The sequence below is a fragment of the Sus scrofa genome, chromosome 7 (genome assembly GCF_000003025.6).
Source record: "Sus scrofa isolate TJ Tabasco breed Duroc chromosome 7, Sscrofa11.1, whole genome shotgun sequence".
Lineage (NCBI taxonomy): Eukaryota > Metazoa > Chordata > Mammalia > Artiodactyla > Suidae > Sus > Sus scrofa.
In genome coordinates this window covers 4,475,452-4,763,809 of record NC_010449.5, presented here as the reverse complement: position 1 = coordinate 4,763,809, position 288,358 = coordinate 4,475,452, and the positions used below count along the sequence as shown (strand labels likewise).

The window sequence follows — 288,358 nt, the reverse complement described above, 5'->3', positions numbered from 1 at the left end:
TCCCGCCGTGGCGCAGTGGAAGCAATCCAACCAGGAACCATGAGGTTGCGGGTTCGATCCCTGGCCTCGCTCAGAGGGTTAAGGATCTGGAGTTGCCATGAGCTGTGGTGTAGGTGGCAGACTCGGCTCGGATCCCGCGTGGCTGTGGCTGTGGTGTAGGCTGGTGGCCACAGCTCCGATGAGACCTGTAGCCTGGGAACCTCCATGTTGCATGGGTGTGGCCCTAAAAAGCCAAAAAAAAAAAAAAAACCTACATAAACGTGTCCAAAATTGGACTGAAGAAGAGGAAACTATGATAAAGGGTTTAGGACCTAGGAAAACTGCCTAAAACATCAATATCTATAAAAAATGACACGTTTCTCCACATCTGATTGAGCGGCTTCCCTGCTTAAACTCCTGTAGCGGCTGCTTAGCCTCAGGATAAATTCTAACCCCTTTCACACGGCTCCCGAGACTCCAAACGACCGGCCTTGCGGAATCAATGAACTGTGGCAGAACTCTTCAGAGGAGAGGAGACGGTTTCTATTTGCTCAGAACTGTCTTTCTCCGGCTTAGACCTAATGGGACTGGAGGACCTGCCGAGTTCCTACCTTTGCACAGAACCGCCCCGGGGATCTGCTGGGTGGGAAGCCGACACGCAGACACACACAGGCCTGCGCGCGCGTGCGCGCACACACACACACCCACACACACACCCACACCACACTCACACTCACACACACCAGACACACACACACCATACTCACACTCACACACACCAGACACACACTCTCACACACACACACGACACATACACACACGACACACACACCACACACTCACACACACCAGACACACACTCTCACACACACACCAGACACACACACACACACCACACACACCAGACACACACACACCAGACACACACACTCACACACCACACACACACACTCACACACCACACACACCAGACACACACACACCAGACACACTCACACTCACACACCACACACACCAGACACACACACACCAGACACACACACTCACACACCACACACACCAGACACACACTCACACACACCAGACACACACTCACACACACTCACACACACCAGACACATACACACTCACACACACCAGACACACACACACACCAGACACACTCACACTCACATACACACACACCACACACTCACACCAGACACACACTCACACACACACCAGACACACTCACATACACACACACCACACACTCACACACACCAGACACACACTCTCACACACACTCACACACCAGACACACACACTCACACACACCAGACACACACTCTCACACACACACCAGACACACTCACACACACACCACACACACACAACCAGACACACACACACCAGACACACACTCACACACATACACCAGACACACACACACCAGACCCACTCACACTCACATACACACACCAGACACACACTCACACACCACACACACACTCACCACACTCACACTCACATACACACACCAGACACACACTCACACACACACACACACCACACACACACCAGACACACACACACACCAGACACACACTCAAACACCAGACACACACACACGACACACACACACAACCAGACACACACACACCAGACACACACACACACACACCACTCACATACACACACACCAGACACACACTCACACACACCACACACACACACACCAGACACACTCACATACACACACACCAGACACACTCACACTCACACACACACCAGACACACACTCTCACACACACACTCACACACCAGACACACACACTCACACACACCAGACACACACACACACCAGACACACTCACACTCACACACACACCAGACACACACACACCACACACACACACAACCAAACACACACACACCACACACACACCACACACACTCACACTCACATACACACACACCAGACACACACTCACACACCAGACACACTCACATACACACACACCAGACACACTCTCACACACACCATACACTCACACACACCAGACACACTCACACACACACACACTCACACACACCAGACACACACTCACACACACACACACCAGACACACACACACACTCACATACACACACACCACACACACACACCAGACACACTCACACTCACATACACACACCAGACACACTCACACACACACCACACACACACTCACCACACACTCACACACACACACACACACCACACACACACACCAGACACACTCACACACACACATACACACACACCACACACACACCAGACACACACCAGACACACACACAACCAAACACACACACCACACACACCAGACACACTCACACTCACATACACACACACCAGACACACACACACACCACACACACACACAACCAGACACACACACACCAGACACACACTCTCACACACACCATACACTCACACACACCAGACACACTCACACACACACACTCACACACACCAGACACACACTCTCACACACACACACCAGACACACACACACACTCACATACACACACACCACACACACACACCAGACACACACACACCAGACACACACACACACATACACACACCAGACACACTCACACCACACACACACTCACCAGACACACACACACACACACATACACACACACCACACACCAGACACACACACACCAGACACACTCACACACACACATACACACACACCACACACACACCAGACACACACACACACCAGACAGACACACACCAGACACACACACAGACACACACACACACACGACACACACACAACCAGACACACACACACACCAGACACACACACCAGACATACTCACACTCACATACACACACACCACACACTCTCACACACACCAGACAGACACACACACACACGACACATACACACGACACACACACACACCACACACTCACACACACCAGACACACACTCTCACACACACACACACACGACACACACACACCAGACACACACACTCACACACCACACACACACACACCAGTTACCTGATGAGGTTCCTCATCTCTTTTTCCGCCCAAGTTTTCACCATTTTCCTGGGATTGCCTTTACAGTACCCATGACGAAATCTTGAACAAGAAAAACATCTGTTAGTTCAATGGTTCCCTTATTCTGGGTTTCACTTTTTAGCACATAGAAATTAGGCCAACGGGAAGAAAGAGATCTGAGCTCACCTGAATTCGCCACTTACATACTTATCCCGGTCTTTGAACACCAGAATAGAAGTTTTATAAATTTTGATGGCTCTGCTCTCTCCACTTGCTGTGCGAGCATGGTAAACATTAGCCTGTTTTAAGGCGAAAACAAAGAACATTGAGTTCGTATTAAATAACTATAAAGAGTATTTTACTTTCGCAATCCATTTGATTCTACTCTCAAAAAAAAGTCACGTGAACTGAAACCATATGTGGAACACTCCTCTCTTGAATACGTGAATTGAAATATACAACATCACACCAAAAGGTGCAGTAAAGGAGTTCCCGTTGCGGTGCAGTGGTTAACGAATCCAACCGGGAACCATGAGGTTGCGGGTTGGATCCCTGGCCTTGCTCAGTGGGTTAAGGATCCAGCGTTGCCGTGAGCTGTGGTGTAGGTCATAGACGCGGCTCGGATCCCGAGTTACTGTGGCCGTGGTGTAGGCCTACAGCTGTAGCTCTGATTAGACCCCTAGCCTGGGAACCTCCATATGCCATGGGTGCGGCCCTAAAAAGACAAAAACAATACAAAACAAAACCCTAATAAAGCCACTTTGAAGAAACACTGACTAAGCTATCCTGACACATACGTGGTTTTTTCTCCCTTTTCTTTTAACAGGCGCACTTACTCAGTGCCTTCGTTTCCCACGGTGCCTGAAACGAGAAAAGGACCACGCAAACCCCGGGGCATCCGGAAGAGCTCACCTCCTTCCCGGTGCTGATGCAGCCGTGGATCTCCGCTATCACTCCTCTCGTCAACATCTTGAACAGGATCATTCGCGTCCTGGGATCCAACACCTGAGAGAGAAACGCAGAAACCCGCAAGTTCAGAAGAGAGTACCAAACGCTCCCACTGAGGCCGCTGGCGACCAGCGGAAGAGGTGAACTGTACGCGGCGACGCCAGGTGACTGAAGGAGAGGCGCCGTCACTTTCCGTGACGAGACGGCGAGGTCAAGACCAGACGAAGCAAAGCGACCAGCCGGCAGCTGGCTCGGCGGCAGAAACCAAAGGCGGCTGAGACCAAGGGATGCAGAAACCGACTCCAGACCAAGCTGAGCTAACGGCAGGACATCAAGGAGTCCCTTGGTGGCTCGGCGGGTTAAGGCTCCCGCATTGTCCCGACTGTGGCTCAGGATGCTGCTGTGGTGTGGGTTTGATCCCCGGCCCAGGAACGTTGGCATACCTTGAGCCTGGCCCCCAAAACCCAAGACACACACACAAAAACAACTTTGGGAGACTGTGGGCTAAAAGCAAACCACCTCCACTGCCACTAGAGAAGAATGAAAGGCAAGCGAGTGAAGAGGCCACCCATCCCTCTCGGCGGGGCCGGGGAGCGGAGGGCAAGGAGCGGGTGAGCAGGGACCTGGGCAGAGACCAGCGGCAGCCAGACGGGCAACAGGCCCGGGATGGAGCGATGGACTGAAACGGCTCACAAACAAAACAGGGGCGGGGAACTATGACAACCAGATCGACTTAGAAATACACACTTTTAAGACAGTTTAAGACTCAAGATACACACTCTTGTTCAAAAGTAATTTCGAAAGAGAAAAAGCAAGGATTTCCTGCCTGAGTTATTTAAGGATCTTTGAAAGCGAAAGCTGCCTCATCTCCGAGCTGGATCACACTTCATTTTCAATCACAGAAGAAATCCTACAAAGTAAATTACAGGACAGGGAAGAAGAGATCCCGGACCCGAGCTGCCCCCACCTGGCGGAAGGCGGAATCCCTCCTTCGCACAGACGGGCTGCAGCTCCGGCTGGCTGTTCCTCCCTGGGGATCGAGGTGGCCCAGAGAAGGGATGCTTCCGTCTTAAACCACGGGGGAAGAGGTTACTATTCTCCATGTCTGTGCGGACGTGTACGGGGCAGGGAGGTGGAAGAAAGCAGAAGCGATGGTCTGACCGGTTGCATCACCTCTTCACCACAAAACCCTGGGACAACCCTCACGTCAAGTCACAGCCCCTCTACATACGGGAACGTCAGGGGTTGACTTTCCCCACTGCGTAAATAAGGCAACTTCTAAACCAAGGTGGGGATACTAACTGAAAAGTCGAAGGCATTATCTGTCACACACACACAGACACACTTTCTTTTCGTTTGTTTTTGCTTTTTAGGGCCACACCTGCAGCATATGGAGGTCCCCGGGCTAGGGGTCCAATAGGTAGTCCAACCGGACTACACCACAGCCACAGCCACAGCAACGCTGGATCCGATCTCAGCTGAATCTGTGACCTACACCACAGCTCACAGCAACGCCGGATCCTGAACCCACTCAGCGAGGCCAGGGATCGAACCTGGGTCCTCATGGATACCAGTCAGGCGTGTAACCCACTGAGCCACGATGGGAACTCCAGAACTACTACTTTAAAACAAGAACTTGCAACATATTTAAACTGTACCTGTTCTACGGTTGCTCTGTCCGCCTTGTCTTTGATGCGATACCTAAGCAGAACCAAAAAAGTATAGGTGACATTCAAAATTCAGGGAAGCCAAAATCAAAAGTTTCTGAATGCACATCATTCCAGGAAATCCCTAAGCACCTAGGTTCTTTGGTAACACACTTCATGAGATCACGGCGGTTTCGCCGCTCTGAGAAGCTTCATTTCCCCTTAGTAAGAAGAAATTCCGTTCCCTGGGGCAAAAGGAGCCTATCCGCAGTAAGGAAAAATTCTATCCACAAGGTTTAAATGAGTGCAACAGTGGGATAACGTGAACTATGCTGGAAAAGAGAAAACATCAGGTGTGTAAATACTGTCCTGAGTCCTTTAGTGATTCTATTAGTACAGAATTACTGCTTTCTTTAGACAAACTTTAGACAGAATTAAAGACAATAAATAAATAAATACACTAATAAAAATTCAAACAGACACACCAATGAGATAACAAGTGGTTTTTCTCAAAAGACTGGTATCCCTTTGGTACAGCAATAAACCAGAAGTAGAACTTCCCATCGTGGCGCAGCAGAAACAATCCGACTAGGAACCATGGGGTTGTGAGTTCGATTCCTGGCCTTGCTCAGTGGGTTAAGGATCTGGAATTGCCTGAGCTGTGGTGTAGGTCACAGATGCAGTTCGGATCTGGTGTTGCTGTGGCTGTGGTGCAGGCCGGCAGCTATAGCTCCGATTAGACCCCTAGCCTGGGAACCTCAGGCTATGGGTGAGGCCCTAAAAAAGACAAAAACAATACAAAACAAAACTCTAATAAAGCCACTAAAAAAAGCAAAAAAAAAAAAAAAAGAAAGAAAGAAAAAGAAAAAAAAATAAACGGAAGTAAACTGATTTTATTTTTTTTGTTGTTTATTTTTCTTTTTAGGGCCATACAGCTGTGAGGCCTACACCACAGTCCTGGCAATGCAGGATCCAAGCCACATCTTCAACCTACACTGAAGCCTGCAGCAATGCTGGAGCCTTAACCCACTGAGCAAGGCCAGGGACTGAACCTGCATCCTCATGGATACTAGTCGGGTTCATAACCAGCTGAGCCACAATAGGAACTCCAGAAAACTGGTTTTTAAGTTAAGTTTTAACAGTGCTAGTTGTATGATCTTAGTTACTTTCTATAACATATTGCTAACGCGTTAGAAATATCTGCAATAGGTTAGCCAGATCTTAAACATTTGGCTTTGAGAAAAGAATTGTAAAAGGAAACTGTTCTGTCATGTGACTACTTAGTTCTAAATCTGCACTTAAGTTTTTAAAAATGTTTCATGGAAGGGAATTAATGCTTTTTTTTTTTTGTCTTTTCTAGGGCCGCACCCGTGGCATATGGAGGTTCCCAGGCTAGGAGTCAAACGGGAGCTGCAGCTGCCAGCCTACACCACAGCCACAGCCACGGGGGATCCAAGTCGTGCCTGCGACCTACACGATAGCTCACGGGAACACCGGATCCTTAACCCACTGAGCGAGGTCAGGAATGGAACCCCAGTGCTCATGGATACTAGTTGGGTTCGTTACCTCTGAGCCACGACAGGCTCCCTATACGCTACCATTTTAAACTGAAACCTACAAACTGTTCCCTTTCTGAGAGCACATCTGCAAATTTCACAAGATTATAGTTTTAGTACAAATTTCTTAGGAAAACTCAAAAATATTTACAACCTACAAAGGCATAGGATACCCTCATTTAAACTTAAAAAAAAAAAAAAAAAAAAGAATTAGGACAGATACACAGAGAAACATTCTTTGCAAAGGCATTATGACCAAGATGCTACGTAATCTGTCTAGAATTCGTTCCTATCAGCCATCTTTTGTTTTATTTATCTGTATTTTATACACTGAAAACATTACTTACATATCTGCTTCCTTTTGTCTAGACTTTTCGGTGACTTTGTTTATGACAGAATCAGTAACATTTAGTTTATCTAAAAAATACCAAAAAAACATTCACTGTATAAATAACACGTAAGACAAAAAGTTTCTGAATAGGACTTTTCCTTCTCAATTTTCTAAGTGTTTTACTTACGATACATAGAGGATATATTTTATTTATTTATTTATTTATTTATTTATTTTTGCCATTTCTAGGGCCGCTCCCGAGGCACACGGAGGTTCCCAGGCTAGAGGTCGAATCAGAGCTGTAGCCACCAGCCTACGCCAGAGCCACAGCAATGCGGGATCCGAGCCGCGTCTGTGACCTACACCATAGCTCACGGCAACACCGGATCCTTAACCCACTGAGCAGGGCCAGGGATCGAACCTGCAACCTCCTGGTTCCTAGTCGGATTTGTTAACCACTGCGCCACGACAGGAACTCCTTAGAGGATATATTTTAGTACTAAAGATGTCTACTGTTTCGAAAGGCAGGCAGTAATTGTGCTTCCTTCTAACAAGGATGACCACTTCTATCACAAGAACCGTCATTTCTGAGCCAGAGAAATCTAGATCCAGAAATCCCTCAAAACATCTTACCTGCACATGTTGAATTTCACACATCAGTTAATATTTTATACTAACAGAGAGAACGTAACTGCCTGAATTCCAAGTTTATCCTAAAATGTCTGTTTCATTGCAAATGACAGGTTCCAGGAGACGCCGTGTCAGGCTCATAACTGTTAGTGTCACCAGGGAGAGAGGACCTCGCCTTTTCAAGAGCCATTCAAATCCAAATTCACCAGCCCCCAAAAAAGTTAATGCCACACAAAAATTTCTAACACAACAAACTGTAATCACGTTCCAATTTTTAGTATTTTCAACATTCTACCACGAGATAATCTTATTACAAAATCTAATACAAAACGGACAATGACTTGAATGCGATCTGTAACTTAATATCTCTACAAAAGGAGAGAAAAACAGAACTAAAAAAATGTAAAGTCTTTCCTTGAAGCCATGTTTTTAAATTACTAAGTTTTGATTTTTTTCTAAGCATCATTACTTAGTAACACTGAATATATCCACTGCTTGATCTAATAAAATTTTCTAACACATTTGTGGTTTTTGAAGAACTGCTTCATAGCCCAGCAAGGAAACGTATCTTATACACTTACCTAGATTAATTTTGTTCTCAAATTTCCGTAAGACTTTGTCTGCTGGAGTAGACATTCTGGCTGAATTGCAGTTGGGAGTCTGTCGATTTGGCTGGAAGAAATGAGTCCCAGAGACTAAAGCTCTTGTTATAAACACAAGCCCGCAGTTCACCACGTCATGTCCCTTAGTCACCAATACTTAGAGTAGCCTCAGGTAAAAAAAATCAATCAAATTTGCCCAAGAAATATTTTACAAAGGCCATCTGAAATAGGACAAAGTCATTGCCTAAAATGAAGAGTCTGAAAGAAAAAACAAAACAAAACAAAACCCAGGAGTTCCCGTTGTGGCTCAGTGGTTAACGAATCGGACTAGGAACCATGAGGTTTCGGGTTCAAACCCTGACCTCGCTCAGTGGGTTAAGGATCTGGTGTTGCTATGGCTGTGGTATAGGCAAGCAGCTACACCTCCGATTGGACTCCTAGCCTGGGAACCTCCATGTACTGCAGGTGTGGCCCTAGAAAAGGCAAAAATAAAAAAATAAAGAGTCTGTACAATGTGTTTTTGTGTTTGTTTCTAGCCTCCTACAATATATTCTTCACTATAATAAAGAACAAAATTAAATGTATCTTTCTAATTGGATTGGCTTACAGATGAAAATTTGGGAAGGTTCGTTTACCCCCAAAGTATATAATTAAGAGCTCAGACCAACACTAAACTGGAATTTCATTTTGGGCCCAGTGTCTCAAGACAGGGAGAGACAGGGCATGAGCCTCTGCACTCAGACCCGTGCAGCGCAGACTGATGCAACAGCAGAAAGGGGAGAGAGGGGAGACGCCACCCGAATCCACAGCCCAGGGAACAGAGATTAAATAGGCCTGTCACAGGAGTTCCCACCGTGGCTCGCTGGAAACGAATCTCACTGGTACCCATGAGGACACAGGTTCAATCCCTGGCCTCGCTCAGTGGGTTAAAGACCCGGCATTGCAGTGAGTTGCGGTGTAGGTCGCAGACGCTGCTCCTACTTCGTGTGGCTGTGGTTGTGGCACAGACCAGCAGCTGCAGCTCCGATTCGACCCCTGGCCTGGGAGCCTCCATGTGCCACAGGTGCTGCCCTAAAAAGATAAAAAATAAAAAAATAAAGTAAATAAATAAATAAAAGGGCCTGTCACAATGCCTGACTCCATCCTGTTATCTGAGCATGAACTTGGAGGCTGACTTGTTTCTTGTTTGCAGAGAACTTTACAATTTTACCTATTAAATATAACTTTTAAAAGAAACATTATTATTATTTTTTACGTTTTAGGGCCACATACACAGCATACGCAAGTTCCCAGGACATGAGTAGAATGGGAGCTACAGCTGCCGGCCTACACCACAGCCGCAGCAACTCGGGATCCGAGCCTCGATTACAACCTACACCACTGCCCACGGCAACGCCAGATCCTTAACCCCCAGATGAAGGCCAGGGATTGAACCCGTGTCCCCATGGATACTAGTGAGATCCATTTCCACTGTGCCACAATGGGAAGTCCTAAAATAAATTTTAAACTACAATAATACATGTTCACAGTAGAAACCACAGGTAAAATTTTAATTACCTGTAAGCGTAGCACCTAAAGATTAACAGTTAACATTTGGGCACGTGTTTCCCCCACTCGCTTTAATATGAGCAATTCCACTCCGCACTGAAACTGCTCGGTCTCAGCAATGAACCAGTGGAGGAGCTCCCACTGTGGCGCAGAGGGAACCAATTCCATTAGCATCCACGAGGATGCGGGTTCAATCCCTGGCCTAACTCAGTGGGTTAAGGATCCAGCCTTTACAGGAGTTTCGGTGTAGGCTGCAGACAAGGCTCAGACTGGGCATGGCTGCGCCTGTGGTGTAGGCTGGCAGCTGGAGCTGTGATCTGATCCCTGGTCTGGGAACCTCCATATGTCACAGGTGCAGCCCTAGAAAGCAAAACAAACAAACAAACAAAAGAAACACATGAAAGTGTGCAATTTTTTTGGTTATTTCAAGAATGTATGCATTCTAATCCACAAAGCAGCTCTTTTAACATTCTTGCTTTTCCGCCCGTCCCACATCTTCATGTTCTAGAAACCTATATTGCTACAGGACAATATAACCGGATGAAAATCTTTCGGTTAGTTCCAGAACCACAAAAAGCCCTTTTCAAAAAGAAGACAGAAGTAAGTAACACGGAGATGTAAAGCATCATTTGCAAGGTACCTGTGGGTTACTCCCTCCGCTTGAGGCGTAGCACCTGGTGAGTCTTCCGACTCCGTCGTCCCAGTCCCAGTCGTCGTCATCGTACTCCTCCTCCTCCTCCTCCTCCATCTCACCTTCACTCATCTTCTCATTCACGTTATTTTGAAGGTCTTCAAACAGAACATCCTCTCTGACCGTCTTCGAGTCAATTTTTTCACTAGAAGTAACATGTTTTAGCACGTTTACACAGACTCTAGATGGACTTGCATATGCATTTATAATAGACTAAGTCTATACTGATAAATTTAAAGGTTCCCTTAACAACACAAACAAACTCAAACTTAATAGCAAATTCTTCTGTTTTTCAGAGTTCTGTTCCAGCCATCTGCTTATGCTTCAGGTCCTACTAAAGACGCAGTATATCAGGGTGTTAAATCCGCTGAACGAACAAACTCTGAACCACCCCTGACCTGAACTCTAGGAAAACTATTGACAGAGCTGCTTGAGACAGGGCGGGAGAGGCTTTCTGACTAAACTTGGGACCAAGTCTAAAGCCTTATTTCAAGCCTTATGGCGAGCTCAGTGTCACTTTACAACAAAAGGAAGCATGTCAAGACTTGTGTTACACAAAGAATTTCAAATCACTCTTGTTCATGGGCGGGTGGGGGGCGAGGAGAAGCACCACCAGAGAGAAGAAGGCTTGGGTATAATTAAATAGGAGAAGAGGGGACTGTCAAACCCCAAGAACTGGCCCAGAGTAAAGGGAGCACAACTAACAAGGTCTTTTTTTGCCACCTGAGAATTCAGAGCAGTGTTACCGTATCTTCATAGATTTTCAAGAGAAGTCAGAAACCTGCATTTTGGGGTACAATCTCCCACTTAATTGACATATTCAATTTTAACAAAACTGAATTTACCTACCAAACAAAACATGTCTGCAGGTCAGTGAACTGCATCCACGCTTGCCCTCCAAATCCATCCCCTCTATAGCAAAGTGATGCCTGTATTTATTTATTTTGGGGGCTGTGTCCATGGCATGCAGAAACCCGGGCCACCGCAGAGACAAAGCCAGGTCCTTAACCCACCGAGCCAGCAGGGGACTCCCAGAATGACTCCTTTAAATCGCACACCAGATGATGTCACCCCCCAACAGCCCTGCTATGGCTTTCTACAAGATCTCAACTCCCTACCATTACCTGTAAGGCTCAGTACGCTCTGGCCCCTTCTCATTTCTACATCCTTCCCAACCCATCTTCTCAACCACCTCCACTGTGCTCTAGGCACAAGGGCTTCTAGATTTTCCTTTCACAACCCAAGAGGGGCCCCACCGTGGGGCTTCAGCACCACAACTGCTGTTCCTTCTGCTCTTCCTGAGGTTGGCTCCTTGTTCCAACCTGGACTTAACCCTTCCTTGACCATGAGGTCACTATTTAGGTCTATCAACTGACTTTGCATGGTATGTATCACCTGGCTTTTCTTTTTAAAATACCTCTATGGAGTTAATGGTCTGCCCTCTCTCCCAAGCAGAAAGCAAGACTGGTCATGCTCTTCACTATCTCCAGCACCGAGGACAGAAACAGGCACACAAGAGATGCTAAATGTAGGTAAAGCTCAAAACGTCCGTTTCCCAATCGTTGCCTCCACCTCTGCCTCTCAGCGAGACTGACCAACGCGGGGACCCGGGACTCTCCCGGGAAGTGGCTTTTATTCACTCTGCCGCCAACTGGACCGAAGAAAACCCGGCTGGGACAGAGGAAGCAAAAGCTGCGGAGGGAGCCCCCGAGTGATGAATTACCAGTCTCTTTCCCAAGCACAAGCAGGGTCAACTCCCCAAAGGGCCGGCGGCGGCGGAGCGCGCAGAATCCGCGCCGTGTCGGGGTACTCACGGCTGCCCACCTGTCGGAGGAGTCGGCGTCGTCAAACTGCCCCGGGACCACCCGACTCATCAGCAGCCGCCGGTAGTCCATGACCGGAGCGCGCAGAGCCTCGGCGCCACCGGAGACCGCTCGCCCCGAGCTGGGCAGGAATCGCACAGAGACGGTTCTGCCCGCTGACCCAACGGCCTCTGCGCGGCCCGCGGCCCGGCAAACCTCGTGCAGCGACGGAACTCCAACCGCGGCGCGCAGGCCCACCCGGACCGGAATCCCCGCCCCTCCCGGAAGCGGCGCTCCCACCGGAAGCCCCGCCTCCGCCCGGGCTGAGTGGCTGGACGCTCACGACCCGCTGTACGCGAGAGGGAGGCAATGAGGTGTCCGGAAGTCCTGCGGAGGGCGGTGCCCTCAGAGCCCAGGCCGCCTGCTGTCGCCGGAGTGTTTCGCGTCCGCTCCCGTTGGTTTCCGCCGTACAAGACGCGTCAGCTCGCGCAAGGCTGCTGCGCCTGGGGCGCACACCGTGCATCCTCCCGGCTCTGCGGGCCGAGACTGCGGGGCCCCCACGCCGGCGCGGAGGGTGACGTCACACAGCGACGTTCCAACGCGTCTGCACCCCACCTGCGAGTTGTTAAAAACCATCGGTGGAGAAGGTTAAAAAGCGTTCTTCTCCTTTCCGCAGAAGCCCGTGCGCAGGGAGGAAGCCCGAAATCCTTGTGGATCCAAGAAACTATGGACCCTGGAAGTGAGCACAGTTTTGCGACTTAAGAAAGTTTGTTGTCTTTTTTTTTTTGGTTGGAGTAAGATAAGTGCTTTTCCAAAGTTAAAGTTGGACATACGACTGAAGAGTTTTACAAAACCAAAACTTTAGAATTTTTGCCGGTAACTCCAGTGATACCTCTTTAACGCCCATCCTAAAACAGATTTGGGGTGTATCTGGAATCTGTATCCAGACCTTTAAAAACTTCCCACCACCCCCAAAGCCAAGCGTAAATCTGATAAGGACAGAATAAGAGGTGAAAAAAGTGAAACTAACTTAAAAAAAAAAAAAAAAAAAAAAAAAGGAGTTGCCCTTGTGGTGCAACAGGGTAAAGACCTGCCATTGCTTCTGTGAGGATGTAGGTTGGATCTGGCGACAAACTCCAGCTCAGGCTGCAGCTGCAGCTCTGATTCCGCCCCCCCCACCCCGGGCCCAGGAACTGCCATATACCACAGGTGTGGCTCTTTGGAAGAAATTTTTAAAAAAGTAAATTGGTAAACTATGCTATATGAGCAAAGTTGTAGAAGTATAGTAATTGGAGGTTCTAGGCTCTTAAACAGAATTTTTTTTTTTTTTAAGAAATAAGACCTTTGTGGATTTTTGTATTTGGAAAACAAAATGGATTTTTCAGCTCCTCTTCACCACAGCTTAGGCAGCATTTACATATTTGGAAAACGGAGAAAAAGATGAGCATAAAGTCGGATTTTTCACCAATCCTGACTAGCTTGCGTGGCTCACTGGCATTTTTATACTTTACCAAATGATGACAGGTTTGAAAAACATTGAACTTTAAAAAAAGATTTTTTTTTTTTTTTTGGTCTTTTTGCTATTTCTTGGGCTGCTCCAGCAGCATATGGAGGTTCCCAGGCCAGGGGTCTAATCGGAGCTGTAGCCACCGGCCTACGCCAGAGCCACAGCAACTCGGGATCCGAGCCGCGTCTGCAACCTACACCACAGCTCACGGCAACGCCGGATCCTTAACCCACTGAGCAAGGGCAGGGATCGAACCTGCAACCTGATGGTTCCTAGTCGGATTCGTTAACCACTGCGCCACGACGGGAACTCCTAAAAAATGATTTGTTAATTTGGTAATTCAACAAAATAACCCAGGCAGATGATTCAGTGACGGTAGATTGAAAAGTTTTAATAGAAATAAATCATTGGAGGGTAGGATTTAATCAATATATACTCTGAACAACACTGGTTGGTTTGCTGTAGGGGGGCAGGGAAAAACCGTAGTGGACTGGTTTTGAGGTTTGTATAACATGGAAATACTAATGCTATTGAAACAATGGTAAAGGCTAAGACCTTGAACAAGTAGGTGCTGAATTGTGAGATAGACAATTTATTCATTTATTTATTTATTTAGTCTTTTTGCCTTTTCTAGGGCCGCTTCCCATGGCATATGGAGATTCCCAGGCTAGGGGTCTAATCGGAGCTGTAGCCACTGGACTATGCCAGGGCCACAGCAACTCAGGATCTGAGCCGTGTCTGCGATCCTACACCACAGCTCACAGCAACGCCAGATCCTTAACCCACTGAGCAAGGCCAGGAATCGAACCTACAACCTCATGGTTCCTAGTCGGATTCGTTAACCACTGCGCCACGATGGGAGCGCCTGAGATAGAAAATTTAGACTAAAGGCATTGTGGAAAATTTTTAAATAGGGTAGATAGAGGTTTTAGGATCGAGCAGCACTTGCTGGGGCAGACACCTGAAGGGGTAGAGGCCCCACCTGTCTGCAGGGAAGTGAGCCCAATCCGGCCTGAGCAGAGGAGGATGAGGCAGGTGAGGTGGGGGAGCCATGCAGACCCCGAAAGCCAAGCAAAGGGGCTTAGACTCCGCGAGGCCGGTCATCCTTTCTACTCCTGTGCCCTGACCCCCTGGGGCGGGCGCGGGCATCTGGACCAGTGTGATGCCGCAGGGACTGAAAGAAACCATTTGTGGAGGAGAGTTGGAGAGGATTTGGTAACCGAATAGCTCGTGGGCGGTGAGTAGAAGGCTGCCAAAGTCATCTGCAGGTTTTCAGACCCCAGCGCCCCAGGGAACACACGTGGCACAGGGAAGGCAGGGGCAACTGATTTGCACTGTTGGACTTGACCCGATAATGAGCTATTTAGAAAGTATCAACTAGCAGAAATACAGTGTTTTGTGGACCCTAATAGGTCTCTGATAATATTTTGTAAATGTCTTTTTTTAGGGCCACACCCGCAGCATATGGAGTACCCAGGCTAGGAGTCAAATGGGAGCTACAGCTGCCAGCCTACACCACAGCCACGGCAACGCAAAAAAAAAAAAAAAAAAAAAACCCACAAAATACCACTTCATAGTATGAGTGTGACACGGGTTGGAGGATGTAGAGCAAAGGATCTTTTATGCTACTCGTAAAAGTGTAAATTGGTACGCCATTTTAGAGAGTAACTTTGCAGCATCTAATGAAGTTGACGAGATATATATATATATATATATTTGCTTTTTAGGGCCACACCCATGGCACATGGAGGTTCCCAGGCTAGGGGTCGAATCAGAGCTGTAGCTGCCGGCCTACACCACAGCCACAGCTACATGGGATCCGAGTCTTGTCCTCGACCTACACCACAGCTCACGGCAATGCAGGATCCTTAACCCAGTGAGCAAGGCCAGGGATCAAACTCAAATCCTCATGGATGCTAGTCAGATTCGTTAACTGCTGAGCCATGATGGGAACTCTGAGGATATATATTTCTTAAAATCTCAAAACTCAACTTCTGGGGGTATACCCAGAGCCTAGGTGAAAATTCTTAGTGTACAAGGAAACATGTCTAGGGTGTTTACTACAGTGCTGGGTTTGTTTTTCCTCCCTCCTTCCCTTCTTTTTACAGCCACACCTGCAGCATATGGAGGCTCCCAGGCTAGGGGCTGAATTGGAGCTGCAGCTGCAGGCCTACCCCACAGCCACGGCAACACCTGTGCTGCAAGATTGCGACAATGCCAGATCCTTCCTGAGCGAGGCCAGGGATCAAACCTCCATCCTCATGGAAACTGTCAGCTTCTTAAGCCACTGAGCCACAATGGGAACTCCTGCAGTGCTGTTTTAAATAGAGTAAATAGGAGCTCCCGTTTGTGGCACAGGAGAAACAAATCCAGCTGAGAACCATGAGGTCGTGGGTTCGATCCCTGGCCTCACTCAGTGGGTTAAGGATCGGGTGTTGCCATGAGCTGTGGTGTAGGTCACGGACCCAGCTCAGATCTGGCATTGCTGTGGCTGTGGTGTAGGCTGGCAGCTACAGCTCTTATTTTACCCCTAGCCTGAGAACCTGCATATGCTGCAAGTGCGGCCCTAGAAAAAGATAAATAAATAAATAAATAAATAAAATAAGTGTTAACCTATACATTTAAGGTCAGCTAATTCTCACTTCCATCTTTCTCTTTATAATGAGATGTCGACATTGGAAAGTACTCAGAGAATATGCCAATTGACACCAGCATGTCTTCCTTCAGACAGTTTGAACCCCTTTGCAAATTTCATCAGACAGAAGCATTTAATAATGAACTTGTAACATTTCAAAATCTGCCAGAAGGCTTACCTTATACGGAGGAGCCAGAATTTCAATGTCATGTATGTAATTATGCAGAAGACACCTATATACAGGAAGATTCGTTTAAGGAAGAAAATTCAATGGGAACTAGCACTTCCACTAATAAAGATCAGCTTGTTCTTGAGTGTGTCAGACAACCCAGAAGCCCACCTCTGATCCACTGCAATGGAGAGACCCTGGAATTCATGGAAATGTCGCTGGCTAATAGTTCTGCCATGGAATCTGCCTGCGACGCTGGTCAGCCTCACAGCTTCTTATGTGAAGAAAATGAACACAGTGATTTTGAACAACCATCTTACGAAGAGAATAGCGTTAATCTGCTCGATGTGAGAGCTAATTATGAAACAGAGGAGGTAAGATTTTTACTGTACAGCCTGTAGAGTATTAAAGGAACTGTTTTAAAAAAGAAAAAAAAAAACCTCGTATGTAACCTGAGACTTTACCAAGTAGTGCTCAATCATTTGATCAGCACGAGGGATATTGCTGCTCTGGGGAAATGGCCTTCTGAGATTAATCAATTCAGAAACATTTTTCTCTAATTAAATCAACTCCTTACTAGGAGATGAGCTCCACCAAGTGATATTTCTCTGAAGGTCAGTGTTTGATCTTATTCATCCTTTATGCACCCTAGCAGCCACGTGATATACTAAGCTTTTTTTTTTTTTTCCTTTTTATGGCCGCATCTGGGGCATGTGAACGTTTCCAGGCCAGGAGTCGGATTGGAGCTGATCACCAGATCCGAGCCACATTTGCAACCTATACTGAAGCTTGTGGCAGTGCCGGATCCCTAACCCACTGAGCAAGGCCAGGGATCGAACCTGCGTTCTTATAGTGACAATGTCATGTCCTTAACCTGCTGAGCCACAATAGGAATATACTGAGCTTTTCTATTTGGTGAATCAAATTAATTGGAATTCAAAGTTTACAATAAGGAAAAAGTTGAGAAGAGGAAGAATTACAGAGGTATTATTTGGCATGCAAAGCTTATGATTTTTTTTTTATCACATGGTATTTCTACTGACCAGCGAACAAATATTTTTCCACCAAAGTGAAAAATTTACTTTGTTTTTTGAATGATTGATTCTGGGTATGTAATGTCCTAAGAGCACTGAGATGCCAACAGTATACAGTCTTATGTACTCTCTGAATAAAAAGGAATTTTTTTGAAAGTTCTCATGTGGTGCGGTGGGTTGAGGATCTGGTGTTGTCACAACAGCAGCTTGGGTCACTGCAGTGGTGTGTATTCGATCCTTGGCCTGGAAACTTTGGCGTGCCATGGACATGGCCAAATAAATAAGAATTAAAATTTTAAGAATTGGTGTGGGCAAACAGATAACAATCCAAGAGTAGCATAAATAATACCTTTGCATTGCGAGTTTGGTGAGAAAAGCTGTGATTGTTAGCGTAACATTTCCAAGTATAGTGGTTTTTGGAGTTCCCATATTGGCTCAGCGGTCAACGAACCCCACTAGCATCCCTGGCCTCTCTCAGTGGGTTAAGGATCTGGAGTTGCCATAAGCTGTGATGTAGGTTGCCGACATGGCTTGGGTCTGGTGTGGCTGTGGCTGTGGCATAGACTGGTGGCCACAGCTCCTATTTGATCCCTAGCCTGGGAACCTCCATATGCCTCGGGTGCGGCCCTAAAAACACACAAAAAAAGTATTGCAGTTTTTTTGTTCATTTATTTGTAAGTAGCATTTAAAAGAGAACTTTACCTTTTTTGAGTTTTGGAAAATAGCATTTTAAAAAGCTGTTTAACTAGTTTTTCTCAAGATTGTTCCTGCCTGTTTCCATTGCATCTGGCCATTCAGTCAGGCAGTAAATACTTTCAGGCATCTATCGTGTGCTAGGCCCCATGCTATGTATTGGTTATATAATGGTTGAAAACAAAAAGATGTGGGTTTTGTCCTTATGAATAGAACACCATAGTTGGGGGTTCCCGTTGTGGCACAGAGGAAACAAATCTGAGTAGTATCCATTAGGATGTGGGTTTGATCCCTGGCCTCGCTCATTGGATCGGGTCTGGTGCTGCTGTGAGCTGTGGGTTAGGTCACAGACATGGCTCAAATCCCTTGTTGCTATGGCTCTGGTGTAGGCCAGCAGCTGTAGCTCCAATTTGACCCCTAGCCTGGGAACTTCCATATGTTGCAGGTGCGGCCCTAAAAAAAGGCAAGAACACCATAGTAGTGAAGTTAGACGTTAATCAAATAATCACACAAGCAAATGTTAAGTTTCAGTTATGGTAAGTGCTGTGAATAAAAGTTACATATAAAGTGTATGTAAGAGTGTCATTCTCGGAGTTCCCATCGTGGCGCAGTGGTTAATGAATCCGACAAGGAACCACTAGGTTGCGGGTTCAATCCCTGGCCTTGCTCAGTGGGTTAGGATCCAGTGTTGCTGTGAGCTGTAGTGTAGGTCGCAGACGCGGCTCAGATCTGGCATTGCTGTGGCTGTGGCATAGGCCTGCGGCTGTGGCTCCGATTAGACCCCTAGCTTGGGAACCTCCATATGTTGCAGGAAGTAGCCCTAGAAAAGGCAAAAAAAAAAAAAAAAAAAAAAGTGTTGTTCTCAGCCCTTCTGTCCATGGCTGCCCGCCCAGCGGAGGTGTAGGTACAGCCCTTTTACACCAGGAACTCTGGTCTAAAGAACCGCATGTGAGGCCTTTGCATGCAGCATCTGTGAGCCAGTGAAACGAGGCTAAGCACAAAGGAAAAGAAAAGGTGCTGGTGCTAATGGTCATTCTCATTCCTGGCTGGAAGCTCCCTGGAAAGATACTGGTGGCAGCAAAATTCTCACATTCTCGAGGTGCTCAGGGATACCAATTATGGAGATGGGATTAAGATGGTGGAATAGAAGGACTGGAGCTCAACTTCTGCCCTAAAAACAACAAAATTCACAACTAAAGGCTGCACAAATGGACCGGAAACCTTAAAAAAGATATCCTACTCCAGAAGACAAAGAGGAGGCCACATCAAGAGGTAGGGGGGTGATTTCATGATATAAATAACCCTATATCTCCCAGGTGGGAAGCCCCACAGCCTGAAAACAAACTGGTTCACAGAGACTCACCTACAGGGGTGAGAGTTCTGAGCCCCACATCAAACTTCCACATGTGGGGTTCTGGCACTGGGAGTAAGAGCCCCTGGAGCATCTGGCCTTGAAGGCCAGTGGGACTTGTGTGCAGGAGCTCCACGGTACTAGGGGAAACAGAGACCCCATTCTTAAAAGGTGCACACAGACCTTCATGTGCACTGGGTCCCAGGGCAAAGCAGTCTCCATAGGACTCTGAGTCAAACCTGACTACAGTTCTTGGAGGACTTCTGAGAAAACAGGGGTGAATGTGGCTTCTTGTGAGGGTAGGACATTGAAAGCAAAGCTCTTGGGGAATATTCAGCAGCATGCCTTTCTCTGAAGGTGGCCATTTTGGGCTGAGAAGCCCCAGGGCAAACAACAATCCAGGTGGGATCACAGCCCCGCCCCTCAGTAAACAGGCTGCCTAAAGACCCCCTCAGGCCCACAGCCACCTATAATTCCATCCACAGACTAAGCCCCACCCACCAGAGGGATTAGAATCGGCTCCACCTACCAGTGGGCAGGCATCAGCACCCCCCCTCCCAATCAGGACACCTACAGCAAGCCCCCATAACAACTTCAGCCACGAGAGGGGCAGACACCAGAAGTAAGAGAGGCTACAACTCTATTATCTGTAAAAAGGTCACCACACCAAAAACCTATACAAATGGAAAGACAGAGAACTATAACTCAGATGAGGGAGAAAGGAAAACCCCCAGAAAATGAGCTAAGTGATGAGATTCTCAGCCTCCAGGAAAAAGACTTTAGACTGTTGATGCTGAAGATGATGCAAGACATTGGAAATAAACTGGAGGCAAAGATGGATAACTTACAGGAAACACTGACCAAAGAGATACAAGATATAAAACAAGAAGAGATAAAAAATACAATAACTGAAATAATTCACTGGAAGCAGCTAACAGTGGAATACAGGAGGCAGAAGAACAAATAGGTGAGGTGGAGGACAGATGAGTGGAAATTATGGATGCAGAACAGAAAAGAGAAAAAAAGATCGAAAAGAAATGAAGAGCGTCTCAGAGAACTCTGGGACAACATTAAATGCACCAACATCTGTATTATAGGGGTGCCAGAAGAAGAGAGAGAGAAGGGGACAGAAAAAATATTCCAAAAGATAATAGCCGAAAACTCCCTGACATGGTAGAGGAACCACTCACTCAAATCCAGGAAGCACAACGAGTACCATATAAAATAAACCCAAGGAGGAATACACTGAGACACGTATTAATCAAACTGACCAAAATTAAAGACTAAGAAAATCCTGAAAGCAGCTAGGGGAAAGAAACAAATAACATACAAGGGAACCCCAATAAGGTTATCAGCAGATTTTTCAGCAGCTACTCTGCAGGCCAGAAGGGAGTGGCATGATATACTTAACGTGATGAAAGGAAAAAAACCTCCAACCAAGACTACTTTACCCAGCAAGGCTCTCGTTCAGATTTGAAGGAGAAATCAAAACCTTCACAGATAAGCTAAAGCTGAGAGAATTCAGCAATACTAAACCAGCCTTATGACACATACTAAAGGAACTTCTCTAGGCAGAAAAGAAAAGATAACAACAGGAAACAGAAATACCACAAATAACAAGGCTTGCCAGTAAAGGCATATATGCAGTAAAGATACAAAATCATCCATGCACAATTATGCCACCAAAATCCAAAATCATGAGAAGAGGTGGGTACAAATGCAGGACACTGCAGATGAACTTGCAATTAAGAGAACAACAACTGAAAACAATCTCATATACATATAGACTCATATCAAAACTTCAGAATAACTGCAAACCAAAAATCTACAATTGATACACAAAGAAAAATCAACTCAAATACAACACTAAAGCTAGTCATCAAACCAGAAGAGGAGAAAACAAGAAAAGAAGGGAAGAAAAAAGAGCAACATAAACAAATGCAAAGCAATTAATAAAATGGCAATAAGAACACACATATTAATAACTACCTTAAATGTTAATGAACTAAACACCCCAACCAAAAGACATAGACTGGCTGAATGGATACAAAAACAAGATCCATATATATGCTTTCTTCAAGAGACCCACTTCACTTCTAGGGACACATACAAACTGAAAGTGAGAGGATGGAAGAAAATATTTCATGCAAACAGGATCAGAAGAAAGCTGGAGTAGCAATACTCAACAGATAAAATAGACTTTAAAATGAATATTTTAAGTGACAAGGTCATTACACAATGATCAAAGGATCAATCCAAGAAGAAGATATAACAATTTTAAATATCTATGCACCCAACCTGAGTTCACCACAATACATAAGGCAACTGCTAACAACCTTAAAAGGACAAATCAACAATAACACAGTAATAGTGGGAGACTTTAACACCCCGCTTACAGCAATGGACAGATCATCAAGACAGAAAATCAATAAGGAAACACAGTCTCTGAATGAAGCATTAGACCAGATGGTCTTAATAGATATTGATAGGACATTCCATCAAAAAGCAACAGAATACACATTCTTCTCAAGTGCACGTGGATCATTCTCTAACATTGATCACATTCTGGGCTACAAATCCAACCTCGGTAACTTTAAGAAAAATGAAATCATATCAAGCATCCTTTCCAACCACAATGCTATATGACTGGAAATCAACAAGATAAAAAACTACAAAAAAACACAAACATGTGAAGACTAAACAACATGCTACTAAACAACCAGTGGATCACTGAAGAAATCAAAGAGGAAATTAAAAAATACCTAGAAGCAGAGTTCCCGTCATGGCGCAGTGGTTAACGAATCTGAATAGGGACCATGAGGTTGCGGGTTCGATCCCTGCCCTTGCTCAGTGGGTTAACGATCTGGTGTTGCCATGAGCTGTGGTGTAGGTCACAGATGTGGCTCGGATCCCGCTTTGCTGTGGCTCTGGCGTAGGCTGGCAGCTACAGCTCCGATTCGACCCCTAGCCTGGGAACCTCCATATGCCACGGGAGCGGCCCAAGAAATGGCAAAAAGACAAAAAAAAAAAAAAAAAAAAAAAAAAAAACCTAGAAGCAAGTGACAACAAATATACAACACGCCAAAACCAATGGGATGTAGCAAAAGCCGTTCTAAGAGGAAAGTTTATAGCAATACAGCCCACCTCAGGAAACAAGAAAAAGCTCAAATAAACAAGCTAACTTTACATCTAAAGCAGCTCGAGAGAAAAGGACAGGACCTAAAGTTAGTAGGAGGAAAGAAATCATAAAAATCAGAGCAGAAATCAATGAAATAGAAACAAAGAAAACCATAGAAAAGATCAATGAAATGAAAAGCTGGTTCTTTGGAAAGATCAACAAAATTGATAAGCCCCTAGCCGGACTTATCAAGAAAAAAACAGGACTCAAATCAAAATTAGAAATGAAAAAGAGGTAACGGAAATCACAGAAATACAAAGGAATATATGCAACTATACGCCAATAAAATGGAAAACCTAGAAGAAATGGACAAATTCTTAGGAAAGTACAATCTTCCAAGACTAAACCAAAATGAAATAGAAAAGATGAATGGACCAATCACAAGAACTGAAATTGAAACTGTTATTTAAAATCTTCCAACAAACAAAAGTCCAGGACCAGATGGCTTCACAGGCTAATTCTATCAAGCATTTAGAATGAGCTAATACCTACGCTTCTGAAACTATTTCAAAAAATTGCAGAGGAAGGGATACTCCCAAACATTCTTTCAGGCCACCATCACCCTGATACCAAAACCAGACACAGATACCACCAAAAAAGAAAACTACAGGCCAATTTCACTGATGAACATCGATGCAAAAATCCTCAACAAAACACTAGCAGGCCACATCCAACAATACATTAAAAGGATTGTACATCATGATCAAGTGGAATTTATCCCAGGAATGCAAGTGTTCTTCAGTATCCACAAATCAGTGTGATACACCACATTAACAAACCGAAGAATAAAAACCATATGATCCTCTCAATAGACGTGGAAAAAGCCTTTGACAAAATCCAACACCCATTTCTGATAAAAAAAAAAACCCTTCAGAAAGTGGGCATAGCAGGAACCTACCTCAACATAATAAAGGCCGTGTATGACAAACCCACAGCGAACATCATTCTCAATGGTGAAAAGCTGAAAGAATTCCTGCCGAGATCAGGAACAAGACAAGGATGTCCGCTCTCACCACTACTCCTCAACATAGTTTTGGAAGTCCTAGCCACAGCAATTGAAGAAGTAAAAGAAATAAAAGGAATCCAAATTGGAAAGGAAGAAGTAAAACTATCACTATTTACAGAAGACATGATACTATACCTAGAGAATCCTAGACTCTACCAGAAAACTGTTAGAGCTCATCCACGAATTTGGCAAAGTCGCAGGATACAAAATCAATACACAGAAATCAATGGCATTTCTATACACTAACAATGAAAGATCACCAAGAAAAATTAGGGAAGCAATCCCGTTTACCACTGCATCCTAAAGAATAAAATACCTAGAAGTAAACCTACCTAAAGAAAAGACCTGTACTCTGAAAACTATGACACTGATGAAAGAAATCAAAGATGACACAAATAGATGGAAAGATATACCATGCTTTTGGATCGGAAGAGTTAATATTATCAAAATGACTATACTACCTAAGGCAATCTACAGATTCAGTGCAATCCCTATCAAATTACCAAGGACATTTTTCACAGAACTCAAACAAAATATTTTAAAGTTTGTTTGGAAGCACAAAAGACCCAGAAGAGCCAAAGACATCCTGAAGGGAAAAAAAAAAAAAAAAAAAAATGGAGCTGGAGGAACCAGGCTCCCAGACTTCAGACTATACTACAAAGCAACAATCATCAAAACCACATGGTACTAGCACAAAGACAGAACTATAGATCAGTGGAACAGGATAGAAAGCCCAGAATTCAACCCACACACCTACAGCCAACTAATCTATGACAAAGGAGGCAAGATTACGCAATGGAGAAAAGACAGCTTGTTCAATAAGTGGTGCTGGGAAAAGTGGACAGCCACATGTAAAAGGATGAAATTAGAATACTCCCTAACACCATACACAAATATAAACTCAAAATGGATTAAAGACCTAGCTATAAGACCAGATACTATAAAACTCTTAGAGGAAAACATAGGCCAATACTCTCTGACATAAACGACAGCAACATCTTCTCAGATCCACCTCTTAGAGTATTGACAATAAAAACAAAAATAAACAAATGGGACGTAATCAAATTTAAAAGTTTCTGCACAGCAGGAGTTCCCGTCGTGGCTCAGTGGTCAATGAATCCGACTAGGAACCATGAGGTTGAGGGTTTGATCCCTGGCCTTGCTCAGTGGGTTAAGGATCCAGCGTTGCCATGAGCAGTGGTGTAGGTTGCAGACACAGCTCGGATCCTGCGTTGCTGTGACTCTGGCGCAGGCCGGCAGCTACAGCTCTGATTCGACCCCTGGCCTGGGTATCTCCACATGCAGTGGGAATGGCCCAAGAAATGGAAAAAAAAAAAAAAGTTTCTGCACAGCAAAGGAAACCCTAAACAAAATGAAAAGACAACTTACAGAATGGGAGAAAATCTTTGCAAATGAATCAACTGACAAGAGATTTATAAACACCTTCTGCGGCTCCATGCCAAAAAAACAAACAACCCCATCAAAAAATGGGCGGAAGATCTAAATGGACAGTCTCCAAAGAAGACATACAGGTGGCCAAAAAACACATGAAAAGATGTTCAGCATCACTCATTATTAGAGAAATGCAAATCAAAACCACTATGAGGTACCACCTTATACCAGCCAGAATGGCCATCATCAAAACGTTTATAAACATGAAGTGCTGCACAGGGTGTGGAGAAAAAGGAACCCTATTACGCTGTTGGTGGGATTGTAAATTGGTGCAATCACTATGGAAAACAGTATGGAGTTTCTTCAGAAAACTACAAATAGAAGTACCATTTGATCCAGCAATTCTACTCCTGGGCATCTATCCAGAGACAACCATGACTTGCAAAGACACGTGTACTCCAATGTCCATTGCAGCACTATTTTCAATAGCCGTGACATGGAAACAACCTAAATGTCCATTGACAGAGGAGTGGATCAAAAAGATGTGGTACATATACAAAATGGAATATTAACTCAGCCATTAAAATGAACGAAATACCAGCACTTTTAGCAACATGGATGGACCTAGAAATTATTGTGCTAACTGAAGTCAGCCATACAATGAGACACCAACATTAAATGCTTTCACTGACATGTGGAATCTGAAAAAAGGACAGACTGAACTTCTTTGCAGAACAGATGCTGACTCACAAACATTGAAAAACTTATGGTCTCCAGAGGAGACAGTTTGGGGGTGGGGGGATGTGCTTGGGCTGTGGGATGGAAATCCTGTAAGATTGGATTGTGATGATCATTATACAACTACAAATATGATAAATACATTTGAGTATTATAAATAAATAAATAAAAAGTGTATGTGATATTGTATAACTATATGTAAAAATTTGCAACTCTGAGTGCTGTGAGTAAAAATAAGATGGGAGTCTTACATCCTGGTCAGGGAGTTTGAGTAAGCCTTCCCTGAAGTGGTGGTAGTGAGCTCAGCTCTGACGGATGCATGGGAGAGCTCAGGTCACAGTGGATGGGAGAGCGTTCCATGCAGAAGTAACAGGTGCACAAACCCAGTGGCTGCAGGGAGCATGCTGCCTTCTAGGATCTGAAGGAAGCTTCGTATTATTGGGCTGGAGGGAGAAGAGGGATGTGGTAGGTGAGGATGGAAAGGGAGCGTAGACTGGATAGTAAGATCAACATCAGGACCTTGTAGGCCTCAGTAAGAATAGTTGTCTTTATCCCTGAACAATGCAAAAAATGCTAAAATGTAAGGGTCCAGTATCTCCAAATTCGAGAAAGTTATTCAGCCCACCCCTACAGAGATCTTTGCTTGTTTTTTTTTTGGTTTTTTTTTTTTTGTCATACCCATTTTAGTGTTTTCTCCCTGTAACTTACCATCCTTTTTTAAACCCCCAAAAAACCTGTAAGCAGAAAGTCGATCAGGAGGTATGTGCGTCTGACTTTCTAATGTTCACAGGAGTCATAGCATGGTGAGTTGAATGGTTTAATGAGGAATAAAAGACTTTATTCAAAAAAGGCTTTGGAGTTCACATTTGGCTCAGTGATAACAAACCTGAGTAGTAACCATGAGGGTGCAGGTTCGATCCCTGGCCTCGCTCAGTGGGGTAAAGCCCTAGAAAAACCAAGGAGGTGGGAGGAAGGCCTCACAGGAGAGTGATACCAGCATCAGAGTGGATTGAGATGTTTGCCCTGTCTCTGCCTTTCAGTCTACAGCTAGTAAACCATCCACAACTCAGCAAAGGTGCCTCTGCCCCACACACCAGGATACTGGAGACTTCCATACATCTGTACCTGTAATGGAGAATGGATTAGAATACATAGAGGAGGCAGGACTGGTGGCACAGTGGGGGTGTTGCCTATGACCCTGGTTCCTTGCCATGGTAGCTGAGCCCACAGCCTCAGAGAGCCCAGTGGCAGCAGGAGAGGCAACACACAGGACTCAGGCCTCCTGGCCACAACAGCACTAGCATCTATAGGTGACTGGGCAACAGTGCCCGTGGGGCCTGTGACCCCATCTCTTCAGCTGCAGAGGTACCCATAACTCTGGCCATCCCAAACCCAGCCCACACAGCATCCATGAACCCGACACCAGACACAACAAAGGCGCCTGTGGTCTCCGTTCTCCCGCCCACTCCCCCCTCCCCCCAAGGTGGCAGAGCCCATCATCAGTGCTCCAGGCAGTGACACCATTGACACCAGCCAAGAGCAAAGCATCAGCCACTCTGGAGGCACAAGCAAGGGCACCAGGCAGTGCCTGTCAGAGGCAGTGGGGGTGGAAAATATCAACTCACAAAGGTACTCAAGGGTAGCTCAGGTAAGAGGAACCAAAAGCTTGTGCTGTAGTGCCACCTACTCAGAAACAAAAGAAAGGCCTCTAATTTTTAACCTGTTGAATCATTAGAATCAAGTTAAAGGGAGTTCCTGTAGTGGCTCAGCAGGTTAAGAACCCAACTAATACCTAAAAGTATGCAAGTTTGATCCCTGGCCTCGCTCAGTGGGTTAAGGATCTGGCGTTGCTGTGAGCTGTGGTGTAGGCTGCCGACATGTCTTGGATCTGGTGCTGCTGCAGCTGTAGCTCCTATTCAACCCCTAACCTGGGAACTTCCATATGCTGCAGGTATGCCCCCAAAAAGAAAAAAAAAAAAAAAAGGCAGCATTGGCAATAGAGTAGACCAAATGGAAGAGAGAATTAGCAAGTTTGAAGATAGAAGTCTAGAAATGATACAGGTAGACAAGGAAGGAGAATCTTTAAAAAACGAGGGAATTTTATGAGAGCTATGCAACTCTTTTGGGAAGGACAATAGTAGGGTAATGGATAATACCAGAGGGAAAAACAGGGAGAGAGGAGCAGAGCATTTACTTAAATAATAACTGAGAACTTCCCACACCGGAGGAAGGAACCGTATATACAAATCCATGAAGATAAGACAACATCTAATTACCTCATTTCAAGAAGACCCTCTCCAAGACACATAATACTAAAACTATCAAAAAAGTAAATACCAAAGAATTTAAAAGGTAATCAAGGGGGAAGAATGGTTACCTACAAAGGAACCTCCATTAGGTAATTAGATTTTTCACCTGAAGCTCTGTAGGTAAGAGTAGGATGAAAATTTCAAAATACTGAGAGATTAAAAACTGTCAGCCAAAAATACTCCATCCAGCAAAGTTAACAGTCACATATGAAGGAGAAATAAAGGCTTTCCCAGACAAAAGCTGAGGGAGTTCATCAACACTAAACCTGCCTGGGAGTTCCCGTCGTGGCGCAGTGGTTAATGAATCCGACTAGGAACCATGAGGTCGCGGGTTCGATCCCTGGCCTTGCTCAGTGGGTTAAGGATCCAGTGTTGCCATGAGCTGTGGTGTAAGTTGCAGACGCCACTCAGATCCTGCATTGCTGTGGCTGTGGTGTAGGCCCGTGGCTACAGCTCTGATTAGACCCCTAGCCTGGGAACCTCCATGTGCCGCAGGAAGCGGCCCCAGAAATGACAAAAAGACACATACACAAACCTGCATTGCAAGAGATTTTGAAAGGAGCTTTCCCACCAGAAACGAAAAGGCAAAAATATGCAAAACTTTGATAAGGTGATAAATAGAACCATAAAATCGCAACTCTGTATTAGAGTATGTTATTAATACTATTATAGCATAAATGTCAAGGAAGAAAAATGAAAAAAAAGCCACAACCACTTCAATTTGGTAACAGACTCACAACAGATCAAAAAGGGATCATATGAGACAATAAAAACAGGTGGGGTAGTTCCCGTCATGGCTCAGTGGTTAACGAATTTGACTAGCAACCATGAGGTTCTGGGTTCGATCCCTGGCCTTACTTAGTGGGTGAAGGACCCGGCGTTGCTGTGAGCTCGGATCCCGCACGGCTGTGTCTGTGGTGTAGGCTGGCGGCTGCAGCTCTGATTGGACCCCTGGCCTGGGAACCTCCATATGCCACAAAAGACAAAAAGACCAAAAAAAGAAATTGGTGGGGTAGAGGAAAAGTAATGAACAAAAAGAGGCAGATGAAGATGAGATGCTATCAGCAGAAAAAGGACTTTTGTCTAGGAGACGTTTTATACAAACCTCGTGATAACTACAAAATATAAATCCAGAGCAAAGATGTGAAACATAAAAAAGAGAAACACCGAAAACTACCAAACTGAAACATCAGACAGAAACACAAGGAAAAAGAAACAGTGGAGCTACAGTGCAACATGAAAACAAAAGGGGAAACGGCAGTACCAAGTCCTCATCTATCAGTAATCATCCTAAATGTAAATGGATTTATTTCTTTTCTTACTTTTTAAAAAATCTTTGAATGTAAATGGATTTAATTTGCCAACCAAAAGACACAAAATGGTAGGATGGACTAGAAAAAAAAATACAACTATATACTCACTTCAGCTCTGAAGGTAAACATAAGCTCAAAGTGAAGGGACAGAAGATGATACTGCAAACAAATGGCAGCTCAAAGACCTGAGGGTAGCTGGATTCATATCAGACAAAATAGATTCCACATCAGAGAAGGCAGCAAGAGGCAAAGATGGACACATAAAAATAATAAAGAGGATAATTCATCAAGAAGACGTAACAGTTATTATTAGATATACACCCAACATAGCACACCAAAATATGTAAAGCAATTATTCAGGACCTAAAGGGAGAAATTGACAGCAATGTTATAATAGTAGAGGACTGTTACACCAATAGATAGATCATCCAGACAGAAAGTCAACAGAAACAGCAACCTTAAATGAAATATTAGACCTGATGGATTTGACAAATTTGTATGGAACAGTCTGTGTAAATGCAACAAAAAACACATTCTCAAGTGCACCTGGAATTTTCTCAAGGATAAACCATATTTTGGGACAAAAAACAAGTCTCAATAAGTGTAAGAAAATTGAAATATCAACCATATTTTTCAGATCACAGTGGTGTGAAGAAAGCTGGAAAAATCTCAGATATGTAGAAACTGCACAACAGGCTACTGAATAACTGTTGGGTCAATGGAGAAATAAAAAATTGCCTGAAGACAAGTGAAAATAAAAATACTATACACCAAAATCTATAAGGTGCAGCTCTTAAAGTTTATAGCAATGTAGGCCTGCTTCAAGAAACAAGAATAATACCAGTCTAAACTTACAACCTAAAGGAACTAAAAAAAGAACAAACAAAGCCCATAGTCAGTAGAGGGAGAAAATAATAAAGGTCAGAGGGGAAATAAGTGAAATAAAGACTAAAAAAAAAAAAAAAAAAAAAAAAAAAAAAAAAAAAAAAAAAAAAAAAAAAAAAAAAAAAAAAAAAAAAAAAAAAAAAAAAAAAAAAAAAAAAAAAATAAAAAGTCAATAGGAAAGATCAATAAAACTAAGAGCTGGTTCTTAGAAAAGATAACAGAATTGAAAAGCCTTTAGCTAGACTCATTAGGAAGAGACTCACTCCGATAAATAAAATCAGAAGCAAAAGAGATTAACAGCAAATATTATAGAAATAGAAAGGATTATTAAGAGAATACTATGAACAGCTATACATCAACAACCTGAAAGAAATGGACAAATTCTTAGACTCACACAACCTTCTAAGACAAATCAAAAGAAGTAGAAAATCCAAATAGACAAATCACTGGTAAAGAGATTGAAACAGTAATCAAAACCCCCCCGAAAGTCCAGCACCAGACCAGTCTTCACTGGTGTATTCTACTAAATATTCCAACAAGATTTAATACCTATTCTTAAGCTCTTCCAGAAGAATTGAAGAAGAGGGAATGCTTCCTAACTCATTTTATGAGGCCAACATTGCCCTGATAACAAAACCAGACAAAAGCAATACAAAAGGAAAAAAAAAATGGCAGACCAGTATTTCTGATGTACATAAATGCAAAAATCCTCAACAAGTATTAGCAAACCTAATACAATAACACATGAAAAGGATCATACACCGTGATCAAGGAGGATTTATTCCAGGTATCCAAGGATGGTTCAGCACCTGCACATCAATGTGATGCACCATCTTAACAAAATCAAGGATAAAAACCTTATGATGACCTCAATAGATGCAGAGAAGCATTTTTAAAAATTCAACACCCATTTGTGATAAAACTCTCAATAAAATGAATATAGAAGGATCACACCTCAACATAATAAAAGCCACATAAGCCCACAGCCAACATCATACTCAAATTTGAGAAACTGAAAGATATCTGTCTAAAATCAGCAACAAAATAAGAATGCCCTCTCTCACCACGCTAATTCAACATAGTATTGAAAATCCTAGCCAGAGCGGCTAGGCAAGAAAAAGAAACAAAAGGAATTCAAATTGGAAAGAAAGAAAACTACCATTTTTTGCAGATGACATGATTTTATGGACAGGAAATCTTAAAGATTTAACTGAAGAACTATTAGAAATAATGAATAAAGTTGCATGATACAAAATTAATATACAAAAATCTTTTGTGTTCCTATATATGCTAACAGTGAGCTAGCAGAAAGAGAAATTAAGAAAACAACCCCATTTACAATAGCAACAAGAGTAAAAATACCTAGGAATAAATTTAACCAAGGGGGTGAAAGATCCTCACACTGAAAACTATAAGGCCTTGTTGAAAAAGGTTGTAGAAGACACAAATAAAATGGAAAGATATTCCGTGCTAATGGATTAGAAAAATTAACATTGTGGGAATTCCTCTTGTAGCTCAAGGGTAACGAACCCAACTGGTATCCATGAGGATGCAAGTTTGATGCCTGGCCTGGCTCAGTGCGTTAAATGATCCAGTGCTGATGTGATGAAGGTTGCAGACGCATCTCAGATCCAGTGTTGCTGTGGCTGTGGTGTGGGCCTTCGGCTACAGCTCTGACTCCACCCCTAGCCTGGGAACTTCCGTATGCCAAGGGTACAGCCCTAAAAAAGAAAGACAAAAAGACAAAAAAAAAAAAAGTTAAAATGTTCATATTACCTAAAGCAATCTACATATTCAATGCAGTCTCTATAAAATCCCAGAGATGATTTTTACAGAAATGGATCAAACAATTCTAAAATTTATATGCAATCACAAAAAACCCCAAATAGCCAAAGCAATCCTGAGAAAAAAGAATAGAGGGCATCACATTCCCTGATTTCAAACTGTATTACAAAGCTATAGTAATAAAAAAAACAGCATGATATTGGCAGAAGTCAAATACATAGATCAATGGAACAGAATTGAGAACCCAGAAATAAACCCACGCATATATGGAAGATTAATTTACAGCGGAGGAGCAAAGAACATACAATAGGAAAGACTGGGCAGCTACTGCAAAAAAAAAAAAAAAAAAAAAAAAAAAAAAAAAAAGAAACTAGACCACTATCTCACACCATAGACAAAAATCAACTGAAAATGGATGAAAGACTTGAGTATGAGACCTGAAACCATAAAACTTATAGAAGAAACCATAGGCAATGTGCTCTTTGTCACTGGTCCTAGCAATATCCTTCTGGGTTATGTGTCCTCAGGCAAGGGAAACAAAAGCAAAAATAAACAAATGGGACCTCATCAAAGTAAAAAGCTTTTGCACAGCAAAGGAAACTTAGCTACAAAATTTTAAAAAGCCTGTTGAATGGGAGAAGGTATTTGCAAATCATATCCAATAAGGAGTTAATATCTAAACTCTATACAGAACTCATAAAACTCAACAACAATAAAAAAAAACCTGATTAAAAAATAGGCAGAGGGAGTTCCCATCGTTGCTCAGTGGTAAAGAACCTGACTAGTATCCATGAGGACAGAGGTTCGATCCCTGGCCTCTCTCAGTGAGTTGAGGATCCAGTATTGCCCTGAGCTGTGGTGTAGGTCCCAGACATTGCTTGGATCCTATGTTGCTGTGGCTGTGGTGTAGGCCGGCAGCTGCAGCTCCAATTTGACCCCTGGCCTGGGAACCTCCCTATGCCACTGGTTCAGCCCTAAAAAGAAAAAAAAAAAAAAAAAAAAGATGCTCCACATTGCTAATTATTAGAGAAATGCAAATCAAAACCACAGTGACGTTAGCACCTCACATCTGAATGGCTATCATTAAAAACTCTACAAATAATAAATGCTGAAGAGGATGTAAAGAAAAGTGAACACTCCTACACTGTTGGTTGGAATGTAAATTGGTGCAGACATTATGGAAAACAGTATGGCGATTCCTCAGAAAAATAAAGAATAAAACTACCACATGATACAACTTTTCCACTCCTGGGTATTTATGTTGAGAATATGAAAACACAATTCAAAGAGATACATGCCCCCACAATGTTCATCATAGCATTACTTACAGTAACCAAGATATAGAAACAAACTAAGTGAATGGATAAAGAAAACTTATTATATATTCCATAGAATACTACTCAGTCATAAAAAAGATAAAATCTTGCCGTTTGCAGCAGCATGGGTGGATAGCTCTTGAAGGTATTACGCCAAGTGAAAGTAAGGTGGAGAAAGATGAGTATCATATAATTTCACTCATATATGGGATACAAAAAAACAAATACCCCCCCGAAAATAAAATAAATGAAATGGATAAAGGGGATCCCCTGTATGGTGACGATGGAAACTAAATTTTCGGTGGTGAGCACACTGTAGAGAAATGCGTTGTACGTGTGAGACATGTAATGTTAGAACCCAGTGTTACCTCAATAAAAAAAGTAAATGAACAAAAGAGGCTTTGTATACTTAGGATAATGAATAAACTTATTTTAATTCACTTGAAGTCAAAGAAACTATCTTACATTTGTTTATAAAAATTTGTGGGAGTTCCCATCATGGCACAGCAGAAAGGAACCCAACTAGGAACCATGAGGTTTCGGGTTCAATCCCTCGCATAGCTCAGTGGGTTAAGGATCTGTGGCATAGGTTGCAGACACGGCTGGAATCCTGTGTTGCTGTGGCTGTGGTATAGGCCGGCAGTGGTAGCTCCAATAAGACCCCTAGTCTGGGAACCTCCATGTGCCATGGGTGCAGCCCTTAAAAAAAAAAAAGTTTGTGTTACAGGCAATGGTGAGAGTATCCAAAGTTTAAATTTTTTTTGTAAAATTAAATGTAATGCATATTATCTCTATCATATTCCTATTTGTGCTCAGCTGTGCTATTAGGTGCTATATAGCATTTAGCAACTAGTATTCAACATTTTTGTTAGGCAGATATTGTTATTGGGAGTAGATATGGTCATTGTTGTTTAGATCTGAGGAAAGCAAAACTAAGGATCTAGGACTCGAGACTCTGTCTGACTGCAAAGCTCATGATCTTTCTCCTCTTTCCCGCTTACTGTATTTACTATTCAGATTGCAGGTTCTTCTAAAGGAATGGAGAATTCTACTGATATTCCGGAGATGTCAGTTAGGCAGCAGAAGGAAGTCGCAGTGGAGGTCAGAGAGTGTCCAGAGATTGTCTCAGTTAGGTCTCCTGGAGGCATGTCTTGGAGTGGTGAGGCATCGTGGGAGAACTGCATGATGTCCAACACAGAGCAGAGCTTGGAGAGCTCACCACCTCTAGAAGAGGAGGACATGGCTTTAAATGAAGCCCTGCGGAAATTAAGACGTACTAACAGAGAACAGCACGCTCTGATCCAGGACCTCCGGCGTAGCAACGTGTATTTAGAGAAGAAGGTTGAAGAGCTACAGATGAAGGCTGCGAACCAGCAGGTGTCTGTGGACATCATCAATAAGCTCAAGGAGGACGTGGAAAAATTAATTGAAGACAAATACAGAGTCATGCTGGAGCGGATTGACACGGAGAAGACGTTGCAGAATTTGCACGAGATTTTAGCTAACACACAAAAACATCTTCAGGAATCGAGGATTGAAAAGGAAACCTTACAGCTGGAGCTGAAGAAGACGAAGGGCAGTTATGTCAGTCTACAGGAACGGTACCTGACTGAAATCCAGCAGAAAAACGAAGCTGCACATCAGTGTATAGCAATGGACAGAGCCTTAAGCCAGAAGGAAGAAGAGGTAGAGAGGCTGCAGCTGCTCAAAGGAGACTTGGAAAAGGCCATCATTTCTGCACTGGGTTTGTTGAAAAGGGAAAAAGAGAACCGAGAACAAGAGTTCCTGTCTTTACAGGAGGAATTTCAAAAACACGAAAAGGCAAACCTGGATGAAAGACAGAAACTGAAATCAGAGCTTGATAAAGTGGTTGCTCAAGTTCAGAATTTGCAGTTCATATCCGACAGTGAAAAGGCTAAGAATACAAAACTTCAGCAGCAGATAAACGAAGTGAAAAATGAAAATGCAAAACTTCAGCAGCAGGTTGCCAGGAGCACGGAGCAAAGTTATGACCCCAACATTGAGGTGGCTCAGCTCACGGAGCACTTAGAAGAAATAATTGAGTCAGATATGGCAAAGGTACCATCTCGATGCAGAATCTCTGATGCAGAATTTCATGAGGTTTTTTGGTTTTGTTTTGTTTGTCTTTTGTCTTTCGAGGGCCACACCCAAGGCTTATGGAGGTTCCCAGGCGAGGGGTCTAATCGGAGCTGTTGCCACCAGCCTATGCCAGAGCCACAGCAACACCAGATCCGAGCTGTGTCTTCGACCTACACCCCAGCTCACGGCAACGCTGGTTCCTTAACCCACTGAGTGAGGCCGGGGACTGAACCCGCAACCTCATGGTTCCTAGTCAGATTCGTTTCCACTGCACCACGATGGGAACTCCAGAGTTTCATGGGTTTTTAATAATCTGCTGATGCATATTCTGGCCTGGCCTATACACACATTGTTGGCAGGAAGAATTATTAACAACAAAAAAGAGAGATAGAATGGAAAATGCACCACAGGTTTGGAGAAGTTTCTTTGGTTCTTGGGTACTCCCTTTAAAAAACAGCCATTCCTGGCCTCTTGGAATTATTTTGGTAGGAGTGAAAATTAATGGGGGAGTTTTGTGGGTATCCATGACCAATCATCTGAAGCATCCTTTGAGAAAAATTTTCTAAGTGGGGATAATCTTTTCATACCATACTGCCTATTCAGAAATAAAGCTAAATAATACAATTGCATATTTGGTTTACAAGATAAAACAAACCTATATTGTATCACATAGTAATTGTGTAAATTTATAAACATTTTTATTGAGATGTAATTGATATATAACATTATTTCAGATGTACAACAAAGATTCAATATTTGTATATATTGCAAAATGATCACCACACTGTATCTATTTAACATTAAAAATAACCTGAGAACATGGAGTTCCCATTGTGGCACAGCAGAAACAAATCCGACTAGTAACCATGAGGTTGCGGGTTCGATCCCTGGCCGTGCTCAGTGGGTTAAGGATCCGGCGTTGCTGTGAGCTGTGGTGTAGGTCAAAGATGCAGCTTGGATCCTGTGTTGCTGTGGCTGCAGCATAGGCTGGCAGCTGTAGCTCCAGTTCACCTCCTAGCCTGGGAACCACCGTACGCTGCGGTGCAGACCTAGAAAGCAATAATAGCAATAATAACCTGATAATGGAGTTCCTGTTGTGGCACAGTACCGTAGAAACGGATCCGACTAATATCCATGCAGATGCGGGTTCGATCCCTGGCCTTGCTCAGTGGGTTAAGGATCCGGCATTGCCCTGAGCTGTGATGTAGGTCACAGATGAGGCTCAGATCTGGAGTTGCTGTAGCTGTGGTGCAGGCCAGCAGCTGTACTTCCAATTTGACCCCTGCCCTGGGAACTTCCATATGCCACAGGTATGGCGCTAAAAAGCAAAACAGAACAAAATAAAACATGAGAGCCTCGTGTCAGTGTTTGGAGAGGCTGTTAATTTTGTATTTGCATTCAAAGGGCTTTTTTGGCAGACAAAAATTGGAAGCATGTCCTGGTAGTGATAATTTTCACAAGCTAGAGCATATCTGTTCTATTCCAGTTTTGTAAGCCTGCCTTAAAATATCTATAGTACATCTTATTAACTCTACTTTGAAAGAAAGCTAATCTGAGCTAGAAAAATGGATGTTTATTTTTATATTTGTTATAGTAACTTAAACTGGGCTGATCTACTGCCTTGAGGATGTCCCCAGAGGACCCTCATGAATCTGCAATCAGGATGAGTGGTGTTTGCAAGTAAATAGTTATATTATTTTTAAAGATTTTCAGGAAAATACTTTCCTCTTATGTTTTTGTTTTTGGTTTTTTGGCTTTTAGCGCCTCACCCGCAGCATATGGAGGTTTCCAGGCTAGGGGTGTAATTAGAGCTGTAGCCACCGGCCTACGCCAGAGCCAGAGCAACTTGGGATCCTAGCCATGTCTTCGACCTACACCACAGCTCACGGCAATGCTGGATCCTTAACCCACTGAGCAAGGCCAGGAATCGAACCCGCAACGTCATGGTTCCTAGTCGAATTCGTTAACCACTGAGCCACGACGGGAACTCCTAGAATAATCAATTTCTTTACTCTGCTTTTAGTTTTGCTTTTCATTAACTTTAGGTCCATTTTCTCAAAGTGTGTTCTAGGAGTATCTTTGAGGTCAAAAGCATTTTCATGATAATAAGATTTTATTGGCTTTTTCACTGTTCCTGAGTGTACAGTGGAGTTTTCCAGAAGCTATGTGACGTGCAGTGATGTAATTGCTTTCATGGCTGATGGAATGTGGGGAGCACATATAAGAATCCAGCTGTCCTCTATTAAGCCAAATTGGAGCTCCCTGGTGGCCCTAGCAGTTGAGGATTTGGGATTGTTACTGCTGTGGCTCAGGTTTGGTCCCTGGTCTTCCCCATGCCCCAGGCACTGCCAAAAAAAAAAAAAAAATTGCAAAAAGTGTAAACACTACCACTCTTTCCACTAATTTTTTATTTTGGAAAATGTAAGTTTGTATTAAATTGTTAGTTGTATTTACTCATGATGGACTTATTGTTATTTAAATAAATTAGTAAACAAATATATATATTTAATGGCCACACCTGTGGCATGTGAAAGTTCCCAGGCTAAGAATCAAATCCAGACTGCAGCTGCAACTTACACCACAGCTGCAGCAATGCTAGATTTTAACCCACTGAACCAGGCTAGGGATCAGATCCACACTGCCACAGAGACAGTGCTGGATTCTCAACCAGGTAAACAAAAGGTTTTGGGGACCTGCAATGATTTTATTTTTCCTTTTGGGGCCACACCCTTGGCACATGGAAGTTCCTGGACTAGGGGTCGAATTGGAGCTGCAGCTGCCAGCTTATACCACATCCAGCAATGCAGGCTGCGACCTGTGCCTCACCGTAAGGCTGAATCTTTAACCCGCTGAGTGAAGCCAGGGATCGAACCTGCAACCTCACAGAGACCGTGTCAGGTTCTTAACCCACGGAGCCACAGTGGGAACTCTGGATCCTCAATAATTTTTAAGAGTATGAAGGCATCCTGAGAATCAAAAAGTTCGAGAGGAGTTCCCGTCGTGGCGCAGTGGTTAACGAATCCGACTAGGAACCATGAGGTCGCGGGTTCGGTCCCTGCCCTTGCTCAGTGGGTTAAGGATCTGGCGTTGCCGTGAGCTGTGGTGTAGGTCGCAGACACGGCTCGGATCCCGCGTTGCTGTGGCTCTGGCGTAGGCCGGTGGCTACAGCTCCGATTCAACCCCTAGCCTGGGAACCTCCATATGCCGCGGGAGCGGCCCAAGAAATAGCAACAACAGCAACAACAACAACAACAGACAAAAAGACAAAAGACAAAAAAAAAAAAAAAAAAAAAGTTCGAGAACCATTGCTTTGAGTTTATGAGATTGGTATTTTATTCAGCGTGTTACCTAAATTGTAATCCAGATTCTTTATTTGTGACGAATCTGAATTGTGTACATGTAGGATGCAAAGATGGTACATTCTGATTTGTTCTGGAATCACTCGCCCTGTGAAGAGGAGAGCCAAAATCCCCCAGATGGGAAAAGAGCTTCTCAGCTGACCTCAAAAATTTGCAATCTTCTGGCTCTGATGATAGGACTTCTCACGTGCCAGGTAATTTAAAACAAAAAAAAAATTTAGGAAAGAAGTATCAAGATTGAACAATTAAGTTATCAAAAAAAAAGGAAGAAAAAATACACATCCTAAACCAATCGATCGGATCTTCCTTCCTCCTGTGCTTCTCTTTGTCTTTCCCTCAGCACCTAATTTCTGTGAATGTACAATAATAAGATTTTAAACAAACAAGGACATCAGGCAGAACCCTTTCCCCAGTGCTTCCACTTTCAGGAAAACTCCCTCAGAGACATCCCTTGTGCTCTACGCAGGCTGCTCCTGGTGATGGGTATTTGTCCACACAAATGGTCTCTAAGATGTGGCTTTAGTGGGGGGGTGGGCCTTGCGGAGCTGAGTATGTTAGCGGAATGAAAAACCAAGTTAGTGTCAGGGAGTTCCAGTCCTGGCTTGCCTACCTTGTGGGACCTGGCCACGTAAAATCCCCTTTCCCAGCCTTAGGTGATATTCGCGGCTGCTCTGGGGGTTTTCAGACACTACACTGGATGGCTTCTCAAAATATTGAGTTCTCTTTTTTCTTCCTTTTTTTTTTTTTTTTTTTTTTTTTTTTTTTTTGCACTTAGGTACTCTGCTCTGAGTCAAAATCTGGGGACAAGGGTTTGCAATGTTCCTATTTTCTTTTAGCTAAAGTTTGTCCGACAGCGGCATTGATTGAATGCTGGAAACCAAGCGAAGCAGTTTTAGCGGCATGGCATCCACGTCAGGTTTCGTCTTTAAGGGGTCGAGTCTGAGCACACGGTACCGTCTCTTCTCCGGGGCGAGCTTTTCCGCCCCGCCTGCCTCTTCACACACTTGCCTCCTCCCTTGCTTGCTGGCTTTTCTCCGGTCTCACTGGAGGCTGCCGTTGCTTCCCAGTCTTGTTTGCTGGCCGCTTCTTCACTACCAGACCTCTCGGTGGTGGACTGAGCCATCAGCCCTCTTCGTAGATCTCATCCCAGGCCAGACAAATGTCTGTTTGCTCAAGGCTTCGAGCTCAGAGGCTCCATGTCCAACATCGTCCACCCGGTCCCGGGTAAGCCCCTGAGAGGCACTCAGCAAACATTTGCTGACTTCCCAGCCTATCCTTGGAGGCATTTCAGTTTCCCCTACTTTTCACGGCTTATCCCATGCAATCCTTATACCATTCTTTACATAACCGGGCTTTAGAAAAAAAACAGAAAAACAAACTGAGAATAGTTGAGTTTCTTCTTCAGAGTCTCACACAGAGGTAAGTGGCAGAACTCAGCTGCAAACCAGGGACTCTGCCTCTAATGCATGCACTTTTGACTCTTCGGTTGTATTGGTACAAGTATCTTCATTCCATTCCGTTGCATGTTTTGCAAGGACAGATTCATTTTTTAGTCGATTTTGTGAGCTCCATTGTGCTTTTTCCTGGTGTGTTATGCAAGTTGACTACTAATGAAAACAATATGAACACATTGTCGCTGCATTAGTGTAATGTGTGGTTTTTGCACTTAAACGAGGTGTTCAGATCTAGTTGTAAATGTTCTTGAGAAGCCTCTTCTGTTCTAGTCAAACTGCTTTTAGTGAGTCTCACCAGTGGTTTTCTACCTGCAGAGCATTTGAGGACTGGGCTGACTTTCTGAGAGGATTGAAATTGCTTCATATTGTGATCCTAAATTTTGTATTCACTACATTCCCTAAAGCATGCCTTAATAAATATTTTATGACCAGCAAAAAAAACAAATAAGAATCTTCATTCTGGGTACCAGTGAAGTGCCTAGAGTTTCAGTATTGTTGGAGATGTCTGACTGCTCTGGTGGTGGGTGTAACCATTTGTCTGAAATTTGGATTTGTAAACTCACTAGGCTACAGTACGTAGGAGTGTGTAAACATTTATAGTGTTATCAATGAGTATTGACTTCCCGGGGTTATACTCATTTGTCCCCACAGCAGTTTGGTACAATTGTGATTCTCTATGAATTCTTTCCACACTAACCCTTTGTTAGATGTCTTAGGATCAGCAGTTGAGAATTGAGTTCCGTATTATTTTACCTCTTTCACTTTAGCCACTTATTTGGGAAGGGAGATTTGTTTCACTTGTGTCTTTTCCTTTCTCCTTTTAGCTTTACTGAAAACTTTTTTTTTTTTTCTTTTTTTGCTTATTAGGGCCACATCCATGGCAGTTCCCAGGTTAGGGGTCTAATTGGACCTGTGGCTGCTGGCCTTCTCCACAGCCACAGCGACGCCAGATCTGGGCTGTGTCTGCGACCTACACCACAGCTCACGGCAGCACTGGATCCTTAACCCACTATGAGTAAGGCCAGGGATTGAACCGGCAACCTCATGATTCCTAGTCGGATTCGTTGACCACTGAGCCATGACAGGAACTCCTGGCTTTACTGAAAACTTTTTAATATAGCTTCTCAAAATGTTACCCTTAGGACCTCACCAAGCCCGATGCCGAACATTTCAAAGAGAGTGAGGAAGTTAGTGATATTATGCTACAGAAATTGAAGAGTTTTCATCTTAAAAAGAACCTTTTAGATAAAGAGGTACTGTACTTATTCTTCATTCTAAAAAATTGTATCATTTTTAACAAAAAAAAGTCAAAGAAAAGAGTAATGTAAAAGTATAGAGACTCCAAAAATTTGGATTTTTAAAAGGATTATTTCAGGAGACAGGATGCCCTTCACTCTGGCCCTCACTAAGGAGATTTATGGTTGAATATTTGACATGTTTTATAGCGCAAGTATGTGTTAGGAAACCTCGGAGTTCCCATCATGGCTCAGCAGAAACGAATCTGACTGGTATCCATAAGGATACAGGTCCAATCCCTGGCCTCGCTCAGTGGGTTAAGGATCCAGTGTTGCCGTGAGCTGTGGTGTAGGTCGCGGACACGGCTCGGATCTGGCATTGCTGTGGCTGTGGTGTAGGCCGGCAGTTGTAGCTCTGATTTGACCCCTAGCCTGGGAACCTCCATATGCCACAGGTGCAGCCCTAAAAAGCCAAAAAACAAAAAAAAAAACAAAAAAAAAAACAAAAAAAAACCTCATTCATCACCAAAAATCGGTATGATTACTTTTTCACTTTTGTGCGGTACTGCTCATTCCTGAAGAAGAGTGTATGTTGACATTCCTGTGGTGATTACAGCCTTATCACCTAATAATGGATACGTTGAAAACATTTTCTTTCTCAAGTGGGACAAGGTTAGGGAAAGAGGCTTTGGGAATTTCTTCAGCCGTTCTCTTCCTGGCGTAGTGGCGCAGAGGCGGAGAGAGAAAAGCGAGAGTGAGTGAAATGGGAAAATCGCTAATAGGACGTGAATGTGTGGTGTTTTTAACCTGAGAGGAAGGCGGACACGGTGAATTTGTCTAAAGGAATAAAAACATGTTTAAACCTGGGCATCAAGTTTAGCCCCGTGCTAACAGGACATAACTTCTCTGAACTGAGGTGGATAGAAAATTTGTTGCAGACATTCTGGGGACTCTCCTTGTCTCCTGGGGAACCTGTAAAGAAAAGGACCAAGGAACAAATGGACCTGCAGAAAAACTGCTAGCCAGCCTTCAAAACTCAGCCTAGTCGAGCGAGAGTGCCTGTGTTGTGGTGCAGCGCGGACGTATCTGACTAGCATCCTGAGGAGACAGGGTTGATCCCTGGCCTCGCTTAGTGGGTCAGGGATCCAGCGTTGGTGTGAGCTGTGGTGTAGGTCGCAGACATGGCCAGGATCCCAAGTTGCTGTGGCTCTGGCGTAGGCCAGCAGCTATAGCTCAGATTCGACCCCTTGCCTGGGAACCTCCATATGCCGTGGGTGTGGCCCTAAAAAGAAAAAAAAAAAAAAGCTTAATAATGCTTAATAGCTTAATATTTCTATTAAGAAATGCTTAAACCAGGAGTTCCCATCACGGCTCAGCAGAAACGAATCTGACGAGCATCCATGAGGATGTAGGTTCAATCCCTGGCTTTGCACAATGGGTTAACGATCCGGCCTTGCTGTGAACTGTGGCTCAGACATGACATGGCCGTGGCTGTGGTGTAGACCACCAGCTACAGCTCTGATTCGACCTAGCCCAGGAGCCTCCATTTGCCTCAGGGGTAGCCCTAAAAAGAAAAAAGAAAAACCAGGCTTCAAAAATAAGCCTGTTTGTTGAGTGCCTATTAGGGGCTTACCCTGGACTGGGTGGAAGATATCGGACATCAAGTCTCAGATCTTGAGGCCTTAAGAGAGGGTTCGAGCAAGATGTTACAGAAACACAATTTCAGATATTTATGTTCTCTTGGTAAATTTCTGCGTAATTACTGAAATATTAGCAGGGGAAATTATATGATGTCTAGGATTTGAGTCCATGAAGGGAGTCGCGGGGAGGAAGAAGTGGTTGGGGACTTAATGATATGAGATTGATCATTAACTGTTAATAGTTGAAGCTGGGTAATAGTTACATTGGGATTCATTAGCATTTTTGCTTTCTTTTTGGAAACTGTTCACAGTAAAATCATATTCTGTGCAGCATGCTTTACCTCACTGATATTTGGAGAAGTTGGAATATTGAATATTAAGACTTACTGTTACTATATGTAAGAAACAAACCAATAAGAAATGACAGAGTTCCCCTCGTGGCTCAGTGGCTAATGAATCCGACTAGGAACCATGAGGTTGTGGGTTCGATCCCTGGCCTTGCTCAGTGGGTTAAGGATCCAGCATTGCAGCTTGGATCTGGTGTTGCTGTGGCTGTGGCGTAGGCCAGTGGCTACAGCTCCGATTAGACCCCTAGCCTGGGAACCTCCATATGCCGAGGAAGCGGCCCTAGAAAACGCAAAAGACAAAAAAAAAAAAAAAAGAAAAAAAAAAAAGAAAAAGATACGACTATAAATTGAGTCTAGAAAAAGTTGGCTAGTTTTTTTTTTCTTTAAAGAATTTTAACAGCCTGGCTTTGAAAACAGTTGACTGTTAGGCTGAGCTCTGTATCCTAAGCCCACCCTCAGGTGCAGTGATGGACTCACAGCCATCCTCACACCTGTGCTGTGTTACTACACACAGCAGAAAGGGGGTGCGGAGCAAGGTCAGCCAGGGGAAAAGGCGACCGGGGGCCAAGTCCAGAGGAGCCTAGATCCGGGCGCCCGGCGAGTCGCAGCAGGTGCCCTTCACTCCCCTGCAGTGAGCTGTGCCCCGCGTGTCTTGTCCCCGGGGAAGCTGTCCAGGGCTGGCGTTGGAGGCTGGTCATGTAGGCACCCTCTGCCTGCTACGCACCCAAATTCCAAACCCTCCAGAAGGAGAGGCGTTCAGTCTAAACCGCATTCTCTGTACAAGTAGGTTAGACGGGGTGAGCCTTCATACCAGGACATGGTGGACACCCTCCCTCCATCCAGTTTCCTAGATGCCAACCAGGGGGCAGCCTGGCCAGCAGGCCTTTCTAAGGACAGCGGTCTCAGGCCTGCTGTGTGACCCTTCTTCTACAGAGGAGCTTTACAAATAATACGCCTTTTGAAGACCAGGGATTGAACGGTGCATGCTTTGGTGATTTTATTATAATTGTGTTGGAATGTAGTTTTATTTCCTCTTCTTCTCTGACCTAGAAAATGCTTTTTTCCTTAGTTACTGAAGCACAAAGAGAGAATCACAACTTTCAGAGAGTTAATTGCTAATGAAAAATCCTTTCAAGATCAGGTTACTGAGGTAAGTTTAACAGTCATTATGTCTTCAGCGGGTTAAAGATCTGGCATTGTCACTGCCGCAGCTCGGGCTGCTGCTGAGGCATGGTTTCACTCCCTGGCCTGGGAACTTCCACATGCCAGAAACAAAAACATTGAGTATGTACTGTCTTTCGTATAGAAAAATACAATTTTCAGTACGTATGTTCTCTTGGTAAATTTGTTGAAATCATTCTTGCTCTGAGTTCCACAGTCTGTTATTGGAGCCGCTGAAAATATTAGTATTCATTGTCAGATGTGCCAAGACATGTGAATCTGTTGGAAGTGAGCACAAGTGTGTTTCATTTCAGGTTACAGACGTTGATTCAAGTGAAGCCAAGGATGTCGGAGATGTGCCTGTCTCACTGGGAGCCAAACTGGATCAGTACCACAGTCTGAACAAAGAGCTCGACTTCTTGGTAAGAAACACCTTTTGTGGCTTTGCTGTCATTTTTATATTCAATCTCATTTTATTCATAAGTTTAGGAAATTATCAGTTTTCAAAGCTTTGCTCATTGGACTGGTCATACACTGGCATAGAGGCAGTATTATTCACCCACAAAAACATACAATTGACATTTGCATTTTCAAGTTTGGAAATTTTAAATATTGTCCCACCTGATTTGTTTGATCAGATATCTTTCTTTCAGAATGCAGAAATTTAAAAATATGTGTAATTTTTTTGCCACGCGTACAGCAGTAGGTGTTCACAACAGTCGTGATTAAGGGGTGCTTTGGGAAACGTCACCCGTACTTTAGGTGGCACCACAAAGAAAATGGTAATTACATGCTGGGTGGGTTAGTGGCGATTGTTGTGTAGTGTGTCTGTGTATCACATCAACACGTTGTTTAAACTTACACAAGGTTATGTCAGTTAAATCTCAGTAAAGCTGGAGAAAAGATAAAGGCAGATGAAAGAAGAAAATATGTTAGAAGAAAATAAAAATATCTCGGCATCTAGAAAGTTACAATCCATTTGGACCGCACTCTAATGAAAACGAGGTTAATTTACTATTAGTAGTTAGAGAAATCTATCATCCTTTTTCTAAATTTCTAAAAGTTGGCATTTTGGGAGTTCCTGCCGTGGCACAGCCAAAGCAAATCTGACTAGGATCCATGAGGATGCGAGTTTGAAGCCTTGCTAAGTGGGTTAAAGATCCGGCGTTGCCATGAGCTATGGTATAGGTCGCAGATGCGGCTTGGATGTGGTGCTGCTGTGACTCTGGCGTAGGCTGGTGGCTACAGCTCTGATTGGGCCCCTGGCCTGGGAACCTTCATATGCTGTGGGTGTGGCCCTAAAAAGCAAAAAAAAAAGGCATTTTGTACTAAATTCATTTACATATTCATTCATCTTGAAGAGAAAAAAAAAATTCCCGTGTTATGAGGACTTAAAGGGTTCATCTTTTCTGATTCACTAATTTTTTCCCATTAAATAAGTAATGATGACTTTCCATGAAAGGTTAAGCAAGACTACACACTATGGAGATAGAAAGCTAAATCAAACATAAACCCTGCTTCTAAGGAATCTAGAAAAGAAGATGTGGTGCATAGATATCTATTGATAAGGCGAGAGGGGAAAGTTTTTAAAAACGAGATAAACAGTGACAAGCATCTGACAGAGGGATGGTCGTGGAATGACGGGAGCTCAGAGGCGAAACGGACAATGTCCAGGTGGGAGAAGCTGGGGCACTGAACGGGCTGGCAGTGGGCCTTGGGCACTAGTCACCTATGGACGTGGGGCGGAGAGGAGAGCACTCAGGGATCTCTGCCTCCATCAGCAGCTTCTGTGCCTCGGGCATGAGAGATGTCGAGAGTGGGCCTTGATCTCCCGGCTGGAAGCTGGAATGAGAAAACAAATCCAGGCGTCCCAGGCACACTGTGTCACTTTTAACAAGTGCTGCAGTCTTTCTTGTACAAACTGTATTTCAGAGAAACCAAATAATCCATGAGGGAGAGTTCTTCACCGAAGAATTTAAGCTGTTAAAAGCCAAAGAAAAGATACCTGTAGAAAATTGCGTTTTGCATCCATGAATAAAATAGGGAATATAGACAGCTTATAGTTGGCTACTAAAACTTCTATGTTCGAGACTCATGGGAAGAGTTCCTGCTGTGACGCAGCGGGATTGGCGGCCTCGTGGGAGTGCAGGGATGCAGGTTCGATCCCTGGCCTGGCACAGTGGGTTAGAGATCCAGCGTTGCCACAGCTGTGACTCAGATCTGGTCCCTGCCCCGGGAACTCCATATGCTGGGAGGCGGCCAAAGAAAAAGGAAAAGAAGACTCACAGGAAACAGAGGAGCCCTCTCATCAACTTCAGCCCCACTGACGGTGAGAGGGTCCCTCAGCAGGCTGTGAACCACCCAGTCTGAAAGCAGTCGTCTAGACCACACCACCAGCTGACAGGATAAAGAACATTTTAAGTTGAACGTGAAAAAAATCCAGAACCTGAAAAGTTCTCATCCATAAACAATTGACACAGAAAGGGAGACAAGGGAGGTTCTAGACTCAGAGGGATTGGAGCCTTGAGACGAATCAAGCGGATGCACTGTGTGTGGAGCCCGTTTTGAACACACCCACTGTACAGACAGATTCCTGAGGTGACCGCCTGGGGCTGGACAGTATCGAGAGTTTACTGTTGATTTTAGCAGACGTGATCCTGTCATCACTGTGGTTTTAAAGCCGTTTTCTGTCAGTGATGCATATGGAGAAGCATATCTATGAGTGAATTAACACCATGGCTAATTCAATTTTAAATCCCCAATTTGGGAAGGTGGCAGAGTGAGAGCAAGGTTGGGAGCTTGGTGACAGATGAGCAAATGCTGGGAAGCGTTGGTAGTTGCTGGAGTGAAGTGGTACCTGGAGATTGCTCATAGTCCTCTCGTCTGCTTCGGGGTGTGTTTGGAATCTTCCAGCATAAAGAGGGCTTTGGTTTTGAAATGCAGAAGTGTGCTCCAGAAGGCCCACTCCCAGTTCTCCAGGAAACGCCAGGCCAGAAGGTTTGGTGGCCAGAGGTAAATCTGGGGGCTCGCACCTCCTCCTCTGATGCTTCGTCACATGCTTCTCTTGCGGTCCTCCGACCGCTTGCCTCTGGTCCTTCTGCACAGTTCTTCTCGTCCTGTGGTCTGCTCTCTCCACCGCCTCACCTCCTCCATCCTCAGAAAGGACCCCCGCTTTGCCTTCCAGCTGGCTTCCAAAAGAAAACACAAAAGGGTTCCACAAGAAAATAACCACAGCCATGTCTCCAGGGTGTGCGGTGGGACAGTTGGCCATCCCAAGATGCCCCGCCCTAGTCCTGGAACATGCAAAAGGGACTTTGTGTCCCTTAATAAAACAGGGAAGCTAGCACTTAGGACACAAGGGACATTGCAGTGTGGTTAAATCAGGACTTTTAGGTGTGGAGATAGAGGGTCCTGGATTATCAGGCTGGGCCCCATCTAATCCCAGCTGTGCTTGACGGTGGAGATGTTTCCCCTCAAGGGCAGGAGACATGTAACTACTGACGGCTGTCACGGACCAGCATTGCTGGCTTGAAGATGCGGCGGGGACCCAGCCAGAGAATGTGGGTGGCCTTTGGAAGCAGGGAAGGTCTCCCCTAAAGCCTCGGAAAGGAACTAGCCCTGCTGGCACTTTGCCTTTTGTCAAGTGGAGCCCTGTCAGACCCCTACACTGCAAAAATGTAAGATAATAAATGTGTGTTGCTTTAAGCCACAGAGTTTGTGCTACTTTGTTACAGCAGCAATGGAAAACTAACACAGGATGTGTTGACCTCATTTTCTTTAGTGACTTGGATTTCAGTGCCTCATAACATACTGGGCAAGTTAATATACTATTAACTTGGAAGTATGTCCACAAATCTAGAATACAGGGGCCCAACCCCAGAAGTCTTCCTCTGCAGGACTTCATGTCTGAGCATCCCACCTGGACGGACAGGGCCCCATCCCGCACCAGCAGCCAGCCCTCCCCTGCCTCTGCCTGTCCTCACAACCGGGCCGCAGCTTTCGGAGAGGACTTCCTCTTCTACTGCAGTCGAATGTATGCTGCTGTGGACAGGGCCAGACATGGTGCTGCTCCCACGGAACTCAGCCCTGCCCTTGGAGTCCGCTTCTTCAAGATGATTGGCAAGGCCCGTGGGTCTGCATTTACACCACCTGCCCCAGCACAGCGGGCAGGCCGCACTGGAACCTCGAGCTGGGGAGATGGGAGAGCCTCCTGCCTCGCCTGCCGGCAGCCCTCAGGCACCTGGGTGGAGAGATCTGGTTAGGTCTATTTTATTAAAAGGTACCTTTTGATATCCTTTCATAAAAATGTTTTAGACTTTTTCAGTGTTTTGATTTTAACAAACCATATCTTCTAAAACTTTTCCATTTTGAAAAATTTTTTCTTGGTCTTTTGTCTTTTTAGGGCTACCACCTATGGCACATGGGGGTTCTCAAGCTAGGGGTCTAATTGGAGCTGTAGCTGCCAGCCTCCACCACAGCCACAGCAACTCCAGATCCTAGCTCCCATCTGTGACCTATACCACAGCTCACGGCAACGCTGGATCCTTAATCCACTGAGTGAGGCCAGGGATCAAACCTACGTCCTCATGGATACTAGTCAGATTTATTTCCACTGAGCCACGACAGGAACTCCCTGAAATATTTTTTAAAACTTTAAAATAAATATATTGAACTCTTAATGAAAAGATAAGTCACAAAGTGGGAGAAAATATTTGCAAATCACAGATTTGATAAAGGACTTGTATCTGGAATATATAAAGGATCCTCAAAAATAACCAACTTTTTTAAGTGGGCCAAAAAGGTTTTAATAGACACTTCACTAAGAAGGGTGGCAAATAAGCACCTGAAAAGAGACTCAGCATCATTAAGAGGCAAGTTAAAGCCACACTGAATATACCACCACACACCTATTTGAATGTCTGTTAAAATGACTGACCTTACCAAGGATGGGTGAGGATGTGGAACATCTGAAGCTCTCACGCACCACTGGGGGGAACGTTAAAAGTACGGTCACTTTGGAAGACGTGGTGGTTCCATAAAAAGTTAAACACATACCTACTGTCATTCCACTCCTAGGTATTTTTTTTTTAACCCAAGATAATTGAAAGCATATGTTCATATGGAAACTTGTATGGGAAGGTTCCTAGCTGCTTTATTTGTAATAGCCAAAAACTGAAAGCAGCTCAAGTGTCTGTAACAGGTAAATGGATAAACAGATGTGGTATATCCATACAATGGAATACTAGTCAGTAATGAAAAAGGGTTGCGTTACTGATACACATGCAACCTAGATGCGTCTCAGAATAATTATGCTGAGTGAAAAGAGCCAGAAAGGAGTAAATACTGCTTGGTTCTATTGCATAAAACTCTAGAAAAGACAAACTAATCAATAGTGACAGGAAGCAGGTGGGTGTTCGCCTGGGCTGTCATAGAGTATAAGCGTCAGGGAAGGACAGACAAGCAGGAGGCAGGGGTGATCAAGAGGCAAGAGGGAACTTTGGTGGGAGGAGAATGGCTATGTCCATTACCTTGACTGTGGTGATGGTTTCATAGTTGTATTCATATATAAAAACTTACCAACCTGAATGCTTTATAAATACATGCACTTTATTGTATGACAGTTGTGCCCTTAAAGTGGTTAAACTTTACACTCTTTAGCAGAAACTTAAGATTTTGGGTTACTTTTCACTGTAATCACCAAAACTGGCTTTTATAGAGCTATTTCTTTATCTATAAAATAAATATTCTTTAAGAACTCCTTTGCTCTTCTTTCCTTAAACTGAAGTTAGCAAATTTTAAACAATCTGAGGACTTAAAAGGGTTATTGCTTTGGGAGTTCTCATTGTGGTGCAGTGGGTTAAAGGATCCAAGGGAGCAGATTAAATCCCTGGCCCAGGAACTTTCATATGCCTCAGGTACAGCCATTAAAAAAAAAAAAAGTTAAAACTTTGATCCTAAAAGCAATTAAATTCAAAATGTGCCATTAGGAGTTCTTGTGGCTTGGTGGTAACAAACCCAACTAGTATCCATGAGGATGTAGGTTCGATACCTGGCCTCGTTCCTTGAGTTAAGGATCCAGCTTTGCCATGAGCTGTGGTGTAGGTCACAGATGTGGCTTGGATCTGGCGTTGCTGTGGCTGTGGTGTAGGCCGGCAGCTGTAGCTCCGATTCGACCCCTGATCTGGAAACTGCCATATGCTGCAGATGCAGCCCTAAGAGGCAAAAAAAAAAAAAAAAAGTGCCATTAAGTGTGTTATTAAAAAAAAAAATAGAAGTGAGAAGGAATTCCCAGTTGCTTCAGTAAAATGTTATAAGGTATGTGAAGCTTAGGATTCTTCCCTCCAGGATGCAGTGAGGGGATGCAAAGGAGAGCTTTTAGCCTTTCCTACTTCTACACATGTCCTTTAAAACATCTTTAGGAGTTCCCTGGTGGCTCAGTGGGTTAAGAATCTGGTGTTGTTACTGCTGTGGTGCGGGTTGATCCCTGGCCGGGAATTTCCACATGCTGCAGGTGTGGCCAAAAAAGAAAAAAAAAATCTTTAAATTCTGCTCACCTTGGGTCATCTGTTGAGGTGTATCCATCCTCCCTACTTAAATATATATGTAGCCAGAAGAATAGGACCCCGAGTTTGATATTATCCCCAGTAACATATCAAGAGAAAGAACAAAAAAAGCTGCTGTTTCTCCAGCAGATTTTTTTAAAATTCTGTTTGATTTATTTATTTATTTATTTTTAGGGCTATACCTGTGGCATATGGAAATTCCCTGGCTAGCAGTCAAATCGGAGCTACAGCTGCCGGCGTACACCACAGCCACAGGCCACTCCAGATCTGATCCTTGTCTGAGACCTACACCTCAACTCACAGCAACGCCAGATCCTTAACCCACAGGGCAAGACCAGGGATCGAACCCACATCCTCATGGATACTAGATGGGTTCATAACCCACTGAGCCACACCAGGAACTCCTGAAGCAAATTCATTTTGCCATGGCTCTCTAGGGGATTTCACTACAGACATGTAAGCACATATAAATAAGTATATTTAAATAAATGCTGGAAGTTTGATGGCCATTCTGATTTCTTTGTTTGTTTTTGGTCTTTTTAGGGCTGCACCAGTGGTGTATGCAAGTTCCCAGGCTAGAGATCAAATCAGAGCTGCTGGCCTGCACCACAGACACAGCAACACCAGATCCAAGCCCCATCTCTGAGCTTCACTGCAGCTTGCAGCAATGCTGGATCCTTAACCCACTGAGTGAGGCCAGGGATCCAACCCGCATCCTCACGGATGTTAGTTGGTTTCTTAACCTGGAACTCCTTGATGGCCCTTCTTGACATTGTTATTTAATGGGAACATTTCTGTCGTTTTTCTGTCTATAATTTCTTTGAAAATTAAGGCAACTGCTCAGGGAACTTGTGAATACTCTTTCCTAATAATTAATCCTAGATATCACTTTTAGAAATACAATTTTAAAATTTTGACCTTTTTCTTTTGCAAATAAAAATTGGACTGCAAGTCAGAATGTGACATACGTTGAGCTGAACCTTTTAAAACATTCATGTATGCACATGAGAATATTTATCAAACCTGGAAATGCATCATCAGGCACATCTGTGCTTTGCTTCAGCAAGAATCAAATATGTCTACCCTTTGGTTGCATATGGCAAGAAGGCAGTGAAGACTTGGGGCTCACAAATACTTGTTTTCACAGACAGGTGTTTATTTGCAGAGCTGGTCATAGCGTTAAATTGGAGAATAGCCAAAACGTCATTTTAATTTCTGCTAACCTGCTCTGAGTGCAGTCTAACTGAAACCTGGCTCATAGCATCTCTCGACTCACCTTTGGTACGAATAAGTTTAAGTGAACATTGGAATAAAGTATAGCTTACAGTTCTCATTTGTTCTTAGCATCCATATGTTTTTGGGGATTTTTTTTTTTTTTTTGGTCCTTTTGCCTTTTCTAGGGCCGCTCCCACGGCACATGGCGGTTCCCAGACTAGGGGTCTAATCAGAGCTGTAGCTGCCAGCCTACACCACAGCCACAGCAACCTGGGATCCAAGCCGCATCTGCGACCTACACCCCAGCTCACGGCAATGCTGGATCCTTAACTCACTGAGCAAGGCCAGGGATAGAACCCACAACCTCATGGTTCCTAGTCGGATTCATTAACCACTGAGCCACGACGGGAACTCCAGATTTTTGTTTGTTTGTTTGCTTGCTTTTTTAGGACTGCACCCAAGGCATATAGAAGTTCCCAGGCTAGGGGTTGACTGAATTGGAGCTGCAGCTGTCGGCTTATACCACAGCCACAGCCACAGCAATGTGGGATCCAAACCTTATCTGTGACCTACACCACAGCCCACAGCAACACCGGATCCTTAACCCACTAAGCAAGACCAGGGATCGAACCTGTGTCTTCATGGATCCTAGTCAGATTCATTTCTGCTGTGCCACAATGGGAACTCCCCATATGTGGTTTTCATGGCAGTTTCCAAGTTAGTGTCTTTACCTATGTTTCTCCATAGATCGAAAAACTGGGAAATCTCCTTGAGTCCAAAGAAGACTACTGCAACAGACTCACTGAGGAAAATGACAAGTATCAAAGACATTTAGGCAACTTAATAAATAAGGTACAGATTTTCTTACAGAAGTATTTGTCTTTTAAAACTATGTCAGAGTTCCCTGGTGGCTCAGTAGGTTAAGGATCTGCTGCTGTCACTGCTGTGGCTCGGGTCATTGCTGTGGTGCGGGTTCATTCCCTGGCCCGGGAACTTCTGCATGCTGTGGGCATGGCCAAAACACCTCCCAACTATGTCAGATATTAACACAATAGAATTGCGGAGCTAAAAAGGATCTGAGGGAAGACGTGACGCGGTCTCATCCATTCCCTTCACCTCGTAATGACTTTGCCCAGAGCCTTTTAGCAAAAAGCAGGCGAAAAATGCTGTGTTTCTAGCCTTCTGTGTCAGCAGTTTCAGGTCTTAGTATTACTGCTACTTCATTTTCAGAGTCATTCCAAATCTTGCCAACATAGCCTTCTAGTTTCCGGTGTAAAAACTTCTATCTTTAGGAATTCCTCTTGTGGCTCAGCAGTAACGAATCTGACTAGCATCCATGAGGCCTCGTTCAGTGAGTTAAGCATCCAGCATTGCCATGAGCTGTGGTGTAGGTTGCAGATATGGCTCGGATCTGGCATTGTTGTGGCTGTGGTGTAGGCCAGCAGCTATAGTTCTGTTTTGACCCCTAGCCTGGAAACTTCCATGTGTCGCAAGTGCTGCCCTAAAAAAAATAGACCAAAAAAACCAAACTGTTTTATCTTTAACAGAGTAAACTGTGCCCCTGAGTTGATACACACACTGCTTGTGTGGATCATTGTTGACTGGCTACAGTTGTCCATTTTTTGATACTTTTTCTGCATGATGCACAAACACATTACAATTCTATTTGTATTCGTAGTCCTGATGTCAAAGTATAAGAAAGTTGTTTGGCCTGTTGGAAAAACTTTCATTCACCAGAGTTGTATAATTGAATTTCAACTTATACAGAGTCGTGTGTGTGTGTGTGTGTGTGTGTGTGTGTGTGTGTGCGCGTGCGTGTGCACGTGCGCTTTTTAGGGCTGCGGCTGAGGCACATGGAAGTTCCCAGGCTAGGGGTCCAATCAGAACTACAGCTGCTGGCCTACACCACAGCCACAGCAACTAAGGATTGGAGCCACATCTGTGACCTACACAACAGCTCATGGCAACACCGGGTCCTTAACCCACTGAGTGGGGCCAGGGATCAAACCCGCATCCCCATGAATACTAGTCAGGCTTGGTTACCCCTAAGCCACAACGGGAACTCCTTATACAGAGTCTTAAAGCGTAAAAAATAAACTAAATACATGTTCTAGAATTTATCACAGAATAATTGTTTCAGCTAATTTTCTTCAAGGTTACATCATATGAAGAAATTATCAAATGTGCTGACCAAAGGCTTGTGATATTCCATTCCCAGATTGCACAGTAAGTTGAAAAAACTTAAGTTTTAATTTTTTTTGGAAACTTTTGCTGATATCTCACTCACTGGCTTTTTGCTAAGTTCATTCTTTAGACTCCTGGAAAGAGGGAAATGGGAGGTTTTGTAAATCAAACCCATTCTTTCTTTTTTTTTTTTTTTTTTCCTTTTCGGGCCTCACCCTCGCCATCTGGAGTTTCCCTGACTAGGCGTTGAATTGCAGCAGTAGCTGCTGGCCTACGCCACAGCCACAGCAATGCCAGATCCGAGCCACATCTGTGACCTACACCACAGCTCACAGCTACGCCAGGTCCTTAACCCACTGAGCAAAGCCGGGGATCGAACCTGTGTCCTCATGGATGCTAGTCAGATTCGTTTCCGCTGAGCCATGAGAGGAACTCCATCAAGCCTATTCTTCAAAATGCATTTAGTTGGGTACTGTCTGGACTGCTCGAACAACGGGAGTTTCATCTTCTGTTCTCAGAACTCATTTCACTTCGAGGAGTGGAGTAAGGAAGTCGTGAGAAACGTCTGAATATCTGGGAGACATTACCATGGCATTCAAGTGTAGTGACTTTGCAGGGCTTAAAGTTGATCCAGAAGTTTTTGAATGCACCCCAAATGAATCATATACATACACCTATCAAGGATCAAATAAACTTTCTCATTAGAATGAGATTGAGCTTGAAACATTCCAAACTGAGCGTTTTTAAATTCTGCAAAGTTTTTCCACATATTTATTATCTTCATTTCTTTTATGCTTCTTCCTCCGTCCTTCTTCCAGTTTCATTTGTGCTGTGCTGGCTTTCAGCGAAGCTCAAGCCAAAGGTCTCATCTTACACAGAAAGCATCCCCCAAAGCACAAACTTGGTATAGCGCTAACTCACCCCATGAAAACTGAAAGATAGTGTGAATAAAACAAAACAAACCAGACCAAACAGACATAGAGGACAGAGTGGTGGTTACCGAAGGGGAAGGGAGTGGGGAGGGCAGGGTGGGTGGAAGGGATCCATTGGTGCTGGATGGTAACCAGACTCGGTAGGATCACTAGGTAGTGTGTGCAGGCGTCACATTACCATTTTATGTAGTGGTTATACACCAGTTTTACCTCAATTAAAAAATAAAGGCTGGGAGTTCCCGTTGCGGCTCAGAGGTAACCAACCCAACTCGTATCCAGGAGGATTTGGATTTGATCCCTGGCCTTGCTCACTGAGTAAAGGATCTGGCGTTGCTGTGAACTGCGGTTATAGGTCACTGACTCGGCTTGGATCCTGGGTTGCTGTGGCTGCGGTGTAGGCCAGCAGATACAGCTCTGATTTGACCCCTAGCCTGGGAATTCCATGTGCTGCACCTGCAACTGTGAAAAGCAAAAAAGCAAAAAAGAAAACAGCTAAATAAATAAAGACAGTATAAATATACTATACTATATATGATAATATGAAATATAAATATATAAGGAGGTACACCTTTTCCATGGCTCTTAAGACTCAATACTTATTTCTCCCCTAGCTGAACTATAGATTCAATGCAATTTCAGTCGAAACCTCAGTAGGGGTGTGTGTGTGTGTGTGTGTGTGTGTGTGTGTGTGTGTGTGTGTGTTTGGGGTTTTTTTGGCTGTGCCCGTGGTATATGGAAGTTCCTGGGCCAGTGATCAAATCCACACTGCAGTTGTGACCTGTGCCACAGGAACTTCCCCCAGCAGGTTTTAAAAATAGAAATTGGAGTTCCTGTCGTGGCGCAGTGGTTAACGAATCCGACTAGGAACCATGAGGTTGTGGGTTCGATCCCTGGCCTTGCTGAGTGGGTCACGGATCTGGCGTTGCCGTGAGCTGTGGTGCAGGTTGCAGATGCGGCTGGGATCCCGTGTTGCTGTGGCTCTAGTGTAGGCCGGTGGCTACGGCTCCGACTGGACCCCTAGCTTGGGAATCTCCATATGCCGCAAGAGCGGCCCTAGAAAACGCAAAAAGACCCAAAAATAAATAAATAAATAAATAAAAATAGAAATTGCCACACTGATTCTAAAAGTCATGTGGAAATTCAGAGGGCTTAGAAGAGTCAAAAGAACTCTGAAAAAGGCAAAATTGGAAGCAAACCTGATTTTAAGCCTTAAAGCTACAATAAACAGAGTATGGCATTGGCATAAAAATAGAAAGATCAATGGAACAGATCCACACAATTATAGCGGACTGATTTTTTGACAAGTGCACCAAGTCAACAAAGTGGGGAAAGGGTAGTCTTTTCAACAAATAGTCCTGAAATCATTGAACATCCATTTGCAGACAAGCAATCAAACAGAAAGACCAGAAATGCCTTTGGGGGGGGGGTTTGTTTGGGGTCCTCTCCCCCTCCAGGTACCCTCGGCATGTGGAAGTTCCGGGGCCAGGGATCAAACTCACACCATAGCAGTGACCCAAGCCACTGCAGTGACAGCACTGGGTCCTTAATGAGCTGCACCACAGAGAACTCAAAACAAAAAAGAACACTTTGATTTATGCCTTGTACCACATACAAAATAACTCAAAATGGATAACAGGCCTAAATGTAAGAGCTAAAGTATAAAAATTCTAAAAGAAAATACAGGAAAAAGTTGTGTGACCTTGGGTTAGGCAGTGACTTAAATATGACACTAAAAGCATGATCCAGAAAAGAAAAATTGACAATTTGTACTTCATCAAAATTAAAAATCTTGAGTCTTCCGTAGACACCATTAAGAGAATGAAAAGACTAGTCTGAAAGAATGTATTTATGAGTCACATATCTGATAATGAACTTTTGTCCAGAGTATATATGACTCACAGAATTCAAAAACAAAGAGCAAAGATTTGACTAAAAAAAAAAAAAAAAAAAGGGCAAAGATTTGGACACTTCACCAAAAAGACACATGGATGACACGTAAGCACAGGAAAACGTATTCAATATTGAGGCAAATGAAAACCCCAGTGAGTACCCCTGCAAACCTATTAGCATTAGCCTGGCCCTATCAAGTGTGGGGAAGGATGCAGAGCAGCTGAAACCCTCACACCCTCCTGGCGGGAATGAAAAATGGCACAATCACTTGACAAACAGTTTGGTGGCTTCTTTAAAAGTTAAATGTACACAACGTGTAATTCAGCCAACCCACGCCTGTGTACTGATCCACGAGGAAAGAAAGCACGTGTTTATACAAAGTGGGTGTTCAGGCTGGCTTTATGTGTAATAGCTCCAAACTGGAAACAACTCCGCTGGTGAAGTGATGGACAGAAGATGGTATAGCCACATGGGGCAATACTGTACAGCAATAAAAATACTAGAATGGATGGGCAGCCAGGGCCTACTGTACAGCACAGGGCACCGTGTCCTATCTCTTGGGATAGAACATGACAGAGGATAATAGAAAAAATACATATGTATGACTGGGTCACTTTTCTGTACAGCAGAAATAGACACCGCATTGTAAATCAACTGTACTTTAAAAAAAAATTAAAATTTGAAGGCAAAAAACCCCACCAGACATATCCTAATAAGTGATCAGAACAAAAAAATAAATGAACTCTTGGTACCGACAACAGCATGGATGAATCTCAAAGTAATTAGGCTGATTGTAAGATTCCGTGACGCGCAATTCTGGGTACTGCCACCTGATCAACAGAGAAAGCACATGAGTGGTTGCTGGGGTCGTGGGCAAAGAGGGAAGGAGGGATGACCGAGGCCCTTTGGAAGCATTCTAGGGTGCGGGTACGCTCGTTTGATTCGTCGTGACAATGGCCGCCCTGGCATAACGTGTGCCAGAGCGTCAAATTGTAGACTTTAAATATGTACAGTGTACTGTATATAAATTACACCTTAATAAAGATGTTTTTGTTTTGTTTTGTTTTTTGTTTTTGTCCTTTTGCCATTTCTTGGGCCGCTCCCGAGGCATGTGGAGGTTCCCAGGCTAGGGGTCGAATCGGAGCTGTAGCTGCCAGCCTACTCCAGAGCCACAGCAACGCAGGATCCGAGCCGCATCTGCGACCTACACCACAGCTCACGGCAACACCGGATCGTTAACCCACTGAGCAAGGGCAGGGACCGAACCCGCAACCTCATGGTTCCTAGTCGGATTCGTTAACCACTGCGCCACAACGGGAACTCCGCCTTAATAAAGATGTTTTAAAGGCAAAAATAAAACCGGAGTGCCCACACAGACTCTGCAGGTCTAAGTCCCATGTCCTCTCCCCGGCCTGGAGCAGTGAGCACCTCCGCCCACGAGGGGGTGCTGCTCCGCTTGCCTGGCTCCCCGCCTGGGCTGTCGGGGTCTCCCAGGGAGGACACCGCCTCCTCCGCAGTGAAGCCGGCCGCCTCTCATCTAGGCTGAGCCCAGGGATGAGGTGTGTAAGTGTACTCACCGGTGCTTTGTCGCGCACTTGCAGAAACTTGTCATTTTCTCTTCTTGGGTATCTTCATCCTCCAATATTTAGGCCTTCCTTCTCAACCTCAGGAATACAGAAGGTTGATTCCATGCCATTTCGCTGAGCATAAGACGTGATAGACTCAAAGGGCCCTAATTAAGCAGTTGTCATCTCTTCCAGGGTTGGACAACTTCTCTTTAACCTTTGAAAACAAAGGCTGATCATCTCTGGACAGTAAGGCAGAGCTGTCAAAAATGACAGCCTACGAGTCATACCTGAGGCAGATCGGCTTTGTTAGGTCCACAGGATGTTTAAAAGGTTTTTGAATTATTGCCAGAAATTTAAAGGAATGATTTTTCTGTGAGAATTGAGATTTCCGTCTCCTCTTTGAAAATAAGATCTGCCATTCTTGCCACGGCATTCCCACATGGCAAAGTCTGGCAGGAGCTGAAGAGCAACTCCTTCCTTTAGGCAGCAGATGCTCTCTGGTTTCCCCAGGTCCCCAGATACTGGCTCAGTCCTGTCACGTGCTTGCCTGGCCCTCCCACAGACGTTTGAGGTTGTGACCCCTGCACTAGAATGTCCTATCCTCTGCGGGTCCGTTTGCCTTCTATCGAAGGCCAAGTAACGGCCCCCAAAGATGTCCAAAGCCAGCACCTGTGAAAGTTTCCTTTACATGACAACGAGAGACTCTGCAGGTGTGATTGGATTGAGGATCTTGAGACAGAGAAATTACCCTGAATTATTCCATGGGCCCCAAATGCTTCAGAATTCAGATTCCTGTGGAATGAGATGGGCAGATGATGTGCAGAAAGCTGGACCCCATCAGATTTGTCTGCTCAGATCTTCCAAGAAGCTACCAAGATGTTCGTGTAGAAAAGTCAATTTTAGCCACAAAATTCATTAGTTTCTTCTTTCAGTTTAGAAGAGAGAAATAAACATTTGGAAGATTTAATTAGAAGGCCCAGAGAGCGAGCCAGAAAACCAAGGTCAGTTCTTTCTTTTTCTAAAGAATAATGTCATTAACTTTAGAATATATGCATAATAATAAATGATACATTCTTTAAAGCTACTTTTTTTCTTATCTCAATTGTAAGATAAACCAGCTCAGTTATATGAAAGTGCCTGATATTTTGCCTGGTATAAAATAATTGCTTGATAAATGTTTTTGGTAGGACCTGAATTGCAAAGCCTGGTTCTCTGCCTTCATGGGACTTAGGATCATTTCTAAGAAAAATGCCATAAAGATTATGAGCTAAGATTTTTATCTACCATAAAACAGCTTGCCCTGCTGTAAATATATAGCAGACCAGATTTTATGACCAGATTTCCCTACACTAATGTGAAATCTTGTAATCTTTTGGTTTAGACTTTGGACTCTTGGTGTTTGATGCTCTAAGGTTTATATGCCCAGACCTTCTGGGGCTGATGAAGACCATAAGGGTGTTAATATGGGCCTCTTCCTGGCCCAGCTCCTAAGATGCTAATTAAACATTTACCAGTTCCCCAAACGAGGGTGAGTTTGCCTGATGTGCCGAAGTTCTGAGGGAAATTTCAAAGAACACGTTCCATGGCTCATAGCCCTTGACCCTTGACCACATCCAGTATATAAAATGTTTGGAGTGGGGGGAGATTGCAGAAGAGACTTCTTTGACCCTGTCATGTGGCGAGCTCCCATCACCTCCAAGTAATCCTACATCTTTGACCTAAAGCCTTAGGAGGGGGTCTGTGGGAGGTCAAGTAAAGAGTTTTAAAATGTGTTTCTTTTTCTTTCTTTCTTTCTTTCTTTTTTGCTTTTTTTAGGGCCATACCCTGTGGTATGTGGAGGTTCCCAGACTAGGGGTTGAATCGGAGCTATAGCTGCCAGCCTACACCACAGCCAAATCCAAGCTGTGTCTGCGACCTACACCACAGCACACGGCAATGTCAGATCCTTAACCCACTGAGCGAGGCCAGGGATCAAACCTGAAACCTTATGGTTCCTAGTTGGATTCGTTTCCACTGCGCCACAAAGGAAATTCCCTGTTTTCCAACTTTTAAGAAACACATTTTAGAAGTTCCCGCCGTGCCACATCGGAAGTGAATCTGACTAGGAACCATGAGGTTGCAGGTTCCATCCCTGGCCTCGCTCAGTGGGTTAAGGATCTGGCGTTGCCATGCGCTATGGTGTAGATCGCAGATGTGGCTCGGATCCTGTGTTGCTGTGGCTGTGGCTTAGGCCAGTGGCTACAGCTCTGATTAGACCCCTAGACTCAGAACCTCCATGTGCCTTGGGTGCAGCCCTAAAAAAAAAAAAAAAAAAAAGAAAAGAGAAGCAAAAAAAAGTTGGGAAACAGAAACGGTAACTGAGAAAACTAAAGCAAGCTATGACAGAGGGCTGAGTTGGGGGTGGGGGAGGCAGCTGCTCTCCCTGAGCTTGTCATCCCGACAAAGAATGTATGTGACAGTTTCTTAAGAACCATGCAGGTGAGGTTTGAGTTATCTTGGACTCTGCTCAAGGCAGCCTGGAGGATGCCAGCAGCAAGAAGGGGCTGCTGAAGCAAACTCAAGTAATCACATTCTTAGGGGCTGCTGAAGCAAACTCAAGTAATCACAGAAGAGGCACGCATCAGCCTGGGCCAGGGGAACAGAGGGCAGAGGTCCCTAGCGGTGGCAAGCTCCAGAAAGAAAGAATCAGCCACGCCCAGAGACTCTGGAGCCACCCAGCCAAGCAAAAATGTCTTAGCACCTTACTTCTCCTTCCTCCTGCAAAGAGAAATTGACCTTCACCGGCAGGTAGTGTCCACCATCTGCAAACCTTAGCTCAGGGAGAGGAAGAAGTTCTACTCTTTATATTGTTTTATTTTATTTTATCTCATTTTCTTTTTGCTTTTTAGGCCCGTACCTGCAGCATATGGAGGTTCCCAAGCTAGCGGTCTAATCGGAGCTACAGCTGCCAGCCTACACCACAGCCACAGCCAACATGGGATCCGAGCCGGGTCTGCGACCTACACCGCAGCTCACAGCAACGCTGGATCCTTAACCCACTGATCGAGGCCAGGGATCAAACCCGCAGCCTCATGGTTCCTAGTAGGATTCGTTTCCACTGTGCCACAACAGGAACTCCAGGAGGGGACTTTTGCCTCCGTCCGGGGAAGATGGTTTTAACCCTTGGCACTGTTGACAATGGAGGTGTCCTCGTTGCTGGGAGTACTGGGTCGGAACTAAACGCCGCTCTCCAGCGGGCAAGTGGAGGGACGTTATGTGCCCCATAACGTGGGAACTCCAAGTTCTACTCTTGAATGAAGGTCAAGGATCAGTTAATACTTAAGACTGGGGGGAGTTCCCATCTTGGCACAGAGGGAATGAATCTGACTGGGAACCATGAGATTGTAGGTTCGATCCCTGGCCTTGCTCAGTGAGTTAAGGATCCCAAGTTGCTATGAGCTGTGGTTTAAGCCTGCGGCTACAGCTCTGATTCGACCCCTAGCCTGGGAATCTCCACATGCTGCGGGAGTGGCCCCAGAAAAGGCAAAAAGACAAGGCAAAAAAAAAAAAAAAAAAAAAGACTGGGCACTGTGCTTCTGAACTAACTTGTGCTTATGCTTCACAGCGAGGGCTGATTGTTACCTTAGAAAGAACAAAAAATTCACCTGGTCTGCTGCACATTCAGCCAAGGGCAAGGGGGTAAAGCGCCCCCGTGTCAAAAAAGCCTAGGGAGTTCCCATTGTGGCTCAGCAGCAAGGACCCAACTAGCATCCATGCGGTTGCAGGTTCAATCCGCAGCCTCGCTCAGTGGGTTAAGGATCCAGCATTGCCGCGACCTGTGGTGTAGGTCGCAGATGTGGCTCAAATCTGGCATTGCTGTGGCTGTGGTGTAGGCCGGCAGCTACAGCTCCGATTCAGCCTCTGGCCTGGGAACCTCCATATGCAGTGGGTGCGGCCCTAAAAAGATTAAGGAAAAACAAGTCTAAAGTAGAAATAGAAAGCAGACGTGAAAGTTGCGATTTGATTATGTCATGAGTCATGTTTGTTCCTCATATCATTTGCAAATACGACTGTGTTTTGAAAGTCAAAAGCCTTTAGCAGATTTAAACTATTATTTGCAAAGTGATAGCTTAACTCTGATTTTCTCCGTCATGCGAAAGAACTGGCCTGATGGCCTGGCATGTTGCAGATGCTCAGCAATTGCTAGTTTAAACTAAACTTGAATCTTCTCTGAGGCGCCCAAAGAAACTGCGGAGTATTTTTTCTAGCTTTTTTTTTTTTTTTTTTTTTTTTTTTTTCTTTTTAGAGCCGCACCTGTGGCATATGGAGTTCCCAGGTTCCCAGGCTAGGGGGTCGATCGGAGCTGCAGCTGCCGGCCTACACCACGGCCACAGCAACGTCAGATCCGAGTCGTGTCTGCAACCTACACCACAGCTTAACGGCAACACCCAGTCCTTAGCCCGCTGAGCAAGGCCAGGGATCAAACCCACCATCTCATGGTTCCTAGTCGGATTCGTTTCTGCTGTGCCACAATGGGAACTCCGTCTAGCATTGTTTTAAAATGAGAGAAGTTACATATGATGAGCACATTTCACTAGTTCAGGCATTTGTTTATTCGGCTGAGCATCGCAGGGGCTTTCAGGCCCACTTGTATGATTTAGGCCTTGAAGCGGGGGCGTGAGGTGGTGCAGAAGAGCCTGCAGGCCCTTCCTCGCTGAGAAGGCCTTTCTTGGAAGACTTGAGACACACGTCCGCCCTCAGACCCTCATCCTTGGATGGACGGATTGATCTCAGGAAACACGTGAACACACTTCAGACCGCCTCTGCACCGTCTCAGAATCACCCTACTCCTTTTGCCAGTTGTCTTCACCAGCAAGAATGGAAAATAGGGGAAAAAATTAACAGACACTAACCCAAGTGCTTTTCGAGTTCCCTTTATCTAGGATTAACCTTTGGTAAATAAAGAAAAGCTAGTTTAAGGTTTTGAGTTTCATTTTAAAAATGGAGTTCCCATCATGGCTCAGCTGAAACGAGCCCGACTAGCATCCATGAGGATATGGGTTTGATCCCACCCCCTAGTGGGTTAAGGATCTGGCGTTGCTGTGGCTGGGGCCGGCAGCTGAGTTCCGATTTGACCTCTAGCCTGGGAACTTCCATATGCTGCAGGTAAGGCAAAAAAAAAAAAAAAAGGGAATAGGAAGATAAAAGTGAGCATTTTAATATTCTGATGTCTTATTTTTGCCTCTAGTTCATCAATTTCAAGGAAATTGTTTGGTTTTCAAGTCATAGCCAGAATCTCATCCCAAGTAAATCTATAAAAATGTTAAAATTTAACAGGACTATGGCTCATTTTAATTGCAGTTGAGAATGATCTCTATATTACATACTGAAAAGCTTTCTCTGAATTTTTAGGGTCTCATAATTCTATCCTCAATGACAGTTTCTCTTTGAAAAGTGAGGGAAAGAGCATGTTAAATGATAGCATCCTTGTTCACGGGGTTCCCTGTTTTGGTCTTCCTCACCCCTCTTTTTGGTTTTACATTATTCTCGCTCTCTTTTTCTTTCTTTTTCTTTTTTTTTTTTTTTTTTTTGTCTTTCTGTGTTTTCTAGGGCCACACCCAGGGCATGTGGCGGTTCCCAGGCTAGGGGATGAATTGGAGCTGTAGCTGCTGGTCTTCGCCACAACCACAGCAACGCCAGATCTGAGCCGCTTCTATGACCTACACCACAGCTCGTGGCAACGCCAGATCCTTAACCCACTGAGCGAGGCCAGGGATCGAACCTGCAACCTCATGGTTCCAGTTGGAATCATTAACCACTGAGCCATGATGGGAACTCCTCTTTTTTTTTTTTTTTCACTTTATACACACACACACATACACACACACACAACATATATATCTTTTTCTCACATTATCCTACATCGCGTTCCATCACAAGTGACTAGATGTAGTTCCTTGTGCTCTACAGCAGGATCCCATTGCTTTCACCAACTCCAAATGCACTGGTTTGCATCTATTAACCCCAGACACCCAGTCCATCCCCTTCCTCCTCCTCCCCCTCGGCAACCACAAGTCTGTTCTCCACGTCCACGCGTTGCTTTTCTGTAGATAGGTTCATTTGTGCCGTATATTAGATTGCAGACGTAAGTGATATCATATGGTATTTGTCTTTCTCTTTCTGACTGACTGCACTCAGTAGGAGAGTCTCTAGCTCCATCCATGTTGCTGCATTGGTTTTACATTATTCTCTTTCTGTTTCCTACAGACCAAGAAGTCATCTGAAGTCCATGACTGTGGTAGGTCTAACTGCCGATCATTTTAAAGAATGTTATATTTTCATGCAAATTGACAATTACTCAAAATTAAAAATGGGTTCTTAAAGTTATATTTCCGTGATGTTCCCCTTAGCTTTCCCGGAGTCCTCAGATGAGGGCCTCTTTGGCCTCTGATTATCTGTAGAGTGTCCTCGAACTGGAAGCCCCTTTCTCCGAGTGTGGAGTATACTGTTGCCCTTAGTTTCATCCCCACAGCTGGAGCCTCCAGTCAAGCCCCCCGTCGCTTTCCACCTGGCCCATCCCAGTCATCCCCTTATTCGTGTTTCTGCTTCCAGTTTTGCTCCACTCTCCACGGAGTAGACAGAGTGCTCTTTCAGAAACAAAATACGGTAACCCCCCACACACACACCCACTGCCCAGGAAACTCTCTGGTGGTTCCCAGTTGTATTCAGGATCCAGTCCGGCTCGTTGGCACAAAGGTCCTCTGCCATCTCGCTCTCCCTTCAGCTCTTCCCAGGCACTGCCTGTGCTTCTCGTCTGCCACACCAGCCATATCCAGCCACGCGCGATATTCTAAACATGCCCTGTACCCGCTGCACCGACCCGTTACTGCTCCTGCAGCTCCCCCACCTGGAGCTCTCGCCCAGCTCCTCCTCTCCCGTTACTTCAGCTTCCCCCTCACACACCCCCTCCAGCTCCAGCTCCAGCGCCTCCCCTTGCCCCCCTCCCCGGCTCCTGGCCCCCAGGGGGAGCCGATATGCTTCTCCTACGTGCCCCGCTCTGTACCCGGTGATAAGATCGCAACTGTGACACTTGATTACGATTCTCTGCTTGCGTGTCCCCTGGCTTGCCTAGAGCTTGTCCAGTGCAGGAGTTCTGGTTCATTTTGGTGTCCCCAAGCACCTGTCCCATAATAGGTACCAAATAGGAGTCAGTATTTGACAGACTCAGGCCCCATGCTGTACTTGCTGGAGTACCTCCTAACAGGGGGCACAGCTGCTCCGCCCTGTCCCAGCCCGGCCCCGGGTATGTGTTCATGAGAACCGTGGCTTATTTGTGAGGTAGTTTTGCAGAAGAGGGGTGCGGCCAAAGGCTCTGTCTCTCTCTGCCCCACTGAGACGCAGCTGTTGTAGCAGTTGAGTTAGGAGGACACCTTGACACTGACAGCTCTTAGTGATGCTGTACTGGTGAGTCACGTCATGAATTATCAAGATTCGTGCTTACATGCCCTTTTCTTCATTCTGCCAGCTGGCAGCCAAACCAAGGAAGATAAAACTCAACCAACCTTGTCCCTTGTCATATTCCTTCATGGGAAAAAAGTTGAAACAAGCAAAAATATTGATTAAAATATAGTACTGGTGTTATCTGTGGAATTTCCCTGTAGGTTTTCCTTGTACCCCATTTCTTTATGTAATCCAGAACTAGCTGTTTTTGGAAGAGGAATTCTGAATGTCATCAAGAATCAGCTCTTCTGTCCCCGAATGTCTTTCCTGGAAAGTTAAGAAACTTTTTTTCATTTCATTTTTAGATGCCAAATATTTTAGAAAGAAATAGAAAAGATTTAGCTTAAATAGAACTAAAGATCACCAAGAAATAATTTTTGGCAACCACTCCAGGAGCAGAGTCATGGCTTAATACCCAGATCAGTCCATGCAAAGACACTTCCACATCTGTGTGAGTGGTGCAGTTTAACATTCAAAACATGTGACTGCTTTTCTCCAAGTTTCTTTCTGTGACCAATCAAACATATTCTGTTTTTTAATATAAACAGGTGAAAACAGTGGCTTAGTTTCCAAATATCTGTCAACTTCCATTCTCATAGAACACGACTCCCTATTGCCCTGCTTTTAGTAACGTGAAAATACTCCTGTATGTCCGTCGCTCCAACTTTTTTTTTCCTCTCTGGGCAGCTGGCTCTTCCTACTATCAACCAAACTTAAAAAAACACGAACGCTGAAATCCTTTGGAATCAAAATGCAGGTGAATGGAAAGGACTGGTCTTTTGAGGCCTCACCCCCATAACCTCCACCTTAGCATAGTTTTGAGGAATTCGTTCTGAATTTAAACATAAGGACCCGAGACAGTTGATTTTGTGATGTATCCGAAAAATAAACGTACACAACATACATATTATCCTTCTGGTAAATCCCAGAGCCAAGATGGGGGTACACTTACTGAATCAAAATACATCTCGAATGGAGGGTAAGAAAGTATTTGCTCTCACTGGAATTAGTTTTGCACTTAAATGAGTTAAGTACAGGAGGGACATAGAGGAGAATCTGTGTCTGGCCCTGAAGGAAGTGCTGAGTAAATAAAAGCTTTTATGTTGGTGTTATTTTTGTTGATGAATTCTATAAGATACCTCTTATATGAATTTTGAAACAAAATCTGGTCATCTATCACATTCAAGAAGTTGCAATACAATTTAAGACAAACTATGAGAAATGCACAGTGAGTTGCAGCTCTACCAGCGAGTCCTTTGAAAAGTAAGCCCTGAAAACTTTGGAAGTGATTCAAGTTTTAAAAAGACACATGAGTATTAGCTTCATGGGCTCCTGGAGGGAAATTAAGGTCTGAGAGGGGAAACCAGGTTAAAGATGACTTTGCAGCATCTGGAATCTGCCCGCGAACAAGGAGAACCTGTGGGGGTGGAAGAGTTAACACAGGTTGTGTGCGGGCAGGGCTGGGTGCCTGAGTGCTGCTGTGCGGGGTGTGTGGTTAGACTTTGTCATCTTGCACCTGCAGGCCCTCTCACAGTGCGTGTACCTCCTTTGGCGCGTGGCTCACAGATGCAGCATCTAAGCCAGTGCTCCTTTCGATAAACATTTAGTGACTTTCAGTAAACCATGTGACAGTCTCTGTGTTAAATGCCGAGAATACAATGAGAAGTGAGGCAGAGAAGGCGCAGGACCATGTAACTGACGGGGCGGTGGTACTTGACTCTCTTCTAGGAGGGTGCATGGGTCTCAGTGTCCAGGAGCCCTGGGAGCACAGACGCAGCCGCCCCGGACTGCGTGAGCAACCTCAGGGCGGGTTTCGCAGGAGTGAGGACACCGGAACCAGATCTTTAACGCTGACTCCATGTTCCCCAGGTGGGTAGAGGAGGGAGGCTCTTCTCAGGGCACCAAGGCCTCAGGGGCCATGACGCTCTCTGAAGCACAGGTAGAACCTCACGCCTGCGTTCCTCAGGTGGCGGGAGAGGGAGATGACGGAGAACGGCGCGATGTGGCGTCCCCGCTGTGACGCGGTGGCTTGAGGATCTGGCTTGTCTCTGTGGCCGGGCCAGTTCGATTCCTGATGGGGGCAGTGGGTTAAGGATCCGGCATTGCTCCTGCTCTGGCTCACATCAGTCCCCGGTCTGGAACTTCCGTATGCTGTGGGAAGGGGAAAGAGAAAAAGAAAAAAAAAAAAATAGCATCATGCACCACGCTGAGAAATGTGAAGTGTATCCCAATGAGAAGCTCTGAAAGAGGAGTGATGTGCTCAGTTATGCCTTTATTTTTTTGTCTTTTTTTTTTTTAGGGCCACACCCACGGCACATGGAGGTTCCCAGGCTAGGGGTCCAATCGGAGCTACAGCTGCCAGCCTACACCACAGCCACAGCAACACCACGTCCAAGCCACGTCTGTGACCTACCCCACAGCTCATGGCAACGCCGGATCCTTAACCCACTGAGCGAGGCCAGGGATGGAACAGACATCCTCATGAATCCTAGTCAGGTTCGTTCCTGGAGCCACGACAGGAACTCCGCAGTTATCCCTTTTAAGGGTCGCCTACTGGTGACATAAAGGGTAGGCTGACGCTGCGTGATGGTAGAATCAAAGGTACCCAGGCAAGATACTGAGACAGTGCTCCACGCGAGAAAACCAAGGCCAGAAGCTAAAATAGTGACGGAAGAGGTAGAGAGGAGGTGAGGATGCAAAGTGACGTCAAAGACAAAGTGAAAAGGATCTGGTGCTTGTCAGCGACGGGAGTGAAGCGGAGCAGCCGGGGGCTGCCGGGGTCTGGGGGGGGGCGGTCGCCTTCGCGGAGGGGGGGACCTCAGGAGGGACAGCTGGTTTGGGGGAAGGGGAGGATGGGGGCAAGGCTGCTGTGAAACACCTGGGGGTCTGTTTAGAAAGCAATTAACTAGATGCTGAGAAGGATCCAGGGGTCAGAGGTCATTGATGAACCCAGGTCTCAGAGGCGGAGCGAGGGCCTGGGTGCCCCAGCGCAGCACAGGCTGGTCACCCCTCCTTCTGAGCCTGGCAGAGGGCAGCGCAGGCAGGTCCCAGGCAGCTGTGCGCGGTAAGGAACTCGTGGCGGAAGGCTTGGCTCTGGCAGAAGGAGGCTGGCAGAGAGGCGAGGGTTTGAAACGGCCGCAGCCCTGCCCTCCCGGAGCAAGGCGTGGGCCCTCACCGCGGGCATCACCAGGAGGCGCGGTGTCTGCTGCACCCCACCGTTTCTGTGTGTACCCACTTTCTTCGCTGCCCCTTCGTCCCTTGCTTCCTTGATTCTGACCCATCGCGTCCTCTTGAGGACCTGCTCCGTCATTTTCACTCTCACACGTTTAATTGACAACTTGGCATTGCACTCTTACCCTCCCCTTTCAAAATCCTCCTGCAACCCTCTTCTAAACCCTCTTCCACATCCTGTCTTAGTCACATAGGCCGTTTCGACTCGCAGGTTTTCTGATAAAAATGTTTCCGTACTGCTGATCTCAACGTGGCACTCTCATTTTCAAAGGCTGTGTGATATTATATAATGAAATAACTTAATGAATCATGGTTTAGGGACAAGAGTTCCAGTTCTTACTTTCTTGTTTTGTTCTGTTTTTGGCTGTGTCCGCAGCATGCAGGAATCCCTGGCCCAGAGATCAAACCTGTTCCACAGCAGTGACCACGCCGGATCCTTCAACTGCCAGGCCACTGGGGAACGCCTCCGTTTCTTACATTGTAGTCCAGAAATCACTGCCTTATGTGCTCTGGCCCCAAATTTCATGTGTGTGCCTTTGCCCAGACTGTTTTCTTGTCCTCAGATGCCTTTTCCTGCCCTAACAAACGAAAATCTCTCCTCCGCTTCCACCACCAGTTCCTTGTATTTAAAACGTGCATTTTTCAAGGCCTAATGGAAATGTCCCCCTCCTCCTTCTCAGAGGGTCGTACCTGTCTCCTCCGCTTTATCTACGACTTTCTCAGGGTTCTTAGCCCAGTCTTCCCTGAACTACAGCTCGTGGGAGACAGCAAGCACAGTACAAAGAGCACTCGACATGGGATCATAAGATTTAGGTTCACGACGACTCCTTACCAGCTGTTGTGAGACCTCAGTTCACTGTCCCAGCATTTGAAGAAGATTATAGACCTGTGCTAATATCCCTGTCAAACATAATTTTTTTAACATTATGTCTGCCATCAAAAGATTGTAACATTTGCCAATATGAACATAACCCTCAGGACAAGTACGTGAAAAACTCATTGTGAAACCGGATAAGGCTCTTCCCGTATTTCGTAAGCCCAAGCTTACAAAAGAACAAGTAGAATACCGTCTTAAGAAATTCTAGTGAACACTATGTGGTGAAAATTCAACAATTTGGGGCACAGTTGGAGATTCTTAGGGGGGCCAAAGTCAAAGAAGTTGTTACAAAAAGAGAATTTTGGAGTTCCCCTCGTGGCGCAGCAGAAACGAATCCGACTAGGAACCATGAGGGTGCAGGTTCGATCCCTGGCTTCGCTTGGTGGGTTAAGGATCCAGCGTTGCTGTGGTTGTGGCGTAGGCCGGCGGCTACAGCTCCGATTCATCCCCTAGCCTGGGAACCTCCATATGCGGTGGGTGTGGCCCTAAAAAAAAAGGAAGAAGAAAAAAGAATTTTCAGGGTTTCATAGCACAACTGGCCACAGACACGTTCCACTTCAGTCTGGACCAGAGGGTTGGAACAGCCCTCATTGAAGCCCGCTGGCGCCGGCAGAACACCGCGTAGGAAGACCCCCCCCCTTTTCCCGCCCGTGTGTTCCCTTCACAATCACACCGCCTCTGACACAGACGTGTGCCAGGTCTCCCCACAGGCTGTTCTCTGCACCCTCCGCCGAGTGTCCCCAGCTTAACACCGTTTGGACACTATCTACCTGGAGGGAGCCTCAGATCCCACAGGACGCGCTCAGCCCCGTTCCCTTGCCAGTGGCGAGTCCGGGTTGTCGCCAGCGTTGAACACACCAGCTGTAGATCAGAGGTTCCCATGACCGCTTGCTCTGGTTGCACTGATTTGCTAGAGTGGCTCCCAGAACTCAGGGGAACACCTTTAACAGCTTATTAGGATACAGACAGCAGCCAGACAGAGCGATACGGAAGGCGAGGTCTGGCAGGGTCCCCGCACAGGGCCTTCTGTCCCCTTGGACCTGGGCTGTGTCACCCCCTCAGAACTTGGATAGGCCCACTCACCTAGAAGCTCCCTGGATTCTGGACTTTGGGGATTTTTATGGAGGCTTCCTCCCAAAGGCATGGTTAATCATTAACTCATTTCTAGCCCTGCTCCCCTTTCTGGAGAATGGAGGGTAGGGCTAGAATTCTACGCTGCTGATCCTGGCTTGGTGTTTTTGGTGACCAGCCCCCATCCAGGACCCCACCCAGAGCTCAACACCTGGGAATTTACAAGGGTTTCAGGAGTTCTGTACCAGAAACTGGGGACAGACACACAGAGATATAGATTATATATATGTACCTATATAATATATATAACCTTTTTTTTTTGTCCTCAGCTGCAGCACGCGGAAGTTCCCAGGATAGGGATCGAACCTGTGCCACGGCAGTGACAACAATGGTCCTTAACCCACGGATCCACCAGGGAACTCCCTTTCACATTCTTAATAACTTGTAGTAAGAACAAAAGTGATGATTCTTTCGGCCTCAAGAATGTCATTTCCTCTGTACTTTCAGGAACTGGATAGGGGTGGGTCTGATAACTTGAGGGACCCACTGTTAGCTGGACCTGGGCAGGGATGCCACTGACCAGCTGGCACCCATATTCTCCTGCCATAAAGGGGCCATGTCGGCATTTCAGGCCTCGCTCTGACCTTGTGCCCAACCGTCCTCCAGGGTCTATGTGTTCCCCTTTCCTCAGTGCCCACAGGGCCTTTGAAAGAGGATGGGGTGCTTGCTGCTGAAGGCCGCCGTGGTTTTTAGGCTCCTCATCAGTGCAGCCTGGCTCCTCTTCAGTTCTGGGGAGGCTGAGAATGTGCTCAGGCCCCGCTGAGGAGGAGAGCATGACTTTTTATTGGGGTCACTGTCTTCAGCCTCCTGATCTTTCTTGATTTCTTTAATTGTATAAACTAAGCAGTAAATGGAGTAGTGGGCATGATATTAACCGCTGCCCTGGCTCTCTGCAGGGGGCTCCTCCTGCCTGCTCCCCATCACCTGTCCCAGTTAACTGCATCTCCTACCCTCGGCCCTGGACTCCAGAGGGCAGCTGACCAGTGGTCCTCCCAGCGAGGCTGGAGTCTGGTCACACACGAATTCCTCATCACTTTGTTTTTGTGTGCGTGGTTTTTTGTTTGTTTGTTTTTGTCTTTTTGCCTTTTTCTAGGGCCGCTTCCCGCAGCATATGGAGGTTCCCAGGCTAGGGGTCCAATCGGAGCTGTAGCCACCAGCCTACACCAGAGCCACAGCCACGCGGGATCCGAGCCACATCTGTGACCTACACCACAGCTCACGGCAACGCCGGATCCTTCACCCAACAAGTGAGGCCAGGGATCGAACCCGCATCTTCATGGTTCCTAGTCGGATTCGCTAACCACTGCGCCACGACGGGAACTCCCAGTCCTCATCACTTTGTAAACGGACTTTCTCTGGGCCTCTCACAGACTGTAAGCTGCTGCGTTTTCCAGTCTTAGGAGGCACAGCCATTCTGACAGGCCTTCATTGAGGGGCCAGGCGAGGAGAGGGGACGGGCAGTGAGGCGGAAGGAAGACAGGCGTTAAAGAGAAACAGGCGTGAGAGAAATGGATGCAGAGAGAGGCTCAGAGGAGGACATTCGGTTTTGGCAGGACGGAGATGTGTGAGTGCGGAGGCGAGAAAAGAACCCAGAGGAGTAAGCGGAGATTGGAAGGCGAGAGAGTGAGGTTTGCCTGTGTCCGAGGCAGAGAAATGAGGCTGTTGCTGAGGGGACCAGGGGCCAGGGGAGGATTTGGGTTTTGGAATGGGCAATATTATCGTATATGTGTGTGTGGACGGGAGTGATAAATTGGAGAAGTGGAAAGTTTATTATCAGGTGGAGGAGAGCCAGCTATTTTCACAATCACCCAGCAGTGAGCAGGACATGACCACAAAGGGAGGACGGCCTTTGATGGGCCCGGAAACCTTTTTTATTGGAACGGAAAGCAGGGCAGAGCATGAGTGTACAGACGGCGGATTCAGTCTCTTCTTTTGCAGGAAATGTGAGCTGAGCAGGGGTGGTGGGAGGTCTGTGACTTGTGAAAAAAGAGGGCGGGGGGTAGGGGGGACAGTCTGTTCCCCACTCCCCCACCCCTAAGCATTCCCTTTACAGAAGGATCACAAAAGCATGTTTTTCATTCAGAGGTATGGGACGAAAAACCTAAATTAGCCCTTGCTAAGTGAAAGAACACAGAAGTCTTTTCTTGCATAAACCTAACTTTTTGGAGTTCCCGTTATGGCTCAGCAGTAATGAATCCGACTAGTATCCTTGAGGATGCAGGTCTGATCCCTGGCCCCACTCAGTGGGTTAAGGATCCAGCATTGCCGTGAGCTGTGGTGTAGGTTGCAGACAAGGCTTGGATCCCACGTTGCTGTGGCTGTGGTGTAGGCTGGCAGCTACAGCTCCGATTCGACCCTTAGCCTGGGAACTTCCATGTGCCACAGGTGCAGCCCTAAAGCCAATAAATAAATAAACACCACTTTTTTTTTTGCTTGATAGTTTTTCACTTCTTACAAGGTCTACAATTGAACTTAGGTTGCAAATTTGCAGAGGAAAGATTTCACGTGTAATAAAACAACCAATTCAGCAAATATTTTGAGTTATCACTGGTGTCATATAACATGCTGGAACATTCCCTGTTCTATAACATTGACTGAAGGCACAGCCATTCCTGGCCTCAACCTGGGACAGACAGGAGATCTAACATTTTATATACGGTGTTTCTAACGTGCTCGGAAAATGAAAGAATAGACGGAAGAAATTGAGAGGGCAGGAGGAGGGGCCGGGGGTTGTCATTTTAAACTGGGAGTGAGGAGGAGCCTCACCAAGGAGGTGACCCATTGAGCAAAGGTTTAAGGACATAGGGCAGTTCCTTAGCTACTCGGTTACCTGGGGGAACACCCCAGAACAAAGACCTTAGTAGACAGAATTGCTAATGATGCTCACAGAAATAAATCTTAAGTAATCGAGGGAACAGAAAGCTGTGCTCTTCCAAATTCCATGGGAATACAACAAAAGTGGCAAAATCAAGTGTGGATTTGCCTGAGCTGTAAGAATGAGAACAGCCAGGATGTCGAATGTTCCTGGAAAACTCCTGTCTGCGAAGAGAAGGGGGCAGAGGTGAGGCTGAGAAGGTGGGGGTGGGCATCCACCGAGATGGAGGGCTGAGTGGGCGCCCACAAGGCTGCTCGTTGCAGGGAGGCTGAAGGTCACAATCGCGTAGAATTTGTGGGTACCAAGACCGGGGCGAGGATTTCACTTCCCTGATCGTAGGCTGCCGCTTTTTATTTTTGTACCAAGGGGACAGTCACACACGTCTCTTGGTTTTCTGTTGGTATGTTTTTATTTTCACATCCGTCACGTCCTGAGCAGGTACCCTTTGTTCCTCTTGCACCTTTAGCAGTTGGCTGTGTCTAAAATTCAAGTCCCACAGGTTCCCTGGTCGCTCAGAGGGTTAAGGACCCAGTGTTGACACTGCTGTGGCGTGAGTTTGATTCCTGGCCCTGGAACTTCCTCATGCTGTGGGCATGGCCATACAATTTAAGAAATAAAATTTAGAGTTCCCATCGTGGCTCAGTGGTTAACGAACCCGACTGGCATCCATAAGGATGCGGGTTCGATCCTTGGCCTCCCTCAGTGGGTTGAGGATCTGGCGTTGCTGTGGTGTAAGTTGCAGACTCGACTCAGATCCCTCGTTGCTGTAGCTGTGGCGTGGGCTGGTGGCTACAGTTCCTATTCAACCCCTAGCCTGGGAACCTCCATATGCCGCGAGTGTGGCTCTAAAAGACAAATTAATTAATTAAGTTCAAGTTCCAAATACAATTTATTCATCATCATTTAAAATAAAATTGGAGTCGAAGTCCTAGTTGAAGCCTAGACTGGATTATCCTCACAGGCTATGTCTAAACATGGCCTGAGAACTGGAGAGATAGACCTGCTAGAAATCCCTTTAACATCGGGAATGAGAATCCTCTCTGCCGGAACCAGCTCTACAGGAAAAAGAGAGCCAGGGAGACAGCCCTGGTCCGGGGGCAAGAAGGGTGACACTCAGTACACAGCATGATTACAGGTACCACTTCTATTGCAGAGTCTTCCGGGTGCTGGGCGAGAGCTGCGAGTTAAATAGAAGGATGTGTTTGTCAGAAGACCTGTCAGCCATCAGGAACTCAGAGCAGGTCTGATTTGAAACTCACGGAAAAGAAAGTGCCTCTAAGTTGGGGAGGAAGATTCTTGCCAGGCCGAGAGAGAACTCGGCAAAGTTCAGCTGCATCAAGCGTGTGTCCGAGTCTTGATGACTTGAGCACAGAGTGGCAGCTTTGGCAGCCAGCCGTGCAGAGGCATGGAGGCAGCACCCAAGTGGGAGGAGGCCCTCTCAAGGAGTCCCTCCAGTCCTGCCTGGTGCAGGTGCAGCTGTGGGGACACTGGCAGCACAGTGGAGTGGAGCTGAGTTGGTTCAGCTCAGCACTGTCGGGTTGTGACTTTAGCAGACAATTAGATAGATGGTGCCCGCAGCAGCCACAAGCTGCCTTTCCAGGGGATCCCACGGCAGGGAAGCCTTGAGCAGAGCCAGTGCAGGAGGAGAACACCAGGTGTCCCGGGACCCTGGAGCACAGGGTCTGCAGTGGAACTGCCAGGGTCAAATCTTGCATCTGCGACTGACTAGCTCTTAAGCCTTGGGTAAGTTACTAAACTTTCTGTGTCTCGGTTTTCTTCTCAGTAAATAATATCCAGCTCCTAAGGATTTTCAGAGATTAAATGACAGGGATTGGCAATAGTAAGCTTACTTACGAATGTTAACTTACTTCATCATCCATATGACCTCTCATGCGGGTCCAGTTCAACAGTGCCTGAAATTCACATTATTTAATTGCATGACCTGCCAGATTACTGGCAGCAACCCGAAGGCCATGCTAGAGAGAAGGAAAATGAAGGAAGCTGTCCAGCCTCTGCTGCCTCCATTATGCATTTCCCAGGGCTTACTCTATTCCAGGCACTGTTCCAGGTGACTTGGAACTCTGGAATTGTCAGGTAGCAATGTGAGAACTGTCACTAACTGTGCATGAGGGTGTCCGCGGGGCGGGGACGACGAGATTTTCCAACGAGTATTTTTTAATGCTCTGTGACTTTTTAAAATAATTGTTTATTCCAAAATATATGTTTGCTTTTCAATGCCACACAAGGCGGTTTATGTTCCTTTGGCACTACTATTTAAAATTATACGAAGACTTCATCGCGCCGGGCCCCCAGGCATACAGTCATTCAAATACAGTAACTACTAACGACGCTAATTAATTGGGAAGGCGCGAGGGCAGAGCCAGAGGCAAAGCACAGGTGTCCAACCCGCTATCACGGAGGGAGGCGAACTCTCGCGGGAATCTCGGAGGCCCTAGCAACCGGCCACGTGACCTCCGGGGCCCTCGAGCGAGGAGCCAGGAGCCAAGCAGCCACGTTGGCGGCGTTCCTGGGCCGGGGAGGGGGCGTGGCGAAGGCGCTGCGTGGTACGTGCCCCGCCCCGCCCCGCCCCCGCCAGGAGCCCGGATGAAGAGTAACGCCATTACCGCCGGGGCGGCCGAGCGCACTCGCGGAAGGAGCCTGGACGCCGGACCGGCCGCGCCATGAGGTCCCTCCCCCGCCTGCTGCTGCTTCTCCTGCTCGTATTCCCCGCCACCCTCCTGCTCCGAGGCGGCCCCGGAGGTGAGGCGAAGGGGAGTGTGTGGCGGGGCTCGGCCGGGTGGGAACGCCGCCAGCGCAGGCGTGAAGCTGGAAGCGGCCCCTGGGTCGCGCGTCCCGCTCGCCGGCCTCCCTCCGCGACCCCGACCCCGACGCCGGGCCGCCGTGGGGCGCCCGCCTCCTGCGCGCGAGTGCGGGGCGGTGCCGGCGACCTTGCTCGCGCCGGCGGGCTGGCCGGGCCCCGCGGCCGGAGGAGGGGGCGAGGGGCGGCGGGCCGGCTGCGCCCGGGCGCCGCGGCCCCTGGCGCCCCTGTCGGCCCCGCTCCACCCCTCCCGGCGCTGGGCTGACGTGTCTTTAGCCGCCACGCCGGGAGTCGTCCTCCATTCATTTGCCGAAACCCTAGTTTTCTGCGCGCCTAAACTCTCGCAGCCGCCGGCCTTCTGGCCCTGACCCGGCGGTTCGGCACCTCCCTCGGCGTGACAGCCCAGCAGGTGTCTTGATTTCACGAAAATCCGCCTCCTCGCCCGCCTGCCAGCCCTCCTCGCAGGCCGGCTAAGGATCCCCGGGGAAAGGCATTATTGGAGCCCCCCCCCTTTTTTTTCTCTTTTTCTGTTAACTTATTTTTTTGTTGTTTTGTGGAAGCATCGCATTGTCTCGAAAAAAACGTAATCTACTTCGAGCTTTACGGTCTTTATGTGGGTTTATCCTTCCACCGGTTAACCTGGTGTGAAAATAGCTCAGAACGTTAAAAATGTGGGCACTGGGTTTCCCTGCCTGGGTTCTACCCTGAACTTCGATTTTCTTTGTGAAATCGAGTCCGACTCAATGATGGCTAGAATTCGTTTTATTCCATGAGTTTAAGCAAGTTGTGTGGCAGAATGAGTGATAGTGCCAGGTATCCACGAGCTTTTTTGGTAAAGAAAAGTGAACCGACTGGCTTCTATTCAGTGGATAGAAAACCAGGTGGGAGAATTAACCAAAACTGTTAATTCATTTGCAGGTTTAAAGAGGGATTTGCTTGCTGGTCGTTGCTTTCATTTTCTTTCAGAAAATTTGATAATTGTACTTGTCTAGAATCTAGACTATATTTTTTCAGGCTTTAGAACATTTTCTTAAGAAAGATCAATTCACTATCTAAATTAACTAGAAACCTTTGAACGTTTTTGTGCCAAATGGCCTGTCTTAAAGTATTTTCTCTTATTTTTTCCAACAGAATTGTTAGACTTAATTGTTACCGGTTAGCATTAAAATAGACTGTTCAGTAACTGTAGGGTGAAAGCTATTGTATATATTGAGAAGTTTGAAATAGAGTACTTAAATTATTGTGTCAGACATAAGTAGTAGTCTTACTGGTTTTAGAAATTGAAAGTTATGTAAGTTATGAATTCTTTAAAATTTTGCAGTAAGAACTCAAAGGAAGTGGGAAGGACTTAAAATGCAGGGTCCTTAATGTATAGTGTTTCTCCTGGATATTACAGCGTGTTCATGCTTCCTTTCCCATATTTTTTTTCTCTCCTGAATTGCCACATCATCATTCTTTCTGAGAAATGTTGGAAATGTCACTAGAACTTTGAAATTTCTTGAGGGTCTTGCCTGAAATAGACTTAATGTGACATATCTAGAGTACTTTTGCCTATAAAATTATGATTTATAATTTCTTGGCATTATAATTATGCTTAACTTTCACTTTGATGTTAAGTGTAGAGGAAATAAAAGGTATCTTTAAACATGTTTGAAACTGTGTGCAGAAATAAGTGCATGCTTTCTCGGATGTCAACCCTGGATACCAGTGTAGTTTAGTTTATTTATTTTATTTTATTTTATTTTTAGGGCCACAGCTCCGGCATACGGAGGTTCCCAGGCTAGGGGGCGAATCAGAGCTCTAGCTAGCCGCCTACACCACAGCCACAGCAGCACCGGATCCTTAACCCACTGTGCAAGGCCAGGGATCAAACCTGCGCCTCACAGATGCTAGTCAGATTCGTTTCTGCTGAGCCATAACGGGAACTCCACCAGTGTAGTTTTTTACTAAACCCAGTGTGTTTTATCTGAGCTGTTTTTACCGTGGATGTCACACATGATATTTGTTCCAGGGAATTACATGCTGTCAAGTACGAAGAGTTTGGAGCTGTAGTGAACTCTGATAGCAGTGATTCTTACCTAGAAATTTAGATTGCTATTTTCTTTTAGACCTAAATTTTTTCGTTGTTGTTTTTTACTTTCCATAATTTGCTTAACAAAATTGCTTGAATTTCTTTATTTTTGGCTTTAAGGTATCTTTAGTTTTAGCAGTTCGTTTTTCCAGCTGTTAGGTGCTTTTCGTAATTTAACAGCATTTCCCATTAAAATTAACATGCAGTTGATAAGACTGCTAGTAAGATGAAATCATAGACTGTTCTTAGATGCGTTGTAATTTCTCTCGAGTGAACTGGGAGATTGAGTTATTGTGAGGGAACATTTTCGTTGCCTATACCTGAGTTCTAAAAACATTGGTATTCCAGACTAAAGGTTAGCTACCTGTTCTGTGTTATTGTTAGGCTCCTTAGCAGTGGCTCAAGACCTTACAGAAGATGAAGAAACAGTGGAAGATTCTATAATTGAAGATGAAGATGATGAAGCAGAGGTGGAAGAGGATGAACCCACAGACTTGGTCGGTGCTCTCCTCTGTTTAATGCATGAATGGACTGTAGGTAGAGCTTACCCCTTTATAGACGGCCTTGGTGTTGAAATTCTTTTAGAGAGTCAGTACTGGGATCCAAATGCATTGAAGTTGGGAGAACAGGGCCAGTCGCTGAGGATGGCTCGTAAGTGTTTTCTGGCACAAGGAGGGAGCCGTGAAATAAAGAACAATTCAGAGTGATGTGAGCAGAGTCAGAGGGTACAGTGTAGTGGGACCCTGGACCACTTGTCGGCGGGTTAGAGACACAGGCTGCTTAGCTTTCCGACCCCGGAGAGCTCAGCTCTTTGACCCTAGGTTCCCTCTCTCTCTTTCCTTCACTCAATGAGCAGGTACTTGTCACATTCCTGCTCTGGGCCGGGCACTGTTCTGGAAGCACGGGTGAGCAGACGGGATGCTCTCTCTGCTCTCGTGGGGCTTTCTGTTCTTGGGACGATGTGTATGCGTTCTGGTGGCGGGCCGTGAGGTGCAGACAGGAAGGATGTCTCAGACGGTTCCGTGGAGAGGCGGAGGCGTGGGGAAGGTGTCTGAGAAACCTGCAGCTCTGAGACTTTTACTGTTACACTGTAGCATGACAGGAAGAACCTTGGGCTGGAATCAGGATCATTGCAGCATGCTTCTAGCTAATTTTATTTTCTTTCTCCTCTCTCGGACTTCCGTGATTTATCCTACACAGAATTTTTTTTAGCCACTTTTAAACTCCACAGTCAATTCTCTGAGACGTCTTAGCAGCATCATTGCCTTTGATGTCAGAAAGTGAAGGCCGTCAAGTGTGAGCTGTCACATTTTCTACCTTCTGCTTCTGATTATTTATTCACCCGTCTTTTCTACGTCTCTCCTTTGCAGTAAGTCGTCCTTGGTCTCTTCTGAGGCTGGCCCTCCGGCCACCTTCTGTCACACATCCTGCGGGGTCCTGTCTGTTACTCTTTCTTCCGGTAACTTCAAGCATTGATCCTTCTCAGTGATTTGATTCTGTTAAACTGTAATAAACGTGCTTCCTCTCTGCTCTGTGCTCCTCTACCTCAGGGTTTACATGTTTTCTTTTTTTTTTTTAAAGCAAATTTTTTTTTTTTTTTTTTTTTTAAACAAGCTCTTTAGGGCCGCACCCGCAGCATATGGAGGTTCCCAGGCTAGGGGTCAAATCGGAGCTGTAGCCACCGGCCTACACCATAGCCACAGCAATGCCAAATCCAAGCCATGTCTGTGACCTACACCACAGCTCACAGCAATGCCAGATCCTTAATCCACTGAGTGAGGCCAGGAATTGAACCCACAACATAATAGTTCCTAGTTGGACTGGTTTCCGCCGCGCTACAGCGGGAGCTCCCACGTGTTTTCTTTTTACCAGCAGGCTTGTTGAAGGGTGAACTACTGGGTTTTCTCTTCTGCTCCTTTCAAGTTTGTTCTCTGATGGTGGTTGGTGTGTATCTAGTAAAACTCTTCTTGCCGAGACACCAGTGACTTAAGTGCCAGATTCCTGGCCTGTTCTCCCTCGTTCCCCTGCTTGTCCTCTGTAGCATCGGAGGGGCACCCCTTCTCGAGCTCCCCGCGTGGGCTTCTGGGGCGCCTTCCTCCTTGGTTTGCTGTGTTCGGTGCCTGCTGCTTCATCTCGCTCACCTTCTCTTGCTCCACTCACTCCCTTAATGCTGATGAAACCTGTGGTTTTAAGGACCACGACCTTCCATTGATCACTTCCGGTCTCGTCTCTGACCCCTCCCTGCCTGGGGCCAGACCTCTGTCTCCAGCTCTTTGCAGGGGAGCGCGTCTGGATAGTCCATAAGTACCCCGAGTTTTACGTGTCCAAGCGGACTGGCACTTCCCGTCCACCTTACCCTCATGAGTACTTCCTGCTTTGATGCGGCTCCAGAGCTTCACACTTTTACCTGCTTGCCTTCGTTTCTTCGTATTCCACAACCTGTCAGTCAAATCTGAGGTATGGTTGTTCTTTAACGGTTTCTCAGGTTTATCTTCTCCTTTTTCTTAACAGTTTGTTTCTACCTTCTGTCTCTGATCTCTTTTCCAGCTTGTGGGTCTGTCTTTCCAAAAGTAGAAATCAGGTATCAAAAGATATTTATTTATTGCTTTTTAGGGCTGCACCTGCAGCATACAAAGGTTCCCAGGCTAGGGATCAAATCGGAGCTACCAACTGCTACACCAGAGCCACAGCAACGCTGGATCTGAGCCTTCTCTGCAGCCTACACCACAGCTCACGCCAGCGCCGGATCCTTAACCCACTGAGCGAGGCCAGGGCTCGAACTTGCATCCTCATGGATACTAGTCAGATTCGTTTCCACTGAGCCACAAAAGAAACTCCCTCATAAAAGATACTTTAAATATAAGTTATACTTTGCTCAGTCAACGAACATATGTTTTGAGTACCTTGTCTTAAGCATGTGAGCTGGGTACAGGAAATTTTTAAAATGTAAGACAGTCTTTGCTTCTGAGAGGTCTGTTGGGAGAGGGTGTATAAATGAAAAGTTAAATGCCAGTAAAGCAGCAGTGCCCTTAGGCATCTCCATTTTTTAAGGGCCTGGACACCTCAGGTACATCGGTGTCTGTGATTCTCTCTAACCCCGGGCAAGTGCTACACTGGGGTTTACAATTTTTATGTAATATTTGTTGACATTTTTAAAAACAACTTTATTGAAATGTAATTTATGTTTCATCATATTTGCTTGTTTTAAGTGTGCAATTCAGTGCTTACTAGTAAATGCACCAACCTGTGCGAGTCTGTTGGAATTTTAGGACATTTCCACCCGAGTATTTCCCTGGTCACGTTCTTTTAAAAAACTATTTCTACCCCGTTGTGTGAGTTGTGGGATGACTTCTCACAGGGAAATTGTTTTGATAATTAGGATGGAAAGCTTGATGATAACCAGGCCCTAGAACAGGGGCCAACACGGTGGGACTGCAGACCAGAGGCAGCCCTGCGGCGACTCTGGCTGCTTTCATGCTGCTGCCGCAGTTGAAGCGTTGCGACAGGGACCTCGTGGTTCCCAAAGCCAAAAATACTTGATACCGAGTTCTCGGGCCAGCACCTCCTCCAGTCGGAGTCTTGTTTCCTTCGCCCTTCTTTGGAGGGGGGGGGGGGGCTCATTGGGAGACCTTTTCCTGGACAGAAGTATTTCTGGCCTTTAAGGAGGAAAATAGATGCCATCCACTTTAATTAAAAATTAAATGTCTCTTTGAAAAATACTGTTTTTAAACTTCTTTCAAACTTTACAGAAAATTTACCAACCCACACTCTAGAACCAAGGAATTCAAAGTGGTTCAGATACTGGCTTGGGCAGCACTTCCTGGGTGTATGTTAGAAATAGACTCTCAGGCTTTACCCTGGACCTGAGGCATAGCTGCAGGGGCTCGGGGTGGGGGGTCGGATGCTCATTACTGGTTTCCTTTTTAGGGCCGCACCTGCTGCATATGGAAGTTCCCGGGCTAGTGGTTGAATCGGAGCTGTAGCTGCCGGATCCGTAACCTACTGAGTAAACCCAGGGATCTGAGCCACAACGGGAACCCCACATTACTAGTTGAGATGCACTGCTCTTGAAGATTTAGTTTAATTGATAATTCCATACTAATCCCAGCACAGCCTTGAAGCAGTATGTTTTGTCCCAAATCTTGTTTTTTGTTTTTGGGGGTTTTTTGCCATTTCTCGGGCCGCTCCCACGGCATATGGAGGTTCCCAGGCTAGGGTAGAATTGGAGCCATAGCCGCTGGCCTACACCACAGCCACAGCAACGCGGGATCCCAGCCGCATCTGCAACCTACACCACAGCTCACAGCAACGCTGGATCCTTAACCCACTGAGCAAGGCCAGAAATTGAACCCGAAACCTCATGGTTCCTAGTCGGATTCGTTAACCACTGAGCCACGATGGGAACTCCCCAAATTCATGAAGTCATTACTCATATGATGTGTGTGTGTCCCTGCCCCGACCCAGCCCGTGGTAACCTGTTCTTAATGGTTTTCTTAGGCTGAAGATAAAGAGGAAGAAGATGTATCTGGTGAACCTGAAGCTTCACCCAGTGCAGATACCACCATCCTGTTTGTGAAGGGAGAAGGTGAGAGAGGAGGTTGGGTTTAATTCAGTTAGAGGAAGTTTTTAAATGACAAGCTCACTTTGGGGGGAAGCGTTGTAATGATTAAGTGAGGTCCTTATTTTACAAGTATAGTGTAGACATATTTCAGGAGAAAATTGTCTTGTGTGTATGAATACCCCTATCTGTAAGGTTGCATTTCTTGCATTTAACCTAAGGGGGAAAATAAATGCTGTCCATTTTAACTAGAAATTAAATGTCCCTTTGAAATATACTGTTTTTAAACTTTTAAAACTGCTGCAGTAAAGTAACCTTTTGAATGTAAACATTGGTGAGATATCAGTCTTCACAATTAGGCTTTGCTTCGAGCTAACATTGCAGTAAAAGAAAATTAGCTCATGGCTTATGTTTATTGAGAGCTGAGCAGCAGGCACTATTCCCGATATTTTGCGGGCGTTTTTCAGTCCTGACAGTCCGTGTGTGTGTTAACTCCTCTCCCCTAAGAGGAGAGTTAGTTCTTGTTAAACAGAGGTTTGGGGAAGTTAGGACCTGCCCAGATGGACTCAGTGAACAGACTGTGAAGACAGGGTTCAGACCCGGGTCTGTGACTCCGGAGCCTGTGCTGTGATGAGTGAAACAGCTCTGTGGGCCACAGGATATTTACCCAGGACTTTGTGAGGTTACTCGTTTTCTTGGTCTTCTCAAGCTCTGTTTTATTCCCATGTTCATTTCAACTCAGCACCGACAGAAAGTGTAATTTGATTGAGAGACTTTTTTTTTCCCACCTAATTTTGTAGCTGCCTCCTTGGCTCTTCGAATTTGCATTTTGACTGATCGCTTAAATAGATGAGGAGTGCCCAGCTGGTTCTGTCACTTTCTAGCAGGTTACGGCTTCCGGATGAGCCTCTTAGATTAGATTTCTCCTTCTGTCATTCGCTCCATTGTCTGCACCGAGCCCGCACTGAGTGGAGGTGAAGGTGACTTGACCAAGTCCTGCAGCTCCACTGCAGGGTGACCTTAGCGCTGAAAGTACCCAGCTCCTCGTTTGATACGTGACTTGGGAGTGATCTGGTCTGAAGTCGGTGGTGCTCAGTTCAGCTCTTTTTTTTTTTTTTTTGGACTGCACCCTCAGCATATGGAGGTTCCCAGGCTAAGGGTTGAATTGGAGCTGCAGCTTCTGGCCTACCCCACAGCCACAGCCACAGCTGATTCGAGCCATGTCTGCAACCTACACTACAGCTCACGGCAATGCCAGATCCTTAACCCACTGAGCAAGGCCGGGGTCGAACCTGCAACCACATGGTTCCTAGTCAGATTCGTTTCCGCTGCGCCACAATGGGAACTTGTCAGTTCAGCTCTTAGGTTGGAATGCCGGCCTGCAGACAAGGGTTCCCGCTTGTATGCAGACTCTGGTCAGTTGCTGGTTGGTGGGTGATGGCTCTACCGAAAGGGGTTCTCAACCAGGTCCATGCGTAGCGGGCGGGGGCCGAATCCATTGGTGATGTCGGCTTGTTTGTGCCCATTGAATGTTTCTAACCTTCCTGTTCCTTTTCGTTTCCTAGACTTTCCGGCAAATAACATTGTCAAGTTCCTGGTGGGCTTCACGAACAAGGGTACAGAAGACTTCATCGTTGAATCCTGGACGCCTCCTTCCGTTATCCTCAAGACTACCAGTTTTACATCCAGAACTTCACGGCGCTTCCCCTGAACACTGTCGTGCCGCCGCAGAGACAGGCCACCTTTGAGTACTCCTTCATCCCTGCGGAGCCCATGGGCGGCCGGCCCTTTGGTCTGGTCATCAATCTCAACTACAAAGACCTGAACGTAAGGCCCTCTAAGCCTTTTTTTTTTTTTTTTTTTTTTTTTTTTTTTAAGGTTAGGGATGAATAGACAGTTGACATTGTTGAATGAATATTCTTTTATTTATTTATTCAAGTGCCTTGTTGTGGCTGAGACTGATAGGCAGCAGGGAGGCCAAGATCAATTGCTCAGCTCTGTCTTCAAGTCTGTAATCCAGAAAAACAGACAGCATCCAGCAGGAGCAATGCCTCCCAGAGCTGAGGGCAGGTGTAGGACAGTGCGAGTGACCCCAGCTGGATCTTGAGAGGAGAAGGAACAGTGAGCCACACAGTGGGATCTGCTGCTTAGATACGCATGTTGACTTTTGTACCTCTTTTTCTTGCTTGCATTTTGCCCCTTTTGCTGCCTTTATTTGTACGTATGAAGGACTTTCTGTGATTTTTCCATCATTCTATTTTATTTTTTTGCCTTTGTCTTTTTAGGGCTGCACCTGCAGCATATGGAGGTTCACAGGTTAGGAATCTAATTGGAGCTGTTGCTGCCGGCCTACGCCACAGCCACACCAGATCCAAGCTGCATCTGCGACCTACAGCGCCGCTCACGGCAACGCCGGATCTTCAACCCACTGAGCCAGGCCAGGGATCGAACCTGCACCCTCGTGGTTCCTAGTCTGATTCGTCTTCGCTGTGCCACAATGGAAGGAACTCCTACTTTTCCATCATTTTATATACTTGTAGATAAGATACAACCAAATGTTTTTAGGGTATTAGTAAGGTTTATGGTTTATGAGAACCAAGTAGCCTGGTAGAGGTTCCCTTGTCCTTCTAGAATATTTACTGTCTGCAGCACGTGTGTGTCCAGTGAGTGAATGCGGGAAGCCCCTAGACTGTGACTGCTGGGACCTGACCTCTGGATGCCAGCTGTTAGGTCCTCCTTCAAATGAGAGCACGTCTGAACCATTCCCATTTCAGAAGATTTTCAGAGAAGGAAGTTGCACCCTCTCTTGAAAGCTTATTCCACCTTTTCATTACGCTAGTGTCAGCATAGTTAGCTTAGGTCTGAGGTAAATTCCTTATGCTGAAATTGGGTTTTCTTTCTTTTATTTTTTTAAACTGCTTAGTGGAAGTTGAGGGGCTTTTCATCGTTATCTTCCGGGCAGTGTGTTAAGCCTTCTCAACTTTAAGTTTAGTAATTTGAAGGATTATATGGTTCATCTTGTTTTCAAGCAGAATTAAACTTAATCCAACGAGCATATATGTTGTTTCAGTTCCAGTTTGAATGTTTGTTTCCTCTTGGAATTGTCAAGAGAGCAATGCTAAATGAAAGATCTTAGAATAAAACTTAAATCATTACAGTTCAGCAATAAGTGACAGTTTTGAAAAAGTACCACGTTTGTGCTTCACACCAAACACTGAGCACAGCTGTGTATCGTTCCAGAGTCTCATGTATTTGAAAACTGAAATTGTGTTGAGGTGACAGGATTATTTTCCAGACCAGCACAGAAAGCTGTCTTTGGAAGTCACTGGTCATGGAGTGTAAATTGATTTCCAGTCCATTGTCCGTATGGAACATGAATTTGACTTCTGTTCACGCCTGGTTATTCAAACGATCTGACTGCAGCTGCTACTGTACGTTCCATGCTCTTCATCTCCTTCCTGGAGGACTGTGTAGAGCAGAAGCTGCGACTTCTAGTTGAAGAGGCTTCTGTGGACTTGGCTTTTTTCCTGCACATTTTGTCCTGTTTTTACTTTACTTCCCTGGCTTCTCACGCCTTCTCCCGCCCCATTCAAAGAAAGACAGTTGTTGCGAAGTTGGAGGCGTTTTTATTTTGTGGGGGAACAGATCATCATACTGTTGAGTCCCTGACGTTGAATTAGTGCTGTTCGTGGACTTGGTTGTGTTTTACTGACCTAAGTGATGGGAAAGCTATAGTGTATTATTAGGGCAACAATTTAAGAAATCTTGTAGGGGAGTTCCCTGGTGGCCTAGAGGTTAAGGATTCAGCATTGTCACTGCTTTGGGGTAGGTTCGATCCCTGGCCCGGGAACTTTGGCATGCCGTGGGTGCGGCCAAAAAAAAAAAAAACATCTTGTGAGCTTTCATTCTTCCAATGCATTTCAGATTTTTGTGATTTTATTTTTTTAACAGGGCAATGTTTTCCAAGATGCTGTCTTCAATCAAACAGTTACAATTATCGAGAGAGAGGATGGGTTAGATGGAGAAACGTAAGTGAAAGCTGCAGTTTGTAAATCTTTATCTCAAAAGGTAGGACTGGAAGGCTTGCTTCGGTCATTTTTTTTTGTCTTTTTGCCTTTTCTTTGGGCCGCTCCTGCGGCATACGGAGGTTCCCAGGCTAGGGGTAGAATCGGAGCCCCCGGCCTGTGCCAAAGCCACAGCAACGCGGGATCCGAGCCGCGTCTGCAACCTACACCACAGCTCACGGCAACGCCGGATCGTTAACCCACTGAGCAAGGGCAGGGACCGAACCCGCAACCTCATGGTTCCTAGTCGGATTCGTTAACCACTGCGCCACGACGGGAACTCCCGGTCGTATTTTTTTAATAGTAAAAATGGAACAGTGTAGATTGAGCAAATTATTAAAACTATTAATACAAAGTTAGGAAAGACAGTTAAAACTAACAAATTGTTTTAAAAAGGTAGGTGGCTTTTTGTTCTTCCCCCTCTTTGAACTGTTTTCCACCCCTTCCTCTTAAGCTGATCACTAAAGTTGCAGGCCTCGAAAATTGCTTCTGAAAACATGAATTAGAAGATTTTATCTTTCTCTTTTTTTTCCTCCCTCGGCATATGGAGGTTCCCAGGCTAGCGGTCGAATTGGAGCCACAGCTGCCGGCCTCCACCACGGCAATACTGGATCCGAGCCTTGTCTGCGACCTACACCACAGCTCACGGCAACGCCAGATCCTTAACCTGGCCACTGAGCAAGGCCAGGAATCAAACCTGCATCCTCATGGGTACTTGTCAGATTCGTTTCCCGTGAGCCATGATGGGGACACCAGAAGATTTTATCTTGAAAAATGTGTTCTTTGTGAACAGTGAATCATTTATCACCTTATACTTAGTCACTAAGTAATTTTAAAATAAAATTGTGCAAAATCTAATATTTGAGGAAGATAAAACCTAATGCAGTCATTTAACTGAGTTTTGAGTATAACAAATTATAAAGTAATTCATTTTAGATCATATGCTCTTTTTTTTTTTTTTTTTTGGCCTGACTTCTTAAAGAGAAAGTAAAGGTAAATTTATAAAGCTATTACCTGAATCTGAGTTGAATTTAAAACATTTCATTCTTTTTCTCCACAAATTATTTGGGAACCTTATATTTTTATTGGCATTATAGTTGTGATTAATTGAGAATTCTTATGAGTTAAAGCACAATTATAGTTTTAATTAGCTGAGGTATTTCTTAGGAACTAAAGCCAGTTTGTATTTTCAGAATCTTCATGTATATGTTCCTTGCTGGTCTCGGGCTCTTGCTTGTTGTTGGCCTCCATCAACTCCTAGAATCCAGGAAGGTAAATACAGATAAAGAACTCCTACAGCCATATTTCAGAAATTGTTATAGCACTAAGTACCGTCTGGTTATTTGTGGCATCTTGCTTTCACTGTGAGATTGTGTATTTACGGGTTCTACTTTTTAAAGATAAAACCTCAGGCCGAGACCTTGGCTGCGAGACCTGGCTTTGTTTAGACTTTGCTGCCCCAGTGCGGTTCAGGCCCTTTGTCTCCCTCCTCGGGAGTGGTCCTTACCTTCCTCCTGAACCAGATTCTGCTGGAATTGTTACTCCTTTACCTTGGACGTAAGAGTTCCTTCTCCTGGTAAACTTCTTCCTGGATATGTTATTTTGTCTCTAAGCCGTGCAGCGTTTCTGTTTGCTTTAACCCTTAACCGTAGGGCTGATTCCTCATTAGCAATTAAATGAGTCCTGATTTGAAAAAGAAAGGATGAACTTGGCTGTATTTGTTGGATCAGTCAAAACGCTGTTTTCCTGTTAGGGATCGTCAGTGGCAGCCTTGGACCACCTGCTGTAACGGTAGTTTCTGGTCTCTGAGTACGGTCACTAATTCTGCCCCTGTACCCTTACCGCCCTCCCCTCCCCCTCCTGGCCAGAAACCCAACAAAATCCCTGCACCGTTCCTATCGTTATTAGTGTGATTTGTGTCAGATAAATGCTTGGCATTTCAGTTAATCTCTATAGATTGGGGCAGTCAGATCTATATAAAACGAGCAGTAAATGTTACTAGGAAGCTCTTAATCTTTAAAAGGGGAATGCTTAGAGCTTAAACGTTAATTTCCATAACTTTCTTTACCGCATTTTCATAATAGCATTTTTGCTAGAAATTTATATCTTAGGTACAAGCCACTTTTTCAGTTACCTTTGTTCAGAATCCAGTTTTTGGACTGTATAATTGTTTCTTATGTAAATAAAAAGATGTTTGTTTTTTTAAATAGTAGGACTGAAGAGTGGAATTGAATCACTTTCTTTCCATCAGTTTTGCTATAAATACTCAACAAAATTTGAGGTTGTTAGCTTAAATGAAATTGTCTGTTTTTATTTTGGTTTATCTATACCACCTGTTTAAGTATAATTAAGTAACAATGGAGGAATCTGCCAGCATCCTAAATTTGGGGGATGTGGAAATAAATTTATTCTTTAAAGATTTGATTCCCAAAAGGAAAGAAAATCTTTATGTAAATAGAAGTTCTTATTTGGTCTACCAATTGCATAATAATGTATGAAGCTTTATAGCAGAGCAAAAGGTCTTTAATTGTGAAGATTTACTCCTTCTTTATAGTTGGTGTAGACATGATTTCCTGCCTAGTTAAAAAATTCCTTGAGGAGTGTGTTTTAGAACTAGAAGAGAACTTGTTTACCTATTAAGATATTTAAGTGGGTGGCGTGATAGATCTTTTAAAAATTGCCGTGAACAATATAATGGACCTCTTTGAAAATAACGTTTGTACATTCTCAGCGCAAGAGGCCCATCCAGAAGGTGGAGACAGGCACGTCCAGTCAGAATGATGTCGACATGAGTTGGATTCCTCAGGAAACTTTGAATCAGATCAGTAAGTCTGACAAACTCGGCCAGAAATGTTTCTCTTTGATGGAAATTAAGTATCTTAGATTTAGCAAACAGTGCTTGGTGGATGCTATGTAACACTCATCTTTCATTGCTTGTGCAAAATCTAACAGGCATTCATAATGATTAGCGAATGCTTGAAATTGTTACTCTGCGTACTGTATAATTTAGAAATGCTTCCAGATCTGAAGTTTGTGTACCAATGTGTGAATTCTCTGTATTCCTAACTTTTTTCCTGTCTTTTCTTTCCTGTTGCTTCAGTGCAGAGTAGAAGAGGTGAGGCAATTAATTTTTTTAACAGTGTTTGATACAGTTTTGGGGGTTCTTGTATAGTGTGTAAATACTTCACAGTGAGTTTAATGAATAATGGAGCAGCTTTCTAGCATTATATATATTAGGAAAACTGCCAACTACCCACTGTGTATTTGAAAAAATAAACTTATAATACTGCCTGATAGTTTGCCTAACGTATAGTTCAGTTTTATTGCATAGGCAAATGATTAAATGCTCATCTTTGTAGAAGAATGTGTTTTTTTCCCTCCAGTTGTAAATACATTGATTAATTAAATAGGCTCAACTGTGGCATATGGAAGTTCCTGGGCCAGGGGTTCAACCCACGCCACAGTTGCGACCTGTGCCACAAGGGAACTTCCTGTAAATATAGACTTTTATTTATTTGTTTGTTTGTCTTTTATTTTTTAGGGCCACACCCGCGGCATATGGAGGTTCCCAGGCTAGGGGTCCAGTCGGAGCTGTAGCCGCCGACCTATACCACAGCCACACCATATCTGAGCCTCATCTGTGACCTACACCACAGCTCATGGCAACGCTGGATCCTTAACCCACTGAGCGGGACCAGGGATCAAACCCGCAACCTCATGGTTCCTAGTCAGATTCGTTTCCGCTGCACCACAGTGGGAACTCCTAAATAGACTTTTAAAAAACATTTATTTTAAAGTAGTATGGCCTCATTGTTTAAAAAAGGGAGTGAAAAAACTAAGATCAACTCCCGCCTCTGCCAATCCCTTTTTCCATGATCAATCACTGTTTATGTGTCTTAGCGTTTTCCCAGCGTGCATCAGCGTGAGTCTGTTGTTCCTGTGTTTGCACAACTGGCATCACGAAGCACACACTGTTCTCCCACCTGAACTCTCATGCCTTGGGTAGCTTTTTGTGATAATTACTTATAAATTTACCTCGTTCTTTTTAGTAACTACATAGCATTCTTTTGCAGAAGAGTGTCAGGATTAAGCTTGTTCCGTACTGAAGGATGTTTGTTATTTCCAGATTTTTAGCTCTTAAAACTGTAACGATTATTCTTATATATAAATTTTTTTTTTTTTTTTTTTTTTTGTCTTTTAGCCATTTCTTGGCCGCTCCCGCGGCATATGGAAGTTCCCAGGCTAGGGGTCTAATCAGAGCTGAAGCCGCTGGCCTACACCAGGGCCACAGCAATGCTGGATCCGAGTCGTGTCTGCAACCTACACCACAGCTCACGGCAACGCCGGATCGTTAACCCACTGAGCAAGGCCAGGGATCAAACCCTCAACCTCATGGTTCCTAGTCGGATTCGTTAACCACTGTGCTACGACGGGAACTCCGCTATTCTTATATATAAAATTATGGGACTTTTTTTTTTGGCCATGCCTGTGGTATGTGGGAGTTCCCAGGCCAGGGATCCAAGCAGCCCCAGTGACAATGCCAGATCCTTAACCTGCTGTGCCACAGGGGAACTCCCTCTTTTCCCCATTTAGATGAAATCCCTTGTTTTGAAAAAACTTCTTAAACAACAGTGGAACTCCTAGACAACCTTGAGCTAAGCTCGTGGTTTGTTAATTGATTTTGGAATCTGAAAATAGCTGGAAGGCACACATTGCCCTCTCACACGGTCACAGTCCTTTCTCAGTATTATTACTTCCGAGGGAAGCCTGGGAGTCCCAGGCGGAGCCTCATCCTGTGTGCTCTAAGGAGTCCTGAGAGTTTGCAAAACCGGGGCCAAGGGGTTAAGGAGAAACAAGTGTATGAAAAAGTCAGTGTAGTTAGTTAGCAAAAACCACTGCTTGCTTTTAGAGTGCTTTTTCCTCTCTGCAGATAAGATGACACACTGCCTCTGAAATATTTTAATTTGCAAAAAAGTAACGTTTTCCTGACAGAACATCACATTTACGTAATTATTAATAATTTGTATAATAACCAGTCCATGTTGAAATTTCTCCAGTTGTTTAAAATATCACTGTAGTTTCCAGTGTGACTCAGGTAACAACCCAATTAGTATCCATGAGGTTTCGGGTTCGATCCCTGGCCTTGCTCAGTGGGTTAAGGATCCGGCGTTGCCGTGAGCTGTGGCGTAGGTCGCAGACATGACTTGGATCCCGGTGGCTGTGGCTCTGGCGTAGGTTGGTGGCTGCAGCTCCGATTGGACCCTCAGCCTGAGAACCTCCATGTGCTGAGGGTGTGGCCCTAAAAAGACAAAAAAATCTTTACAACTGGGTTTACAACCTAGGATGATGCATTGCCTCTGGTGTTAGCCCTTAAGTCCCTTTAATTGAAAGCAGCTCGAGAGAGGGGCTGCTTGTGCCATAGGGGCAGGGGCAGGGCGAGCAGACGTCGCTGTGAGGAGCCCGATGGGGGAGCTTGGGCTTCGGTAGCCCTGGGCTGCAGTCAAGGGCCGCATCCAGCGAGCTCACAGGAGGGGCCAATGCTGCTGAGGGTTGAGTCTGTAAAAAGTCCCACCTTCCAGGTTTGTCTGATTGTTTCCTCCTCGTGTCTTTTAGCAAAAATTTATATGAACCAGAAAATAAATCTGTAGGCTGGGTTAGGTTTAAGTTTGTCATTTTTGGCTGATCACAGGCGTCAGAGCTCCTAAGTAGTTGCTGAGTCACATCCAGAAACAGGGTCTCATGGCCCCATCGTCAGCGCTGCTACACTGAGCCCTGGATTAGGCTGGTCGCCGTGCAGCCAGGAAGGCTGGGTCTTCCTGCTGGCAGCCTGGAAGTTTCTTTGCAGTGCTGCGTTGGTGTCACCGGTCGATGCTCCTGGTCTGCTTCAGGGTTTGTGAGGTTTTCGTAAATGAGGATTTCCAGGTGCCCTGCCTTGGTTTTAACTGCCCTTCTCCTGTGAGGTAGCACCTGCCCGAATCAGCTGGGGCCTTCTGGTGACCCTGAGGGACAGCGCCCACTGCAGAAGCAGGTCCAGCGCTTACCTCTTTGCTTTATTTTCCAGTTTTCAAAGGAGCCTGCAAACAAAGGCTGACAAATGAGTTTTTTCTCATCTTCTTCTGTTTCTTGCTTTTCGTAGGCAAGTTTGGGTTTTCATGGAATTAGTGTGTTTTAGTCAACTATTTCTTTTTGATGCTCAGATTTTTGCCGTTGTTGCCTTTTTTTAGGGCTGCACATGCAGCATATGGAAGTTCCCAGGCTAGGCGTCTAATGGGAGCTACAGCTGCTGGCCTACGCCACAGCCACAGCCACGCAGGATCCGAGCCACATCTGCAGCCTACAACTCAGCTCAGGTCAATGCCGGATCCTTAACCCACTGAACGAGGCCAGGGATTGAACCCTCAACGCATCCTCATGGATCCTAGTCCGGTTCGTCACAGCCGAGCCACAGCGGGAATTCCTGATGTTCAGATAATTAGTTTCGGCCGCTGGTTTTTGAACCTCATCCAATCATATCTTCTGATCTTTGAATAATCCCTTATGTGCTGGCTCAACAAGATAATCCAACGTGTGTGTATTTTCTCAACTCCTAGTTAGGGGGCCAGCTGTTTCTCCAAGGACCCCTAGATAGTAGAAATGAAAATCTAGATACTAAACGACATTTCTAGGCCTCTTCCTTGAACTGAGCTAGAAAATAACATTTTTTCGGATCGTGAAATCCTATTGATGTTTTCAGTTCAGTTCTAGCAGTAATTTTGCACCCTTGTGTTTTTTCCCTTGTACTGGATTCCTCAGAGCAGTTCTCCTCCAGCTTAGCGTTCACCGGAGTCACCTGGGCTGCTTGTTAGTAAGTTCAGGGCCCCACCCCAGAGCACTTCCAGGTGAGCAGACCTGGGTGAGACCAAGGATTTGCATCCTGGCAGGTGATTTGGAAGCTGCTCATCCAGGTGGCACTTGAACCCCTGTCTTAGAACATGATTTTTTAGAGTGAAGGGGTTAAGCCACAGTGAAGGTAATGTAGAAAAAGCCATTTCTGGAGTTCCTGCTCTGGCACAACGGGAGGTGGTGTCTCTGCAGCGCTGGGATGCAGGTTTGATCCCTGGCGCGGCCATGAGTGGGTCACAACTGCAGCTGGGGTCTGATCCTTCCTGGCCTGGGAACTCCAAATGCCAAAAAAAGAAAAACAAAAAAAAATAGCCCATTTCTTTCAGAGAAAGGACGTGGACTCTGCATGTTTGAGGGCGGAGGGGAGAAACTGGGAGACATGTTGACGGTCAGGGAGCAGGGGGCTCAGTGCCGCTCCTCGCGGGGGAGGAGGGGTGGTTTGAGGCGGTCTCTCAACCCTGCTTCCTGCACGTGGTGTTTCAGAGCAGCGCGCTTCAGCTTCCCCGAGGCCTTGTAACTGTGGTGTCAGGTTAGCGGATTTTTAATAGCAAATCAGGATCTTTGCAAATACCACACATGTGCGTAGCCAAGCCTTGGTCAGAAGCTTCTGAATATGAAGTCCTCTGCGTAGTTTGACTTTGGTCAGGGATCTGATAGAAAACTTGTGACACGTAAGTCATTAAAAATCCATCTGCAGACTATTTAGGAAGTACTTCCCTGGCCCGGGTGAGGTGGGAAGCTGTTTGCAGTCCCAGGAAGGGGAAAGGGGCCTGTGTAACTTTCTGCTGACGTTTTGCCTTTGTTGTCTAAAATGAAAAATGTTGCAGTGCGTTAGGACTTGACTGTAGTTTAGTGTGATCTGTGGCTTTTCTTAAACATCCTTTTTTATTCATGTGCAGGGGAAGCACTTTGGGTCTACCCCGTCTATTTACTAGGAAACATCATGTTTAAGGATTTTTCAGTTTGGGGGGTTTGGGGCGAGTGGTAGGAAGAGGGTCCTTCCCTCTGATCACTGAGGAGCACTGTTACCTCAGTTACTGCTCGCTGGTGAAATAAAACGCAGCTTCTAGGCTGTTGAGGCACTTGGAGCCATTTTCCCCAGAGCTCAGTGGCTGCCGGCCGCTCTGTCTCACGTGTCCACTGCTTGACTCGGTGGCTAGACAGGTGGGCCCGGAAGGCGTAGATGCGCCGTTAAGGTAAGTTGGACCAGCCTGTCTCACCGATGGAGTGAAATTCGTGCGTGTTGAACAAACAGGCTTTGGCAGGATCATGAGGCTCTGTTTCATGTTTTGCTGTATTTTAAACACCTGCTGCAGGGGGATTGGCCTTCTTGGGACTCAGCAGTGACTGTTTCACAGCTGCCTAGTAACAGCTGTGTCTACACAGGTGGCTGTTAGATTGGCAAGTATTTTTTGAGAGAAAGATATTCAACGTAATTGGTTATTTTGAAGATTTAGAAATAAAAAGGCATTAATTCATAGTGCAACATTTTTGAAAATCTGATGAAATTTGTAGGCTTTCTTCATCAGAAAGGTGCTTCTGGAAGTTCCCTTCGTGGCTCAGCAGTTAATGAACCCAACTGGGATCCATGAGGGTGCGGGTTTGATCCCTGGCCTCCCTCAGTGGGTTAAGGATCCAGCATAGCCATGACCTACACCACGGTGTAGGTCACAGACGTGGCTCAGATCTGGAGTTGCTGTGGCTGTGCTGTAGGCCGGCAGCTGTAGCTCCGATTTGATCTCTAGCCTGGGAACCTCCATGTGCTGTGGGTGCGGCCCTTTAAGGCAGGGGGAAAGAAAGTGCTTCCACGCTCAGTTTTAGGCACGTGGGCCCCAGACGCCATCATCATCAACCTGCCAGGAGCACTGAGGTCCGTTTTCATGTGATTTGTAGACTCGAGCACTTTTTTTTTGGTCTTTTTTTTGTTGTTATTGTTGTTGTTGCTATTTCTTGGGCCGCTCCCGCGGCATATGGAGGTTCCCAGGCTAGGGGTAGAATCGGAGCTGTAGCCACCGGCCTACGCCAGAGCCACAGCAACGCGGGATCCGAGCCGCGTCTGCAACCTACACCACAGTTCACGGCAGCGCCGGATCGTTAACCCACTGAGCAAGGGCAGGGACCGAACCCGCAACCTCATGGTTCCTAGTCGGATTCGTTAACCACTGCGCCACGACGGGAACTCCCTTTTTTTTTTTTTCTTTAGCCCACTGAGTGAGGCCAGGGGTCAAACCCACATCCTCATTGATAGTAATTGGGTTCTTACCCCTCTGAGCCACAACGGGAACTCTACAAAAAATTTTTAATTGACGTCATGTTAGTTCCAGGTGTACAACGTAATGATGTTTTATACATTGGAAAATGACCATTATGCCAAGTCGTTACCATCTGTCACCATACAAACTTAACCAAAACATTTTTTTTTCTTGTTTTTAAGTTTATTTAGCAACCTTGCAGTATGTAAAGTTTCATTTTGAGTTCTCTCTTGAAGGACTGTTTATAGCTTAAAAAAACCTGTGCTGGGTCAGAGACATTTATTATTAGATGATCTCTCTCGTGTGTGTGTGTTCGGTTTTTGAACCTCGTGGTAAAGTTGGAGGAAATGCTTTTGAATTGAACACGTATAACAGACAAATTAAAACGTTGTCTTTTCTTCCAGATAAAGCTTCACCGAGAAGGTTGCCCAGGAAACGGGCACAGAAGAGATCCGTGGGATCTGATGAGTAAATGTTCTTTGTGCAACAATTTGGTCTTTACTTAACCTGCCCTAATGTGTTTCGGCCTGATGGGAATTAGTGCAGAGAAGCCATATCACCATAGACGGCAACTGCTGCTTATGTGTGGACTGAGCAATCAGAGTCTGTGGCGATAATATTGTGGAAAATGCACTGCATTTTTATTTTTCTAAAGTAACAAATGTGGTTTTTTTTAAACCATTAAACTGTGTGTGTGCGTGTGCATGTGTGTGAGCAGCGGGTCTCGCGGCGCCCCGTTGGGCGGCCCGGGCGCCTTGAGAATGCTGAGCACCACGCTCTGGTCTCTGGTCCTTCGGACGCTTCCCGACCGTCTCCCCCCAGGCCCCCTGGTTGCCCAGTGTGATGGCAGGTGTCCTCCCAGACTGGCTCAAAGAGAACAGTGCTTCTTCCTTAGAATAGCTCAAATCCCAACGGCGGGCACAATTAGCATACTGCTGCTGTTTTACAACCAGCATCTAAAGGCACAGACAGGAATAGCTGCTTCTTAGCAATGAAGTTGTCTGGGTCTTTGCGGCTGTTGCTAGAATACGCACCTTCGGAGGACTTCCCCCTGAGTTCCAGCAACTTGACAGTTCCGGTTTGGACATGTAAAACCAGCCCCGCGCTCTCTGAAAAAAAATGGTACATTTGTAGACTCTGAGTCGTTGTCCATTGTTCTTTCGGACCCGAGGGGTAGCTCCAGAGCGACTGTAAGACCAGCCTGGTTTTCTAAGAGATCATGTTTCGCCTTCAGAGAAGCATCTTGCTTAAGAAGAGGTGCCTTGGGGTCTACAGACTAAGCACAATTCCAGCAGGGCCTGATCTGTTAAAGAGTTGGGTCATTTCTGGTGGTTAACTCATTGTTTTTATCTGACCTTTTGGGTTTGGGGTTGTTGGTTTTCGGTGGTGTTAACCTGAAAGATTGCAAAATTTTAAGCACTGAAGGTCTCAGAACCGAACCGAGCTGGACTTCGTCACTCTGCTCTCGGTGACCCTTGCCCTAGGCAGCGCGTTAGGTTGGCCTCGTTGTCAGACTGCGAAAGTCGTGGCGTAAACGACACGAACAAATGAGAGGCCTTCTCCCTCTGTCCTTAAGCCGTAGTCTCTCACATGTGCTGTGTAAGGAAGTGATGGTAAATGGACTTTCAGTGGCTACTCAGCTCCTGGCCTGTCTTCATCGTGATGACCTGACCCTGCTTTGTTATGATCCCCACCTGCACCCGCGCCCACACACACACACACACAGAACACACACGTGAAACAGCTTCCCAGGTTGTTTGCAGTATTTAAACATCAGAGCCAAAGCCAGCGACAATAAAGCAGAAGTCATTGTATAGCTGTCAACCGCTTTGCAAGTAGGGGCTGAGGTGTTAAATGAACTCTCTTGGCAGCGCTGAGCTATAAACTTTCTATACTTGTAATGTAAAGTCTTTGAGTTTTTAATTGGGCTGTATGATCAGTCGTTTATTGTGGAAAAGCTCTGTGAGCTCCAAGGAACGGCCTGGTTTTTGCTTGATGTACTCTCAGACCCTCCACCTTCTCAAGGAATCTCTCTCCAAACATTTCTGTGAGTGTCCAGGTTCGTGAAGGTACTGGGGTGTGATGGAGCGAGGTGGGGCTCGGCACATTCACCCGACCTCTGCAGAGTGTCACGGGCTCTGTGGCGAGGCCATGCCGAGTGAGGGCACCAGCCTTCCCGCTGCTGAGCCACCTGCCTTCTGCAGGGGCCCTTCCTTTTCGGGGGGCGGGGGGGGCGGTGACGTTAGCACCTCGGCGGTTGTGTGTCACGTTGTGTTTTTAGCAGAGATTGGGAACACTGGAGAACTCTTAATTCCTCAGCTCTCAGGGCCTCTGTGCTCTCAGTGTTCCCAGAAACTCCATAATGAATGGAATTCACTTCCACACATGGTTTGTTCAAGCACACTTAATAAGTAGCCTGTTTTTTTAAATGTTTTTAAAATGTAAATATTTGGATGAAGTTTTTGTTTCTGATATATTAATTTGCTACACCAGTCATGGTTTCAGAATTCACCTTTTGAACAGCCTGGTTCCAGAGTCAGTAAAACAAACCAAGGATCTGGAGTATCGAGCCTGTCCCTGGGGTGTGCGGCAGGAAGGACGTGTCCATAAAGCACGGCTCTCACCTTGGTTGTGCAGCTGCATCGTTCATTTCACGGTCTTAGCGTAGCGACTTGCTGTAGGACTGTCCCTGTCCCTTTGCAGTGGGGGAAGGGACAAGGGGCCTCCATGGTAGAAGCCTGAGGGGGGTAAAAAATCAGAATGAAGGAACATTGGCTTTAGTGTCGTTTTTAATTTTAAATAATTTTCAGAAAATAGGACTTTAATAGGAAGAAAGGGCAAATTTAGATCTTAAAAAAAAAAAAAAAATTAGGAGTTCCCGTCGTGGCTCAGTGGTTAATGAATCCGACTAGGAACCACGAGGTTTCTGGTTCGATCCCTGGCCTCGCTCAGTGGGTTAAGGATCCGGCGTGAGCTGTGGTGTAGGTCGCAGACGCGGCTCGGATCTGGCATGGCTGTGGCTCTGGTGTAGGTCGGTGGCTACAGCTCCGATGAGACCCCTATGCCACGCGTGTGGCCCTATGAAAGACAAAAAGACAAAAAAAATTTTTTAAAGCCAGGCTTAAAGGTGAATTGGCAGTGCAGGAGCCAGGAGTCGAGAGTCTGGGCTCTGTGGGGAGGAAGAGGTGGGGACGTGGGACCGTCCCTTCGTGGCTGTGGTCCTGGAGGCGCGGCAGTAGCTGAGCGAGCGGTTCATGAGGCTCGCGCACCGTCATCTCTCGCGGTGCACTCGCCTCCGTGCTCTCGGTGCGAAGGAAAATGGATTTGGTGTCATCTTTTAGCCCGTGAACTTGGCAGTACACCTCATTTCTGTGAGATTTTGGTAAACTGATGTCACTTCCAGATACACTTGAAGTAATTTATTACCGTTTTGGACGGCATCGTTTATAGCTGTAAAATCAATACATTTGCTCTAAGTTTATTAGATAAAATCCCACTTTCCTTGGAACTAGTTTCTCCAGCTTAGTGAAGAGCAACCTGATCTATAACCAGGACGCTGGTTGTCAGAAAGGAACGCAGGTTTGTGGTCAAGCTGATCTGTGTCCGTAAGAGCAGCCTTAGAAGATAATGGGGGGAGAACAAAACCCGGGACCTGGCTTGCAAACGTCTAAATAATGTAAGACTCTTAAGGTTTTACCCGCTTTCATTCACACAAAAGGCGGGACTTTTTTTTTTTTCATAGTTAATTATTGTAGTCTGAAGTTTGGAGGGTTTGGAATCATAGGAATGTGAGTGAAGTTTGGATGCCACTCAGCTGCATTTCTTTCAGGCTGTAGGAGAGGACCGCTCTTAACCTCGGCCGTGTAGTGTGTTCTGATGGGTCTCTGCATTTATCATTTCGTAAACCTTCAGCAGCCCACCGAACCGGAGGAGGGTGCTCCCGTTGTCATTTCTGTGACACATGGAAAAATCCAGGCTCTCCTGGCATTTATTTACACGTCGCGCTCTGGGTGTGGATCTGTCTTCCTCCAAAAGTCATGTAAGGTGGAAGCTTCGTAGAGCCGGGTATCTGGGCAGCTTACAGATGGGCTTCTCTGTAATCCAGCAGGTAACAAGTTCACGTCACCTCATGGTTCTTTACTTCAAAACCATGGTCTTCAAAAGCTTTTTCTTCAGGATTTTTCTAGTTTGATCGGATTGTCAGTTGGTAAAGGATGGGAGATTCCGCTTCGTGTTCGAGGTGGCAGTGTTCTGGGCTATAACCAGACAGGTGAACCTGGGCACAGCTTCCGTTCACATAGGGACTTCCCTTAATAGGCACATTGGGCCCTAAAGAGAAAATCGGGCATCACCTCGAGAACACAGGAAGGCCGGCCCCTACCTAAATGCAGGTGTCACGGCCAAGGCCGGTCCGCTAGACCCTTGTGCCTCCCGCAGGTTTCTTCTTGCGCTGCCTGTGACAGGCCTCCCTCGGGATCTGGGCATGGGCTTCGGATCCTGCGGGCTTTTTGTCCCTGGCTTCTGGTTCACGGCCATCACGTGGGAACCTGTCACAGGGGCTTAAAGAAGACAAGAAAACGGCCATTTCATCGGGAGAAACCGTCCTGCTGATGACCCGGGATTGGCAGTCGTGTGAGGTGGGGCGGAGTCAGCCTGGCCAGTGACCGGGGGGGCACGAGAAGGCAGCTGAGACTCCGTGTTAACTTTAAGTTGAAGAACACTTGTGCCAGTCCCAGACGGATGTGTGACTGCCTGGTGCCGCGTTCTCAGGCGATTTTCTCCTTAAATCTCATCTCCTCACCAAAAGGAGAGGCGCTGAGGTGTGGATGGACCCGAGTCGGTCTGCCTGGCTTCGCGCCCCAGCCCCCTCAGCGGGGCCCCGGCCCCCGGCTCAGTGGGGTGCGGGCTGCTTTCCCGAGGCGGCCCGTCCACGTGGACGCTTTTGTAGCTGGATGTCAGGTGCTTGTCCAGGACCGGAACTCCCCGGCCGCTGCCCTTGGCCTGCAGGACCTCAGCGCCCCTGTCCCTGGGCAGGCAGTTTACCGTTAGCACGGCTGGTACTTTCAGGTCTGCATTTAATACCCCATCCTGTGCGTGACCAAGGGACCTTTTCGTGGCTAAAATACTGGTTATGTGCAGGGCGGTGGCCCTCTGTCCACACTTTGTGAGAAGCGCGGTCTGAGCAGCTGTGGTTTGTTCCCAGGCTGCAGAGAGGATGCTTGCATGGGGGGTGGCTTTGCAGTGGCCTTTGGCCTCAGGCTGCAGCAGCTTGATGTAGGATCTCAGTTCCCAGACCAGGGACTGAACCCACGTCACAGCCATGAAAGTGCCAAATCCTAACCACTAGCCCACCAGGGAACTTGTAGAATGTTCTGTCTTCACTTAGTTGAATTCCACGTGGATGACATGCCTGGCCGGTAGGGAGGTCCTGTGACCCCAGGTCACTACCTGCCACCTGGTGGCCCACTAGATCAAACAGGGCCTTCCTGCACCTGTGCCACCTGCACCAGGCACTCCGAGCTGGGGCTGGGTCCTGTCGCCAGGTCCTGCCTCGAACTTCCCTAGAGGTGCCTTCTGGCTGCGCCCGTACGAGGCCTTACTGTCCGTGTCGGGGGTGCCTGGCCCCGTGAGCCGCCTTCCTCTTCGGGTTCTCCTCTGCTCTTGGCTTTTCTCCCCTGGGCCTTCACTCTTCCAGCTTCTTTGCAACTTAGCTTCTGCCCCGAGACCCCTCAGGACCGCAACTCTCTCCTCTCCAGCCTCCTGAGCCCCCAGCCCTGAGTCTCTCCATCTAACTTCTGTCTTTCGTGACACAGCTCCCATTTATCCAGTGTTAAATCTTGAAGCGGCCCAAGTACAGTGATTTGCCCCTGCGTCTTTAATACCTGCTTACTGATTTTTACTGATTTTACCTCCGCAGTGAAAATTAGTTTCAGTTCTCTCCATTTCAGAATCTTGACAATTTAAGGATTTGAAAGAAATCTGGACCTTTTCAGTCTATCTCTGGTCCAAAATACTACTTCTCATGTTTCCTAATTCACTGCAGGAGGTCTTGGGTTGGCAGTTTTAATTCCATCACTTGGAAACTTGACATGTCATTTCCGGCAGTGTGTTGTAATCGGGCTGTTGATGAGACATTCTTCTGCACTGTGGGTTTTACCTGGTGATGGAAAAGGCTCTCTGGCCACCTGTTAGGACTCAAGTTGACACTTGAGAGATGGTCATGCTCCATAAGTGTCTGGAAATTGCCCTCCTTCCAGTTGAGTGCACCCAAGAACAGTGGTCGGACCCAGCTCGAAAACTGGTCTGCTCTGCTGTCCAGTGCCTCTCGCGGTTGCATGTCCCTGAGTAACGCTGACCTGGAAGGTATCTGTGTGCAGGAGGAAATGACTCCGAAGCATGAGGGCCTTTGGCCGCGCAGCCTCAAAGGTTGTGGAGAAACACAAGGTGCATCTACAACATTAAGCCCCAAAAGAACACGTCCCCCAGAGTCTGTAAAAGTCTCCCACATATTCGGCATCTGTGCGTTACACTTCAGGTAACAGACACGTGTCTCAGAACAAAGGTGACTGAAGATGAGGTTTACACGTGCGCTTTGGCTGTCAGCTGTCTTGACTTTGCAAGCGATGCCTCTCAGATGCACCCCAGCACACACGCAGACACGCGCACGCACGTGTGGACATTGGGGTCCCCGTAGTTGAGAGACTGCGCGCTCCGAGGTGCTGACGGTGTCACGCAGGCAGAGCGGCGTCTCTGGTTTAACTCCATCAGCCTGGCGATGAGTCGGCACCTCGAATTTGCGTCAAGGTTTCTTTGCAAGTGGTTGAGCTGAACTAATGTGTTCCCGGTAGAAAGAGCAACTTGGGTAGAGGCGGTGCATAATTTGGAGATTGAGTCTTTGTAACTATAATGCTTTCAGTTTTTTCTGCTGAAAGGAAACAAATCAAAAAACACTGGGGCAGTAAGAACCAGCATTTTCACTTCTCTGCAGTGCTTGAAAATACTCAGTATTGAGTAAATTTCAGATTAGTCCAGAGTCTGGAAAGACAGACACAAAATGCTAAAGCGGTTTTTGTTGTAGGTGGTGGATCTTTTTGTTTCCTTTCAAACTGTAATGTGCTTATGTTTGATAATGGAAGAAATAAATACAAGTGTTAAATTGATTTGCGCCTCCTGAGATGCGTGTAACCATCGCAGTGTTTGTGAGCCCATTAAAACCCTAGACGTTTGGTCGCTTCACCTACTTGGAGAAACTGAATGTCGCCGCTAGAAAGTCTTTGGGAGCATTTTCCCTGAAAGGAACCCCAGCTTTTGCTTCTCGTCGGTTCTGTCCTATGAACAAAGTGCCTGCATTCCACCTGGGCCTGTGCCTCCCAGCCCTGTGCCCATACGCCCGCTGGACCCCCTCCGCCCCCAGTTGCACGGGCGTGGCTGTGGGGACGCCGCCATCACCCCCAGGCGACCTGGTCCTCACCTGCACCCCCGCACACTGTCCCCGCCCAGACCAGCAAACCCCGCCCCCAGTGCAGGCATCCAGCCTTGTGCCCCGGTCCCCCCACCCTTTCTGCCTTTTAAGCTTCATGACAATAAGAATTTTCAGTTACCCAATTACTGAGTCCTGAAAGGGCACCTGACGTGTGGTAGGTGATTGAGTTACAGCCACACCCTACCGTGCAGCAGGCACACCCACACCCCCAGTTTGCACAGGAGGAGGCTGTACAAGTTAAGTAACGGATTGAGTCGGCCAGCTCTTAAGTGGTCAGGCTGAGACTGGACACCAGCCTGTCCCCTCAGAGCCTCGCATGCACCTCTTGCCTCCCTCATGATGCGGAAGCTGCAGGCGGCCCTGGGCCCGGGTCCACACAGGCCCACATCCAGGCCTCGTCTACGCCGCCGCCGGGCCTTCCGGCCTCCCAGGCGGATGGCCGCACAGTGAGGATTCTGGGGAGAAGCAGGGCTGCAGCATCACCAGGAAGCCTTTACCAAAACAGCCAAGGGAGCTGGTGAGCAGGTGCCCACGAGCTGCCAGGGTGGGGGTGGGGCGGCAGGGGCGCCTCCTCTGAGTTCTAGAAGAGGAAGTGAAACAATGGGGACCCCACAGCCCGGCTTCAAAACTCAGTTCCCCAATTGCGAGTGGGCTGTAACCTTAAACACTGTTCTGTTAAACATATAATCCAAGCTTAGCAAATCGCACCAAGACGATTAAATAAGCCATCAGAGGAGACAAAAGCTTCCCCCCACCATTGCCAGACCACGAGGACAGAGCAAAGAAAGCTTCGCAGAAGTGCAAGTCCCCTTCAAGTAACAGCACATAGTCGAGAGACTAGCTGTCATTAAGACTTAAAAAGGATTTTTTTTTTTTTTTTTTTGGTCTTTTTAGGGCCACACCCATGACATATGGAGGTTCCCAGGCTAGGGGTCAAATCAGGAGCTGTAGCCACTGGCCTACAGCAGAGCCACAGCAATGCAGGACCCAAGCTGCATCTGTGACACCACAGCTCACAGCAATGCTGGATCCTTAACCCACTGAGCAAGTCCAGGGATCGAACCCATGTCCTCATGGATGCTAGTCAGGTTCGTTAACCACTAAGCCACGATGGGAACTCCAAAAGAATAAGTTTCTTATAAGGGACTAACTCATGACTTGCATCTGTGTTTAATCCTCCTCTGCAAGAACTTTCCAAATGACAGGGGAATATTTTAAGCACAACGATTAGAATCCCAGGCCCCCTTGAAACCTGTCTGCAGGGTTGTTTTGCTGCCCTCTGCTGTTCACAGGAGGTACAGCAGTCATGGTGTGTTCCCCGGGCATTGCCACAGAGGTGGGGCTTGGGACTGTGAGCTGTTCTCTCCTAAAGCAAACCACCACCTCCAGCCAGTGCGGCCCACCAGCCTGTACGTCCCATGCTCCCCCCCCCCCCCCCCCGCCAAACAACAGCAGATTGTTTTTTGCTGGGACGTCAAGGAATGGTCTGATGAGGTTGTTGGACTGCTATGTCGGTAGAAGGAGCTGGTCACTGGGAGAGCTGGCCGGCCACACTCAATGCGCCCTCTGGGGCCGTCTCGTCTGCCCCTCTGCTTTGCCTCCATCACGTCCACACACACACACGTTTACCTTGGATGAACTGGTACTTCGCTCAGGCACCTAAGCGAGTAGGATGGGTCGCAGCCCCTGTCTGAACCACGCTTGGTGATTCAAAATCCGCTGACCCCAGACTCGCCCACTCAGTGCCTGGGTACTCTCACCCGGGCCACATAGTTGGCCTCAGCCTGTTTCTTCTCTAAACCGTGGACAGTCGTAACTAGAGGTATTAATATTCAATGAATGTTTATAAAGCCCTCACTATATAGGCCAAGTGTTTGGTGGAATTTTTAAAGATACTGCATGTGAGGAGAAGAAGAAAAATAGCTGATTCAAGCGCCTGGCCCAGAGTAGCCTCATCCGCACGACTAAGCAGGTTCTTTGCCTCGTCTCATAAGCTGTGTCCACTTGTCAGCCGACTGAAACCCGTCGGCAGCCTCCCCCCCCCCCACTGCCAAAGTCTGTCTAAAGGCGAGGCCCTTTCAGTTGTTTATCTTCGGTAAGTGACCGAACCTCATCTAACAATGAGCTGGAAAGACTCTGAAGCCCTTTCTACCCACTGGCCGGATGGCTGGGCTCGCCTTGGGACAGCCCGGCTAGTGGACACCTCCTGCTTGAACCCCAGTCTTGTGGTCTGTGGCCAGCGCTGCTCAGCAGACCATCCCAGAGAAAAGGCCGCCTTCCCTCCCGCCCAACAGGCCTCTGTGCACGCGAAGAGCTCTCGCTCCTTCCTTTGTCAAAAACCGTCCTGTGCCACGAGCCGCGGCGGAGGTCGCAGGCGCGGCTCGGATCCCGCGTGGCGGTGGCGGTGGCGGTGGCCGCGGCGACAGCTCCGCGTGGTCCCCTCGCCCGGGAGCCTCCATATGCTGTGGGTGCGGCCCTAGAGAAACCTCTTCTACCCGGGCTCAGAAAAAAGTAAAAGTACCACCCCCACCTACGTGGATACGTGGATTTTTTTTTGGATAAAATAGTCCCATAAATGGTCCCCCAAGGAAAGAGTGCTTTTATTCTGATGATGGGAGTTGCCTGCCCGCTTGAACCCGAGCATATTGTATTTCATAGCGAAGTGAAAGGGTCCAAAACGATCACTCGAGAGAAAGGATGAAAGCGGCTGCCGTGCGTCCCTCCCCCAGAGGCCGCGGCTTCGGCAGCTACTTGGGGCTCCGTCGGCGTCTGCCCACGGCCCGGCCGTGAGGTGGCGGCGGCCGCGGGGAGCATCCTGGGGGGCTGCCCGGAAGCGGCGTTGGAGGGAGCGCCGCCACCCTCCTGCAAAGCCGCCCCCGAGGGGGGCTGCCGCCCTCGCCCTTGCCGTGGCCGCCTGCCGCTTGGACCCCTGCGAGGCCAAGTCCAAGGGGGGCAGGGGCGGGGGGGGGGGGACCCTCTCGAGCGCTTCCCGCGAGCCAGGGCTCCTCGGAGCGCTTCCCTCGTGTCCCTTCTCAGTGCGCGGGGCACCGGCCCTGCCTGAGGGACCAGCTCACGTCACCGAGTTACAGCTGAGGAATTCGAGGCGCAGTGTCACCCAGCCAGTAAGAGACGGGGCGGTCACAGGCTCCGCCGTGGCACCCGGGCCACCCCAGGGGGCTCAGGCCCCCACAGCCAAACCCTGATGCCCCAGAGCCACCTCAACGTCCCTGAGCCGCTTCCCTTCAGGAGGTCCCGTCTCGGTGTCACCTCCCCAGGAAACTCCCTTCTGACGAGATCTCACCTCCTAACAGGTCCCCTAACAGTTCTAACCCAGCTCTCCCCTGTCCCTGCCTGTCACACGGCCCTGCCCCAGCCCCCATCCTGAGCCGACGGCTTCCCTGTGTCAGTGAGCAGGGGACAAATGTGGCGCCCACGCACGTGGTGGCCCCTGCCAGTCCAGTCCCTCCGCCCCAGCCATGAGCCGCCACCGTGACTCTCGGGCAATGGCCTGACCCTGTGGCCCTCCTCACAGCCTGCGGGGCAACGACCCAAACCTCTCCCGTTTGCTTCTGTGCGACCTTCAGACCCACCCTTGCTGCCCGCCCCCAGCTGCCCGTCCCTCGCCCTCCCCGCCCACCCCTGCGGGCCCAGCACCTGGTTAGGGGACGACCTCTAACTCTGACATAATTTTGAACTTAGAGAGAAACTGCAAAATACCGAGAGAAATTCCCTATGGCCTCCACCCTCCTCCGATCACTGACTGCTCACGTCTGGTCGCACGCAGACGTGCACTGACACACGCGTTCTCCCTGACCCGTCCGACATCACGCCCGGAGCGAGCGCACCTGCGCTCATCTCCCAGGGACACACCCATGCTCTCGGGTGACCAGATCCCGGGGACCAGGACATGCAACACAGATGCAGGGGTTTCCCACCCACGGGTCCCGTCAGCCTTCGCCAGCGTCCAGTGCCCCTCGGCCACCTGCCGGGTTCGTGAGCGAGTCCAGCTTCACGCATTGTACCCCCTCGTGTCCCCGATGCTTCCCTCAGTGTTTGGGGACACCGCGTGTTTCAGGGGCACAGGCCACTGGCTCTGCCCTGTCCCAGCGGAGCTCGTGAGCAGCACCCTTGTGATGCCACCCAGACGTGCCTTTTCCGTGGGATCAGCACCAAAGTCGGTCCGGAGGTTTGTCTGTCATTGTGACGCTGATAGTGACAGTGTTTCAGAGGCGGGGCCTTAGGTAGCTCTCCTGTCTCCTCTTCCAAGGAAGACTGCTGAGGCCCTCTACCCGCAGGCCCTGTCCCCATCATGCCCAGGGCGTTGCCCTGACAGAACCCAGGCCATCCTGCCCCACCCTCTGCCCCAGTCCAGGCCTGGCACTGAGTAGGTGCTTTATAAATATTTGTGGAGTGAATGAAAGAATGGCTGAGACTGCGGGAGCTGATTTAGTGACAAAACAAAACCCCCCAAATCTCTCCAGATGAGTCTTGGTGGTTTTTGCTTTCTGCATGGAGTGCGGCTGAGTTTTAAGATTGCTTTTTATGCCAGATTCTCACTGAAAGCATGAAAGTATGACTTAATCCCAATACATTTTTTCTTTTTGGGGGGATGATGTGGTCGGCCGAAGTTCCCGGGCCAGGGCTTGAACCTGCGCCACAGCAGTGACAAGGCGGAATCCTGAACCGCTAGGCCACCAGGAAACGGCTCCATTTGTTTCCTCGTGGGAGGACGGGTGGGAGCCAAGCGACTCTCTGGGTCCTTTGTCGGGAAAAACACCTGGACCCGGGCGGGCTGCCGCGCAGCCTCCCAGCCGCTGACCCTCTCCCTTTGCCGTTTCAGGCGCAGGAGGAAGGAGACGCACTGATGTCACCAGACCCCCTGCGGCCGCTGGACGGCGGCCCCCGGAGACCCGGCCCCCGCCTGCATCGTTTGCTCTCCGTGACGCCCCGGACGCCCCGACGCCCCGCCGGCCCTCAGCGGGCACCACGGAGAAGCCACCGCTGCGAGGCCCGAGTGGCCGCGGCTGCGCGCCGGGTCTGGGTGGCGCTGTCCTCCTCCGCCCGAGGGAGGACGGCCCGGGGTCCCCGCGGGCGAGGGCGCGTGAGCCGTGGGATCCACATGGCCCCCCATCACTTGGACGGTGACGGGGCGGGACGTGGTGGCTGCGACCCCCACCTGAGCAGCTTCCGGCGTCATCTCAGGGGAGGACCAGGGGCCCGGGCGGGTGGGCAGCCGAGCGGGGGGCGGCTGGCGGCGGCGGAGGGCTGCGCGCCGAGCGGAGTGAGGTTGCCTGTGAGCCGGCCCGGGGCCGGGCCTCCCCAGGGAGGCTGCTTCTGTGTGGGGCGCACGGGCTCCCAGAGCTCCCATCACGCTGACATGGATGCAGCTGAACGGCACTCAAATAAATGGCCCCGAATGGGCTGCCAGCATGTGGGCGTCTCCCGCTGAGAGCCAGGCGGGGGCACAGGGCCAGCCCGGCTCCAAAGCGGCCCGTAACTGTGATGCTGCAGCAGGAACAGGCCAGGGATGGGGGTGCTCCCGGCTGAGTCTGCAGGTGCAGAGCAGGAGGGAGAGGCGCGGGGACACGGGGCAGGGAAGGGGCAGCAGCTGAGGAGCAGAGGTGACAGCAGGAAGCGGTCCCGCTGGGAGAGGACACGGCACACACGCAGACACTCACGCATCTCAAATGTGGCCTGAGAAGCCCACACTAAGCACAGTCTCAGGGAGACCCCAGGAGTTTTTTTAGAGCCGCACCTGTGATATAAGGACCCAGGCTAGAGGTTGAATCGGAGCCACAGCCACGCAGGATCCGAGCTGAGACTGCGACCTAGACCACAGCTCACGGCAACGCCGGATCCTTAGCCCACTGAGCGAGGCCAGGGATGGAACCCACATCCTCATGGATACCAATTGGTTTATTATTGCTGAGCCACAACGGGAACTCTCAGGAATCCGCATTTTAAAGCAAACTTTCCCAGTGGATTCGGAGTTTGAGACTCGCTCAAGGTTGGGGGGAGGTGACAGGGCTGATTTTCAGGTGGGGGGCGGCAGGGTCAGTCCTCAGCTGAGTGACACCTCAGGGCACGGCATTTGCTCTGCTGACAAGCTCCGAGGGTAGGGGGTGATGCCGCTGTGGGGACACGGGTGACCCCGAGGAGGAGAGCAGCTGGGCTTTGGAAGATTCCCGCCAGGGAAGAGGAGCCCCGCTGGCCCTTCTGGGCTGAGGACCTGATGGTCACGATACCCAGGTTTGGGCAGGGGCGGCGTCCTCATGACGGGGCCACCCCAGGTCTCGGGCTCTGTGACAGGGGGGTGGTACTCCCTGATCCCAGCCCCACTGCCTGGGGGCCCGGACGTCCCGGGGCACAGGGCTCAGGGTGAGGCCGTCGCCCAGGCAGGCCCCCGCGATGCCTCGACTCCTGCACCTGGAAGATTCTGCGTCCGCAAGGTCACAGGTGCAACCCCGGCCGCCCCTGGGCAGGGCTGCCCGGAGCTGCTGTCAGTCCTCTGCACAGAGACGCCAAGTGACTTCCTCAAGGCCCCACAGCGGGTTAGGGCGTGAGGGCGAGGGGGGCTGAGCCCAGCCCTCCGCACGCCTCCTCTGGCGTGGCCATCTCCAGGGGCACGTGGGCTCTCAGCGCCAGGCCCCCGGGCGGAAAACCTCTTGGGGAAGAATCAGCGCCCGCGGGAGCTCGGCCACAGCGGTGCCTCGGGCTCCCGGCCAGGGACCGCTCGCCTTTCCAGAAACAACAAAGCAGAAAGCTTGCTTGTTTCTCTGAATCCTAAGAAGATCCGTTTAGTGAAACGTGAGAGAGAGACAGGGTGACACCCGGCCCGGCACTGCAGGGGCCCAGCGACAACCTGCGTATCTGAGGCCTCACGCGGCACAGCCTCGGGACCGGCGGGCGGCAAGAGGGCCATTTCCATGGTGATGCCAGGCGCACCCCAATGTGGGCAGACCCACCGCTGTGAGCTCCCGAGGCCCCACTCTTCCTCAAACCCTGTGACGACCTGCTGGTCGGTGGCATCGGACACACACAGAAAGTCAAACCAGGGTAGTGTATTCATTTGCTCCAGCGGCCGTAAGGAGGGACCACAGCCCGGGGCTTCCAGGGCCATGTGCTCTCCTGGCCTGCAGGCTGCTTCCTCCTGAGGCCCCCTCCGTGGCATGTAAGTGCTCATGTCCCCGTGTCCTCACAGGGCCTGGGCCCGCACAGCCGCCTTCTCTGCCCCCGAAGTCCTCCTCTTATGAGACGACCGGTCAGATGGGAGCAGGGCCACCCCAAGGCCCCTTTTTCATTTCAGCAGCTTCTTAAAGGCCCCGTCTGCAGGGACAGTCACATCTGAGGTGTGGGGGTTGAACTTGGGGGGACACGGTTCAGCCCGTAACAGGCAGTGTTTCCTTTACTATCATCTTAAACATATCTGTGGTTAAGGGCTTTGACTCATCATTTAAACACCGCTGCTCACCAACAACACATGAAAAAGACCGTACGCCACGGCCAAGGCGGATTCATCCCAGGTTCCCAGCATGTTTCCACATATGCAAATCAATCGGTGTCGCAGACCATGTCAATACAAGCAAAGTCGAAAACCACACCATCCCCTCAATAGATGCAGAAAGAGTATTTGACAAAACCCAACATCCATTCATGATCCAAACTCTTACCCAAGTGGGCATGGAGGGAACATTCCTCAACATAACCACAGACAAACCACAGCCAATGTAACACTCAATGAGGAAAAGCTGAAAGCCTTCCGGCTAAAGTGTGCAACAAGACAGGGATGCCCCTCTCACCACTTCAATCCAACATAACACTGGAAGTCCCAGCCACAGCAATCAGTCAAACCAAAGAAGTAAAAGGCATCCAAGTTGGAAGAGAAGAGGGAAAACTGTCACTCTATGCAGATGACATGATACTATATATAGAAAACCCCAAGGACTCCACACAAACACTACTTGAACTGATCACTGAATTCTGCAAAGTAGCAGGATACAAGATGAACATTCAGAAATTGGTGGCATTTCTGTGTACTATCAATGAAATATTAGAAAAGGAATATAAAAATACAAAACCTTTTAAAACCACACTCCCAAAAATTAAATACCAAGGAATAAACCTGACCAGGGAGGTGAAAGATTTATATGCTGAGAACTAAAAAACATTAATCAAAGAAATTAAAGGGGATTCAAAGAAATGGAGAGATATTCCATGCTCCTGGGTTGGAAGAATTAATATCGTAAAAATGGCCATACCACCCAAAGCAATCAACAGATTCAGTGCAATCCCTGTCAAATCACCTAGAACGTTGTTCACAGAACTGGAGCAAACAATCCACAAACTGATATGGAACCACAAAAGACCCAGACTCGCCAAAGCAATCCTGAAGAATAAAAACCAAGCAGGAGGCAAACCTCTCCCAGACTTCAGAGACTATTACAAAGCCGCAGTCATCAAGACAGACCAATGGAACAGAATAGAGAACCCAGAAATCAACACAGACACCTATGGTCAACTAATCTTCAACCAAAGTGGCAAGAATATAAAATGGGAACAAGACAGTCTCTTCAGCAGGTGGTCCTGGGAAACCTGGACAGCTTCATGTAAATCAATGAAACTAGAACACACCCTCACACCATGCACAAAAATAAACTCAAAAATGGCTTAAGGACTTAAACATAAGACAAGACACCATAAAACTCCTAGAAGAGAACATAGGCAAAACATTCTCTGACATGAACCATGCAAGTGTTTTCTTAGGTCAGTCTCCCAAAGCAACAGAAGTAAAAACAAAAATAATGGGACCTAATCAAACTTACAAGTTTTTGCACAGCGGAGGAAACAACTGAAAAAACAAAAAACAAAAAGACAACCTATGGAATGGGAGAAAATAGTTTCAAATGATGCAACTGACAAGGGCTTAATCTCCAAAATATACAGACAACAAATACAACTCAATAGCAAAAAACAAACAACCCAATTGAAAAATGTGCAGAAGACCTGAATAGACAGTTGTCCTAAGAGGACATACAAATGCAGTTCCTACTGTGGCTCAGTGGTAATGAACCTGGCTAGTATCCATGAGGATGTGGGTTCGATCCCTGGCCCTGCTCAGTGGGTTAAGGATCCGGCATTGCTATGAGCTGTAGTGTAGGCAGCAGCTGTGGCTTGGATCTGGCATTGCTGTGGCTGTGGTGTAGGCTGGCAGCTACAGCTCCAATTCCACCCCTGGCCCAGGAATTTCCATATGCTACAGGTGTGGCCCTTAAAAAAAAAAACAAAAAACAAAAAACCCCACACAGATGGCCAACAGGCACATGAAAAAATGCTCAGCATCACTAATGATGAGAGAAATACAAATCTAAAGTACAATGAGGTACCACTTCACACCTATCAGAATGGCCCTCATTAGTAAGTCTACAAATAACAAATGCCTGAGAGGGTGTGAAGAAAAGGGAACCCTCTCTACACTGATGGTGGGAATGTAAATTGGTACAATCACAACAGAAACAGTAAGGAAGGACCTCAGAAAACCAAATGTAGAACTACCATATGACCCAGCAATCCCCCTCCTGGGCATATATCCGGACAAAAGTTTCATTGAAAAAGACACATGCACCCGCATGTTCATTGCAGCACTGTTCACAATCGCCAAGACACGGAAACAACCCAGACGTCCATCGATAGATGATTGGATCAGTAAGATGTGGTATATATACACAATGGAATACTACTCAGCCATGAAAAAACAAAATAATGCCATTTGCAACAACATGGATGGAATGAGAGACTCTCATACTAAGTGAAGTAAGTCAGAAAAAGACAAATACCATATGATATCACTCATATCTGGAATCTAATACATGGCACAAATGAACCTTCCCACAGAAAAGAAAAACTCATGGACTTGGAGAATAGACTTGTGGTTGCCAAGGGGGAGGGAGTGGGATGGACTGGGGTTAATAGATGCAAACTAGTGCATTTGGAGTGGATAAGCAATGGGATCCGGATGCAGAGCACAGGGAACTGTATCTAGTCACTTGTGATGGGCGATAATGTGAGAAAAAGAATGTGTATATATATACGTGTGACTCTGTCACTTTGTGTACTAGAAAGTTGACAAGACATTGTAAATCAAATATAATAGAAAAAAAATTAAAAAAAGAAAACCAAGAAGTTCCTGGCGTGGCTCGGCAGTAACAAACCTGACTAGTAACCATGAGGACGCAGGTTTGATTGCTGGCCTCGCTCAGAGGGTTAAGGATCCAGCATTGCCGTGAGCTGTGGTGTAGGTCGCAGGTGTGGCTTGGCTCTGGCATGGTGGCGGCTGGTGGCTACATCACCAATTTGACTCCTATCCTCAGAACTTCCATGTGCCATGGGTGTGGCCCAAAAAAGGCAAAAAAAAAAAAAAAAATGAAAGAAAGAAAACAAGAAACAACAAATAAATAGCCCTTCCTACCTCACAACCCAGGTAACTTTATCTTCAGATAAATGTATTATTTGCAGCCTCCAAACTCGAAATTTTTAGAATTCTAAGCATCTTCCTGGTGAGCCTATATCTCTAATGTCAACACAAAAACTGAACTCTGGGCCCAGAACTCCCCAGCTGCCACCAGCTTGCAGAGCGACACACGTAGGCCGTCTCGCCCAACAACCCAACCACACAAGATCAGACCCTCATCAGCAAATGTGCCTCGCACGCCCACCGGCCACCTGGAACTTCCCAGCCCCTGTGGATGGCAGGCAGGGAGGAAGGGCCTCACGGGCTGCCGAGGAGTCCGGGACCCTCCTGGTTGGGGGGAGGGAGTACTGCCAGAGGGAGAGACTCAGCAGGGGCCTGACAGCAGGGCCCCCACCCCCGGGTCTCCCACTGCCTTTTGGAAAACGAAAAATTCTGAAATGGATGGAAGACAGATGACAATTCTGTAACATGTACAAGCACTTGGATAGGTCACGTCAGGGAGCCTATGAATCCTAATATAATATAAATACTGTAAAAAATTTTTAGGTCGCATTTGTGGCATATGGGAAGTTCCCAGGCTAGGGGTCAAACTGGCGCTGCACCGGCAGCCCAAGAGCACAGCCACAGCAACGCAGGATCTGAGCTGCATCTGTAACCTACCTCATAGCTTGTGGCAATGCCGGATCCTTAACCCACTGAGCGAGGCCAGGGACTGAACCTGCATCCTCATGGATACTAGTCAGGTTCTTAACCTGCTGAGCCACAATGGGAACTCCCTATTATATAAGTATATCATATATATATATATAATATAACTATATGATACATATAATTATATATCATACATATAATATATAAATATGTCATAACTATATAACTATTATACATTATATAATATAATTATAATCAAGTCAATATAATTATTATCTAATTAATTATATAAAACATATATACTATTTTATATATACTATTTCTATATAGTAGTATTTATATACTATTTTTATATAGTATATGTAGTATGCTATATTATAAAGTATACTTATACACTATATTATAAATATAGTAGACTTAAATACTATATTGTAAATAAATATACTGTTTACATATATTTGATATATATAAATATACTAAATATATTTTATATAATACAAACATGTTATAGTATTTATGTTATATATGACTATGGTTGCCACTGTCTCAGTCACAGCACCCTAGAAATGACCTCAGGGTCCCCAGAGATCTCTGGCACAGAGGATGAGACTCTATCTCACTGAAGGCCTAAGATCTCAAGGGGACCTGGGGGCTGTTATTTCAAGCAGTTTCTATGTATCTGAAGCTCTCTATGCAGCTGACATTCTGGGAAATGAGCATTTTATGCCCATTTGGGAACTAAAGACTAACGTGTCTAAGGGAGCTCAATCACAGGCACACTGTGGGGCTGGGATTCGAACCCAGGGCCTTTCTGGCTCCAAATCCCATTTGCTTGGTCCTGTGTCACCCGCAGGATCCCCGTGAATGGGGGGACCCCAGCCTCTGCACAGTAGAAAGTTCCGGGGGGGCGGGGCTTTTAAAATTCTCCGCAGGTAGCTGCCCTCTCCCCACCCCCACGCTGTTTAACTGGCCCGGGCTGGGTCCCAGGTGCTTCTGAGCCGCAGCCAAGGCCGAAAGTGCGCGACCTTCCCTGGGTGACGCCTGGGGAGGTCAGAGCTGCAAAACGCGCCCCCCAACGCCCCTGCAAGTGGGTGGGCGTCATTCATTGAAAACTTGCACAGCCGCCTGGCCTGGGCAGAACCCCCAGCCCTGGCGCTGACTTGCTTGATGGCTGAGTCCCAAACCCGTGTCCCCTGCCCCTGCAGTCGGACCACACAGCCCCGCCGCGCCCGCCAAGCGGCTTGGTGCGCAGCTGCGAAAATACACACCTAGAGTCGCTACAACGTGCAGGCGCCCAGCCAGGTTCTGGGGGGGACACAGGACAGAACGACTGCCCGGGCCTGTCCTCCAGCCTAGCGGAGGAGACACGGCTCAGCTAAAAGGAGGAAGGGGGGGGAGGACAACTATATTCCACTATCGATAAGAACCAAGCTAGCACCCAAATGGGGGTGTCGCAGGGAAGCCTCCGAGAAGACACGAGGGTGTGCAGAGCGGGGGTGGAGACAGGTGACTGTGAGTCCTGCCTGATTCACACACACACACACTTTCTCTCACTAAGGCTTCAGCGTGAAGTTAACCTTTTCCCAGGGACAGAGAAGGTGCCCTTTCCTGCTGGTTCAGGTGGGCAGAGGGCATGTGCTTGCTGCCCCAGGGGTAACCCTGTGAAGCTGCCTCCACCGCCTTTCTTGTCTCCGACTCCCCGCACCCGCCTCCCGTCCCCAACCAAGACCAGCTCATCCAGTCTGGAGCTTCGCCGCCTCCACGGCTCACATCCCTCAAAGCCGCTGCAAGGCCCCCCTGTGCCCTGAGCTGCAGCGCCCCCACCTGGGTGCCTGCGCCCAGCAACCTCCCCCCGCGCCCGGCCCCGACTCCTGGTGGCGCCCCCACCCCAGTCCTCCTCGGCCGAACTTGCCCTCCGGACGGTTCGGGGCCATCCGACCGGCCCGCCGCTCCCCCAGGGGCCTGCGGCTGCTCCGGAGACGGGCACCAGGCCGGGCAGAGCATCACTCGTGGGGCCCTGCTGAGAGCCGAGCGCCGGCGAAGCTGGGGGACTGGGGCCCCTCGCAGCGTCCCTCCGCCGAGGCAGAGCGGCGGGAAGGCACAGGCGACGCCGGCACCGCCCCGAGCGTCTGCGCCGGCCGCGCTCCCCGACTCCGGGGCCTGACACCGTCCCCCTCGAGCAGGAGCTGGCCCGAGCCGCGTTTCTGTCACTTGCCGTTAAAGCGCCTGTGGGCCTCGAACAAGCCTCAATCAAGACGGCCCCCCGGCCCCCGGCCCCGGCGACCAGCGCCCGGCGGCTCCCCCGGCCGCCCTGGTGGGGGCGCCACCCGCGTCGCCCAGACCGCGGCCCCCATCGCCGCGCCTCGTGCCCCCCCGCCCTCCACCCGCCTTCACCCCCTCACCTGGACCCGACGACTGGAGCAATTTCCTCCCCCGGCCTCCTGGCTCCGCCGCGCAGCGCTCTGCCGTGGGATGCTTCTAGAACCAGCTCTGATCCGGGAGCCGACCTTCATCGACCCCACCTGCCTCCAGGACCGCGCCCGCGGGGGTCGCAGAGCGAGGGCGCCGCCCCGCCCACCACGTGCCTCCCGGCCCCGCCCCCTCCAGGTGATTCTCAGACGCGGCCTGGCTCCCGGGCCCCTTGGAGAGCCTGGTGAAATCATCGCCAAGCTCACCTGCAAGAAGCCAGTCCACACACGTTTCGTGCTCCTTTCCCCTCCAAAGAAACAAAAACGTACCAGGAGTTCCCGCTGTGGCTCAGCGGGCTAAGAACCCGATTAATATCCATGAGGATGATGGCTTCGACTGCCGGCCTCGCTCTGGGGGTTAAGGATCTAGCATTGCTGCAAGCTGTGGTGTAGGTCTCAGAGGCGGCTGGGATCTGGCGTGGCTGTGGCTGTGGTGTAGGCCGGCAGCTGCAGCTCCAATTGGACCCCTAGCCTGGGAACCGCCATATGCCACAGGCGCGGCCCTAAAAAAGACAAAATAAAACTGCGGAAGGCTGGGTCCCACCTCCTGAGATCCTGAATCAGATGGTCCGAAATGGAATGTTAACAAGCAACCCAGGAGTTCTCCTTGGCAGGCGTGTGGGCGGGTCATGATGCGATGCGCCGCTGAAGGACCCTCTGCCTTTTCCGCCCCTGGCAGGTGCCTTGTGGACCACTGATGAGCCGCCCTGCAGAGCCCCGCCCACCCACGGAACCCTGTCCCTAAGTTCTGGTGTCCCTTGCTCTGCAGCTAAAAAGCTGGAACACTCAGGAGTCCCGAGTGGCCTCGGGCGTAAATGGCAGCACCCATATCACATCTGCTTCCACATCTCAGGAGCGTGTGCTCCCAGTTTCCTGGAACTGCCATTTCCGTGGACACCGCCCACCTGCATAGACAACCCCATGATGCCCACTAGCTTTAGCATTTTTCTGGTGGGCAGATTCATGCTAACAAAGCCTCTCATTGGCCAACTGGCCTGAGCGCATCATTTCACCCTACGTCAAGGTGGTAAGGCTGTTTTTCCTGCCCAGGTCACTGGACGTGGGTGAAGGCTGGAAGCAAACAAGGTGCAGGAAAGCAAGCAGCGATGTGCAAAGTGCTTTACAAACACGTCCAGGAGTGAGGAGGGAACGGAAGTTGGGCCCAGCTAGAGCAGCAGTATTCAGCAAATAAAAACAGTATTGAGAAGCAAGACGACTGCTTTGATTTTGTCTCCCTATTTCCCTGAAGCTCCTGAATTTCCCAGGCTTGAGCAGGCATCATTTTTATTTAAGAGGACGAAGGCAGGGCTGGGGGGCCGCTGCACCCTCACAGGGCTTCCTGAAGGGGCTCATTTCTAAAAGCCCCCAGGTGGGGAGTTCCCATTGTGGCTCAGCAGTAATGAACCTGACTAGTATCCATGAGGATGTGGCTTCGACCCTGGCCTTGCTGGGAGCTGTGGTGTAGGTCTCAGATGTGGCTCGGATCTGGTGTTGCTGTGGCTGTGGTGTAGGCTGGAAGCTGCAGCTCTGATTCAACCCCTAGCCTGGGAACCTCCATATGCCGTGGGCATGGCCCTAAAAAGAAAAATAAAAAAGAAAAATAAATAAATAAAAGCTTCCGGATGGCTGGAGCTGCAGGTCCTGGCCGGCACTTTGCTTGGCCAGGAGGCTGGGCTGGAGGCCATCCCAGGGCCAGTCTACACCCACCGCCCGGGCCCCCGTGTGCACAGAGCCCCAGCTGCAGGAGGCTGTGATGGGGCTGCCCAGGATGCTGCAGGGCTGAGGGAGAAAGGCCGGCATGGTGCCTCCCTTCCAGGGCACCACAGAAATGGCCTTGAGCAGGTGGGAGGCCTGCACACTCTGGGACCCGCCTCTGCAGGGAGCACCGGGCTGAGGGTGGATGCCACCCTTCCCAGCCCAGACAGCAGTGGGCAGGGTGGCCCCAGGGTGGGGAATGGGGGGGGGTCTGTCCTGCCGTGGAGGGTGGTGGCAAGAGACCTGTGGACAAGGCACTCTAACAAGGAGAGCTTCTAGTGAGGGGGAGTCTTTAGAAATAATAACGAGAAAAAAAGGGAAAGAACAACAAGAGAGATGGATGCATGTCGTGCCTGAGATACGTACCTGGTAGCAGAGAAGCACCTGCTGCCACGGTGTCCATGCAGCAATCCTCCGAGGCGGATTCCGTTGGCAGCCCCTTCTTAGGGTGGGGAAGCTGAGGCACCGGGCTCTTCCCAGGCACAAGGGGCCGAGCTGGGATTTGCACGCCAGCCAGACCCAGCTGGTGGCTTTCCCCTCGTGCCCCTTTCTGACGCAGGGCAGGTGACTGCTGTGTCTTCAGGCGGGGGTGGGAGGGGACCCTCCCCCCAGGGCACACGCCCCCACCCGCCCCCTGGGAAAATATCAGACAGGCAGCCCGCTCTGAGCCGCATGTTGGGCGCTCAGCACAGCCGTGTCCAACAAATTCTCTTCTAAGCATGTGATGTTCCTTCTCATCAGAGCAAAGCGGAGGCAGAAAGTAGAGGGACGGCGGCAGGGGCTGGGGAGGGGGGTCTGGGGGCGGGGCGGGGGGCGACGAGGGCGGGAAGGAAGCCTTTAACGGGGCCAGAGGTGCAGTTCGCAAAGATGAAAAACTTCTAGTGTTTCTGGTGGTGACGGTTGCACAGTGACCATGCCACTGACCCGTATACTTGAAAGAGTTCAAGGTGGTAAATTTTATGTAATTATTCCATCACACACCAGCGCGACACTTGCTGTTCTTTTTTTTTCTTTCTTTTTTTTAAGGCCACACCTGCAGCATATGGAGGTTCCTGGGCTAGGGGTCGAATTGGAGCTGCAGCTGCCGGCCTACACCACAGCCACAGCCACTTGGGATCCGAGCAGCGTGTGTGGCCTGCACCACAGCTCACGGCAACGCCGGATCCTTCACCCACTGAGCAGGGCCAAGGCTTGAACCTGGATCCTCATGGTTCCTAGTCAGGTTCATTACTGCTGAGCCACACAGAATGCCTCTTTTTTCTTTCCCTTGGCAACATACCTTCTGCCCAGGTTATTTTTAGGAATGAAGCCCCCTCTTTCAGCGGTGAATTCAGAACCTGCAGGGCCAGGACTGACCTCTGAACGTTGACTTCTCTGTGGCTCATGGGTCCCGTCTGTCCTCCACTCCCATGGGCTCCTCTTGAAAAATCCAGCCTCTTCTCAACGCCTGCCCCACCCCTGCCATCTCTTGCCTGCATCGCAGCCAGCGCCTCCTGGGGGTCTCCCCACCACCCACTCCTTCCTCTCCCCACATGGCAGCTTCTGCCGGGGGTCTCCCCAGACCCCAGCCCCGGGGGGACTTCTCAGTGCTGCCGTCCGAGCCCTCCCGGTCACCGTGCCCATCTCGTGCCTACTCCTCTCTCAGACTTGCCCTGACTCCTGTCTGGTTCCCTGTCTCCCACCGTTCCCACCTACGTTCCACCGAAAGGAATCTTCCTTCCTCTTCTTTGCTGGGTTCTCCCGGCTGAGAGCGGGCCAGGGGCACAGCGGCGGCCCGGCACACACCACGCTGAGCGAGGGCACAGTCAGGGGGGCTGGATGGGAGGAGGAGCAAGCAAAACACCGCGAAGCTCCGTTCAGGTCACAGCCGTATCCTTGTTTTGACAGCCACCGAAGTAGAACTACTTTTTTCAACACCGACTCCTCTCACTTCAACCACCTTCCAACACAGAAGGTAAGATTGGGAGGAAGCAGGAGGCAGGGCAGCGCCCGGGCGAGGACAGCCCGTGGTTGCACGTGGTCACCTGTGCTCAACTTGGGTTCTTTGACGCTCCAACAGGAATGAAACCCCCACCCAGGTGATGGCCTACTAAACACATTTTTTTTTCCCGCTGCTTCTTTTTAGGGCCACGCCTGCAGCATATGGAGGTTCCCAGGCTAGGGGTTGAATCGGAGCTGTAGCCACTGACATACACCACAGCCACAGCAATGCAGGATCCTTAACCCACTGAGTGGGGCCAGGGATGGAACCTCCATTCTCACGGGTACTAGTTGGGTTCACAACCCACTGAGCCTCAACAAGAACTCCTGGTTGTTTTCTTAATACCAGTCAGGGCTTCACTGGATCTCATCCCAGCCATTCTCCTGGGGCTGGTGCGTAAGGTGGGTGGGGGCAGGGAGGCCCCCAACAGAGGAGCCTGGATGCCTTAAGGACTAGAGCTTGCCGGGCACATTTTAAGCATCATCTAAAGTTGGCGTCCCCAGAAGCCAGCTTCCTTCAGAGCTGCTTGGAGAACCACGCCCAGCTTAGAGGATTCGGGACATTGCCTGTTCCCTGCTTTACGGCGGCAGATGCCCCAAACATGGGTCCTGAGGTGCTCGGCCCCCCAGCCCTGGGGTCACCATCCTGCCCAGACCCCTCCCCTGTCTGCGCTAGCAGACCCCGGGTTACAGGCGTTCTCTCCCGCCCTCACTTCCAGGTTGGGGAAGGCAAAGTGGATCCCTGGCAGGTGCTGTGAGGCAACAGTCCTGCTTCTGTGGTCGCGAACAAGGCCCGAGGTGCTGCCAACCGCCCACTCGGGTCCCGGGAGAGGCCACCCTGCGCAAGCTGGGACGGGGGGGGGGGGGGCGGAGGGGGAGGGCGCAAGGCTGCTCGGAGAGATGCTCTCCTGGGTACCACAGGCTAGGTAGTGACAGCAAGCAGGCCTGAGGGCCCCAGTGGCCAGGCACACCTATGACCCGTCCCCCGGCAGGCTGCGGCCCCGGGGGGCGGGCGGGCAGGACAAGCGGACAGGATCCCGGCAAATCAGAGGACGGCCGTGTGACTGGCAACCTGCCGTTTTTAAAATATAACATTTATTGCTTAGATGGTTTGATACAGAACAGCTTTTCTTCTCATTTTGAATTTGGAAGTACTATACAACGGAACACAAAGAGGAACAAAAGTACCAAAACGCAACTTGTGATTCTCTGTTCATGTGGCATAAACCAGTTTTGTACATAACATGTAGCAGCAGTTTTAAGTTCCCTTTAGAAAAATATGAATTCTACACATTTATTATTGTTTCCTGTTTAATGCATTGGGCTGAAATCACCAGGATCAACTTCCTTCTGGAGGAAAGAGAGGAACAGAGGGTGGAAAGAATGGTGAAACTTTCTGACACCGGCACCCGACTGTCACGTAGCTTCCCCCGGGGCTGGTGGAAAAAACAGCCCTTCGGGGTTTTTGTTTTGTTTTCACAGCCGGGAGTTTCATGTAGTGATTGCATTTCAGCATCGTGTCCATAAATCAAGGAGAAAAAAACGAAAGAGAGAGACTTGCACCTCGAAAAACGTTTCAGAAGATCCATATATATATATATTTCTCTTTGTAAAAGCCCTGAGAGAAGGAGAAAGAGAATCAAACGAAATGTATGGAAACGAATTAGCTGGACATGCAGACTAAGCTATGATTCACCCAGAGTTAAACAAATCACGGATTTCACAGTTTAATATTGGGGGAGGGACAGAGCAACGAACGAATGCTACGCCTCTCGACCTCGCTAGTAAGATGCGGCGAGACCTTGTGGACTCCGAGGGTGCAGACGGAGGCTAAATAAAGCTTTACGCCGACCCGGACTATCGCCAGCGGCGCCCCGGCCCCGGCGGCGGGGCCGGTTCCTGCCACATCTCACCCCAGCGTAGAGTCCATGGCTTCTCCCCACGACGTTGTGAGTTTTAGTGTGGAGAGCTGCAAAGAAGACCCAAAACACAAGAAACCCCAAATAATAATAACGAAAATAACAACAACAATCGTCATAAAAAATTAAGGGAGGCATGAACTGGTTTAGCTCAGCAGGCCATGCTTGGTGGGACGTGATGGGGGGACCATTGGTTCTGATTCGTGTCCACTGAGAGTAAATGCAACCTCGTCTGGAAGCTGGTGCACACACCCCTGACACAGTGAAGACTCCTACCCGCCTCGGCCTGTTTCCTCTCACACGTGAAGACACCACTTTCTCATGATGTCAAGGGCACACACCTTCTTCCTTTGACGTCTGGATTCTGGCCACCGGAGCTGGCGAGGAAGTGGAGACAGAGGGAGCCCCCGGGCTGGGCGCGCGCGGGAGGACAGAGGCGGGGCGGGGGCTCGGGAGGCCCGAGGCACCGAGGCACCCAGGGGTCCGGCTGGGCGACAGTAGCACACGTTTCTCTTCGCTGCTGGCGGCTACAGTAGGGCGCTATGGCCTGGGCTGGGTGCTCCCGAAAAGAACACCCTGCCTTTGTGCCCCAGGGGTTCAGGCGATTTCCGAGGCTAGAGACAACCTGCTCATCTTCAAGCACCAACCCCACATCACAGGAAGGTACACATACATCTATTTCTCCTCTTCCATCTCGCATGTGCAGTTTCATTACCAGTAGTAGTACGTCCTCGCTCTGCTAAGGACAGGAGCACGGGCAGGGAGGCCTGGGCAGGGCTCGGCAGGAAGACCGGCCAGCAACAGGTCCTCGCCCGCCTGGCTTTCCCAGAAGCCACCCCCCCGGGCAACCCCGCTGCTCCTCGGCCCCTCGGGCGGGAGGACCGCAGGGCCCCTGCTGGGTTCTGCAGTCACGGAAGAAAGGCTTGCCTAAGTACAGTAGAAGAGCTGCCGCCCGGGGGAGCCAAGGAAAGCTGCGGGCGGACGCTCAGGCGGGGACCCGGGGCGCCCAGGTCTCCCAGGACAAATATTGCCCATTCGTTTCTGCTGACTGCAGAGACCAGCAAACTGATGAAGTACAAATAATAATAATAATAATATTATTAATACATATACCAAGGGGGGGTCAGATAGACGACATCTATGCATGTTTTCCGTGGTTCAGTGGCCAGGGTGACTCTCTTCTAAGTCAGGAGCTGGAACAGTAACAGCACGTCTAATGCTGACACAGTGGAAGCATGCATGTAGGAGGTCGAAGCTAGAATCTTCCCTGGTTTTGGCTTGAACCAAATCGGAAACCTTCCTCAACCACACCCTGCAACATACCGAGGACCAAACCACAGCTCCACTGAGTAGCAAACGGGGAGGAAAAAAAAACGTCTCTTTGAGAAAGGAGCCTCTCGTCCACACTGGCCCTGGGAACGGACATGCAGTCCGGGTCACCTTCTTCCAGTTATCGGCCGTGGGCAGCCGGGGGCAGGGGTTCTCCTTTCCTTCTGCTTCCAGCTCACAGAACAAATGCTACGATCACAGATTCACAAGCACAAGCTCACACACCAGGACAGAGGGTAACGTTAATGCTTAAATGAAAAGGTCCTCGCCGAATAATTCATTAAAATACTTGCTTTGTTTTTTTTAAAAAGTCCTTGTGGGAAACACAACCCCCGGGACGACTCCAGAGGGCTGTAGTAGTTAAGGCACTCGGGTCCCGCGTGGTCCATCCCCGCACGGGTCTGTAAGGCTATGGCACCGAGCGAGGCCCGCCTGGCTCCCTCCCTCCGCTGCCCCCGACAGCTGAAGGGCACCGGGATACCTCGTGGAGGGAGCCCCCGGACAAGGTGCTCTGCTGGCTTTCGTCTGTGTGCTGGGGGGCAGGCCGGCCGTCACTCCATGCCCAGGAGCGCGGCGCCATCGGCGGCCAGGATGGGGTGGGCGGGCCTCTTGCCGGGCAGCGCCGGCAGGTCCTGCGCGGGGCCGCGGGGCTCTCCCGGTCAGGCTCACCCTGAGACGCCTGCTCCTCCGGGCTGCCCTCGGCGGCCTGGCCGCCGCCACCCGCCGTCCGGCCTGCCGCCCTCTCCTCCCGGCGGCCGGCGTCCTTGGAGGCCAGGCTCTCCTTCCGGCTCCGCGTGACGGCCACGTGGTTGCTGGCGAGCAGGGCCGAGTCCGCCTCGTTCTCCGACACGGGGTTGTTGCCGCTGTGGGTGGACTCGCTCTCGCTGTCCTCCTCGCCCCGCTCCTTGTCGCTGTCCTTCCCGTGGTGTCTGGCGTGCCGGGCTTTCTGGTGGACCCGCTGGTGGCGAACCAGGCTGTGCTTCAAGGTGAAGGTTCGCTCGCAGGTCTGACACTTGTACGGCCTCTCGCCTGCAGGAGGGAGAGAAACCCGCGTCCCTTAGCACGGCCACCGCAGGCGCCCACCTCCCTGCTACGGAGGGAGCAGGCCGCGCCCGAGGGCACGGGCAGGCAGAGGGGCCCACGCGGTCCTGTCTCCTCATTGCTCGGCCCAGGCTTCTCGCACTGGACCCGGCCACCAGAGTCCCAGAAGCGGACCTCAGGGCCACGGACCAGGACGAGAGGAGCCCGGGGCGGTCTCCCTCCCCAGGGCCGCACCACCGCTCGGGCAGCAGCACCTTCCAGATGCAGCTGCAGAGACCCGGCTGGGACCTGGAGCAGCTGGGGCGCCCCTCTTGCTCCTAAACTCGGAGCGGAGGGCAGCACCTGCCGGGAGCCAAGCACTGGAGCCCCGAATCCCGGCGCAGGGCCGCAGGGGTGTGGGGGCACCGTGCACCGCGGCCGCCAGGAGGGAGCCAAGGCCGAGGCCCAGGCTGCTTCTGGTCTGGTGGGATGTTTGTGTCTTCTGGCTCAGGAGTGTGACCAGGCCTCCTTTCCACCAAAACGATGAATAACCCGCTTTGGGCTTTGGAGCCCCAACCCTGGAGTTGGCGGCTTCCACGAGGAGCCAGGACGTGCCTGGGCAGCAACCAGGTGACCATCCTACGCAGCTGCATCAGCCTGGCCGCTCTGCAAAGCCAAGAACGGACGAGGCCCTCTAGGCCAACCTAACACCTGCCACTGAGCGGGAACCCCAAGCGCCTCCAGATGCCAGCAGGGTGCTGGGAGCCCCCCGAGCACTGGCCCCACCGCTCACTCCCCAGGCTGTCCCCTCAGCCATCCCCAGCAGCCACATTCTCCCAGATGCTTCTAGGAGGCAGGGTCACCATCGTCCTCATTCTAGAGACAGGAGGACCAGGCGTGGAGGACTACGGGGCTGCTGACAACGCTCTAGAAAACACCCTTCGCAGCCCACTGTGCCACCTGGGTTTTAAGTGCCCAGGACACAACCCGTTAGAATTCCGGGTTCCCGGGAATCCAGGGCCCCTGCAGGCGGCCAGTCCTCCCCTCGGCAGGGGGAGGGCACCCACCTCGCCGGCCGCCCGCCCTCACCTGTGTGCGACCTCATGTGCCGGGTCAGGTCCTGCAGGGACCAGAACCTCTTGCTGCACACGCCGCACACCTTCTTCCTCTTGTCCGCCTTGCTGGCCGCGCTCCGGGGGGCGTCTGTCTTTGGCTTCTTGTCGTCGTCGCTCTTCTCCGAGGACTTCTTCTCGGCCGGGCCCTCCCCGTCCGCATCCGAGGGGCCGTCCGCCTCCTCGCTCTGCTGCTCCACAGGCGCTTCCGACGCGCCTCCCCGGGGCCGGCGCCCAGGGGCTCGGCCGGCCTCTGGGGTGGCTCCGGGGGGCGGGGGTGGGGGCGCGGCCCCTCGCCTCCCGGGAGGCACGCTCTCGTCCCCAGGCTCCTCGCGGCCGTGGGCCTTGCGGTGGCGGCTGAGGGTCCCGGGGAACTTGAAGCTCTTGCCGCAGACGTGGCAGGCGTGCTTCTGGTCCGGGGCCGGGCCTGCGCCCGCCTCGCCCTCGGCCAGCTTGAAGCCCATCAGCTTGCTGGCGAGGTTGAGGTCCAGGCTCTTGTTGCTGACCGTGTCCTCCTCCGGGCCCTCGGCGTCCTCGTCCCGTTCCTCCCCGCGCTCCTCCCCGCGCTCCACGTCCTCCTCGGCCGCCCTCTCCTCCCCGGCGGCCGCTGGCTTCACCTGCTCGGCCCCCAGCTCATCTGGGGCCGGGCTGGGCTCGGAGGCCCCCTCTGGTGCCGGCTGCTCCTTCTCCCGGGAGGTGAGGTCCAGCACTTCGCCTCCGGCCGCCGAGGCCTCCAGGTCGGACTGGCTGTCTGCGGGGACAAGCACAGGGCCGGGTGAGGGCCAGGCCGCCAGCTGCGCCCTTCCAAGGGCTGGGTCGGGGCTGGGCGGGACCCACCCGGACCTGTCTCCCACCCCATCCAAGGATGCCTCACCCCTTACATCCTCAAGGGCCAAGGTAAATCTGGGGTTAATTTTACAAAGGAAAAAAAAGAAAAAGAAAAAAAAAGTCAGAAGGAGCCTACGCAGCACACCCAGGCCTGCAGCTCCAGCCCCTCTTCCCTGGCCCACGAGCGCCCGCCCCCTCCCCGGGCACTTGCAGGGATGCTGGGGCGGGGGCCCCCCAGGGGCGGAGGCTCAGGGCAGCCAGGCAGAGGGCCGGCAAGAGGACAGCTGGTGCATTCCGGAGGCTGCAGCACGAGGAAGGTTGAGGAAGCAGAGCCAGAGAAGTTATTTTCCAGTGCAGAGAGGTCGTGTGAACATGCAACATACACAAGAGCACCCCCAAACCCGGTATCTGGGGAGCGTCTCACGGCAAGTGGCCAAAGCAAACGCTCTGTGTGTCTGTGTCCCAGACGATGGGAGACACACACGCACGGGTGTGCACACCTGCTGCTGCCAGGACCCCGCCTCTCATTTCGTCCCCACCTGTCCACTCTCCAAGCAACGCCAGATGTGGACAGCCATTCCTGAGGGCCTCTTAAGGCTGGTGTCCCAGGTAACATTACTGACCCGAAGAGATGACAGTATTGATCAAAAGCCCCAACTCCTCTCCGCTCAGGTTGAACACGGTCTTAACAAGGTTTTTTTACCGTATGCTCTGCCAGTGCTGCCGAAGCTCGCTGCGCCCTGAGTTACCTGCAGCTGCAACGGCCAGTGTCTCACTGGGGCATCGGGCTGACAAAACTCCATCTTTCCCGGCACACGCGGGACACGTGCCTCCCTGATCACGCCAGGTCTCTAATCGCAGGTGCACACGTCTAACGTGGACCCCACTGATGTGCCCAGACCACCGCCACGCAGACCTACGCCCATGGCCCCGGGCTGGGGGCCGAAGGGGCTGCGCCAGCCCTGCCCTGGCCACACTGCCTGGGGCGCTCAGCTTACAGACGCCTGTCTACACGGCTCCCCCACATCCTCCTCTTCACTGGTTTTATTTTGACTACTTTCTGGCAGCTACTGTTAGAGTATCTCAAAAGGCTCCAGAAGGAAACAAGTAATTGTGGTGTGATTATAAAGTTCCTGACAATAGATGAATTTTGACCATTACGCAAAAGATTAAAGATGACTCGTGAGATAGACACACCAATGTCCAGGCCATAGAAGGAAAAAACCAGATGCTCATTTTCTTGAATCACATAGAGAGCACCAATTAAATGGATTTGGGTATAAACTCCAAAGTAAAAAACTACAGAATGCTCAGTTTCTTATTTGTTGGTTTTGTGGGTAAAGGTCCCCCAAAAGAAAAAAAAAATTTTTTAAAAAGGGCTTATCTCTGGTTACTTCCTATTTGTCCCAATATATTCTAGGCTGTTTCACTTAATTAACTTTTTTCCCCACTAAAGAATACAGGTTATTTAGAATTTTAACTGTAGTAAAACATATTTTAAGATGATAAACTTTGAAAAAAACTGAGAGTCAATTCGAAACCAAACCCAAGTAAATATACTAAGATCTGATGGTCCGGACTCCTGGGCCCTTCCCCAGGGTGGATAACGGAGAGGTGAGCCAACAGGCAATGAGAGGCCAACTCACCTCTGGGGCGTGGAGGGAGCGTGGCTGCGCTCTAGCGAGCGTCCACTAGGGGGCGTGTTTCAGCAGGGCAGCTGGGGCCCTTCGAGTTCCCAGCAACTCCAAGAGACTTTTTCTTAGCAACCCTGGGGAACAATGGACTTAACTGCTTCTGTCTCCTGAATGCCAGGTCCTGTCTTGATCTGGTCCTCAACCACCCACTCTTGCAGAGGCCAGCAGATGACTTTTGTAAGCAATGCGGCTTTTAAAATGGGTTGATTTTTCTGTCACCACCAGCCGGCCCCTCGTTTGTGATGCTAATCTAAGAAAACTGCTAGAGGAAGCAGACAGAATCTGAAGCACTAGTAGATAGGAACCCCAAAGCTCCTTCCACGCGCAAGTGGACACGTTCCTGTCAGCTCGACGATTACACTTCTGCTGCTTCCTAGAAATTCCATGTTACCCAACTGAGGAGACAAACCACCAGCCTGAATACCTGGCTGGGCAGAGGCATGGCTGCTGAGGGGTGGCTGTCTCCCTGACACCCAGAGCAGCACTTCCTGTGCCCCACCCATCCTGGCACATGGGGCTTCTGGGGGGGGGGGCACCGCTGAGGGACAGTTTTCGAAGCCGTGTGCAGGCGCCTATAAACATGGAGGCTCCTGTAGGCACCATCTAGAAAACCCTGGAACACCCCTCGAGGGCAAAGTGGCCGGGGGAACCTCTGCCCACAAGAATGTGAATCAAAGTTCCAGCTTAGCTTTGGGGGATCAATATGCCCCTTTAAGCCCAAACAACCCCAGTTGTAGCATTTTTTGCATTCTTTTGGGGGAAATTCTAGGGTGCATTTTTGTGACTGAAAAAGTTAGACCTCAGTCACAAAACACGTTTGAGGGTTTTAAGAAAATGCAACCTAGGCATATAAACCTAGGAAGGACCGCCTTGGTTATTTCCTGCTTTTGTGCTGTTTACATTTTCGTGGCCGAGCCTGCAGCATGTGCAAGTTCCCGCACCAGGGGCTGAACCCACAGCACAGCAGCAACCGGAGCCACTGCAGTGACAAGACTGGATCCTTCAACTACTGAGCCACCAGGGAACTCTGCTTTTGTGTTTTTAGGGTCTACCTCCAAAGCCTCACTTAACTTCATAGCAGGGAGCCTCCAACACGCTCACTTGACTTTAGAAATTCCCCCTTGAAATCCCTGAGCCCGCCTCCCTGCTGATAGCTCAGTCTTTGTTCTCCCCTCGGTCTAAGCGTTTACATCTCTCTCTGAATTCTCCTCTTCCAGGAGCTTTGTTCCTTCAAGCCAATCCACACAACCTCCGGGCAGGGTGGGGGCAGGGAGGGTGCTGATGGGACTTAGAAAAACACCACTGAAAAAAACAGTGCACCCAGCATGAAGACTCAGGGCTGCACCGAAGCTAAGGCATCCGCAGGATTCTACAGCAGGGTCCCAGTTTCACTGCTCCTTTGTGATCAAGATGGGGACCTGGGGAGTTCCTATTGTGGCTTGGTGGGTTGAGAACCTGACACAGGGTCTGTGAGGATGTGGGTTCGATTACTGGCCTCGCTCAGTGGGTTAAGGATCCAGCACTGCTGCAGAGGGCAGTGTAGGTCACAGATGTGGCTCCGATCTGGTGTGGCTGTGGCTGTGGCCAGCAGCAGTAGCTCCAATTTGACCCCTAGCCTGGGAACTTCCATATGCTGCAGGTGTGGCCCTAAGAAGCCAAAAGACAAAAAAAAAAGAAAAAAAAAAAAAAGATAGGGGCCCAAAGTGTGCATCCAGCACGTGGCTGTTACACTTCAGGACTTGACCGCAAGCGTGGGCTCCCCTCGGCCACCTCAATTATGTGCGGCTGTCCCCACCTTCGGGACCAGGATGGGACCGTCACTCAGCTGCTTTCTGAAGGTGGGCTGGGAGAAAGGGGGCCAGACACAGGGGGCTGTCTGAGACCAAGGTGGGCAGTGCCAGCCTCCTGCCACTCTTCTGGAGTTGAAGAGCAAGTCACCCTGTGACCTCAGGCCCAAGGGCACCCAAGTCACAGTAAGACCTTTCTCTCCTCAAGGATCCTGGCCAGTCATGTGAATCGGGTAGCTGGAGGGGGGAGGCGGCAGAATGGCCCCCACTTCCAAACCCTAAGAGGGTCTGACGGCCCCAAGTGTGACCCCTCCCCCCGCTCCCGTCCACACTGACGCAGTGCAGGAGGAGACCCCCAGACAGCACAGCACCCCACCCTGTCCAATCTCAAGGACTCAGTCACAACCCTAGAAAAATACATTTTTGGGGACTCGCCTCAGCTTCAAAACATGGGGACGTGTCCAAACTTTCAAGATTTGCCAAACTGAACCTGTACCTGCAACAGTCACTCAGCAGAGGCCAGACAGCCCTGTGTCCGAGAAACCCGCAGCAGCCGGTGTTTGGTTTGTTTGTTTTGGGGGGTAGGGGACACAAGACCCCAGCAGCCGGAGATAATGGCATATACTGAACAGAGCACGTGAGTAAATACAGAAGCTGTAAGGGAAGAAAAGGTGGCAGGAGACGCATGGGCAGCCGTTAATTGCTCTGGAGGGGCTGGAGGAAGGAAGCACAGATCAGCACATGAGAATAATACCCGGATTCAGGTCAAGCAGAGATGTGATTAAAGAAAGGACATGCAGAGTGCTTTTTCAAACACGACCAAGTTTTTTACTGGGAAGAGAGTTACTGAAAAGGAGAATACCGCCCCTGCCCCGCCTCCCTGCGGCGGGCTGGGCATCACTAGCTCCTGCAGCACCCTGAGGTCTGAGCGGGCCCACCCCTGCGCTGGAGGGGGCGGCCAGCAGGGCTGGCTTTCAGAAAACACCAGGCGAGGGGGCTCACAGCCCTTGCGAAGTGCTCCTGCGAAGCGCTATTCTGCAGGCCTGCCTGTGCGGCCCACGCCAGGGGCCAGCAGCCACAATGGGCACAGGCTGGGGCTGGGGGCAGACCTTCTCTGGCAGCGCACCTGCGGCGCCTCCTCTGGCCCTGTCTCTGCATCACCTGGAAGCACTACCTGTGCTATCATGGGCTCCAACATCACTCTCTTTGGACTGGGGGATAAGCCCGTTTCTTCTCAGGGAACAGGCCGTAACTCCGTGTTTGCGCAACTGGTGGCGTTCACAGTTAGATTTGGTGGAAAAGAAGGCACCGCATTTTTGACAAGGGAAGGGTTTCTGACCTGAAGCAGGAAAAAAAATACATATTTATCTGGCTTTCTATTGCAACGATTCCTTCTCCTGAGGTTACTGGCATTTGCTTTCCCCCATCCTCCACCCTTTCTTTCAAGAAAATAAATCAAACACATTAAAAAATACACTGAGAACATCGACAACTCCAGTGGTCACCTTCCCCTGCTCTGAGCGGGCAAAATAAAGGTTTTGTCCTCAAAATACTAAAAGTCAGCAATGAAAGCAAGATACATATAAGTAAAATAACAGTGTTACAATTAAAAACCTCACACAACAACAACAACAACGAAAGTGAGAGAAGGGATTTCAGCACAGCCGAGAGGAGGCCTGACGAGGTCACTTCCGGCCTGGCAAGTGCCAGGGACATGGGGCGAGGGGGAACGCCCGGGCCTCCTGGAGGAATCCTGAGGCCCCCGGATGTCTCGGAGGCTGGTCCCCTTCCTGACCTTGTGGGTCTGGCCCTCCCACCTGCACCGGAAGCGCTGAGTTCTGACTTCCCAGGATGCCTCCCGTCTGACCTCTGCCCAAGGTCACCGTGGTCCTTGCTGGCAGACAGGGGACAAAGGTTCTCTGTCTCTTTGCTTTCTACGCTCCTGCTGGCGGCGGATCAGTGACCAACCAGTCCCTGAGTCTAATCAGAGACCACGTGCTCCAGTCGGCAACCCGCATGTGCAGCTACGTCACCGAGTGCCCCCCAACGCCACCGACCCCAAGGACGGGCAACCTGCCAGCCTCTCCCCGGTCGACACCCACCCTGGCCTCTCCTCTCCTTCTGTCTGGATTCCTGTCGCAGGCTCCTCAGCCCTGGCCCCGTGTCTGCAAGGATGGACGAGGGGGCAAAGGAATGGCAGAGTGCGGACAGAGCAGGGAAGGAGAGGGGGCGGCTGGGAGAGGGAGTGTGCGGGCTGCAGGACAGAGGTGTGCTTTCTACGGCCTCGCTGATTCTTCAGTTCTCCCCCAACGGCCACATGCCGGGGTCCCAGGTTCTGACTTGGCAGGGAAAGGGTTCCGTGTACCCACGAGCAGGACGCGGAGCTGCAGCCAGCACTGCTGTCCCTTGGACCCCAGGGCTCCGCAATGGCACACACACAAGACCTGGCAGGGAAGTCAACAAGCACGGCTCCCTCAAAACACTGAACGGGGCCTGAGGCCTTCTGTTTAGACTGAGGTGAGCCATCAAGGGACCCTAGAACCAGAGCAGGCGCACAAGCCCAGGCACAGATGGCACGGGCCAGGCATCTGGGGTTCGCAGGAGAGGAAGCACTGCTGGCCACACAACTCCGGGGGCGCCGCTCACCTGCAGCACATCGTGTGCAACCTCTGCCTGAGTCCCCGCACCCCAGTAACCAGAGAAAGGGGCCATGTGCTCCCTCCTGAGTGGTGGTCACCAGAGGAGCTTTCTAAGAACACCGGTGTCCGGGACCATGAAAAACCAGGGAAGCAGACTCGGACACCCGGCCTGGGCACCTCTAGGGGGCTCCACGTGGGCTGAGGGGGGAAGGGGAGAAGCCCAGTCCCCCGTGTTTCCTGCTAACTTTATGAACACGCCCTCATCAAAGAAAAAAAAAATCATGCCTTTTGGGTAAGCATTTTAATGTTCTTTGTGCACCTTCACGTTATTTCTCGCTTTCCACCAAAAGTTGAGCAGAACACTTAATAGTTATTTAGGCTCTGGAGTCCCTGCTGTGGTGCAAAGGGATCAGCAGCGTCTCTGGAACGCTGGGACGCGGGTTCAATCCCCAGCCCCAGGCAGTGGGTTAAGGGCCTGCTGTTGCCACGGCTGCGGTGCAGGTTGTGACTGTGGCTTGGATCTGATCCCTGGCCTGGGCACTCCATACGCCATGGGGCAGCCAGAAAAGAAAAAAGCAAAAAAAAAAAAAAAAAAAAAAAAAAGACTCAGGCTCTGTTTTAAGTAAAAAGAGAACACTTTTTCTTTTTACCTATACTATTTTACTGTCAAAAAAGCAACATCAGGTGAGTTTGAGAACAGGAGAACCAGGCCAAGAAGAAAACACGTCAGAAGCTGGAACAGTGAGTTGTGATCCGCTTCTGGATGTCAATGAAAGCCACTGGTTTCCTGCTTCTTCCTGCTGCGTGATTTCCTCGGTAACTTCCACGCGGGTAAGCGCCCCGCTCTTACAGCTGATGTGCCGTGGGGATGGCGAGCATGGTAAAGTTGAGGTTAGCAAACAATTCAATGACCTCACAGTTTTGTATGTGATTAGAAAGATTCCCAAAGTGACAACAGGAGTCTTTAAAAGGTCCCATTTCACTGCCTAAGGCACGCGTTTTGCACAGCAGCCTGCTCTCCAGGTCGCGTGAACAGAGGACAAGAGCCCTTTGAGTATTTTATAATCAGACGGGTTTGAAACAAACCTTGCTGCCTGACAATCTATATGGAAACTGCCCCGTGATTTATTCACTTGCTAACAGCCACGAGACTGCTTCCATAGCAGGGGTGTTTCTAAGTGCACCTGCAGCCACAAGGAGCTACCTCTGCACCAAAGACCTATGATGTCCCCCGGCCCCCGACAGCAGCCAGTGGGTTTTCACTCTCACAGAGCAGCCAAGAGACAGAGAGGGAAATTTCACAGGACATGAGGCTGCCTGGCCAGCACCAGGCAGGAGAGAATAACGGATGAACCAGTGGAGGAAGTTGGCTGACCTGGCCTCACGTCCTCGGCTGTCTCTCCGCTGCTCCTGCGCACGCACACACACGCACACACACATACACACACACACAGCCCCCCCCGCCCCGTGGGCACAGGCCTCCTTCTCCCCGCGTTGTCTTTCTTTCAGTGTCTGGCAGACATGCACGCAGGCTGGCCAGGTGAAGAGCTTTCAGAGCGGCCACCGAAGTTACAAGCAGCCAAACACCACCGGTGTCAGAAGCACTTTCCACACTGATTTCAACTCCGAGGCCTGTGCTGTGAGCAGCGGGTGGGGGAGCCCCAGGCTGCTGGGAAAGGCAGTAAATCCGACCGTGAGAAAGTGAGGAGGAGGGGACCGGGGTGTCGGCGCTGGAGGGCACGGCAGCCAACGCAGGGGCCCGAGCCCTGTTTCGAGAAGAGGAAGGAGAGGGCTGAAACGGACTGTGTCCTGGCCCTCTCTCCTCTACCTGTGGCCCCAGGAGGAACAGTAAGTCGTCTTCCCCTAAAGAGGTCGCGCCGGGCAGGTTGAGAAGGGAACGAACCACAGCCGCCCCTGTGGACACGGCGCTGCGGGCTTCAGGGGAGCAGAAGGAGGAAACTCAGCTGTGCGTGGAGCCCACGCCGGGACACCACAGGCCTGTGGCCACCAGTTTCCTCATGAGACTCGATTCCTAGAACCCGGGCTGTGCAGAGAAAGGGCCGAAACCATGTGGCCTGTGCCTGAGCAGCAGGGAACCCCTGGCCGGCCACTGAACATCTGGGCTACTTATTGCTGCCCCTTTGGGAGCAGGGTGTGCTGGAAACTCGCCTACAAGACAAGGGACGGATGATGGAATCGTGTGCATTTGCCGAGAGGTCAGGAGAGGCCAACTCTCAAGACCCAAGCTTCGCCTCAACACGATTTAAAACCGGACCCCGCTCAAAGCATCTGGCTGGAACGCAGCTACATTTTCACACGACAAAAAAGGAAAAAAAGCCTCCCCGCTGTGGCACACTGGTTTGCAGGGTTGTTTCAGAACCCACGCTTCATTTCTGTTCTCTTTCCCGTGAGCCTCAGTCTGATGTCAGTTTCTAGAGGGCGAGCCCACGGGAAGCTGGGAGCAGGTGCCGGGGGGCGCCCCAGCTCGCGTCCAGCGGGAAGGCCCCCGTGTGCGGGTCCCGCTCTAACTCTGGACCCATGGAAATGGCTCTAGCACAGCGCCCGCCGGAGCCCGGCGCTGCACACAGTGACTTCAGAGAGCTGACGCCGAGACTGCTGCTGGATCCCCAGGCTGCCAAAGAGCTAAGAGGTTAACCTGCCCGCTACCTGCGTCCAGGCCCTGGAGTGCGGCTAAGGCCCCCCTGCGGTTGCGACATCTCTGGTCAGTAACGGCTCGCGGTCCACCTCTGTGGTCCGCCTCCTCGCCAGCCCCTTCCTATCGCATCAGGATGCAGGCGGCACAAGCGGCAGCCCTGCTCATCCTGGGACAGGGCCCCTGTCGCCCCAATGCCTGTAGGCAAATTACTCAAGTCTCTCTATGACTTTGTCATGGCGAAGTGAGGACACTGCCCTGTGGGACCGTCACCGAGACCAGCTCTGAAAGGTTTCTCTACCCACCCCCCCCGGATGCTCCCCACAAGAGACAAGGCCTGCAAGACCCTGACAAAGACCCAGGATGTCAGGACAGACCCACAGGAACTGGACATAGCCACGAGGGGACAGTGATGCTGGGGGGAGAAGTAGCAAAACATGTTTATATTCACCCCCGCCCACCCCCTCACGGGCAAACTCCCATCTTCCCTGCTTGGTTTAGGTGCCACCAAATTTTAAACCACGGAGGACGCTTTGACTTCAAAAGGAACTTCTATCAGGCACCTGCGAAGATGAGGTGCGGCTCAGAAAGGTAGGAGCGGCCACTTGGTCCTCTTAGGGGGACCAATAGCTTTCTGAAAAGAGAAAGCCTGGGAATAAACAGCATTCACTGAGCACAGGCCTCCCGGCCACAGGAGTGGTGGCAGGCGGTGATGGCAGGGGAGGGGGACAGGCGATGCTGGCTGAGAGATCACTCAGAACCAGATCCAGACAGCTGCCTGCCAAAAAGTGGGCAGAGGAGTACCTCTCCAGACTCCACAGGTGACAAACAGGTGTCACCCCAAAAGGGTAGCAAGAGAAACGCTGTGTGGGACACCTTCTAAGATCACCTTTCTTCCGCACTGTTCTCATTAGAGCTGTTACCTTACTCTGTCAGGCCTAAATGATTTCAGGTGGAAGGAAAATAAACGACAGCCTGAAACTGCATCATACTCCACAAATCCAGGAATTCTGGGTCTTGTTAAATAAGACAAGACCTGGACACTCCTGACCGACCATCCCATGGCCAGGGTTCAAGGGCCCACCATGCCAGAAAGACAGGCCGTGTCCAGGTGGCAGCCAGCCTCAGAGACACCCCTATGCACTCTGCCACCCTCTTGTGACGCTGGTACAGACAGCTTTCCATAAGCTTCTTCAAAGCTTCATGGATGATCCACCCCGAAGGAAGCATTTCCGTCTGTTATACAGTGGGCTCACTCCTGCGCGCCCCCCTCAGGAGCCCCTGTACTACTTGGGGCTGCCAGATTTAGCACCTAAAAATACAGGACGCCCACTTAAATCCAAGTTTCAGATACACAACAGATAAGCTTTTGGTAAACCCCAAACAGTGCATGGAAAATATTTATACTAAAAATTACTTGTTGCACATTTGATATTAAAAATCCAAGGAGTGCCCATCATGACTCAGCAGATTAAGAATCCGACTAGTATCCCTGAGGACGTGGGTTCAATCTCAGGCCTCGCTCAGTGGGTTAGGCTGGCAGCTGCAGCTCCAACGTGACCTCTGGCTGGGAACATCCGTATGTTGCAGATGTGGCCTTTAAGGGGGGGGGGCAAATACTCTGGAGTTCCCATCATGGCTCAGCGGTCATGAACCCAACTGGTACCCCTAAGGACTCGGGCCTGATCCCTGGTCTCGCTCAGTGGGTTAAGTATCAGGTGTTGCCATGAGCTGTGATGTAAGTCTCAGACGTGGTTCTGATCCCAGCTATAGCTCCAATTTGATTCCCAGCCTAGAAACGTCCATATGCCTCGGGTGTGGCCCTAAAAAGATAAAAACCAAAAACCAAACAAGCCCAAAACAAGCATCTAGCGGGCATCCCGTATTTTGCCTGCAATCTTATCCCGTACGACTCCTTCCTCAGTCTGAGATCCTGGCTCTTAGCACGTGGGTGGTCGTCTCCAAAAGGGTACGGTCTCACCCGGTCTGTCCCCTGGTTCAAAATATAAACCCAGCTTGAATAGTCAATAACTCAGAGAGTGCCACAGTCATTTCACTACTAAATACCTGATATAAACTTATTTTGAGTGTATTTCTCATCTTATAAATGTCTCTTTATAAATCACCATAAGAGGGAGTTCCTGTCGTGGCTCAGCAGAAAGGAATCTGACCAGGATCTGGGAGGATGCGGGTTCGATCCCTGGCCTCGCTCAGTAGGCTAAGGATCCGGCATTGCTGTGAGCTGTGCTGTGGCTGGGGTGTAGGCTGGCAATTACAGCTCCAATTGGACCCTTAGCTTGGGAACCTCCGTGTGCCACAGGCCCTGAAAAGACAAAGAAAAAAAAAATCATCATAAGAAAAACATTTGAAAAATACTTCTGCGATATCTTCTTGGCAAGTTAAGCCTATTTCTTAAATACTCCTTATTTATTTATTTATTATTTTAGGGCTGTACCTGCGGCACATGGAAATTCCCGGGTGAGGGGTCTGAGCTGCATCTGCAGCCTACACAGCAGCTCATGGCACTGCCAGATCTTAACCCACCGAGCCAGAGACTGAACCCGCATCCTCACGGATCCTAGTTGGGTTTGTTAACCGCTGAGCCACAATGAGAAATCCCTAGAATAATATTTATATATGAGTGTTTCTCTGGCAGAGGTGACAATTTTAGTACAAATAAAATTTTTTTTTAAATTTGAAACTGCTCTGTCACTGACGGTCACAGCGAACAGAAGATATGATGGCCTTTGTGACCTAAAACTACGGCGAAATCTGCGCTACTTCGTGTTTCGAATACGTGGCAGCCAAAAGGACTTCGCAGAGGGTTAAACACGTCGAACACTGCCACGAGGGTGCAGATTCCTCTGTCAAAGCCCCCTTTCTCCCTCGCTGCCCCCTGGGCATAACCAAGGAGACCATCTCGACACCAGCGCAGGGATGTGCTGGCCCGAGACCCTTTCACCTGAAAACACCCTGCTCGCGCCTCCCTTGGCCGGCAGCCCTCGGAGGCCCAGACAACAGGAGCAGACCTTTCTGGACACAAGAGCACACGGGGGAAACTCTCGGCCCCATCAGGGCCCCACGTTCTACCCCTGCCACCCCGTGACATGCCAGGCTCCGCCGACTGAGCCACAGCTCCTGCTGGGAAGTGGAGCCCGCGGGCGGCCGGCGGCCCTCTTACCAGTGTGTGTGAGCATGTGCCTCTGCAGGGAGCTGGCCCAGGGGAAGAGCCGCGGGCAGTGGGGGCAGTTGATCTTCTGCAGGCAGTTGGCGTAGGAGTTCCGCTTCGCCCTCAGCAGCCTGTCATCCGGAGGGCTGCCCGGCTCCTCGTCGCTGGGCCCGTTGTGTTCCGCGGGGGCCGCGGCCACCTCGTCCTGAGCGTCGTCCTCGGCGCTCTGCAGAAACGGACTGAACTTGTTGGTGTCCGTGGTGGCCAGCATCTTCTCGATGCTGGCGAACTCCCCGCTGGAGTCCAGGTCCACGCTGCCACTGGGACGCGGCCGGCTCCTCGCCCCCGTTTCCGGCCCCTCTTCTTTGACACGCCAGCTGGTCCCTGCTCGGTGGGCGAGGCTGCCTCCGGGCTGTTGGCAGCAGGGGATGGGTCACTGGATTCTTTTGGGCTGGTGACGTCGGCGGTGGCTTTGGGGGTGGCTCCCCCTACACCATCGGAGGCTGTGGCGCTACTGCCAGCGCCCGTGGGCCCCGGGTCAGCCACCTTGGCTTTCAGCAAGGTGGGCGCGGAGGACACGGAGGAGATGATCTGGGCGATGGAGGCCAGCGGGGGCAGCTCCTCTGTCACTGGGGGCTTTGGCAAGAGCAGGGGGGGCTTGGGCCGCAGTGGCCGCAGCAAGGCTGGGCTGCTCATGAGGGTAGGGCTGCCCAGGAGTGGGGAGCTGTTGACCAGGGCGGAGGAGTAGATGGGCAGGGCCAGCTGAACAGAGCCCTGCAGGGAAGGAGCGGCGGCTTCCACGGTGCTGGCTGCCGAGGCCACCGCAGCCGGGGCCCCGGGCTTTTCCAGGACCCCGCTGGGCCCCACGGTCGCCGGCAGGGCGGAGCAGGCTGGTGGACAGGGAGCGGCCTGCTCGCTGTTCCCAGGGTCCTGCTCAGTCTTCTTGGTGTCCCCGGGGGCGGCAGCGTCCTTGTCCCCTCTCCTGAGGTTCTTGGGGATGGAGAGGTCGATGGGCTCCATGAAGCCCTCGTAGGGGGCCGAGGCCGAGGGGCTCAGGAAGGAGGCTGCCACCTCCTGCTTCACTTGGACCAGGGCCAGGCCCTTCTGGGAGAAGTCCAGGGGCTCGTTGAAGTCTACTGGGAAGGTGCCGGTGGGCTCCACTTTGACGGCGACGTGGGCGGGCAGCGGCTGGGTGGGACCCCCGTGAAGAATGCCATTCTGGGGCTCCAGGAAGGCGGCCAAGGGTTTGCGCTCACCCGAGGCAGCGCCACTGCCCTCCTCTGCCCTCCCCGAGGCCTCGGAGGTCGTGTCGACCGTGCCCAGGCCGTCGGCCGCCAGGACGTAGCTCTCGATGTCGCGCTCGGGCACGTGCATGTGCTGCTTGAGGACGTGGTGGATGCAGTTGCGCTTGGCCGAGAAGGCGGCGCTGCACTCCTTGCACTCGAAGGGCTTGCGGGCTTTGGGGCAGCCGCCCAGGCCGCGGCCGCAGTGCGAGCGCATGTGGATGCGGAGGGCGCGGTAGTGCTTGAGGTCCTCTCCGCACAGCAGGCACACCGTGTCCGGGGAGCAGAAGGCGTCCACCATCTCGGCCGCGCTGCTCGTCACGTACTCGATGTTCTTCTCGATGTCCTTGCGCGTGGCCTTGAGGTGCTTCTTGCGCAGGTGCCGCTCGCAGTTGGCCTTGACCGTGAAGGGGTAGTGGCAGATCTTGCAGATGTAGGGCCGCTCGCCGCTGTGCGTGCGCAGGTGGCGGATGAGCGCGGCCTTGTCGGCGGCGATGTAGTCGCAGATGTTGCACTGGTAGGGCGAGATGCCCAGGTGGGAGCGCACGTGCGCACGCAGCACGCCGGAGAAGGCGAACACCTGGTTGCAGAAGCGGCAGGGGTAGAGCACCTTGCGCATGGCCGGCGTCTTCTTGCCGCCGGGGCCCGTCATGATGGCCTTGAGGTCGCCCTCCGTGATCTCCTGCTTGATCTTGGCCTCCATGCTCAGGGGCAGCAGGGCCTCGATGATGCTGTCCTGCTCCAGCTGCGTCTTCATCTCGGCCTGGCCGGGCAGCTCTCCGCGCTGCTGCGGCAAGAAGAGCGGCGCCGCCGCGCTGGGCTGGGCCCCCGCCTTGGGCTGCAGCAGGTGGGCGGTGGAGGCGGCCTCCCCGGGCCCTTGAGGAGCTTCAGCGGCGGCGGCGGCAGGCTGGGGCTGATGCAGCCGGGGGAGGCCTGCTGGGCGTTGACGAGGGGCGGGGGCGTGGAGGTGGCCACCACCGTCCGCGGCGTGACCAGGGGCTTTGGCTTCAGAGGGGGCATGTGTTTGAAAATGGCCTGCAGAGGGGCGGCTGGGGCCTTGGACAGGGGCGGAAGACTGATCTGCGGGGGCACCGAGGCTGCCATCTTCAGGATCTGCTGGATGTCTGCCAGCTCGATGGCCGACTCGCCAGAGATGGGCTGGACCACAATACTGCTGTCAGGCTGGATGATGAAGCCCTTCTGGAAGGGCTGCAGGGACAGGCGCTTCATGCCCTCCTTGGTGGCCGGGAGGACGGTGAGAGACCCGCCCAGGGAAGCAGCTTCGAAAGGAGACAGACTCAGCAAGCTGGTGCAGCCAGGGTCCTGAGGTAGCTGACACTTGAGTGTCTGGAGCTGTATTGCTTGGTTGTCATCCGGCAGTGGCTCCTCAGCCAGGGCAGGCCTGGCGTCGGTGGTGTGCTGCAGGCCCAGCAAGGCCAGGAAGACCTTCTGGTCCAGGGTGTCACCGGGCAGGGCAGGGCCTTGGCCTGCAGCGACGTGGGTCTGCTGGTGCAGGGTGAGCGAGGAGAGCATGGGGAAGGCCTTGTCACACGTGTCGCAGACGAAACGGTGCTGCTCGCTGATGCACCGGCGCAGGTTCGTTTCACACCAGGCCTGCGTGGAAGCCGGGCCAGTGAAAGCAAGGGGACAGAAAGCAGGAATTAGAAACAGGCTCCAAGCTGGGACAGGAAGTACCGGCTGTACGGCTGCCCAGCACCCAGCCTTTCCCACCGCACAGGGAGTCCACGTCCCCTGCTGGCTAATTCCCGGACTGAGCGAGAAAAACCAGCCAAGCCCCTATGATCGGCTCTCCTTGATGGAATGCACCAGCCCCTGGGGACCTCGGCAGGTAAACCCGACGTGTGGTAAGTAATGGTATCACAGGTGTAGGACTAATTCTCTCTCTAAAAATGGGTGCCGAGGAGGTCCTGTTGTAGCTCAGTGGTAACAAACCTGACTCGTATCCGTGAGGATGCGGATTCAATCCCTGGCCTCGCTCAGTGGGCTAAGGATCTGGCACTGCCGTGAGCTGCAGTGTAGGTCACAGATGCAGCGCAGATCTGGTGTTGCTGTGGTTGCGGCTGTGGTGTAGGCTGGCAGCAACAGCTCCAATTTGACCCCTAGCCCGGGAACTTCCATATGCTGCGAGTGATCAAAAAAAAAAAAAAGAAAAAAAGAAAAAGAGGTGTCAAGTTCCCACTGTGGTACAACAGGATCAGTGCATCTCTGGAGCAATGGGACGCAGGTTCAATCCCCAACGTGGCACAGTGGCTCGGATCTGATCCTTGGCCCATCAACTCCATATGCCATGGAGTGGCCCAAAAGAAAAAAGAGAAAGAAACAATAGGGTGCTCTATGGAGTTCCCTTGTGGAGCAGTGAGTTAAGGCTCAGGTCGCGGCTGTGTTGTGGATTTGATCCCTGATCTGGGAATTTATATGCCGTAGCCAAAAATAAACATATGCAAATTCAATTCAGGTAGTGCTGGGTGGGGCAGCGAACAGTTCACAACTTTAAACGCAAAGGCTCCCTTATCGGGCAAAAGCACCGAGGAGCTTGTCTTTTATGCGAGTTACCACAAAACAAAAGGCCACCGATTCCTCAACGACTCCGTGAAGCGGGAAGGGACCAGGCCGAGCTTCAAGAGCAAGGCGCTACTAGACAGAGAGGACCCAACAGAGCCTTTACAGAAAGGAAGCCTCGGAGGAGGATACGGAGCCGGCCACGTGCCCTTGTAGGTGGCTCCAGTCACAGGCCGATCGGAGTACCTGAGAAATGCGAGGGAACTTCCTACAGGAGAAGTCGGTGAACCCTAGGTCGTGGAAGCCGGCAGGGATGGAGGGGTTGCTCTGGATGAAGGGCCTTCCCATGGCGTCCCTGGGAAGCTGCTTGTGGACCAGCGCGTTGTGGCGCAGCAGTCCTCGATGGGTTCGGAAGGTGACGCAGCAAATGTCACATCTGCGAGAGGAAAGGACAGGCTGTGAGGAGAGAGCCCGTTTCCACCCGTCCCCTGGCCTTCTTGTGTTTTCTGTTGCTTCCTTTCAGCGGAGCAAAATAAAAAGGATCAGGCATCAAGAAGCCGGCCAGCTCGAGGTGAGCAACAAAAACTCTTCCTTACGAGAAAAAAAAAAGGTTCTACCAACCTCTGGGTCTCTGGTCTTTGCAGAGGATACAAGTGTGAACGGAGGCCGGAGCGGGAACCTGGGCCCCTGGGGCTTCCCTGCATCATGAACAAGGAGCAGACACTTGCCCCCCCCCCCAGCTCCGTGGATGCTGCTCATCCGAAACGCTCATACGCTGAAGCGCATCGCTTCCCGCAGCGGCCAGCGCGAACGCGACGGGGATGAGAGGATAACCACGTTCTCCAACTCAATTAACAGCATGTGACAGCGATCACGAATTCCCTTTTGTTTTTCTTCCCTGCCTTTGAGGGCTGCGCCGGCGGCACATGGAAGTTCCCAGGCTACGGGTCGAATCAGAGCTGCAGCTGCTGGCCTACACCTCAGTCACGGCAACGCCAGATCGGAGCTGCATCTGTGACCGACCCCACACAGCTCACGGCAACGCCAGATCCTTAATCCACTGCGTGAGGCCAGGGATCGAACCCGCGTCCTCGTGGATACAAGTCAGGCTTGTTAGCACTGAGCCAGGACGGGAACGTACATGTATTCACGTCTGATGTGGTTACCGTCCATCTAAGAAATAAACACAGCTCCGAGGACTGGATCTGCTCTGAGAACAGAGTCCGCGCCCAGGGCAAGGACACCCACGGGAGAGTGAACGGCCCCAGCAGGCGGCTGGCATCCTGACCTTCAGCCTCCAGGGGAAAACACTGAGGCCCCCCACATGTTTAAGCAGTGTGGTCGAGGTCACACGGCCAGGATGAAGACAAGGTGTGAGCCCTGTTCCAACCCCGACCCTGGCCACAAAGCCCACAAAGCCCACTCCCAGGGCTAGACAGGCGCCCACAAACGCGCTGCATCTAAAGATGAAAGGTCATCGCGCTTCACTTGAGAGGGACGGCAGCACCTGAGCCTTCCAAGGCCATGGAGGTGCGAACACACACTTGAGAACGGCGTCCCCGCTTTCTCCACGTCTCGCAGCCGCGGAGTCTTCGGGGTCTTCACTGAGAATCGTCTTAAACGCCAACAACCCCCAGGACACCAGTGAAAGCCTCTGGGCCTGCCCTGAATACGGGAGCCACGAGAGCCGGGCACGGCTTTCAGTTCCCTTGACGCGTCCTCAGTCGCATGAGCCCCGCCGGACAGTGCGGACTCCGCACTCTTCCTCCGGCCACAGGAAGTGCCGCCGGACAGCAGCACCTGCTTGCACACGGGCTCCTCCCAAACCTCGGAGGCAGATCCTGTGCCTGGTTCACAGAGAAGGAAGCTGGGGCGCAGAGGGCCCAGCAACTGATCAAGCTTCTGCGGCACGGCCCTGCGTGGAAACGTTCCCTGCTTTGAAGTCTTCTCTGGGAATGAGGGCTACTGGGAGAACCTGTGAAGCAGCTGAGCTGGTGAGACAAGTGCGAAGCAGGTGCCGCCGTGTCCCCTTATGGGGCTGCGGCCGGCACCGCCGCTGTGACCGTGGTCCTCCCGTGTGCCCACCTCCTCCGCCTGACCGCTGATGCGGCCGCACCGCCAATGAGATTCCTGTCATCACTCAATTAAATTTAGCCCGCTGGGTTCCCACGAGCCACTCAAAACACAGCCCCTTTGAAGGACTTCTGCTCAAGCTCACTGACGGTGATAAAGGCTCCGGGGAAGGGCGGCCGCAGAGAAGCCCGCAGGCCTTTCGGTACCGAGAGTCCTCCTTGCCGGCTGGCCGGCCCCGTGCGGCTCCCTTCTCACCCGGCCCTGCTCCCTGCAATCCCTGGCCTTGAGTGCATCTTCTCTCCCCACACCCGGGCCGTCCTGTCTGGGCCGGAAGCAGGCGAGGGCGGGCAGCCGGCTGGACGCTGCAACGCACCTTCCCCTGAAAGTGAGACTAAGACGAGCTAAGAAGGCTGACAGGTGCAGAGGCAGGAGCGAGCCGCCACCCAGGGGCACCTCCCACCTGACACCCAGGGTAACCCCCTCTTCCCAGGTTCACGGTTAGCACAGGTGACACACATCTTGTGTAGAATATTAGCAAAGTATCTAAAATTAGTTTTTGCCAGTGGAGGGACGTTGCGAAAAATACCTAAGCTCATCTTGCCCTAATAGTCCAGTGAGCACGTGACCCTCCTGTCACACCTGAAGTTAGGCCCGGCTCCGCCTGGCAGGGGGAGGCTCGAACGTCAAAGTCAGGTGGGGGGAGGGGGGTGTGGGGAACACACCTGACGGGGAAAATTCAACGCACCTTAAATATTTAACTACACCTAAAACATCTTTGGCTGATCCACAGCATCTCTGGATTCTGGGTTTGTGAATTCGCCTACTTGCTAAAATTTATTTGTAACCTCAATCAATAAGCACCTGCAGTGTGTTCCTGGACATGCGACACAACTGTGGAGCAGGAAGAACGTGAGTCCCTGACACACACACAGGCTCCCTGCAGAGGGGGGACAAGGAGACGCTCTGCCCTCTGGTCTCAGCTCCTATTCAAACGAGTGTCCTTTCTGCTGACTCTTTAGGGCCCTGTTTCTACCATCTTAGTGCTTCTTCTGGATAATTCTGCCTAGAATGGTCCCTAAGCATGTTAAGTGCCATCCAGTGTCCCTGAGAGCAAAAAGGCTGTGACGTGCTTTACGGAGAAAAGACGTGTGTTAGATGAGGTTCGCTCAGGCGGGAGCTGCAGTGCTGGCGGCAGTGAGTTCAATGTCGATGAGTCAATGGTATATATACTTAAGGCTCTTTGATTTATTTTACTTACTTTTTTTAATCTTTTCTAGGGCCGCGCCTGCTGCATATGAAGGTTCCCAGGCTAGGGGTCAAGTTGGAGCTGCAGTGCTGGCCTGCACGACAGCCACAGCGACGCTGGATCCTGAACCCACTGAGCGAGGCCCGGGATCGAACCTACAACCTCATGGTTCCCAGTCAGCTTCGCTAACCGCTGAGCCACGGCGGGAGCTCTACTTGGGGTCTTTTAACAGAAACACACGATAAAACAGGGTGCGGCCCTAACTAGTGGAAGCGAACACGACTGGCTGTCCGCAGGGAACCAACCTTGCGTCTCCTCCAGGAGCGGCGGTTCAGTGCCCACCCGTTCCCGGCTCGCGGAGACGTTACAGAACCTCACGACCGAGAGTAACAAGGACCCGCTGCCCATCTCTTCTCGGAGGGCCAAGGACTTACGCCCGAGTCTGACTCCACTAAGTGAAGATCCGTGCTGTCACTGGACCGGTCACTCTCATGAGGCAACACCTTTGATTTCCAGTTTTTAGATTCATTACGGTAGAGCAAGAACTTAGGTTTTTTGCAAACCAAACTACAACAGCATCCTACGTCCTTATGGTTATTTCTCTCGACTGTTCACAGGGGTCTTGCTCCCCCTGAATTTCACAGCCACTAAAAAAACAAACCAAACCAATCAGGATTATACACAAGTCTGCCCAACTCAGTTTCACAGAGACTATTCTTTCTTAAAACAAAACAAAACAAAAAGTAATATTTCACTGGCTTATATACTTTTTTTTTCTTTTTAGGGCCATGGAGGTTCCCAGGCTGGGGGTCAATCAGAGCTGCAGCTGCCGGCCCACACCACAGCCAGGGCAACGCCAGATCCTCAACCCACTGAGTGAGGCCAGGGCTGGGCCCAGCCGGCTCCGGGAGGTCCAGGAACCACTCCGTTTGTTGGCTGGGGGTTGGTCCTTTCGGTCTCCAAGGACTTTAATGCAAATGGATGATGTTCTTGTTTGTGCCCAGATCCATGGCCAGTTCTCAAAAAACCCCAAAAGTTAGGCTCTTCAAGTCCCTGAACCAGGGCCCGCCCCGTGGGGATGGACGCCGCAGAGCCGTCCTTTTGCATCACGTGCCTGTAAGGGACACTCCGTCCGGCCTTGTTACTAATTTTTAGAGGACAGCTCATGGCTCTGGGCTGGGGTAGAAACGTGGTGTGATAAACACACGATTGTGGCGTGGCGATTGTGGCGTGGCGTGGGCACTCTGCAGGGACGAGGGCGGAGGAAGAAGCCGTCCGCGGGGCAACTCCCAGCAGGGCTGACAGTGACTTAACCGGCCCCGGCCAGGAAACAAGGAACGGGTAACCACAAATGGAGCGGTTTCCCCAATAACCGTGCCGAGGACCTGCGACGGGTGGTGACCGCGCACACAGACTGCGAGTCAGGCCAAGAGAAAGGTGGAGGCGGAGTCGCCAGCGGGTGACCTACAGAGACAGAAAACAAGGCCACCAAAAATCTGAGAGAAAAAATATTTTAAACCTTGAGGGTCCACAGTTCTGGGCGTAGCTCCCCCCAGGTTGCTACAGTGCCCCTGGGCTCATCTGGGGGTCCTGACCCTCCAGAACAAGGTAAAACGCTGAAGAGCAATCCAAAGAGACCCCCTGCTCCCTGGGGCGCCTGATTTTCACATCCTCCTGTCAAGCTGAGGGCCAGGCACACGATCCTGTCACCGAGAAAGGGTTAAAGAAAACTGCTCTGTTTCATTATGCTAAACGCACTTCTGAAAGACTGCTGTGGCAAGTTCCAAATCTCAGGAAACACTTCTTCAGAATCTCAGCTTTCCCCACAAGCTAAGGGAGAGGACCTGCCGTCCCAGCGTGTAAAGGTGTCAGGTGCTGCCAGGCTTCGGGAGGTCTGGGTTTCCGCACAGCCGGGATCCCAGCCTCTGGGAGGCAGGAGTCAACCCACGTCTAAACAGCCATTCAGTTACCCCATCTTTACGAAAGCGGAAGTAGGAGTGCCGCCTTATAACAGGGACTAAGGGCCGACCCGTTCCCAAGTTCTGCCACGGGAAGAGCACCCAGTTCCTTCTCCGTTTCACTGGAAGGGGTTCCCAGCGAGGGACACGAACCCCTAACTTAAGTGTTGCAAGGCTGAACACACTAAACAAGACCCACGTTCAAATAACAGCATCAGGGAAAGGTTCACGGAGTGTTTGTCACAGTCGGAGGACTGGGGCATGCCCTTCATCCTCACGCGTCCCCACGCCCATCTTCCAGGTGGGGGGACGGAGCCCAGGGTCACGGAGATGCCAGGCTCAGGCAAGGCTGGAGCTGGCTGCCCTCCCTCCACCGCTGGGCTGTCCTTCAGAGGACCAGTGCTGCGGGCAGCCCAGCTCCTGCCACGCCCGTGTCACATCCTCGAGGCCTGCCGTCTTTGTAGCACTCTGGCCCTGTCCTCAGAAGCTAAGAAGGCGGCAGGCACCCTGACTACTTCCTCAGGAGACTGAATTTCTTACTCATTATAGCGTTTTAACCGAGGGACTGACATTCCTTTTTTAAAGGGATTTCATGCTTCGTTTTCCCTGTTCTGTCTCCAGAGGCAAGGAGGGGTGAGTGCAAACAACCTCTGGTCGGGGCCCCACCCAGTTCAGACATTCCTCTCCCCCTGCCCACCCCTGCCCTCCCTCCAGGCCCAGCCAGAGAACTGACATCCAGCAGCTGCACTAATCTCTCCCAGTTGCCAGGAGCAACAGTGATGGCCCTGTGACAGGGCCCTGGCCCGCAGCGGCCTGCCCTCCCCACGCCCAGGAATCCGCCGGGCTGCACACCGCGTCCTGACGCCCTGCCCGGGCTGTTCCACCGAAGCGGCGTGGTGTGAAGCGGGGCAGGTCCAGGGGCTGCTCTGCGGGTGGGCTGGCGGGAGCCCAGGAGCCGAGTCTCGGAGGGGCCGTGGGCAGGATAGGGAGGGGGCAACCCTGCCCAAGGTGCCTCCGGCTTCCGGCTACGGAAGGGCACATGCCCTCCCCTCGCTCAGCCCCCAGCATCGTTTCCAATCTGCTCCACCTGGCTGAGCCTTGGAGACCCAGGGACTCTTAAATTTGAGATGCTGACGAGGATTTTGTCATGCCCTCTCCCTATTTTTAGGTTGACATTTAACAAGCACGGGACCAGCGCCATGGGAATCTCTGTTAGGGTCCCCTGCAGATGACGGGCGGGGGCGGGGCAGAGGCAGCGGGGTGCAGTGAAGGGAGCCGAACACTCCTCGGAGCACCGGAGACTCCAGAGGAAGAAGGTTCTGGCACCTCTCCCCCACCCTGGCGGCACAGGGAGCTGCCCCTGCAGAGCCCACCAGGTTCCCCTGGCACGAACTCCCACTGCAGATTTAGGGGTGTCTGTCTCACAAACATCCAGGATCCCGTCGGATGGGGCAGAGGCCCTGAGCCGGGCAAGCACATGGGGGCGCCACGGCATCGGGGGTAAAATGCCAAGGGCAGCTTTCGGCCTGCCAGCCAAGCTTGGACAGCAGGCCACCGGCCCACCTGGCCTCAGCCTGACCCCCTTCACTCCGCGAGAATGGCTCACTCACTGTTTTCTGACGGCCCTTAAGGGGCCCTGTCTCCACCGTCACTGCTTTTCTCTTAAGTCTGGTCAAGCGCCTGGCGCACAACAAGCGTTCATTCATTTGCCAGATGCAGTTTAACTGAAATAATTTTTAAATTATTGAAATAATTTAACTGAAACAATTTAAAAATTATTTATTACCTGATCTCCTTTCATCCAGAAGCCACATAAGATTAGGTAACTTTTGCCAGATTCCACCCCCAGCTGCAGCCACAGAGCCACTGGACCACCCAGATGCCTCCTCTCGCAGCCCAGCCCCCACGACAAAGCCCTCCCAGCCTCAGGTGGGCCTGCCCTGGCGCAGGGGGCTGCGGGGGGGCTTGGAAGATGCCTGTTTTCATCGAGGTGGGCTGCAGTTTCACCCCGTGCGCCGGATTGCGAAGATATCATATGAAAACCAGAATGTAAACACAGCACTGACGACTTCTGTAGTGGCACCCCATGCTGGATGTACTGGTATGTCGGCAACGCATGACTGACTCTGCTACTTCTTTTTCTTTTTAGAAGGTGCTACTGGAAATCCTGAAAGGGCCCTCAGCCTTTCTGCAGTGGTCGGGCTGACCTGGACTCCTTCCCGCCCAGCGCGGATGGCCTGTTACCCTGTTCTATTCTTAAACCAAGCACAACGTTCAACACCGCAACGTCCCCGCAAGGGATGTCCTCTCCACACCACCTGCTCGCTGGACGCTCTGTCCGTCACCTCCAGCTCCAAGGGCCAGTTCCCAGTGAGCCTGCGCTTCTCGTCTGGGGGGCTGCGCGGAGGGGCCCAGCTGCCGCCCGTCCTGCAGAGGCGCAAGCAAACCCGACCCTCACCCTTGGGGCGGCTCGAGTCTTGGTTTTGCTCTGTGCTCACACTTCACTGATTGGAAACACAGGGGACTTCGGGCGAAAGGCCTCAGTGTTTACACGGGTCTGGATCGCCAACACCTTTTATTAAGGAACAACGGCACCTTGCCAGCTTCGGGGACAGGGGTAAGGGCAGGAGAGGGAAGCCAACAGCTGTTTTGAGTTAAAAGCTTTCTGTCTGAACTGGCAGCATGTCCCAGCGTGGCTCTGCTGCCTTTGGGGTTTGCAAATGGAGCTGGTGCCTATTTTAGCCCCGGGTTAACAAGCGGTCTCTCTCACCAGCTCCTGTCACAGTTCACTGCCCGGCTGGGCCCTGCTGGCTCACGCCTGCCCCCGCGGCATCCTCTGATAGCAGGCTATTATGTGGAGGGCAGAGCTGAGAGGAGAAAAGGGAAATGAACTCCGTTCTGTAATCAGCTCCTCTGGTTTCCAGACGCAAGCCCCACCCACCGGCAACAGCCAGCAGCAGGGGGATGGCCCGCTCGCCGTCCCCTCGCCCCCGTGGACGCAAGGCAGCCTCTTCTTCCGCCACTGCCAGCGGGCCGAATCCCCGCGCGGCTACACAGCTCCTGCAGCCCAGCTCCCCAGACAGAGGGGCGTGACCGAGTGGGCGAGGGGGACAGGCAGGACTGGAGGTTTACCTTCACGGCCTCGGCATCACGGCAAGTGATTACGCACCCAGTCATGAAAACCCGGATCCAAAGTGATTCCGGCCCCCATCCTCTCCGAGCAGCAGGCCCAGCCCGTCCCCAGATTAGGGCTTGTCCAGGAGCACCCACGGCCTGGACCGGGCAGCATGTAGAAAGGGGGTACCCGACCCTCCTCTATCACTGCTCCACACCGTGCTGTGCAGCCAGCACCTGCCCAGAAATTTCTCCTGAGAGCCAAGTTCTCTTCCCGGTCAGGCAGAACCATCTAGAAGAGGGTAAGTGGGCAGTTCCTAAGACGATACCTGACCCTGGAACAGAGCACAAAGGGACGGAAAACCCAGGAAGGAGCCCAGAAACGAGCAGTGTATAACCGCAGGCACACCTCAGTGCTGGGTCAGAAGTGCCCACGGGGGTCAAGGTCAGGGGTTGGGGGTCGCAGCTGCTATTTCTGCCTCTGCCCATGACTCACCACGTGGGCTCCCCCGGGACCCTCTGGGGACCTGGCCTCCACCCGCTCAGGTCCTGGGGCCTAGAGAATGACTTCAGTAGTCACCCACGGGCGACCGCATCCTGGGGATGCTGTGGAAGCTCTTGAAGCCACGAGGGCAAGTTCCTGAATCTCTCAGAGCGACTGGGCCACCAAGGGAAGGAAGAAGGGCAACTGCTAAGGGGCAGGTTTGAGAGTCAAGAATTTCAGGTCTCAAAGGGATACCAGGACCCTCTGGCTCTCCTTTGAGGTCCAGGCCCCACGTGACCAGAAGCGAGACTGGGACCCGGGGCCTGACCACCAGTCCGTGGCCACTGTCACATCATGCCATCGCCCAAGTCGGGGGAGTCGCCTAAAGACATCTTTTAGCACTTCAACTGCTCAGTTTAATCTCTCCGCAAATTCCTTTTTCCTTCTCAGGGAGAAATGTCAAGCTGATAGGTGACTAAGCACAATGATATCTGACATGGCTTTAAGTTACTGGACAGTTAGGCTTTTCCCCAACACACACGTCTTCAGCTGGCTCAGACCTTTCCTCTCCTAAGTCACCACCAGCCTGTGCCTGCGGGAGGAAGACCTGGTCCCTACAGTGAGTCAGACAAACAGATGTCCCGGCTTCCACACTCCCAAGTTGCCTTCTGAAACCCAAAGCTGCAGCCACACACAGGCCCGCCTCTGCTCTGGGAAGTTTCAGCTGTGCCTCTCAGGATGTGTGGCTTTCGGGTTTCACAACGCCCGAGGCTCCCCTACGGCGCCCTAAATACGACGCAGCAGCATTTTCAGCGTGGCTGTTGGGCTGGAGAGGGTACCCGTGCGGCAGGAGCATGGGGCTTTCTGCCTGATGAAAACACTCTCAGGGAGGCAGGCGCAGGGAAGAGAGCCGAGTCGTCCCCACCCAGACCCCGAGTTCTGCTGGAGGTCTTACTACCACTCGTAGTAAGTGGTCCTGCCCGGACCACTACGCATCAGAAAACCTGGAACCAAAGAAGACCTGTGCTGAGCTTGGACCAGCCACTCCACTGCCACAGGCTGCACGTCAGGTCCACGGCCCTGCTCGGCGGAACTCTGATTTGCCCCTAAACACTTTCTCCGGTTTCTGTGCTACCAGCCCATCAGTCCAAACACCCAGGAGCCCCTGATGTGCTCTCTCTGCCCTTTGCATGCGCACGTGCACAGCCGACAAGCATTGGGGCTGCACTTCGTCTGAGAAGAAAACCTGTCTGCTGCCCCGAGTCCTGTGTTTGGGGGGCTCCCTGTGTGCAGGGGCGGGGGGGGGGGGCATGCGGATCAGCCGGGGGCCCCACCAGCAGTGCGGGAAGCAGAGTGACCCTGGTGAATCTCCTGGGGCGGCAGCTGCTGCGCTGACCCTGCGCCCCCCGCCCAAAGCCCTCTCCTGGGCCCGGGTTGGGGTGACGGGAGGTGAGGCATGTCGAGTCCGAGGAGAGCCCGGAGCCCGCGCCGGCCCCGCCGCCTACCTCAGCGGGTTCTCCGAGTGGGTCTCCATGTGGGTCTCCAGCCCGTACTTGCACACGAACTCCTTGAAGCAGAGCGGGCAGTGAAACACTTCGTCGCCCTTCTTGTCCGTGTCACCCGGCTGCCCGTCCTCCACCACCTTAGGGCAAGAGGAAAACGGGCAGTCACGAGGGAGCTCGTTTCAGAGAGGCCCCCGCTGAACCCGGGCTCAAAAAGGAAAAGGACGGCGCCCCCATCCGCATCCTTAGGGACGCTGCTGACCAACCCGTCAGGTGACGACCGTCCAGGGGCACCACTCACCCTCGACCCGCGCCCCCATTCAACGAACAGCCGCGGCACCCCTGGTGCCCACCGGGAAGACACTGGGCATGGAAGAGGGCGTGGGAAGGGCCCCTCTGCTTGGCAAGCGCCCGTTCCAGCTGGAGAAACCAGAAAGCCCGGGAACAACGGAACGAGCTCTTCCCATGGGCAGTGGGCTCGGCCGGGGGCTCCACAGAGGAAGCACCAGTGGGGGTTTCTCCAGATACCTCAGCAAAGAGCGGGCAGAAACACAGCTTAGGAGCTTGGGCGGCCGTCTGCCAAGCGCCCGGACTGTGAAAATAAAGGCTGGGGAGTTCAGCCGAGAGCCCCGGGGTGGAGACCTTTTTAGCAGGTGCTGGGTCTTCCTTCTCTGACTCTGCATCGTGACTCAGTTTCCTTTTGGAGGACAGCCGCCTACGCTTCAGTGGGGACGGAGGGGTGGCAGCCGTAGAGCTGTTGGGGTCCTTCTCATGAATCTTCATGTGCCTGCAGAGAACACACACACACACAATGTGATTTAGCAAAAAACCGAGTTGTTTCACTGAAAGCGTTATTTTCTACTTGGGTGCTGGGACTTAAATTTTCCTCCGTTAAGAGATACAGGGTATAATTTATAGCGACTTCTTTTTAAAACCTTATAATCTCCTTGAACCCTCTTAAAGCTCTCACAAGCAAGTGCGATCCAAAACCACGGCTCAGTGCCTCGCGTTCTGCTGGAAGACACTCGTGGACTTCGCCGGCTCTGATGAGATCAAAACACACGATCTGATGACCCGTCCTGCTTGTTCAGACAAACTGTGCTATTTCAGGACACATGATTCCATGGACTAACCAACTCCCAGGCACCACGAGTTCGCAAACCAAGGATTCGCGCTATGGCCCCAGCACCCGCCCCGCCGACCCGGAGAGCCTGTCCTCGATCTTCTGCCTCTGGAAGCATGCTGGGTCAACCCTGAGAAGCGCTGACAGAGCCAATGTCTCAAGTGCCCGAGACCTGAAGGCCCCCCGCCCCCCCACGCTATTCCTGGTCTCAGAGGGGTTTGCGGATCATGAGCGTTGCCGGACAGAGGGATGAGTTACACGTCGCCACCCTGGCTTCCAGAGGGTGAGAAATGCCCACATAAGAGCGTACTGCACCAGCACGGATACGTCTGTACCCGAAAAGGCTTTATAGGTGACCTGACTTTATCAGGTTCTAAAACAAACGTCTAGGAACAAGGCCCCAAGAGCCGTAGGAAGAGAATGAACGGCATCACGGAAAAGACAGTCAGTCTCAGTTTTCTTGCTCTGTGACATGAAAGGTTTCGTTTCCCTAATGACACTCAGCGGCAGCAGCAGCATCTCAGCCCAGGAGGTGGGAATGTGGGCAAAGCTTTGAAATAAATGACTGTTAGAGGATTTTCTTCCTGGCAATGTTCTCAGGAGAAGACAGAAACGTTCTCATCAACGGTCCCGTCACATTGCTCAAGCTCAGCTCAGCTCACCTGCTGCTGCACCTTTTGAACAGGAGCCAGGCTGAGGGTGAAAGGGGCAGGAAGCTGGTGAGCCACGGGGCAGCAACAATTCAGGCTCTGGGCCAATGACTCTAAGACGGCCAGGATGAAGCCCCCACCCCCTGTAACCTCTGCCCTGAGAGACCTGGGGGCCCTCCTCCTACGAGGGCGAGGACATGAGACCCTGACCATACTACCCCCTGCCCAGTCATCCGCCAGCAGGTGAGAGGCGGCCTAGCCTCTGTTCTCTCGGGGGAGTTAGGGTGGAGCAGAAAGATCTAGAGGGAGAAGGCAGGAGAGAACCCAAATCATCGAGCCCACGCCCACCCAGACCCCTGCTGAGACGAGCAGGGAAGGAGGTGTCTCACTAGTGCTTGGTCACCTAAAGCCTTGGGAAGCTACCGGAGGCAGAGAGCCTTGCTCCAAGCACCCCCTCTGCTCCAAGGAGAATCAGGCAGACCATCCCTTAATTTCAGCAACTGAAGAGAAAAGGCTAAGTTTCTTTCGATATTTATTGTGTGGCACATTCCAATTTTAGAAATGTAAAAAGCATTTTTTAAAGCATCTAAGAATTGAGAGTACGATAATATTAAGGATGTACATCGGGACAAAACCCCTCCTTTCGATAAATCAATTAATTTTAAAAACACAGACAGGAGTTCCCGTCGTGGCGCAGTGGTTAACGAATCCGACTAGGAACCATGAGGTTGCGGGTTCGGTCCCTGCCCTTGCTCAGTGGGTTAATAATCCAGCGTTGCCGTGAGCTGTGGTGTAGGTTGCAGACGCGGCTCGGATCTGGCATTGCTGTGGCTCTGACGTAGGCCGGCGGCTACAGCTCCGATTAGACCCCTAGCCTGGGAATCTCCATATGCCGCGGAAGCGGCCCAAGAAATAGCAAAAGAAAAGAAAAGAGAAAGAAATAATGTTTACTGGAGTTTCCGTCGTGGCGCAGTGGTTAACAAATCTGACTAGGAACCATGAGGTTGCGGGTTCGGTCCCTGCCCCTTGCTCAGTGGGTTAACAATCCGGCGTTGCTGTGGCTCTGGCGTAGGCCGGCGGCTACAGCTCCGATTCAACCCCTAGCCTGGGAATCTCCATATGCCGTGGGAGCGGCCCAAGAAATAACAACAACAACAACAAAAAGACAAAAGACAAAAAACAAACAAACAAAAAAAAACACAGACATACCCTTTTCTACAGCCGACAGCTTGCCTGCGCAGAAGACCACGAGGCTACGATGACCCGTGAGATACTGGGCATCAGACACTGACAACTGTAAGCAGCCCCCGGCCAGTTTCAAGCTACATCTTTTCCATCATATGACACTCATACTTACAAAAATGGATGCTTTTATTATCTAGCTCCTGCGGTTTAAGACAGAAGCGGCTCTCACAAAGCAGAGGGAGAGGAGGACTGGAGCGAGCACTCGGTGGGCATCTGCTGGGAACCTGACCATTCTGCAGAGGGGCCGACACGCCAGGGCCACAGCAAGGACTCCAAGGTCAGGACTTCCCCCCGGAACTGTTCCCCAAAAGGCCATGGTTTTGCATCTCTGTTCTAGATCATGGGATGGAAGCTCTGGGCTCTACCCTGAACCCTGACACTTGCTCTCTGCGTGACACATTCCAGTTTTAGAAATGTAAAAAGCATTTTTTAAAGCATCTGAGAACTGAGAGAGTACGATAAGATTAAGGGATGTACATCAGATCATGGGATGGAACCTCTGGGCGCTACCCTCTGCCAGTGCCCACAGCCTCGCCACTGGTCCCAAACTCTAACCTACGGTCAACAGAAGGATGCAGGGCCCACGGGTCACGCCTGGAAGCCTCTCACCACCAGTCCCAGGGAGGCAAGGCAAGGGCTGGTCTCTGAGGCCACCTCCAGGGATTGGTGGCAAGGACGAGGTTGAGGTTTCTCAACACACCAGCTGCTCCCGCTCTCTGAGCCCAGCTGGGGCCTCGGTTCAAAGCTCAGGCAATGCTCCACTCTAGGGCTGAGTCTCTGCCTACTGGCCCAGAACACAGGGGTTCCTCGTCTGTCCTGCCAGCTATGGGATGACCAACCACTGCAGGCTCTTTTAAGAACTTGATTCAATCAACAACTAAGCTGCCAGGTGCTGGGAGCTCCGGCCTTCAGTTAAAGACCCCGACCCCATCCTAACCCCCTCCCTTCTTTCCTGGACTCCAACAGCAACAGTGGCCACATGAGCTGTCCCTTTTCTCCAGAGGCTCACAGGAAAAGGGGTGGGGTCAACTGTGATGAACCACTAGTGGCCTCTTCCCCACAGAGTGTGGCCAAAACAGAAGAGGGCAGGTCGGGGGGCGGGGGGAGGCGATTCTATTTCTCTTCTTTAGAAGGCCTGGGTCTGTCCCTCTCTCGGGGTTTATTTCAAGGGCTCGTTCAGCTCATTTCCATGCCCCTAAGAATCAATAAATTACCATGAGCCGCAGACTGGAAGGGAGGCGAGACGCCACGGGGCCTCCCACGGGGCACACAACGTCCCTCCGCATGCCCGCTGGAGAGTGGCATTTAGTTCCGACCCAGTACTCCCAGCAACAAGGACACCTCCATTGTCAACAGTGCCGAGGGTTAAAACCATCTTCCCCGGACGGAGGCAAAAGTCCCCTCCTGGAGTTCCCGTCGTGGCGCAGTGGAAACGAATCTGACTAGGAACCATGAGGTTGCAGGTTTGATCCCTGGCCTTGCAGGTGGGTTAAGGATCTGGCGTTGCCGTGGGCTGGGGTGTAGGTCACAGACACGACTTGGATCTGACATGGCTGTGGTGTAGGCCAGCGGCTACGGCTCCGATTAGTCCCCTAGCCTGGGAACCTCCATTTGCTGTGGTGCAGCCCTAAAAAGCAAAAAAAAAAAAAAAAAAAAAAAAAAGAAAGTCCCCTCCTTTTCCCATCTGTCTGTTCTTGGGCCACAGTGGGTCCACCTTCCCTTCCGCAGGGCTGCCCTTCAGAGAGTTCAAGGTGGGGCCCGAGATTCTCGAGGTTTCTCGTCCCCGGCTCCTTCGGCCGGCACCCCAGCTCTGCTCTCCCGTCTGCGCGTCACACTGGAGGCGACTCCTCTTGGAACACCCCCAGTTTGCAGATATCCTTCCTGAACGTTGCATCAGAAGTGGACCCCAAGCTGGATGAGGGCAGGGCAGACACGGGGCAGGGAGGGCCGCGTCCCGAGGTCGCGGGAGTGGAGCTGGGCCCCTGGTGTGTTCAGCAGCAGCGGTGTCACAGCTTCAGGGCCTACGCAGACCCCCGAGACTTCTGCATTCCAAGTGCCCTCAAGCCCTGTGTCCACCCCCCTGTACCCGAGCCGTTCATGGCTCTCCACCTCCAGGTGGACAAGGAGGAGAAACGAGCAGCACTGGGGTGGCCGGAAGGCCGGCTCCCTCACCGCTGTGGACGGGAGCTCACGGGCAGCAGCCCTTCCTCCGACGGCGGAGCAGCTGTAAACACACACATGCCCTTTACTCCCGTTGGTGCACTTCTAGAAGTCTGTCCTGAAGACTAAGAGTTGGACAAAAGTGCAAAGATCTGTGCACAGGGACGGCCGTGGTAGCGCTGGGACTCACCGATGGACATGCTGCAAAGACACCGACGCCACAGCATTGCCGGCCGGCCACCCTGCTTTCCCTTGTGCTCCCCGATTGTTCAGTCTTCACAAGGCGGCCGGCGAGCTTCCAAAACACGGATCAAACCGTCCCTCCTCCACTTAAACGTGTCTGACGGTCCTTTCTCAGATCTGCCCCTCTCTCGGGCCCCCTCTGCAGGCCCCCTCCCCGATCTCAGGGCCCTTTCAGACTTGTGTGCGTCCTCCGCCTGGGCTGGCTCCTGTCATCACATCGGGCACCCCGGCCACTCATACCAGATGCTCTCCAGCCGACAACCCAGGTTTACTTTCCTGGCGGCCCGTACCAGTAACTGGAAATAGAGTCCAGGTAACGTATATGACTGTCGCCACGGCACCGACTCAAAGTAAGTTTCATTATAACCTTGTCTCTCTTGTTCTCTGCACACGCCCCGATGGCGCGTAGTAGGTGGTCAAGAAATATCTGCCAAATGGCTGGATGGATGAGGAAACACATGGATTGGTAAGTGATGAATCACTGAGTGGCTGGCTGGCGGAAGTGTGGGCAGAAAATCTACATTTGCCGCATCTCTACAGCATGTGTCTTCGGGGTCCAAGCCACCTGCTCACCCAGCTGATAGGATTTAAGGTGAGCAAACTTGACATGAGATTGTATAGAAAACACTGCATCAGTGAAGCACAGCCTCAGAGATCAACGCTGAGGACGCAGGCTAATTTTTCTGTCACTGGAATTCCTCTGCGTTTATGATTCAAACCTACACCTACACCCACAGCAGAGAGAAGTTAATGTGAAGTCAAATGAAATGTCTACTTTCTGCAGTTTCCTCTGGAGGCAAACGCCGCGTCAACTGCAGAAATGCTGCCATATCGCGGTCTGGGGAAGGAATTTTATCAGAACTCTTTCAGGAGTCAAGTGAAATTTTCTCCCATTCCTAACAGCCCCCGGGCGGGGGTGGGGGGGGCTGAGAGTAATAACAAACATTGCAGATGTCTTTACAACTAGGGGGAAAAATCTCCATCTGTGTGCTTCTGGCACTGATAGAAGCTCACTTTGAATGCTGGGGCAGACGTATATTTTCAGCTCAGTTTCCCTCCTATAAATATTTTTTATCTTCTCCAATGTGGAAAGTTCCATTTGAGCTAGGGAGGGCTGTCATAAGAATGCTGAACATATAGGAGCTAAAACAAACACACCGTGCACCAGGGCTGAACGCCAATCCGGGAACTCAACGGAGGCAGACCAGTTCCTAAGGCACAACCCTCCCTTCCGCCCCAAACCTTCTCGCTTCCGGTTCCAAATACAAGAACTTTCCGCTGACCTTTCTCAGGTATGATTTGGAAGTGGAAGCAACTCTTCTCTATTTTCTTTTCTTTCCATGGCTGCACCTGAGGCATAAGGAAGTTCCTGGACTAGGGGATGAATCGGAGCTGCAGCTGTGCCTCACACCACAGCTTGTGGCAGCGTGGATCCTTAATCCCCTGAGCGAGGCCAGGGATCAAACCCGCATCGCCATGGACACTATGTTAGGTTCTTTAACCGCTGAGCCACACTGGGAACCCCGTGGAAATGGAGACCTCTCTCAACCATTCAAGCCCTGGCTTGCTCTGAGCAACAAGCAGGAATTCAGGTGGGTGAAAAGGCAAATCTGGGTGGGAAGATGCTGGGCAGCTGGGGAGATCATGTGACGCAGCAACATCCTCGGGCAGCTTCAGAGCATGATGTGGATATGCTTCCGGTCCTGCCGTCTAGTAGCCACGGAGACGCCACTAGCTACCTAGGTAACAGCTTTAGTTTCCTCATCTGTGAAATGGAGATAACACTGCCAGTCTCACAGAGCACTGGGTTGCAAACTGTGGTCTTCTGACCAACAGCACTGGCATTAGTGAGAGCTTGTTTCAAATGCAAGTTTGTTTTATTTTGTTTTGTTTTGGTCTTTTTAGGGCGGCACCTGCGGCATATGGAGATTCCCAGGCTAGGGGTTGAATCAGAGCTGCAGCTGCCAGCCTGCATATACCATAGCCACAGCAACGCCAGATCTGTGACCTACACCACAGCTCACGGGCAACGCTGGATCCTTAACCCACTCAGCGAGGCCAGGGATGGAACCTGCATCCTCACGGATGCTAGTCAGATTCGTTTCGGCTGAGCCACGATGGGAACTCCCACAAATGCAAATTCTTAGGCCTGGCCCCAGCCTTGCAGACTGGAGACTCTGGGCTCCACCGCCTGGGTTTTCCCCCAGTGACACGCATGCAGCTCAAGCCTGACAACCACTGGATCACAGGTAAATTCTTCAACCCTTTGCACTGTTCACAGGTTCATTAGCCATCAGACTGGGATGTTCACATTTTTTGGAGAGAAGCATTAAACCTCTCCCAGGCTCACCCTGCAGGATACCAGCAGTCCTGCACCAGTTCACCTGGTATAAACAGGGAGCAAAAAACCTGGGAAGTTTAACATGCTTACACTTATCTTGGGGGGGACGATCTTTTGGAACACTTTCAACAAGCTGAAAGGATCACCTAGCAGAAGGCTGTCCCAGGGCAGGTCTCCAACCTTCCTCAAGCTGTCCTGCATCTAATTCACAAGAAGTCAAAGCGCAGGCAAGATCCAGACACTTCCAGCGCTGGCTAACCTCTCAGCCCAAATTTCCACCTAGCTTTTACTACCTGAGGAGCTGAAGCGTTTGACCCCCTGAGTGAACAGCATTCTACGGAAGGTCACTCTTTCAGTGACAGGACACGGACCACACACAACAGCAGCACCCAGCGCCGCTCAGGGCCACACCAGGCTGAAGCCAGCAGGTTCACACAGGCTTTTACAGCTTGATTGCAGACACGACCCTGGCTCTGCTTCTCCAGCAAAGCTTTGTGACAACCAAAGAGGGAATGAATGAGATGAAGAGGCATCTCAGCTCCACAAGCTACAGTTTGGGCCAAAGGAAAGTCAGTCTCCAGAAAGATTTGTGTGCGTTCTCCCTAACAGATGTTAGGACGTTAGGAGAGGCGTTTCGGGGTGCAGAAGTGAGTGTGACACCTGTAAGTCAACCCACCTGTGCCAGGAAATGAGGGGTTGTGGGGAGTGCAGACAGGTGGTCATGGCTTGGGGTGGGGGGCTATCCTCTGTGTGGCTCCACCTGTGAGCTCAAAGGCACCTCTAGTAACTCAGGTGTTGCTCAGGTGCAGTCATGCTTATCCAGAAGGCAGGTCATGCCAGCTATGCCAGGGTGTGGAGGAAGGTTGGGCGATGGTGTCAGCAGCCGCACTGACTGACAGCCAACCCTGGGACACAGCCCCACTGCCACAGGCCCCTGGTTGGGAGCTGAGTCCTGGCCCTGCCTCTGCTCGGGGGCAAAGGACTAGGAGGCCTCCGTTAAGGACCACACCCCGCACACCAGCCTTCCATCCCCAGCTCTGCTTCCCCAGCCTCCCGAGGGAAGGGCACCCCAGAGGGACTGCTGGAGAGCCAAGGCCCTTGATTCGAGGCGGGCACACGCGGTTCGGGTCCACGTTACTCATTAACAAGCCTCGTCTGTCGCGGCCCGAGAGGCTCTCCAACCCTGCCTCGGGGCTCCGGCTCTGGCTCGACCCCCTTTCTGCTCCCCTGCCCCCGTCCCGGAGTCCCTCTGAAGCGTCGGACGGCGGCGCCTTCTCCATCTTGTGCCGATGGACGAGCTGGGGTCAGGCTGCCCTGCGTCCGGCTCTCCCGGGCTCCCCGCCGCAGCCCCTCCCTGCTTCTGTGCTGACCCCGGAAGCCGCTGACCTCAGGACCGAACCCAGGTACAATATCCCCTGGTTACTGATGTCTGCTCAGAAGACAGAGGCCCACACTGCTCGCTCTGGAGCCCCTTCCCCCTCCCGACTTTCAGATCCAGTGCAGGGAGCCTGGCAGTCGGCCCATGTCAATAAATATCAACTTGTAAAAAGTCTTTATTCTAGACCTGTTCCTAACTGCCATGCCTTTGAATCTGAGCACGCGGAACCCTCTGTACCTTCCGCTCTGCCTGCCCTTGTTTTGCTAAAATCGTCTTTGGTTTGCTACACACTCTCCATACATCATCTGGCTCCCTGGACATCAGTTTATAACACCCGCAAAGAAGCCAGGACATGTACATGTTATTTCCACGTACAATTACCGATTCTGAGAAAACAAACAAAAGGGCTCAGAGGCTGGAAGCGCTGAGCGCCCTCTCGGGCAGGGGACTCGATCGTACCCACAGAGCTGACCGCAGCCCAGCCCGCGTCCACCCAGGGGAGGTGAGAGTCACCACCTTCCCTCGGACAGGCAGCCGCTCGCTGCATGGACTCTCCCCTTCCCTAGGCTCAACTCCGCCACCTCTCCAGCCCTCCTGTACAGCCCGTGCCAGGAGTGACGAGTCCCAGGAGGGACTCACATCTGTGCTCTTAGGTGACGGGGGCCATCACCTCTGGGGGAAGCAACTGGCACCCCCCCCCGAGTCCCAAGAACGCCTTTCCATGGCCAACAGCTGGAAACCCAGAGTCAGGCCAATCCCCAAAGCCCCACTCCCTGGGAGGGTGGAGACACCGAGGTCACCAGGCTTCGTCTCACTTCGGCCCCCGAGGGGGTGGCCCTTAGCCTTCTTCCCTGACGGCAGAACAGAGCCACGCCGAGGCGGAGCGATGACTATCTCCATAATAAGGGGGTACCCAGCTGCTGTTTGCTGCTCCCCAGCCTTTTCTAAAAGAAGGTTGAGACGTGAGGGGGCTGGGCCTTGGAGACGGCCTGCCCTGAGCCAGAGGGAAACAGTGTGGGCGTGGGGGCAGGGAGGTCACTGCCACCGTGGGGACACCAGCACTCTACGACTTAGGGCCAGCAGCAGATGGCTGAGGATGCATGGGGTAGACTGGAGGCAGAAAAGATGAAAAGGCTCCAAAGAGAAACCTCACTTGCAAATACCACTAGGCCACAGGGCCCTTGCCTGTGACACTGCAAAAGTTCACAGCCCGCTTCCAGCTATGCGGGACGAACACGCCACACACGGGCCTTGGCTTGCCAGGTGACACACATGACCACATGACGCGGGGCGGGGGAATGCTCTATCTACAGGCGCCCGGAGAGGGGAGGGCCCGAGGCGTGCTTGCAATCTCAGCTGCAGCCCCCACCACCACAGGCCTCAGTCTTCCCGCCTGCAAAACTGGCACAGCCTCTGGCGGGAGCTGGGTTACATAAGCAGAGAGGGAGCCCCATGTGCGGGCCCCGAATCCAAATGAACCCATTATGCAACTGCAGCTCCGGTTTACGGAAACACAAACCCTCTCCCTGTTGACAGCCAAGCTCTCCATCAGCGCAGGGCCCTGAAGGAAGCAGAGAGAAAGGCCCACCAGCACGCACGCGCTGGGAGGGGGGCCCAGGGTGGAAAACACATGTGCTAAGATTTTTGTGCTGCTTGCCCGCTTTTTTGGGAGGGAAGAGGGTGCAAAATTTGTGTTAATCACCTTCCTTAACAAATCAGAAAAACGTTGACAGTTTCGATGTTTGCTAGCACCAGCTTGTTCAGCCCAAACAGGTTGGGCAGGTTGAATATTTAAACAAAGGCGGAAAAATGTGAGGTAGAAGGCAGGACGTGCTACGTGGCCTGCAGCCAGCACCCTGCAGGTTCAAGTTTGTGATCTAACGCTGCCACCAGGCTGGCTCGCCCGGCTCTCTTCCTTCTCACTTGGCCACTTTCACGTTATAAAACTAAATAGGACACACGCTCCGGACTGGCTCAAAGTTCTCAGGCCACGGACGAGGGGTGTGTGCAGAGAAGGGAGCAGAGGCCAGCTGCCCGCGCTGTGTCCCACCCCAGCAGACGTCTGGCCTCTCGCAGCGCCAGGTTGCTCGAGGGCCGGCGAGCAAGGATGCTCCCAATTTTGATGTCATTCACCAGTTTTACTGGGTGCAACCAGCCGAGCCTTTGAAATATTTCAGCAAGATAGGTCAAAGATACCACACCACCTGCATGCAACATTTCTTTGCATCAGTTTAATCTGCAAAACAAACTAACAGACGAGCACGACCTCTCCCAAAAGAAAAGCAAACCTAGGTTATAAATCTTAGCATCCAGATGGCTATACGGTAAGAAATGATTTAATTATGAAGCAGATCATAAATATGAGAAAGGGGCTGGTGTTTATACCTCCTCGCACTTGGACGGTCCTCTGAACTAGCTCTCTCCAGTGTAAGTGAACTTGAACCAGTCCTTCAGAGGAAAAAGCAAAGTCAGAAGTGAGAGACCGCCATAAGGACGGTTTTCAAATATCCTTTCAAAGCCAATAATAAGCTCTGTGGATTGTTAAAAGGGTATCAGAAAATAGAAAACAAAGCAAAGGACAGATATGTTGAAGACGTCAGTCTAGCAAACACAAATCACACTGCACAAGAGACTGTCAACTGAAATGGGTCAACTTCCATCTTTGTGGAATTCCCACTGTGACACAGTGGGCTAAGCTGTGGCGTAGGTTGCAGCTGCAGCTGGGATTCAATCCCTGGCTCAGGAACTTCCGTATGCCACGAGGGCATAGGGAAATACAAAACAAAAACCAAAACCTTCCAGCTTTGCTATTTTCTTATATTTTGTATCTCATGTGAAGAATAACACTGTGTGACACGTCACTCTGACCTGTTCTCTTTCTCAGAGAAGAGTGTTAGCCTTCTACTATGCGCAGATTTCCAAAAAGGAAAAGTAAAAATTCTGAAAAGGGCCACAGACTCTCCCCTAATAGTATAAATGCAAATCTCCCCTAAGGGTATAAATGCAAATCCACATGAAAAATATAAAATATCACAAAACGAGAAATCAAAAAAAAAAAAAAAAAAAAAAAAAACCCAAACCCAGAAGTGTTCAAATACTGAGGCTCTGGGATCTGTACAATTCAGAAGAGGTGTATGGACACAGCTACCCTACAAAACACTACGCTCTGACCATCATGTTCTTAGGATGCAGCCTGAAATCCTCAAGGTCACAGGGCACAGAAGCAATTGGTTGGTTTTGTAGATATCGGCAGGTAGAGGGGACCAGTGGGTTAAACTGCCTGCAGGGAGAAGGGAAAGAGGGGAGCTACCGTTTACTGAATATCTTATGTGAGCCAGAGGCTTGATTGCAGTATAATTTATATAAAATTAATGATTCTATCATTTAACCCTGATAATAAACCCTGGGAGCAAAACATCACCCCCATTACAGATCCAGCGATGGTGGCCCTCTTCCTCCTTGCTCTGAGCATCTTTTATCAGATGTAACCAGAGAGGAAGGAAGGGCTCTCAGAGGACCCACAGAGAGGCCACCTTTATTTAAACAACTACCTAAGTTAAAATGAAAGCATACACGTTTTAACTCCAGCCAATGAGATGTAAAGAAAGGCTAAAAACGTTTAAATATAATCAAAAAATAAACTCATTTGGTGACAGATTAACAATGCTATTGGGGGAAACTGGTAACTTAAAACATTTTGCTGTGATAAATATATTTGCAAACATTCCCTCTCGAGGGGAAAATTCTGGGCCTCTTAATGAGGTAGACTCTCGAGAGAGTGAAAAGCATGTTAAGCGGAATGATCAGGGAATAGCTTTCTTTTTCCTTGGTTAAAAAGAAAAACGTGTCACCCTAGCTAGGAAAAGGCTTTCTAACTACACCCGAAGCGTGTCTGACTGGTTCAGAACAGGGTACTAAGTACACATAGAAACTGTCTTGATACCCAAGCACACTTGTGAAACTACCAATATTCACCAAAGACCCACCCGAGGGGAGAACTGCAGGTCCGGCCCAGTTCAGACAGGTGTGCTGATGGTGCAGAGACGACACGAGCATCTCATTCACACAAAGCCTCCAACAATCTTTAGTTTATCATCTTCTAAGTGGACCCGAGTGTGTCAAGACCTCTGAGCAGCCCTGAAAGGTATTTTCTCCTGATTTGTCTTTCCCCCCTAAGGAACAGAGACTTAGTTACTTATATACGGAGTTCCCGTTGTGGCGCAGTGGTTAACGAATCTGACTAGGAACCATGAGGTTGCGGGTTCGATCCCTGGCCTTGCTCAGTGGGTTAACGATCCGGCGTTGCCGTGAGCTGTGGTGTAGGTTGCAGATGCGGCTCAGATCCTGCATTGCTGTGGCTCTGGCGTAGGCCTGTGCTACAGCTCTGATTAGACCCCTAGCCTGGGAATCTCCATATGCCATGGGAGTGGCCCAAGAAATGGCAAAAAGACCAAAAAAGAAAAAAAAAAAGAAAAATGTTATTATATAATCATTATTCCCTTCTTTTTCTTTTCTTTTTTTTTCTTTTGTCTTTTTAGAGCCTCACAAGAGGCATATGGAAGTTCCCGGGCCAGGGGTCAAATCAGAGCTACAGCTGCCAGCCTACACCACAGCAACGCCAGAGCCAAGCTGTGTCTGCGACCTACACCACAGCTCACGGCAGCGCCAGGTCCTTAACCCACTGAGTGAGGCCCAGGGTGGAATCTGTATCCTCATGGATGCTAGTCGGGTTTGTTACCCCTGTGCCACGATGGGAACTCCCTCTTCTTTTTTATAGCAGTATCTCAAAGGAAACAAAGCGTTTATCTAGTCCTGGGTAGTGTGACCCTCAGACTTCTTTCCTAAAATAAATTCTCTGCGTTCAATCTGACCTAAGACCTTCCTTCCCTCCAAGGAGTACGCCAGGCACCAAGCACCTGCTGCGCGACTCGTTTCAAGACGGGCGGGCCCAGGCCTCTGCATCTTCCCCTCCGCTCTTGAGGAGTAGCAGGTGCAAAGCTAGTTGCGGGGTGCCCTCCGAAACTCGATTATGACCGTGACAGATTTTCACAGGGCCCTTCCTCTTGCTGGGCTTGGAGGGTAAAGAAGTGACACTGCCCTACCTCTGCTCCTTCAGCCCTTTAATGCTGGCCACCTGTTCAGATGCCCAAGTTCGGCAGTACACGCCAAGGGCTGGCTGCGTCTAAGCATCTGAGAGTTGTGTGCTAAATTCAGAGCCTCTGTGGTCTCGTCTGTCACGGAGCAGGTCACATTTCTGAGCAGCGCATGCTTTCTTCCCGCATAACAGGAGCACATAAGCCTCTGCTCCTGAAGACTGCCCACTCTCCGGCGGCATCCGCAGGGCCTGCACCTGCTGTGCTCGGGGGCAGATAAAGGCAGGCCCACTGCGGGGGGAGCAAGACAAGCAGGAACCCCCTGCCTCCCCTGCACCTCTGACACCCACACCTGGACGGTTACACACCCCTGCTCTCTGGAGGGTGTGCCGGCGCCCGAGGGGACCTCTTCCGAGGATGGAGGAGTGAGTTAGAAAAGCCTGCTCTGGCTCCTGCCAGGGTCTCTCTCCTGCGTGTCCCTAACATGATATGCGCCCCACGACCCCCTGCACAGCTCCAAAGTCCACAGTTCCTAAGATGAGGAGCAAAATGGATGTTAATTCCCTATTTTATAATTACGATTTTCCAAAGAAAAAGACCCATTTCAGAGATTGGATTCTTTCCAAATGAGATCCCTTTCAATCCTTTCAAGTATCATCACTTCTTCACAGCTCTGCCGTCTGGCACTTTCTGGAAAGTTGTGCAAACTGCAAAGCTCAGTGCCCTTTTTCCTACACTGCACGCTCCCAGAGGGCGGGCCCTGGCTCAGTTTCCCAGGTTTGTTTTGGAAGACAAGCACGGCTCAATCCAAACTTTCAACATGGGAGCAGACTGATAAGGAGTTCTGGGAAGTTAAAAGCCGGAGCCACGGGGATGTTTCCATGATACGTGTTTTGCACTGTGATGGCAGCCTATTATTCTGCTCAGGAACTAGGCTATTTAGAAAGGTTTGGGATAAAGGATTTTCAAACCTCAAAAACATGAGAATCTGCAGACAGGGATGTGGCAACTTGAAAAACTATACCGGATATGATACTAAATTGAGACGGTCTCTCCTCCAAACTTTTTCAAAATAAGCTGGAACTGGCATCACTCTAAGTCTCCCTATTTACCAAATATACAATTCCTTTTTATTTTTTTACATTTGTAAAGTTTTGGTGGCATTTTATTTACTGATTTACAAAGTGGTGATAATTTCTGCTGCACAACAAAGTGATTCTGTTACACTTTACACTTGCTTGCATGTATTTATTCATTTATTTATTTTTGTCTTCTTAGGCCTGCACGTGTGGCATGTGGAAGTTCCAGGGCTAGGGGTCAAACTGGAGCCGTAGCTGCTGGCCTACACCAAAGCCACAGTAACTTGGGATCCAAGCCTTGCCTAAAACCTACACAACGGCTCATGGCAACGCCGGATCCCTAACCCACTGAGCGAGGCCAGGGATGGAGTCCATGTACCCATGGATCCTAGTCAGGTTTCGTTCATCGCTGAGCCAGGATGGCAACTCCCCACACTTGCCTTCGAACGAAGTTTTAAACTCTGTGTGCAGTGTAGGTAATGGGCTTATTAATGCTACACTGCAACTATCAACGTGACCACACGTAATTTGATCTGCTACCTGATTCTGTGAAATGTTTTTTTTTTAAATAAATATGACGGTTCTACTGGTTGACGGTCCTCTCATAAAACGACAGTGAAGGAAACACTACAGAAGGACTGATTAGCCTCATAAACAAAGACAACAAATGAACTCTCATAAAATGACTCGTGGCCAAAGGAGAGAGAGTTGCTTTATAAAGTGGGTAGCTGCAACGAGTATCTCCTCATCAGCTAGGAATAACTGGAAATGGAGAAGGATGCAGCTCTCGAGGTCCACACTGTGAGATGCATAGTGAAGCCCTCTAGGGGTTAAAGCAACCAAAATCTGGGGTGGAGTCCAGATCTGCCTCCTCCAGCACGCCGCTGGGCAGTAAACACGGGCAAGGCGGGGCTCAGCCAGGAAACTTGAGTGCGTGCACACATACGCAGGCACACGGCACTTGGGCTCGTGTAGATGACCTTGAGAACGGGGTGAGCCGGGGGCTGAGGGCAGGGGCACTGGACCAGCCTTGTGCGATTAGGCCTCGGAGAACCCGACCTACAAGTCCACACTACAGGGACTCACATCACAGAGGGGTCCTGCAGCCCTGAGGGGAGGGACTGACACTCAGCACAGAGTCCTGTCACAGGTAAGGGGGCCCAGGGCAGGTGACAGTGAAGGCAGAACAGGGCCCTAGGGGTAGGTGCCCAGCCCTGGCCATCGGCTCCCGGCTCAAGAGTCCCAGCTGCTGCCACAGATCTTGAAAGCAGCAGCAGCAGCAGCAGAAGGAAAATGAGACACAGAACTTCTTGGTTTTGAGCAGCAAACACACAGTCCACTGACTTCCTTTCACGCCTAGAAAAATCAAACAAGGATGCAGCTACTCCAGACTCGGGCCCTCACTCTTCTTTTTAATTCCTGCACACACATCCCAGCGGGGCTCTGGCCCCTGATTAATGTAACACAGGTATTTGCTCAGGAGAGATCACAGCTCACCACTGGAGTATCAGATTCTGGAACAGATCCACCAGGACAAATAAATCTAACTCTACTCTCTCTGGCACATTTTTGTAAGTGTTTTCACATTTTTATACACATTTCTTTCCAAAAGCACAGTTTCACCAACAAGGGAAGGTGGTGCTGATTGCGACTGAGGACTGAAAACCAAGTGCTCTTTTAACGCATTGTTTGCGATTTTCTACAGAGAAGATGAAATAAAGGCAGTGTGATCAACTCAAATATTCTAAATAAAGTTTTGATGTTTAAATTACCAGTTTAATCTAGGAAAGAACAAAGGGAAAAATAACTTCTTCATTCATTTTCTGGCATTATATGACTGTTCAGCCGTTACACCTTCCCTCAGTGGCACAAAGAACAACGACATTAATGACCATTTATTTAAATTTATTTCTAAGTCCTAGTTAACTAACCATTATCTTATGTGCTTGGCATGTGTTAAATCATGAATCCCCTGCAATGTTCCAATTGGCACAGTAGCACCGCCTTCTACAGATGAAGTGACCAAGACACAGGGAGGTCAATGAACCTGCCAGGGTCACACAGCTCGGAGTGCTCACCTCTCGAAGGTGATCACAGGGGTGCCTTCAGCTCTGAAAGCACCAACTCAGAAAGACCCCCGACCCAGCACACTTCCATGGTACCCTACAAGCCTTCAAAATGCTCCCACAAACACTCACTGCGTTTGAGCACAAGTTCTGAATGAGGTTTTGCTATGCCCTGTTGGTAAAGCAGAGAAAACTGGAGATTTCCGAAAAGTTCTACAGAACTGGGACTAGAACTCGGCCCCCCAACGATTAGCCCCCTCCTTCAAATCAAGATGACTCACAATAAATGAAATCAGCACAAAATCCAAAATTAGCACAAATGAACACCCTAAGGCCTGCTTTAACAATACTTGTAGGAGCTCCCATTGTGGCTCAGCAGGTTTAGAACCCAACCAGTATGTGTGAGGGCACGAGGACGTGGGTTCGATCCCTGGCCTCACTCAGTGGGTTGGTTAAGTATGTGGTGCTGCAAGCTACAGTGTATGTAGGCTGGCAGCTGCAGCTCCAATTTGACCCCTAGCCTAGGAACTTTAAGGGCTTCAGGTGCGGCCCTTAAAAAACAAACTTGTCAACAGCAATTTACCAAAAACTCCAATATGCACTGTTCATAAATGAGAAACATATCTTAGGGTACTATCAAGAGTTGTGCTATAAAAAATTCAAGGTCATTTCTGTTTATCCATGACCACACTCAGCAGACCCACGGGCAGCGCGGCTGAGAACGGCTACCTGTGAACATCACACTCTACAGTGACACGCAACTGTTTCGAAAGACGGCAGAGCTGAAAGAGTGCTTTTTTCTAATATGCAAAGTGACAAAAAGCTACATCAATTATTTTTCATGGCCTCTAAGCTTAAGTTCAAACCTCGGCACCGACTTTGATCCTAAGCAAGTTTCCTCTTCTGTGAAAAGGGATGATAACTGAATAAACCTTACAGGTAGAACACACAAAGATCAATGCAGATCGATGAGGAAACAGAAGACTTGAACAATATGTAAATCAGCTGAAGTGACAGTACATCAAGGGTACACTCCACACAACAAAAACAGTATGTACATTTTTCTCAAACAGACATGGGACATTCTCTAGTTCAGACCACATGCTAGGCCATAAAACCAGCCTCAATGAATTTAAAAGAACGGAAATCATAGAAAGTACGTCCTCCAACTACAGTGGAATCAAATCAGAAGTTAATAATAGCAAAAAGTTTGGCAACTTGCAAATATGTGGAAGTTGAACATATTCCTAAATAACCAAAGAAGAAATCACAGAGAAATTAGAAACTACTTCGAGATGAATAAAAAAGAAAACACAACGTACACAAATTTATGGGATGGGATGAAAGCAATGCTTAAAGGGAAACATACAGCTATAAATGCCGGTATCAAAAAAGTTCTCAATTAAACAGTCTAATCTTCTACCTTAAAACACTGGAAAGAGGAGCACAAACTAAACTTAAAGTAAGCAGAAGAAGGGAAATAATTGTGTTTAGAGTGGAAAACTCATGAAGCGGAGAAGAAAAGGAGCAGAGGAATATCACAATCGAAAAGTTCTTTGAAAAAAAAAACAATAAAACTGACTAAATGTCTAGCTAGACTGAGTAAGGAATAACACTGAGGAGACTCAAATTATTAAAATCAGGAATGCACGAGGAGACATTATTCCTGACCATACATAATAAATAGGATTATAAGGGACACTATGAACCACCTATGCCAACCAATTATATAACTTAAGACAAAATGGCTAAATTTCTGGAAAAGACATAAGCTACTGAAAATGACTCAAGAAGAAAAAAAATATGAGGGAGTTCCCGTCATGGCGCAGTGGTTAACCAATCCGACTAGGAACCATGAGGTTTTGGGTTCAATCTCTGGCCTCGCTCCTTGGGTTAAGGATCCGGCGTTGCCGTGAGCTGTGGTGTAGGTTGCAGACGCAGCTCGGATCCCTCGTTGCTGTGGCTCTGGTGTAGGCCGATGGCTACAGCTCCGACTGGACCCCTAGCCTGGGAACCTCCATATGCCGCGGGAGCGGCCCAAGAAATAGCAAAAAGACAAAAAAAAAAAAAAAAAAAAAAAAAAAAAAAAATCTGAGCACACCTACCATAAGGAAAGACACTGAATTAATAATAATTTCAAAACTTCTCAGAAAGAACAGCCCAGATGGCCTCACTGGGGAATTCTACCACACACTTAAAAAGAGCTCTTCACAATCTTTTCTAAAAAACGGGGAGGCGGGAGGTATTTCCCCATTCACTCTCTGACGCTAGTATTACCCTGATATAAAAGCCAGCAAGGACAACACAAAAACTACAGACTATGAATGTAGGCAACAATCTTTAACAAGATACCAGCAAACTCAATCCATCGACATAGGAGAAAATGATTATCCATTGTGACCAAGTGGGATTTATCTCAGGAATAAGGTTAGTTTACCATCCAAAACAGAGTAAAGGACAAAACCCCCCCTGACCATCTTGATAGATGCAGGAAAAGCCTCTGACAAAATCCAACACCTTGTCATGAGAAAAACAGCCAGCGAACCGGGAATAGAAGGGAACTTCTTCAAACTGACAAAGGGCATTTATGAAAAACCTTCAACTAATAACATATTGAACAGGGAGAGGCTGGCAGCTTTCTCCGCAAGATCAGAGATAAGACAAGGCCGTCCGTTGGCTTCATTCACTTCCATTTAGCATCGTACTGGAGGGGCTTGCAGGGTCAGCAGGCAAGAAAAATAAAATGCATCCAGATCAGTTTTATAAGAAAAAGGAAAACTATCACTATTTGCAAATGACATGGTCTTAAATTTAGGAAATATTAAGGAAGCCATCAAATAACTATTAGAATGAATGAATGAGATGAGAAGAATTGTAGGAAACAAAATCAATACAAAATTTGAATTATTTTTTCTTTCCTTCCTTTCTTCCTTCTTCTTCTTTTTTTTTTTTTTTTTTTTTTTGCTTTTTAGGGCTGGTCCTGCGATATACGGAAGTTCCCAGGCTAGGGGTTGAATCGGAGCTACAGCTGCCAGCCTACACCACAGCAGGATATGGGCCACGTCTGTGACCTACACCACAGCTCACAGCAACGCCGGATCCTTAACCCACTACACGAGGCCAGGGATCGAACCCACATCCTCATGGATACTAGTTGGATTTGCTTCTGCTGTGCCACAAAGGGAACTCTTATCTTCTTTATTAGCAATGAACAGTCAGAAAATGAAATTAGAGAACAATTCCATTTACAATACCACCAAAAAGAACAAAATAAATACAAAACTTGCACTCTAAAAACAATAAAATGATACTCGAAAGAAATTCATTAAGACCTCAATAAGCGGAAAGTACCCTATGCCAAAGCTGCAGTCCTGTTAGGACGGTGCTCCCCAACCTGCCCCCGCCTTTTAGGAACCCTGTCATTACCCCAGCTGCCCTTTTTTGCCAGACATTGATAAGCAGACCCTAAAATTCTTACAGAAATGCAAGCAACCGGGAAGAGTCACAACAATCTAGAAAGAGATCCAAGTTCCAGGATTCTCACCTCTCAATTTCAAAACTTTCCAAAACGCTACAGTAATCAATACAGTGCAATGGGGGAAGCAGAGTTTTTAAACAAATCGTACGAAAGACTGAACTTGGACTCCTTCCTGACCCTGTACATGGATGTTAACTCCAAATGAACTGTAGACTCAAACGATGAACTCAGGGGGTTTCACTGCACACCTCCCAGGGTGGCTGTGATAAAAGAGACGGACAGTAACAAGCGACAACAAGCACGTGTGCAACTGCAGCCCTCACACACTGCTGGTGGGAGTGTGAAATGTCACAGCCGTTCCGGAGATGAGCTTGGCCACCCCTCCCGCAGAGCGCTAAACATGGATTCCCCACAGCGCCCAGCAATCAACCACACGCCCAAGTACCTCCCTGAGAGAAAGAGCAGCACGTGTCCACATAAAAAGCTCTACAGGAATGATAACGGCAGCATTACTCATAACAGGCCAAGAGCAAAAACAATTCAAATGTCCAAGTAATGAAGAGGTGAGTAAAATGTGGTATGTCCATACAGGGGGCTGCTACGTGACAAGAAAGAATAAGGTAATTAATGCAGTTCCGGTGTGGCTCAGTGGTAACGAACCCGACTAGGATCCATGAGGACAAGGGTTCGATCCCTGGCCTCACTCAGTGGGTTAAGGATCCGGCACTGCTGTGAGCTGTGGTGTGGGTTGAAGACAGGGCTTGGATCCCACGTTGGTGTGGTTGCGGCGCAGGCTGGCGGCTGTAGCTGCAATTCGACTCCTAGCCTGGGCTGGGAACTTCTACATGCCACGGGGTTGGCCCTAAAAAAACAAAACAAAAAAAAAAGTGAAAGAAAGAAAGAAAGAATAAAGCATTGACAGATGCTACCATGTACATATATGAATCTTGAAAACATTAACGTTAAGTGAATGAAGCCGGTCATAAAAGACCACATATCATATGAAAAGTCCAGAAGAGGTGAATCCAGAGGGAAAGTGGACGAGCCCTTTCCTAGGGCAGAGGGTGGGCAGTAATGAGAAGTGACTGCTAATGGGTACAGTTTCTCTGTGGGGGTGGGGGGTGGAAACGTCCTGAAATTGAGTAGGAGAAAGCAGGGAAAGTGTCCAAGAAGGAACAGGCACTACCTTGGGGACCAGATTTTGAGAGCTCAAATACGCAAGGCATTTTTTCTTTTTTCTTTTTTTGCAGGGGGATAGGAGCAGCAAAACAAAACAAATGGCAAACAGAAGGCAAGTGATACTAACAGGCTGATGTAAAAAAGGTAAAAAATGTATAAAACAGTGATGGTATTTACTTCCTGCCTTGTGTGTGTGTGTGTGTGATTTTTAGGGCTGCACCTACAGCACATGGAAGTTCCCAGGCTAGGGTCCAATCGGAGCTACAGCTGCCGGCCTACACCACAGCCACAGCATCGGAGCCGCATCTTCGACCTACACCACAGCTCACGGCAATGCCGGATCCCTAATCCACTGAGCCAAGCCAGGGATCGAACCCGTGTGGTCATGGAGACTAGTCAAGTTCGTTAACCGCTGAGCCGCGATGGGAATTCCCAGTTGCTTCCTGCTTTGTACTCCCAAGAGGAAATGAGGAGCAAAGGGGACTGGAATTTACATGGATTAAAAAAAAAAAAAAAAGTAAAACTCTTCGTCACAATTCTTTAAAATACTGATACCTTTCATAAAGTCAGACTCTACCTACTTATAGGAGTTAAGACTAATAAATCCACGGGCCTCAAACTGTTGCAGCATTACTCAGAAATGCAAGTAACAATAACCACTCACACTGGCTGAGGGCCTAGCATAGGACAAACCCGCTATCTCCTCATCTGCATCAAGGTGCAGGGAGGTGACCACTCTCGAAAAGCTCCTTTTCAAGAGGAGGAACGAAGGTCAAGCAACTTGCTGAGGACGGACAACGCGTAAGCAGCAGGGTAGAGATCTGGAAATCAGGCGCCTAATTCCAAATCCCGGCGCTAGTGTGTCCTGAGGACCCATCAGCGGATCATCGAGTGGTCCCAGGTGGAACACACTGGGCCATCTCAGCACTCAACAGGATAAAATGTCAACTTCACAACCACGTAAAGTTTTCTTTTGAAATAAATGTGTAATAAAAATGTCAGTCAACGTTGAAAGAGAAATCAACATAATGCCTACAAGGGACTATGGAAAAATAAAAATAGTCCGAGTTTTTTTGAGAACGTGAAATTTTGAGTCCCTTTAAAATGTTTTCCTAAAATTCCAATGTTTCTAAAATGTTTATGTTAAAAAAGATCACTAAAAAAATTGGTTTTACCCCTAAAACATAAGTCATCACTCTATCAAGCGCATTTTCCACTGGTTCCTCCCACAGCATTTTAACCTGTCCATCACCGAGCTCTCACCCCTTGCTGAGTGAGCCGCTCTCTCCCTCAGGAAGTAAATTCCTGACATTTATCAGATTTTCTTTTTCTGCATTTTAGCCTATCTTATCCTGAAGCTCTAGAACAGCCCGCTTAACTATTTATTCAATGCTCCAGAAATGTTTCGCCTGCAGGGAATCTGGTGGGCCTATTCGAAGAAAGAAGAGTTTTCAGAAGGCAAGGGTGAGCACGCCCATCCTCTAGTTCCTCTGGATCTCATCAGCTGCCCACCGCTGGCACCTAAGCAAACCAACTCCAACTGGCACAGGGCCACCCTGAAGATCCCCCAGGGGCCAAAGTTCTAGCCCAGGAACAGACACACCTCTAACACACAGGCAACTGTACACAGCAGCAGGCCGGCGAAACCATCTCTGGCTCTTCTATACTCTTGATGCCTAAAGAGCAAGACGGCTCAAAGGCACTTGCTTTCTGTCCACCTGCAGCCTCCAGCCAGCAGGCAGAGACTCTGCCCTCACCCACCTGTGCATGTTCCCGTTGGTGGTAAAAGACTGGCCACACACAGTGCACTTGTAAGGCCTCTCCCCAGAGTGTACCAGCATGTGGCGGTCCAGGGAGCTGGCCGAGCTCAGCGACTTCCCACAGATGCTGCATGAATGGTCTGCCCCTCCAGTGTCCGTGTTGTGCTGCAGAAAAAAAATCACAGCGGTCACTTCGGAAGATGGGTCAAGAGTCGACGATGACGAACTGCAAATTCAGAGCTTTATGAAGCAAAAAAACAGCAACAATTCTCAGCTATTTTGTTTGGTTGTTTCATTTGAAATATCTTCCCAAATATCAAGATCTATCAGGACCACAGGCAAATCAACATTTTGCAGGATCTTCCATTCCCACGGTCCAGCTTTGACAAGTACTACTTCCGCAAGGCTCAGAACGTGGAGCCTCTGCAGGTCTTTCTTAGAGACACACGTAGATGAAGCGACCGCAGGCATTAACGTGAGCAGAGGAAACGTGAAATAGGGTCCTCGCGTTAACTCCGAGTGTGATTACTCAGTCCAGCTGCCAGGGAACGAGGACCGAAACCTGCCTGGTTGAGGGAGTTCTGGCCTCTGAAAGGTGTGGAGAGGAACATTCCTATCCAAACCAAGTTACCGAATGATGCTATCATTCGCCACCATCTTATGCTGTGAATACTGCTCTAGGTTCATCAGTACTTTGTCATGAACCGGCCGTGGAAGGCAAGGGAGAAGCACAAACCCCGGAACAAAGAGTAAAAGCTGAACGAGATCCCAAGTCAAGGAAATTCCCTGCCGCGTGATGGATGTAAGGACAACTAGTCTCACTGTAGGGTGAGAAGATGTGGTTCACGCCGACCAGGAGCGCATGATGCAAAGTCTTCTGTTCTATGTGGTCAGTGAGCCAGACGTTCGCCAGATTCGGAAGAGAAATCCTGTGTTGACCCGGGACTGTGTCACAATAACAGACACAAAAACTAGCCCATAACCGCCCCTCAAAATTAAGAGCACATCAGACCGCTTTCGTTTTTTTTTTTTTGTCTTTTCTTGCCTTTTCTAGGCCCGCACCCAAGGCATATGGAGGCTCCCAGGCTAGGGGTCGAATCAGAGCTGTAGCCACCGCCTGCGCCAGAGCCACAGCAAGTCAGGATCGGAGCCGCGTCTGCGACCTACACCACAGCTCACAGCAACACCAGATCCTTAACCCACTGAGCAAGGGCAGGGACCGAACCTGCAACCTCATGGTTCCTAGTCGGATCCGTTAACCACTGAGCCACGATGGGAGCTCCGTGCACTTCAAACCTAAATGAAACCCAGCCACAATCCATCTGTTGAGATAAAATCGCCTCTCCTCCCTTGAAGAAGAATGGTTTAAACCAAAAACACAAATGCAGCAGCGAACCTGGCGAATGTGCATCGTTAACTGATGCTGCGTGGTGCAAATCTTCTCACACAGGGGACAGTTATAGGAAGACCGCTCCTCTTTCGTTTCCTGAAACGAGAGAATAAAAGGGCGAATCCATTTCCGCTCACCGTGAACCAGCGCCTCTCCTGAGCGTGACAGTGCACCCGCGTCTCCACGGCTGCAGAACCCAAGAGCCGAGCCTGGCGGGTCACCCTCCCGTCTGCCCTCAGTTTCCTCGTTGGCAAAACACGGGAAATGGTGGCATCTACGCACCACCCTGCGGTGAGGATGACATCAACCAGCACATGGAAGGCACTGCAAGAGTGCCTGGTACAGAGTAGGTGCTCAATAAATATTACTGTGCTGGTTAGACACCATTCAGTTCATTGGCACTGACGGCTGAGCCAGAAATGGGGTGTATTTCTCCCCAAGGCTGACCCAGACGGCAGCCACTACTTTCTACCTGGTCTCGAGGCCCCCAGGACCCTGACCTTAGCACGAGGGCTCAAGGAGTTCTCGTGACAAACGCACCCCCGCGCCCCGAGCTGCTTGCCCCTGCTCCTAAGGGAGTGAAAGACAGGCAGACAGGAAAGACAGCCCAGGCAGACGTCTTTCACAGAGGGCGACCAGAGGACCTGCTTGCCGCTCGGCGAGGGGGCTCATTTCATGTTCCCCTAAACGAGCTTCCTTCCAGCAACTTAATTCATGGGGAGTTCCTCTGGCCCCAGCCCTCATCGCTGCCTCACCCACGCAGTCCCCATGCGCCACAGCTCCCTGTCCTCGTGCCCCAAACGCACGGGTATCGAGGCTGGAACACCTGTTCCTGGAGTGTGGAACGGGGACGCTGGGAGACTGAGATCAGCGGACTGCCAGGGGTCAGCAGCATCACCTGGGAGCTTTGCGGACCGCAGGGCTCCAGCCCAGGCTCGTGGCTTGCTGAATCAGAAGCACGGGGGGGACGAGAGCTGAACCCCAGAAACCTGCTTGGGTCACAAGGCTCCAGAAGATGCAGACATGTGCCTGGATCGGGGTGGGGGGTACTAAGCTGGGTGATGGGAAAGGTCACGCAGAGTGGGGGCGAGGGGCCACAGGAGTGCTAACGGAAGTGGGAGGCCAGGTGGGGCGCTGTCTCCAGGCCTGGACCCTCGGGCATCTTTCAACAGACCATTTTTTACTTGCACTGGTTTGAATGAGCTTCTGTTCTTTGCAAACAATACCAATGACTGAACACTTACCATGTGCTCAACTCTGTACACATAGCGGGTTTTTTTTTCTTTTTTCTCGACCATAAGAGAGAGCCACTATTATGAACCCCGTTTTCTGGATGAGGAAACTGGGGTACAGAGGGGCACATAACCTGCCCAAGTCACAGAGCTCTTAGGCAGCAGGGCCGGGATTAAAACTCAGGCCAGGGGCTGGACAGCCCACACCCCAAACCACCAGGCTGTGTACAACCAACCCCAAAAGGATGAACCCCAAAGCAAGGAAGCAAAACACCCCTGTGTTTGGCTCATGCGAGATGATGAACACGGAAGGCACCCTGGAGACCACGGAATGAAGGGCACACCAGATGGGTGGGGGGCTCAGTGACCCACAGCGGGTCCGGCACACGGTCCCGACGGCACCTCCTCGCACTCTTCAGAGCCTAACAGGCCTCTTGTTATGTGATACACACCTCGTCCTAGTCTGCAGCCTCGGGTCCCAGAAATAGGTATGCCAAACATTTTTTCACTCACAAATTACGAAAAAAAAAAAAAAAATCACAGATGTGAATTCTAAGGAAGCGGGTGAACCCGGAGACAGTTAAAAAAAAAAAAAAATAAGAAGAAGAAGAATTCCATTTGTGGCTCAGTGGGTTATGAACCCAACTGGCACCCATGAAGATGTGGGTTTGATCTCTGGCCTTGCTCAGAGGGTTAAGGATCTGGCATGGCTGTGGCTGTGGTGCAGGCCGGCAGCTGCAGCTCCGATTGGACCCCTAGCCTGGGAACCTCCATACGCCTCGGGTGCGGCCCTAAAAAGAAAAAAAAAAAGTCTGGTTTTTTTTTAAAAGAGATTCATTGGTAGGATGGAAATAAAAGATAAAAAAGCCAGGCCTCCAAGTAGCCAGCCTCTTGTGGATGCAGAATCTTCAAAAAGTCATCCTGTGTTCACCGTGAGGCAGCCGCCAGACACACTGAGTGGCCCCTGCACCTGACAGGGTTGACTCTGAGGTTGACTCTGAACTGGAGCCTGAGCCTCCTTGGGGCAGGTGGGGCAGGCTGCAGACTGCAGCCCAGGTTCACGAAATCCAAGCCCATCTGAGAAAAGGAAGTCTTCAGACTCAGATTTAATATTTTGAAAACGTATTTTTATAGTTTAAAAAAAATTTTTTTTGAAGTATAGGGAACTATATTCAGATTTAACTTTTAAAAACAAATCAAACAGAAAGGGAGCACTGCAATGCTGGAAGAGGCCCGGGGGGAGGGTGCCTGAGTCTAGTTCCTGCGGCTGTGCTGGTGGAAGGCGCGCGCTTCCTGAGCTGACAGATAAAATTAGCAGCTAATGTGATAACTAACCATCCCATAATGAAACAATCTGGCACCCGTGTCGGCGTCCGGCTGTGGCTAATCTGCCCTGGAACTCTGCTGGCTGCTCTGCGACTTCTCCCCAGGGCGCCCTCCCAGCCCGCCTGCCCGCCCAGGTAAGGACAGGCGCTCTCCTGCACTGGGCTAGGTTTTTGAAGGCACTGTTTTTCCCACCCGACCTCTGCCTCTGGCCCAGGGCTCCTTTCAGAATCTAAGCCAATGCCTCCGAGGAACCTCGGAGGACACAGGAGGATGGAAATGGCCCAGGCACCCCTGCGGAGTCACTTCCGCTTACCAGGCAGGCCTGGAGGTGCCGCAGGTCCCCGCTATGGCTCTACCTACTGTCTCTGGACCCCTGGGAGGGACCAGGGGCTGGACTTGGGCCAGCTCTGCTGGGCTGGGGCAATGCTGGGCTCTTTGAGGAAGAGCTCGGCACCTGCAGTACCTGGCTGGGTGTATACTGTGCCATGGGGGCGGGATGGAGATGGATGGAGAGAGATGGATGGACAGGCACGTGAGAGTGGAAATAAACCTTTTCTTCCCAGAGCTAGCGCTCCTTCTTGGCTCAGGCCACAGTCAAACAGGCTGAGAATTTTCTCAGGTCCCCAAAGGCAGAGAGGCAGGCGGAGACAAGGGAGAAAAGAGAGAAGAGGTTAGCACTGCTCCGGTCCCGAAGCCTCGCTCCACTCCGCGCAGCCTCAGCCCGGGAGAGAGGAGAGAGAGGTCACTCCTACGCTGCTGGGGGGACGTCAGGCTTGTACGACTTTTCCTGAAGGGCACGTAACTCATGCTGTATTTCAGTGAATTCACAGAAAACCATCGAGGCTGTGCTCAGACAATTCTGTTTAAGATCAGTCACCATGGATTTTTCTTAAAAAAAGGAAATTAACTCACAAAAGCCCAACAGGTTTCCCTTCCAGTTCGCCCCTGGTCCTGAGACAAACTTGGAAGATAGCCTTCTCCCGAGGCTTCGGCGGGACCCCATTAGATCAATGCCTACTGGGGAGACCCTGAGCGGGAAAGGGGAGCTGCTCGCCTCCCCCTGGAGCGTGGCCGTGCCCTGGAGTTCACTGCCGACAGGACAGCAGCAGTTCCCCGAGTGCCTGTGTGTATGTTACCTAGAAGGCCCAGCTTAGCTTCCCCCGGGAGGAGGCAAGGCCTTCCTGACACCCCGCTCCCCCCGATCTCCCCAATCCAAGAGGAGGGCTCGGGCAGCCAGAAGGAGTTCTCTGGAGCCCAGCTGCAATCTGTCAACGGCGGAGGCCACAGTGCCCAAGGGCTTATCGCTACCAACCTGGAGACACTCGAAGAACAAAATCAAGGTGGCATCACAAACCTACTTGACCAGCTGCGTGAGAGAGGGAACAGATCGAGTCACAGGAGAGGAAGAAGCTGAGTTCCCCAGAGCCTGCTCCTGGAGAGAGCCTGCATTTCAATCAAACCACGGCCCAGAGTAAGGGTGCTTTCACTGATGCTGACGGCACAGCGTGGAAACTCCCTCTACGAGAGGACACCGAGGTCAACTGGAATGTCACTCTTGAGAAAGGATTAAGGCCTCTGGGTGGGCCCGGTCAGCTCTGACCTCGTCCGCGGGTCTGGTGCGGGAAGCTGGGGCTCGGGGAGACGCCCTCCGCCGATGTGGGCACACCAACACTTACCTGGTTCCTGCGGCCAATCCGATTTGGTCCTGGAGGCTTCGAGGGGGACTTGACGTTCTGAGGGCTCCCTCCGTTCTCGGCGACCTTCCCCACGCTCATGACCGCTGACATCATGGTGTTGATGGAAGACAGGTCTGAACCTTCCAAGCCAGCGGGCGAACTTGACGTCATCGGGACAAGGGTTTACACGTCCAGGAAGCCGTGGCCACAGAACTGAAAATCGGAAATCGCTGGGGTGATGGCTGGGAAGTTTAGGTTTCTGTCAGGGTGGGGCTGGCCGGGGCCACCATCACCGCAGGTCAGGTGGAAACCCCTAAAGGCCTCCTTCTTCACTGCAAGCTGACACTCAGGCCCACAGGACGGAAGCTTCCACCTGAACCCGTGCTGTCATAGCAACACGAACTGATACGCTTGCCTCCTTTCTGAGCAAGTGCCACTTACACAGCCGCCCGAGGCAGGTCCCTCCGCTGCTCCTAAGCTTTCGCTGGGCAGAGAGGGAAAGGCCACCAAAACTAGGAAGGCTGGGAGCTGCCATCTGGCCAGCACCCTCCTGACAGCCTAACTCACTTACTACCATGGCGTGTTCTCAACCCAACAACTACTGGAGAGAAACCTCCATTTTCACTTCACTCTGGGCTGCAATATCCTGATTTTAATGGGGAGCCCGAACAGCATAAAACAACCGAGAAGCCAAGTCTATCGGATAACCAAACTTCAAATCAGCGTGAGCAGGACTGTTTCTTCAAACGTCCCCGCAGGTAACATCCCTGGACCCCAGACTAGGGACAGGAGGAAAACGCAGCCCCACTGCAGGTACCTCCATCCTCTGCCCCAACCGCCAGGCCAGCAGCAGACCTTCCCCCGCTCGAGCTGGTCCACGAGGAGGAGGAAATGGGGCTGCCTTCACTTCTTTTGTTCTTCTCGTGGTATCACCCGTTGACACTGGAAGGGAAGCGAAGGCAGAGAAGCTCAGTGAGGGTCCCTCCACTCAGGAAGAACGGGGACCGGACGTCCGCCGTCCCCCCAGAGCACCAACTACATTCACGAGAAGGCAGGGGGCGCGGCGAGAGGAGCCGTCTCAGGCTTCTTGTTCTTCCAAAACCACATTCTGTGGTTGATTTGCAGCCTTAACTGATGTCCCTACAGTGCTGTCACCTCACTCCCAACAGCCACAACGATTCTGCGGTATTTCACACGTTCTCCTACCTACACACATGCAGAAGCTTCCTTTCACGGGCTCCCTGGATCCCAAACAAGGGTCTCAGAGGCTCCCTGAGCGCCACCCCCACCACCCCCACCCCCGCCCTCCCAGAAAGTGACCAAGGACAAGGCAGTACAGGAGCTCACTGAAGGATCGGAAACCCAGGTGACAAGAACAGGACGGGTGCAGGGAACTGCAGCCACAGCCACGTCACTGCCTAGGCCTTCCTGGGGGCACTCCCTCCGCAGGGGCCTGTGGCTCTGGGTCCAGCCGGAAACAAGCCTCCAGGCCGACTGTCCCCATCTTGCACGGGACGTATTCTCCAGCCTTGTACCCAATGAGCCTAAGTGTGTGCTGAATTCACCAGCCCCAGCTGCCTCGAAGATCGAACTCATTAATTACCTCAGGAGCAAAGTGGATTCTGAGCAGCAACCCCCAGAGAACACGACTGCCCCACGTCGAGGGGAAGTGACCGAGGCCGTGACAAATGCTGACACCCCAGGAGCTGCACACGTGTCCCGCAGCAGAGCAGGAGAGCCTGGGCCGAACCTTTACCAAGCGAGGCGGCCATCAGCTGAGAGGTGCGCGCTAAAACCTTAGCGCAGCCGAGAGCACCTTAAGAACGGACGGCACCTCCCTTGTCGAGGGACAAACGTGCCTTGCTTGTTAGCAGACTGTTGGGGGACTCGGAGCTGATGGGGTTCCAAGTGTGGAGGAAAAGGACCAAGGGCACAAGCACACGACGAAGCCTGCCGCCCGTCTCCCCCCCACCTCTCCCTCTTTAGGACGGGGCCTCCCCGGTGGGGAAGCCGGTGAGGGATCAGGCATTGTCCCCGCTGTGGCTCAGGCTGCAACTGTGGCTCGGGTTGATCCCTGCCCAGGGAATTTCTGCACGCCCTGGGCGCAGCCCCCAAAGTAAATAAATAAAAAATAAAAACAAAAGAGGAAGGCTGTGTCCAAAATTTAAAAAAGAACCTTCAAAGCTGTTGTCTTTCCATGAGGTTTCCCCCATGTGGAAGATCATTTAAACTTATGAAAACTTGTGCTTCACAACTTCCCATGCTGACTCTCTCGGAAAGTTCCTTCGGCAGATTCCTCTCTGGGAAAAAGCACGCAGCACAAGTACATACACATATAAGCAGACACACACACCTCATTTTTTTCTTAAAGAATTTCCAACAAAAGTATCACCTGTTCTCCAGAACTGGTCTCATCAATCAGCATATGATTATTTGCTGGCTTCAAAGAAGTGGACACCTTCAATACCAAATCCATCTCAGTCTTTTAAATAGATTTCCCTGCAGCTGTAATGTACAGCAAGTAATCAAGTAACTGACCAGAAGTCTTCCTTACTATAACTACATTATGTCAGGAAGAAAAAAGTGAGCCTTCCCATCGAGTTGTAGGAGGAGTTGAGACGATCTCGCTTTTGTCCTATGGCTGCACTTAGATGGCAGAGTTTACTCAGACCAGGAACAGACTTGAGCGATCAGCTTTAGGAGAAATATAAAATTGTAAGCTGTAAAAAATATACTCTAATTCTTTCACTGAGTAGGGAAAGAGAATGGTGAGAAGGGAAAAGAGTCAATATGGACATGAACAAAAATATATTTACCAAAAACAGCCAAAGTGCGGGTGAGAATTTCTGTCACAATTATTATAACATCGAAGATATGTTCTTGCAAACTACCTAAAGTCCTAAATACAGAACACCTAGCCATAGTCACAGCCACTAACCAACCCAGGGGCTGAACGTTGCAAAGACTTATATCCCAACTGGAAAAGGAGAAAAGTCATGCAGTCTTGCCGTTTCCCATTTTGTCTGGACAGGAAGGCATTTACTAAATTTATTTCCTCCTTTGGGATAAAGTGTAAAGTGTGACACTAGCCACTGATGACGTCAAGGTCACCTACATTTACTTCCTTTTCCTAGTTTAAATGAGTAAACAGTAATTTTTTTTTTTTTTGGAATAGAGACTTCTTGCCTCTAGTTGGAAAGTGCAGTTAACAAAATGAAACTCCCAGTTCCAGCGTTTGAAAAGAAGAACAGTGGCTGGGCTTGTCTCTGGAATGCTGTTTCAGGAGCAACCCAGACAGGACTTTTGGAGATATTCTGGTTTGCACCTGTGTCTTTAATTCTGTCTTATACCTAGGTTCTCCTTCTGGGAGGATGGAGCAGGAAGGGAAGGAGCCTGGTATAAAACAATGTAGCTCATTGTTCCAGGTTAGAAAAAACAAATCCACCTCAGCATTAAGGTGCATTTATGCACTAATTTCACCAGAAGCCAGAGGCCAGCATTAGTCCATTCTACCCACCCCATGCCGACCCTGGACCAGACGAGCGCAATAACCCAAACCAACCAACCAAAACCTTCTGATTCTCGATCTCAGGGAATGAAACACAGGTTTAACAGCTCAAGGTCCATTTACAAAGCATGTTTTTCTTTATAAATATTTACAGTCCTGATATTTTTGTTTTCTCCTTTGCTCCCTGACCCCATCCTTCACATGAGCCCCATCACTGCAAACAAACAAAACAAACAAAAAAGATAATAAATAATAACCACCAAAAACAAAAGAAAAATCACTGGCCCCATTCGGCTATCACGTCCTCCAGCGGGGCCAGAGACGACAGGAAACGCAGACCACGGACGCGAAAGGAAACCGTCACCTCCACTGGCCAAGCAGGCTGGCCTGTGCTCCGGTTCCGAGCACAGCGGGTGGGAATCCGGGGGTGGGAAGGGAGACGCAGGGCACGGGGCCGCTGCAGCATTGCCTCCTGTGAGCCAGGCCCTGGGCACCCTTTCCGAGACTTCTCATCGGGCACCCAGGCCGCTGGGTCAGGGAGAGCCAGCAGTTCACAGTTCACAGCGAGAGTCTCACCGTGGTTTTGCACCAAAGCCTCGGGAGGACCCCGAGCAGAGGGCAGGCCACTTGACGGACGTGGGGAGGGGAGAGAAGACAACATTCAAAGTCACTGTGACTCAAGAAAGTCAATAAAGTTGCACTGACCTGTTTTCTTCGTCTTATCAAGCTGGCTCCTCTTTACCAAGGAGCTGGCGCTGGCTGGGCCCAAGCGTGGACAGGGTCACACCTCAAAGCCACTGCCTCTGGAGCAGATGGGAGCAACCTACAAAGACAAGAAAGGAGGACGCTGGGAGCGGGTCCCCCCAAAAAGGGTCCCGTCCCTGTATTATTTTCTTCGCTCACGCCACTGAGAGGAGCAAATGAAGGACAACAGAGCCCGCACTTGCAAGCAAGCTTCCAGCTCCTGGGTCAACTCCCGCCGAGCAAGAGCAACTAGAACCAAGTGTCATTCGGACGGAAGGAAAGCCCAGAGCGGGCCCCTTGCATCGAGGGCAACGACCTGTGGGCATGGCGCGACGCCGGCTCCGCGTGGCGCTTTAAGCATCTTCGCGGCAGGCGGACAGCAGATGCCAACGGGGCGCCCATGTAAGGGAGAGAGGACAAGAAGGCACTGAAGCCGGCAGACCCGGAGGGAAGAAAGGAGACGACGGGACTCGGCCACCCTCACGTAAAGCGGTGACGAGGACACTGTGTCCACATCACCTCAATCAGGACCAAAAGGCGGATGTTGCCCTTCTGGAGGGAAGGCACCGGGAACTCCCTAGGTTAGAGGCGCCCCTGGGGAGCTTGGGGAGGGGTGCTCTGGGGTGCCGGGCGGTGGGGACCTGGGCCCGGCCCTCGGCACGATTAGAGAAAACGGCAACGTGGCTTTGCCCTGAGCGACGCGTCCGGCACGTGCGGCCCGGACACCGCCCCCACGAGAGGGCCGACCTGGACAAAATCCGCTGAAGAGCGGATCCATTCCCTCACGCCTATCAGACCCTTTCGGAGCGTCTGCAGAAAAGCCTGCCCAACACGTCGCATGCCCCGTTATCACCCTGAATCCTGGGCACTTTGTCCACACAGTTCCTGAGCACTGAAGGCAGGCACCCCTGCAGGCTGGTCTGCAGCGGGTGAGGGCCTCCGCCAGCCCTTCTGGCGGCAGCTGCTCTTCAACCTCTGACGCCACAATAAACTCTCTTTACACCTCACTGCTCCAGGTCTCCAACCTTGTGCTCCCTGCCCTTCTCTTTTGAAAAATTCTTTGAATTTTGAACAAAGCATCAAGAAACAAGGAAAAATGCACAGGGATAGATAGCCCCTGAACGGCCAGAGACCCCACCCCTTAAACTTGGAGGAATCCTTATCACTAGTCCAGTAATTCTAGATGTTTCTTTTTTTTGTTTTTTTTTGGGTTTTTTTTGTCATTTTGCCATTTCTCAGGCCGCAGCATAGGGAGGTTCCCAGGCTAGGGGTCAAATCGGAGCTGTAGCCGCCAGCCAACGCCAGAGCAATGCGGGATCGGAGCCGCGTCTGTGACTTACACCACAGCTCATGGCAACGCTGGATCCTTAACCCACTGAGCAAGGCCAGGGATCGAACCCGCAACCTCATGGTTCCTAGTTGGATTCGTTAACCACTGAGCCATGACAGGAACTCTGAATTCTAGATGTTTCTTACAGCCAAGACCCTCCTTGAGGATGGGATGAGAATTATGGACCCTCCCACAGATAAAAGGACATGCTCTTATACACAGATTGCCCCTCAGCATCCAGAGATCAGCGACCCCAGAAACTCACCCAGGACGAGGGTAAGAATCTGGGTTTTACCTGACCTGCAACCCACCTCCTTTAAACTACGGAATCAAGTCAATTATCTGTTTGCTTACTTGCTTTTTAGGGCCACACCAAGGCCTATGGAAGTTCCCAGGCTAGAGGTCGAATCGGAGCTACAGCTGCCGGCCTACACCACAGCTCATGGCAACACCCGATCCTTACCCCACTGAGCGAGGCCAGGGATTGAACCCACATGCTCGGGGACACCAGTCGGGTTCGTTACTGCTGAGCCACAGTAGGAGCTCCCTCCAGTCAATTTTATTATAACTCCCATCAGGTTTCAGAAATGCACAAATAAAACATCCTTTCAGATCATCCCGCCCCTCCAAGTTTAAAGACGCCTAAGGCGAAATCACACGGTTAAAAAAATGGGGGAAAAAGCAGGGAACATCCCCCTGTTGTTATTCGTTTTAATATTAATGGAAATATTATTAGGAAGAAAATCAGAAAAAGGATTAGCTCCATGGTTTTTTCCCCTAGAAATTGCCAATAACTTGAAATAAGCAAAGCCAACCATAGTTCTTTTTTTCTTTCTTTTTTTTTTTTTTTTTGGCTTTTTGCCTTTTCTAGGGCCACACCCACGGCATATAGAGGTTCCCAGGCTAGGGGCCGAATTGGAGCTGTAGCCACTGGCCTATGCCACAACCACAGCAACAAGGGATCCGAGCCGCATCTGCGACCTACACCACAGCTCAGGGCAACGCCGGATCCTTAACCCCCTGAGCAAGGCCAGGGATCAAACCTGAAACCTCATGGTTCCTACTCGGATTCGTTAACCACTGCGCCACGACGGGAACTCCCAACTATAGTTCTATATATAATGAATAAAATCACAAGACAAAGAGACAGATCTCTGGAATTAAAAATTTCCAGAATATCCTGGGAACTATATCTAGTCACTTATGATGGAGCATGATAATGTGAGAAAAAGAATGTATATATGTATGTGTGAGTGGGTCACCTTGCTGTACAGTAGAAAATTGACAGAACATTGTAAACCAGCTATAAAGGAAAAAAATAAAAATCATTAAATAAAAAAATAAAAACTAAAAATAAATAAATAAATAAAAATTCCCAGAATATAACCAAGACTCTTATTAAAACTTGGATCCACTCCTTCCTCTCATTTTTTTTTTTTTTGTCTTTTTGCCTTTTCTGGGGCCGCTCCCGCAGCACATGGAGGATCCAGGCTAGGGGTCTAATCGGGGCTCCAGCTGCCGGCCTGCACCACAGCCACAGCAACACAGGATCCTTAACCTACTGAGTGAGGCCAGGGATCAAACCCTCACCCTCATGGTTCCTAGTCGGATTCGTTAACCACTGAGCCACGAAAGGAACTCCATACTGTTCCTCTCATTTAAAAAGTCCACAGTAGTCCCGTCGTGGTGCAGCGGAAACGAATCCAACTAGGAACCATGAGGTTGTGGGTTCAATTCCTGGCCTCGCTCAGTGGGTTAAGGATCCAGTGCTGCTGTGGCTCCTGAGCAGGCCAGCAGCTATAGCTGCAATTAGACCCCCTAGCCTGGGAACCTCCATATGCCGTGGGTGCGGCCCTAAAAAGACAAAAGACAAAAGAGTAAAAATAAAAACAAAATAAAAGAACAATAAAAAGTCCATCAAGGAAGTTCCTTGGTGGTTCAGTGGTTCAGCGGGTTATGAACCTGCCTAGTATCCATGAGGATGAGGGTTTGATCCCGGCTTTGCTCAGTGGCTCAGGGATCTGGCGCTGCTGTGAGCTGAGGTGTAGGTCGCAGACACAGCTCAGATCCCGGCTGCCGCTGTGGTGTAGGCCGGCGGCTACAGTTTAGGTTTGACCCCTAGCCTGGGGAATTCCACGTGCCTCAGGTGAGGCCCTAAAAAGCAAACAAAACAAAACAAAACAAAACAAAACACCAGTCTTCCAAGCAACCACCTCAATCCACGTGGGGAACCACAGGGAGGAGAGAGCCAACCGGACGGCTGACCCCGCAACGTCCACCTTCTGACCACGGACGGAGAGGACCCCGACGTCAAGGACGTCTTTCGGCGGAGCGGAGTAACAAGAGCCACCACTCTGCTGTCCGGGGCTCTCCCAGGCCTGAGGGATTCCCGGAACTCCGAGTGGAAAAGCACAAGAGGGTTCTGAGAAGAAAATTCAAGATGCTCCTTACCTCCACCCCCACTGCCTGGAAAAAGGAAAAAAAGGGAAGGGGGGGGAAGACCGGTGAGGAGAGGCTGTGCCCTATGGACGCAGCAGAAGCCCCAGGAGCTGGAAGGGTTCTGGGTTTGCCTCCCCACACAGGCTGGGTGCAGATCCCATGGAGGCAGGATGGCCTGGAGAGGGCAGAGGTCCCTCCCGAGCGCAGCTCCAGCCCCGGAGGAGATAAGGGACAATGCTACGTGAAGCCAGAAAGAGGAGATTAAGGCTTCTGTCCCAGGACCAATGAGATAGCGAAGAGGAGATGAGAGATAAAAGGAACCACGGTCTAGCGAGAAAGCCTCCCAGCTTGTGTGGACCTGGAGGGCCCTGCAGTGGAATCTAACATCTGCCTGCCGCCCCGGGAGATGGGCTCAGCTGGATGCCGCGGGTGTCAGCAGAAGCCCACCAACGACAGCACCGGGCCAGCCTAGCGGGGTGCTGGGCCTGAGGGATGTCCACAAACACTCGGGGTGCTTGATGCCTGGAACAGCCCAGGAAGAGCCAGGGCGCCGGTGTGGGGCCAACCCGGGAAGGGCTGACAGCACTCCAACCCCAAAACGCTCTGGGCTCCCAGGGGACTTAACCAGCAGCAAGCACATCTCTCTGAGGCAGGAAGTCCCGGCTGGGCCGGGGAGGAGACCCAACCAGACTGGCTGTGGCACCATAGCCATGCCTACAAAGCTCGGGGCAAAACTGTCTCCTCTAAACCAGGACGGCCTCGCGTGTGCTCTGAAGGCCGACAGCTGTGATGACGGCTCTGAGTTCCAGGAAGTTGATGTGTTTCTTGGCTGAGGGTTCAGTCTATGCCTTGGGTCGGGCAGCAACTCATGCGGCCCCCTCCCCCTCGCTGGCACGGGCTTTGGTCAGAGGGAGCCTTGGAGTGTCACGTAGAGCATTCGAGCAGGCCCAGCGTGGTCGGCCAGCCCGTGAGCTGCTCCAGCCAGTTCCGGATGCTCCCCCTTGGGTGAGGAGGGGCTACCAAGGGGTGGAGGGGGAGATGCACCCCAGGTACACAGCCCAGGTTCAAGACAGCAAAGCGGGGAGGGCGGCAGCCACCCTGGGTCCCAAGGCCGTGTATGCGCTCACGCCTTCGGTTGTCTGTTGACCTCTGTCCCCGCGACATGCCCCCCACCTTTTTCTTTGGAGGGCTGCACCTGCAGCCTACGAAGTTCCCAGGCTGGGATTAAATCAGAGCGCAGCCATAGACCTACACCACAGCTCACGGCAACGCCAGATCCTTCACCCACTGAGCAAGGCCAGGAATCGAACCTGCATCCTCAAGGGTAATAGTCGGGTTTGTAACCTAGTGAGCCGTAACGGAACTCCCAACACGCCCCCTTTCAATGGTGATCTTTACCTGCTGTTCAAAGCTCTTCCCTGCTCTGGCCTCAGTTTACTTCCTGACTCTCAGGACGACAAGTCCCCACACTCGCCACTGAGTTTCTTCCCCCAGAACACACACCTGCACTGGTCCCCGAACCCCAACCCTCATGGGCCACTTTTCCCAGGATGCCCCCACTGGCTGGAGGCTCCCTGTTCCAAACCCTGACTCGGAGACACTAGGACACTAAAACTAACACTAAGACTGAAAGACTAGGGCCCAGACTACTGGTGACAGCGGCCACGGCTTTCTAAATAACGCTCAGCACGCGCTCAGCTCAGCACCTCGTTCAGTCCTCGTAACCACAGCCCTGGGAGGGCCAGTCCCCTTGTGTAGGCCTCAAGGTCACGGTGGCAGAGCAAAGTGGATCTGATCTAAACGCTGTTTCTTTTGGACAAAATTCCCGCCTCCTGGCACAGGGCTGGAGAAGGCAGATGCTCTCCATCAGTCACGTTCTCTGACTGCTCACCATCTTCTGAGTCATCTCGGCCCCTCCAGACTGCTCAGCGCCTGGCCTCCCGTTTCCGCCTGTTTCTAGGCAGGAAAAAGGACTCCCTGCTCCCACCTTCTCCTCTGCCTTCCTCTCGGGCAGGAGCAGGGCTGAGTCCACTGCCAACTAACAAGTTTGCTGCCCGGAGCCGGTGGCCACGCCCAACCCCGCTGCGCAAAGGGACAGGAATGCCACTGCACACCCTGGTCTTCGCTCAGCAGTGACGGGAAGAAGGCACCAGGCGCTTGAAACCCCGAATCCTGAAACCCTGCCCAGTCCTGTCCAAGGGGCCAGGTCCAAGTGACCCACCAGCGCAACCTCCAGCTCAGAAGCGACCCGAGTACACCAGGCTGCCCACCAAATACAACCCTGGAGCCCACACGCCTGGGCCCTGGAATTCCAAAGGGACGGGCGTGTGTAAGTGCTGGGGCAGGAGGGGGGGCACAGCCGGTGGGGAGTGCGCGGAAGAACCACGCAGGTCACCTCCCCAAGGAGATCGACAGTCCCGTCTGGTCACTGAGACGCTAGCTACCGCTGACCCTCCCTCCAACACAGCCACCCCGAGTCCCCACCCAGCAGCATCTTGGACCCTGGTTAGAAATGCCGACTCCCAATAAGCCAGTCATTCAACCAACACCTTAAACTGACACAGGTCAACTACACCTGCAGGAAGAAATGAAGGTTTCCAGGCGCCACCCAGAACTAATGCGAAAGAAACCCCTCTGGGTCGAGCCCTGCAGTCTGTGCGTTGGCTCTCACCAAAGGGAACAGGCGCTGTGCGCGGAATTCTGGAAGAAGGGTGACGCCAAAGCAAGGGAGGCCTGAGAAACCTTCCTGCTATGAGGATCTGAATGAAATCACTCCTTATCACCACCCCGCCCCCCGGAGCAAAAGTCAGTCTCTGGAGCAGAGCCTCAGATCCCAGGTCTAACTTTAGCTTTACCTACTGCAAAGAAATAATAAAAGAGTCAAGTAAGTAAGGGCGGGGGTGGCGGGAGAGGGCGCCATCCACACGGGGCCTAGTCTAGCTCCCCCAGGAACCAGGATGCGTGGGACGCGAGGACGGGGCCGGGGCCACAGTGCACAGGCAGAGCCGCTCAGCCTGGGCCCCCCCGCAGCTCTGGACCCTCAAAGACCCCCCCACACCCAGAGCCACGCCGTTCACCAAGCTTGTCCGCTCCAGGGTGCTGTGGGATGGTCCCCAAAGGTGAGCCCCTTGGCCAGGATTCCCGGCGGCCCTGGACACCCTCTGGGTCTCCCTCCTGGCAGTAACTGTCCACTGTGCCAGAAGGCAACCCCAGGGCATCCCAAGGCCTCACCGGTTCCTGTGTTTCTCTCTTAATGAGACCCATGGTGGAGGAAGGAAAACGGACTGGCCTTGAGCGGCTGCCCCTTCTGCCCAGGTTCAGGGCCCCAGCCCGGCCCCCCCCCCCCCCCCGGGACACCAGGAGTAACACAGGCCACCGATGCCACCCTTCAGAAAGAGTGTGCATGGCCTTCAGGTGAAGGCACACGTCCACATGGAGTAAAGTGTGGCGGGAAGGGCAGCTCCGGGCCAAAGGGCCGTCTCTCCTCTCCAAATAAAGACCGGGGGGTGGGGGGTGGCACTGCTCCATTACACACAACTTCTGCGGGAGGCAGGGGTCCTTGTCCACCAAACCGAGCTACGTGAGTCAGAGGACAGCTGCTCTTTCAAAGAGGAAGTGTGGAGAGGTGGGGCGGTCGTCTGGCACAGGCTGGATGAAGCCACCCTGGGGTACCATTCCTGCATCCCTCTGCGGGGCTCCCGGCTTCTCTGGAGGGAGGAAATGGGACCAAGTCCCAGGTACACACTTTGCAGTGACGAGCGGCCTCCACGCGGCAGCTCCCCACCCCGCCCCCCCAGCACTGAAGGAATCTCATCTCACTGCTGCCAGACTTGGAGCCACTTGGCAGCTGCCACATGGCAGCCATTTGTTCCCTGGCAGCCCTCGAGCGCGGCCCTGTCCCTCTCCCCAGGTGAGCCAGTCTTTTTTCCTGGCCACCAGGACCTGGTATTTCATCACCTTCTTGCCCAACTTGGCAGAAACCAGTAGGGTTCTCTCCCCTGCAAGGAAGCTGGTGAGAAAGGGAGTGGGCCGGCAAGGGGTGGCCCCGGGGCTGTGCACAGACCCAGGGCACCCTCACCTACCCCCAGGGTAGGGCAGGGTCTTCCCTGCAGGGGATAAGGTGTGGAAGCCCCCACCCCTCCCCACCCCACCCTCAGATCTGCTCTGGGGCTTATCAGGAAGGGTGGGAGCGGCCCCCACACCATACCTTGGCTGAGGAATTTAGAACCAGCAAAGGAGGCTACTGCTACCAGAAAGCAGGATTTCAGTCCAAGTGTCAGCCGTCTAGGGTTTGTCTAACGCAGGTCTTTCGGAGTGTCCTTTCTCTCATAACTGGGCAGGGGGTCAGCCATCTGGGGCATAAACTCTGGACCAGGAGAGGCGTTAGGCACTTGACTTGTATGTAAGCCCTCCTCGCATCAGAGAGGGCAACGACTGGGGATCTGCTGGCTGTGACGCGGCTCCTCAGGCGCTCAGCCAGGACCCTAGCCCAGGTTGTCTGATGCGTGTACGCCCCGTGCCGCAAGGAGCACCCCGGAAGAGGTGTTCGGAAAAGGGCGCTGAGCAATGAGAGGGTTAGGAAACCCAGTGGGGGAGACGAGAAACGGTTGAAGGCCGGGCGCGTGGAATAAGGAGAGAGGTTTGGGGGGAAGCAGAAGGAAGCGGGTCTGGAGCCCCAAGATTCCATATCCCGGAGCTCTGAGCAACTAGAGCTGCCCTCTGACGGAATGATGCCTTGTGGGTGATGACCTTGCTGCGTCTGGAAACAGTCAAGAGGCTGGATTACACCACACAGCCCGGCAGTGGGTGAGACCACAGGACAAGGTCCTTCCGACGTCCAGGTTAGAAGTACCTGAAAGGACCGTCCCTCTGTCATCCTACTGGGCGACTCAGGGATGCGCTGGGAGGAGGAACCTACAGCAGAGCTTCAAGAGCATGGGGCGAGGCGTCTTCCACCTTGGCCTGGAAACCCAGCTCGCCCCCAGCTTTAGGTCTACGAGCCTCGGTTCTCTCATCTGGAAAATGAGCAATCAGTCAAGGGGGTACGCGTGAACACCCTTTACAAACAGCACGGCACCCACAGTACATGAGCTACGGATGTGACACCGCTCGCCCCCAGCATTCCAGCTCAGCAGGCCCCTGGGCTGGCTCCCCCACAGCTGCCCACAGCCTCCCCTGCAGGATCGCCAATGCCTGGAGGGCAGGGCCCCGTTTGCAGATCTCAAAAAAAATTTTTGCTCCAGCCCCTAAGTGTAACAATGAAATATAAATATAATTTAGCTTATCACAAATGCAATCCCATCGACAATCAGGAGTGAAACAGCTGCTGCCAGCTCGCAGGGCTGTAAGGCCGGCAGGAAATAAAACGCCTCCGGCTTCAGAACGTCGCTGAAACAAATCCTGGTGAGCTTCCCCTGTGCTTCATCAAGGAAGTCTGCGCTGCTGGCCCCCCACGGATGCTCGGCCCGCCCCACCTGCGCCGGCACCTCGTCCCCCAGCCCTAGAAGCTGGCCCCCAGCCCCCTGCCCCTGCCGCTCAGGCCAACCGGACAGCAGCCACTGGGCTGCTCTGCACACTCTGCTGACGGGGCCTCGGGGCCTGCGGTCACATTCGCAGCTCAGGGGAGGAAGCTGGGGGAAAGTTCAGGAGCAGTTTGCAGGGAGTTTGAGGCAATATCCTGCTCCTCTTTCACAGGCCCTGAGGTCCCGGGGCGGCCTCGCAGACCGGCTCAGGCTCGGGAGAGGGTCACGCGGAAGAAACAGGCTTCTCTACTTTTGCCCTGAGGAGGAGCTGGATGCAGGCGACGCCCCCCCACCTCCCACCCCGGGGGGGGGGGGGGGGGCAGGTGCCTCACCTGAGATCTGGGCTGCACATTCTAAGAATTCAGGGTGGGTTCAGCACAACACTCCTTATAAAACCAAAATTACTCTGTGGAGGCTAAGAGGGCTGTTGGCAAAGCTTCTCCCTGCGCGCGGGGTGAGGAGACGGGCCGGTCGGGCAAAGGCAGTCGTCAGTCGGCGGGGCCGGGGCGCTCGGCGGCCACCACTGCCGGTCAGCTGAGCGTGACTCGGCGGCGGCGGCTGTGCCCCGCGATCAGGAGCTCCGAGCCCTGTCCCGGTGCCTCGAAACGGGCCACCATGTCTCTCCCTTGTGCTTCTAAGAAAAACAAAGACCCTGAGACAGAAGCGGCTGATACGTGTTTATCCCAAGCCAATCAACCAAAAACACCAGCAAGCTAAGGGCTTCTCTTCAAGGAAACTGAGCAAAACCTCAAAGCCGCTGCGGGGCAGGAGGGGGCCTGGGCGGCCGACCCCTCCCAGCCTCAGGAGCTGACCGGCAGAGGCCCCGGCCAGGAAAGCGGCGGATGGGCGGGCGGGGGGATGTCTGCGGCGCCCGGACCCTGGCTCAGGACAACTGCGCTCTCGGGCTGGCTAAGTGAAGGGACCCGAGGGCCGAGCCCCCAGCCCAGCAGGTCTGAAACACACACCCTGTCTGTCCTCCCAGGCTCTTCCCCACGATTCTGGCCTGCGAGCCCCACCATGAGAAACAGGCACAGGAAGGCCAGGAGGAGATCAACCCCCAGGTGGGCGGGGCCCCCCCCTCGGTGAGAACTCAGACCCCCGCCGTCTCCAGAAGGGGACACGCCAGGGAGAAATCAGGGCGGGGACCTGGGAGCACAGAGATTTGGAAAGGCCAGGCCCGCCGGCTGCTCAGGTGGCGTCCTCTCCAAGCTCAGGGCCAAGCTGAGGGTCTCTCCGGCACCCCTTCCCTCGCCTTGGCCGCCTGTGATAAAGGCCCCTCGTGCCGTTCAGACAGAACATCCCTGCTCCCCCTTTATCTTCCCTTAACAGTTTGCCATCCAGTGACAGGAGGGGCCTCGCCTCCAACAGTCCGGCCTTTTATCTCCCGCTGCCCTGACCGCGCCACAAGGCGCAGCCAGGGGCTGGATTTCCTGCAGCTCGCCTAGAGGGGCTGTTTGACTTCTTTAAAATACGACCGGCCTCCGAAACCTTGGAACCGTGCCGAGCAACACCCAGCCAGCATCCATTTCGGCTCCAGCTTTCAAAGCCTCCGAGGGCAGTGTCCCAGCCCTCCCGGTGCTCCGCGTGGGAGAGGCTGGCCGCTTCCAAGGAGGACTCGCTTTCCCGGCTCTCGGATGTATTTGCTTTCTGTCTGTGGCAAACCTAAGAGTTCTCGTCATCAAAGTCCAGAAACCCCAGAAGTGAGTTACAGTAGCTCAATTAAATTCTGAGTTCACACTGCTATTATGAAAATAATTCAGTAGCATTTAATCACATCCCTTAACCACTGGAGCGCAGGCAGCACACCGCGTGCTTCCTCGCCTGATAAACAACTGGCCCAGGACACACGGGACCCTGGGTGTGCTCAGTGAGGACAGGCCATGGTCTCTGCCGTCCTTCCCAGGCCTAAGTCAGCCCCACTGCGATGCCTGGGTGTCCTCCACCTGCCTCACCACAAGCCTTCCTGTGAACATCCTCGACCAGGAAAAGCCGCCAACTCTGCCTCTTAACCGGTCGGGGAAGGGGGGGGCGCAGGGGGTGCTGGGTGCGGCTGATGGGACAGGATGCCCAGAGGGCGCCTAGAGGACCCTGCCGCTCTGCATTCAAGGCCGGGACTTCTATTTTCCTGGCATCACAGCAGCAGATGCAAAGTTAATAGGTTCTGAGAATGGTAAGCTCAGATGTTTCAAACGGTCCCCCAGCATTCCTTTCTGGGGTGTGAGGAACCCTCTTTTCCAAAGGCAATTAAAGAACAGAAAAGCTTCCTGGACTAAGCAGACACCCTACAGCCCCTCACAATCCCAGGGGGCCGAGGGCCAGGTGGGAGCAAGGCGATGGTGTGAGGAAACGAGCAAGGCCGAGGAGCAAACGGTGGCAAGTGCAGGGCAGAAGCCAGGTTATGCGTGAAACCCACACGCCCACCCTGTGCCAGCACTTCAATGCGGAGCTGGTACTTTCGGAATCTTCGGGAACCCTGCCCTCTGTGCGGGCCCCTCTCCCATGGCCACAGGACTGGGCCGTGCCACTGGCCCGTCTGAGGACAGGAGCCAGAGAACCGGTTCAGCCCCACCAGCCAAACAGCAAGTGCTCGGCATCCTCAATTTCCTCCCAGCCACGAAGTCAGGAACAACCTGTACAGACAAGGAAAACAGAAAACTTACGAAACAACGGCATCTGCCGAGCTCCCTGAATGCGCCCCAGGAAACTTTTTCAAAGCCCTGTAAGATGCTTCATTACAATTCTGGAAAGAAAGTGCAGTCCACGGCACCCAGGCACACACATGTTCACACAAACCCAATTTCATGCTCTGCCAGCCCCAACGAAAAACTCAGAAGGCAAAATAGAACCCAAGAGAGGGGTCCTGGTTACTCAACAGGTCTGAACGGCCACTGACGCTTTTCCAACACCGTATCAGAGGCCAGGGACAGCCTGGAAGGTTTCCAATCTGGAAACAGAATTTTCCTGGTAGGGGGCTGGTTTCACAGATTATACAATTTGCTACCTGGCTATGGTGAAAATGCTGTTTACAGGGAAAATGGGAATGTGAGGAGGAGAAAAGAAAAAAAAAACCTCACTGTCTCTCTATTCTCTGTTGTTAACCCCTAACTCTGTACCCTAGGCCAAGCAAGGGTAAGCCTTTCAAGGCTTCGCCCGCGAGAAACTTACCAATTGCAGCAATGACTCTTCTCACCCTAGCAGCCAAGATCTGTGTAATGGGACCAGAGTTTGGAAGGTGGATATGCAAAGTAATTCTAGTTTCGGCGGCCTTACAAGGAGGTTCTGACAGGACCATGCCATCGCTGCCAGGCATATACTCTCTAAGACCCAAATTTACAGTCAAATGTAATTATTTGCAGTCACAACATTAGGCAAATGCTCTTTTTTTTTTTTTTTTTTTTTTAACTTGGAGAAAGGGAAAACAAAGGGACACATTAAATCAATCAAAATGCTGCCTTAAAACTTTCACAGCTTCCTTGCACTTAGCAATTCTGGGGCTTCAGCCACCAAACAGGTTTTATTTAAAAAACGAGTGTCCTCAATTTCCTGCAGTTTGCGTTCCAGGCCCATCCTCGCTGCCTGCCTTCCCTGCGCACAAGCCGAAGCCCAGGCGAGGGGCAGCAAGCGCGCACATTCTCTCAGTCGTTCTCTACCACTTCCGTACCCAAGACGTAGGGCGAAATCTGGTGTCCAGGTCAACCCCTGAAACGGCAAGACGATCATTCTCAGACTAAGCTTCCGGATGCTAGGACCACCAAGAACCCCGAGGCAGAGCCCCCTGCCTCCAAGGCTGACACTCGGGCTGCAGAGACGGAGGGATACATTCCAAAGGAAGAGAAAATGGACTAGGCGCCAAAAGCCTGCAGGGCTGCAGGGCTCCCCAGAGGTGCAAGTTGTCAAGAGTGAGGGCAAAGCAAACCTGAGCTCGAGCAGAGGCAGCTTCCAGAAGACGGGACGTCAAGCCCCAAGGAAACGCACAGGGGAGAAGCGCTGAGACTCAAGAAGGACCCCGGACGGTGCACGAGGGGTGAGAGCACTGGCTCTTAAATGCCCCCCCCACCCTTCTCCAAAGAAATGAGGAAAATCAGACAACGTGCTGAGGTTCTCACGGTGCTCAACGCATTGTTTTTTTAGGTTAAAACGTCCTCCTTTTAGATGAAATGATCAAGACAGGAGATGGTTGGGACTGGTTTTTAATGCCCTTGCTTGGCAAATGGAAAAGTCGGCGACTCCATGTGTCACTGCCCAAGACTGGCCTTAGGTCTCGGCCATGCAAGCTGAGTCCTTGGGAGCCATCAGACAACACCAGGCGCTGGGCGAAGGGGCCGGAGTGGAGTGGCAGGACTGGCAGAGATGGGCCGGCGAAACGATGCCGGGGTCAAGGCTCCATCTCAGAGGGACGAACTTTACCCTATGGCTGTGGGAACCCACAGCCCCCCTTTGAAAAAAACTCTGCGATGAAATAACCTTAACCATATTTTTTAAAACTCTTGGCAGCAGTTTTAAAAAATCGATGATTAGAGGCATATAACCCACGCAGGAGGCTACTGCAGTGCAGTCTCAGGGCCCGAGACGAGCCGCGTGGAGGTCAGGAAGACACCTCCCAGGGCCCAACCTGGCTGCGAGCAGCGAGGGCGAAGGTCAGGGAGGTGCTGGGCTTCCCGCTCGGGCCAGAGAGCGGGCCGGGGAGGCGGGTCACTGCGATGCCGGAAAAACTCCCAGTACAGGAGAGAACAAAGAGAATCCAGCAGGAAGGGACTGGTTACTGAGTAGCAGGATTAAGCAAGGAGTTCTGTTTAAAAAAAAACAAAGACTGTCCCTGGCCAGAAAGGAGCAGATGGGAAAAAGGAGAAGGTTCTGGAGGAGTGGGAAAGGCAGACCGGGCGCCCGCCAGGCACAGGAAGATGAAACACTTGTGGTTGAACGGAATACATAACATATGTAGCCATATAAATGTACGTATTCATTGTCAAATTGGCCGCTGATGCGGGGGAAAGAGCTTGAAAAGCCTTCACGTAGAGGTTACAAGTCTACACAAAACTTCACCAAATACAAAACAAGAGAAAAACAAAACCCATCTTTCTCTCTCTTTCAAAGAGCCTCCCTATAAAACAAACACGTCAGATGCTGGGTAAAACATTTTACTGAATCAACGTGGTTTAGAGCAGCACCGTCCAGTTCAAAGCTGGCCATGCCCAAGGCATGCAGAAAGTTCCCAGGCCGGAGATCAAACCCTCACCACAGCAGTGACCCAAGCCGCTGCAGTGACCATGCCAGATCCTTAACCCGCTGCACAACCAGGGAACTCCAGTAGAAAGTTCTGCAGTGATGAAAGCAATCTCTGCACTGGCCAGTCTGGTAGCTTCAAGCCACCCCTGGAAGCTGAGCACTTGACAGGAGGCTAATGTAACTAGGGAACTAAATTTTAAAAGGTTATTTAAGTGGGAGTTCCTGTCGTGGTGCAGTGGTTAACGAATCCAACTAGGAACCATGAGGTTGTGGGTTCGATCCCTGGCCTTGCTCCGTGGGTTAAGGATCCAGCGTTGCTGTGAGCTGTGGTGTAGGTTGCAGACGCAGCTCGAATTCTGCGTTGCTGTGGCTCTGGCGTAGGTCAGCAGCTACAGCTCCGATTTGACCCCTAGCTTGGGAACCTCCATATGCCACGAGAGCGGCCCAAGAAATGGCAAAAAGACCAAAATAAATAAATAAATAAATAAATGGTTATTTAAGTTAAATTTAAGCAGCCCCATGTGGCTAGCAGGCTGCTGTATTGGACAGCGTAGGTCTATGGTATTTTTTTCTCTAGTAATCTTGAGTGAACAGGTTGTAGTCCTTAGCTTATTTGGGGCATGGGGGGAGAGTGCATAAATTTTTTTAGGGCCGCACCCGAGGCATATGGAGGTTTCCAGGCTAGGGGTCCAATTGGAGCTACAGCTGTCGGCCCACACCACAGCCACAGCAACGCCAGATCCAAGCCGTGTCTGTGAGCTACACAGCAGCTCAGGGCAACAGCTCATGGCTGGCTCATGGCCGGATCCCTAACCCACTGAGCGAGGCCAGGGATCAAACCCGCAACCTCATGGTTCCTGGTCGGATGGTTTCCGCTGCGCCACAACGGGAACTCGGAGAATCCAAAATTTGATCAGATTTTCAAACCTTCCCTTTTCTTGCGAGGATAAGCTGAACCACGTAATTCACGTCGGATACATGGCCATCATTCAGCAAATGTTAGAGCAGTCAACTCCCCTGCCCCCGCCCCCCGCCGCGCCCCATGCCTGCTGTGAACAGTTATAATTTGAGGACAGAACTCCTCCCACAGAAAGGAGGGTCAGGAGCGCCATCGCTCCAAGCGTCTGTCTGTGTCACGGTGTTTACGTGGTTTAATCCAGAAATAACTCAGGGATCCAAGGAGCTTCCTGATGCCGTTAGGCTGAAACCGAGTACATCAGGTCACCATCTCGAGGCCGCCAAAGGCACTGAGGGGGTTTTCTGTAAGATCCGTGGGTACAGGTGCGAATGCGGCCCGAGCACTACCCATTCCTGGGACTCTGAAAGGGGTCCCAGAATAGGGGGTGGCCTCTCATGGAGGGTATTTGTTTTGCAAGTAACCAAAGGGAATGGGGGCGTCAGTGAGCTTTTTAAATAGAAACCAAGAATTAAAACTGAGTCCCTCTGTGCACCAAAATGTCCTTGCTTAAATTGCAAGGCGTAAGTAAAATAAATTGGCTATAAAAGGGAGGATTATATCAACTGTAAAATTCGACCCGGGGACTAGGAAAAGTGACTGTGATTAAAAGGTGTGTGTGGTGGGGGTGGCTTGATCCTTGTTTTCTCATGTGTCCTTTGAAGGTGAAAACGAACCAATTTTCTCTGGCCTTCAAGCTGTCAAAGAGGTTGAAAAAAAAAACAAAACCTGTCTGAAAAATAAACAAATGGGACCTGCAATCTCCCTTCAGGAGATGGGGAGAAAATACTCCATCTAAAGCCCTTAAGTATTTCCTGGTGACTTTACCTCAATTAGTAACTATCCACTAGCTATGAGACTGGGGGTAGGGGTGACAGGTGGGTGCCAGAGGTGTTCCCGATCACCAGCTAGGTGAGAAGAAAGAAGAAAACGTGAGACGCTAAGAGAATTCAGTGTTGACTGTGCAAGACAATTTTACGGCCAGAAAACCCACTAGCATGTGCTAAGTGGAGGGGCCTCCAAGGTGGAAGAGGCTGGTGGGGCTGAGGCCAGAAAGGACCACGAGGAGGCCGGAGCCCGTCCTGCTTTGTGGGAGCCAGGAGCGGGCGGGGGGCGGGGAGTGGGGTGGGCAGGAGGGGGTGTGGGCTCCGGGCGGGCGTGAGGATGACGTCAGCTTTGAGGAAACCTGTTTGAACATGGTATGGGGCGGCAGGGGAGGGAGGCCAGGCTCGAAATGGGAACAAAGGGAACAGAGGGAAAGATAAACCTGAAAGCCTCTCAAAGAACTGCAGAGACCTGGGGGTGGCGGGTAACACTGCAGAGCAGAGAGCTGAGCAGGAAGTCACTCTGGCCACAAGCTCCACTGCCCGGGGCACCAGCGCGGGGATGGGAAGAGGTTTTCGACTGTTAAGGTGGTACACTCGGCAAGTGCAGAGATGGAGTGGGGTGAGAAGGGAAGGTCTCGGGACGAGGGGACCGGGGTACGGGGAGCAATCAGGCTCATGAGTGCAGGTGGGCTAGAACCCGCCCTGGGGCGGGGGTGGGGGCCGAGATTCAGAGACAAGAGGGTCCAGAAGAGTGCCCATTCTGAGCCGCAGACACAGGAACAAAGGCTGGCGGGCACGAGGTCCCCAGGAAGGGGGAGGACCCGGTATCCTAATAGATGGGAAAACATGAGCAACAAGGGGGCATAAAGCGCTTCTGAGTCCGAAAGATGCAAGAATCAGGAAAACACCTGGGGGAGCTGAAGGCAGCTCACAGTGGAATGGCCTTAACCTTGAGCACACAGTAGGCACTTAACTATCCTACCGATTAGCAATCTCAAAACAGGCAACAGGTCGTACGCTGTGCGTAGGAGGAGGAGAAAGGGGAACTGATGCCTTCAGGAGCAAAGGAGCCCAGGGAGCCTGGGAAGAGACTGCGGGAGGGGTGGTAAATCATGAGCCATTTACCACCCCATGCTCTCGAGGGGCTGGGGTCAACACGGCTTGGGGGTCGGGTGGCCCTCTGGAGCCTCCTACTCAGGCTGAGTCTGGCATCCTCCTTTCTACTCTGGATGGGTGGCTGAGGAGAAGGGAGGGAAACCGTGTTATTTCAAATGGCTGCATCTTTTATTCCTGCTATTTGAGACAAGCCTGGTATGTTTCCTCCAAGAGATGCCCAATCCATTCCATCTACTCACAGCAAGGGCACCAGGTCTCCCAGAGGAGGGAAAACCTTGGCTTTCATAGGTCCCCCCACCTCCACCCGCAAGGCTGAACTTTGCAACTCCAACCCAGAATCACCCCGGTGCAGGACACAGCCAGGAAGCCTGCACAGGACCGAGGCGCACGGCCCAGCCTGAGCATGCGTCCTCCAAGGTCAGCTGGTCCCAGCAAATCTGCACGCAGGGCTCGCCGATTCAATTACTGTGAGTTCAGTTGCTCTTTTTTAGGTCAGTTCTTTCTTCTTTTGTTTAGATCTGACTCAAGATTTACTACAATTATCCGCACCTCTGTGAGAGGACCTAAACAAATTAAACTGTTCAAAGTGATGAAGGCAACGGGAAACAAGAACCTGGATCTTTAAAAAAATACACAAATGGTCTCCTCCCTCCCCCTTCACTATCTTCCTTCTCTTCAATTACTCAAGTAGACTAGCAACTGTTTCTCTCAGGAAAACTCTTGACTCTAAGTCTGAATGTGAAAACCTTGTGGTTAAGCCCTGGCTTGCAGCAGACTAAAAATTTCAGCAATTCTGGAATGAAATGTTATGTTCAGAGCAACACGAAGCACCGCAGCTGTTCCAGCCAACACGAAAACCGAAAGGGGTGATGCTATCTTTATCCTCTACCTACAGGCAGGGCTGCCCGGGGACCAGCTCAGTCCTAGGCTGCTAAAGCACAGGGACAGGAGCAGCAAAGGAGCACAGGGGCCAGCTGAGCCACCTAAGCGGCCACACACAACAGACCCACCTGGAAGAGAGAAAATGCAGTTCATCACCACAAACTTGAAAACGATGCAAGGAAACACAGCTGCTTGAAAAGCCGTTCTCAATGCTGCTTGGAAAATCCTTTTCAATCAGCTCGAAACTCAAAAAGATCAGATTGCATCTAACTCGACCTGAATTGCCCAAGTGGAAGGAGACCCCTTTTATCCATTTTCTTGGGAAAAAAGACACAGTCGTCTATTCACACTCAGAAAGCTCGTCTTGAGACCACCTCGTGGAAGCAGCCCCAGAGGCGCGTCTTAGCAGACAGATGATGATGGAAACTGGAAGAAGACTCAGAAGGGACGGGGCTGAGAACAGGGCACTCTCACGGCCAAAGCTTGCCCACCGGTTAACGGAGGAAAGTGCTCCTGGTGTGACGGACCCAGGGCCCGCTGAGCAAACACCTCCCACCAGCAACCTCGTTCGGCCTCTGCCAGGCCCTGCTCGGGTCTAAGCGCCTGGGCCGCACGACTGCCTGGCACACACCCCCAGGACTGGCCACGGCCGTCACAGCCCACAACACACGCAAACCACCAACGAATGAAGCTGTGGTGAGGGGGCGCAGCTCGCCGGGGCACTGCCACCAACACCCCACGCTTCCTGCTCATTCGGGCAGACTGTCTCCATTCCGGAGAAAGTGGAAAAACTTCCACAGGGTTGCTACCCTGTGATGGGCAGGCAGCATCGCACCACAGGGAAGGAGTGGACGCCAGGGGCTGCACTGCTCGGGTTCGAATCCTGCCTCTTCCCCTCCTCTGCCGCGGCGGCACTGCTCCTGGTTACAGAGCCTCTCTGCCTCAGGTCCCCCACCTGCAGAGGCGGGGTGCGGGCCGCTGCGAAGCAGGTACATACAGTCTGGGACCTCGTGCAAACGCCCCACGTGCCTGCTGTTCCCAGCACGGCTCCCACTGAGCATCCCGTGCTGTGCAGGCCCAGCAACAAGCGCACAGCAGCACTTTAGGGCTGATCCACCACCAGTTCAACAGGTGCTGAAGACATTCGGTTCCCCCAAGACGGTGGTTCTCAAACTTTAGCAGCAAGCATCCAGAGCGACAACCGCAACAGATTTCTGGGCCCCGCCTCCAGTTTCTGACTCAGAAGGTCGGGGGTGGGGCCTAAGAATTTGTGTTTCTAACAAGATCCCAGGTGATGGTGCTGCTGCCCATGCTGGTCTGAGGCTGCAGCCCTCAGAGAAGCACTGCTCTGAGGACCGGTTACTCCTGGTATTCTGTGCTGCAGGCCTAAGCCTTACCTAGCTTATTTATCTGCAGTGAGCCAGGAGGAGATAAAATAAGGTGAATGGCGCAGCAGTTTATGGCTCAGAGAATACCCACGTGTTCTTTCACGCCACCTAGCACCCCTGCGCCTCTGCATGTGGCAGATCATGTGATATGTTCTGACCAATGGGCTGTGAGCAAGTTGCGGCCTGCTGGCTCTCTGCTGGCAGCGGAACATGGAGGGATGTGTGTGTGCCTGGACTCTGGGTCAGTGCCTGGACTCTGGGTCAGTGCCTGGAAGGGAGCTATTCTAGAGAGCTGCTGGGCCTTCCCAGGAAAGGCAGCGACATTCTGTGGGTTGAGCCGCTGAGGTTTTAAAGTTTGTTTGATAATTCAGCACAGCTTAGATGAACCCCATTAAAACAATTCCTATCATCGTTATAAAATGCACCTTCCCATCGGTCTTCAGTCCAACCTATCAAACCCAGGTGTTGATTGTAACAAAATCAGTTAGCTAGGATTTCTACCGTCCTCTCATTCGCTTGGATTCAACAAAAAGATGAGTTTTTTCTTTGATCCTCCCATATTGGGTCCATTTTTCACCAGATATAAAAATTCTTCTCTGCAACATGATGTAACAGTTGCCAATAATTTGGAAAGTTAAATATGCTAAGAAGCGTTGAAAACTTGAAAAGTAAACAATGAAGGACTCAGACCAAAAGCCCCATGAAACAAAGTAGGTATGCACGCGCGCACGCGCGCACACACACACGCACACAAGACATCAGAATCCCTTGACAGGCCAGAAGGCAGGCCAGAAGGAAAAGGTTTCAAATGTATTAAATCATAGGCAAATTAAGATCCTGTTTTGCCCAAAGAGGAGAAGGTGATCTCTTTATGGTAAAAGCATCACCACGTAATCACAAAACCACTTGTTGAAAAAAAATCCTAATTTCTAGTCGACCTAGGAAAATCTGCAACCTAACACGCAGGTGATGAACTGCCGTCTGCTACCTTCCAGATTATGTGGAATTAAACATCATAAAGATGCTCCTCTTATAAAAAAAACTGCCACCACCCCCCCCAACACGCACAGCCGAAACAAAAATGTCATCTAGAGCAATTCAACAACTTAAACTAGAAAATTTATGAATTACACAAAAAGAATTGGGAAGAGGAAATTTTAAAATAGGTAGTAAGAGTCACACAGGTCCTTCCGGGTCCCAGGAGCCAAAAGCACTTCTCTGGAGAACCCTCTCCACGGGGACTTCAGCGGAGCAGGCTCCGGGACACATCGAAAAGCCGGGGGGATTTCCTGCTAGAATTCTCCCAAGCCCCTCCCTTCTACAGAGGACAGGAACACACCCACGCACACACTCGAAACCTCATCTTCCAAGGAGCTCGGCGGCTCTCTGCTCCCCCGCCAGCGCCGGCAGAGCTCCACCGAGACAGAGGACCCCACGGCCCTGGCCTCTCAAGTCCCAAGGCCCCGGAGCGCCTCATTCTCTGGGTGTGTTACATTCCACCTCCTGGGGTACCTCCACGTGGCAGGAGGAGGAAAAGGTAAACACTCGTGTGGTGCATTTGGTCACATGTTATAACCTGGCTGTAAAGTCAGAGTGAAAAACAATAAAAAGGCCCCACGCGAATTTCTCTAATACGCTTTATAGCTGTTCAGCGACTGCTGGATTTAACTGGTGAGTAGATTTTTTTTTCTTTTTTCATTTCCTTTAGGAGACATAAAAGAGTCATTAAAAAAAATAAAACCTAACAATTTAAGCATCTCTATTTTTAAAACAATCACACTTTTTCTTTCTTTTTTTTTGATTTTTAAAACAATCACACTGCCTTGAAGACAGTGGGGAGGAAAATGCAGTCTCCACGGAGCCCCCGTGCGGGTCACGCGTGACCTTTCCACTGAGGAGCTAACACCGGGGCCCTTCTCTCAGGACACCAGAGAGAAGAGGAAGGACACGCAGTCGGGTAACAGGGGGTCTGCTATCCTGCTGGCGCTCTCCCTTAAAGGCCCCTGAAAATTCCCGGTCACTCAGCAAGAGGACGGTATGACGCTCGCTCGCTCGCAATTATCTGCACACCAGCCTTGCTGTGTGTACATCTGCAAGAGACAGAATAGGAACATCCACATTTAGAAAATGAAAGCCACAGAAAAGCGAGCTCATGTGATTTCTGCAGGCCAACTCGCTCGGTTTATTTCTGCCATCATCACACTCATAATGAGAGAATCGAGCTGTAAATGAAGCACCGGGCGGGCGTTTATAAACATGACGCTTCACAGAGCCAAAAGTCCCCTTCCATCACAGACACCCAAAGAGGTTTGTGGCTGCAGACTCCTTCCTATAGACTGTCCACGTGTCCCGGGTTTATGTGCGAGCATCGCAGGGCAGCTCTCTCCTCCGGGCCACCCCCCACAGTCACGGCCACCGTCTAGGTGCAGGACTGCAGCGTGCTTGTGGGCAAAGCTGCTCCCCTCGCACTCGACTCCTGCCGCCTCCTCCGACGTGCACCCAAGCTACTCCGCCAGGCCATGCAAATGTCCCAGCCCCATGATGTGCAGCTTCGATGCAGACCTGAGGCTATGACCCAAACCAGTTCTCGCTAAATGACTCCCAGGCCAGCACATCCCACGCATGCCGAGACTCACTCTCGCCAAGGGATAGAGACGGCCGGAGCCCGGCTGCTCCGGGGGCTGGTGTGCAGACCGTGGGACTGCCCCAATCCCTGGGAGACAAGCAGGCATTGTCCACTTTTCCTTGAAATTGTGAAATCCTGGATAGGACCAGCATCACGTAACGCTTCACTCCTCCAACAACCTTAAATCAATTGACTAAATTCTCGATGACCCCCTTTATAAATAAGCCATGTCCCGTAAAAGCCTTTTAGTTGCCTTTTAAAGCAGACCCAGGGCACTTACTTCAAATGCGAGATCAGGATTACCCGAAGGGGGAAAAGCGTTCCCCCAAACCACGGACGCTATGGACTGAGATGCTCGTAACTGCCCCACCAACTTCTGGCCTGCCTTTCCAGGACTCTGGGGGCATCAGGGTCCTGACTGAAAGCGGGCTCCCTTGCTTCCTCCCTGCCGGCCTCCAAGCCCACGGATGAGCTCCCTGTGCCTCTGATTCACGGAGGCTGAGCTCTGGGCAGCCAGCAGCTGCTCAAATCCCTGCCTGGATGCTTCCTTCCCTGCACCCCAACCCGCCATCCCCACCTCAACAGGTGTCCCTGCAGCCGGCCTACCCAGCGGATGCTCTAGGCACATCATCTCGACCGGCGCACGGCACTGGGGCAGCCCCACCGGCTCTCCCACAGGACACACGAGCTCTTGCACCCCGCAGACCTCCCTTCGCCATCCACACCCCAAAGAGTCAGCACGAGACTCGCTCCTTGCTTGCTGGGAAGTAATGGTTTGCGTTACTTTTCCATCGGCTGTGAGTATCTAACATCCAGAGCACTGGTTCTTATTTCTCATGTGTAGTTCAGATCCATTTCCTTTTGCTGACAGGGCCACCAACTCTTAACCTTAAGAGAATACTTCCACCTTCAGCATGGCAATCAGGGAATCGTTTCCATGGACACCCAGAAGACCAAATTTCAAAATTAATTACCTCTTCAAAAGAAGCAATTTCTCTTAGTAAAAAGCCAAAACCCAAAACCAAGCAGAAAAGGCCACACCAACCATTTTGGGGGATTAACTAACATTACAGCAAATCTAAGTGCATAAAAGACTTAATTCACTACTGTTAGAAGATAATATGGGAGTACTTAAAATACACCTATGAGGGAGTTCCCTGGTGGTTCAGCAGGTTAAGGATCCACCTTTGCCACTGCTGTGGCACAGGTTTGACCCCTGGCCCCAGAACTTCCATATGCCACAGGCGTGGCCAATAAAGTAAAATAAAATGAAATGAAATACATCTGTGAGTATGATTATTAAAACTTAGGCCCAGCAATGCTCTACAGTTAAGCAGATAAAATCGAAATGCCTGAGAACTATTAGCAGGTACCAGCTGTCCTGGGGAGTTTTCAATTCTGGGATTACCACGAAGTGTCCAAAAACACGTCACAATGCCAAGAAAGAGTTCTGGTGCCTCGCTATGGAGTGCCACAGGGGTCTCCATCCGTAAAACGGAGCTTCTGAGAATAAAATTAACAAGGAACCTAAAAAATACATAATCATCTCTGCCAAGTGAGCACATTTAATTAGGATTAGTCCTCCTGCCAGAGAAGCTATGCAGACACGACTCCAGGTGACATGTTCAATTCTGGGCACAGACATGAACTGTGGAAGAATACTGAGTAAAATAAAGGCAAACTCATAAGAGCAGGCCAAGCGACCTCTAAAGTCGCTTCCAGCTCTAAATCCCACGGTTCTCAGAACAAGTCTATAGTTGGGGCTTGGGGGGGTCGGCGGAGGAACCACTCCTTCCTTTTACTCTTCTCATTTGATGACTTACAATTAAATTTTAATATTTACGTTTTGAGGCTTCCTTCACACTTGAAACTCCTTTTCTTTAATTTTACTTTTTTTTAATGGCTGCACCCTTGGCATATGGAAATTCCCAGGCCAGGGATCGAACCCATGCCTCCACAGCGACCTAAGCTGCTGCGGTCAGATTCTTGACCCGTGCCCCACAGCGGGAACTCCCGAAACGCCTTTTCTTTAGTGGCTCTGTCTGCCAGGGTATACATGACTTCCCTGGTATCCACCAGAGAGTCCTCTCTGATCCCTACTTTAAAAACTCCAATTTTTGTGTATTATTTCGATTAAAAACATGGCAATCACATTAGGAACGCAGAGGAACAAGCCAGTAATGGTATTGGAACATCGTTTGAATCTGTTCGTGAATCACTTTTTTTTCCTGCAAATCTGGTGAAAATAAATCATATTTTGGTATCTGGACACACGGGAAGGTTGATTTGACACATCAGGTTAACCCACTAAGCAGCTGCACATCACGGGGGGGGGGGTGCGGGTGGGAAGCATGGAGAACTTAATTTTCCATGTAAAACTCCTGCGTCTAAATCATTCTAAAGTATCTCTCAAACTTCCCCATCTCTGAAGCAGAGCCTGGTGAATCAACATATGATTAATCTAACCTTTTTGGGCGATGACTCAGGGTCACTACAATGAACAACTATTACACAAGGTGCCTTCGCAAACGACCGTGCCAGCCTCCCCGTTCGGCCCTGCTCCCGCGCCACAAGGCCGCAGTCGGCCATGCTGGGGTTTTTTTAGCTGAAATCTGTACTGCGGGCGTGTGGACCCACATGCAGTCATAAGCAGTAACACGGAAGGCTCCTCGGCTCTCTTAGCCCGGGGTCCCCGGGGGGGAAACAGCCACGCCGTGGGACTCTTCCCGCTCATGCCTGACATTCTCTCTTGCTGCTCTCAGTGCGTCTCCTTCCGACGGCTGTTCTCCAGCCACACGCGCCCCCCCTCCGCCCGCCCCTCACCAATTCTGACCCCTAATTTCTTGTTGAAAACGGGAGACGAGGTGGTCAGGGCCATACCTACAGGGAGAATGATGGAGCTCTAGTGTGGGCCTGAAAGGACCATCGTGAGTCAAGGGTAGAAGCGACTTCCCATACCCGACTGGCTTCTGAAGCTTGATTTTGCTGCCCTCCCCGCCAACACACACACACACCCCCTGCTGGTTCTCTGTCACTCACATGCTAAATATTCGGGACCTGAGAATGCCAAATAAGTGACCTCCACCTAAGTGATATACGACTTTTGAGTCAACCGAATACTAGCTAAGCAAGCGCTGTTTCCATAACTGGTAGCTGGTACTCCGGCAGTACCCGAGCTCTTACTCTGAACATTATCTACCAAGCACTGTTAACAGCTTGCGATGAAATACACAGCCTGAAAAAAGAAAAAAAAAAAAAAAAAAAAAAGTCCATTTCTTTTTTCTGGACTCTCTGATATTTTAAAGGAAGTAGGAAGTTTTAACTTTGTACTACTTGGAACAATTCAGTTACGTAAGTTAAAGACATAAGGTTTTTAAAAAGATAAAGCGCATAATGAACGTGCTTTAGAGACTTCAGTAAATAAGAAAACTGTCACTTTGTTCTTCAGCTGCATTAGGAACTTCTCACACAAAGAGGCTTGATGGAGGCAGACAGAAAGGGGCTTATCAGCTTAAGAAACGGGAAGGATGGTACAATTAGCTGTCACACAGTCAGATATAATTCAGAACTCGGACGAGGCCAGGGAAAGAAAACCCGGCAAGGAAGGTGCCCATCTGCTCTTTCCCTAACACCCACATACATCCCAGCGGGGCACACCACCTTTTCTCCAGGGTTATTGATACATGCGGCCTGAGAAGAAACGCAACAGCCTGTGGAGGCAGGAGGAGAGGAAGGAAAATAAGAGACGGAAAAGGAAGAAGTCTCTTATCTGAACCACAAGTGCCTCCCGCTGCTCACTCCAACAAGCTGAAGTGCTAGATCCTAGGTATTTGGGTGGGAGGGACCAACTGACCCAGCCCTGCCAAGTGCAAAAGGGCCGCCCCCGGTTCTGCGGAAAGCTGACGCCCTAGCCGGGCACAGCACAGCGAAGGTGAAGTGGCTTGGGGGGAGGCTCGGGAGGGTGTGGGGACGTGGGGTGCGAGAAAGCAGCTTCTCCACCGGCCCCCACAGTATCTGCTGCCCTCACAGTGCGAAAAGATGCTCCAAACCCAAGCAGCTGAGGACAGGGGACCATGAAATGCGAAACGTGTGTGGGGTGAAGGAGCCGAAGAAAAACAGGGGTTTGATTCTAAAACAGATGTACCAAGAGAATCCAGTCTCCTCACGGGACAAGATGGTTTCCTGAGCTTTCGCAGGGCCAGACACACTGGGATCAGAAACATGTTTCGAGCAGCGTGAAGACGGAAAGAAAAAAGGCCCCTCTCCCTCCTCCCTCCAAAAGTGAAAAAAGACAGCGCGGGCCACACACCAGAAATAGCCGAGGCAGCTTCTAAGCGCCAGGATCTGTGCATCAGGAGCGGCTCCCCTGCAGCGCGTGTTATAGCGAGCTCCAGCCTGACTATATATGGTATGTTTACGGAGGCTCAGACACAAACACCACGCAGAACTGATGGCAGACCAGGCCTGGCTCTTAGAGAGCTCGGCTTCTCCGCGTTTACGGCCACGAGATAGCCCCTACGTCCAAGAAGACTCCGGAGGCTTCCAGAAGCATCCTCTCACACTCACTGGCAGGGACTCCCCCTCGCTGCCCTCCACGTCCCCATCCCGACCTCGCCACCCCCACCCCCCGCCGTCCTCCCCCCAGGCCGTCCACCCCGCAGGCCCACAGAGGCATAAATGCACACTCAAGAATGTCTCTTTGAATGGGGCCTATGTTACATGACCAAGGGCACAGACCTGGGTTTCTCCAGAAACAGCTGGCAAGGCTGAGGCCTCTCAGCACAGCCTCCTCTTTGCCACAAAGTATTTTCATCACATCAAATGTCTTGCCCAGAGAGGGAAAGCCAGACACTGAAGTGGGGAGGGGGAGGGGAGCAGGGCTAATGGGAAGATGTTTGAACGTCCTGGGAGAGGAGCAGGGGGTCGGAGGAGGAAGGAGAGAGAAGGAAAGGGGGGAGAGGAGCAGAGGGGGAGGCTGCCCCACTGGCTTTAACAGTCTTGCCCAACCTGTTCTGCGGTGCGCTGGCTCGGTTAACTCCTTTCTGGCAAACGGATGCACACAGCAAGCCTTTCTTCTTCTTTCTGCCACAGCCCGGCTGCAGATGAAGGCCGACGTGAAGGCCTTAAATCCCAAAGAAAAGGGCTAAAGCCATGCCTGACTGGACTTGAACCCATCATCGGTACCAGGCAGTGGGAGACCTTCACTGGCGGCCCGCAGGCCGCCTGCTCTACCACCCTCCCAGGCCCCTGCACCTCCCGACTCCCCCCTGGCAAAGAGGGAAATGGAGGTTGGGTGCTGCCAACAGCTAAGTGGAGGTGAGGGTGAGTGAGGCCCAGTTTTCAGCCACTGGAACTAAGCACTCTGCCAGAAGGCAGCGAAAGTTGGTTTTCCTTCTTGTTGCTTTCTGCTTGACGTGAGGCATTTATGGGGTTAACAGAGAGCTGCAGACCAGAATTTACCTGCTTAGCAACAGAAGCATCAACTAAGCCACATTGGTTGTTTTGACACAGGAAAAGCAGTTTCTACCTGGTGAAAATACCTGGTGATGTTTCAGTTGCCACTTCAAGCAACACACATATTAATCACAGGAGAAGGGCCGTCAGGAGACCACGGAAAAGGGAGAACAGTCCAAAGAGCTGCCCCTGCTCAGAGGTGCAGACCACGAGCGAGCATGGAATCGCTGGACCAAGGAAGGAACACGTGCTCTAAAAGTTAGGAGCAGACTCCAGGTGGAGAAACAGCTCCTGGAAACCCCAAAACCTGGGGTGACCTTCCCCTTAACTGGTCTGCAGCTGCTTAGTCAGTCTTTTTACCTCGACCTTCAAGCCTCTTCACAAAGAGACAGATTTGAAAAGGAAAGCACGTCATCTCACAAATGATTAGACCTTCTTCTTCTTTTTTTTTTTTTGTCTTTTTGCCATTTCTTGAGCTGCTCCCTCGGCATATGGAGGTTCCCGGGATAGGGGTCTAATCGGAGCTGTAGCCATCGGCCTACACCACAGTCACAGCAACTCGGGATCTGAGCCGTGTCTGCGACCGACACCACAGCTCACGGCAACGCCGGATCCTTAACCCACTGAGCAAGGCCAGGGAGCGAATCCACAACCTCATGGTTCCTAGTCGGATTCGTTAACCACTGAGCCATGACAGGAACTCCTAGACTTTCTTCTTCAAACATACCTGCAGGTCTCGATTTTAACAAAACTGCAAGTTCGACCTAGAGGCTCTATATTCTCTGTGTAAGAGACGTGAATACAGTTCTAGAAACGTGAATATCGATTTGAAAATTAACTACAGGTGTTCCCATCGTGGCTCAGTGGTTAACGAATCCAACTAGGAACCATGAGGTTGCGGGTTCGATCCCTGGCCTTGCTCAGTGGGTTAAGGATCCAGTGTTGCCGTGAGCTGTGGTGTAGGCTGCAGACACGGCTCGGATCCCACGTTGCTGTGGCTCTGGCATAGGCCAGTGGCTACAACTCCGATTAGACCCCTAGCCTGGGAACCTCCATATGCTACAGGAAGCGGCCCTAGAAAAGGCAAAAAAAAAAAAAAAAAAAAAAAGAAGAAAAGAAAATTAACTACAGAAAGCTTCTTCATTTTCAGCAAATGACTTTCATTTTTGGAAGCTCCAGAATGCCGTGATTTAAAGGGTTGGTTGCTATAAGACGTTTACTGCTATAACAGAAGTGTGTCTCATGAACCAAGAAGGCCTAAAAGCAATTAGAACGAACAATTTGATCCAACTGTTGAATACGTAAAGCACAGCAGAAAATTGTTAATACATCCCTTTTACCTAAAATACAATTAAATGTGAAAGAGAAACAATGCCAACATATGTGTGTATACATATATATACACCACATATATAATTACAGGGCCCAAAAGAATGTACCTGTGAGAGAAACAAAACAGAAGCGAAGTTTTTAACATTAATGCTATCATTTGGCAAACGACCCTCTTTCAAGAAGAGAAAAGAATGATAACTTATAGTCATTTGTAATGATAACAGCCAAATACTCTAGAAAACCGCATCGTACGGTTTGGGTTTAATAGCTTCCCTTAAAGCCTAAACTGAAGACAATACTTGATGACAAAGAGATTTTGGGTAAAGCTTACGCGATATGATGATCTAGGGAAAAAACAAACTTTTGAACTTCAAAGCCATTTAAAATAAAATTTCAAAGTCACATGGTTCTTTGATATTGTAAAACAAAAAGCACGTATGCAAAAGCCACAGAAACGGATCTCCTCCTTTAATAAAGTAAAGCACTCGCTTTCATTCAGAACCCCTATACTAAGGGCTTGAGTAAATTAAACCATACTTCTGCAACTCACATTTGAAAAGTGTAAGCTGGGTCAAAGAAACTAGTGTGGCCAAAATGGTATTTAAAGCAAAAATCTGGCCTATGCAGAAGGGGAAGGGGGGGGTGAAAAGGAAAAAAAAGGCGCCAGTGATGCCCTCTGGTCGCAGGCAGAGTGGGCTGCAAGGCCAGTTGTATCTAGCAGTTGTGCTCCACACAACAAATGGTGCATTCATCAACTGCGAGAGCAGAGGCTGCTCAGAGGCTGTAAAGTCTGCACACGAAATGATGAGCGGCCGACTTTCCTGTTGTTTCCCAGTAAGGAGTGAAAAAAAGGCCGAATTCAGTTAGAAGCACAGGCTGTCTCTTCAGCTGTGGCAAAATGGTGAGCCAGAGGGTCTAGATAAAGAGGCCCGAGTAGCATCTACCCTCTTTCTAACAAGAGCTGGGCCTGATGATAATTGAGGAAACACCTCTACAGAAGATAATACCGCAGGAGCTGTGGGGGTGGGGTGGGGTAGGGTGGGGGGAGAGCCAGCAGACACCAGAAGGAACGTCCTCCCCCACCCTTGAAACAACATATTCGGCATCCCCAAATCCAGAGCCTCAGACCAAGAGATTAAACGTCCGTTGCTGCATTACCTGTGACATAACCTCTCCTCGGCCTTAACAAAAGAAACATCTGGTACCAGCTACTCAGCATCCCTGATAATTCTGTCAGAGAGCCAACTTCTTAAAAAATTAATTAGTGGCATTTACACCTGCCGGTGCAGCGGGCCTATCAGGGGTCTAGTACCTGGACAATACCTCGCTTAACAGGAAACTCAGGGTTGCAGCAAGCAACCATCAGGAGAACTTCAAGGTTCGTGAATCATTTTCTAACTCTACTTAAAAAAAACATATCCCAGTGGCTCAAATGTATTTGTCCGTCTCATCAGACATAAAGGTACAAGTACCACGTTTATAAATACAATTTTGAAAGCTTTATAAGGGTGTGTGTTAGAATTACCAGGGAAGCTTTTTCAGACTGACAAGCCCCAGTCTCACAACAGACCTCCTGAATTTGAAACCCCTTGTCTTAATCACTGTTTTGGATGCTGCAGCGCAGTGAAAAGTGATCACGAGAAAACACACCAAAAATGAGACAAGTCACAGAGTGGCGGGCTCACCTGAAGCGGTCTGGGTACAAAGCTGCTCATGCAGGAGGGACCAAGGCTCCCAGGTGCAGGTGACAGTGCTCTGGGTGGGTGAGCCGGCCACAGGATGGCACAGAGGCACAGGCAGGGGCCTCCCGCACGCCCACTGTGCCAGCTCAGAGCAGGGCCTGTGGGGGACACAGGGCATACTCAGCCGGGCGCCTGGTGGCAGGTGGCCTTTGGCCCCAGGAGCCAAAAGCTCCAGGGCCTGAAGCAGAGCATGGAGACAGTGCCCCAGCGCAATGGATTCATCACTACGTGACCACACGCCCCTGGGGGGTGGGGGGAGGGTTGGGGACAGGGGCCGGGAGTCTGCCCCCAGCACTGCTGGGAGGGGGGATTTAAAACTGGAAGCCGCGATGGCGCTGCCCCCGGGGCTCCATCCACAGAAGGTGGGTCACATGGGAAACACACAACAGCTGCCCAACATTCTGCAGAAAAGGAAGAGACCAGGCCCAGGCCTGCAGAAGCTGCCCCCGTCCTTCCCCCAGCAACCCGGCTTCCCGCCAACGGCTGCATCCCTCCTCCTCGTCCTCCTCCTCCTCCTCCTCCTCTTCATCCTCCTCCCCCTTCCTCCTCCTCCTCCTCCAAAGGGCTCTGCGGACACTTTTTCAGCCACACGCCGTTCTCATTAAAACGGTAACCGGCAGGTACGCCACCCGGGCAATTACTACAAAACGCGAGTGGGCACGCTCACGCCTACGCAAAACTTCTGGAAACTGAAAAGTGGTCTCAGGCTAAATGGCCTCAAACGGACGCCAAAAAAAGGAAGGAAGCGAGGGCTTCACTCGGGGCGCACACATTTTCTAATCTCTGCCTGCGAGGAATCCAGTTCTTAACAACGAGCTCGGTTACTAAACGGGCTCTTCGAAGGCTCCGGCCCTTCGCGACATCGCCGCCCGGCCGCCGCCGGCCGAGGGAGCGCCTCAAGGTCTTCGTGGAAGCGACGCCGGAGCGGCCCACGGAAGGCGGCCCGAGCCCCGCCTCCGCCCCGCCCCTGCCGCCCGGCCGGCCAATCGGCGCCCGCCGCTCTGACTGACGGCCCCGCCGCCCGCTCAGCGGGCGGCCCCGCGCGGGCGCCGAGGTGGGCGGGGGGCGCGGAGGCCCGGGCTGGACCAGCGCCTCGCGACCCCGCCGCCCAGCCGTCGTCCGCCGGCGTCCCACTGGCCGCCGCGGCGCGACGGGCACGGGCGAGTCCCGGGACGACGGCCGCCGTGCTGTCTGCTGTGCGGACGCGCTTCTGCTTAGACGGCCGGAGCGGGAAGGCTCCGCGGCCCGAGGAGGGCCGGCCACCCGGCCGCCTTCCGCCGCGTCCTCCCAGGCCCCTCCCCTGGGCCGCCGGGAGCCCAGGACCGCAACACATCCTGACCGCCTCGAGACGGCTCCAGGGAGGGGACACGACCCCCGGGGGGGAGCAGTGCGCGCTCCGCAGCTCTGCTGGAGTTCGCACCGATGCCCAGGGGCAGCCTGCAGGGACGGGCAGGAAGAGGCTAATTCTTAGCGTCTTAACAACATGCAGATCCTTTTCAGTAAAAAGAGGCACAAATCACATTCCTATTTTTGGGAAGGAGACACAGGCGAAGATTTTGGAATCTTACATGATTTCTGAGACCAGCATGTTTACTCTGTATTTCATTCTAGCTGACTTAACTGTGCTAACTCTGGAAACGAAATTAGTGATCAGAGGACAAAATCCTAAAGAATCTTTAAGAAAAGGGGAAGAAAGGAAATCCCTGTAAGATCAGACATCTTCAGAATTATCACAACGTATGCTCCAGGACTTTTTTGCTGGGACCTTGAGAACCTTTCGTCCTAGAGGGCAGTCCCGAGAATTTTTTTTTTTTAATGAAATGAAAGAAAACAATGTTTTAAAATCCCTTGCCTTGCCATTCGGGGAAAGCATTGAAAAATCTCTTTTAACCCTAGGACACAGAAAGGTCAAAGTGGCCTTGTCTTAGGCTTGCATAAACTGAAGAGAGAGAGGATACTCAAAGTGGAAACTTGATGTCTTTTCCCTAAATTCTCAGTAATTTCTAAAAATTTAGTATCCGGCGTTGCTGTGAGCTGTGGCATAGGTCGCAGATGGGGCTCGGATCTGACGCTGTGGCTGTGCTGTAGGTTGGTGGCTTCAGCTCCAAATAACCCCCTAGCCTGGAACCTCCATATGCCACGGGTGAGGCCCTAAAAAGACAAAAAAATAATAAAAAAATAATAAAAGTAAAAATTCAACATCCATGTGACCTTGGACTCTCATTTTCCTCTGTCTCTTGCAGTACACTCTGCTAGCCATTCAGCACACTGCCAACCCTGATAAAAGTAGTTAATGTTTACTGAAACCTGCGCATGAACTGTACTAAACCTGATAGGAGTGAAAAGGCAAAGTTCTGTGAACAGCATCCATGCTCAATAAAATTAAAAAAAAAAAAAAAAAAAAAAAGTAGGTTGAGGACCAGGAAGGGAAGAATCTTTTTTTTTTTTCTTTCTGAAATATTTGAACTTAAAATCTCTCACTGATGAATAAGTCACTTATATATCACCAAAATGATGATGTATAATCATTCATCTTTTTTGCTATCTTTCTGGAAAATCTGACATAAATGCCGTTCAACTATTGAACATTTTTCTACACTTTTCTTTCCAGACCTTAAAACTGAAACCAGTGTCTTTATAGCTCTTGTTCTCCCTGACTTTTTGGGGGGAGGCCCAGCTACCTGATCAGTAAGCAGTTTTAATGAGACTACTCTCAAACATTTATTCATTTGAATAGCTGCTTACAAGTTACCACCAAACTACATTTCATGCAAAAATAAATGTAATAGCCTGGGAACCGTTGTATGACCCTAAAAAGACCAAAAAAAAAATAATAATAATAATAATAATAATTTTTTAATGGGTATCGTTTAATGTTTTCTTCCCTTGACTCTTTTTCAAATGTAAAAACATATTCATTTCAATCTAATCACACCTTTAATTCTAACATTTCTCATACCCTTACCTTTAAGTATACTGTATATATCAGAACTTATGACAGGCTGTCTTTTTCTCCCATCACCTCAGTTAAAAGACTGTTTCAACTTACACACATACACACACAAGAACAGGATGCTCTCAGGTGTCGAAAGCCAACTTTCTCTCTCCCCATCCCCCCCCCTTTGCTTAAAGGGCAGCAATAGAACCAGTCACCTTGGAAACAAACATCACCCAGTGTTTGCAGAACAAACAATGGTACCTTTTCAGCCAGTACCAGGCAGGCAGGCCAAGGGGCAGCCAGGCAATTCTGGGCCGCCCAGGAGTGTTAACATATTGCATTCATTCAGGGCACGAAAAAGTAGCTCAGTACTGAAAATGAGGGGGTGTCAAATGTGTGACCCTTTGGCTAGAAACCACAGACAAAGCAAGAAGGTTGGAAGTCAAATAAGGCTACCCCCAGTTAGAATCTTCTGTTATTTTTGGAAATGTTTTACATACCTCATGAATAAGGTAAACTACATTGTTGTCACTGAGAATTACCTTCTCCAGCAACTAGGAAGGAGCTGAAAATCTTTAAAAAAAAAAAAAAAAAAAAAGGTCCATCTAATTACCCCACCATGTCATCTTGCTTTTACTACACCACTAAACGTTGGTTTTTAAAACGTGGATCGCTTGGCACCTTAACCCACCTCATGCATTTCTAGCGGTGATAAAGAAATCTGACTTGAAGCTAGAAAACTGAGCGTCAATTTTTTAAAGAACAGTGCCAAACAGACACAGGACTCCATAAGGGCCCTAGATAACATAACCACTCTTCTGACCTTGGAGAACAACAATTAACTAAACTTTCACTTAATACAGACTTAACAAAGGCTAATCATTTGGGGTAGCTCAAGTGTGGGGAGCGGCTGTGGTCGTTTTGAAAAAGCGGGGAGTTAATTTAGAAAATACACTTGTTCTTCAGAGCCTTCGGAATGTAGTTTTAAATGTTCAGGGTAAGGAAGAGAGTCCTTCTCATCCGGGGTGTGAGCTGACGTCTTCCTTGTCACCAATTAAAAGAGGAGGCTGGGCCCCACCTGAATTATTTGGACAGGAGTTTGATGTCAGTTAAACCCCACAGTAACTGGCATTTTCTATCAACTCCAGACCGAGGGACAAAGGCCTAATTAACATGGACCAACATGCAGCTTAAACTGGAAAAGTGCCTGTCCTTTTCCTTTCTTTTCTTTTCCCCCCAAGATTTAGGTCTTTAACACCCTTGAGTTAAAGTGCACAAAGGGTGTCTCAATGCCATCTGACGGGAGGTGTCAAAGTCTAATTAACTAATGCTTTTTTTGCAGCGACAGTAAATCAGTTCACATTATTAATCTTCCTGCCTGGGCCTCAGGGTGGGAGGGAGGCTATTGAAAGGGAGCTAAACGGTTATACTGGATGCCCTTGGAAATGAAAAGGAACCCTGCAAGCGAGGACCAGTCATCCTAAAAAACCACGGAGAAATCCTTGAAAATACCACCGCTGGGTGCAGCACCCACCGATCCTCTAAAAACTGAAGCTGCAGCCCCAGGGCAGGGAGAGGAAGAGGGGGAGTCTTCTCCCATATCCTCTCCTTCCAGCATCCGAGAGCAGCAGGCGCCGGGGAAAGCAGAACTGGAGCCGGCATCCTTGGGTTTGTAGAAGGCCCAACAAAGCCTGCCACTGAGAGCAGCTTGGGCAGGTGACTCCCACCGTCTGGCCAGGGAGGCTGCTTTCAGTTTACCAGGAAAACAACAATCTTAGCACGTGGCTGCTCAGTTTTACCCGCCTGCACCTTCCTGCCTAGTCAATGCTCCCGCAATGTCCACGCACGTGGTGCCCAGGTCAGCACACCCTGAGCGTGCGGGCGCCTTCCCCGAGGGCCAGCATCTGAAGGGGAAAAGCCCGCAGCCAGGCGCCTTCGGAACCACCCACCGCCTGGTCTGTACCGGAAGCCGGCAGCCCCTCCTCGCTCTGCTCTGGGTCCCCTCCCGGCCCCCCTCCCTGCACCCCACTCCAGAAGGGGGCTCCTTCCCCAGTGGCCCCGGAGGCAGGGGGAGGCGCTCCCCGAGCATCCCCCCTCCCCTTCCTGCCTCCTCCTGGGCTTCCCTGGTCCCAGGGACAGGAAGCGACCCAGGGTGAAGGTCCCCAGCCGCTTCCTCCATCTTCTCAAAGAGCATCTCAAAGAGGCAGCGTTGGGCAGGAAGGAAAAGAAGGCGGCCCAGGTGTCGGGTGGCTTTATCCCCTCCTCGGAGTTTGTTTCCCTGTCCCCTCTCTGAAGGGGGGGGAGGGATGCATACCTCTTCATGCAATTCTGTGGGAACACAACAGGTCTGATTCGCGAAGTGCCTTTACAACCACCAGAGAGCAAAGCACTCCTGAAAGCACCAAACCTTTTGGGTTTTGTCCATCTGTTTGTTTTTTTGGCTGTGCCCATGGCAAGCAAAAGTTCCCAGGCCAGGGACTGAACCCGAGCCACCGCAGTGCCAAGGCCGATCCTTCACCAGTAGGCCAGCAGGAAACTCCCATTTTTTTTGAATAAAGATACTGATGCGTTACTAGATTGACATGTCTTTAGAGAATGTTATTCACTACTCTGTGCACCACGATGCCTAAAAATCACCTTTGCCCGGTTCACAAAGCATGGCAGGTTCAGAGGAAACTTTATTCACCATTGTCTCCAGGTCGGGGCCCAGCCAACGGCACCTGCATCCGCTGCCTTTTAAAAATTCGATTTCAAACTGAAATCCTTAAGCTATAATGCTTCTATTTTCTTTTTCAAAAAGAATTACTAACGTGTATGAGACAAAGGCAAGGGCAGGTGCTCATGGAGTCACCTCTCCCATCAAACCTCTCTTAGAATTCTCTTCCAGAATTGTGAAACTGCTCTGGAATTCCTGAAATGATGTGTGGCCCGTTCTCTCCCCCCTGGAAACCTTTGTGAGGTCAGCATCCATCGAAAGTGCCCATCGCCTCCAAGGGGACTTGGGAGCCTTGTTATGGGACGGGCACCGGTCCGGGGCAGTGGCAGCCCCATTGTACCGATGGCCACAGCCCTGTCACTGAGGTCAGCTGATGCGAATCACATGCCCCGCTCCCCCCATCCGCTTAAAGTAATTCTTCCACATCGGGCCCCGCTGATGAGGTCTCGAGGGTGCAGCCTGCTTTGCTGAGGAATTGCTGAAGATTTGCTAGGGCAACTTGGAGAGGCTACAGAAGCTTGCAACAGACGATGTGAACAATTTTTGAGAACACACAGACACCACGTAAAACAAGCAGCATACCTGGCTCCCCACCCCGCCTCCTGACAAAGGTGGCCACTCTGCTTTTCCTCCCGCAGACAATACGGAGACACATCAGAAACCAGGCAGCTGCTTCTCCCACCCGTATGGGGGGGGGGGTTAAGCGTGCTAGAACCCTGTTCTCAGAGCCCAGGACTAGTATTACAAGCATCACTGTTGAATAACAAGGATTAAGAGGGGAGAAAAAACAAAAAGAACTAGCTAAGGTTTTTGAGGAAAGTCTTACTCCACAGGCAGGTTTTTTGGCTGCTGCCCTGCCTTAAAGAAGCTTTCAGGACGCTCAGAATTTCCCTAGTTTTAGGGTATTTTTCCTTTATATAAGAGGACAATAGCTTCTACCGCACAAAGTTTCTTTCTGTTTGCTTTCACTGATTAAAAAGGGAAAAAAAAATGCAACCTGGGGGCATCCTTCTGTCACCTCTGAAGAATATGATAAAAGAGACAGCGCCTGTTATACAGACCGAGGCACAGCGTGCAAACTCTCGGCATTCACCGTAACCAGGCTGGGCTCAGGTTTAGGGCCCTCGTCTCCCAGCTGACACATCCAGCCCTCTCTCTAGTGAATCGCATGAAACTCATGAAAAGAGCCAGAGCAGACATTTCACGAGGCTCGTTGAAATGCTTCTGATTCAAGGAGTTCCCTGCATGGCTCAGAGGAAACAAACTCGACGGATACCCACGAGGGTGCAGGTTCCATCCCTGGCCTCGCTCAGTGGGTTAAGGATCCCGGGTTGCTGCGGCTATCTATGGCTGCGCTGTAGGCTGGCAGCTGCAACTCCAATTCCACCCCCAGCCTGGGAATGTCCATGGGCCGCAGGTGCGGCCCTAAAAAGCCAAAAAAAAGAAATATTTCTGCTTCAAGGCGCTTCTCTGCCAGCATTCCTTTCTCTGAGAGGATGGGGAGAACGAGGTAGGTGTGCACCTCTGGAAACCTTAGCAGTGAGCGTGGGGGGAGCCAAATGCAACTCCCTCATTTGTCATTTCAAGGCCCTGGGAGCCTCCACCCACACAGGGGAGTTAGCGAATTCCACCTGCCCTTCAGAACTGAGCCGACGTCTGTCTTCCCAGCAGCAGACCCTGGCAGGCTCTAGCTCCCTCTCCGGGCAGGGGCCTCTCAGGAGCTACTTCGGAGGGTCCCCTGATCCCTATGCCCTTCGAGCCTCTACACACCTAGCAAATCGTCCACAGGCTTGCGCTGTGATTACTGGGCAAGTTCTGAAGATGCTGTTGTACGTAATAAAAAATTCCCCTAACTTTTTGTCAGAGCCGCTCCATGGAGTCTAAAAATAGAAATTATGCTTTTGCTCAGGCAACATTTTCTTACATGACAAGAAAATCAGAAAAGATTGGGAATACCTGCGCTATGCTGGTCACAGCAAAACAACCACATAAAAATACACCTGCAGGTAAATAACACATCACAGCAGCCCTTAACAATCGACACAGGGTGCCACACCGGATGGAACACAACACACCTCCTCTTGAGAGCACCCGACCCTTTAGAAGGGCTTTTTGAATTGCCCAGTTTGCTTTTCACGGGCGATTCTTGTCTGTTTGGAGCAATAAGATGACTAATTACAAGCCAATCAAAAAGTAAATGGGGGGGACACGTTAGGAGTCTAGGATTAACATCTACACACTATTATTCATAAGAGAAAGAAACAACGGAGACTGATCGTAGGAGTTCCCATCGTGGCGCAGTGGTTAACGAATCCGACTAGGAACCATGAGGTTTCAGGTTCGATCCCTGGCCTTGCTCAGTGGGTTAAGGATCCGGCGTTGCCGTGAGCTGTGGTGTCGGTCGCAGACACGGCTCAGATCCCGCATTGCTGTGGCTCTGGCGTAGGCCGGTGGCTACAGCTCTGATTAGACTCCTAGCCTGGGAACCTCCATATGCCCCAGGAGTGGCCCTAGAAAAGGCAAAAAGACAAAAAAAAAAAAAAAAAAAAAAGACCGACTGTAGAGCACAGGGAACTGTGTTCAATAACTTACAGTGGAAAATAATCTAAAAAAGAATACCTAGGTACATATATATATAACTGAATCACTTTGCTGTACACCTGAAACTACAACACTGTAAATCAACTATACTTTAATTAAAAACCTAGGATCAGTGCGAGTCCAGGGAATGCAAAATAAAACATTCACCTATAATGCCCCTTAAATGACGCCACATCAAAATACAGTGACTTTCTTTCTTTCTTCCTTCCTTTTTTTGTCTTTGAGCGCCGCACCCACGGCACATGGATGTTCCCAGACTAGGGGTCCAATTGGAGCTGCAGCCACCGGCCTACACCACAGCCACAGCAATGCAGGATCCGAGCCACATCTGCGATCTACACCACAGCTCAGGGCAACGCCAGATCCTTAACCCACCGAGCAAGGCCAGGGATCAAACCTGCATCCTCATGGACACTAGGTGGGTTCGTTCCCGCTGAGCCACGACGGGAACGCCTATAGTGATTTTCATTTCAAAGAATATTTGCATACATCATCAAATACTTATCACATTAAATTTTTAACAGATACAGTATAATTTAAAGGCATATCCAAAAACGGGCTCTTTATTGTCCACCAATGTAACAAATCCGATTTCTGCACTAAGCGTAGGTACCCAGAGGAAGGCGGTGGACCGTAAGGTGATACGTGACTCATGAAAGTAAATAATTTTACTTTCTTTCCCTTTGGGCTTTTTCAGCTTTTTCTTCCTTTGTGTTCATTTAGAATTTTGCTATTTGGTAAACAGGAGTTCAATGTGCAAAAAAAATAAAAATGGGAAAAACCATTTTTAATACTTAGGGTGGTGGATGCAACCTGCCCACTAACATCCTTCCCAGGAATAATGGTGGCTCCACCACACCCGTGCTCAGACACCCCTCCGCGCCCTGAACACACAACTCCGGGCACCTGGACTGGGCAGTGTTGCCGACACTGAAGAGAGTCCAACAGGCAAGACGGAGGCTCCCCCCAGCCCCGCCCCTGCATCTGTCCAGGCCTGACCTTCCTCAGCCGTCAACTGAGGCGGGGGAAGGACCTGATCTGGACAAGGACCTCGAGGCCCCTTCCGGTACAAGAGCCTGATGGGAAACAGAGAAGATGCAAATACACTTGAACCTCGCCAGGCAGGACCACGTGCCCAGGAGAGGCTGAAACTGATTTCACCCAGTTTCCCACTTCTGTGGCGTCACAGATCCAGCGCAGGCACAGACAGCCACGTGAGACGAATAAAACACGTTGGACCATTCTGGCGGCTGGCCCATGTTCAGCTCAGCTAAGCAGTACAGCACCCCTGCCCCCAAAGGAAGGCAAAGGCAGACCAGGGGCTTGAAACAAGCAGTGCGATGGCAGCCTGGACAGCAAACGCTGACGTGAACCAGTAAGGATCAGTGTTTTCTACCCCAGGGCTAACATCTGATTACTCCCTACTTTTTTTTTTTTCTTGCATAAAAAAAGGTCTTGCTGAAAAAAATCAAGAGCGCGAGAGGTGTGACCGGCAGGAGTTATTTGTGCCTGTGGGCAAGTCACTCAACCGCTCAGTCTGAACATCTCCACCTAGACTGGGGTAAAATGACCTGCCTCATTCTTTCTTTCATTCATTCACTCACTCATTCGTTCACTCATTCATTCATGGTGACGGAGCACCCAGGCTGTGCCAGGCAGACGTAGGTGCCTGGCGTCACAGGAGCACAAACACAAAAAGGAGCAAGAAGCCCTCATGGAACTTATATTCTGGTACAAGGAAAACAGATAATAAACAGGGAGGGGTGCTTGATAAACACTAGCTCCCCTCTCCCCCTTTCAGAATGGGTGTTCCCGTCATGGCGCAGCGGAAAGGAATCCGACTGGGAACCATGGGGTTGCGCGTTCGATCCCTGGTCTCGCTCAGTGGGTTAAGAATCTGGCGTTGCTGTGAGCTATGGTGTAGGTCAAAGGACGTGGCTCGGGTTCTGAGCTGCTGTGGCTGTGGTGTAGGCCGGCAGCTATAACTGATCCAATCCCTAGCCTGGGAACCTCTATATGCCTCGGGTGCGGCCCTAAAAAGCAAAAATAAAAAAATAAAAAGAAACAAAAAGGTGGAAAACAGAAAACAAATCCCATAGAAGCCATCAGCTCTAACTCAGCACCAGACTAGAAAGTTTCACCTAATCAACAAATAGAGAGAGCAGAGCCAGGGCCCTTGTACAGGAGGACACAGCTTGGGCTCAAAGTCACTTATGCTGGAGCGGCCCCGGGCAAGTTATTTAAACACTCTCAGCCTCAGCTTCCCCATCAGGAGATAACAACGACCTCCTAAGGTCGAGTGCACATTCTGCAGAGAGGCAAACTGGACAACGACACCAGCCTGGTGGGGCTGCAGCGGGGTTTATGGCGATAATGCGGAAAAAGCTTTCACAGGAAGGCAGGTCATGGTACAGAGTCGCTTCTTCAAAATGCCAGAACACCAGTGCAAGGGAGGCGGCCAGGATGCGCCCCCAGGCCAGAGGTCAAAAGACAGCAGAGCTGGGGAGGCCAGGCCAGGGCTCCAGGAGCTTCGGAGAGTGTCCCCAGCCCCTCAGATTCAGGCAGCTCAGGACAGCTTTGGGGCTGATACAACAATGGAACAGCCAAGATTTGTTTGTCTTTTTTAGGGCCACACCTGCCGCGTGTGGAAGTTTCCAGGCTAGGGGTGGAATCGGAGCTGCAGCTGCCGGCCTATGCCACAGCCACAGCAATGCAGGATCCAAGCCAGGTCTGTGACCTACACCACAGCTCACGGCAACGCCGGATCCTTAACCCACTGAGCAAGGCAAGGGATCAAACCTGCGTCCTCGCAGATACTAGTAGTGTTCTTAACCCGCTGAGCCACAACAGGAACTCCCACAAGACTTGAAACTTGGATGTGGGGAAGAGTCGGCAGCCTGAACCTGGGCTGTGACACCTGGGACCAGGGGCAGACATGCTCACACATCTCAGGACACACGTGTGCCAGGAAAGTCTTTCCACTGCTAACACATAAACCAAAACGCCAACATTATAAGCATGATTCAGGGATGAGAGGACAAACCCCGGAAAGAGACAGGCCAGACCATAAGGGGCTGAACCTGAACCTCCCATGTCTAAACAGGAACCCGGTCTCCTGCTGCCCCGGGCAAGCTTCCTACCACGGCACCCTCTCGGGTCACTTTTTCAGGAGCTGCTAACTAGGAAGTCGAACCTTAAGCCAGAGTGTATGAGTCAGCTTTTCAACAGGTCTCTGGCTGTGAAGAAAGCAAGCCTCCTCCTGGGGGAGGGGAGGGAGTGGGATGGACGGGAGTTTGGGGTCAGGAGATGCCAACTATTCCATTTAGAAAGGATAAGACACACGAGGTCCTGCTGTACAGCACGGGAAACTACATCCAATCTCCCGGGAAAGTCTGCGATGGAAGAATGTAATTAAAGAATGTACCTGATGCCCGAGTTCCCATCGTGGCACAGCAGGAACGGGGTTTCAGGTTCGATCCTGGCCTTGCTCAGTGGGTGAAGGATCCGGCGTTGCTGTGAGCTGTGGTGTAGGTCGCAGATGTGGCTCGGATCTGGCGTTGCAGTGGCTCTGGCATAGGCCATCGGCGACAACTCTGATTCAACCCCTAGCCTGGGAACCTCCATATGCTATGGGTGTGGCCCTAAAAAGCAAAAAAAAAAAAAGAATGTACATGATGTATCACTGAGTCACTCGACTGTACAGCAGAGACGGGTGCACTGAAATTAACTAACCTTTAATAAAAAATAATTTTTTTTAAGGAATACCTGGGAGTTCCTGCTGTGGCACAGTGGGTTAAGAATCTGACTGCAGCAGCTCGGGTCACTGCAGAGGTGTGGGTTCAACCCCTGGCCTAGCTCCGTGGGTTAAAGGACCTGGTGTTGCTGCAGTTGTGACGGAGGTCACAGCTGTGGCTCGGATTCAATTCCTGGTCTGGGAACCTCCCTATACTATGGGTGTGGCCATAAAAAAAAAGGAATACCTGCTCATAATAACAAGAAAGGAAAGGGAGGGAGGAGATAGAGAGGGAGCCCTGGGCAACCCAGACTCACCTGAGGGCTGCCTGGCTCACCCCGAACCAGCTGTGAAGGAGTCTCACTCAGCAGCCAAGAGCCACAGCCGTGGTCAAGGGGCCTTCAGAGGCTGTCGTCAAAACCTCCCCACGTCTCCTGTCACCTCCCCACTCAAAGTCTTGGGACTCCCTCCCACGTACGAGGCCAAGTCCAGTTTGGCCGCACCCCCACCCCACTTCAGGGAGCCCTCCAACCCCACCACCCTCCAACACACGATCCTAACCCCAAATTACACCCAAACCGCCACAGCCAGCCTGCCCTGCCCACCAGGAGGGCAGCCTTCCCACGGGGGTGTCACCCACACTCCATCCCATCCTGACCTAATGTAAACTCCCAAAGGCGAGTCACAGAGCCCCCACCCCCTAGGCCTAAACCCAATCTCTCGCTCTCTTTTTTTTTAGGGCCACACCCACAACAGATGGAAGTTCCCAGGCTAGGGATCAGCCAATGGCCTACACCACAGCCACAGCAACCCAGATCCGAGCCACATCTGCGACCCACACCACAGCTCAGGGCAAGGCCAGATCCTTAACCCACTGAGCGAGGCCAGGGATCAAACCTGTGTCCTCATGGATGCTAGTCAGGCTCTTAACCTGCTGGAGCCACAACGGGAGCTCCCTAAACCCAGTCTCTTAAATGTGGCGCCGTTCTAGTAGTGTGTTAGGCTCAAATGCCAAAAAACTGTTAAAGAATCAAGACGAATGAAACCAGGCATCAGAACCATGGGACTAGAACCCTCCAGGTACCCAGCGAGAGTCCGTGTTACAAAAGAATGCCCTGTGGACTGTGGCCTCGGCCTACTGTGGCAGGCTGACAGTGGCTGCGTGATCGCAGAAAAAATCAATTTCTCTAAGCCTCCGTTTCCTGCCTTTAAAAGGGGGAAAGTGACGCCCGCGGGCACCCAGCCCAAAGCCCGGGGCCCAGGCAGGGCCTGCCTTCCCCTTGAGTCTCCCACCCACCCACCCCAGGCTGGTCACAGGCAAAAGGAGCCCACCCAGCACTCTGAGAGGCCTTCCCACCCACTGCGCACCTGGCCCCCCAAAGACCCCACAGCCTCCACCTCCTCCCGCGCCGCCTTGGCTCCAGTGAGAGGACACGGGGAGAAGCAACACTAAACAAGAGAGGTTGCCAACAGTGCGTAAAAGCAGAAGATGTGAAAATCAGTTTAGGTGATAAAGTCAGAGGCTCCAAGGTATGTGTTCCATCCAACCTGCCCAAGCGTCTCACAACCCTCTCGGCCAGGTCCCTCGGCCCCGGGACAGGCCCTGGAAGGTATCCAGGCAGGCACATTCAAAAACGGCTCTGCCTCCCCAGAGGAAAAGGCAGAGGGTGCGCCTCCACGGTAATTAATAAACCACGAGCATCTCTGGGGCCTGCCAGCTGCCTGCCTTCGCAGCCCGCACCCCACTGGGCCCAGCGCTGACCTCGCCTGCGGGAGGACGTGGGCTCTGGGGAGCCCTGGGAAGAGGGAGGGAGGGCAGAGCCTTACCTGGGCAGGTGGGCAGAGCGGGCACTAGACGGCCCATTCAAAGGCAATGCTGCCTTTGCAGGTGGATTCTATTTCAACTCGCAGCTTCCAGAACCCTTTACCCACAGGGTGATCAAGACTGCAAATTAGGAGTTCCCGTCGGGATCAGTGGGAACGAATCTGACTAGTATCCATGAGGACGCAGGTTCGACCCCTGGGCCTGCTTGGCGGGTTAAGCACCCCACCCGGTATTGCCCTGAGCTGTGGTGTAGGTCACAGACAAGGCTCAGATCCGGCATTGCCGTGGCTGTGGTGTAAGACGGTGGCTGCAGCTGTGATTCGACCCCTTGCCTGGGAACTTCCAAATGCTGCGGGTGTGGCCCTAAAAAGCCACACACCAAAAAATAAAAAAAGACTGCACATTAGTTCATCGTCTGGGCCCAAGTTCCCGCGGGTCCCCCTGGGAACGCTAATGAATAAACAGCCCCCTGACTCCAGCACCCACCCTCCATCTTTTTGAGGGAACAGAAACAAGTCTGTCTCGAATTCTCTGCTTGATGTGCTTATAAATAAGTACCAATGAGCAAAAACACAGTCAAGGAAGTTTCAACATGGTTGAGCTGAATTCTATTCTACTGAAAATAAAGGTCCCATCTCTCAGCCATCACTGAACACCACTTCAGGTGGCAGCCCCGCATGTCCTGGGCAGGAAAAAGTCTCGTGCAGAAAACGGGAAGAAATATTCTGCTCAGTACGGCACCCAAGGTCATGGTTACTGTTGCGAAGCGTCTCCTCTACAGCCTGATGTTTCTAAGGGGCCGGCCTCAGAGCGTGTGCTAGCTCACACCTGCCTCCAGGACTCAGCAGCCCCAACTCGATCCAGCACCCCGCCTCTCTCCTCTGGTCTCATCCCGATGCCTACCCGTCCTGCCCACAAAGAAGCCTCGTGCTATAAACGTCCCAGGGCCTGTCCTGTCCATGCACTGCTCTCTGCCTAGAAGTTCATCTTCCCTGGGCCACACGCTTCTCCACGTGGCCAGTGCACCCTCCCCCCATCTGAAGACATAATCACTTCCTCTTTCCCCGACCGGTTCCCACTTGCAGGTCCTCTGCGCGTCCTGGTGTCTCGGCCGGTTGTGACACAGGTGAGTTTCAGGGCTGGACCTTTTAAGGCTGGACCGTGTTTAACGCATCCTTGCCTCCCTGGGTCCTAGAGCCTGGGGGAGGCAACAAGAAGCCTTTGGCGCAGCAAAGCTGAGGGTGGAGGGGTCGCCTCCCCCGACCCCCCATGAGAAAGAGCACGGGACCCTGGCCTGCAATCCAGACGGCCTTCACTCCTCTTCTGCGGGAGCCCGAAACTGCCACGAGCAAGATGACAACAGTAATAATAACGGGAGTAGTGGAAGCTGGCTCGGGTGCAACAGAGCTGGGCGCCCTCGAGACTGAAATTTTCTATTTGTTGCTAATTTCAAAACAATCCTTCTCCACGGACCCACCGGAAACAGGAAACAGACCATCAAGGGCTCCTTGCCATTCGAGACCTGAGGTTCCACAACTTGCTTGGTCGTCACCCCCACCCCCACCCCCGCCAGAGAAGGGGAGGGACGGTGCAGAGGAGACACCCCCCACGCGGAAACGTCCCAAGGGAGAGGACATCCTCCTGTCACTGTCCTCCAGTCCACGCACCTCCTTCTGCTTAAAAAGCAGAACAAAAAGACACCTCCCAGAAGCTATCTCCCTTGAATGTGGACACATCCAAACATTGGATGAGTAATTGATTAGATCAATTCACTCGTTACACCCGCTTCACCGGGACCACAGACCACTTCGCCTCTTAGATCTCAGGTCCTGACCTCCAACACCACGTCCAGGGCAAAATCTGGAATTTATGTGGCACATAAAAGGGGTCACAGCCTATTTTAACATAAAACATCAAGGGATCTGTTTTCCAGGCACCGGTCCTGTAGAAACGAAGGCAGCCCTCCCCTGCCCAGGTGCTTTCAGAGCTGAGTGTCCTGGCTCTTCCCAGGTGACCGACAAGCCACCCTCCCTGTGGAACGAGCCGGAGAAGTTTTAGGGCGCTTACATGTGGGTGTCCACCACGTGAACCTATCTCCAGAACAGAGACAGACTCACAGAGAGAACAGGCTGAAGGGGTTGCCAAGGGCGAGGGGGAGGGCGTGGGATGGACGGGGGGTCGGGGGGTAGCGGATGCAAACTATGACATTTAGAATGGACAGACAACAAGGCCCTACTGTACAGCACAGGGCACTCTATCCAGTCTCCTGGGATAAATCATAATAAAAAGGAATATTTAAAAAAAAGAAGTTATATGTCATATAACTAAGTCACTTTGCTGCACAACAGAAATTAGCACAACATTGTAAATCAACTATAACTTTAAAAACTGGGTGTCAGAGTTCCCATTGTGGCTCGGCGCTAACGAGCCCTACTAGTATCCAAGAGGATGGGGGTTCGATCCCTGGCCTTGCTCAGTGGGTTAAGGATCCCGCGTTGCCATGAGCTGTGGTGTAGGTGGCAGATGAGGCTCAGATCTGGTGTTGCTGTGGCCCTGGTGTAGGCCAGTGGCTACAGCTCCGATGGACCCCTAGCCTGGGAACCTCGTATGCCACAGATGAGACCATAAAAAGAAAAAAAAAAAAAAAAAAAGTGGGGTGTCCACAGCAAAGAAGCTGAAGGACAGGCACCCCCCCACCCCTCCCCCCCGATGGAGGACCAGCAGAAGCCCAAGTCCAGGCCCTGGAACCTCTGATGGGAAAATGTGGGGGAGATCCCATGCTCAGGGCCTCCCCCTACTCTCGGTCTCACGGCCCTGGGGGCTCTGGGGGCAGACGCTCCCCGCTGGCTGACCAGTCAAGCAACAGCACCTGTGCGAGCCCTGTTTCCAGCAGCCCCCACCTCCCCCTCCATCCTCCACGGTGATGGCCTGACTCACTCCGTCAAATGCCAGACAGATGGACCTGTTTCATGGGTAGGCCTGAATCTGCAATGTCCAGAAGCCAGCAGCCCCGTCACACACATGCTGCTGCCCATCTTGCCCCCGGCTCTGCATACAGCAGGTAGTCAGGGGCTACTATTTGGTGACGTGTCACATCACTGTGGGAGGAAGTTGAGCGGTGGCCTCCAGCACCGGCTGCACTGTGTGAGGCCCGCTAACTCGCTGGTTCTCAGTTTCCTCCTCCGACTAATGGGGATAATGATCATGTGACAATGGTTGCACAACTATAAATATAATAAAATTCATGAATTAAAAAAGAATCGTATTTCCGGTGTCAAAGAGCTGCTATGAAGAATGATGGGACGATCCGAAATGTCAGGCATTTAGGACAATGATATAACCAGCACCTGCTCAATAATAACGTTAGCTCCGATTCCCGCTGCTCCCCTTACTCTCATGCTTTTTTCCAGATGAAAAGCCCAACAACCATAAAAGGTTCAAAAAGTGCAATCATGTGTGAGAGTTTTTGACTTATTGGGTTGGAGTCAACAGGGATGAAGTCTGGCCCCGAGCAGAAGAGACACTGAAAGATGAGGTCTGGTTGATCTGATTTAAAGCAAACACAAAATCAACAACAAAAAAAAAAAAAAAAAAAAAAAACCGAGAATACTCATCAAGCTCAGTGGAAATGAATCTGACTAGGATCCATGAGGACGCAGGTTCCATCCCTGGCCTCACTCAGCGGGTTCAGGATCCAGCGTTGCCGTGAGCTGTGGTGTAGGTCGCAGATGTGGCTCGGATCTGGCGTTGCTGTAGCTGTGATGTCAGCCAGCAACGATTCCACCTCTAGCCTGGGAACCTCCATATGCCACGGGAACGGCCCTAAAAAGCAAAAAAATGAAAAAGTAAATAAAGCAAATCCAGGTGGGCTTTGACGGTGATGCTTTTCACTAAGGACGATCTGGAACTCAAACGCCTCTGCTGAGCGTATTTGAACTCATTCTCAGTAGATTTGCTTAAAATGAGCAACCACGCCACGGTTCCTGCTCCTGACAGCTGGACTCCTACGTCTTCTGTTTTCTGTTGGTACAGGAGGCAGCCCAGGTAACCAACCATCGGACTCCCAAAGACAGGCTGGCTGTCCCCGAATTCCATCTGCCATACACGAAAGGATAAAATAAAGCTGCCGGGCCATTTAGGTCACACTTTACAACTGTGCTAATTTGACCACACCGTGTCCCCATTTTTCTGGACCCCACGACACACAGACACAGCCCCTCACACCTTGTGGACACAGCAGCCAGGTCCAGAACACACGTGCCATGACCACCGGCCACGTCAGTGTAAAACTGCTCAGAGAAACAAAAACGACAACATCAAGGCAAGGATGGGTCGCCACCCCCGACCTCAGCACTTCTGTCTGGAGGTGACCGCCATGCACGGCGCGCACCTGTCTCCCAGTGCCACGTCGCGAAAACCCCACTGCCTGCATCCCCTGGTGCACTTGCTTCTTTAACCTGTTCGGGAGCTGTCGGTAAAATTCTACTTTCTTTTACTTCACCTTAACACAGCAGGTGTCTAATGTCTCCAGAAGGTATAGACATTACAACACCCCAAAGTTAGGGAAGGTACCACCCCAAGGCCCTTCAACACCCTAACACCAGGGATTAAATACACAACCCTTTTAAGAAGTGACCCAACAGACAATGTGTGTTGTCACCACTATCTAGCAGTTATGGGTGGGTTATCTGAACAGGAGCATAGATTTATATATATATATATATATATATACACACACACAGACCTTCGTCACCAGAAATTGGCTACGGGTGGTACTCCCCACACTAATTCTGCATACTCGTTGCAAGGCCATCCTAGGAAGCTTTTTCTGCAACACACTTATTAGATCTCCAAACTCACGCTTCTGCTTGGGGCACGGCGAGGCGAGATGCCGCGTACCTTAAGACTTGAAATTTCCCAAGCCTGGCTTATGCTTAGTTTCTAAAGCGCCTTTCTCAGCATCTCCTCACCAAGTGACTTGGCTAGAAAGCCATGGGAGGGGCAAGGTCTCCGCTGAGCGTCCCTCCCCCCATCAGCTCATCTCATCAAGCGTAGGGCTGCAGTCAAAGTGTGCAGCCTGTTCTAATGGGATTTGAGGTTGCGGTGATGAGGGAACACCTGTGCTCTTAAACAAAAGATGGATACCACGTCCTCCCCACGACGGGCAGGGCTCGGGACCACCAGTTGGGTCAGACGAGCCAGGACTGATACCCTATCAAAGGGTGGGGCTGCCCGAGGGTCACCGGAGGTTCCGATGAGTCATCTGTACGACGTCAGAGAGCGGCATTTCCCAGGCGGGGCACACCCGCTAAGGCTTTCTTGCGAAATGGTTTAAGGATGGCATATCCCAGCTCACACCCAAGGGGATGGCTGTGCGGGCAAGTGAGGCAGGACCCCCACCCTCCGTGAAGCAGGGTCCAGCACCCCCGATGGACGCCCTGGGGGTCAGGCTGCACAGGGCAGCCGGCCTGCGCTCTGCTTGTGTTTTACCAACGCAGCAGAAAACACACCACCTTCTAGCTTGGTCCGCAAAGACTTTGTTGGCCTTGGAAAAAAAAAAAATTTAACACAGTAAAACCCCAAGGGCTGGCTGGGCTGGGGGCCAACTCTGCCATCACCAGAGGTGCTCCAACACGGGCTGGGTGGGGACCAGCCACCCCTTCTACCCCCTCCCCGACAAGGATGCAACCTCCTTTGGCACCAGCAGGAGAAACAGGGCGGCTTCTGTTAACTGCACGCGCTTTCACAGGTTACTCGTCAGGCACAAGATTGATGTCGGGTTCTAAGACACTCAGAGTGTCCGCTGACCCACCACGACACGACGACAACGCTGGAAAATCAGGTCAGGAGGGGTGTTCTGACCCTCTTAAGGAGAAGGCGCGGGCAGTTCTGAGTCCTCACTCGTCCACCTGCGGAGCCTCCTCCCCGAGCCCTGGGTTCACAAGTCAAGGCGGCGAGGCATCACTACAACAAACGGAAACTGAGATGCACTTGAGGTTTGAGGTGCAGATCTCAGCAGAAATCCTGCGGAAGCTCAGGCCATCGACAACGATTCCAAGTTCCTTTTGGGCTCAGGAAATGAAAAGATGGAGGAGGAGAGAAGAGAGGAGGGCAGGGGGAGGGGAGAAGGAAGCCGTTCATTTGTGGCCAACGGCCAAGTACCTGACTTCCGCCTCTCACTTTTATAGAAGACTTTTCGGGCATTATCCACGCGAGGCAAATATATTTTTTAATTTTTTTATAAATATATATATATAGGCCACGCCCGCGGCATGAGGACGTTCCCAGGACAGGGATCAAACCCGTGCCACAGCGGCGACCCGAGCCACTGCAGTCACAATGCCAGATCCTTAACTGGCGGCACCACAGAAGAACCCAGTACCTTAGGTTTTAACCAACGAGAACAGGACAAGAAAATGCTGATAAAATTCAAACACACATGAACATAACTCTTTAAAAGGCAGGGAATGTACCTGGTTCCCGAAGCTTTGCTTCATCCCGAAATCTGATCTCAAGAGAAAGGCGCCGCCAGCCACCTGCCCCAGAAGCGGGAGCCCTGGAAATCCTCTCCCCATCCCCCAGCCTCAAGTCCTTCCTCCATCTCTGTCAAGCCCACCGAGGCTGCCCATCGCTACTGCCACCCCCTCTAAGCCACGACTGGTTTTCCAAGTTGTGAAAAACGAACCTTCTGGCCGATGGCAAACAGCAGGCAAAACAGTGGCTTCCTTTTCGTCTGGTCTCTTCTCCAATCGGGGCAGGGGTCATCTTCAAAAATGCAAATCTCATCATGCCAGTCCTTGGCCTAACACCCACTAAGGCTTCCCAGAATTCATCAGGAAGAATTCCAAATACCTGGGAGCTACGCGCAGCAGCTGTAGCCCCACCCACCTCACCCTGCAGTGTCATCACACCTCGTCTCCTCTTCCTCCACACCCTCCTCCCCAACCTCAGGGCCTCAGTACTAGCTGTTCCCGCTCCAATCCCCTCCCCTCCTCTTCACTATTAGCTCAGGGCGCTCTGCTGAGACACCCTCCTTGACCTGCCTCCCAGCATCCTCCGCCCCTCCCCGGCACCGCCTGTCTTAACACCAAGCCCAGATGGAACCACCTTAGTGGTCCAGGGGCTCGTTCCACGTCTGTGAGGCTCGCAACGGTCTCGCGTCCTCACCTTAGCACTCTTGGTGCGAATCACAGCCATCCTCCAGTCGAAATTAAAATTCACAGAGAAAATAAAAATCCCTAAAGATCTGTAAATGGTTTTTTTAAAAAAAGCAAACACTATAAGGTTTGCACATGTGGGGGCTGTTTTCCAAATCTGATACTGAATCCAACTCTACATTTTAGAAAAAGGAGGGGATAAAGCTTTCCCAGGCACTTCAACAACAAGTGGTTCTCGGAAACCTTATTTTCATGATGTAAAAACTAATTTAGAGATGTGTGCGTTAAGCCTCCTTTAATTTTACTATTATTTTTGCTTTTTAGGGCCGCACCCGCAGCATATGGAGGTTCCCAGGCTAGGGGTCGAATCAGAGCTCCAGCTGCAGGCCTACACCACAGCCACAGCCCAGCCACAGCCACACAGGATCTGAGCTGCATCTGTGACCTACACCACAGCTCACGGCAACGCTGGATCCTTAACCCACTGATTGCAAAGCCAGGGATCAAACCAGCAACCTCATGGTTCCTAGTCAGATTTATTTCTGCTGCGCCACAATGGGAACTCCAAGCCTCCTTTAAATTATACTTGGTTTCAATTTTTAAGTAGAACAGTTTGACCCAATATAGGTTTACCAGTTTAATTAACCAAGTCTTGAAAACCTGTTTCAGAGGCTCACTGACGAGTTTTATATAATCATCCCTCAAAACAATTAAATGCCCTAAAGTGAAAGAGAAAATGGCTTTTCAAAAAAAATCTGTTTTTCACATCAGAGAGGAAAATATACAAGCTTCCTTAGAAATAAGATGAAGTTGAGGGAGTTCCCGTCGTGGCGCAGTGGTTAACAAATCCGACTGGGAACCATGAGGTTGCGGGTTCGGTCCCTGCCCTTGCTCAGTGGGTTAACGATCCGGCGTTGCCGTGAGCCGTGGTGTAGGTTGCAGACGCGGCTTGGATCCTGCGTTGCTGTGGCTCTGGCGTAGGCTGGTGGCTACAGCTCCAATTAGACCCCTAGCCTGGGAACCTCCATATGCTGCGGGAGCGGCCCAAAGAAATAGCAAAAAGACAAAAAAAAAAAAAAAAAAGAAATAAGATGGAGTTGAAATATTCTGTCTGAATGGATCCGGCACATCTGAGCCTGAATATTTAAAGGAGTATTTAAAGGTAGCAAAAATGTATGTTTAATCAATTAGGATGTTATCTCGTATAAAGGCTATCAAAACCTTCCAATTTAAAAAGAAAACAATTTTTGGAATTCCTTTGTGGCAGGTCGCTGCCTTGACATGGGTTCAATCCCTGGCTTGGGAACTTACGCATGCCGCAGGCACGGCCAAAAACAAGAGAAAATAATTTTAATTCCTTATTCGAAAAGGAAACCCACAAGTATAAAAGGCTCCAGAGGCAAAACGCCTCTCCCTCACCCCATCTTCAAGGTGTCTTCTAAAGACACACGTACTTCTTTAAAAAGAAAGCCAAGAAAAGATTTTGAGATGATTTTGTGTATTCAGGTGGGTTTTTTTTTTTCCTTTTTTTGAACAATAAAGTCTCAGCATAAAGGAACCTCCCCCGAAAACAGTGAAAATGATTTTCTATAAATATGATCTATAATCAACTCCTATCACACACGCAGATACATATACACTGCACACGCGCACACACACACAAATAAAGCAAGACCTGCCCCATGTAGGTTGCTGGTTAGGCATTTTGTTTTAAATCCAAGGAGTAACGGAAAAAAGAAAAGTTAAATTATACACAGACCAACACTCCTATTAACTCATACCACTAATGAAACAAAAATCTAACTAAGCAGAGAAAATGGGCCCACACATTGGAGCTCTGAAATGATTTGGGCCTTTGATCTGTGTGCCCATCCCTCCTGTTTAATATAAACTTCAAACCAAGAGCCATGAAAAGTGGTTATAATTAGTAAGGGCCCTGGTGTGACAGCTTTTAGTGCAGTCAGGCATTAACAAAGTTTTTTCTTCCCTCTCTTTAATTTAGAGTAAATGAAGCTGAGCAAACTTTTATTTTAAAATTTCTGTAATTCAAGACACTTTCCCACCAGTGGGCCTTGGCACCCACTTTCTGCGGGATGGGTCTTCTTCCGTTTCCTTCTCCCGATGTGGGCCATTTATTGAGGACCTCGCTTGCAAATTATATGTGGGCTCCAAAAAGAACCGGGACCTCTTCAGAGAAGCTCTGCATTTTTCTGTATTCCGAAAATGGGTTCAACACTAATCATGAATCAGCATCAACCATGCAATCCCAGAGTCGTGCACAGAAGGTGGGAAAACATGAGTGAGGCTGCTGATGCGGGGGGGAAACGTGCCAACAGGCAAATTACAGCAGGCAGACCGGCCAGCGGGGGTAAAAGTGCCTCTGGATGGAAGACCTGGTTTTCCCTGCAGGAGGTGGTGTTTGAGATGAGCCTTGAAAGAGGAGTGAAGACACGTTTGCAAGGAGAAGCACTGGGGACAAACCAGAATGGAGCGCTACGCGGAAAAGCGGAAGCAGGACAAGTTTCCTCAGCGGGACCGTGGCATGGGGGCGCGCGCGCATGCACGCGCGGGAAGGGTTGACACTAGAGTGACAGTCCGGAAAGCCACGGAGGGAGGTCCTCCAGGGGCCAAGGTGAGGACTTTGGATTCCTTCCTGCAGAGGTGTGTTTCAGCAGGCAAACCCCATCCCATGTGCAGCTACAGAGATGGAGGGCGACTGCAGGAGGGGGACGCTGGCGGCAGGACATGCACCTTGGGGGCCTTTGTGACCATGAGGACTGTAGGTCAGGACAGGGGGGCAGCTGACACCAGGGCTGGACGGGGCAGGGCTTTCGGGGACGGCCCGGTGTCTGCACACTGCAGAGAGAGGCCAGGAGTCGAGTCTGGCCTGAAGGCTGGTCGAACGGTGAGCTGCAGTTCACCTTCTAGAAGTGGGGGAGAGACTTTTCTTCCTACACGTTCCGCCGAGGTACCTGCAGGTGAGCCTTGGCTTGGCACATGCAGTAAATGGAGTCAGGGAGCCGGGAGTGGCCGGTTTATAGGTGAGAGGCGAGGGCAGCAAGGCCCCAGGTGCGGGGCGGGGACACCTCCGACACCTGCAAGCAGGCCGACACCACCTGGCCCGCGGGATGGGAACGGAACCGACAGTCTGTCCCCGGGTCTGGGATGGAAAGAACGCTGCCTGCACATGCTAACAACCCTTTCTCGTGGGTAAGTGGGAGCCCAAACGTTCTGGGGGCAACTGTCACTTCCCACCACAGGCAGCCCTGCCCTTTCTGGAATGGTCCCCACCTCTTCCTGCTTCTTCTGGCTCTAAGGCTTCCTCCTCGCCGGCCGGCTGCCAGTGAGATGGGGGGGGGGGGAACGTGGACCAGGACAAGGGTTAGGCAAGTGGCACCTGTGGCTAAAAGATGGCTCCTGTCCCCGTCCCCACATTTCTGGCCTGAGGAAATTCGGTTTAATGTTTCTATATCACAACATTTTTTTTTTCTGTGTATTTGAGGTCTGGGAGTCTCAAGAACATAAAAATCGCCATCACTGTATCCCTTCCAGCTAAGGCAGCAGGCTGCCAGCGCCCCCGCCCCACAGCGACGTACAGACAGGTGTCCCGAACACCGCCCTCTAAGAAGGCTGGGGAACTATCCAAGGATTTTGCAAAAACTTGAGAAAACCAAGTAAGGCAGACTACCAGGGCAAAAACACTACCTGTCAAGCAAGCAGGGGCTAGTTCAAACACTCAGGGGGATAAATGGGGACGGAGGTTACACCACATAACTTAAAACACGAGGGAGAAGTGGCAGCTGACAGCGCCGGAGCTGGTTTCTTCAATAAGTGAAGTGACTCGGAAAGCGGAGCCACCTACCCGAGCAGCGCCCCGATGCCAATGAGGCTGGTCTGTTTTAGAAGCAGATCACTTCTGCAACTTGTATTTACTACGGGGGGGCACGGGGTGGGGGTGGGGGGTAAAATATATGTCATGCCACCTGCGTGCTTTCCCCAACCCCCAATTCTTCTACGAAACCTTCAACTTGCCAACTGCAACACCTCCAGGGCGTGGAAGGAGAGCTTCCTTGCTCTAAGTCCAGATCTCCAACTATGCCCCATGCAATAGAGTGAGAAGGCAGGGCTGCCTGCCTGCGTGACACAGGCCAGGACGCCTGTAACTTTAAAGCAGGCTTTCTCAACCTCCACCTACTGACATTTGGGACTGGACGATCCTTTGTGGTGGAGCCTTCCGGTGCATTGTGGGATGGGCAGCAGCATCCTTGGCCTCTGCCTACTAAAGGCCAGCAGCGCATGCACGCACGCACGCACGCACCCACGCGCACACACACACACCGCCCCAGCGAGGCAATCAAGTGTCTCCAGACACTGCCAAGTGCCCCCGGGGGAAAACCACCAAGCTGAGAACCACTGGTTTAAAAGCGGCAGCCACCTGCCTTTCCCCTAAGATCCATCCCTGATGAAGCAAACGTCATTAAGCATAACTTGTTGGTCTGTCTTCTCAGCACTCGCAGCAAACACAAACTCTGCCCAAGGAAATCCAGAGTGGATACCCACAAAGCTTCCTGAGCTCAAAATATAACCCTTTCTTCCATATATAGATTTTGACTTTCTGGAACATTTATTTTATCCTTACCATGATCCCAAGAGGTAGAAAACGAACTAAAAAAAAAAAAAGTGTATAATCACATTCATCTAGCGTCACACTGCCAATGGCTAGAAAGTTTCTTTTTTAATGGCCTTACATCTTCAAATTCAACCAGAGGATTATTGTGGAAGGGCCTGGTCTCATTTAAACACACACACACACACACACACCACACACACACACACACACACACAAAGATAAACAGGCCCTGTATATTTAATGCTCCATCTTCGGAGGCCAAGCTGACTTTAAAAAGCAGGTGGTGTGCAGAGTCAGGCTGGGGTTGGAACTTCTGGGTCCTCGGCTTGATTTATGACCAGCCACCGGGTGGAGGTTGGCACAGCTGGAAAATGGGTTCACATACTCTCCCAGCCTCGCTGTGCTGCTCTGAGGATAGAATTCGAATCTTTGCTCAAGGCCTTTCCCAAAAACAGGGTGAAGTTACCTTTACCCAGAGTCGGCCCTAAGGAAAAACGAAATCTCCCAAGTACTGAAACTGCCAAAAAGCCTGCAACATTCTTATAACAATCCTGCCCCCAGAGTCTCTGGGAAAGGGGGTGAAAGAGATGAGAAAACGAGCTAGCCAGGGGAAAAACAAATAGAGCCATTTAAAAGCTTTATCTAATTACCCCCACTGAGACTTTTTCTCTGCAGTCTGGCCCGCTGACAAAGAATGTGGGGCTCTCGACTGGGCTTCCCCCACCCTAATCAGGACCACCCGCCCTCACGGTGTCTGAAAGGCCTCAGGTGAATCCCCAGGAGCAGCCAGTTCCCGTCTTGGGGGACCTGGGGGACCTGACGGAGGCTTTCAAATTCTATTAGCACTGCTTGCTGGAATCACACTGAACAAATACTCTCCACCCTCTCCCACTCCTTTTGTCTAAAGCACCTATTCACAGGCGGCCACCTTTATTGATGGGCAGACTGGCTCACCTGTACCCGAAGTACCACCAGAAACGAGATGCACCAGTAGCTGGAAGGAACTGCTCCCTGTGCCCTCCTCCCGGGCGTCCCTTCCTCCACCAACCAACGCCAGCTACACCCAGGCAGGGCGACAGGGAAACACAGCCAGGCACCGCGGCTGATGCCGGCCCCCAGGACAGCCAAGGGAAAGGGTCCGTCACCCTCATGCCCCATCTCCCACTGAAAATTAAAAATAAGTGATGCATTTCAGAAAGCACACTGTATGCCACGGCTCTGACTTTTGACCTCTGATTTACAGAGGGGCCCCCCAGGGTGTGGAAATCACAGGCCGACCCCTGCTTTTTGAAGAAAGGGTCAATGGTTGTTTCTACCTATAAAGCTCTTTCTAAGTCTGAAAGAGAGCTAGGAAACTCACCTAGCCTGTGCCTCCTCCCCCCTGCCTAAGAACCCATGTCACTTCTTAATTATATTTGGATATAAAAAAACATGACTCAATGTTGCCTGTTCCGTAGGTCCGAAGCTCACAGGTAACGTTGAGGCAGGGAAACTTCTGAGCGAAAGGGGGCTTGCCTTTCACCAATAGCTGACGGTCACCAGCCCCATCATCTCACCAAGAAACTTCAAGATCGGTAAAGGGTTGCTTTCCAACAGCTGGTTCCAAAGACACCCTACACCTAAGGTCATTATTTTGAAAGCGGTATGAAGAACTAGGCTGAAATAAACTGAGGTGGGGAGGTGGGGTGAAAAGCAGGCCCCCTATCAAAACCTAATCTAATCTCAGTCAAGGGGGAAGAAGCTACGGTCCTGGTATCAGGAGACGCTATATTACCTTCTTTCTTTTGCTACGATATTGCATTTCAAATACAAACCTGTTTGATAAAGAGCAAAATATGACATCACTGTATGGGTTCTGTAGGTTTTCCAAAACAAACCAAACAGCCTGTCACTCATAAACGAAACAGGTGCTGGTAAGCCCACATTTCCTAGGAAAGGGAGGACACCAGAGCGGGGCAGAGCACGAACGTCAATTAAAAGACACTCACAGGGAGTTCCTACTGTGGCTCAGCGGTAACGAACCCGACTCGGATCCATGAGGATGCGGGTTCGATCCCTGGCCTCACTCAGTGAGTTAAGGATCTGGTGTTGCCGTGAGCTGGGATGTAGGTCACAGACGTGGCTCGGATCCCTCATTGCTGTGGCTATGGCGTAGGCTGGCAGCTATAGCTCCGATTGGACCCTTAGCCTGGGAATTCCATATACCACAGGTGTGGCCCTAAAAAGCAAAAAAAAAAAAAAAAAAAAAAAAAAAACACAACAGAAGAGAGGTTATTTCAATATGATAACAAAAACAAAACAAACTTAACATCCTGTTTTCCTAGGTCAAAGGCCATGGAAGATTCAGAAATTAATTAAATCTAGTTAAACAATGTAAAACAGGAGAGACTCCCTTTCAAAAATGCTTTGGTTAATTTTAGCATCCTTCTGTTTAGCTGCTTAGCAACCCTTATCCTATGACCTTTTAAGCACCACCTACTTTTCAGAAGGATAATGAATAGAAGCATCAAAAGCGTGCACCTCTGACTATGTCCAGCGAGCACGTTTAACCAATTTTTGTAGGACTTAAATTTATATTAATTACGTCACATAAAACCTCCAAAGGGTGGAATTTTTCTTCATTAACCAGAACACTTCCTTTGCTGAAAAAGGGTACATGATGTTAACAACGGAGCATAAGACAGGCAGCAAAAAAAGTTCCAAACTGATCTCAGGAAGTGGACCAGCACAGCAGTTCAAAACTGAGGAGGAGAAATGCAAGCCACAAAATGGCAACTATCTAAGAGGGCCGGGGACAGACAACTGGTAACCAATCAACAACTGTTGTTGGGATGCAGCCTAAGCAGCTTTGCTGTCCTCCTCCCACATTCTGTACCTATGCTGGCTGCAAATGAGACATCAGGAGGCTGCCTGAAAAAATCGGTAATAAAAGACCCTTCCATCAAAAGGTCATTGTTTGATGACGTCAATAGTTAGGAATGGATGCACCACCTGTGCCGGCTGAGTCAGACCCACCTTCCCCACCACACAACAAACACCTGTCTGCCATGAGGGCTGAGGCTCTGAATTTCTCAAGAGACAGAAAACGGCATCGAGAAAAACCCAGAGAATGCTATGCCACAAAGCTGTGAATGGCAGCAGCATTTCTCGACAGTCTCACATAACCAGCAAATCTGAACATCCTAACAAACACACAACCTGTTGAGCACTATTTTTAAGAATGATAAAACAGGGCAAGTTCATTAACAACCTAAAATGGACCACAAGGTAAACAATAACTAAATCAAAGGGCTCTCCCTTTCTTTTGTAAAAGGGGTTGGGGGGGGGTGGGAAGGAAGGTGTTTTTTTCACACATTTTAAAACTTGATAAAAGCCATTCAAATGTTTAATTCATCAGTGTAACCAAAGCTCAAAACACATCAAAGCAGGATCCATCACCGGGTACCCAGGAGCTCCCTCCAAAGGGCAAAGGTAAAAGAAAAGAAAAGAAAAAAAAAAAAAAAAACAAACACTAAAATTAGTGATTCACCTTTGCATAAATTACTTTAAGAATAATTTGAACCCATTCCTTCAAAAGTTCTGTGTGACTCTTGAAGAAAGAAAATACCTAAACGTTTAAAAACAAGAAAGCAAGAGAGAAAAAGAGAAGTTTCAGCCTCTAACTTAAGACTTCCGGGTTACATTACGTCTTAGAACCATACCTGCCTAACTCGAAAAGCATTAGATCTAGAGGATGCTTTTAAGGGCGATGAGGAGAAGAAGGAAAAACCCCCGAAAAACTCAGAAACAAAACAAAAACCATTCTTTTCTTTGCAGTTCCCTTTTCTCCACTTTCCACATCAATTAAACTTATTTCAGAATACACTCGCACGCAGGCACAGACCCCACTGAATATCTAAAACGACCTCAAAAATACGGGATGCACATTAACAGCTCAGACTTTGCAGAAATCATCTCAAGTCTTCCTCTTCAAGACAGAAATACCGCGCTATTTCCAGCATCCCTATCAAACAGGCAAACTTTATTTTCCCTGGCTTTTACATCTAAACTCTACCACAAGAAGGAAGGGGAATTTTTCTGCTGATGAAAACCCTGGGACAGGTTTCTCAGCATACCCCGAAAGTATATTTTTTTATTCACCCTTCTGTCTCTCTCCGCCACCATTAACCCCCCGAAAGAAGCCGAAAACACGCCAAAGTGCCCCGAATGTGTGCTGCTGCTGGCTCTGAAGCCGTGTAGAATTTCGTAATGGAATGTGAACTGCTCGTCCGGATCTGGGCTCACGTTCTATCTTCTAACCAGTAAGGAGCGAGGGAGGGCAAAATCTGCTGAGCAAGGAGAAATACTTTCCTCCTCTTTTATAACCCATCACGGATGCACCGCGGACGCTGGACGCGAGCTGCACGCGGCGCCTGTCAACCCGCCCGTCCTCCGGCCGGTCCCCGCGCCCCTCCTCGCCCCCCCCACCCGACCCCGCCGGAAAAAGAAGTGGCCCCGCCGAGAAGAGGGCTCGGCCGCCGCGCCCCGCACTCACGCGCCTCCCGGGCCCCGCGGGCGGCGGGGAGCGAGTCCCCACATCCTGGACGCGACCCTCGGTCCCGTCCAGAAAACACGCCGCTTCCAGGGAGGGGGCCGGCGACGGGAAGGACCTCCCCTGCTCCTTAGCAACCATTAAGGTCGCAGTTTCCTAAGAGACCGCGAGCAAGGAGGGGGCGCGGGGGGCCGGGCCGAGACCGGGGTTGGGGGGGGCGCACGGGGTCCCCAGCCCTCGACACTGCCGCCCCCCGCCCCTGCTCGGCGCTGCCGGCCGGGATGGGAGGAGGCAGGGAAGCCCCACAACTTGCGAAAAATTGGTCCAGCGGGCGGCGGACAAAAGTTTCCGAGCGCGCTCCACAGCTGGGCGGCGAAGCGGGCCCCGGCGGCCGGCCCCGCCTCGGATGCTCCCGGCCTCCTTCCTGTGCTCGTGACGGCGCCGGGCGCCGAGGTCCCCCCCCCCCTCCCGCGATGCAGGCTCCGCTCCACACCGATAGCTCCCACGAAAACACGTACACCGTCAACGGAAGGGCAAGGAAACAATACGCGCGGACGCGGCCCCCGCCCCGGCCCCTCCTCGCCCGGTCACCCGGGGGCGGTGGTCGGCGTGACCACCAGCCACGAGCTGGGAACGGCCAGGGCGCAGGGCTGCCCGCGGCCCCCCTCCGGGCCGGCGCCGTCCGCCGGGGAGGATCAAAGTCCGCAGAGCAGGGCGCGGCGGATGCTCCCACCGCGCGGCCCCTGCGAGCACCCCCGAGCCAGCACCCCAGGCGGGCACCCCGAGCGGGCACCCCCGGATACCTTGCGGCGGCGGGCGGGCGCCGTCATCTCCGTGCTCCTCGGCCCGAGAGGGACTCGAAAGTATGTAGGAGAAAAGTTTCCCCTCCCACATGGGGGGGAGGATGTCGGGGGAGAGAGGGCGGAAGATGGAGAGCAGCGCTGGGAAGATGTTTCTGGCCCGCGGTGCGCGCACCATCCGAGTCCCGGCGGTGCTGGTTAAAAATAAATTGCTCGGCGGGCGCGGCGGCGCGGGTCGGGCCGGATTCCTGCGCTCGGACGGCTAATATGGATGCGCATCAGATCCTGGCGGCGCGGCGCAGCGGCAGCCCAGGCTGCTCGCTCTGGGAGCTGGTTGGCAGAGCCGGCAGCTCGGGAAGGGGAAAAGGAGCGGAGGAAGGGGAGGAGGAGGAGGAGGAGGGGGAGGAGGAGGAGGAGGAGCGGCCCGGCGCGCAGCCCGAGGGGAGAGGGCTGCCCAGCTCATCCCGGGCCGGCCCCACTGTCCCGAGCGCACGTAGCGCGGCGTGGGGCGCTCGGGTCCACGGCTCCGGGAAACGCTGAGTTTAAAAAGTACAACGCGCACTGCAGACTTCACCCTCCCCATCCCCAAAAGTTCTTTAAAAGGTCGCTCCCGCTCAGCCCCAGACATCTCGCTGCCACCCAAGGACCGCGAGCCCGAACCCGGGGCGCGTACTCACGGCGGGGCAGGGCGCTTGGCTCCCAGGCATGATGCAGTAGGGACCGGTGGGCTTCGGGGAGAGAACGAGGAGAGATGCAAACTTGTTCCGGAAAAGGAATCAAAATGGCGTTTCTGGATGTGCAAAGTTCATCAACTCCGCAGTCACTTCCCCTCCTCCTCTTCTCCCACAGGGAGGGAGGTGGGCGACGAGCTGGCGACCCCGGCGCCCCAGTCGTCGTCCCGGCCCCCGCCTCGGCCCCCCGCCCCGCTTCCTCGCCCGCACGCTCGGAGACTCGCTCTCCCCCTCTCACCCTGATAAGTAGACACATCACGTGTTGCTCCTGCGAGTCTCCTGGGGACGTGTTACAGAGCGGCGGCGGCCGCGGCGGCGGCGTTCGGCCTGGGGGTGGGGGGGGACCGCGGTACCCGCCGGTCCCCACCGCAGCCCCCGCCCCGATTTTAGCCGGATGACCGCCGTTTCCATCCCGGGATGGATGGAGGTGCAGTCCCCCACCCCACCCCCACCGCAGCCCCAGGTTTGCCCCACGCCCTCCGCAGGCGCCCCGGGCCAGGGAGGGCCGAGCCGCCGGGGGGTGGGGGGGAGGTCTCGGCGGCCACAGCTGAGCGGGATCCCGACCCGCCCAGCGACCGCCCGCCTGCTACGGTCTTGGACCACCGCGCCCCCCTCCCCTCTAGGCCCTCACTGCGGGCGACTCTCCGCCCCCCGGCTTTCCATCACTTTACTTCGTGGCTGTTTCACTATTTTAACCAAGGAGGGGGAAAGGCAGTGGTGCCTGGGAGGCGCGGAAGGGGCGCCTCGGAGGCCGGGAGGGGGTGCATTGGGGGTGGGGGGGTCCTGGCCGGGCGCCGCCCCTCTTCCTCTCGGAAGCCGATGGGTCGGTGATCCCCACCCGCGCGGTTCCCGCTCCACGCGGTCCTGGCCCTGCATCCAGGTGGGACGAGTAGATTGATGGGGCAGCAGATTAAGGAACTGGCGCTTCACCCCGCCCCCAACTTCGGGCCGTTTCTCTCCCGGGGCCCGGTCCTTCTAGCTCTGGGGCTGCTGCCCGGGGAAGCGTGTTCTCAGTACAGCAAATTCAGTACTCGCTCGGCTTTTGTCACCTTCCCGTCCCCACACTCCACAAGTGATGCTTAAGCGGAGGCTACGTTGCCCCCAAGGGGCCGCCACTGTGTCCCCACCCCACAATGGCAGGGCTGATGCTGTGTCATCCACGTCGCCCTCCGGGGCATCAGGGAAGCCACATGCAATATCTCTTTCTCTCAGAGGGCTCCTGTTTCAACTCTGAAAAGCAGGGGCCCTCCTCCGAGCTGCTCTCCATCTCCGCGGCTCCAGCCACCACGCTGAGCCCTGGCCGGGGCGGCCCAAGTTATCACCGAGCGCAGAGACACCAGGCCTGGGCTGTGCTTCCTCCATAAAGCAGCTGACATGTTTCCAACTGTTAATACTTTTCCTACCGAGCTTCTGAAAGGGGCCTGTTGTCAGCCTTTGGAACATCTTCTGACAGATAAGGGTGACTGTGGTTGTGCAAAACAAACGCCACACACTCCCCAAATTCTAAAGATGACTCTCAGCTCTGGCGGAGAAGACTGCTGCGGCAAGAGGCGTTTGAGACTTGTTAAACAGGACGGTGTTATACATACAGAGAGCTGGCTACTATCTATTTACTGTGACCTTTGACCCTGTTCCACGCCAGCTCCTCTGAATGCACTTGCACACCATACACAATTGTAAGCCCAATCACGGGCCTTTAATTTGCAGCACTCAGTGGAACTCTGGTTTTCAGGGCTGCAGACAGAAGTGTCTACCTAGGAATGGTCTGAATGGATGGGTTCTGGCCAAGAAAGAACTCTCTAGAACCACGCAAAAGCAGTTTGGACCCTTACCTCCTGACTTGAGATAATCAGCTGTGCAAGAGGGAACGGATTCAGCTGGCTGTGTCTCTGACGTCCAGAGTCATCAAAATGAAGTTTTCAGAACCTGTTGTGTTTCCCAGGGTCTGCTGTTTACTGAGGAAAACCCAACCCAGAGAAACTTCAGCAGTTGCATTTTTCTGAGCCTCCCCCCGGCCCCCACCCCACGGCCCTATTCAGGAGTCACCTTTCCTGGTCTCCCCGTTCCGTGGTAGGTTTTGAGTAGGAACCGTAGCAAAGTTGGGATTTTGCTGGTAATTTAGTTTATTCCATAAGATACATTTGAACCTGCAAATGTCCATGGATTTTCAGGAAAAAATCCCCTTTATAATGTCACCTTGTCATACTGGCAACTGAAAAGAGAGAAGATAGTCTAAAGTAACTTTGGAAAGTTGAATTCTGGAAGTTCCCGCTGCGGCTCAGCAGGTTACACACCTGACTAGTATCCATGAGGGTGCAGGTTTGATTCCTGGCCTCGCTCAGTGGGTTAAAGACCCAGTGTTGCCATGAGCTGTGGCGGAGGTCACAGACTTGGCTTGGATCCCATGTTGCTGTGGCTGTGGCAGAGGCTGCAGCTGATTTGACCCCTAGCCTGGGAACTTCCATATGCTGCAGGTGTGGCCCCAAGAGGCAAAAAAAAAAAAAAAAAATCTAATGATACTGAGCTCTCTGTTCAACTTCTCTAGCTCATTCATAAACTTGGAAGTCAAATGGCCCATCCAAAGGTCTGTTCATATTATGTATAAATATCATTGATCCAACAAATATCTATTGAACATCTAATAGGTAAAAAGACACATGCTATTAAAACCACAATGAGATGCCACTTCACACCCACTAGGACAGCTGTAACTAAAAAGACAGATAAGGAGTTCCCACTGTGGCACAATGGGTTAAGAATCCAACAGCTCAGGTCTCTACAGAGGTGGCGCAGGTTCGATCCTCCACCCAGTGCAGTGGGTTAAAGGATCTGGCATTGCCATAGCTGTGGCTAGGACTCAATCCCTGGCCCAGGAACTTCCATATGTTGTGGGGTAGCCAAAAAGGAAAAAAAAAAAATTATAAAAGGACAGATAATAATAAGTGTCATTTAAGAAGTAGAGAAATGGAACCCTCGCACAGTGCTAGTGGGAAGGTAAAGGGCTACAGCCACGTTTTATTGTTTTTTGGTTTTTTTTTTTTTGGCCATGCCCACAGTACGCAGCCCCAGGGACTGAACTGGTGCCACAGCAGCAGCCCAAACCACAGCAATGACAATGCCAGATCCATAGCCTGCTGAGCCACCACGGAACTCCATATAGCCACTTTTAAAAACAGCTTGGCAGCTCCTCAAAATGTCAAGCATAGAGTTACTATCTGACTCAGCCATTCCATTCCTAGGGCATACACAAAAAATGAAAACATATGTCCATACGGGAACTTGTATGAGATTGTTCATAAGAGCATTCTCTATAATAGCTAAAAAGTAGAAACAACCCAAATACCCATCAATTGATGAGTGGATAAACAAAATTTGGCACATGCAAACATGGAATATTATACAACCGTAAAAAGGAATGAAGGTCATACTACAACATGGATCAACTGTGATATGCCAGACTCAAAAGGTCAAATATTATTCTGATTCTGTTTATATGAAATATCCAGAACAGGCAAATCTATAGAGCCAGAAAGTAGATGGTTACTTAGGTCTGGGGGTTTGAGGATTTGGAGGGACTCAGAGATTGATTGCTAATTTGTATGAGATTTCTTTTTGGGGTGATAAAAATGTTCTAAAATTGAAGTGATGATTGAACAACTCTGAATATACCAAAGCCATCAAACTGTATGCTTTTATTTTTTATTTTACATTTATTTTTTTTTTTAGGGCTGCTAGTGCAGCATGCGGAGGTTCCCAGACTAGGAGTTGAATCAGCGCTGCTGCTGCCGGCCTACACCACAGCCACAGAAATACTGAATCTGAGATGTGTCTGCGACCTACACTGCAGCTCACGGCAACACCAGATCCTTAACCCAGGAAGGATCAAACCTGCATTCTCATGGATACTAGTTGGGCTCATTTCTGCTAAGCCATGACAGGAACTCCTGAACTGTATGCATTTACTTACTTATTTATTTATTTATTTATTTATTTTTGTCTTTTTGCCTTTTCTAGGGCCACTCCCGGGGCATATGGAGATTCCCAGGCTAGGGGTCTAATCGGAGCTGGAGTTGCCGGCCTACGCCAGAGCCACAGCAACTGAGGATCCGAGCCGAGTCTGCGACCTACACCACATCTCACAGCAACGGTGGATCCTTAACCCACTGAGCAAGGCCAGGGATTGAACCTGCAACCTCATGGTTCCTAGTCAGATTTGTTAACCACTGCGCCACGATGGGAACTCCTGAACTGTATGCTTTTATGGGGTGAATTTATAGTATGTAAGTTACATCTCAGTGAAGTTTATATACATATATGTGTACATATATACAAAATTGATTACAGTGATGATAGAATAACACACTCCCACACGCACATACACATGCATATGGTCGTGCTAGGTTCTATAGTGGAGAAGTGATACAAAAAACGAATAATTTCTGGGAGTTCCTGTTCTGGCTTAGTGGTAACAAACCCGACTAGGATCCATGAGGCCTCACTCAGTGGGTTAAGGATCTGGCGTTGCTGTGGCTGTGGTGTAGGCCAGCAGCTGTAGCTCGGATTGGACCCCTAGCCCAGGAACCTCCATGTGCCTCAGGTGCGGCCCTAAAAAGCCAAGGCAAACAAACAAAAAAAGAACAATTGGGGAAAGCCCCAGGGAAGAGAAAGTGATGGGGCTGAACCATGGAGAAAGGCCAGAAATTCCCTAGGTGGAGACTGGGATTAGAAACAGCAGATGCAGGAGTTCCCGACGACGCGGGAACTGGGCTGTGCTGCAGGTTGCGGCTCTGATCCCGTGTTGCTGTGGCTCTGGCGTAGGCCGGTGGCCACAGCTCCGATTAGACCCCTAGCCTGGGAACCTCCATATGCCGCGGGAGCAGCCCGAGAAATGGCAAAAGAAAAAGAAAAAAAAAGAAACAGCAGATGCCAAGACACAGTTGCCCCAAGTTATGGGCCCTGTTCAGAGACCAGGAAGGATTCTAGCGTGGCTGGATCATAGCACACACAGGACCATCAGATGATGGGACTGAAAGGTCAACAGACTAAGGCTGTACCTCCAAGAACTCTCACCACTACCCATGGAAAATCAAAGGGACGAGGGCCTGATCTGGGGGGTGTGGGTGGGTGTCGGTCATATGGCTGGAGAACAGGTGATCAGGAGCCACTTCAGAGCAAGAACTGACGGAAAAGAGCTGGGGGACCAGGAGTGGGAGGTGAAGAGGGGAGGTGAAGAAGGGAGGGCTGAGATGACGCCTGGGGCCTAGCCAGGTGATGGAGAGAACAAATGACAGTCGGGGTAGGGGCCCATTGGAGGTTAAGGGGACAGAGCAGGCGACCTTGGCTGGAGGTAGAAATAATGGAAAACACAGAGCTAGGTGATGGGAGGGACGAAGCAAAAAGGGATCTGGATGTTGGAGAAAGACCCCAGAATGGGGTGACACACTCCCCCGAATCGCAGGGGACACATGGGTGTCCTCTGGGGAGAGGAGGGGATGGGGTGCTCCAAGCTGGGGGACAGTGAGCGGTAAGCACGGCGGGGGGGGGGGGGGCACAGAGGCGCAAAATAAGGTCAGTTTCCTGAAAGTCAGCTTCCTGAACTGCAAATGCCTCCGTCTGTGGCTGGAGCAGAGGGAGGAGGGGAGACAGATGGGGGGAGGGGGGAGCCGGAGAGGCCGCCCGGGAGCTCTTGCACACCTTGCAGCTGACCTGCACCTTATCCAGTGCTGAGGCCCCTACACGGTTTAACGAGGAGGTAGATGGACCGTGGAGAGGGTCTAGAAGACTTGGGATCAGAAGGCCAGGTAAGAATTAATAGAAGAACCCAGAAAGAACAAGAACCCGGTCAGCCGCTGGCTGTAGAGGCAGAGACGAATGGATTGGCTGGAGACATAATTCGGACACAGATGCAATGGAACTCGGCTGATTTGATGTGGGAGAAAAGGAAAAAGGTCCCTCTGGAGCACTGACCATGGGGCGTGCTGTCCAAAGCCCGGAAACCACTCCAGCGTCGGCAGAGTGACAAATGATGGCACAAGCGTTTAAGGGGAAAGGGGGACAGACAGAGGGACTAGAGGTGGGAGACGCTGAAGAAGACAGACTCCCCTGGGCTTGATTCCAACCGGCCGTGGAGCAAGAAGAAAGCGACCTGAAGAAGGCTGCTTCCTGGGTCTCAGTTGGGGAACCTGGATGGGTGGTGGGGAGTGGGGGATGGAGCGTGAAGATGGGAGGAGGCTGGGAGGAGGAGAAAGGCGTGGACGGACACCTGAGGACCAGAAAGGATGGGAAGTCAAGGCTGGAGCCCGGGGAAGGCCTGCGAGGAGACGGTGGCAGCAGACGAGGGCAAGACAAGCACTCTTACTACTTTCGTCTCAAGGCAGAACAGCCAAGGAGGCGGGGCTGCCGAGGAAAAAGGTGGTCGGTGGTGCGAAAATACAGAGAGGTCAAGGCAGGTGGCTGAAAAGGAGGTGAGATCTCGGAAAGGAAACCATTCGAGAGTGGAAGTCAGGGGCCAGAAAGCCAAGGGTTAAGGAGTGACTGGAAGAAAAGGAAGTGAAGGCCTAAGGCACAAAAGCAGGGGGAGAAAGAGAAGTAATGACAGCGACAGAATAGCAGCTAATTTGTATGGAACACCTACTATTGCCAGGTGCTGTCTTCAGGGCCCGTGTGAGATCTCCCGCTTAATGCCCTCTGCCCTCCAGGTTGGCAGGTGCCCTTATCGCCCCCATCCTACAACCCCAGGGAGACCCAGGGTCCCGGGGCTGGCAGGGCTGGCTGGGATCTGGCAGTGCTGAGCTGCACCCCAGGACACCCGCTTTCATTGCTGCCCTCACCCCCCTTGTTAGTCCACAGCGAATTAAATAGTTTGCTAATAAAAAAATACCTCCTTGAGGGTCTTGACTAATCTGAATAAAATGCTCTTGACGGGAGTTTGGCAGAAGGGCCATTATTGTTTGAGCTGTTGATTAACATGGATTTAATCGGAAAGATACGCGAATGGACAGCTTTCCAGCTGTGTTGCTAATCTGGCTTGTACCCTCCTCACCGAAACCTTTCTGTTCGCCATGGACATCCATGTATGTCAGCAGGAAAGGAACGAGGACACAGGGAGAGAGGATACACATTTATGAAATAGAACAGAGCTTTTTTTTTTTTTCTTTTTGTCTTTTTTAGGGCTGCACCCATGGCATAGAGAGGTTCCCAGGCTAGGGGTCCAATCAGAGCTACAGCTGCCAGCCTACACCAGAGCCACAGCCACGCCAGATCCGAGCCACGTCTGTGACCTACACCACAGCTCATGGCAACGCCGGATCCTCGACCCACTGAGCGAGGCCAGGGATCGAACCCGCAACCTAATGGTTCCTAGTCGGATTTGTTTCCGCTGCTCCACAACGGGAACTCCAGAACATAGCTTTTGAAGGAAGATGTGTGTGTGTGTGTGTGTGTGTGTGTGTGTGTCTGTCTGTCTGTCTGTCTGTCTGTCTATGGCAGAGGAGAAATGGGAGAGAGATCAGCCTTGGGGAAAAAGAGGGATTATTCATATCCTGTGACAGGAAGGGAGGGGACAAGCCTCTTAGAAACACACGGAGGAAAAAGTCACATCGTGGGAACTCACATCCAGCAGCCTCGGCTCTGGGCAAGCAGCAGAGCAGCCGGGCAAGCCGAGCGGCCGGGGCCGAGGCTTCGAGAAGGAACCAGGAATTGGTGGGAGCGGAGTTCAGCTGTTTGAGCCTCAGTGCCACGGAGCCACGGAGGGGCGAAGCCATATGGTAGGGATTACTGACAGTTGGAAGTCGAAAGGAACAAAACCCATCGGCAGGGAGATGACACCGGAAGGGGCCTGGGGCTGCGAGCCCGGGGAGGGGCCTGCGAATGAGGAAGCAAAGCCGGTTCCGCGACCAGGCGGGGGAGGGGCCGCAGGGGGGGTGAGGGTGGGCGCCCCGATGGGGCCTCTGGGGAGACAGAGCAGAGACGACACGCGAGACCCCCAGCACGCGGTGAGGGGACGGAAAACAATGACGACAGGCCAGGATCCTCGACGTGGGGCAGGAAGGGGCTTAGGAGGAAGGTGAAGCTGTCACTGGCCCAGGCGTGAAGGGCGATCCGGGGAGGCGGATGCAGGGAGGCAGGTGTGAACACACGGCACCGATGTCTTGGGAGGTCCCCCAATTTGCTGGCGGAAGTCCGGGCCCCGGTACCTAAGGATGCGCCTGCATCTGGAGGGCGGGCCTTTACAGAGGTCAGGAGGTGAGACGAGGTCATGGCCGTGGGGCTCTAATCCAGTAAGACTGGTTTCCTTATAAGAGGAGGAGTTCAGGAGGTGACACAGAGGGACTACCCACCGGGGAGAGGGCGGCCTCAGAAGCGGCCAACCTGCCAGCACCTCCATCCCCAACTTGGCCACCTGAACCGTGAGAGAGACCTTTCAGCTGCTGAAGCCCCGGCTGTGGGACGTGGTGGCTGCAGCTCTGAGCTGACAGACAGGACGGTGGCACATGCGACGGCGAGCTGGCATGGAGGACCGTAGAAGGCACAGCACAGACTCCACGGCCTCCCGTGACCTGGGAGAACCAGCCTCCTTGAGGAGAGGCCTTTGGAGGAAGGGTGTCTCCAAGGAGGGGAAGGGCTGGGGAGAAGCGGGGGACACACAGCCTCAGGGACCCACAAAGAGGGATGGGCCTGGTCCTGGCTGGTGCTTCTCCACCCACTCTTAGCCCAGGGACGGCACCGCACAGGCCCTTGCAAAGTATGCAGAGGAGGAAGAGGTGTGATGAAGGGTGACAATGGGCCGGAGATGGTGGGGGGACATCGCAGAAAGTTCTGGAGGAAGGTCTGCCCAGGACTGGCAAGCAGAGCAGAAGGCCCAGAGGGACGGTGACATGTCATTTCCAGTGTCCAAAGCCCCTTAGTCACGCAGCCCATTAAACACCTGCTTCAGACGAGCGTGCAGAGTCCCAGGGAGGGGCTCCCTTTACACAACTCCTGGGGTCCTCCAAACATTATCACCTGAGCTATCCAAAGACCTTGGGGGCTGCATTATTCCTGGCGTTGGACAGTTTTCCCTTTACACCTTAACCTTTTTCTTTTTAGGGCCGCACCTGTGGCATATGGAAGTTCCCAGGCTAGGGGTCGAATTGGAGCTGCAGCCACCGGCCTACACCACAGCCACAGCAACACCAGATCCAAGTGCATCTGCCACCTACGCTGCAACTTGGGGCAACGCCGGATCCTTAACCCACTAAGCGAGGCCAGAGATCAAAACCACGACCTCATGGATACAAGTTGGGTTCTTTAACACTGAGCCACAATAGGAACTCACAGTTTAACCATTTGGAGCAGAAAGGTGGTTTGCTGTTTTTGCTTTTTAGGCCCGACGCATATGGAAATTTCCAGGCTAGGGGTCTAACTGGAGCTGCAGCTGCTGGCCTACACCACAGCTCACAGCAGTGCTGGATCCCCGATCCACTGAGCAAAGCCAAGGATCAAACCCTCATCCTCATGGATACTAGTCAAATTTGTTTCCACTGAAATGCACTGGAATTCCCAAAGATAAGTGGTTTTTTTTGTTTTTTGTCTTTTTTGTTTGTTTTTTGTCTTTTCTAGGGCTGCACCTGCAGCATATGGAGGTTCCCAGGCTAGGGGTCTAATTGGAGCTGTAGCCGAAGGCCTACACCACAGCCACAGCAATGCCAGATCTGAGCCGCGTCTGTGACCTACACCACAGCTCACGGCAACGCCGGATCCTTAACCCACTGGCAAGGCCAGGGATCGAACCCACAACCTCATGTTCCTAGTCGGATTCGTTAACCACCGAGCCACGACAGGAACGCCTAAAGATAACTTTCTATAAACAAGATTTCTACTAGGCCACATCTTCAAGAAACTATTCGTCTAAATAGGTAGTTGGAATTCCCTGGTGGCTCAGTGGGTTAAGGAGCCATCTGCCACTGTCGCTGCGGAGGCTTGGGTCACTGCTGTGGCCCAGGTTGATTCCCGGTGCTGGAACTCACACACGCCAAGGGCCCAGCCCTCTACCCCACCCCCAAAGGTATGGACGAGCCATTGGCTAGCACGCCCTAGGCCTCCACAGTAAATTCCAGTGCGAGCGCTTCGTCTGCGTTTCGTTGTTTTTCCTCCTTCACTGCCTGGCTGTGTCTTGTCACATCTCTCTGAACTCCGTGTGCCTGCCAATGGCAACCTCCTCTCCCTTTCTAATTGATCGTTTCTAATCTGCAGTGGTCAGGAAGCTGGATGACCAAGACTGCTAGAAATGTGTCAAAAGTAAGTGTGACGGCCAGCGTCTTCTCTTGCTGCCCAGAAGCCCACAGTTGCTGATGTCCTGAGTCTCAGCTGGGTTTTAGACTGGTGCATTGCTAGCATAGTTCTCAACTATTAAAGTGGTTTCAAAGATATCTGCCTATCAGGGAAGGTTACGTAACTCTTCGAAGCCAACCTGCCCTCTATGACATCAGTTTATTGCCTGCAGAATGTTTTGGCGGGGGGCGCAGCATGCAGCAACTTCGCGTGGGATCTCAGTTCCCAGACCAGAGGTTGAACTCGGGCTGCAGCAGCGAAAGCACCAAATCCTAACTACGAGACCACCAAGGAACTCCCCTGCATGTAGAATTTTTAGATGATTTAATGTCACCCATCACAGAAAGGGCCAGTCACCCCTCATCTGCCTTCAGACCAGATGGCGGATATTGTGAGAAAACTGCTCGATTCTCACTGGTGGATGATTCTTTCTTTCCATAAAAGGCTTGTGCTTAGAATTCAACATTTAGTTCAACTCTTTCTTCATGAACCAGAGTATAAATAAGTGAAAGAAAAAAAAAAAAAACTTCTTCAGGAAGTAGTATGTCTTTGTGGGTTCCCTTGAGGACGGAGAGGGGCAAGGTGCAATTTCTGGAGCTTCTGTTCAGCAGACCCAAGCGGTCCCGTCGGTGGAGCCCACTGACAGTGCTCTAGTTTTCCCAATAACTCCGGCCACTGGTCCTCCTGCTCCCAGATGAGGTCCCCCTGTTCCCAGGTCAAAGGACCAGACTAGAGTTTTCAACTATAAAAAGGGAGCGAGAGGCCGCAGTAGGAGTGCCCACTGGGTTAAGCATCCAGCGTTGCTGCGGCTGTGGCGTCGGCCGCAGCTGCGGCCTGGACTCCATCCTGGCCCAGGAACTTCCACGGACTGTGGGTGCAGCCAAAAAAGAACAACAACAAAAAAGAAGCTGCAGTCAATCACACACCCAGATGGCGATGAAAGAGGCTGATGGACGTCAGCACCACACAACCACGTGTCTCTGCTCGTGGACAGGAAACTCTTCTCAGAAAGAAAGAAAGTCACATCCAGTGCCTGGTGTCATTCCACAGCGAATCGGGCCTGCGGGTGATTTTACCCAGTGCCTCTGACTCCTCCAAGGCAATGGATGCAGCAATGTCAGGCACTTCACCATCGGCACAGCTCAGCTCAGTGCTGGAGTCTCTGCTCACATGGTAAGAGGTTCTCGTGTGTGGGGCTGGCTTGATGTTACTTCTTCATGCTGCTAAAGGCACCTGACACTCTTTTACTCATTCATTCAACCAGTGATTGGTGGGCACTGGTGACACAACAGTCTACAAAGCACACAAGACGCCTGCCTGTCCTTGTGGGTCTTACAGGCTGAAGTTATTTTTTTTTTTTTGTCTTTTTGCCATTTTCTTGGGCCACTCCCGCGGCATATGGAGGACGTTCCCAGGCTAGGGGTTGAATCAGAGCTGTAGCTGCCGGCCTACGCCACAGCCACAGCAACATGGGATCCGAGCCACATCTGCGACCTACACCACAGCTCACGGCAACGCCGGCTCCTTAACCCATTGAGCAAGGCCAGGGATCGAACCCGCTGCCTCGTGGTTCCTACTTGGATTCGTTAACCACTGAGCCACAATGGGAACTCCTGAAGTTACATTTTAAACAAAACGTCATGAAACCTATAAAAGCGACACTACCAGGTGGCCTCCTCCCACAGGACCTCTTATAATAAACCCGGAGTGTGCCTCTGTTGTAGGTTCAATTGCGTCTCCCCAAATCTGTATGTTGAGGTCCCCACCCCAGTACCTTAAAAAGTGACAGTATTTGGAGAGACCTTTTCGGAGGTAATTACGGTAAAATAAGCTCGTAGGGTGGGGCCATCATCCAACACGACTGGAGTCCTTCTGAGGAGCGATTAGGTCACAGACACACACAGAGGGAAGGCCCGGCGAGGACACAGGGAAAAGTGGTCTCCGAAGAAACCAATGATGCCAGCGGCTCCAGCCCCCGCCCCGGACCTCCGGCCTCCAGGGCTGTCAGGGAATATGTTTCTGCTGCTGAAGCCACCCCCCCCCCAACCCCAGCCTGGGGGACCTTGTTAGCCGACAAATGCAGCTTCCAGAGCCTCAACCTTATCTGCCCACGTGCAGGGAGTGCCTGCAGGCCAGAACCATGGGGTCAGAACCAGAAGTGAGGATGCTGGGATGTGGGTGCCTACGGGAGCACACAGCATAGTGAGGGGACCGCCCAGGAACAGGACTAGCAGCGTTACCGGAAGACACAGTGGTCAGAGTCCTGAAAGTAAGGCCACTGGAGGCAATCTGTCGAAGAGGCCATACGAAAACCATCCTATGTCCATGAAACAAATATGTCACACCTATTACAATGACCCCAGATTGGGGTTGGTAGATGCAAACTATTGCATTTAGAAGAGACGGCAGGAGTTCCCACTGTGGCTCAGGGGTAACGAACCCGACCAGTATCCATGAGGATGCAGGTTCGATGTCTGGCCTTGCTCACGGGGTTAAGGAACTGGCGTTGCCGTGAGCAGCCATGTAGGCTGCAGAGTGGCTTGGATCCTGAGTTGCTGTGGCTGTGCTGGAGGGCCATAGCTGCAGCTCCAATGCGACCCTTAGCCTGGGAACTTCAATATGCTGCAGGTGCGGCCCTAAAAGGGGGGGGGGAGAATGGAGGGCAATGAGGTCCTACTGTACCACACAGGGAACTACATCTAATCTCTTGGGATAGAACATGATGGAAGATAGCATGAGAAAAAGAACGTCTATCTGCGTATGACAGGGTCACTTTGCTACACAGCAGGAATGGGCACGGCACTGTAAATCAACCATACCTGAACACAAAATCAATAAAGTGATCCCAGAGAAGAATACTTAATTTCATGTGAAAAGTGCATGCTATATTTTGAAGTGAAAAAAGCTGGCTACAAATGGATAATCCTGTTTTTAAAACATCACCAAAATGTTATACTCATGTATAAATAAAAAAAGAAGAGAAGGACATGAAAAAGTTAAACAGTGGTTATTTGTAGGCAGTGGGGTTATGAGGATTTTATCTTTTACCATTCCGCTTATCTCTAGTTTCCCATTTTTGTCCAATAATGCAATGATTTTGCTATATGCAAAAAAAATAGTTTCATTAAATCCAATACATCAAGTGACTCCTTTTTTTTTTTTTTTTTTTTAATCTCTTGTCCTTTTAGGGCCACACCCGTGCCACATGGAGGTTCCCAGGCTAGGGGTCGAATCAGAGCCGAAGCCGTTGGCCTACACCAGGGTCACAGCAACACAAGATCTGAGCCACGCCTGCAACCTACACCACAGCTCACAGCCACGCCAGATCCTTAACCCACCGAGCAAGGCCAGGCATCGAACCCGCAACCTCATGGTTCCCAGTCAGATTCGTTTCCGACGTGCCACGACGGGAACTCCTCAAGTAACTACCTTTACTGTCACTATCTTTTTTTTTTCTTTTTTTGAGGGGGGCTGTGGCATGTGGCATGCAAAAGTCCCCAGACCCAAACCACAGCAGCGACAAAACCAGGTTCTTAAACTGCTGAGCCACCAGGGAACTCCTAATGACACTCTTTAATATCTCTATCACAGTCAGAGATGTGAAGCAATTATCTACATATTGTGACAGACAATGCAGGCAACTCAAATTTTAAACATGTGTGTTCTCTCCACATCAGATCCATTCCTCTCCTGACAATTCATCTCTACATCACAGCTGTATGAGTTCTGCCTCTTTCCTCCGGCTTACAGCTGTATCATCGTGCATCATGTTTTATTCCTAAATAGAAACCCAAGTTTCAGGCTTCACCTAAAAGAAGAGATTTCCCTTCTTCTCCAGTTTCTCGGGAATTGGACTTTAGCGTTTTATTTTTGGAGGCTTTTTTTTTTTTTTTTTTTTTGTATTTCTGGGGCCGCTCCCGTGGCATATGGAGGTTCCCAGGCTAGGGGTCTAATTGGAGCTGTAGCCGCCAGCCTACACCACAGCCACAGCAATGCGGGATCCACTGAGCGAGGCCAGGAATTGAACCCACAACCTCATGGTTCCTAGTCAGATTCGTTCACCACTGAGCTAGGACAGGAACTCCAGGAATTGGACTTTATAAAGCAAAACAATGGCTGCAAATATACTTGGAAGTGGTAGTAAAGACATGGGCTGGGCCATGAGACAGCCCTGGGTGCCATCCTGGCTCCAACACTTACTGGCTGTCACTGGTACAGGTGTTCAACTCTGGCCAATTTCAGTTCCTTCAGCTATATGACAGATGTAATACCCACCTGGGCACTGCCATGAGAATTAGAAAAAATGACTTGCATAAAGCATTCAAAAAAGGTATTTGGGGGGGTTCCCATCGTGGCTCAGTGGTTAACAAATCCAACTAGGAACCATGAGGTTGCGGGTTTGATCCCTGGCCTTCCTCAGCGGGTTAAGGATCCAGCGTTGCCATGAGCTGTGGTGTAGGTCAAAGACACGGCTTGGATCCCGAGTTGCTGTGGCTCTGGCGTAGGCCGGTGGCTACAGCTCCAATTAGACCCCTAGCCTGAAACCTCCGTATGCCTTGGGTGCAGCCCCAAAAGACAAAAAAAGACCAAAAAAAAAAAAAAAAAAAAAGGCAGAAGATCTAAATAGAATTCTTCAAAGAGGACATACCAATGGCCAAAAAACACATGAAAAGATGTTCAGCATCACTAATTATTAGAGAAATGCAAATCAAAACCTCTATGAGGTACCACCTTACATCGGCCAGAATGGCCATCATCAAAAAAGTCTACAAACTCTGTTTAGCACTGGGAGCTATGTCTAGTCCCTTATGAAGGAGAATGATAACGTGAGAAAAAAGAATGTATACATGTATGTGTAACTGGGTCACCATGCTGTACAGTAGAAAATTGACAGAACACTGTAAACCAGCTATAATGGAAAAAAATAAAAACCATTATATAAAAAGTTAAAAAAAAAGTCTACAAGGAGTAAGTGCTGGAGAGGGTGTGGAGAAAAAGAACTCTATTCTCTGTTGGTGGGAATGTAAATTGGTGCAAGCACTGCAGGAAAACAGTATGGAGATGCCTTAGAAACTAAAAATACAACTACCCATTGATCCAGCAATCCCACTCCTGGGCATCTATCCAAGAAAACCATGACTCGAAAAGACACATGGACTCCAGTGTTCATTGCAGCACTATGTACAATAGCCAAGACATGGAAACAACCTAAATGCCCATCGACAGCGGCGTGGATCAAGAAGACGTGGTACATACACACAATGGAATATCACTCAGCCATTAAAAGGAACGAAAGAACGGCATTTGCCGCAACATGGATGGACCTAGAAATGATCATGCTAAGTCGGTCAGACAGTGAGACACCAGCATCAGATGCCTTCACAGACATGTGGGATCTTAAAAAAGGACAGAATGAACATCTTTGCAGAACAGATACTGACTCACAGACGTTGAAAAACTTATGGTTTCCAAAGGAGACAGGGTGGGGGTGGGGGGATGCGCTGCGGGTTTGGGATGGACATGCTGTGAAAGTTGGTTGTGATGATTGCTGTACAGCTATAAATGGAATAAAATCCATTGAGTCATGAAAAATAAAATAAAACAGAAGCGTGGAGACAGTTAAGTGGCTAAAAAGTAACGTACGCCAGGTTTCATAGCTAATAAGTAGCAAAACAGAGAAATGAACATAGAATGCTTTCTTAGTTTCATGCTTTTACTCTTATTTTTTATGCTCTACTGAGGCTTACAAGTCAATGTAAACAGAATAACACCTCAACTACAAAATGAGCAAAGGATATGAAGAAGCAATTCACAAAAGCAAACATATAAATAGTTAATAGGCACATTTTAAATGTTCACTATCTATAGTAATAAAAGAATGCAAACTAAAGTTTGTAGTTAAAAATATTGTTTTTCCCCTATCAAACTGGCAAAACATACTTTAAAATTTCAACATCTAATTTTGGCAAAGCTGAGGAAAATAGATATATGTTATTGTGGCAATGGTATTGTTTTCAATTATTTTGAACAGAAATCTGAAAATTTAAGCAGTATGTCCTTAAAAATGTGTACCTCTTTCAGCCAGCCATTCCACTTCAAAAAAAAATTCTAGGAGTTCCCGTGTGGCTCAGTGGTTAATGAATCCGACGAGGAACCATGAGGTTGCAGGTTTGATACCTGGCCTCGCTCAGTGGGTTAAGGATCCAGCATTGCCGTGAGCTGTGGTGTAGGTTGCAGACATGGCTCAGATCCTGCATTGCTGCGTCTCTGGCGTAGGCCAGAGGCTACAGCTCCCATTGGACCCCTAGCCTGGGAACCTCCATTTGCAGCAAGTGTGGCCCTAAAAAGACACACACAAAAAAAGAATTCTAGAAACTATTCTAAAGTGATAGCTGTATAACAATGGTTGTTATTAGATCATTTGCCATCATGAAAAACTGGAAAGAAGCTAAATGCCTACTAATAGGGATTTAGTACATAAGTGGTAAAACATTTTTGTTACTATTAGCAATTATGAAGTATAAGTCTAGTTAAGATTGAAAAATGTTCAAAATATAGTAAGTGAGGAGTTCCCGTCATGGTGCAGTGGTTAATAAATCCGACTAGGAACCATGAGGTTGCAGGTTCAATCCCTAGCCTTGCTCCATGGGTTAAGGATCCGGCGTTGCCATGAGCTGTGGTGTAGGTTGCAAACACAGCTCAGATCCTGCATTGCTGTGGCTCTGGCATAGGCCGTGGCTACAGCTCCGATTGGACCCCTAGCCCGGAATCTCCATATGCCACGGAGCGCTCAAGAAATGGCAAAAAGACAAAAAGACCAAAAAAAAAAAAAAAAAATATATATATATATATATATATATATAGTAAGTGAAAAAAATTTTAAAACTCTATATGTGCTTTTTGGGGGGGGGCGCACCCATGGCATATGGAAGTTCCAGGCCAGGGACGGAATCTGAGCCACAGCTCTGACCTACACCACAGCTGCAACAATGCCGGTCCTTAACCCGCTGTGGCACAGTGGGAACTCCATACATGCCATTTTTAATTTTTGTTTTTGTGCTTGTGCACATTTTCCAAATTTTCCAGAATGAATCTCTATTACATTTACATCAGGAAAACAATTATTATTAAAACACCAATAAAGTTGAATCAGAAGAACACGAGTTTAAGATTACAGACTTTAAATATGATTTCTACTTAAAACTTAGATGTTCCAAGTTTTGATATATATGGGAATTCGAAGTAAGAATCAAACATAAAAAGGTTCTTGGGGAACCCAAACCAGATACAAAAGCTAGGTATAAATTTCTATTTATAAAGAAACCAGTAATTGTGACGGTGAAGAAGGAATAATCTACCCTGACTACAGCTTGAAACGCTGCACGTTCAAGGCGAACATATGTGGGCACATGTTATGGCAGACTGAAAACAATCTCACTTCATGGGGAAAAAAAAAAATATATATATATATATATATTTATATGTACCCATATATATTAAAAAATATATATATATATTTATATGTACCCATATATATATTATATATATATACACACACACATACATACATCTTGTTCATAGACTGACAATGCCAACACACTGAAGCATGGTTCAAAAAAAGAAGAAATTTGTGGTTAGGCCCCTAAAAGGAAGATGCCTTCCCCACCCGCCCCATCTCCAAGGAGGTTAACTACTTTTTAGTATTAAGAGGACTTATAAAGATAAGAGGACTTATCAAGATCTCACACAGAGACAGGTGTTTTCAGAGGAAACAATAACCTGTATGTTGAAAACAGCATTGATCCTTCATTTCTACCTTATCTCTTAGGTAGCATTTAATAAATATTGTAATTTGTAAAATTGTATGACTCCTCCAAGAGAGCTGATTTTTAAATTTTGAAACACTTTAAAAAGAGCTGAAACATACGTCTCCAACATATAAAGAGGATTCATTTCAAACCACAGTCAACTTAGATACTTCATAGTCCAAAGCTACAGGAACTTCTTTAAAAATAAGAACAAAAATCTCTCAGAAAGAAACAAATTCTTTAGTATTGTTCAGCAAATCTTTCTGGCCAATGCAATAAGACATGAAACAGATAAAGAGAGTTAAGTACTAGCAAGAAAAGGTTCACATTATCATTAATTGTGGATATTGTATGAACAGAAAACCCAAAGAAATGAATGGAAAACTACACGCATGAGAAATATAATCAAAATAGCTATGATTTATAATCCTCTCTGACCAACACTGCAGTGCTATGTGCTCAGAGTCAGGCATCTGAAGTAGTAGAGCTGGGTTTCAAGGACTGTGTTATTTTCAATGTTACTGTTTGCTCTGCAAGGCAGATAGTTATAACATGCGTGCACACACATACACTTCCTATATGAAAGCAATAACCATCAAATAAGCACACTTTTTAAAAACCCCATTGGAATTCCCACTGTGGTGCAGTGGGTTAAGGGCCTGGCATTGCCACAGCTGCAGTGTAGGTCACAAGTTTGGCTTGGATTCCACCTCTGACTGGGAACGAACCCGCGTTGTCACTGCAGCGTCTTGGGTCTTCCACATGCCATGGGAAACCCAATCCAGAAACCAGGACGAAAACCAAAACCAAAACCATTCACAAACCAAATTCAACAAAGTTTGTGTATAATCAATTAAAGAGAAGAAAACCAAAAAACAAAAAATAACCCACCTAGACATAATCTAGACATAGCTGTAATAAGAAGTAAAGAGAGAGAAAGCAAGATTTAAATAGAAAAGCTAAAATTTTATTTTAGAAATGTATATTCTAGGAGTTCCCGTCAGAGCAGGGCGGAAATGAATCCGGCTTAGGAACCATGAGGTTTCGGAAACCTCCATGAGCCTGGGAACAACCTCCACATGCCGTGGGTGTGACAAAAAACCAAACCAAACCAAACAAAAAACAACTAATTAATAAAACAGAATAAACTAGGTATAAATCTGCCTGATACACTTATTAGAAGTCATTTGTGATACAGAAAGCACCCGTAACCATCAGAGAAGGACAAAATATTCGGTAACTAATATTTGGTTAGCAATATGGGGGAAATATCTAGGCAAATTCTTACATCACACCATACACACCCAGAGAAATTCCTCATGGATTAATGAGTTCGATGTATTTCTTTAAACCAAAAAAGATAACATGTATTTTTAAAACCAGAAACAATAAAAACAAAATTTGTCATACTCCTGAAGAGAAAAAAAAATGTATCATACTGTTGGAGGAGAAAGAAGTTTTAAAACTTGAATACAAGTAAGACATAGACAAGTATAAAATTAGAAAGAAAAAGGGTATTTAGGAGTTCCTGTCGTGGTGCAGCAGGAACGAACCCAACTAGGAACCATGAGGTTGCTGATTCGATCCCTGGCCTTGCTCAGTGGGTTAAGGATCCAGAGTAGCCATGGGCTGTGGTGTAGGTTGGAGACACGGCTCCGATCTCGTGCGGCAGTGGTGTAGGCTGGCGGTTACAGCTCTGATTGGACCTTTAGCCAGGGAACCTCCATATGCTGCAGGTGTGGCCCTAAAAATACGAGAGACAAAAAACAAAAACAAAAACTAAAACAAAAAAGACCATAGGTAACTTGACCACATAGAAATGTGAAAGTTTTGTTTTGTTGGTTTTTTTTGTCTTTTTAGGGCCACACCAGCAGCATATGGAGGTTCCCATGCTAGGGGGCAAATTGGAGCTGTAGCCTCTGGCCTACACCACAGCCACAGCGACGTGGGATCCAAGCCACATCTGTGAACTACCCCACAGCTCAAGGCAGGGCCAGATCCTTAACCTTCGGAGCGAGGTGAGGGATCGAACCTGTGTCCTCATGGATACTAGTCAGATTCGTTTCCACTGCACCACAACGGAAATTCTGAAATGTGAACCTTCTTTATGTCAAAAATAAAAAAGCCAAAAACAACCCAGGAAAAAGTCTTTTTTTTTTAACAAAAGAAATTAAGCCAAGTAGCTTAACATTTTTCACTATTAAGTTAGGGGGCCAAAGAGCCAAAGGCCACTGGAATGCAATGAAATGAGTGGTTGCTTTCACCTGCTGCACTGCTAAAACGGCGCAGTGAGTGGGCAAAACTTTTTGGAAAGCTTTATTTACACACTTTAAGTACATATTATTACAATCATACTTTTTTTTTAATTAAAAAAGACTGGAAAGAAATGTACCAAAATGATTAAAAAAAAAAGTGATGAGAGTGGATTCCACTTTTTCTATTTCCCCAGTTTTTTGTTATTGCATTATTTTACTAATTTAATTCGACTTATTCTTACCTCTACGAACTTTAGGTGCTCTCGCCTTGTATTACAGAATCTCATAGAATTTCATAAAACCAGAAATCTGGGATTAGAGCCACGATTTTCAACATCATCTAAGAAGCAAATGATTCCACTTAAAACACACACCTGTGTTAAACAGGTCTTGCATGTTTTCGTTTTACCCTGGAAAATGAATGCTTTTGTGGTTGTGAGCACCTTTAGTAAAAGCAGAGGGAGGAGTTGCAGGGTGTCTGTAAAATGAAAAAGTGTGTCTGTGGCGACCTAGCCTTGCGACAAAAGCACGGCCCTCAGCGAACGGATTTCAGTGCCTCTGCTTCCCACCACGTGCTGGGAGAAACGTCTTCAAGGAATCCCAACCCACCCCAAGCTTCTACAACCTCCTTCCTCCAGGATGGGGCTAAGAGTGGCCCTGATCACGTGTCTCTTATCAGCAGTTGCCCCAAGAGCCGCAGGGCTTAGCTGGAGCAAACCAGAGCAAGGGCTCAGCTCCAGGCCCCAGGCTACAGAGCAGGTAAGGAGCCTGTTCTATCACACAGAAACACAGGAGGGGTGGGCTCTGCCTGCCACCAAAGACCCACACGAAAAACGACCACTGAGAGTTCCTGCCGTGGCTCAGCGGAAACAAATCTGACTAGCATCCAGGAGGACGCAGGTTCGATCCCTGGCCTCACTCAGTGGGTCAAGGATCCGGCATTGCTGTGGCTGTGGCTGTGGTATAGGCTGGCAGTTGCAGCTCTGATTCGATCCCTAGGCTGGAAACCTCCATATGCCACAGATGTGGCCCTAAAAAGACATAAAATAAATAAAACGACCACTGTTCTCAAGTTCCCGTGTGACTCAGTGAGTTAAGGACTCATCGTTATCACTGCAGTGGCTCCGGTAGCTGCGGTGACTTGGGTTTGATCTCTGGCCCCGGGAGTATTCCCCTGCCAGGGGTGTAGCCAAAAAAAACATTGTTTGAAACCACCAGGAGATACATGCCACACCCATTAGGATGGCTCATACCAAACATGCAGAAAACTGCCAGCTGGAGTTGAAAATGGAACCCCAGCACCTCGTCAGTGGGAAAGTAAAATAGAACAGCCTCGATGGAAAAGAATACAGCAGTTCCTCCAAAAATTAAAAATAGAGTTACTCTATGATCCGGCCGTTCCACTTCTGCCTTTATACCCCAAAGAACTGAAAGCAGTCTCAAAGGACCTGTACCCTCGTTATTCATAAGAGCCCCAAAGTGGAAGGAAAATCCGAATGTTCTCAGATGATGAACGGATAAACAAAACAGGGTCTTACATGTACAATGGCACGTTATTCGGTCTTCAAAAGTAATGAAATATTGGGAGTTCCCATCCTGGCGCAGCGGAAACAAATCTGACTAGGAACCATGAGGTTTCAGCCTTGTTCAGTTGGGTTGAGGATCTGGCCTTGCCATGAGCTGTGGTGTAGGTCACAGATGTGGCTCGGAGCTGGTGTGGCTGTGGCTGTGGCTGTGGCTGGCAGCTGTAGCTCCGATTGGACCCCTAGCCTGGGAACCTCCATATGCCACAGGTGCAGCCCTAAAAAGCAAAAAAAAAAAAGAAGAAGAAGGAATGAAACACTCACATCCGCTATAACAGGATGACTTGATGCCATTGTGCTGATTGAAATAAGCCAGTCACGAAAGGACAAATATACTAGATGATTCTACTTACAGGAGGTCCCTAGAGTGTCAAATCCGTACTGACAGAAAGTGGACTGGGTCCTACTAGGAGATGAGGGAGGGGGTGGGGAGTTAAGGGTTTAATGGGTCCAGAGGTTCTTTCTTTTTTTATGGCCTCACAGCCTATGGATCGAATCCAAGCCGTACCTGTGGCAATGCTGGATCCTTTAACCCACTGTGCTGGGCGAGGATTCAGATCCACACCTCTGCAGCCGCGGGAGCCGCTGCAGTTGGATCTTAACCCACTGTGCCACGGCGGAATTCTGTACAGTTTCTTTTGGGGAAGATGAAGAAGTTCTGAAGATACATGGAGATGCTAATAGCACAATTCCGTGACATTACTTAATGCCACTGAGCTGTACACTTAAAAATCATTCACATGGTAAACTCTCTCTCTATATATGGTCTTTATATATATACACATATATGTACACACACACACACACACCCCGCCACGTGAATGCTGAAGTCACATTCAGTGAATCCTTTAGTCAAAGATGCTGGCTGCTTCTCGGAACATCTCTGTGACCCAGCACACACCTGTGGCTGGGGACATGGGCTGCACACCAGCCAGCCCCAGAACAAGTGACTAAGGGCAGGGTCATGGTGGCTTCTCAGGCCTCAGATGACTCAAATCAGAGTGGCACATGGGACACCACAGGAAACTGAGTGCTGGCCCTATAAAACGGCAGAGCCATTTCCTTATCGCGGTCTCCGCACTCAGAATTTTTTTTACAAAAGTAATTTACAAAGGGCAAAGTTCTCAGCCCTCAGAACTCCTGGGGTTTGGCCCTGCGGGTGCCAGCGGAATCCTTCCTGGTGCCACAGGCCTTCTGGTGGGGCTCCTGGTGGGACTGCAGAGGATGACGTAGCGCCAGAAACCAGAGGCTGAACGAGGCCAACGCAAAGGTCTGATATGAGGACCGCTTCAACAGTTGGAGCTCCGGGCCCAGGGATTATTTTGAGAACTCAATTTAGCTGGAGTCAAACATGTCAATGTGTAACTTGTCTAATTTAAGTCACCTGTCCCCAAGCCCGGTCCCATTCAGCCCCTCCTGCATTGTGCGCTGGGACAAAGATCCAAGCACACTTTTCTTTTTAAAACCTGGTCCAGTGGCTCTCGGAAGCTGTCTTTAGTCTTCTAAAGACTCTCTGGCCACCTACCGGATTTTTTCAGCGTGAGGGCTGGGCAGAAAAAGAGCAAGTCACTCCCCTTGTTCAAAGGAAATCAAGGAGCGTGGCTAGTCAGACTTTGCCACTAAGTACCCCCAGGGATTTGCAAGAGAATAGCTCAGACACAGGCTGCACAACCCTCCTCTCAAGGAAAAAGCCACTTATTCTCCTACCAAAAGCGTGGAGCAGGAGGGTGGCACCCCAAAGTTTCTACGACATCTTTATCCTGGCACAAGGAGGGAAAAAGAAAGGTGACAAAATTCAAGTACCTTGGCTGATTTTTTTTCTAAGTTACCAGGAGGAAAAAGGTTTAAACGGCTTGCCAGTTTTTTTACATATAAAAAGGATAATCAGCTACATTCACGTTCTCACAAACAGCTCTAATCTTCTAAATGAGTTCTGTGTAAGGTGCTTCCTTCAAACCGAAGTCATTTTGATTAATAAAGAGATGTTAAAAAAAACAAAAAACACCCACCCTTTAAAAAAAAAAACAACCCTAAAAAAAAAAACAAAACCAAAAAAAAGAGCATTCTGTCAGATGTGGCCCTTGAGATCAGAGAGCAAAGTTAGGGAAAAAGAAAAAAATCGAAGTTACGACTCATTCAGGAAGCGCACACTGAAAGTGAAAGATTCATTGATGAGTTTTTAACTCTCAGACCGTGTGGCAGAAGAGAAGCAGGTTCAAGGTGGAGGCTGGGAAAGGCCGGGCTGTGCTGGGAACTGCTGAGTTGTTCCAGCAAGTTCGGTCACAGTTGGGTATAACGGGGTCTACAAATGACAATGTCTCAAAACCAGGTCAGGGTTGGAGAGGCGCTGGTAGTTATGGGACTGCGGCTCAGGTGCTAATCCTGGCAGGTGCTGCGGCCTCGAAAGAGGAGGCCTGCAGAGATGGTTTCAAATGCTTGCGGGGACTGATGGCTCTGCTACACGCATGGGCGCACCTAACTCACAGTCCTCCTGCGTTGGAGGCGGCTGGGGTCAGAGAGATGTGACCGCTGAACATCCAAAGCTGCATGAAGCTGGGACTTGTCCTCAGGCCCCCCCCCCCCCGCCCCGCCCCCCGGCTCCCAGGGCTGAGAAATCTCCCTGCTTGAAACCTGAAAGGTCACAGCAGTCGGAAAGCCCTTGACAAGGTGCTCACAGCAGCCAGAAAGCCCTTGGCAAGGCCACGTGGCTGTGCGAGCACCTCCAGGGGCTGCTGCGTCATCAGGAGGCGGGGCCATCAGGAGGCGGGGCCAGGCTGCAGGTTCCCGGAGGCGCCCCCCCCACGCCAGGCTCCCTGGGGGTCTGGTGACAGCCCGTCCCTAGATAACAGAAGTCGGGGGAAGAGGAGATGGCACTTCAGTGGCCAGCAGGCTGGGGTGCAAACAGGCACAGACGCTTCCCCAAGTCTCCCCCTGCCTCCCTTCCACCTCCCGCCTCTCTAAGCTTTCCGGGAACTCGAGTTGCTGGATGCCTGGCTGGTCCTGCCCTACCATGTTCTAAGCAGCTGAGGACACCCCCACAGGCAGGCTCTTCTTAGCTTTCTGAATGCTGAGGGTAGGTAGGGGTGTCAGAGCCACAAAAATCTGTGCTGGAAACAGGTCTGGATGGTTAAGCTGGATACAAAAGAAAGTTAATGTGTCCCAAGAGCCCTGACTCAATCCTGAGCCACGGGGTCGGCGGGTGGAGGCGGATGTATGCTCCCATTTTGCAAAAGGTTGAATCCCCCCAGTTCTCATTTGAGCACCTCTGTTAACACCAGCGGGGTCCCTCCAACAGCTGGGCCCCTACTTGAAATAAGGATTCAGACTCTCTTTAAAGGCGCTGACGTTAAAGCAGACCAACAAAAGGAACTTGCTCGCCGAACTGCCCGGGTCTGCTGAATGCCATGAGGACAGGAAGTGAGAGGGCTAGAAAGGCCAGGTGGCAGAAAGATGCTGGCAGCCCATCTTCCAAGATGCTAGCTGAAAACACACCCAGCTGTGAAGCCCTGACTGAAATGGCCCTTCTTTCTTTCCCAAAGGCAAACGAAGACACCTGGGTCGAGAAAGTGGAGACGGGCCCCCGATGTAACCGCAGGGGCGAGAGTTAGCCGTGGTTAGGAGAGCGGCTGGATGAAAGAGGACGCTGTCCTGAGCACAGAGGTACTGTTTCCCTGCTGCACCGGAGTGCACCAAAGCGCCACCAAGCTAACAGGACAAAGGTTAAGGACAGCTGATAAGCAGGCCAGGAGATGGAGGCCAAGAGGGCCGCAGCTTTGCATCGCTGGGGAGCGGGGCAGGCAGGAATGTGAGAAGGCGAAAGAGCCCGGGCACAGCAAGCCGGCTTGGGGGGGGGGCGCTAATTATAGCAAGTCATTTTTCAGGGGAAGAAACCTTCCAGGGGAAAGTGGTCCAGAGGCACATTTTGAATTCAGACATCGGATCAGTGGCTGTTCCCCATGCACAGGCGCCCGTGACCAGCTACCTCTGAACACGTCCTCAGGTGCCCGATGATGATGGGGGTTTCAAATTATAGAACGATGAGCACAGTATGCAACTCAGAAATCTGGCCAGCAGAGGCCCCGATTCCATCCTGAAGTGACGACTCTCTGTGGCCGCGTGTGCACGTGTGCTTCCCCACTTAGAAGAGACTTAGTCCCTGTTCCCGAGGCTTCGGAAAGATTCCAGACTCGTGCACAGTTTCTAGACTGCTTTCTGGATGGGCTGATACACAAAGCAGTCACTACGCTGGGCTGTGCCCACAGGTCACAAGTCTTTCTGGCAGCCGATGTGGAAGGTTCTCGGGGAGGGTGGAAGGGGGAGGGGAGCTGATCACACAGCTCAGAGGAGGCGCCTCAGGGATCAGAAATACTTACTGTGGCACCTGCCCAAGAACCCCAGTGGCCGAAACGGGCTTTAACTCCAAAGGTGCCCCTAGATGAGGCCTACCACACTGTCAGGGTCCAAATTAAATGATATGCCAACTCTGAATGGTCACCTCTAGGAGACGCTTAGCAATAATCTGTCCTGTCAAAGAAAGAAGTGATGGGACATCTTAGCTGGCTGTGGCAGAAGGACGGTACAAGGAAACAGCCTCGCCCTGGTTATATCAGCCTTGTTAGCACCCTCTGGGCGGGCTCTCCTGGTTAGCAGGTTCCCTACTGTCCGAAACGCCACTGTAGGTCATGTTAGCCGGATTCGCCTGGCTGCTCCTGCAATGGAAGTGCCCGGCCTGGATGCAAAGGCCTCCTCGCCAGTGCTCACTGGCCTGTGCTAGAACATGGTCCAAGACACACCGCAATCAGGGGGGAAGGCAGGGCCCTCCCTCCACCGTGGAGGTGGAGAGAGGGGCAAACTGTTGTTTCCTTCACAGAGGAAGACCAGGAGTTCCCTGGTGGCTCAGGGGGTTAAGGATCCAGCATGGTCACTGCTGTGGCTCAGGTTTGTTCCCTGGCTCAGGAACTTTCACATGCTTTGGGTGCAGCCATAAAAATAAATAAATCGAATTTTTTTTAAAGATAGAAATTGAATCGTACTTTCTCTTTATGTCTGTACCCACAGCATATGGATGTTCCCAGGCCAGGGATTAAATCTGAGCCATATCTCAAGGCAGTGCCAGATTGTTAACCCACTGAGCAAGGCCAGAGATCGAACCCGCATCCTCATGGAGACTATGTTGGGTTCTTAACCCGCTGAGCCACAAGAGGAACTTTTTTTTTTTTTTTGGTCTTTTAGGGCCACACCCACAGCATATGGAGGTTCCCAGGCTATGGGTCCAATCAGAGCTGTAGCCACCAAACTCCGCCAGAGCCACAGCAAGTCAGGATCCAAGCCACATCTGCGACCTACACCACAGCTCACAGCAATGCTGGATCCTTAACCCACTGAGCGAGGCCAGGGATCGAACCTGCGTCTTCGTGGATCCTAGTCAGGTTAGTTAACTGCTGAGCCATGACAGGAATTCCCACAAAGAGGAGCCCTTGACGATAATTTTTCAATGAACCATATTTTTCCTCTCCCCAAAGTCAAGTCCCACAGGCCTGGGCCTGTACTCTCTGGACCGTGGCCACACTGAGAAAGCCCACTTCACTTCAGTTTATCCTAAGCCCTCTGCCCAAGCACATCCTAAAAATCATGCTTCCTCCTCAGCGCCTTCGTTAGGAGAGCAGTGGAAAATTCTCCTTTCCCCATGCAGCTGAAACAGCATATTTCCACCTACCATGCTGTTGCTACTGCCTGATACACTTAGAAACTTCACAACTGGATTTATCTGTGACATGTGTCTGGCCTGTATTCACTTTCCTTGTATCACTGAAACTAACTGGAGAATAGAATTTCATCAGTTTATGGTCAGTTATAAAATGCTTTTTACGAAATTAGGCAGTGGCTGTTTGCCACTTGGCTACGGAGAGGCAGAGCCCGAGGCACAGCATTAAAAGCAGATGATCTGATCAATTGCAGGGACTCCCACCACCCGACATCCAGTTCTCCTTGTGAGGACCCACAGAAGGCAAGTCTTGGCGCCAAGGAAAAAAACCGTGTTTCTCTTGCACAGCGGGTTTGTTGTCCTATCACTAGAGCCTGAGTCTTATTACCAATCATCTCTCCATTTGCTTGGAGTGCCAGATGCCCAAAGCCAGCTCCGCACCCACAACAGGCAGATGGTCTGGATTTCATGGTGTCATTTTAATTTGGGGGTTTTGGGGGGGTTGGTTTTGGGGTTTTTTTGTTTTGTTTTTTGCCTTTTCTAGGGCCGCTCCTGTGGCAAATGGAGGTCCCAGGCTAGGGGTCTAATCAGAGCTGTAGCCGCCAGCCTACACCACTAAGCTCACGACAATGCCAGATCCTTAACCCACTGAGCGAGGCCAGAGATTGAACCCACAACCTCATGGTTCCCAGTCAGATTCGTTAACCACTGAGCCACGATGGGAACTCCCATGGTGTCATCTTGTGTGTCAGCCTCACCCCCAGCTTTGCTTACACATCTGCTTTAGCCTTAATTCACCTCATTTATTTAAATTAATTAGTGTATTTCTTTTTTATTTTGACCACACCAGTGGCATGTGCAAGTTTCTGGACCAGGAATCGAACCCACGCCACAGCAGCAACCTGAGCCACAGCAGTGACAACACCGGATCCTTAACCCACTGCTCCACAAGAGAACTCAACCTTTTTTTTGTCTTTTTAGGGCCACAGCATATGGAGGGTCCCAAGCTAGGAGTGGAATCGGAGCTATAGCCACTGGCCTACACCGCAAGCCACAGCAATGCCAGAACCGAGCCAAGCTGGTGACCTACACCGCAGCTCACAGCTCTGAGCGAGGCCAGGGATCGAACCTGACTCAGATTCGTTTCCACTGAGCCACGACGGGAACTCCACTCTTACTTATTTTAATTACTGTTGTACTATGTGTATTTCTATGATTCACATATATCCCAGGGTATATATGAATACGTAGATATGGTGCCACTTTAATCTACTGCCAATCAAGTCTCTCTGATGAGCCCTTTGAGAGACTGGGCCGGGGCAGGCATCTGTTTCCTAGGGTCCATATCATTCATGTTTCCAGATACACGTGAGCAGTTACTTCCTATCACACACTTCCAGCTACCACCTGCCTAACCCACTTAGAGGATGTTGGCTTGCAGAGGTCCTCCTGGGACCCGAGGAAAGGAAGAACTCTGGCAAATTCTGTATGTTATAGTGACGCTCCACCAGCACCTATGAGATGCTATCGCCAGGTGAGACAACTGCGATGCAGAAAAGGTTCAGTAAGCTGCCCACGGTGACACACACGGGAAGCGGCAACACCAGACCACAAAGCCAGGCCTGTGGGACTCGGAGCTCTTGCGGCCGGGGGGCTGGGGGAACGGGGGCACTCATCTAGCGCAGATGCAAGGAGCTGTCCGTTTACACTGTGTGTGCTTTTCTCCTTTCTTTAATTTCATGGCCGCACCCACGGCATGTGGAAGTTCCCAGGCCAGGGATTGAGTCCGGCCATAGCTGCGACCTACACCACAGCTTTGGGCAACACTGCATCCTTTAACCCAGGGCGCCAGGCCAGGGATCCAACGTACATCTCCGCAGTGACCTGAGCTGCCACCGATGCTTGACGCCTATGGAGCTCCGACGGGTACCACGCTTTGTACATTTCACACGTCCACAAAACGGCCCAAAGAAAAAGAAAACGGCCATGGGACTCTTCTGTCTCTCTCAGTGTGAAGGCAATGCCAAGGTGACCAAATTCACGGGGAGGAAAGCAGAAGCTGAAGCAGGACGGCTCAGCAAGCATCAGATCGCTGGCCCGCACGTGGCCACCCTCCAAGGACACTGGGTCAGAGAGCGTCTAAGTTACACCCCACACCTGGGCGACGGAGGCCTGGCCGAGGAGATTAAAAAGGAACAAAGTAACAAAGATGTTAACGAGCCAACGCACCTCTTCCTCTGATTATCTTTTGCTGAGGTTTTCTCCTTCTCCACGGCAAACGCGTCTCAGCAAAAGGAAGAGCCCTGAGAGCCAGATGGGGCTCCCCTGCAGGCCTGATGTGACTTCAGTCCCCGCATCATCCACCATCATACATTTAGAAACAAAATAATCTTATCACTGGCCTAGATAATACATCATAAGGAAGCTACGTCTGCCTTTAAAAAGAAAGCCTCAAAAAAAAAAAAAAAAAAGAAAAAGCCTCACCGTATGAATCATTTTAGAGTTGAGATTCTGAGGACTTTTTCATGAGGTGAGTCAGCTTGATTAGGGCGGGGTGGCCATAAAATCAAAGAGGTAGAAGGAAGGCCCTGTGCTGGGGGTCGGGAACTGGGTTCCAGATTTGCCACCAACTGGCTGTGCCTGAACAAGTCCCTTCCTGTGCAGGTCTGCCCTTCCCTTTTCAGCAGGACGACGAAACTGAACCAGATGATGTCTAAGGTTGCTTTGTGACCCGTCTACACTCCTGAAGAGGCTCCAAAAGAATGACACTGCATTCAGAATATAGCACAGTAACAGACACGGACCATCTTCTCATGACATCAAGGCGCCCGCCTGGGGTACAGAAGACCAGCCCGCCTCTGCACCGTGGTAAGCAGATGCTGTACTTATGGGCAAAGCCCTGATGTTCCTTCACAAACCACTTCTGGGGAGTTCCTGTCGTGGCTCAGTGGTTAATGAATCCGACTAAGAACCATGAGGTTGCAGGTTCGATCCCTGGCTTCACTCAGTGGGTTAAGGATCCGGCGTTGCTTTGAGCTGTGGTGTAGGTCACAGACGAGGCTCAGATCCCATGTTGCTGTGGCTGTGGTGTAGGCCAGAGGCTACAGCTCTGATTAGACCCCTAGCCTGGGAACCTCCATATGCCGTTGGGAGCGGCCCTAGGAAAAAAAAAAAAAACAACCAGTTCTGGACCTCCTCCCATCCCTAGACATCTGTCCATCGTGTCATGATCCGTGAACCTGGCCATTCTAATATTAGCTCTGAAGGATTCTCACCTGGCCCAGGACAGCAGGACCTGGGGACAAGGTAGGAAGATCGAGCAAATGAAGAATATGACACTCTAAGCCACGGAGAAGAGCTCTTTAAACCCCAGGCTGATCTTAGTGACTGGTCTGTGGGGTCCCTGTCAGATGGATGGATGGTAATTCTAGTCCCTAGAAAACAGAAAATCCTGTTTGATTGGATTGTCAAAAGCAGAAAATCCAGCAGCTCAAAGCTGGCTTCTGGACAGAGCGAGGCATTACCTTGCGGTCACAACCAAGAGGTAGAAGCTGTATGACCAGGGCGAGTTTATGCCTCTAAGCCTGCTCTGTCGACAATCCACAGAAGCTACTAAAGGTGGCTCACCAACGAATGGATGAAAAACACCTGTAAACACTGAGCCCCGAGCCTGAGTCAGGGAAGAGCTCAGGGGACAGTGGCTCCTCCATCCCACCGTCCTCTCATCTGTCAGACGTCACATGCCCGACGGATGTGCTATCCTGTCCCGACTACGTCTTCCTTTTGTGGAATCCCCCCGACGCCGAGCCACGTGGGCACTACATGCCCAGTAAGGACTTGCCAAAGGAACGAATGTGTGAGGCCCAGGACACGATACCCAGGCAACAATCCTGATCCTCAGAGACCTCTGGGGCCCATTTCTGCCAGAGAGCAGCTTATTTTGTCATTAGTAAAGGGCAGGATTTTTGCTTTGAGGCTCCACAAGGACGGGGACAGATCTGCATCAGGTGTTTGAATCAAGCTTTTGACCCTCTCTGTGCCTCAGTTTCAACATCGGTACGATGGGGCTAATAACGGAAGTCCACTCACAGGTTCACACGTGAGGTGCCCGACACTCAGCCCCCAAGAGGCGTCAGCTATCCAGTGTGAAAGCACTCCGAAACCGTCCATAAAGCGGTGTGGGGTCAGTGAAAATCTGAGCAGCAGCATAGACCGCTCCCTTCTGCCTGTCACTCCCACCAGGAAATCTTTTTTTTTTTTGGTCTTTTTGTCTTTTAGGGCCGTATCTGTGGCACATGGAGGTTCCCAGGCTAGGGGTCCCGTCAGAGCTCTAGCTACCGGTCTACACCACAGCCACAGCAACGTGGGATCCGAGCCGTGTCTGTGACCTACACCACGGCTCATGGCAACGCCGGATCCTTAACCCACTGAGCGAGGCCAGGGATGGAACCCGCGTCCTCATGGATGCTAGTTGGGTTCGTTAACTGCTGAGCCACGATGGGAACACCCCCCAGGACAGCTTTTAAAACATGCAAATCCCTGCTTCCTCCTCCTGGCTCGTCTTACTCCGGGGTGCGGGTCAGGCCCAGGAATCTGCATTTTCAACGAACCCCCCGAGGATGGTCACCGGAGGGGCAACCTCGCCTGGGACACACGCGAGAAACCGGATTAGACGGCTGGTGATTTCCCTCTCCCTCCAAGAGGCGGCTTTATGGTTTGGGTAAAACCATTAAGAACACATTGGTTTTCTCGTTGGTTTCACTTTGAGTTTCTGCCTCCTGCGATACAAAGTGAAATCGAACAGAGCCTGAGGCTTCACTCCCACCGGGGGCGGAACTGCCACGTGACCAGAAGGCTTGGAACTGAAACCAGAGGCAGAGGAGTGGAGGGGAACCTCTGTGTGTGTGTGTGTGTGTGTGTGTGTACGTATGTATGTGTGTATGCATATTTTTTCTTTCCTTTTTCTCCCCCTTTCTTTTTAAAAAAATTACACCTCCTCAGGAACGTGACACAGACAAAGAAATGACGTGGGTTTTCCTCTAGGACATGTTACTTGCACTGGGGGCAGGTCGAGGTGCGAAGCTGGAGTCCATCTCAAAGGGTGGGGCATCTTTAGGACAGAATTTAGGGAAAGGAAGAACATTGGAAACAAGACACAAAAGGGCCTCAGTGCCTGTTGGGCGGTCTGCGCGCAAGCGTGGAACCAGAATGATTTCATAAGTTTAAAAGAAATAGGAGGCCCCGTTGTGGCTCAGGGGAAACAAATCTGACGAGCATCCATGAGGACGCAGGTGCAGGTTCGCGTGCAGGACGCAGGCCACGACCAACCGCAACCTGGGATCTGAGCCGTGTCTGAGACCTACACCGACCTACACCATAGTTCACGGCAATGCCGGATCCTTAACCCACTGAGTGAGGCCAGGGATCGAACCCACGTCCTCCTGGATACTAGGTTTGTTTCCGCTGAGCCACAGCGGGAATTCGGCAATGTATTTTATATATATTATATATGGTTAAAACTTTTTTTGGACATTGAACATGATATAAATAAACATGGAGAAATCAGTGTTCACGTACCTGCATAATATGCACATATTATGTGCCTGCAGTATTCTGGGTCCTTCCACACAGCCCAGGTAACACATGTAATCCTTTAATCCTCTTAATTATCCTGTAAGGATTCTACTAAGACCTCTATTTTACAAATAAGGAAACTGAGGCTCCCCGAGGTCCTGCAGGTCATGTGGCCAGAGAAGAACCGGGTTGGGATCTGAACCCAGGAAGCCGGGCATCATTCTTGGTTTTTTTTGTTTTTTTTTTGAACTTCTCTTTTTTGGTATTTTTGGGGTCCCATTCTTTAAAGACTACACACGGCCTTTCAATGCAGTGGAATCGCCGTCCTAAACACTGCAGGTCTACAGATTCAGTGCAGCCCTCCTAATAACTCCAACAGGTTCTGTTAGGGAATTTTTTTCTGTTTCCACAATTTATACAGAAGGGCAAAAAGCCAAGATCACCAAGGTGCACTTAATGCAAGCACAAGCCCTCCCAGGCATCAGGATTCCCTGTGAGGCGGTGATAATTAAGGGATGGACAAAGAGACCAGGGAAATAGCACAGAAACAGACGGAGCACGAAAGGCCACGTGACTGACAATGCGCGAGCACTAAGTATTCCGGCTTATACGGATGGATGGATGGATGGAGAAATACTAAATAAGCAAACTGTGCCTGGACAGCCCAACATCCCTGAGATAAAAAGTGAAAACAGGCCCCTACTTTACAACAGTCACAAAACCCAGATCCAGATGAACAGAATAGGGTAAAGTCACATGTGAAAAAGGCAAAACTCTAAAGACAGCAGAAAAGCTTCATGAACCTAGGATAGGGAAGAACTTCTTTTTCTTTCTTTCTTTCTTTTTTTTTTTTTTTTTTTTTTTGCTTTTTAGGGCCACACCTGCGGCATACGGAGGTTCCCAGGCTAGGGGTCCAACGTAAGTGACAGCCGCCAGCCTACACCACAGCCACAGCAACACAGGATCCGAGCCGCGTCTGCGACCTACACCACAGCTCACGGCAACACTGGATCCTTAACCCACTGGGCAAGGCCGGGGATCAAACCCACAACCTCATGGTTCCTAGGCAGATTCTTTTCTGCTGTGCCACAACGGGAACTCTGGGAAGAATTTCTTAAACAAGAAAGTATTGACCATAAAGGAAAGGACTGATAAAACTAATAAAGTTAAAATTAAGAGTTTGTGAGCACCCAGAGGCCTCACAAATAGAGCAAAAAAGACAAGTCAAAGAGGGAAAAGATATTTGCAACACATACGTTCAAGTAAAGACTCACCCCGGAACATACAAAGGAGTCCTATAAATTGCGAAAAAAGAAGACAATTTACAGAAAAAGGGGAAACACTTAAGAAAAAAAGTAGCCAAGAAGCCACCAATCAGGGAAAAGCAAATTAAAACCACAATAAGACAGCATTTCACATTCACCAGACAGGCAAAAATGACAAATTAACAATACCAAGTTCTGGTGAAGAGATGGAGCAGTAAGAGCGCCCATTCACTGTTAGAAGGAGCACAAGCTGAACCAAGCGCTTGGGGAAATAGTTTGAATTACAGTGAAGCTAAAAGTCAAATACTCAGGAGCTCCGCCTGTGGCACAGTGGTTAAGAATCTGACTGCAGTGGCTCCAGTTGCTGCAGAGGTGAGGGCTTGATCCCTGGCCCAGCACAGTGGGTTAAAAGATCTGGTGTCGCCGCAGCTACAGCATCGTACATCACAGCTGCAGCTCAGATTTAATCCTCGGCCCAGGAACTTTCCTATGTTGCAGGTGTGGCCGTAAAATTAAAAAAAAAGAAAATATGAATACTCCATGACCCAAGAGTCCACCCCTCATACCATACACACACTAGAAAGACATTTGCACAAAGAGATGTGTGTGTGTGTGTGTGTGTGTATTGTGTACACATAGGAATGTTTTCGAGCCTTTTTCATAAGACCCAAAAGCTGGAAACAGTTCAAACATCCATCAACAGGACAATGGACAAATGCCTCATCGTAGGACAGGAACCTGAACAAAAACAACGAGCAAACCACAGGGACAGGCAGCAACGTGGCTGAGTCTTGCACTTATACTGTTGATGAAAACAAACAAGTAAAAGTAACGGACACCGAACACTTGCAGAACTAAATGATGCCATTTACCGATACCCCCATGGCTGCACGCTTCTTATGGAGCAAAGGGAGAGGTGGCTGTAAAGCAGAGAAGGTTCTAGGGCAGTGTTCTGGCTCTTAATCTGGACGGGGGTTCTAGGCAGTCCACTTGCTCATTAAACCACATCTATTTCCCTGTTTTCTACATGCTTCTGCCTGTATGCCATATTTCCTAATTTCTGATTCTCCTCTTAAGAAGGTGCAATGCTGCCTGTGTCCTGACTAGGAAAGAAGCTTTACTTTGCGGAAAGAAAAGCTCATCACGCTCAAACTCTCAAATGTAAAAAAATTCACAGATGTATTTCCAAAGACAATCCATCAAAGACAGTAAGAACGTTCGATTACAAGGAACCCTAAATAAAAGGAGTTACAGCTCACCAAAATCTGATGATACTGCCATTTTTATAAAAATCAAAAGATGCAGAGTGATAGTTAAGGTGGAGGTTGGATTACATGACACACGTGGAGGAATCACCATCAAAATAATTAGCAGAGAGGTGACAAACACCTGATGATGGCTTAGGCACACGGTTAAGGCACATATAATATTTAAATATGCAAAACATACTTTTCATGATTCTTTTCTATTTCTTCCTCTTTTGCCTTAAAATAAAACAATTCAGAGCCTTTATCCAAACTGAAGACTTTCCACTCTGACCGAGACCAAGCAGAGAACTCTACAGAGAGTACAAATTAGCAGCTCCCCGTATCTCTAAACGCACACTCTAACAGCAAATAGACTTCTGCTCAGCTCCAGTTTTCTGAGAATGGTTCTGCATTTGTTTTTACTAGGAGGCCACTTAAATCTTACTCACTTGTTTAGCTGTAAGGATTGAAACAAAATGTTTGCTGGCAAAACAAACACTGGTTTTAAAACCCTCCACTTGGGCTGCTGGATAAAACACTTGTTTACTGAAACAAATGTTTTATTTGGAAAACGCCTGCCAGGGTGCACACTTTCCAAAGAAATACACCAGGATGTGCTGGGGGGGTGACGTCACGCCCTTGAGAGGGGTTGGCATTTTAGGGGAACTTCACAAAGTTTACTTTCAGAGAATAGAACAACGATGGGAAAACCAATCTTAAAAACAAAGAAAGAAACAAACAAACAACCCCCCAGGCCTCAAATACTCTAGTAAGTATTACTATCACCATCAGCAGCAGCAGCAGCAGCACTATTTTAGAACTAAGTCTCTCCTTTCAGATTTAGTCTACGCCTTCTGGCTCCCCTATGTGACATGGCATGAAAAACCATTTCCATCCCTTAGTAAGATACGCTAGAACCCTGAAATGCCATTATTAACCACAAGATAGGATTGAGCACAGGCAAGTCTAACTTGAAACCCATCCAAGGAAATTTACTTTCTTAAGTACCAAAAGAAAACATCCCAAAAGATAGTCTTGGGACGCTGTGGTTAGTTTCCTATGGAGGCTCCAGTAAACACATTACATTTGACCAAATAAGATTCCACCCCAGAAAGCTTAAGAATTTTCATCAATATTTTCCTGCTAATGTTAGGCACTAAGAACTAAAATGCATCGTTGTCAGAGTCTACTGTCACAGTCTCCAACTTCTAAAACGTGCGTTCTCCATCTTTAAAAAACACTTTTGCATATGCCCAAGCACATGCATATTTTTATTTATAAACTATATGCTGCTAATAGGCACGATAAAACATATACAAAAA

The 288,358-nt window shown here is 50.2% G+C and overlaps 4 protein-coding genes and 1 long non-coding RNA gene across 18 annotated transcripts in view; 2 read left to right on the top strand and 3 right to left on the bottom strand.

Moving 5' to 3' along the window:
• Positions 1-13,044, bottom strand: part of RIOK1 (RIO kinase 1) — a 25,913-nt gene extending 12,869 nt beyond the window's left edge. Inside the window, exons 1-8 of one of the 2 annotated variants that reach the window (XM_021098127.1) lie at positions 12,798-13,044; positions 10,933-11,128; positions 8,724-8,814; positions 7,529-7,598; positions 5,638-5,680; positions 3,944-4,036; positions 3,218-3,330; positions 3,032-3,112 (exon numbers count right to left, since the gene is read on the bottom strand). In XM_021098127.1, coding sequence (XP_020953786.1) covers positions 3,032-3,112; positions 3,218-3,330; positions 3,944-4,036; positions 5,638-5,680; positions 7,529-7,598; positions 8,724-8,814; positions 10,933-11,055 — 614 coding nt within the window. In that variant the 5' untranslated portion in view covers positions 11,056-11,128; positions 12,798-13,044. 2 annotated transcript variants of the gene reach the window in all.
• CAGE1 (cancer antigen 1) lies at positions 13,130-71,712 on the top strand. 13 transcript variants are annotated; one of them, XM_021100145.1, is made up of 13 exons: positions 13,130-13,524; positions 16,959-17,470; positions 35,114-36,175; positions 39,600-39,749; positions 42,152-42,262; positions 45,301-45,381; positions 45,707-45,814; positions 53,918-54,022; positions 55,311-55,396; positions 60,677-60,745; positions 65,991-66,021; positions 68,952-69,092; positions 70,831-71,712. In XM_021100145.1, exons 1-12 carry the CDS (start codon positions 13,155-13,157, stop codon positions 69,069-69,071), a joined length of 2,805 nt encoding a protein of 934 aa, XP_020955804.1. In that variant the 5' UTR covers positions 13,130-13,154; the 3' UTR covers positions 69,072-69,092; positions 70,831-71,712. The 13 variants fall into 13 exon arrangements, with proteins under 13 accessions (XP_020955804.1, XP_020955806.1, XP_020955803.1 ...); XM_021100147.1 differs by lacking the exon at positions 70,831-71,712 and having other exon boundaries at positions 55,326-55,396; positions 68,952-69,212; XM_021100144.1 differs by lacking the exon at positions 70,831-71,712 and having other exon boundaries at positions 68,952-69,212.
• Positions 68,811-72,702, bottom strand: LOC110261770. Its single transcript, XR_002346286.1, has 2 exons — positions 72,102-72,702; positions 68,811-69,374 (listed from the first exon to the last, which is right to left on the bottom strand). It is a non-coding gene; the product is annotated as an uncharacterized LOC110261770 (long non-coding RNA).
• SSR1 (signal sequence receptor, alpha) lies at positions 77,918-100,861 on the top strand. Its single transcript, NM_001185167.1, is given in 9 exon segments — positions 77,918-78,097; positions 80,611-80,723; positions 84,724-84,811; positions 86,350-86,423; positions 86,426-86,611; positions 88,736-88,812; positions 90,042-90,120; positions 91,580-91,673; positions 98,387-100,861. Coding segments are annotated over 9 exon segments (858 nt in total). The 5' UTR covers positions 77,918-78,018; the 3' UTR covers positions 98,455-100,861.
• Positions 123,849-251,524, bottom strand: RREB1 (ras responsive element binding protein 1). Its single transcript, XM_005665552.3, is given in 16 exon segments — positions 123,849-126,675; positions 126,678-127,064; positions 128,145-128,918; positions 133,651-133,815; positions 140,950-141,279; positions 141,282-143,090; positions 143,093-143,834; positions 144,987-145,176; positions 155,121-155,257; positions 155,760-155,904; positions 178,914-179,077; positions 180,309-180,398; positions 184,537-184,749; positions 185,354-185,478; positions 188,750-188,867; positions 251,236-251,524. Coding segments are annotated over 13 exon segments (5,193 nt in total). The 5' UTR covers positions 184,708-184,749; positions 185,354-185,478; positions 188,750-188,867; positions 251,236-251,524; the 3' UTR covers positions 123,849-126,586.

Excerpts from the sequence above, each read along its gene's own strand:
- CAGE1 (XM_021100145.1), top strand. The coding sequence starts at position 13,155 with ATGAGGTGTCCGGAAGTCCTGCGGAGGGCGGTGCCCTCAGAGCCCAGG. Across the intron at positions 36,176-39,599 it reads TTGAGTCAGATATGGCAAAG|GATGCAAAGATGGTACATTC; the intron begins GTACCATCTCGA and ends GTGTACATGTAG. Across the intron at positions 54,023-55,310 it reads TAGGCAACTTAATAAATAAG|CTAATTTTCTTCAAGGTTAC; the intron begins GTACAGATTTTC and ends TAATTGTTTCAG.